Source organism: Pongo abelii, chromosome 13 (genome assembly GCF_028885655.2).
Source record: "Pongo abelii isolate AG06213 chromosome 13, NHGRI_mPonAbe1-v2.0_pri, whole genome shotgun sequence".
Taxonomy (NCBI): domain Eukaryota; kingdom Metazoa; phylum Chordata; class Mammalia; order Primates; family Hominidae; genus Pongo; species Pongo abelii.
In genome coordinates, this window is record NC_071998.2 from 90108736 (window position 1) to 90311361 (window position 202626).

At 41.9% G+C, this 202626-nt stretch overlaps 3 protein-coding genes across 6 annotated transcripts; 2 read left to right on the forward strand and 1 right to left on the reverse strand.

The window, feature by feature from the left end:
- Positions 1 to 32582: 32582 nt before the first annotated feature.
- TGFBR1 (transforming growth factor beta receptor 1) lies at positions 32583 to 87553 on the forward strand. Of its 3 annotated transcripts, none has more exons than XM_024252274.3 (9): positions 32583 to 32778; positions 56613 to 56858; positions 60256 to 60498; positions 71709 to 71939; positions 76370 to 76537; positions 78570 to 78726; positions 80323 to 80447; positions 81494 to 81624; positions 83023 to 87553. In XM_024252274.3, the coding sequence occupies exons 1-9, from the start codon at positions 32691 to 32693 to the stop codon at positions 83146 to 83148; spliced, it is 1515 nt and encodes a 504-aa protein (XP_024108042.2). In that variant the 5' UTR covers positions 32583 to 32690; the 3' UTR covers positions 83149 to 87553. The 3 variants fall into 3 exon arrangements, with proteins under 3 accessions (XP_024108042.2, XP_009242963.3, XP_054376335.1); XM_009244688.4 differs by having other exon boundaries at positions 32584 to 32778; positions 60268 to 60498; XM_054520360.2 differs by lacking the exon at positions 32583 to 32778 and adding an exon at positions 33487 to 33507.
- A 5596-nt stretch (positions 87554 to 93149) lies between these two features.
- On the forward strand, positions 93150 to 165753 carry SEC61B (SEC61 translocon subunit beta). Of its 2 annotated transcripts, XM_054519575.2 has the most exons (5): positions 93150 to 93180; positions 155737 to 155807; positions 156182 to 156279; positions 161540 to 161641; positions 163857 to 164133. In XM_054519575.2, the coding sequence occupies exons 1-5, from the start codon at positions 93165 to 93167 to the stop codon at positions 163942 to 163944; spliced, it is 375 nt and encodes a 124-aa protein (XP_054375550.1). In that variant the 5' UTR covers positions 93150 to 93164; the 3' UTR covers positions 163945 to 164133.
- Positions 150982 to 155572, reverse strand: ALG2 (ALG2 alpha-1,3/1,6-mannosyltransferase). Its single transcript, XM_002820031.5, has 2 exons — positions 155185 to 155572; positions 150982 to 152468 (listed from the first exon to the last, which is right to left on the reverse strand). The coding sequence occupies exons 1-2, from the start codon at positions 155530 to 155532 to the stop codon at positions 151566 to 151568; spliced, it is 1251 nt and encodes a 416-aa protein (XP_002820077.1). The 5' UTR covers positions 155533 to 155572; the 3' UTR covers positions 150982 to 151565.
- Positions 165754 to 202626: the final 36873 nt, after the last annotated feature.

Sequence of the window (202626 nt, forward strand, 5' to 3'; positions counted from 1 at the left end):
CTTCCTCCTCTGAACACCTGACATGTGTAGCATCCGAGTCTTGTTACACAGTTGAAACACAATGGCGGAAGGGCCTCTAAGCCTTCACTCTATCCCACGCCTGGATGTCTCAAATGTGCCTGAATGCTGAGCCAATTAACAGTCTCAGGCATGATAAGGGAGGGAAGAATTTTCACGAGTAATTCATCTTTATCGTGCTAGCGGTCTTTTGGAGACTTGCTATGAGTCCATACTGCACACCCTCAGGGTCTGAAGCCTGCAGCAGCCAAAGCCCCTATCCAGCAACAGAACCAGAGGGATAGAAATGGCTGCCAGCCCTTGTCAGGGGCCAGGCTCCATAAGATGGCAGACTCTGGAGGGTGCAAAGGAGCAGAGGGTCTGAGCAGGTATGGGGGGAGAGCACGAAGGAGGTGGTCCAGGAGAATCCCCCTGGCAACCTGGACGTGGCCACATAGAGTAGACTGAAGAAAAACCCAGGGAACAAGGAAAATGGGCTGCAGGAGCCATCGTTGCATTTCCCGTGTCCTCCTGGACTTCATGTGGCTAGCATGGTGTCTCTTGAAACTGTAAAGGGTGTAAGTCAGAGACAGCGTGGAATTCTGGGAACCATCAGCAATCCAGTACAGCTGAATAGCAGTCAAGACACTTTCTATTAGTCCATAAAGGGAACACAACTCAAATTCACAAGTTTTTTTTTTTGGTTTTTTTTTAAAGAAATATATTGGCTCATGAAACCAGGTAGGACAGGGGATGCAGAGACTCAAGCAATGTGGCATGACAATGTGGTCACTCACTCTGTTCTCTCTCGAGAGGTGTGTGTGTGTGTGTGTGTGTGTGTCTATGTCTGTCTGTCTTGCTTCTCTTTTTCTGTGAATATGGTTTCTTCCATCCAAGTGAGGACAAGATTCATGCGGCAGAGATGTCTGCAAACAGCTCTAGGCTTATATTATTCCACCACCCCAGAGAGTGGCTCCAGAGGAAAGAGAAGACTTCCTCTCCCACTGGGATGATATGAATTCCTGGAAAGGAGATTGGTTCCAATTGTGTCAAATGCCCATGACTGTGTTTGGCAGCCCCCACCCCAGAAATGAGTTGGGCAGAAGGAATAATTCTTCCATCCAAAATGCATGGGGGTTTGCAATGACCTGAAAATGAGGGATAGAAGGTTGAGAGGGCCAACAAAATAGATTCTACCACACACAGCAGCAGGGAAGATCAAGTGTGGGGGATGTTGCAGTGAAATAATAGACAGAGGTGAGATCATGCTGGCCTTGAAATCCAGGATGAGGCATTTAGACTTTATCCTGCAACTGATGTAGTAGTTAAGAAGAAAGTACTTAGGCAGATAGTGAGGGTACAGGAATCCTCAGTAAGGTTTTCCTTTTAATGAAAAGCAGCCCCAAAATCAAGTTCTTTTTTTTTTTTTTTTTTGAGATGGAGTCTCACTCTGTCACCAGGCTGGAGTGCAGTGGCACAATCTCAGCTCACTGCAACCTCCGCCTCCCAGGTTCAAGTGATTCTCCTGCCTCAGCCTCCTGAGTAGCTGGGACTACAGGAGCACGCCACCATGCCCAGGTAATTTTTGTATTTTTAGTAGAGACAGGGTTTCAACATGTTGGCCAGGATGGTCTCGATCTCCTGACCTCATGATCCACCCGCCTTGGCCTCCCAAAGTGTTGGGATTACAGGTGTGAGCCACCGCACCCAGCCAATCATGTTCTTTTCTAAAAACAGCAGCCTGTAAAATTGAGCTGCAGACATAAACAAACAAGCTGGAAGCTTGCTGAATGCTGGCAGTTGTGCCAATAGGAAAAGGCTACCTGGGACTAGGCATGATCAAAATGATGGCTCCATATTCCCTTCTCTTTGCCAGCCACGTGTACAGTAAGGAGCAGACGAGGTGGTGCTGGCCAAGTGGAAGGCCCATTTGCAGAATAAGATTAGGGTGGGGTGACCAGCCTTCCCCAAGTGCTATGTAAACATCACATCTGGTCAAAGCAATCTGTGGGCCCTACTTAAGTCAGACACCGCCTCCTCAAGCCTGCATACGTATAAAATCTGCTGCAGGTTTTCCCTTTCAGTTGCCTCTCCCTCATGAGAGGGAAGGCTGCTCTCCTCTCGCCTTTCTATTGCCTATTAAACTTTCCGTTCTTTGACCCACCCACATGTGTCCCTGTCCTTAATCTTCTTGGTGCAGGATGACAAACTCCGAGACAATGATGCTGCTTCACAACTGGTAGGGCACCTTGGGGATATTTAAATGAGATAAGAGATGGTATTGGATCCATGTTTGAGAAAGATCAAGCAGGTTTTTTGTTTATTTGTGCACTCATTCAGAAATATTTCTTGAATAATAATTTGTACCCAGGATCATGTTTGGACTTGGGAGTACAAAGATAAATGATGCCCCCACTTTTCAAATCTACTAAGTCCATTCTAATGCCACAAACTGTTTCAAATCTCCTGTATATTTCCTGCTGCCTGCTCTCCAACTCCTCAGAAACCCTACCAGTGGGGGACAAGCACGTGCATGCAGTCCTTGTCTATCCTAACAGCTGGAGAAGTACTTTTCTGGTTACCCCTTGAGCTCCTGGTTCATCAAAACACCACTGAGCCTCCTCAAACCTCTTTGATAGCCACTAACTTATTTTCTCCTTTTGTTTTCCACCTTGTACTCCAATTTACAGGGCAGGTAAGTAGAGAGATGCCTTGGTCTATGTCTGAATTTTGGTCCTGCCACCTACTAACCGTGTAATCATAGCCAAGCTACTGAAAACCTCCAAATTACTGAAAATAGTCCTCCACACTCAGTCCTTCCCTGCAGCTCAGTTTCTTCATCTGTAAAAGGGGGATATTCATGGAAACTACTCTCCTTTCAGTTAATTTACAGGAAGCACTGGGAACAGCATTCTGGCCCTGTGTAAGCGTCCAATCAGTGTTTGCTATCTTTGGCCTGTTCCAGTTGTCTCTTGGTAGGAGCTGTGGGGAGCTCTCTCCTTCAACCATCCTAGCTGGTGTCTTCCAATCTACCTGGCTTCTCTGCCTGTCTTCAGGCACAGGGCTGGGACTCAATGTATACATAGCAGTACAGCTCTGCCTGCTGTTGGTAAATATCCGTTGTCCCACGACCCCGAATGTCTTGACTATCCTGGCCCTCTGCTCCTGCCCTTCATAATCCAACAAGTAAAATGTTGTCATCTGGCTCACAAGGGGCTGCTGACAAGAGGGCTGAATTCCTTCTGATAGGCACACGTGCCACAGTGACTGTTAAGTCGTCTCATCATCCCCATGCATGAGCCTGCTGGGGACCCTGAGTTCCAAGAAGGACCCAGAGCACCCTGTTATCTGATATGTTTGTAGGAGGAAATTGCCTCCCTCTCCTCTCCTTCCAAACTTGTGCCTTTTCCTCTGGTCCTTCTCTTAGTGAGTGGCTCCACCATCCAGCCAGGGGCCTAGGAATCTTTTATTTATTCAACAATATTGACTAGGTGTCTCCTTAGTAATAAAAATAACAACAACAATAAACCATAAAATAAGTGCTAGGAAGCTCTGCAGAGTTGGGATATTTTTATGATGACTACTTCGATTTTTTTTTTTTTTTTTTGAGACAGGATCTCACTCTTTAACCCAGGCTAGAGTACAGTGGTGTGATCATGGCTCATTGCAGCCTTAATTTCTGGGCTCAAGTGATTCTCCCACCTCAGCCTCCTGAGTAGCTGGGACTACAGGTGTGTGCCACCAGACCTGGCTAATTTTTAGTACATATACATATATATATGTATATGTACTAATATATGTACGTTTAGTACATATATATGTATATGTACGTTTAGTACATATATATGTATATGTACGTTTAGTACATATATATGTATATGTACTAATATATGTATGTTTAGTACATATATATATTTGTAGAGACAAGGTCTTGCAATGTTGCTCAGGCTGGTCTTGAACTCCTGGCCTCACAACAGCCTTTCAAAGCGCTGCACTTGGTGGTCTTCCCTTGAGGCAATGTGGTGCTGGCTCTTTTCTTCTCTTTCGTAGGACTGTTGCTCACATCTCCTGGCCTCCACAGTTCCATCTCCTCCAGTTCACTCTCCACACCAGGGGAGAGAGCTTTCTAGAAAGCCTGCCATACTCAGTCAGTGTTTTGATTTGAGTTTCCCTTTAGAGGAGGATTCATTAATTTCTCTGCAAGGCGATCCCAAGAAACAAGGTAAGAGAGCAGAGAAATGAGGCAGAGATGGGAAGGAAGATTTTAAAGAGTGCATCTAGTTCCCACTGTGAGTGACTAGATCATACTGTCCTCTTAAGGGTTCTGGGAGCCAGTGCAGTCTGGCACCTCAGAGTTTCCAACCAAAGGGACAAGGATGTTATGGTCTTCATACACCAACCCCTCTCAGTCTTTGAAAAGCAGGAGGGCGAGGCACTGGATGAGATTCCTGGACTTCTGGCCTGCTGCACACAGGCAGAGTGGGCTCAGCTGCCACAGAACGCTCTCAGGCAGAGATGTGGATGCTGGCAGTGGGAACTTGGAGGTTTATGGGCGGGGCACCCCAGAGGCTGCAGTATCAGGCCCAATCTAGCAGGAAGTCACTCAGGGTTTACTTCAAGATAACACTTTGGGCTTACAATACTTTCCTCAAACCTTATTGAAATGAAAAAAACAACAGAGAAAACAAAAAGCAAAAAACAAAAAAAGACCTGCAACCCCTTGTTAAAAAAGGAAGAACTATATCAACTTGGCAGAAACTTTGAGGACTTTCTGGAAGATAGAAACCTGCTATGACTGGCTATCCTATAACCACAGCAACAAAGGCAGGGCCTGTGTTTGAGTCCCTCCTGAGGCTGATAGCCACAGGAAAGTGCCAGCACAGGCTGAAACAGAAATAAGCTGGGAAAAGGCTTGGGGGAAGCTCACAGAGACTTGTGCAGTTGCTGACAGCACCCAGAAGACCTATCAGTCCTTTCAATGTGGGCTTTCATATTTATGAACACCAGTACAGAACAACAAACACCAATTAGTCATTTGAGGAGATCTAGCAGCCTCCAAAAGGGAATCAACAGTTAATCAGAGCCAATGGCTTCTATTTTGAAAGAATGATTACAGAAAACAGGAGATAACTTTTAAAGATTCAAATTCGTATTTTCATCCAACTCCACTGGAAGCAAGGAAGAAAAAGAAAGCAAATTAGTATTCTCAATAAAATTTCAGAGAGGAAAAGAAGCATGAAATGAAATACTGGGAGAATAAGGAACAGTCCTTGAAAATAAAAGAACGACTGTATCACCAGAATAAAATAGAACTACAGCATATATGCTGCTGAAACTTGATTTAATGAATTGTTAGATCAAAAGAATTAATATAATTGCCCAGAGGACACAGACAAAACAATAAATTCATGAAATAAAAGATGAGGGAAGGAGATAGACATAATGTTTCAATATTTATATAACAGGAGTCACAGAATAAAAGAGAATATTAAATGGAAGAGAAGTACCAGTGAACAAAAGAAGTTTGGTGCGGTGGCTCGAGCCTGTAGTCCCAGCTACATGGGAGGCTGAGGCAGGAGGATCTCTTAAGCCTGGAAGTTTAAGACCAGCAGAGCAACATAATGAGACACTATCCCCATCAAAATGTAAATATAAATAAATAAATAAATGGAAGAAAATTTCCTGAGCTAAAGAAGGAGCATAATCTATAGATTGAAATGATTCACTGAGTCCTGGGCAGAATTGTTGCAAAATATCCACCTGTGTACATTTCTGGTAAAGTTTATGCATTTCAGTAATAATGTAAAATCCTACACACTTCTATATAGAGAGCAATTCAGATTGGCATTGGAGTTCTTGTTTGCAATATTGAAAATTAGAAGACAATGGGGTAAAGTATAAATAATCCCATGGATTAAGAATTATATTAAAATTTCACAGCCAACCAAACTTTCACATATGGGAACAAAGAGAGACATTTTCAGAAGTGTCAAAACTCAAAATTATAGCATCCAGGTACCTTTTCTGAAAAACAGACTTTGTGGAAGGATTATAACCAAATGGAAATTAACCGAGAATTAGTATTTCACAAAGCAGAGGATGTGATAATAGAAATCTAATGAGAAACAAAGTCAAGATAACTTATGGTTATATCCAAATCAATTTTCCCAATGTGTAGTATTTTTACCACATATGGATTGAGATGGTTTTTACTTTAACAGTTATATATTTATTTCAATAGCTGTTAGAAAAATATAGGTAGATACTAAATCCATAATTTCACATTTATTTGTATTGAATATAAAGTAAGTATTTAAGTTTTAAAAAGTGGGCTGGTTGAAAGGAAAGTATTAGGTAACTAATAGTACAAATGATACATTGTAGTGTAGGTGATAGACAACTGACTGAATTTTCGGAAATGTTGAGCCGAATAATTGTCAATAACGTGGTTGTAAAATACATTCCAGACTTTACCCAACTGTGATGATAAAACAGGTTTGTGTTTCTTCTAAAACTTAAATTACAGAGCTGATGCCCTACGTACAAAATTAGCACAAGTCATCTTCTTCTTTCTCAAATATTCTTCAAAAATTATTCCTTCAAATATTCTAGGCTTGCTTCTATTTGCCCAAGAATTAGTCCAGCTCATTGTTTATCTGTGGGTACTTCCTGGGAGAAGGGAATTCCAGGATGTCCCCTGTGGCTAGATTCACTTCCCTGGTGTCAACACTCCATTGGCAGTAAGTGCCCAGCTGGTGTTTTGGGGCACTCCGTTGAAGTCATGGTGATCTTGAAGAGACGTTCTGGTGGTCCTGTCACCCAAACCGTGTCAGCTGCCACTGATACAGTTCTCCGCCAATCGATTCCACATTGCTTTCTTGTAGTTCAAGAATGTTGGCCTCTTCTCACAGTGCTGTGCCCACAGTAAAACTGCCTGGTCTCAGTGTTACAGCTCTTAAATAGCACAGCATTTTCTGTTCATCTATGCACTGTAGTTTTCTTCAAGACATCTCCCCAAGCAGGAGAGAAGTCGGCTTAGAAGTTCGACAATTAATCCTATTCTGTGTTCACCTCAAACATTTCCCGGACTGTGGTGATGAGTGTTTTGGTGTCCCGCAAAGCAGAGCCCGAGACAAGGATTTAGTGCAGGCGGTCCCAGGAAGGAGGAGCAAGGAGATAGGGAGAGTAAAACAGAGAAAGAGGAAAAGTCCATGAACAGACACACTGTGAGGTCACTATTGTCAGCAACAAGAGCTCAGTTCTACCAGGACCTCTGAGAAGTATGCAGAATATTCCCCACAAGTGTCTACTCGATGGAGAGGAGGATGGAGCATTTGTTCATTGACCAACATTGTGCATTGGTTGAGGGTTGCCCACAGGGTATGAATTCCTCGGCACTTCTGAGCTGGGCCAGCCTGGAAAGCTTCTTGGCATTAGGAGAAGGCCCTAGCACAGAATGAAGAAAGACAAGAGGTGTGAGTCTTGAGGTAGAGCACCAGCAGCAGAAGGTGAGTCAGACGGTCTCTCACAGGTATGAATGAAATCAGAGATGGGCTAAATGAGTGTGACACAGACACAAGAGGCAACAACTACAATCCCACTTAGCAGTCCAGCCTTCCCACTCCTCATCATCAGTTTCAATCATGGCTCCATCTTCCACATAGTTCTATATTGCTTTTTGACTCCTGTTAGAGCAACGACAGTAGATATGACATGTTTTAACATATTTGATCCTCTGTCAGCAAGAGAAAAAGCAAAAATGAATTAACCAAAGTGTATAAAACACAGTAAACCTGATAAACTTTAAAAAGATAAATTTGGTTATTTGAAAACAAAAAGTAAGGAAACCTCTGGCAAGTCTGAGAAGCAGACTTCTGGCAAAAGAAAGAAAAACACACATATACAAAACTGTAATGAAAAAGCTAGAAACCACTGACACAGAAGATGTTTTAAAAATTAAAAGAGACTTATACAATTTGCTAATATGAATTTTAAAATATAGATATAATAGATAATGTGCTATGAAAATGTAATGACAAAAACCAATGCAAAAAAAAATTAAGAAAATATCTGAATTGCTTACTAACCACAAACGAAATTTAAAAGACTATGGAAAATCTGCTCACTTCCCCAAATTTTGCATTCTTAGATAGTTTCATGGGTGGGACGGGAACAGTTCCTGAAAGAAAGGAGAATGCTACAGAAGAAAGAAATAGTAACAGGAAAGTGAAAATAAATGATGTTCATTGCATGCTCATTGCATTCCACCCTTTGGGTAAAACAGACAACACCACGTACACTCTTCCACGTATACAATTCCAAGAAGGCAAACATAATACAATGCACTCACCTCATCCTTAAGGGTTGACAACCAAAGCAACATCCAACTATCACATCCAGCTGCAAGTCAAGGGTCGCTGGGTGAGATACATTCCATTCAATCAGACCCTGATGCTGGTCAGTTAGTAATTATGTATTGAGGACATAAGAGTACAGAAAAGGACATGTAACTGTCCTCAAATATCTTATATTCCAGTGGGAGGAGACAGATAGTAAACATGCAAACAAATAAATAGATAAGATGAATTCAGGTACTGAAAACTGCCAAAAGAAGATAAAGGTAATGGGGCGGAATGTGATTGGGAGAGGGATGTGCTGCCTTTGCTCACGTGAAGAGGCCCTTCTGAAGAGATGACACTTGGGTTGAGATGTTTGTCATTGGTTTATTAAGATGTCTTGATTGAGGTATAAATATGAAGTCATTTGATTTCTTGCCATTGCTATCCCAACTATGCTAACCCTATAGCATAGTCCCTCAGAACATAGACCTTTATAGACTCTGGTGAAGTATATGAGTTAAGGTCCATCCAAAAGACAAACAGCACTATCAGTATTTGAAATGGGGCTGGGCACACTAGCTCACACCTGTAATCCCAGCATTTTGGGGGAGTGAAGAGGGGGATCGCTTGAAGCCAGGAGTTCAAGACCAGTCTGGGCAACATTGTGAGAACTGCATCTCTACAAAAAAATTTAAAAATTTTTTTTAAAATTAACTGGGTGTGGAGGCATGTGCCTGCAGTCCTAGCTACTCAGGAGGCTCAGACAGGAGGATTGCTTGAGTACAGGAGCTCAAGGCTGCAATAAACTATGATGGCACCACTGCACTCCAGCCTGGGTGACAGAATGAGACCCTGTGTATAAGGAAAAAAAAAAGTATCTGAAACAGACAGAATTTGATGCAGACAACTAGTTACATGGGTGATGGAAAAGGTGAGAAACTGAACAGAGGACAGTAAGACTACCCAGATTTTGTCAGAAGAGGGGCAAATGGAGGAGGATGTGTGACCAGAGCCCAGAAACTATGAAAAAAGAGTGAAAGCTGGACCGTGCGAGGCCTAGAGTCATACAAGAGGAAAAGCCCACAGCCAGAAACTCCACTGGAGATAGAGAGAGTGGACAATGAATACCTTGATTATTTTCCTTCCTCTTGTTTTCCAGTCCCTCACCTGTGCCTGCCTTTGGCCACATAACCAAAAGTAACTGACCCGGGGAAGCACAGCCTGCAGGGATGAGGTCCCAGCCCCAGTACATAGCAGGGGTGGGAAAGGGTGAGGGCAAACAGGTCCAGGGCAGACACAGGAGGATTCCATAACTTTCTGATTATTAAAAGTCCAGTCTTCTTTAAGGCTTCAATCTCAAACTCCATTTAAATCTTTTTTCCCTTCTCTTGCCCTCACATGGAGCACTCTTGAGCTGGGACATTGACTTCTAGAAAAGAAAGTGGAAAAAGGGTATGATCTGGGTCTCAGATATCCGCTCCCGTTCCTTCTTCAAGGTCTAGCTCTTCCTGTGTATTTGAGGTGGGCCGAAGGAGAAGAAACTGGAAAAAAGTCTTACTCATCTGGCCACAGCTGCAGTTCTTTCTGGGTTGGCTGGTACTGCTTCTCTGGCTAATGCTGGCCACTGATACCCTCACTGTGGCAGGCATTCAAATGCTGGTCAGTCCTCTGGAGGATTCATGGGACCAAGCCCAACCACCTTCTTCAAGGTTCCCTGAGCCAGGGCAACTATAGGGCTATGTATAGGCAGCTCCCCTTCTGCCCCTATTTTCACCTTGAAATAATTCCAGTTATCTCCTACTTAACCAGATAAATCCAAGGGCAGATTAGAAAATAATATCCAACTTGAAGGGAAGAGCATATCCATTGCCCCTTCTTTTAGGGATCTCCTGCTTTATGCCTGGTTCTCTGGAGTCTCCCCAGTAGTTAGCTTAGCAGGGAGGAGTCACTTCTCATCACAAACACTGCACTTTCCACAAGACAGATGCTTCTGACACTAACTCCCCTCCTTACCCCTTTACAGTCATCTCATGAAGATTGGGAAGGAGAGCTGGGGGAAGCCTGGTAGGGATAGATCTGGTAAGGATAGCCACCTCCCATGATAAGCCCTGGGAGAGGAATCTGGCGCCATGACGGGCAGCTGTCTTGAGAAGGTGGTATGCTTAGAGCCTCTTTGTTGTCACATCTGGGCTTTAGCTGGAATTCCCAAACAGGAAAAGCCTCATCAAACATCCTGTTGCATTTGAACAATGGAAAGGAGATGAGCTTGCAAACATCTAGGGGAAGAGGGTCCTGAGAAGGAGGAACAGCAAATGTAAAAGCCTTGAATGCAAAGTAGCTTGCTGTGGCTGAGGGGCAGAAGGGCGCTGGTAGAAGCTGGAGCAAGAGTATGCGTGGGAGGAGACAGAAAAATAAGGGAGGATGGGTAGGCAGGTGCAGATACCTAGGCTTTTGTAGACTAAGGTAAGGGGCTTAGATTTTATGTCTGGTTGCTCTGAGAAGCTACTGGATGTAGCTTATATAATTGGACAGATTTTACTTTTTCAAGGCAGCAAATTCTGTAAGTGGATGGATCATTACGACATTTTCCACTGTCAAAAAAATAAAATCAACATTGACTACTTACACAAAGAGAGTCTGAGGAAGGCATATTCACCTCTTCTGGCTAACATTCATTTTATTGTTGAGATGGATACAATGATCTAGAGCTTTGCTCTCCACAGATCTATTATGTTAATAATGTATGAACTGATCATTGTTTTGGAGAGACCACTGTGACTGTTCTGTGTGTGGAGTAGACTGTGGGGACAATGCTACAGGCAAGTAGACCAGTTAATAAACTGATGCAGTGATTCAGCTGAGAGATGATCATGTCCTGGGCGCTGGTTGAAACAGTGGAGGCGATGAGAAGTGGGCAGATTTGGGATGAATTTAGGAGGAGGAGCCTTGCTGAAAGGTCTCAGTTGTGAAATAATGATTCCTGGGATTTGGACCTGGCTGGCTGACTGCCTGGAGAACGATGTTCCCTCCTGGGATGAAAATGACTCCGTAAAGGCAAGATTCATTTATAGTTGTTGTGCTTTTTTTCTTTATGATTATAGCCCCAGGGTCTATAAGAGTGTCTACCACCTTGTAGGTACCCAACAAATATATGTTGAACAAATGCAAAAGCAATCGTTGGATCAGGTAATCATTGAGAAGCCTATACTCATGCTCTTGCCACCTAGGACTAAATGATGCATGTAACCACACTATACAGATGGCCCCAATTTAGGATGGTTCAAGTTATGATTTTTGACTTTATGATGGTGTAGACCTGACACACATTAAGTAGAAAACGTATTTCAAATTTTGGATTTCGACCTTTCCTCAGGCTAGTAATGTGCAGTATGATACTCTCTTGTGATGCTGGGCAGCTGTAGTAGGCACAGCTCCCAGTCAGCCACACAATCACAATGGCAAACCACCGTGAAATATTTAATACTTTATTCTAAAATAAGCTTTGTATTAGATGATTTTGCTCAACTGTAGGCTAATGGAAGCATTCTGAGCACATTTAAGGTAGGCTAGGCTAAGCCATGTTAGGTTATGTTAGGTTAGGTATTACATGCACTTTTGACATGATATATTCAACTTGCAATGGGTTTATCAGGACATAACCCCAGTGTATGTTGAGGAACACCTATATATGTTTGCAAGATTTCCACTTAAAAAGGAGAAATGGTCTGGGCGCAGTGGCTCATGCCTGTAATCCCAGCACTTTGGGAGGCTGAGGCTGGTGGATCACCTGAAGTCAGGAGTTCAAGACCAGCCTGACCAAAATGGTGAAACCCCATTTCTACTAAATACAAAAAATTAGCTGGGCATGGTAGTGCATGCCTGTAATCCCAGCCACTTGGGAGGCTGAGGCAGGAAAATCGCTTGAACCTGGGAGGTGAAGGTTGCAGTGCGCCGAGATTGTGCCATTGCACTCTAGCCTGGGCAACAAGAGCAAAACTCTTTCTCAAAAAATAAAATAAAATAAAATAAGGAGGAATGGGGAAGCAATTCCAGTTGCCATCAGTTGAGAACCTATGTCCCATCTTTCTGGATAGGGACAGTACAGATTTACTTTGCTGCCAGAGGAGCAAGTTCTTTCTGCCCTCCTATGGGTCCTACCCCTTAGAGAACTTGGGGTTCTCTAAGGGCAGCAGTAAAATAGCCACCATTCTAGAAGGATTTCTGCTCCTCAGCACAGGCCTAGAGAAGTGTTCATTCTGCAGGGACTCAGCTTCCTGGCCTCAGCTGCCTTGATGCTCTGAGTGATGAGGGAGAGCTGAGTGATGAACACAGGCCTGAGCAGTGTTGCTATCAATGTTGCTTCAAGATGAGGTGCTCCCTCTTTACTCCAGCTCCCTCAGGGATCCCTATTCCCAGTTACAGAATTTGCTTTTGCAATTCTTTAAGGAAAAAGACCATCAAACTCTCTGCAGTCTTGGAATCTTGCTGCAAGTAGAAGGAGCCTTTCTTTTATCTGCCTGTTGTTCCTCTTCTGCTTTCAAACAGCCCAGCTTGGATGGAAACATCCTTTTTGGCAGTGCCTCATTAAAGGGCATAAGAAATAGTCAACCCATTTTGACATCTTTTGACTTTAGATCTCTTGAAGCAGCTCGTCACTACCTTGCCTCAGACAGTTCCACATTTCAGGGACCATTACCTGCAAGTCCTCATTTGCAGATATCAGTTTCTGTATTATTCAGGTCTCTTTAGTTATGGAACAAAAATCCAAGTAAAATTAGCTTAACTAATAAAGCACAGTTAATGGCTCTTGTAAAAAAAGCCAGATGGGTCTGGAATCTGGATCATTGCGTCCAGATAAACAAATAATATTGTCAAGTCTTTCTCCTCCCTTCTCCCATCCCTTTCCTTCCATAACTGGTCTCAACTTTTCTTTGTGCTTGGGCTTCATTTTATCTGACTGCAGATGGCTTCATCTTGGCAAGGGCAGGGCTTAATCTCCTGGTTCACGTTATGTAGCTCAGCTCTGCCAAAGCAAGAAGAGGGCTTCTCTCTCCTCCCCATGCTTTACTGGACATAAATTCCAGCCGATTATCCCAGCTTTGATCAGTTTCCTCATTCAATCTCAGTGGCTGGGGGATGGTCACGCCAAGGTCAGGTGATAGTCTTTGTGGCCAGGTGCTAAGAATCTGTGACTGGCAATCCCACCAGAATCAACCCCATGGTTGGACTAGGGGAGGAGCAGATATCTAAGGGAAGAAGGGGAGGATGGTTGCCCTCATTAAGAAAGGACAGAGAAGCTGCTCAGACAAAGACAACAGATCCCGCTTACGGTGAGTCAGATTTAATGCCAGGACCTAAAAAAAGAGCAAGCATTCAAAGGCTTGTTTTTGTTTTCTTTCCTAACTTAAACAAGAAACAAAGTTGGTGGGCAGGAATCATAATGAGGAAGTGAGCATTTCTTCCTTTGTGGAGAAGTGTACTGAGGCAGGAGGTTGTAAGAGCAGGCCCTACATTTGTTCACTGGGCTCTTGGAGGCTCTTGGAGAGGGAAGCCATTGCAGGTGATGACTCAGTGTGGTGGATCATGCCTCCCTCAATTCTGCTCTGTCCAATTCTCCAAAGCCAAATAAATAGGAAGTGTAGCAGACGGATTCTTTTTAGTAGCAGTACACTTGGGCTTATTTTCATGGGCATGAGTCCACGGGAAAGCAATTATTTTCTCTTGTTTCTTTGCTGCATCAGAGAAATGGAGCAATTTTAAAGAGGGATTTCAAAGAAACAATATTGTAATTTACAAAAAAATGGGATCATGTAGTAACCGCCAAGTCGGCTGTGCTGAAATATCATGACTTGTTCTGAACAGCGTCCGTTAGAATCTTACCATGCCAGAATCAGAAAGAATCAGAAGAGATCACAGCCAAACTTCTCACACTACAGAGAAGGAAACTGAGACCAAAAGAGGAAAATGGGGTGACTTAAAGGACCCAGTGAGTTAAAGGAAGCGCAAAACCTAATACTGAGGTTTTTTAAATCCCTGCACAAGGATCTTTCCATTAACTCATTCAAGGATGCTTAATAAAGTAAATAACGGAGTGTCTGCTACAGATTTGCTTCTAAATGTCCTTGAAAGCAGTTGATTGGAAAATTCAACCTGGTGCTGCAAGTGAAATTGCTAAATGAATTTGATTCTTGCATGCCAAAAATATCTCTACAAAGATATGAATTCGTCTTGGTTTAAACACTGCGGGCAACTGGATTCAGACATCAGGGTCATGGCTTTGCTCATAGCACCTTTGCCTTCCGGGGGCCTTTTTGGTCTCTGAATTCCATGGTCTGAAGTTTGTCTTACCGAGGACATTACTTGACCATGTTTTTGTCATCTCTGGTACCTTCCCAGTTTCCCATCTTGATGGTCAGGCTATGCTGCTCAAGTCTGATCCCCGTGGACCTTCCTCATCACAGCAAGGCTGGGTAGGGCCATTTTCTCCTCCACACCCCCCTTGCTCTGTGCCCTGCAACCTGGGCTGTCTGGAATATAACCCTGCAGCTTGCAGTTGGGTTCAGCCAACTCACCAGATGTGGAAAAGAAGAGGGCGAGGGTGAGGTTGAGGTGCTTATTGCCCGGTTCCCTCTTTGTGGGATTTCCAAGGGCTGGCAGCATCCCTCCATTAAAAACCTCAGCTCCCACCAAGTGGCTCCTCCCATCACAGGACTCCCTCTCCCAGTACCAGTAGCTCTCCTTCCACTCACCTGTTCAGGCCTGGGCAGGTAACAGCACCTGCTGTTACTCACGCTTTGATGAGCCCTTTGGGGTTCTGCATTATCTCTTGTGGTTTCCCCATACTCTGCCATCCCTTTTAAAAATAATCCCTTTATTAAACTCACCTCAAGTTACCCCATTTGAGTGTGCCACCTGTTCATCTGGGACTCTGACTGATATGCTACCTGACTCCAACCTAAGACTCCATCTCCTCCAAGTCTCTGGAACATATTCTGTCCCAAGAGGAAGAATCTTTGGAGACTACTTTCAGGAGTCAGTGTGTCTGCAAGTTTCTTGAACCTGAACTCCTAAGTCTGAATTGCAAATTCTCACCTTCCTCCTGAGAACAAGCCCCCAAGAACTTACAGTAGAACCTCTCACATGGAGATGGCATGAGGCCAGGAAATCAGGACCTTGAGTGAGGAGGCTGCAGAGCTGTGCTGGCTGTCTGGGATGACATTAGGTATCTCATATAGCAGAGGGGCAAGAAGAGGGGGTCTGGGGATCTTGAGAGAGAGCCCACTCTGGCAACATTGGAAGCCAGAGTGTTCCTTACCTTTGGGCTGATGAGAAATAGGGGGAGGGCTTTGTGTCCCTGCTTAGGCCAGAGCACTAGGAGGGGAGCACCTGCCAGGGCCCAGCATGATGATGGCAGTGAGGCTCTGCTAACTGGACTGAGAGAGCCCCCAGGGAAGGTGAAGCACAGTACTCTCCTCTCAGCATTAACCACTACCCCACACCCTGCAAATAGCCCACTGCTTCAAACTCCTACACCCCCTAGCTGAGCCATCCCATGGGTCTCTTAAGCTCCGAGTCTCTGTTCTGACAATCGCAGGCTATTCAATAATAGCCAGTGTCTTCTTTATTTCGATCCCTCATTGTGCTAGACACGAAATATGTTAGCTTAAGAGTGGTTTACAGTCACTTACAACCTGCTTGCTACAGACTGCCACTTGAGCCCAAAACTGTGTGGGATGGCAGTTTCACAGAAGAAATAGTTGCAAAGATGCCCAAAGTGTTCATATTATCTCACATTTTTTCAAAGTGCTTCACAGTTTGTCATTTTCTCATGTATTATATATCAGTTAATTCTCACAATAAATCTGTTATACATATGTATATATACGTGTGTGCCTATTATATATAATATACATATTTAACATACATAAAATTTTTGTATCTCTCTATATAACGTGTCAGAAGTACAAGGCTTCAAGAAAGAAAATGACTTACCCAAGGTAATATAACAACTCAGACTGAATTGCCTCTTTAGATTTCATATGAGCTCATTGGGTAATATATTCATTCTGATTATGTCTACCTTCCACTTGAGTCTGTGAGCTCGTTAAACATAGAGTCCATGGCTTATATTTTTTGTCCTACATTCCAACAAATGTGTGCATGTGTATATGTGTGTATACAATGCATCTTTAATGTTTACTGAATACCAAAACAACCAGTCATGTATCCACCAATTAGATTAGGAAATAGAATTTTACTAGTACTGTCCAAGGCATCTCTGTGCCCCTTCCCTATATCTTAACCTCCAACCACGATTCTGAATTTCATCTTTATTATATGAATGTATCTATATTATTTAATTGTGTATGTAGTTTAAGTTTAAATAAATGGGTAAATGGTTTATTTATCCTCAGCACCATCCTCTGTCCCCACACACCCTCCATGTACACACACAGTGTCCTACATACAGTAGGTCCTTGGCCTGGCCTGGCTCTAGCATGACCAGAAAGCAACTGACTGCCCACCATCATTTCCAAGAGCTTGAAGAAGTCTGGTCAAAGTTTGGCATTGGGTTTTGGGGAAAAAAAAATCATGAGAACACAGCATCTTGGAGCACCTAGCTACAATGCATGCATGCTGCTACTCCAGTGGAGTCCTTTTGTAATGGTTCAACAGGTTCTTCTTGCCTGCTGCACAGATAAAGCCAGTTCACAGAGAGAGCATTATTGCAGTAAAGGTTTTCATGGATAATTTTGTGGGCAGGGGTCTAGGGAATGGGTGCTGCTGATTGGTTGGGGTTGAAATCCTAGGGTAATGAAAAACAGTCCTCATGCATGGAATCCTCCTCTGGGTGGGGGCCATAGGACGAGTTTACTCATGAGTCACAGATCAAGGAGGGATCAGTTGGTTGACAGAATGAAAAAGTCTAAAAATCATCTCAAAACACCAATTTTAGTTTCTGCAATAGGGATGTTACCTATAGGAGCAAGTTTGGAAGTCGCATATCTTGTGACTTCTGGCCTCATGACTCCTGAGCAGTAAGGGATTGTAGAAGCTACATCTACATTTTAGCAGAATTCAGGCCCCTCCCATAATCCTAATCTCATGGCCTTTCATTCGTTTTACAAAAGTGGCTTCGGTCCCTGAGCAAGGAGGAGGTTAGTTTTAGGGAGGAAGGATTATCATTCTTTGTTTCCAAGTTAAACTAGAAATCAATTATTCCCATGGTTAGCTTGCCCTACCCAGGAATGAGTGAGAACAGCCAGGTTGTGAGGCTAGAAGCAAGATGGAGTTGGCCATGCTAGACTTCTCTTGCTGTCATGATTTTTACAAAGACAGTTTTACTTTGTAGCCACAAGTCACATCGATTCAGGGGGAAGTCCTAGTGACTGCTGTACTTGTGGAGCTCAAAAATCTTTTCTTTCTGGCCCTTGCTTCTGAGTCGCTGGTGACAAGCACCCCCATCCCCCTCACCCTTAATGATCTACCATTAACCTAATTTCCATTTCCTTACACATTTCCCTGTCAAATTCTTGGAGAGTTTATGCCACATTTTAACAATCATTTCAACAACGCAAGCGGTTTGTGCAAGTCTTAAGAATGACATTTTTCAAACTGTAGGTCATGACCCATTGATGAGTTGTAAAGCCAACTTAGTGGGTTCAGACCAGGATTTTTAAAAAATGAAATAGAACTGGGCATTACTTCATCAAGCAGCCAGGATTACAAAAAGATCAGAATGTGCTCCCAGTAGCAAGGTAGCAAGGCGTGAATCTTATTTTGTGAAAAATGTGTGTGTGTGTGTGTGTGTGTGTGTCCCGGATCACAATGTAAAATGTATTTCTTTCTATAAATTATGTTCAAAAAATGTTTTTAAGCCACTCCTCAAGAGGAACCTTGCCAGGGACATTGGTTGCTTGCTCATCTACCCCCTATTCCACCTCTCCCTATGGTAGAATAATTCTGTGGTTTGGATGGGCTGTAGGAGTGGCCATGAACAGCCTGAACCAATTACCATAATTTCAACCCAGTTGCTACGAGGATCGGTTCAGGGGTGGTCAGCAATCCAATGCCTAGACCAACTAGGACATGTCATTCTCTGGCCACAGTCAAGGGACACATGACCCAATTAATCCAGGGATCCATCTTCCAGGAAATCCAACCACATCCTTTGATGGGCCTGGAAATCTTACAAAGACATGCTTTGGAGAGGCCCTGTCTTGTCTGAAACACAAAAAAGCTATTCACTGTCCATCCCACCCCACCCTCAGACCAGAGCCTGCTGGGGAGGGAGAAGAAAAGACCAAAAAACAAACAAATAAGACACAGGATAATTTTAAGTGACACCATTAATAACCTACTTATAAAAGTCATGGTTTTGCTACCTTAAAGAGAGCTTTGTAGGTGACCACAGGTCCTTCTTAAGCGCTGGGTTCCCTCAAGGAGTAGTTTACACATGGAAAAGACTGGGCACTTAGGAGGCTGAATGCCTAAGGAAACAGATTTGAGAATCATTGGCATGTCCGTGCCAGGGAAGGCCAGGGGCACATTTGAGGCTGTCCAGGGAGAGGTTCTAGCCAAAGGGAGAAGAGCTTGGGCAGACCCTGGGGAGCAATAGTGCCTGGAGTAGATAAAGAAAAAAATTGATCTGAGAGAAGACAGATACTACAGCGCTTGTCCTGTTGCAGCGTGGTGGACACAGATGAAAACAGTGTTCCCTCTTGTTCCCTTCTGTTAGCCTACCAAGACCTGGTCTACACTGGCCTGCCAGACTTCCAGGGCCCTGGCAATGGAGCTCTGGGCAGTGGAGAAGTGGAGGGAGAAGGCAAACTGGATACACTTTCTAATGGGCAGATGACCTCTTGAAGGAAAGAAGACATACAGGAAAGAGGATGGGTGGCATAAACCACATTTTGAAAGAAGGTTTAAGGGTAAATCCCCTGGCATCATTAAAAATGTGCTTTTCTGCTTTTCAGCCTGGCGTGGTGGCTCACGCCTGTAATTCCAGCACTTTGGGAGGCCGAGGCGGGTGGATCACCTAAGGTCAGGAGTTCGAGGACCAGCCTGGCCAACATGGCGAAATCCCATCTCTACTAAAAATACAAAAATTAGCCGGGCCTGGTGGCATGCGCCTGTAGTTCCAGCTAGTTGGGAGGCTGAGACAGGAGAATCGCTTGAACCCAGAAGGCAGAGGCTGCAGTGAGCTGAGATCTCGCCACTGCACTCCAGCCTGGGTGAAAAAGTGAGACTCCGTCTCAAAAAAAAAAAAATGTTATTTTCAATAAAAACTTAAGTGACTTTTTGGTGTGTGGGGGGAGGAGTTACACTGTTGTTTCTTTTGATGAAGCATTATGATGAGAAGGCTCGGGATGATCAGCTATACTGGAGTTATTAATACAATGCTAGAGTAGATAATTAATTGTATGTAGCCATCTCCCTCACTAAACTGTGAGCGCCTAGAAAAAAAAAAAAGTTGAGCTGAGAGCAGGGGATCCAGCAATGCTTGAGAGAGGAAGGAAGAAAGGATGAGTGGAAAGATCTCCTGCTTTATTTAGTCCAGTCCTTCCAGGGGCACCTGCCCTTCCCACCTAACCCATGTAGAAGGGCTGGGAGAGAGACAACAGTGCAGCTCCAGGGTCTGTAGAATCGAGAGGCAGGAGCCCACCTCAGAAATAACATGGAGTCCTCTGTAAATGGAACGCTAAGATCAGGCGTGAAGCAGAACCTTCCAGGAGCTCAGACACACATACTATAAGGATGGTGGATTCCCAGCATTTTCTTCTTTCATTTCCCTTAGCTTCACAGTGAAGTTCCTTTGGAAAGTACCTCCTTGTCTCACTATCTTACCAGAAATGAGGAAGGGGTTCTGGTTTCATTCTGGGGCATGAAGGAGGAGTCAGGAGCTATACTTTGAGGGGCTAGATATATGACTCCCGGGCAGAGTTGGAGATGCTGGCATGGTCTGCCTCATCTGAGGAGTGCTCAGCTTATGCCCAGGCTCTCTGAAATCTCTCCTAAAAATTCATCTTGGCCTCTGCTTTTGACTTGGGTGAGTTGTTTCCCAGAGTCCCGCTCCTGCAGCCACGTTCCTCCCCAGCTTGGTTCAGCTCAACTCAGCTGTGGTGCCAGGAAGACACTGGGGCTTTTCAAGAAGAAACCCCGCCTTCTTTTCTCAGAATGCAGAGATGGCCGGGGCTCTGGGCCTCTTCGGTCTTTCCTGGAAACACCATATGGCCTAGTTCTGATGGGCTCACATGGAAAATGACATTTGCCTTGGATGTGATGAGTCCACAGAACCTCCCTTCTGGCTCTTGTTTGTTCCAGCATTTCTGAGCTGACCCCCCTGCCACCCTACCCCTCCTGTTGAGCACTGGAGACATAGCGGGCCTCAACCCTCTTGGAGATTATAGACCAGGGAACACATGGAGGGGTCAAAAACAAAAGCGATCAGGAGGGCCTCAAATGCCTCAATAAGGAGGTATGGATTTGAGCTGGAGTTCCAGGATTTGGCATGTGGAGTGGCTGAGGCATGGAGGACAGCTGGTAAGAGGAGGGTGATCATCCCTTCCTCCCAGTGGGAGCACTCACTTTTGCCCTCTGGGATGGGACAATCAACAGCTGCTGGTCTTTGTGTAGCATCCCTTCTGGGAATGAGGGTTCCTTTGAAAAATGACTCCACCTCAACCACCCACGCCGTATGGGTCTGGTGGGGCTGCCAAACACAGTGTCATGTGCAACCTGACTTCCACCATGGTAGAAAACAGATGACCCAGGTTTAGCCAATCACAGTGCCTCAAGACCTGGCTTCGGTGATTGATACAAGGCAGTGCTTCGCGACATAAAGCTGCACTGAACCCCATACCTCTGCTGCTTGAAAAGCAAGGTGGCAGTTTTATTTTTGTTGTTATTAGATTGGGGAGCATGTCTGACATTTAGTGGCCAGGGTGCCAAACATCAGCAGCACCCAGGACAGTGTCTTGTAACAAAGAATTGTCCTACTCCAAAGGCCAATACACTCTGTTGAAAAACCCTCACCTAAAGGATGGGGCCTGGTCCCAACTGGACCCAAGTCTATCCCTTGGGTTTTGTCTAAGAATGTCTGGCAAGAAAAGGCCTCTTTCTCTGGGTTCCCTAGCTCAAGGTGAGCCTGAAGCACCTTGGCCCTTCCCTCTATTCTGTAATGCACACAAGAAGATGTCTGAAGGAGAGAACAAGGCCAACACAGAGAAAGGCTGGGATGAGAGATGGAGACGAGAGTGTGAGATAGCCAGTGACATCATCTACCCTTGTCCTTTTCTGTTATGACAGCCAAAACATTTTTTTTTTTCTCTTTTGAGTCAGGTTCCTTTCTCTTGCAACCCAAAGAATGGGTTAGTCCAGTCCCATGGCTGGGTGTGATGTCTCACACCTGTAATCCCCGCACTTTGGGAAACAAAGGTGGGCAGATCACTTGGGCCCAGGGGTTCGAGACCAGCCTGGACAACATGGTGAAACCCCGTCTCTACAAAGAGTACAAAAAAAAATAGCTGGATGTGGTGGCATGCACCTGTACTCAGCTACTTGGGAGGCTTACGTGGGAGGATGGCTTGAGCACAGGAGGTTGAGGCTGCAGTGAGCTGTGACTGTGCCACTGCACTCCAGTCTGGATGACAGAGAGAGATCTTGTCTCGAAATTTTAAAAAATACGTTAAAAAATTTTTTTTAAAGAATCCTAATAATTCTGAGGCTTCAGGAAGCAATGTTCCTTCTCTCTGGTGATGGATATAGGAAATACAAATTTTAGAAGGCAGCTTCAGCTCTCTATATTCTTCCAAACCTCCCTCCACACTGTCTATAAGCAGGAAACAGCTCCAGGGAAGGATTACACAGCAAACTCGTGGCAGGAATCATATTGGAAGTCAAGTCTCTTGCCTCAGAGCTTGGAACAAATGCACTACTCTTGTTTAATAAAATCAAATGTAAGCTCCTGTTATTGGGGTCGGGGTGTAACTATGTCCTTAATACCCCGTTTGGCATTCAGAGGAAGGTACACAAAAGGAAACTTTGTCTGGGTCCACTGGGAAATTTCAAGCTGGTTGGGGCCAACACTGCTGCCCAGATCCTGTTGATTTGGCTTAAAAAGTGGGATATTCAGATGAAACTGGAAACACAGGATGCTGAAACTAAAGGGCAGGGAATTTCAAGCCTGCTGCGGTTCACCCTCCTTCTCCTGGGTTTTCCAGGTGAGGAAGTGAAACTGCTCTCTGAGACCTCCCATTTCCTCCACAGAAGACCATCAGGAGATAGCTGGCATCCCTCTTTCCAGAGCATTCTTAGCGGTGCCTTGTGGCCAGGACTCTATTTTATTTATTTTTTTGGAGGCGGAGTCTCACTCTGCTGCCCAGGCTGGAGTGCAGTGGTGCGATCTCGGCACACTGCAACCTCTGACTCCCAGGTTCGAGCAATTCTCCTGCCTCAGCCTCCTGAGTAGCTGGGATTACAGGCATGTGCCACGATGCCCAGCTAAATTTTTTTTGTATTTTTAGTAGAGACGAGGTTTCCCACCATGTTGGGCAGGCTGGTCTCGATGGCCAGGACTCTATAATTAGATGAAGATGGGATCTTCTGCCCTTACCATTAAGTTGGAAGGATGTATGCAAGGCTGGTACTTGCCTGACTTAGAGGGGAGGCTGTGCTGCAGAAAGCAGGGAACCTGCTCACCTTTAAGTGTTTTTCTGATACTGAACTGTCAGAGTTCCTGGATCCTCTGGCATGCCCACTATTCACCAGCCATGCCTGTCTTCCCCCTCCCCATTACACAGACAAAAGTCACTGTCAGGTATTTGTTGCAGCAGAATAAAGTCTTAATTGTTGTAGGTATGGAAGGGATTCAAACTAAAGATATTTGACAACACAGTACATAGAAATTCAGCTTCTGACATTATCTCCCGGTCTCTAAATTCCAAAATACACTCACAGGCTCTTTCCTCTCCCCTCTTTCAGTTGATTTCTCCAAATGCTTGGGTTCCTGCAGGAAATTTTTTTAGTGTTTTTGAATATTTTGTTTTGCTTTGTTTTCACTTGAACTTTTGTTATGAATGTCCAACTTTCAATGCACTAGGAACCCTGGATTTATCCTCTATTTTCTGCCTCAGAGGGACTTCTTGAGGTTTCTTAATTTATGATCAATTTTGTAAGTGTCTCATGGATACTGGAAAAAGAAGAAGATTCTGGTTTTTTGTGCATGTGAATTTGTGTGTGAAGAGTTGTGTGTATGTGTGTGTACATTTAATCTTGGTAGTTATTCTTGCTTACTTTTTTAGTGCTTGAGTTGCAGAACAGAGTTGTATTAAGCTCTCTGCAGTACTGCTGTGCTTCTGTTGAATTCTCTCATCCAATGTGAATGCTGTTGTTTGGATGTATAGTTTTAAATGTGCAAGTGAATGTGTGTGTGTATGTTTGTAGAATTAAACTTGTTCAGGTCTCCTACAAAGAGGCCACATGGCCATGTGCCCCATGTTTTATGGCCTTGTTTTTATGTTTTTGTTTTCTTTCTTTACACTTTTTCAGAACATGTGATTAAACAGAAATTTGAGCCAATAGAAAGGGGTGGTGGCAACCTATTGAAAATCCTCAATTTGTCTTGACCACAAGGGAATCTTGCTGACTGACCAAGGGAAAAGCCAGGCTCTCCCTGAGACAATGCAACTGAATAGGGCCGACAGACAGGGAGGAAGAGTAGAGGACAATAGTGAAGCCATGCACTTAGCCAGGCAGGCAGCAGACAAGGGCAGATTGACATAGGACATGTAAGCTGTCAGCTCTGAAACTCTACCAAGAAAGCAAGATATTTCAACAGACAAAAAGAGAGTGGCAGTGGGTACTTGAAAAGCACATGAGGGAGGTTGGTCTGCATGGAGCAAAAACTCCCCCACTGGGCGCAATTTGGGCCTGGGATTCCAGTCTTGGAGGGGGAATGGTAAGAGGAAGGTTGGGCCAAACTTGGTGGAATTGTGGATAACACAAGGGATCACAGCAGAAGTGTAGGAAACAGGCAGAAGCCTAGTGGAGGCTGTGTCGCAGGAAGGCAGGCAGAGACTGTTTAATGTCCAGGTGTCTGAGGACAGGACTAGTGCTGAGAACTGCTGCAAATGGAGCCACAGCCTGTGGCTGTGGCACCGCCTCTCAGGACAAGAGAGAAAATGCTCAAGCCTGCTGGCCCACAGCCCTAACTCAGGGTCCAGGAAGTCTGAATCCCATTTTAGTTCTCTGATGAGGAAGGGAGGGTGCTGAAGGCCAGAGGATGTGTCTCCAGGGAAACAGGTAAAGCAGTGGGGAGTTGGGAGAGCTTAATGCACCTCTTTCCATCTTTGGCAGATCAAGCAGTCAAAAAATTAAAAAAGATTAGCTACTAGGATTAAATAAACACATACATACACATTCACACACAAATTAAATATACAAACACACACAAGTTAATGTACACAAAAAATAGAGTCCACTTCTGTTTTCTAGTATCCATAGGAGATTTATAAAAATTAATCCTAAAATAAGAAATACACTTCCTAAAACCAAAAAAAAAAAAAAAACAGTATTTATCCACAGGTCAAATTCTATATTCATAGTGTATTTAAAATTAGACATTCACAACAAAAATCTGTGTGAAAACAAAACAATACAAAACACAAAACAAAATAAAACAAAACATTTTCCTAAAGTAACCCAAGCATTTGGGGAAACCAGCTTGAAAGACGGGGATGGGGATAGACAGCCTGTGAGCGTATTTTTAATGTTTGAGAAGCTGCAGAGACAATGCCAGAAGTTGAATTTCTCTGATACTGTATTGGCAAAATAGCTTTTGTTTTGATTCTCTTTGATACCTATGCCAGTTACAACTGTATTCTGCTATAGCAGAGAACTTGGTAGTGATTTTTAAGTTTATCTGTGTAATGGAAGAGGTTAGGTAGTAGTAGTTTTGTTCCTGTCATTAGTTGATTGACCTTTCCATAGACAAAAAGTAAAAATACAGGGAAATGTATCTTCCTAAATGCATTTATGAGATGGCAAGAAAATAGGAGACTCTCAGGCCAAAATTCTAAGTGAAAGAAAGAACTCAGGAGCACTGCAACTGGCTGTTGTTCTTATGGCATTTACTGAACCAGATGAACTTGAGCTTCTGTTGTCTGGTCTCACAGGGCACAGGAAATGGGAGACAAAGATCAGGGGCCATCCAAGGCCCCTGGACACTTCCTCCATAAAGATGAGACCCCCCAAGGTTTACACTTCCAATGAAGGGGTGAACCAGAAACAACTACTAATCTTCAACTGCTGGGAGGGTATAAAAACCCAGGTGCCTAGCAAAAAAGGAGAAATAATGTCATCACTGAGAATTTGGAACCACAAGCTCTCTGTCCCTCATGGTGCTTAAAGCCCGAATTCATGTTACCTATATGGTCCAAACAATAAACAAATTTAAAAACTCAAGTCTGGGAGGCCGAGGCGGGTGGATCACCTCAGGTCAGGAGTTCAAGACCAGCCTAGCTAACATGGTGAAACCCCATGTCTACTAAAAAAAGAAACAAACAAACAAAAATTAGCTGGGCGTGGTGGCTCAAGACTGTAATCCCAGCTACTCAGGAGGCCGAGACATGAGAATTGCTTGAACCCGGGAGGCAGAGGTTGCAGTGTGCTGAGATAGTGCCACTGCACTCCAACCAGGGGGACATAGTGAGACTCTGTTTCAAACAACAACAACAACAACAGCAACAGCAACAACAACAATACAACTCAAGTCAATAATTTAGAGTAATAAAAGACTGGTAGTGGTCCAGGTGGCAAAAATAAATGCAAATCCTTGATAAAACTTACTTAGAAATAAATTTAACAAATGTTATGAAAGACCCCTACCAATAAAAACTACAAAACATTGTTGAGAAAAATTAAAGATTGAAATAGATGAAGAAATACCATGCTCATGGATGAGAAGACTCATATTGTAAAGAGGTCAATTCTCCACAAATTGATTTATAGTTCAGTGCCATTCCAATAAAAAGCATAGCAGGGTTTTTGTACATATTGACAAACTAGCACTAAAATTTACTTGGAACTATAAATATCTTAGCATAGGCAAAACAGTATTGAAGAAGAACGAAGCTGGAGAACTTGTTCTACTTGATTTTGAGACTTACCATAAAGTATAGTAATCAAGTCAGTGATGTTGGCATTAAAATAAACAGATAGACCAATGGGGAAAAAAGAGAGTCCATAAATAGATCCACAAATATACAAATGATTTTTGACAAAGTCACCAATGCAGTTCATTGGGGAAATTTTCTTAACAAAACTTAACAAATTATCCTGGATCAACTGGATGTCAGTATAGAACAAACTGAACTTTGATTCACACCTCACATCATACATAAGATTTAATTCAAGATAGCTTAAAGACTTAGATGAAGAAGGTAAAACTATAAAATAACTAGAAGAAGAACATATAGGAGGAAATCTTTGTGATTGAGGGTGGGGCAGTGAAAATATTCTGCATGATACTCTCACTGTATATTCATCAAAACCCATAGACAATAACAGTGAATCCAAAGGTGAACTACTGACTTTGGGTGGTAATGATGTGACGGTGTAGGTTCATTGATTGTAACAAACGTACCACTCTGGTAGGAGATGTTGACGGTGGGAGAGGCTGTGAGTGTGGGTGAAGTCAGGGATTATATGAGAACTACGTAATTTCACATCAATTTTGCTGTGAACCTAAAACTGCTCTAAAAAATGAAGTCTATAAAAAAAAAAAGAGACAGAAAAGACAGATTACTTACAAAGGAGAAACCATTAGACTACCATCTAATTTCACATAAACAACAATGGAAGGCAGAGACAGTGAAATGATACGTTCAATTGCGGAGAGAAAACAATTATCAACCTAGAATGCTATGTTCAGTGAAAACATTGTTGAAAAATGAGGGTTAAATAAAAACGTTTTCAGTCGAACAACAACTAAGATTATTTGCCACTGGTAGACTCTTGCTAAAAGAAATTTTAAAATATAAACTTCAGGAATAATAACAGTGATTTGAAGTAGAAAGTCTGAGAGGTAAAAAGAAACGAAGATCAGAGAAAGTGGTTAAAAAGTGTCTGTATGTGTGAAAAAAAGCTCATCATCACTGGTCATTAGAGAAATGCAAATCAAAACCACAATGAGATACCATCTCATGCCAGTTAGAATGGCAATCATTAAAAAGTCAGGAAACAACAGATGCTGGAGAGGATGTGGAGAAAAAGGAATGCTTTTACACTGTTGGTGGGAGTGTAAATTAGTTCAACCATTGTAGAAGACACAATGTGTGTGTGGCGATTCCTCAAGGATCTAGAATTAGAAATACCATTTGACCCAGCAATCCCATTATAGGGTATATACCCAAAGGATTATAAATCATTCTACTATAAAGACACATGCACCTGTATGTTTATTGCAGCACTGCTCACAATAGCAAAGACTTGGAACCAACCCAAATGCCCACCAATGATAGATTGGATAAAGAAAATGTGGCACATATACACCATGGAATACTATGCAGCCATAAAAAAGGATGAGTTCATGTCCTTTGCAGGGACATGGATGATGCTGAAAACCATCATTCTCAGCAACTAACACAAGAACAGAAAACCAAACATCATGTGTTCTCACTCATAAATGGGACTTGAACAATGAGAACACATGGACACAGGGAGGGGAACATCACACACAGGGGCCTGTCGGGGGTGGGGAGCTAGGGGAGGGATAGCATTAGGAGAAATACCTAATGTAGATGATGGGTTGATGGATGCAGCAAACCACCATGGCACGTGTATACCTATGTAACAAACCTGCATGTTCTGCCTGTGTACTCCAGAACTTAAAGTATAATTTAAAAAGAAAGAAAGAAAGAAAGAAAGAAATGTGACCTCCAATGTTGGAGGTGGGCCTAGCAGAAGGTGTATGAGTCATGGGGGTGGAAAAAAAAAGTGTTTGTAAACATGTACACACTTATTTTCTCTTGATATCCTTGCCTCTTTGCAACGTGATTTTGCAGTTCCTTTTTATCAAAAAAATGGAGTCTTTTTCCCCACCCTTTGAATTTGGGCTCAGCCCCAGTTCATGCCCAAACCAATGGGATATGGTAGAAATGATGTTGTACCAGTGGGTGTTTTTTTGTTTTGTTTTGTTTTTGAGACAGGGTTTCACTCTGTCACCCAGGCTGGAGTACAGTGGTGTAATCATGGCTCACTGCAGCGTTGACTTTCTGGGCTCAAGTGATCCTCCAACCTCTCAGCTTCCTGAGTAGCTGGGACTGCAGGTGTGAACCACCACCCCTGGCTAATTTTTGTATTTTTTGTAGATAAGAGGTTTTGCCATGTTACCCAGGCTGGCCTCAAACTCCTGGGCTCAAGCCATCGCCCCACCTTGGCCTCTCAAAGTGTTGGGATTACAGGCATGGGCCACCATGCCTGGCCGGTGCCAGTTCTAAACCTAGACTCAAGGCTCTTGCATGTTTTCATTCATTATCTTGGACCTCTGAACTGTCATGTTAACAAGCCTAGGCTAGCCTGCTGGAGGATGAAAAACCACATGGAGGAGCTGATCTAGCTCATTACCCTCTTCCATCCCCTTCCACCTGACAGCCGACTCATAAGTGAGCTCAGTGGAAATCAGCATAAATTGGTCTAAACCTGAAAAACTGTCCAGCCTACCTACAGTCTCATGAAAGACGATATATGGTTATTATTCTAAGCCACTAAATTTTGAGGTGGTTTGTTTTTCAGTTAGGAGCACCAAGAATTAGCAATAGCTAATAATGGCAGAAGTCAATAATGTCTTGTAGGTTAGAAAATAAGATAGAAATAAAATATGCAACAATAAATAGGATGGGCAAATGAGCAGAATAGAAGCATTCTAAGGTGAATAAAAAATAGATTAATTTTTCTCATATAATAAGAAATAAGCATTATAGAGCTGGTGCAGTTATTCAAAGTGAATTAAAAAATAGATTAATTTTTCTCATATAATAAGAAACAAGCATTATAGAGCTGGTGCAGCTGTTCAGGAAATTTATCAAAAACCTAGACTCTCTCCATTCTTTCTCTCTACAGTCCTCAGTTTTGGCTATCGCCTTTATGTTTACAAAATGGCTGCTGTATCTCCAGGCATTGCAACTGTGTTCCAGGGAGAAAGAATATGATGAGTCTCTTCTTTTTTTAACTAGGAAGTATCTTTTGTACAGGCTCCACCTTGTGGAAAGTAGATTTCTGTTTACATGTCACTGGCCAGAACTCTGTCACATGGCCATACCTAGGTACAAAAAGCCTGGGAAATTGATAATATATATTTTTTCTAGGTGAACTGCTTTCCCAAAGAAAATCAGGACTCCATTATAAAGCAAATGTAAGAATGGGTGTAGTTTAGGTGACTAGCAGTCTCTGCTCTCTATTTTGGAGAAATCCTCTTACTTAAGGAAATAATCCAAAAGGAAAAGCAAACAATGTCCTTGGCATAAAGATTAAGAGACAACATTACACAGGGTACAAGGCACTGGAGTGAGATTCCTAGTCCTAGCTCTGCAGCTGACTTGCTGGGGAACTGATCCTCTGTTTCTTTCCCTTTAAATTAAGACATTGGAGTAAATAACATATAAGCCTTTTAAACAACAAGTAAGTCTGTAAAGACTGAAGGGAATTAACATTTATGACAGATTCCTTAATGTGCAATAGCTCATTTAGACCTCACAACAGTATCTCCCTTTACCCTGGGGGATGCTAAATCTCAAAGCAGTCAAATAGTGTTCCCAGACCCACATCTAGTGAGTGGCAGCCAGAATTTCAAGTAGGGTCTGTAGGCCTCCAAAGCCAGAGGCTTCTTTCTACTGCCCATCCAACCTTTCTCAAAAGGCAAATAAGGTCATGCATTTTTATTTACTGAATTTTAAGTAAAGCAGTGTCTTTTGAAGCGGGCCCAGTGCCACTTGCAGCAGAATCACCTGGGATGTCTATTACAAATGCAGATTCCTGAACCTTCTCCACATGAACTGAAGCAGACTTGCTAGGGCCGAGGGAGACCCAGGAATCTGTATTATTACAAGCTCTCCAGGTAATTGGAGAGACTTTACAATTTGGGAACCATGATTTTAAACTAATAATTTAGTGTTCCATTCTAGTGTAGTTTATTTATGGATCTGTGGCTCATGGAAATTTCCTCCTAGTATCAGGAAGATACAACTTAAAAATAGTCTGTTTTTCCTTCCTATTGAATCCACTGAATTCCATGGAAAATGTTAAGGAACTGGAGGTGTGATTAACACTGATTAATCTAGGCTCCGTACGTCAAAGGCACAGACTAACATGAACATACATGCTGATTAGAATCATACAGAGCTGGAAGGGGATGGGCAAAGAAATGGCATTAGCTAAATATTTACTATGTTTCAGACACTGTACCAGACACATTACGTCATTTAAGGGGCCCAAGACAAGTGATTCAATCCCTTTTATTTATAAACGGGGTAGGTACTATTATTATTTACATTTTAGAGATGAAGAAGCTAACGGCCAGAGAAAAACAGTCACTTTCTGAGATCATTCATTCATTCATACAATAAAAATCTCATTAGCTCTTATCTTATGAAAGACGTTGCAAGTAGAGCAGCAAAAAGGCAGTCTAGGAAGGTGGCACAAAGTCCACCAAATCTCCATTGAAGAAACTGGAACTGAGAGGGCAAATTGGGACTGGAGCCTGCCAGAAGCCGTTTCTCTGGAATCCCTCAGCCTGAGCAACAGGGGAGTTTGCTGCTGAGGCTGCTGGAGCTGCGGTGTACAGCAAGTTGCAGGCCTCTGAGCCTGCTGGAGGTTCAGAAAGGTTAGCTGACTTGCTTAAGTAAGTGTCCTAGACAGGAGGGAGAAAGCGCGCGGGTCTCAGATCCCAGCTCCAATATCCACGCCTTTTCCCTTTTCATCTCCCGGAAGGAAGCCTTCACAGGTGGGGAAAATGCTCACCCAGTGACTCTAAAGTAGTGCACAAATTGGCATTAGAAGCTGGTTCTGATTCCTGCTATCAAGGTTTATTTAATTCTAAGCTCAAATGACACAGAAAATAAAATTTCCTCCTTAAAAGGTTCTGCGGAAAAATATTCTCTGTTCTACGTAACAGCCTCCTTGGCTGTGTTTGTGTCTGAAGAAAGGACTAGTCTGACAGGAAGAATTACAAATCTGGAGCTCATTTTGGCGTCGCAGAGGGAAGGTGGGTGGAGCGTCTCGCAGTAAATTAGGAATTCAGAATGAAAACGTAGAGTTTATTTGGGTTTTTAGTGACACCTCAGGATTATTATACAGCAGTGTCAGACACAGCTCAAAGTAATGATGACTGCTCCCCCTCCGCCCCGCGGGAGCTGGGTGCTAAGAAGGGGGAACCCCTCCTTTGAGGGGTTGGGGTGGGGATCCTGCCTTTCCAACCTGGATCGGGAAGGGGTTTGAGAGGAGTGCGGCTTGGATCCCCATCCTGGATCTTTGCTGGAGGGAGGCGGGAGGCTATTTGGGGGTGTGTTTGGGCTCAGGATCTGGGTCTGACGCTGGGATCTGGGGACTTTCTAGGTTTGGAACTGGGTGGGGGAGCTGGGTTTGGGGTGACCGCTGGGAGCAGGAGGAAATAGAAGAGTGAGTCGCATGTGAAGGGCACTGAGGAGGGATCTTCGGTGGAATGCTGAAGTTGATGCGTGGACTTGGAGAGGGGAAGTTGAAGTGGATGCAGGGGCCTGGCGCTGCAGCGGATCTGGGTGGCATGTGCTGGGATTGCCAATGCGGGGCTGTGAATGGGGTCAGGGTGGGGCTGAGGCAGTACCAGATCTTCCGCGCCTAGAGGAGGTTAGAAGAAAAGAGCGTCGAACGGCCACAGCCTTTTTCCGAAAGAGACTCACACAGACACACCCATCGCTCTATCCGGCCCTCCGGGGCTAGCGGCTGAGCGGTGCTCGGGCTGGCAGACCCCGCCCCCACGCGGCCTCTCGGAGCCGGGAGCCGATCCGGCCGGGGCTGGGGTCTGGCGGCCCGGCCCCAGGGGTGCGTGGGGCGTGGCCAGAAACAGGCGCCCGCGGCTGCGGATTGGCTGCCCGGCGGGCCTGCAGGCGGGGCTCCCGGCTGGGTCCCGCTTAGCCGCTCGCGGCGGCGGGGAGGCGGGGCCGGTGGGAGCCCGGCAGCCAATGGACGCGCGTTCCCCGAGCAGTTACAAAGGGCCGGAGCGAGGCCGCCGCGGCGGCTAGGGAGGTGGGGCGAGGCGAGGCTTGCTGGGGTGAGGCAGCAGCCGGGCCGGGCCGGGCCACAGGCGGTGGCGGCGGGACCATGGAGGCGGCGGCCGCTGCTCCGCGTCCCCGGCTGCTCCTCCTCGTGCTGGCGGCGGCGGCGGCGGCGCTGCTCCCGGGGGCGACGGGTGAGCGGCGGCGCGGCGGGCGGGCGACTGCGGGGCGCGCGGGCCGGGCCCGGCCTCTGGCTCACTCCTGCTCTTTCTCAAACATGGCGCGGGGCCGGGGGCGCAGGTGGTGGCGCCGGTGCCCGGCCTGGGCTCTCGTGGCGCCGCGCGGCTCGGCGGCCGCCGGGCGAACCGCAAGCGGGGAGCGGAGGCGGGGCAGGGGCGTGTGTCCGGGCGCGGGCGGACGTGTCCGGCTGCTCGAGGCCGCCCCGCTCGGGACTCCCTGGGGATGTGGAGTCGGGCGGAGTCGTCCGAGGTCTGGGGCTGTCCTCTGGGGTGTGAGTGGGCGAGGGCCAGGGGCGGAGAGTGCGAGGCCGGCAGGGACTGGCAGAGCCGTGGCTGCCCGCCGCCGCCCCTTGGGCACGGCGTGACCTTGTTCCGGGGACCCCCGCCCCAAGAGGGTCCGTGCCCGAGGCTGCCGGGCCCGGGGCGGGGTTTGAGGTTGGGGTGGAAGGCGGCTCCCGGGCAGGGTGTGAGCTCCGAGCCGCTAGGGCTTCGTCCAGTGGGAGTCGGGGGCGACGTGTGGTGAGACCCCTGCGTCCGCAGGCCGCCCTGACTCCCGCCCGGCTCGACCCGACCAGACCCTGCTGGAAGGGGCTGCTCTTCCAGCCAGGGGGGCTTTGTGTGAGAAGAAGGAAGCGCGGAGATGCGCGGAATGTTTCTTCTTTCGTGCGTCTGGGGAGTGTTGAAGTGAGTCCAGTAACCAGACGGCCACGGATTGTTTTCGTAGTGGAAACTTGAACGTTTGCTCATTCTGCGGGTTTTGGAAATTTTGGGAATGACTGTGAATTGATTAAACGCTTTTTATTTCCTCGAAGGAACGTCACTCGCGATGTTCCTTTTCTTGAGTGACAGTTAATAGTTTGAATCAGACATCTGTATACCTGGTTTTCAAGAAAGAATGTTCGCTGGATTTTTCAAAAGAGTAAATCAGGTTGGGGTAGGTGGTTGGCGTCCACGAAGGGATGAGTGAAAAACTTCGTTAGCAGCTGAACTGAGACACTAGAAGCTAAAATATACAGCCTCAGTGTTAGCAACTAAAATGCAGTGAAAGTACATTTCTGTTTCTGAAACTGGACAAAAGATGTTGACATTTTTTAAAAAAATCAAGACTGACGATGACGATTATAATTAGTCCTAATAGCTACCGTCTATGTATTGTGCATTACTGCGATGTAAATGCATAAAGTACACTATTGTATAAGTACATTATTTAATCACCACAAGTAAACTCCCAGGAGTAGTGGCGTTTGCCCCACTTTACAGATGTGCAAAGTGGGGTGCAGACACATTAAGTACCCAATAACTTAAGCGCTAAAGCTAGGATTTTCACTCAGATCTCAGTTTCCAAAACCTGTATGTCATATATATATATATATATATATATATATATATATATACATCATGCTATCTGGCGTAGCCCATTTTTCTTCTTCAGTCGTCTAATGAGCAATTGGTCTTTATTATTCACTTTGGATTCTGTCCTCATAATTTGAATATCAGATAGGCTTCATTCCGACTCTTAGCACATTCCTGAGTCCCTTCACGTGGGCCTGCATTAGAGGAAACAATGGATTTTTGACATTGGCCTAGGGAGGAAGGCAAGATAACTGTGTGGACATTTGGGAGAATCAATATAGTTAGGCATGAAACACAGGTAACATTTCCACACCACTATTAACTTGAATAACACAGTGCACTCTTTTCCACCAGAAGTAGCACAAGAAGCGTTCATGTATTCAAGTAACAGTAGTGGACTTAGTTGAAGATACAGAACATTGCTCAGTCCATGTCCTGGAGGAGTTTACAGTCTCCATGGTATGCACAAAATACAAAGCTGTCCAGGTGCTTATTACTCTAAGCCCAGACTGCCTCAGCTTGTCTGCCCTTCCTGTTGGTTATGATGATGCGTCAGTCCACCCTTAAAAGACATTCTGAAAAAGGTCAAATGCTTTTTATTTCCTCTGTAACTTGGCTTCCCTTGTAAAGACTTGCACCTTTTTATGTTCTGAGTATGTTTTATTGTTCTCTGCCCAACTTCTCTCTCCAACATAGGTTTCTCTAGGAAAATTGATTCCTTGTCCCTAGTGCACAGTTTAGTACCACTATGTCTCTATGTATATCCCATCTGAGAATGCTGTTTGCTTCCTTTCTGCAATTTCATAACTTTTTTTCTTTGAAAACATGCCCCCAATCCAACTCTTCTATGAATGCCTCTTGAATGTCTCCTCCTTTCTTGGTATGCAGCCTTCAGCTTAATCCTGCCTGTTATCCTCCAAATCTAGTTGCTTTCCCGTGTTTCTCTCATCTAGGCTTTTCTATGGCTACTGCCAAACTAATCTTCCTCAGCCATCCCCATGAAGGTTTATAAGATTTCCCATTTGTATTCAGCACTTAGAACAACACTTAGCAGCTTATGATTGGGGCCATCTCTGAGTATCCTACCAGGGATCTCATTTCTCACTACTGCAGATCTTCGAGCAATTTCTCTTTCTCACTGACTCCTGACTGTTCAGCCTTTTCACTACACATTTAGTTTTGCCCCTTTTTTGGGAGTGTGAGAAGTTCTCAGCCCTGACTTCCTGTGCTGGTTTAGTTCTTGAATTCTTTGTCTTCCAGAACTCTGCAACACTTAACAGTTTGTGTTGTCCATTTCTACTGCCTGTGCTGCTACTTAACTCTACTTGAATGTGTTATAGGTACCCAGAGGACAAGATTCGTGCCATTTCTTTCTTTTATGGCCTCAGAACTTAGCGCTGTGTTTTATATTCTATTCCACATAAATGCTTGTTGATTTCTATTTGAGCATTCCTTTAATATTTATACTGTTTTATGTAAGTCCAGTTTATGCAATATTAACTTGTAATTCCGTATAAATAATCAGGAAAAGTTGTATAGCGTGTTGAAAGCAATTGGTTATTTGTCCCACCTTCACCAGCAGTTATGCAGAAAATAGGGGCAATACCTACTTTTGCCTGATTCATGAGATTGTGAAGATCACATGAGAAAGTGGTATTTGAGTTTGAGGTTGCTATTCTGTGTTGTTACTAATGAGCAGGACTGATGTTCAATAAGCAGCTCCCACTGGGCTATGTGTGTTTTGGTTAAACATCCTTTCTGATTGGTTGGTACCCTTGTAGTGCCAGTTGTTAAATATTTTTAATATCATTTCTATAGGGAGGCATTAGTATTCAAAAAGGGAAATGATTAGTGTAAGCTGGAATGATTGGGGGAGGCTTCCTGGACACTTGGGAATTAAACTGACTTTGAAGGGTGGGTAGAATTCAGAGGGGGATTTGATGAGTGTGAAAGTTCTTTTAAAGTTGTGTCCCCAACTGTCCTGGGGCCTACTCCAAGGGAGGAAACAAGGCTTTTACTGACTGACTGGCAAGTTACTCTTCAGAGTTAGGTTCCTTATTCTGTACTGTGGAATTTGGATGTATTAACCTCTATCATTTTTTCCCCAATCCTAAAAGCTATAGTACACAGCTGGAAACAAAACATAAAAGTAATCACAGTGGAATGAGTGAGGAAGAATAACATTATGGGATGCCCAGTAGGGCTAGGCATTCAAATGGTGGAAGCCCTGAGTATATTATCACTTCAATTTACAGATGAAAAAACGACTCAGGTGAATTTCTTAGGGTGGCACAGGGGCAGAACAGAGACAGGAACTTTGATTTTCTGATTCCACATCTCGTGCCCTATATGGTGCTTTAAAATGTAAAGGACTTGGAGGTGGGAGTGGGACAGGGTTGGGATAGGTGGTTGGCATCCACGAAGGGATGAGTGACTTCCTTAAGTGAAGTAGGCCTTGAACTTCACAGAATTTATGAAAAGTGAATTCTAAAGGTGGAAGGGAGGGGAATGATTAAAGCCTTAAAGTCCTCAAGGGAAAGGTCAGTATTTTTTTTAATTGCTGATAAAAGGACCTGGTATATACTTATTGATTGAGAAAAGTAGGCCTATAGTAGTTTGGAAGATGGTCTTGAGTAAGTACAGTTAATTGAATTGGGGTGTAATTAGAAGGCCTTGGTTTAGAATATTAGATGATCCGCTTTGTTGTTGAAATTAAGAGAGGAATTGACGTAAAAATAATCAAGAGGAAGATAAATCTTGTTCCTGTGAGGAGGGCCACTCATGTAGGGAAGACCCCTGTCGAAAGGTTCTAGGCCTTAGTTGAGCAGTTGCAGGGACTCAACACCATTCTTGTAGTGTCATTTTATTGCACCAAATATGTTCATGTGTAATAAATGGAATTTTGAAAATACTGTTATCCTATGGATGGCCCTTCTGATGTGAGAACGTGTCTCTTCAAACCACAGAGCCCCTTGCAAATGTTGACAAACCTCTTGCCTTTTGCAGTTCTTCCTTGGTCATGGCTTACGTAACACAGAGTTCTCTGAACAGATGGACTGTGGTTTGATATCATGTGATTGGGTCACATCTTTGCTTCCTGCTTCTGGAATTGAGGGCAGATGCTGGCGTATTTCTCAGGGATTTTTTTATGCTTTGTCCCATAGAACTAGCTTGAGGAAAGTTTTGGAGTCTTCTCAAAATTTATGGTCTGTTTTGACCCAGCCTAACTCCAATACTTAGGATAATATTTAATGCCATTCTTAACTGAATTTTCTCAATGTCAAATCCAGGCAGTCTCCATAAACATTAAAATTGTTTACCGCTCTGAATTAGATCCAATTTTATGTGTTGTTTGCTTTCCAGGTAAGTTTCCTTTTGGCTACCCTTCTTCATCATGAAGAAAATTGGTTGGTAGATTAGTAATTATTCATCTCAGACATCACTTTCTTAACTAGTGGATTAAGTCCAGTTGGTTTTATGGTCCAATTTTATAGATCAGATCAAGTCTTTTGTGAAGCTGCTCCCTCAAAGAACGATTTCTAATCTAACTTAAAAAAAAAATTGACTTGCAGAGTATACACACAGGTTGCTTTGAAATTTCTTGAAGGGTTACAAGAATATGCTACATATTCTACCTGTCTTGTCTCGTTTAATTCTCTCTTCTCTCTTTTTTTTTCTTTGACCATGGCTAATACGCCATCATTTAATTCTCATAACCAACCTTGAATGGTAGTTGTATAGAGTACCAAAACTTCTTACTTATTTGCTGGTTAATTTCCAAACTCTTAAGTCCATTTGTTCCAGATACAGGTGACCAGTGCTCAGAAGATAACTGTAGGTTTTGGTAACATCGGCTCTACCCCAAGATTCTTTTCAACTCTAAACGTTATCCAAAGGTGTTAGTATTTTTTCATCCTCTAATCGTAAATACATATATAAAAGAAAGACACTGCTTTGAATGGCACAGATGTAGACTAACAGTAGTTCAACCACTGAGACTCAAATGATTTTGTATTACCATAAACCCCATCTGCCTGGGTAGGCAGAATTGACACAATTTTGCTCAGATTGGAACCTAGTTCCTATCTATGAAAGAAGACCCTCTGTTTCCATTTTATAGGCCAGGAAACTGAAGTTATGCTGTTAATGAAAGGTGGAGCCTGCATTTGAGTACTCCAGGGTACGTGCTCTTTTTCTATACAAATGCTCCTCTACTTATGATGGGGTCACGTACGTCCATGCTGCTTTCATATAGAGTAAATACATTGTGAGAGCCGCTTCAGCAGGAAAGTTTCCTTTCTCTTTTTTGCAAACCATGAGAATTTGCTTCAGATTGCCTTGATTACAGTTTTACTGTTTCTTTGCAACTGCAGGCCATTCAGATACAGTCTTTCTTTAACATTATATTTTTAGGTAATTCGAACCTCCCTGACGAGTCCAGTGATAGTTGATCACTTACTATTTGTATTGATTTATACATATATTCATAGCAAATTCTTTTCTTCTAAAAGTTACATAAGCACAGGACTGAAAATTTGTATTAGAGAAAAGAAAAAAGCCATCACCAGCCATTAACATTTTGGCATATCCTGCACCCATGCTTTTTTTTTTTTTTTTTTTTTTTGAGTATAAAAAACCATTCTTGGGCTGGGCACAGTAGCTCACAGCTGTAATCCCAGCACTTTGGGAGGCCGAAGTGGGCGAATCACGAGGTCAGGAGTTTGAGACCAGCCTGGCCAACATGATGAAACCCTGTCTCTACTAAAAATACAAAAAATTAGCTGGACGTAGTGGCAGGCACCTGTAATCCCAGCTACTTGGGAGGCTAAGGCAGGAGAGTCACTTGAACCCGGGAGGCGGAGTTTGCAGTGAGCCGAGATCGCGCCACTGCACTCCAGCCCGGGCGACAGAGTGAAACTCCATCTCAACAACAACAAAAAAACAAACAAAAAAACAGCAACAAAGCATTCTTTAATCATTGTATTTCAGCAGTTTATGAAAGCTAATAAAAGTGTTTAAATTGACAAAGAGCTTCAGTTTACAGAGGAAAGAGCTTCAGTTTACAGAGGAAATAGCTCATCTATTCTTAGCAAATATTTAGTAGTGATCAACATGGTGAGAAATATAGGAAAAGTAAGAGGCAGTCTTGCTTTTTAAAAAATTGATGCTGAGGAAATATGACTACAGACTAAGTACTAGCAACCACAAGGACTGCTTTACAGAGGAGGTAGGACTTGATCTCTGCCTTGCAGGAGGATAGGGCTTTGAGTAGATGTGTGGTGGAGAGGAGGCACTTCTTGGCTGGAGAGGATGGCATGTGTGGAGAAAGAGCATTCTAAGTTTCAGGATTTCTAAGGGGAGAAATGGAAGTTCATGGTGTAAAGGGTGGGCTCAGAGAATTATGGGCCTTGAAAATCAGGTGAGTGGTTTTAATGTGGAAAAAGAATGTCTAATTGTGCCACAGAGGGAATGGATCAGGGTGGCTACCCAGGAAGATTTTGGAGTTGGTTTGATGGCATTGAGAACGGGGTGATATGGTGACTGTATGACATTTGAAACAAAGAAATCAGAGGAATTAGTAGTAGGGCCTGTGTGTGGCTGTTCCCTTGCTTGTGTGCTCTTCCCTCACATACCTGAATGGCTTCCTCCCTCACCTCCTGCAAGTCTTTGCTCAGATGACACCTTTTTCTCAGTGAGGCTTATCCTGCCACCTTTTAAAATATTGTCATCATCCTACAGTGCTTTCCTTCTCTGTAACAATACCTTCTAACATACTGTATTTATTTACTTGTCATATATACTTATTTACTGTTTATTGTCTCCTTCCTATCATTCTAAGCTTTGTGAAAGTGGATGTCTTCGTTTTGTTCACTAACGTATCTCAAGTGTATGGAAAGTGCCTGGTGCATCCTAGGCACTCAGTAAAATTTGTTGAGTGGCAGTAGGTCTTAGCTGTAAAGAGGTGGAGTACAGAAATTAAGAGTGACTCCATGAAAGAAAAAAGAATGACTCCAAGCTTTTTTAGGCTGGATAATGCCTGTAACTTAGTGAGTAATTTGGCACGAGGATTAAGGGGAGATGAATTCTGGTTTAAGCATGTTGAGTTTGAGGTGAAGGTAGCCAAATAAAATTGCTCAGTAGTCAGCAAAGATTTAAAAAAAATGGAACCTAGTTGGAAATGGGAGAGAACCTTAACCAAAGAAATGGCTACTAGCATCTAGCATTCACCTCATATTCTCTCTCTCTCTCTGTCTTTCTCTTTTGGGGGTGGGAGGATTCTAGTGTCCTAAAACGCTACCTTAAATGGAGTTTTTATTTAGACCGTGAAGTCCTAGCTTGTATCTGGACTCCTGGTCCGTTTGTTGGGATATGGTTCTTTCCTGTTTTGCAGGTTCATGCTATTTTTCCCCCATCTCTCTTAGTAAAGATGTATATATTCAGAACTACTTGTGATCTTCTGGTTGTATTGAAATTAACCTTCAGACAGTGCTGCTTTCTCTGCAGTAATGCGTTTGATCTCTTGGGAGTGTGGTTCTTGGCTGAGATAAAAGAGAGGAAGTTTCCTGCTTGCGGCCTAGGCCTCAGGTCATGGTTGCTGATGTTACAGGTGTCAGCTTTACTATCTCCTGGAACTCCCTGATGGCTATCCTTTTAAATGCTTTTCCTGTTGTTTTTCTCAATGAACCAAACACTGGTGCAGTTGTATCCCTAGACCATCTCTCTTTTTCTACTTGGATTGATCTAACTTAAGTTTTTCTTTCAGTTTTGAAGGCGGATTAAATTCATGTGACTCGGTTGTCAGAAATTTAATGAAATCTTTGTTTATAGGAGTAGTATATAAGTGCCAACATATCTGGCTGTAATTAGAGTCTAATCAGTGTATCTGTGACTCACTTTTCAAAAGAGGATAGTTCCTAATTTACCTGATCGTTGTGAAGATAGTGTACAGTAGTATTTACACTTAGTACATAGCCTGACACCAGTAGGTGTTCAATAAAGGGGAATTATTATATATTTAAATAAGTGAAAGAATGTCTTCTGAAAGAAGAAATGTCTGTGTAATGAAGAACTAGAATTAATTGGTAGACTGAAAGGAAGAATTCAGCTCAATGTAAGGAATGACTCTCTACCATAGCTGTCAAAATGGAACATTGTAAGGTAGTATGTTCCCTGTCACACTGGAACTATTCAGGCAGAGGCTAGATAACCTTCTGTCTGAGAAATTGTAGAAGGAATTTCTTACATTAGGTGGGAGGTCGGACTTGTTTATCTCTAAGCTCTGTTTCTCCTCTAGAATTCTGTACTTTTGGGCATAATCCAAGCTTCCTTGCTTACTGGTTTTAGCCAAATATAGTCTAAGTATCCCTAGGATTCATGGCTTCAAGATGAGCAGTATCTTGTCGCTCCTGTATTATATGAGAAAAGTTAGTTTGTCCATTGATTGGCTTGTATTTTGGTCATTTTCCAAAAAAGGATTTTGGAAGCTTGAAATGCAGCCATAAAAAATGATGAGTTCACGTCCTTTGTAGGGACATGGATGAAATTGGAAATCATCATTCTCAGTAAACTATCGCAAGAACAAAAAACCAAACACCGCATATTCTCACTCATAGGTGGGAATTGAACAATGAGAACACATGGACACAGGAAGGGGAACATCACACTCTGGGGACTGTTGTGGGGTGGGGGGAGGGGGGAGGGATAGCATTGGGAGATATACCTAATGCTAGATGACGAGTTGGTGGGTGCAGCGCACCAGCATGGCACATGTATACATATGTAACTTACCTGCACATTGCGCACATGTACCATAAAACCTAAAGTATAATAATAATAATAATAATAATAAAAGAAAAAAAAAATAGCAAATTCAGTAAGACCAAATCTACTGACCACAAAAGATAAGAATCAGTAAGTCAAAAAGGGAAAGTCAAAAAGAGAACAATTATCCGTAAGTTTAGCTGAGGAAAGCTTTAGAAGTTGAACACAATACTTAGCTCTGAGTTTTCTGGTAACCAAGGCAAGTAAGGAAGACTGATAATTTGCATAGATCTCATTGCCTATCGAGGGTTCATGAGGAGGCTGCCACCTTCCTTAATAAAGTGGAGCCCCAAACACCAAGATTGTAATACAGGGAGAATCTCCAAGTGGTAAGGGGTTATTGCTGGATCTGGCAATAATCTGATTCTTGTTCTGAGGCTTCCCCCTTAACACGTATTGAGGGTTCAATTTAGTGCTGCTGCCACCATCTTTCTTCTCCAGTTTAAGTCTCTGATCCAAGTATGAACACATTAGTCTTTCCGTAATGACAATGGAACAGCTGATGTAAGGCTAGGACATTTAAATCAAGCTTTGCTAAAAGCTAGAGGATAGTGAATAGAGAGCAACATGAAACTATTCAGTCTGGCTTACAAAGACATTTTTCTCATGCCCTTATCTTTTGGTGTGTCTCCATTTGATACACTTCATCTGAGTACTGCCACCAAAGGCAGAGCCAGACATTTACCTTCAAACAGGTGCAAATCAGTAAGATCCAGAGTGTCTTTGCTTGGGTTTCTTGTTTGAAGAACTGCTTCATTTCTGAGTAATGGACGTTGGGAATGATTACTTTAGGAGAGATCACACTTATCTGAGAGTGTGGCCCTACTATACTGGTCTCACAGTAATCCCAGTATTAATTGAAAAGGTAGGCACGTTCATTAGCATGAGGGCATTCTGTGGTTAGAAGCATTCTGATTTCATTGGGAAAAACAAGCTTCTCTCTGTTCTTGAGCAGAAGCTTTTATAGAAGTCTTTGTACATGGGCCATTGAAAAATAAAGTGAACAATTAGGGTTTATCACTCTCATGATTTGTAAGGATTCACTTTTCCTTTTTTCTGCAGTTGCTGTACTACTTCAGGTCTGTTCCAGTGTTTCCTTGTTCTTACCACCAAGACTGAACCTCCTTATTTTTGTTCATTTGCTTCAGGAAAACCATTCCATCTAGATTTCCTAGATGTAAACCTCACTGATTACATAATAGTGTGTATTTATAGTTCTAGGACACCTTGTTCAGGCATCCTGTTACATTTCTACATTATAAGATTCTTAAATATGCATCGAATTACAAATAGGTCCCCAGGGAAAAGGCAAAAACAAATGGCTTTTTCTGCGAGAAACTAGGACTAATATAGATATTTGGGAGCACTGAACATGGAGGATAGAGTTAAACTTGAAAAGACATACAGAGATAGAAATGCAGCAACTGCCCTTTCATTTGTATGCATGCACACGATATATGTATGGGATTTTTATTTTTTGCTTGATGTATTCATTTTCAAATCAAACTATAATGTGCTCTAATTGGGTCTCTTTTTGCACATGGTTGTTGATTTGAGTACTTTCTCCAATTGAGAAACTGACATTTTAATTTTGTTATTCAATGTGCGATAGATTCAAATAAAAACACCCAAGATTGTGTATTGTAGATTTCCTTCAACAATAATTATATGTAATTATTTTATCAAAATAAACAAGTTAAAGTAGTTTTAGTTATTTTGTCTCATTTTACATTTGGGAAAAAAATTAGAAACCAGGGGCCAGAGTCTGGTCATGTTTGTCAATGAGGAAAGACAATTTCTGATTGCCAGTCCCACCAAAGCGCTGGCAGATTAACACAGCATTGTAGATTACTTTCCTAGGAAGAGATGCTCCTTTTTTCTCCCTTTCCATTATTTTGCTTTCCTTCTTTCCATGGTGCATTGTCCTTTTGTTTTCTTCCTTCTTATTTCAATGCATGTATAAACTTGAGCCTTTCTGCTCTCACGTTCTTTCTCCCCATGATCATAATTGTTTCTTCACTTTATTCTTAAAAAAAAAAAAAAAAAGGCCACGTAAGTATTTTATCTAGATCTCATCTATCATTTAAGTTTTGTCAGATCCAGCCTGCTCTTGCCTTACCACGGGAGAAGGGAAAGGAGGGAGGAGTTTTAAGGGATTTTAGGCATCAGGCAGAAGTCTTAAGGGAAACTCTGCAAGGACCAGCAGGCTCAGAATTAGCTGTGCATTGCAAACAGATGGTTGTGTCCCTGAGGAAATAGCGTAGTTGCCCTAAGAAATTGGGTGCTTCCATCTGATTTAGCTTAGTCTCTGTAACTGGGAAAAAGGAAAATCTCATGGAAGAAATGAGTATAATCACCTGTGAACCATTCTAAACTATTATCTATTGCCTAGTGATTATTGACTCATATATAGATTTCATAATTCTGCAAGATAGTCTTCGGTGTTGTATCATCAGTTATCTAAGGTATAAATGACATCAAGACCCTTACGCCCCTGAGCCTGATAGATCCTTATCTTTTAATAACCAACCCACCACTTTCTTCAGTAGCCAAGATGCTACTGTATCAATGCTACCAGCAATTGGAAACCCATATTCCTAATGCCAAGTCTCGGCATGTAGATTTTGAGGTCTGAAAACTTTATTAGCTTGGTTACAGTACATCTCAAGCCTAAGTTTTCATATACACATAGTTTAGTCTCAAAGGGCAAATGTTCACCTGAAAGGAGTTCAGTCAGCACTAGATGCTTATATCTTTAGGCTCCAAGGGAGTCCAAAATTTAATGATTAAAAATATTATAAAAATGCAAATATAGAAATAATACAAAAGGTCCTTCATTTTGGTGGGCTTTTCTGTCCTTGCTTGGTTCAATTCAGCTGTGTTCTTCTAGGAGACTGCAACCACAATTTAACTGCTTTGCTTTGGTATTTTGTTTGACAAGGGAGATGAACGTTTCAGATGAGATGGAGTCTCACTGTGTCACCCAGGCTGGAGTGCAGTTGCGTGATCTTGGCTCACTGCAACCTCTGCCTCCTGGGTTCAAGCGATTCTCCTGTCTCAGCCTCCCGTGTAGCTGGGATTACAGGCATCCACCACTACACCTGGCTAATTTATTTTGGTATTTTTAGTAGAGACAGGGTTTCACCGTGTTGGCCAGGCTGGTCTCGAATTCCTGACCTCAGGTGATCCGCCTGCCTTGGCCTCCCAAAGTATGGGGATTACAGCGTGAGCCACCGTGCCCGGCCTTCAATTTTTTTCTTTAAGGTTAAGTGCTTTTTGAATCCTGTTTGCTTACTTTTTCTGACCCAAATGTTTTAAAAATGTTTTCCTGTGTTTTCATTTAAAAGATTGGTTTTACCTCTCACATTGAGATGTATAGTCCATCTGGAGTTGGTTATTTATTATGGTATGAGATTTTTATTATTTTAAAAATATGGATATCTAGTTGACTCAGAATCATTTATTGGTAAAACCTTTTTTCCCCCAGTGTACAATAGGATCACCTTCATCATAAATCAAGAGGTTGTTTATGTGAGGGTCTGTTTCTCTGTAATCTCTGTTCTGTTTGCCCATTTGTCCTTGTGCCATTACCATACTGTCTTAATTATTATGATGTTAGGAGTCTTGATATCTAGTAGTGTAAGTCTTCCAAAGATTACTTTGGTTATTCTTGTGATGTTGTTTTTCCGTATAAATTTCAGAATCAACTTGTCAGTTCCCATTGAATAAAAAAACCCTGTGAGGATTCTGATTTGATTTTATTGAATCTACAGATCACTTTATGGAATATTGACCTCTTTACAGTATTGAATCTTCCAGTTAGGAACATGTCACTTTTCTCCATTTATAAATACATTTTAAAATTTTATTTTATCTCCTTTGTAATTTCTGTCAATGAGTAATATTTTTTAAGCTTTCTCTGCAGAGGTCTTACCTGTCTTTTGTTAGGTTTATTCCTAGTTTTTAGATTTTTAAAAAATGTTTTCTATTTATTTCTGGTTTAAGAATGATTTTTTAATTTAATTTTTTAATTTTTTTTTTTGGTATAGTGAGTAACCTTATATTAGTGACCTTGCTAGATTTACTAATTGATTCTAATAGTTAATCTGTAGGTCACTTTTGGATTTTCCATGTACATAGTTGTCCTCTGCAAGTAATGATAGTTCTGTGTCTTTCCAGTCTATCTTCCTTTTGCTTATTTCTGACTTACTACACTCAGACCTCTAATACAATGTTGAGAAGTAGTGATGGATAGCCCTTTCTTATTTGTGATTTCAAGGGAAAATGACAGTCATGCAACATTAAATGTAATGCCTGCTTTTATGCCTTTTATTTAATCTGATTATTTCAGAATTTGTTTAAAATTCTGCAATTTACTGAGATTTTTAAAAATCATGACTAGCTGTTGAATTTTATCAGTTTTTTTGTTTTTGTTTACATCCCCTAAACTGCCAAACTCCCTTACTGTTTTCTTTCTTTTTTTTTTTTTTTGTGACAGGCTCTCACTCTGTTGCCCAGGCTGGAGTGCTGTGGCCTGATCATGGCTCACTGCAGCCTCAAACTCCTGGGGCTCAAGTGATCCTTCTGCCCCAGCCTCCCAAGTAGCTGGGACTACAGGTGCATGCCACCACGCCTGGCTCAAACTTTTATTTTGGCGTCTTTTGTACAATGTTTTTTGTATCCTCTACCTAAAATGACTTTCCTTTCTTCACTAGCTTTCCTTAAGTCTTAGTTTAGGTGTCATATTTCAGAGAAATCTCCCTTTTCTGTCCTCTGATCTGTGCACTTTGCATCATCATTTATCAGTGGCATGTTCTCTGCATTGTGAACTTGAGGACAGGAATCTCATCCTAATTATCTCTATCTTCCTAAAGGTTTTTTCTTTCTTCCTACACAGGTTACATTCACTGTTGTGTTCTGAGAAAAGGTGTTCAGGCCTTGCTTTCTGCTTCTAAAATTACTAACTGCCCAGGACCATCAGTTCATTTCTTCAACTGTGGCTCCAACAGATCTTTCGCTGTTTGCTGGCCCAGGTATTGCTCTCCTCTGCCCCGAGTCAATGGCAGCTGGGAGTGGTTACCACTTCCTTCTCTTACCACAGTTCCTTCTCTACCACAGTTCTGTTTTGTATGTCATTCCCCTAGCCCAGGATGATCAGCCACTTTCATTTACGTTCATTATTACACCTTATCTGTGCAGTCAAGCCAGTCTCTCCTACAGCCACTCGTGCTTTCCAAAGGGAAAGGTTGAAATTTTTCGTTCGTCCTACATGAGGGGTTGTGGGGAGTAGGGGTGGAAATCACTGTAGATTATCAAGTAATCCTTTTTTTCTTTGTGTACTTTTGGAATAAATCTAGATTATGTTGATGTAACTGTTAGGACATTTCTGTTTCTTCATCTCTAAAGGAGCTGGGATCTGATATTTCTGTTCACATTCCTTCCAGCATGAACATTTTATGGCTAATTAGATATTAACTTATTTATTAGGGATATTGCATATACACACTGGATGTGTCCCTACACTGTTAATTTGGGTTGGAACTGAAAATATACTTTCTGTGTGTGCCTAATTCTACTGTAGTGAAGTTCTTGAGCCAGGTCTGTTCAGTCATATTGTTGAAAAACTGTATGAATATTTAGGAAGGAGAAGGAGCTGATAGGTACCATGAACATTCACTGTTGTATATGCATATGGTTTATATTGTGTTCTGTGTCAGTACTGCCTACCAGAGCTTTCTCAGCATTAGCTCTGATTCTCTGTCTAGCATCTAGACCAGAGACTGGCACGTAATAGGAGCTCTAAAGAAATACTTGTTGAAAAAGTGCATAAACTAATTTTTGAACATTTTATTATGTGCTGGGTACTGTGCTAAGTATTGTGTGTATGCTATTTCATTAACCCTCAAACCTTCTGAGATTGGTGCTGTTTGTTAGTATGTTACAAATTTAGGAAGTAAGTTGAAGAAATTTAGGTTCAAATAAGTTAAGTGACTTCCTCAGGATTACTCAGTGCCTGACTGGCAAAGATAGGATTTTAACTTAAGTCTTTCTGTCTCTGAGTTCCATCAACTTAACTACCATATCCTTATAATACCTACCCACTAGTCAAATTAAAATCTAATAAGAAACTGTGTAAAAGCATACTTAGATTGAGAGGAAATAAGAAATTCGGTTATTGTTTTAGCACTCACCTTTAGACATAGAAGTTTCTCCATTTCTTTTCAGGGCCTGGGATAGGGCAAAGTATACACATCTGCTCTGTATATTAAAATATCCCCTCAACTCATTGAAATGGAACAAAAACAAGGTCACTTGACAGGACTGTAATTGTAATCACACTATACAGCTTTACTTCCTGCCCTTTAGTAGTAGGACCATTTCCTTGTCCTTAAACATACTTCTAAAATACCAGTTTTAATGGCTATATAGTCTTGCATTTATGATTGTGTAAGGATTCATTCTGTCATTGTATTGTCATTCACATAGGTTGTTTTCAATCATAAAATACTGTAATGAACATCTGCAAGTTTAGATTTTTGCTCTCACCTATTGTTTCCTCAGACAACTCTAAGTAGTAGAATTAATGGATTAAAAGATACTTTTTAAAGGCTCTGACTCTTTTAAAATGTGTTGTTAAACTCCTCAGATCTGCTAACCGGATCTTTATGCTGTACTTGTGTGATTTATTTCGAATCTAAGTGAAAGCCTTTGTATTAGTTGCCCTGTTAAATCCCATCTTGCCATTTGGGCAGCCTATTCTTAGTGTGTTTTCTCTGATATCAGTTAACATTATATTGGCTAATTCCATAAAAACTAGGAGACTGGAAAATGAAGATAATGTGGAAAAACAAGAGCTTGTGAATTTGGGAGTGCCCTGTTCTTTTAAGATGTGATGTGAGTTAAATGATAAACAATGCATCTTAAATTCTTTAAAAGTGGCAGAAGTAAATGGAATTTATCTGGAAAAAAATCAGGTGTTTATTCTGATGCCCTAAATTCAGGGGTGAAATATTATCTGGACTAGAGGAAAATTTTATGTACGTTATATGGTGTTCTCTATTTTGACAAGCTTACTTTGATATTACTGCTGCAGGGTAGCCCCAGAAGGGTTGAATTGAGAAGAACTGAGTATTTTGAGGAACAAAACCTAGGATAGTAGGCTGGAGGGAATTGGAGGTCAGGGTTTTAGTCATGTATACAGAGATAAGCAACATATTTAATAAAAAGAAAAGGAGAATCTATATAGTATGCTTTACTGCAGAGCTGGATGAGGGAGAAAAGAGGACACATCTCCTTGAGAAGGGGGCATGTGTTGAGAATGGAGAAAAGGGGTAAGGCAGATTACTCAGAAGAACTGGGGTAGAAGAATAGGTTGGATGATGAAAAGGGGCTGACGTTAGTCCCTGAAAGGTGTTTTTAAATAACTTCCAACTTTTGCCTTCACCTTTGCCAGCAGTGATGTGATCTGCTTTCAGCTGTAGTGAAGCAAACTGAATAAAGGACATTGTGCATGTTAGGTCTTTTACTTGCCTGTTGGTACATGTTTGTAATATTTGGAAATACTCTCACTGCGAAGAAAAGTATAGTTGTGCTGTAGTGGGTAGGGTGAGGAAAATAAGGGTCATCACCAGCAAAGTCAGAGTGATGAAAAAACTGGATTTTAAACACTCTGCTTGACTTTGCATAGATAAGTAAGCCAAGCAGAGTGTTTGCTGGATGTAGTTAAAATACAAGCTTGGAGCACAGGTGAAAGGCCAAGAGGCTTGGAGATGTAGATCTGAGATGTACCAAAGGGCCAAGTGCAAAGTAAGTTTGGGAAGTACAGTGTCATATAAAAACTAATAAAGAAAGGGTGGCACTCTGTCTCATATCCTGAAACGTTTTGAAAAGAATATTGAATTTGACCAGAAGGACATTGCTAGTGAATTTCAAAGAGAGATTTCAGTTGAGCTCTGAATTGGAGGAAGAGGTGATGGAAGGCTGGAGAGGGCCAGTAATAAGGGTTGAAAAAGGAAAGAGTATTCAAGCATATGCATAAAAAGACTACGGGTAGGTTGTATAGATGATGACACACTAAGCCTGGGAAGACAAGGTTTCTGGTGCTAATTTTTATTTCTTTAACAAGGGTGATAGAAATATCTGTTCCATATATTAATACTATACACAACTGTTTACCTCTCAGCTTTTCTAGCAAGACATATGGGCTTGTGAATTAACCCTGGGTAGCCCTGGCATTAGATAGAAGTAATAGTGCTTCCATATGTGACCTCGAGATGTACTGAAATGAGGCAACCAAGGAAATCCTTTATATTGGGACCAAGAGCCAAGATCTCAACTTGGGATATGTTACCCTGAGAGTTGTTACCCCGATACTATAATACCATGAATAATAACCCCAAGGGTCCTGTTGTCTCTTTTTCCTCACGTCACTTCCTTTGGTACTAAATGTCACCATGCTAACATCTGCAAACTTTGAAAATTCTGATTTATTCTGCAATATTTGGAAATTTCACTGCTAGTAATTGTATTTCCTGGCCTGGTTCTGATATAATTTTCTGTGTACATAGTAGCTTTTCCTTTTAATGCTGAATCATACTGAAATCCTTGTTTAACCTAAGTTATAGTTGCAAGGGAGCTATCAAGACAAATAATTACAGTGATGGTGAAGTGAATACAAGTCAAACATCCCAATCTGAAATTCAAAACCTTTTGAGCACATCAACATGATGCCACAAGTGGAAAATTCTGCACATAAGTACTTAACATGAACTTTGTTTCATGCTCAAAATTATTTCAAATATTATATTAAATTACCTTCAGGCTATATATATAAAGCATATATGAAACATTAATGAATTTTATACTTAGACTTGGGTCCCATTCCCAAGATGTCTCATTATGTATATGCAAATATTCCAGAATCTGAAAAAAATCCCAAATCCAAAACACTTCTGGTCCTGAGCATTTTGCATGAGGGATACTCAACTTGTAATATTTTCTATGTATAGCCAAGTTTGCACATACATAGGTTACAACAACCCATCATGTCTTAACCTTTCAGTCTGGAGGCCGGAGTTTTCTTTTTACTTTGATTGTAAATTGTATTCAAATTTTAGAAATGTAAAGCTTAGAGAAATGTGCATCTCAAAATTAAGAAAGCTATGCCCACTGGTAAAGATTGGGGCATGGGAACAAAGTTGGACAATGTAGTAGAAAGGTCCTAAACAGGGGATTTGGTTCTTATTTTTGCTATCAAGCAGAAGAGTCAAAACTGTAGGAGTCTAAACCAAATCAGGTCCACCTGGGAGTCTTTAAAGTTTAGGGTTACTTAGCATGGGGATAGTGGTATAGCAAATAGTTGCATAGATTTCACTCGTGGGCTGATAATAATATAGTGAGGATTCACGCCCACCTGTAATCTGGGTAGAATATTTGTATAAATCATTTTGGTTTTTTGGTTTTCTTTTTAAAATTTTTTAAATTGTTTTGCTTTTCTTAAGTTTTGGTTTCTACATTAATAAAATGACAGAACTGAATTGCCTAGATGGTATTCAAAGTTTCATGTGGTTCTATTAGTCTGGGATTCTACAGTGGAATTTTGTCACTACTTTTGGGAAGAAGTTTACCTTTAGTGGCCTACGAATAAAAACCACATTGGCACAGTGCCATTTATCATATGGGATAATTCTTTGTGTTTATATAATCATTTATGTTTGTTTCCAAATGTGTTAATAATGTACAGTATCTCATTTGATTAGCTCAATCAGATGATGAAATAGGTCAGAGAGGTATTATGTTTATTTTTCTGATGAAATAAAACATGGTGGTTAGCATCTTGAACAATTTAAATTTGATCATCTTACTTGGTATGCCAGCCACTAAGGATGAAATCCTGCCACTGAGAAAGAAAACCCAGTCAGGAAAGCTTTCTCACCCTTATCTATCTGACAAATTGTACATATTCTCCAAGTTCTGACTTGAATGCTGGTGAAGCTTTTCTTGATAATCTCTTCTACCACAGCAGAGTAGAAACACTTTGATCATTCTCCTCAGGATTTTAATTATCTGTTTAATGCCTTTCCCTTCCACCCTAGTGAACTACTCAAGTGCAAATACCTTGTCTTACTCATCTCTGCACCTCATAGCCCACACTGTACCTGGTATATAGAGATGCTTAGTGAATAATTGCAGAATTAAATGAAAGAGTCAAGGTGATGTGTTGCAGAGTGAGGAGAACTTGGGCTTTGGGCTGGCGGAAGGAGGTGTCATCGTATACATTTTTTAGATTGAAATTTTGCCATGTATATGCATTTAAAAATTTAAAACCTAGTTGAATAAAAGGTAGGGGTGGGGGGCGGGGCAGTAACCAGGGGCCAAATCTATCTATTAATAAAATAAATTTGAATTTTTTTTTTAAAAATGGCAATTAAAACTCATGTTCATGGAAAAAATTAAGCTCCTGTTTTAGTTTTTTCCCTAAACGATCTTGCCATATCACATAACAGCAGTCTTGTAGTCAGTCAAGACTGACTTCAAGTGGTGAAATGGAATTTTTTAATTCCCTGAAGAGAGAAATCTTTACCTAGTTAAGCTTTGTGTTATCTTGATGTTTTTATTTGTCTAGTGACCTCTTCTGATTGAAAGAGTAGTTAAGAAAAACCCTTTAGCACTGACTTTTTCAAATTTACCATAATGTAATGACCTCTTTGAAAGGAGTACAGAGTGTATTTTTCATAATGTTACTTAAATTCTGTAGACATGAAACTAGATATAAAACCCTTATGTTCTTGGCTCATACACCACTATAAACCAAATCTGCAAATTAAATACAAAGACAACTACAAAAAAAAACAAAATTCAAATGAATACAATTATTCCATGTGACAGATGATGTTTAGGTTTTGCAGTAGAAAAAAATAGCTTTAGGTCTAATTCCATTTTAAATCTGTTTCTGTATTTTAACTTCAGTGATAATAAAAGCTGTGAGTAGTGCCTCTTCTCATCAGTAATGTTATGCAGGAGGGTATTAATAACTTCAAGGCCTTGTTGGTAAGTTCAGGATGAGACATCATACCTAACCAAAACACTTGACAGCAAGCATTCCTCAAATACAGGCTTATAAGTTTTACTGAGATGTCATCCATTTTGTTCATTGGAAGATAAGGTTAATATCTTGACATTGTTGAAATCTTCATTAAATGATTTTCTAAACCAGTTATTGCTGGAAATGAGAATGGAAAAACATTGCATACCTACAATTATATTTACTGCTAACAAATGTTTGCAAATTGTACTACACATGTAGGACCCATATAACACTTGCATATAATAAAGTACATATATGGTATTGGCTGTTAGGCTATTGGCTTTTGAATATGCATGCCATGCCTGTATTGCCATATGGTCGATTCAAATTCCCTTTATTTTTTACTCTTTCTTTTACAATGACCATGGAACGTATGCTGTGTGTAGTGTGCCACAAGGACATTTGGCCTGAAGGGGATCTTCACACAGCTGAAGAAGCAGCAGTGAAAGCCTAGTGCCAGTGTTGAGACAGTGGCTACTCATGATTTTGAATGTTTATCCTTGTTTTTAGATTATCTGTGAAATGAAAATATGTTCTCAAACCTTGTACTCAGCTTATACATCCTTTTTTTCTCCCAGTGTATTTGGGAAACATTGTTTTAGCAAATATTTTTCTGATCACTGTCTAAGGAGCCAGGATTCAGAGATGTGAAAAACAAAACAAGCTTGGCCCTTCCTAAGGCAATGAAAGACCCTTTAACAGCAAGCTATAAATAGATTGATTTGCGCTGTTCTAAAGGTATGCAAAGAGCACTATGGAACATATTGAAAGGAGCTACCAATTATTGTGAAGGTAAGGGCGAGGTTTAGAGCACATAATGACAAAGATCCTGTTGAAATAGGGTCTTAAAGGATGAATCAGATAAGAAGATAGGTTTAAACTAGACAGAGAGATGGTATATGTAAAGACCAAGGTCTTGAAAGACATGATTATTATAATGGTGAGAGGTGTGTAGCCCTAGATAGCATTTGCCATGTGAGAAGTAAATTGGAACCCCAAGCTAAAAGTCTTGTTAGGCTAGGTGTTTAGCCCTTATCTCATCAGCATAGGGGAGCCATGGTGATCTGAGAACTGGGAGAGTATTCAAGGCAATATTTTTTATGTATAGCGATTACCACATTGTATTACAGTGTTCTCCTTCACTTGTCATTGGAGCTCTTCAAGTGCTGTGACCATTAGTTATTAATCTTTGTGTACTAAGCTTTTGGTAGAGTAACTGATAAAAGTAATGCTTAGAAAACATGGGTTGAATGACTAATCATGAGTAAAGAGGATTTAGGAGAGAATTATGACAATGTCCTACGGTGGTAGTTTTAATGCTTTGTGGGTCACAGACTCCTTTGTGAGTGACTTTGAAAGCTTTTCCTTGAAAATGTAAATACATATAACATTTGGCTTATAGTTTTATGGGATTCATATACCTCTGAAGCCAGTCCATGAATTCGTGGTTCAGAGTTCCTCCTTAGGAAATTATACCCAGACAGCCATCACCATCACACCTTGTCAAGAAGTCTTTATTACAATTGTGTCTCTTTCTTTTAATTTCCTTGAGTTTTTTTCATACTTAGGAAGCAAATAGCTGACCTGTCTATGAATAAAGAAAGCATTTTTAATAATGATTAAGGTAAAACTTTACTGGTCTATAAAGATAATAGACAAGTATGTGAATTAAGCCAGCAACCAAGAAACAGCTACTTGAGGAGGACCTGACATTCCTGAATTTGCGTTGAGCAAGTGAGTTGGGAGTCTGCAGGGCCATCCTCAGACTTGGTTTGCTAGAAGGATGCACAGGACTCAGAAAAGCTGTTACAGTCATGGTTATAGTGTATTACAGCAAAACCATACAGTTAACATCAGCAAAAGGAAAAGGCACCCGGGGTGAAGTCTAGGAGAACAGGTGTCCCATTCCAGTGGCATAGCACAGATGGCCTTAATTCTCTCAACAACAATGTGTGACAACATGCACGAAGTTGTCAATCAGGGAAGTTCGCTTGAGCCTTGGTGTCCAGGGTTTTTATTGTTGGTCAGTCACTTAGGCTTGCAGCACCTGCATGACAGGCTTCAGCCCCTCAGACTTCTCCTACCCGGCCCCCCAGCAGTAATAGGTGTTCACTGTAAATCCCATTGTTAGAATAAGCTGTCTGACAAAATTGGTACTATGCGACCCAAGGCCTCAGGCATACAGAAATATTCTTATCAGGGAGAATATTCCAAAGGTTCAGAGCTCATCTACCAGGAGCCAGCCAAGGCCAGTTTTGAAGACAAGTCTTTCTTGGGAATATGCAGGGTTTGAGCAACTCAGTCCTGCTGAGTTACCCCTTTCTTGTACAGCAAGTTAGCTGTTCAGGGAGTTAGCTCTGTCTATCCTACCCCTGTCTGCCTAGCCACTCTTCTAGATAGAGTGGATCTCGCTGCTCACGTCATAGATGGCCATTCCATGTACCTGGACTCCTTTTTATTCCCTTGCCAACAAGTAATTGGAATGTTTGGATTTAAGAACATGTCTGTGCTTTGCAGTTTCATGTGACCATGGTAAAATTATGCACACATTCTATCATTGTGATTCAACAAGTATTTTTTGAATGCTGCTGTGCATGAGGCATGGTGTTAGATGGCAGATTGACTGAAATGACTAATACAGGTATCTGGCCTCAAGGAGTTTACAGTTTCATAGGAGAAAGAAAAAACTAGCAATTCTGGTAAGCAGTGTGTGTTTTGGAGAGCACTTAACTTCATCAGAGAGCATGGTTGAAGGTGTATCTGTGTGTATGAGAAGGTGTTGATGATAATTAGAAGGCTTCCCTAAAGAGGTCACTCCTGGGGTTGAGCCATGAAGCTCAAGTAGATACAAGTGGGCACAAAGCTAGTGTTTTGCCGCCAGTCATTTCTGTAGTTAGGTTGCCTATGTGATTGGAGCATGTGTGTATTGTTACGGGTGTAGTCTGCTTGGCTTCCCTAAGAGAATGCCCCAGTCCTGGCCAGAATATACATGTCTTTTTTAGGGTTTGCACCAAGGGGAATAGAGAGTGTCTGGCTCAGTACAAATCTGTTTCCGTTACTCCATTATCCAGAAAGCCATTGAAATGGCATTAGCCTACAGTTAATGGGTGGTAGTGTTTTCACACATTGCTTCTCAAAGGAGGAGTATGTGAATGTTTAGTTTGGGGCTGGTAGAAAAAAAAAAGTATAACCATTACAAATTTAAATGTACTTTGTTTCTAATGGGAAGGCAAATGCTTACCTTGCTTTGATGAAATTGAACATAACAAAATTTTTCTATACTTGGAAGCAAAAAACTTCAGGAAAAAACCTGGGTCCAAGTGTTACTACATTTCCTTAGGCTTCCACGTGTATGTGGTTCTTAATATAATTTGAAACTTCTAAGAGCAACAAATAGTTGTTTTTTGAACAGTGCATAGAAATTGTGTGATAATAGGATCAAGAATGTATTTTATTAGAGTGAATATTGGATAATTTCAAACTGTTAACCTTGAGATTTTTTTCTAATAGAATCTTTCTCTTTTTCCAGCGTTACAGTGTTTCTGCCACCTCTGTACAAAAGACAATTTTACTTGTGTGACAGATGGGCTCTGCTTTGTCTCTGTCACAGAGACCACAGACAAAGTTATACACAACAGCATGTGTATAGCTGAAATTGACTTAATTCCTCGAGATAGGCCGTTTGTATGTGCACCCTCTTCAAAAACTGGGTCTGTGACTACAACATATTGCTGCAATCAGGACCATTGCAATAAAATAGAACTTCCAACTACTGGTAAGTTGTATAAAATTTTTTTCCTAGATACTACAAGAAAAACTCTTCATACTCTGTGATTTTAGAACTGGAAGGGATCATAGAAATTGTCTAATCCAACTCATTCCGTTTAGAGGCAAGAAGTGACTTGTCCACTGTTACAGACTTATAAGAGTAGCCAAGATCCTGCCTCCTGGGTATGTGTTGTTTAAGAAGGTGGTTCCAGGGTGGACTTTCTCTGAGGTCTGTTATACCTAAAAGAATAGATAAAAGCAAACTCTGACAAAGCCCACAACAACATCTTCAGATTGTCTCTACTTTGTTCTCAGAGTGAATTTCTTCTTCCTTATATAATGCTCCTACCTTTTAAAGCAATCACAGTCTTTTAATAAGTGGGGATTCAGAGCAGCACTAAACAGTCTAGATGTTTTCATTTTGTAATTTCAGCTTGTTTTATGATCTTTTTGCGTAAATTAATTATACATGATTTCTAGATTTTTGGTCCTTCACCTGTAGTTTACATTTAAAATTTCCTGGGGCTGGGTGCGGTGGCTCATGCCTGTAATCCCAGCACTTTGGAAGGCCTGAGGTGGGCAGATCACTTGAGGCCAGAAGTTCGAGACCAGCCTGGCCAACATGGCAAAACCCTATCTCTACTAAAATAACAAAAATTAGCTGGGCATGGTGGCACATGCTTGTAATCCCAGCTACTTGGGTGGCTGAGGCACAACAATCTTTGAACCTGGGAGGCAGAGGTTGCAGTGAGCCGAGATTGTGCCACTGCACTCCAGCCTGGGTGACAGAGTGAGGCTCTGTCTCCAAAAAAAAAAAAAAAAAGATAATAAATAAATAAATAAAATTTCCTGGCAGAACCAGCAGTTTGAAGACTTCATAAACTTTTTAATTTTAAGATTCCGGTTTAATATGGAAGTCTGAGCACATGTATTTAACTCTTACCTCTTTCCCCAGATCCCAAAGTAATATAAAAATGAGGGCAACCTATATTAATGCTAGTGGGATTAATGGTAGAATGCCACCCACATGCCAGCACTTGTGAGGAACTTCTGCAATTTATAGTACAGATGACACCAGACTAGTAAAGAATTGACTAGCCATATAAGAAAGGTTAGTCATCGAAAAGTCCAGCCAGTAACTTAGACAAGGGATTTGGGGGTGAGGTTAGGGTACAGGGGCAAACTCTCAGTTCCCTTTTAGGAAGCACCTGGCTTCAGTGCTCAGAGGAGCAGACACAGTTGCTTACTTTCCACTCAAAGTTGGTCCAGGCCTTGTGCTGATTAAAGGAGGAAGCACTGCTGTAGCGCAGAAGGAAAAGGCCAGTCCTCCACCTGTTCAGCGTGATAATGCAGCTCCCCTGTGGTAAGGGTTGGTTGGACTACAATATCTTTGTGACTTTGATGAAAGCATCTGCAGTTATAATGTGGCAAAGAAAAGGATAATTCCAGAATTCCCCATTTCCATCATTTGAGCTTGAAATATCTCAATAGATATTTACAAAACCTTGTGAAGAAGTCACCTCATTTCTCATGTTTCTAATGAACATATATAAACTTCTCATTTCCAGCTCTAGGATAAGCAAACAGCAAAAAATTACCAATGAAAAGTTAGGAATTCAAAAGAAGTAGTCTGAACTAGATAGATTAGATGTCATCCTATGAAATAGGTTTACCACATGATAGGGAAGAACTTTGAAACAGTCCAGGGTCTATTTTCAGTTATTCACTATGAAATGAGAACATTTCACAGTTGTTAAAGGTTGTTTTCAGAAGAAAAGCCCAATTGATGAATGTTTTTAAAAATGCACTATTGAGAGCGAACAACAGACTGGATGCCATAATTTTATAGTCAAGTTTGGGACAAGCTTAAGAAACTGTGTTACAATTCAGAGAAAAGACAGTTGGTGAGCATATTAAGAGATATAGGGAACAGATTTAGATGATCCAATATGCTTATTATCAGAATTCCAGAAAAAGGCATGAGACCAGAAAGAGGACAGAATACCAGGCAAAATTAATGAAAAAGTATTAATTCAAACACACATAATAAAAAGTATCAATTTCAAGAATAAAAGAATTACATCAGCATTTAACACACGTAAACATTGGTTACCTATAAAAGGTGAAAAGAAAAGGTTCAGATTTTCTGCTTAAATATCAAAGGGCAAATGGAACATTTTTGTGGTCACCTAAAATTCTTGAAATAGGCCAAGATTTTTCATATACAAATGCAACAGCCTTCTTGCCACAACTAAGTTCAGCGTACAAGGACGCATGGACTCTTCCTGAAAGAAATTACTAGAAATGGGATTCTGTATGATAAGAGATTAATCTACTGAAGATCTTAAAAATGGGAAAGATGTGATATGAAAGAAATAGTGGTAAGCAGTAAACCAGTAAGACTCAGGATGAATGTCAAAATAATTGTAATTTTCTGAAACAACCAGAAAATCTTAATTATTAATAGAAGTTACAAGAAAATGATCTGGACTTAAAAGTCTAGGAGGTTAAGATAGTATAAAAAATACATATGTGCAAACTCTATTAAAAAAAAAAAAAGCAAAAGATATGTTCTGCCTTTAAAAAATTGGTGGAGCTATTGGCGGGCATGGCTCATGCCTGTAATCCCAGCACTTTGGGAAGCCGAGGTAGGTGGATCACTTGAGGTCAGGAGTTCGAGACCAGCCTGAGCAACATAGTGAAACCCCATCTCTACTAAGATACAAAAATTAGCCAGGTGTGGTGGCACATGCCTGTAATCCCAGCTATTTGGGAGGCTCAGGCAGGAGAACCGCTCTAACCTGGGAGGCGGAGGTTGCAGTGAGCCAACATCATACCACTGTACTCCAGCCTGGGCAACAAGAGTGAAAATCCGTCTCAAAAAAAAAAAATTGGAGAGATATATACTGAAATGTGAGTTGTTTGGAAGTAATGAAGTTGTATGTGTTTGTTTGTTTTGTTTATTTTGATTTTTTGTTGTTGTTGTTTTTCTTGCTATGAGCATGTACTGGCCTTGGAACAAGAAGACAAGCCAAACATACTTTAAAAAAAATATGATTTTTAAGGAGACGTTAATGGTTATGGTTACAGGTTATTGGTATTAGTGACCTGATGTGATAAGTGGGGAAGGTCCTATGATATTGTCGGCAGCTGGCCTTGTAATGATGGCTGAAGAATACAGAAGGAGTAAGTGGGTGCTGACAGAGCTGGTGTGCATAAAAGGAGGCCTAGTGGGAGAAGACTGAATGATTCACTTGTTCTGGGTTTGAGCCCTGTAAACTGCTGTAATGAGGCTCTTTGGCTAAGTGGTGGCAGTGGCCAGCTGCAGGAATTGTGTAGGATTAGGAAAATGGGGGTTGCCACCTACAGTGTTTTTGTTGTTGTTGATGTTTATTTCACTCAAGGCCCTTTTTCAGTAAAGTCATCACCTGGCCTTGGTCCTGTGGAACTGGCAGCTGTCATTGCTGGACCAGTGTGCTTCGTCTGCATCTCACTCATGTTGATGGTCTATATCTGCCACAACCGCACTGTCATTCACCATCGAGTGCCAAATGAAGAGGACCCTTCATTAGATCGCCCTTTTATTTCAGAGGGTACTACGTTGAAAGACTTAATTTATGATATGACAACGTCAGGTTCTGGCTCAGGTAATGTAATTGTTTCTCCTTTTTCCTAAGACGTCTTTTTAAAATTAAGCAATACTTATTTTATTAGTTTGCTAATAAGCCAACTTCCTAGAATGTGAGATAGTATAAATAATATTGCAGGTTTGAACCTAATAAAAATCTTTAAGCTTGATGTATATATGACTGTGGCTGGTTTAAAATAGATTGGAACTTACTTTAACTGTTAAAGCAAATCAGTAAGTCAGCTCCATGGCGGTATAAATTTCAAAGCGTTCTCACTTGTATAATCTAATTTGCTTTTCATCACTGTGAGGCAGAAAGGATAAGAACAATTATTCTGATATAGATGAAGCTGAAGGTCAAAGATGTTCACATGATCTGCAGCTAACCCATTCAATTCAGGATTGTTTAGCAGCTTGATGTTTATATTTGAAAACAGGCATGACAGAAATGTATTCAGAATTGTGAAGGTTATTTGCTTTTTAAACATTATATGAAATTGTCTTTCGTACAGGCCTGGTTTTTTAAAATTAAACTAATGAACTCTTATGTCATTTTCTCACTTGAGAAAAATGTCTGACCACCTTCTTATTTAATGTAGTTTTGGCCCCTCATGAGGTTTTCTTTTCTCAGTTCTATTTGTTGATATTTGTGGCATCAGAAGTAGATGAGCTAATTGTCAGAGTCATCCCAAGGTGGATTTTGGCATAGCAGTGCTTCATGTTTAAACTGAAAGGGGGTTATCTTTTACTTTTTATTGCATGTGATTTGGAAAAATATTAAGAGAGGAACACTCCTATCCCCTGTGTTTTTAGAATTTGACACTTGGCTAAGAATAAATAGATCTAGGTTTCAAGGCAAGCTTTGTCATTGATTGGCTGTATAACCTTGGTTAGAACATGTTTCCTCTTTGGGCTTCTGTTTCCTCATCAAAAATATGGAACCCATACTGTTGATAAAAACACTTCAAGTGGTTTGTTAAGACTTTTAAATGAGATGTACTGTCCTTTGAAAAGTGTGAGTCATCTTCAAATAAGGGCTAAATTCATGAATAAAGTGAAAATTTGGAAAGTATATATAGTGAAACTTTCAGTAATTTTGGTGAAACCCCATCTCTATTAAAAATACAAAAAAATTAGCCAGGCATAGTAGCATGCGCCTGTAGTCCCAGCTACTCGGGAGGCCGAGACAGGAGAATCACCTGAACCTGGGAGGTGGAGGTTGCAGTTAGCTGAGATCACACCACTGCACTCCAGCCTGGGAAACAGAGTGAGACTCCATCTCAAAAAAAAAAAAAAAAAAAAAATTTTTTTCACTAATTTTATAATTGAGTGATATTAAAGGAATATTAAAGCAGAAGTTGTGGCTGGGTAAGAATATAATTCTGAAGCATAAAATCACATCTAATGTTGCAGAAAGCTCATATAATGACAAATGTCTGTTTATTTTAAGGAAATGAATATATATTGGTATGTATGCATATCCATTCATTTAAGAAAAAAAAAAAAAAAAAAAGAATGAAGAAACTGATTTTATTACCTGAATTATTCTTCTATAGAATTTGGCCATATGTATTCAATAAGAGAGCTCTCTCCTTGACTGCTAGGACACACACAGGCTCGCACTGGAGCTCAGGTCCCAGAAGGCAAGCTTTTAGGGATTCCTGAAACAGTTGTGCAAGGAAGACTGAGAGTTTGGACTTAGATGAAGCAGTCTTAGTACTGAAGGTGTGATAGTCTTTGGGCAGGAGTGGTGGACAGAGGTTATTTTAGAGCTTTCCTGGGACTTCCCATTTATTCTCAGTTCAGATCTTCAAAAAGATTTTGCTCATTCTAGAAGTCATCCTGCTCAAAACTGTGATAATCAAGGACCAGAGTCACAGAAAATCAGGATGGCTACAGATATTTGGAATTAATCCCTCAAACCTGTTCTCTTGTTTCTGAACTTATACTCCGGAAAGACACAGTGCTCATGCCGCTTGCCACAGTGGAATAAGCCCACCTAACTGATTAAAGGAATTGGTGGGTGGGTGGCAGTTGATTACTGAATAAGAATATCTTCATTAACCTTTTAAGATATAAACATGAAAAACAGTGGAATAATTGTTTCATATATATATATATATATATATATTTTTTTTTTTTTTTTTTTTTTTTTTCCTAGATCCATGAGGAGGAGGATCATAGCTCTCTGTTCTCTTAAAGCTTCTCTCCCTCCTTTTATGCCTTACCCCGCAAAAACTTGTCTGCATTGCTTGCTAGCTCTGTGGCTTTGGGCAGTTAACCAATGTCTCATGCTTGAGTTATTTCATCTTTAAAATGAAAGTGATGGATTCTGTGCACATCATTGGATTGTTGTGAGTTCAAGCAAGACAAAATGTTTGCATGAAAGCGCTTGGTAAATTGTAAAGTTATGTCCAAATGACAAGTGTTACTCTTATTGAAAACATACTTGGAGGAAAAATCTAACATACAGTATCAGTTGACCGCATTGTACAAAACTTAGTTTAAGGCCTCCTTTGCCTGTCATAGTTCATTGTGTACTAAATTCCCTCCAAACCTATCCAGGCAGAAGCCATCTTCTGGTGAATAATAGCAGAAAATGCCATCTGTTTCCCTTCTATTCATTATAAATCCTTAATGTCACCTTAGGCATGAGACTAGTGCCTGTGAATAAGTAAACTGTATGTTTATAATACTCTGTTTTTAGTTCTTTCATTAATTGAGGAAAAGGTATAAGCATTTCACGTTCTGAATTCATATGTTTATTACTTAGTACCATGACCATAATTAAGGAAAGGCCCTGTCTCTACCTCTAAAGACTGTGCTTTTAACTTGGGAACTTCAGGGAATACAATGAAGAGCTGGGTTCTGGCAGCTGTACGCCAAGTGTGTGAGTGTGCACATGTGCATATGTGCCAGCTTTTGAAAGTGAGTCTTCTAGGCCAGTGTTTGTTATGGCTTGTGCAGCTTATGGGCTCTTGTAATATATGCATGTTGTTCAGGTCTTATTTCCTGTTCACTGCATGTGAAGCTGTGGAGTCCCTGTTTCCCTTTTGAAGTTTTCTCTCAAACAGTTCTAAAGGCACAGAAGAGTAGAGCAGAGAATATAGAGATCTAAATTAGGCCTATTCAGTTTTGTCTTTAGAAGAAAATTGTTACTTTTTTTGGGGGGGTCGGGGGGAGACGGAGTTTCACTCTGTTGCCCAGGCTGGAGTGCAGTGGCAGGATCTCAGCTCTCTGCAGCCTTCACCTCCCGGGTTCAAGCAATTCTCCTGCCTCAGCCTCCCGAGTAGCTGGGATTACAGGTGTGCACCACCATGCCCAGCTAATTTTTGTATATTTAGTAGAGACCAGGTTTCACCATGTTGGCCAGGCTGGTCTTGAACTCCTGATCTCTCTAGTGATCCAACCACGTCAGCCTCCTAAAGTGCTGGGATTAGAGGTGTGAGTCACTGTGCCTGGCCAATTGTTAACCTTTTAAAAATGCTCAACTATTCATGTGAAGTAACCCAATATAGATAATACAGTGGATCAAGATTTGCTTTTTAATTTTAATTGACATTTAGAATCCAGTGATAAAGGGGAAGACAAAAACTTTCCTCGTCCTGTTGGCCTTTCTTGACCATACCATTTACACAAGTCCTGAACCTGTCAGGTATTTTCAGAATTTGTGTTTGTGATTCCTTTTTCTGTTTTATTACTTGTCTTTGCAATTTCCAGATTAGTCTCCTGAAATTAACTCTTAAGTGTACTTTTTTTTCTTTTTTTTTTTAATATTTTTTTTAATTTATTTATTTATTATTATTATACTTTAGGTTTTAGGGTACATGTGCACAATGTGCAGGTTAGTTACATATGTATACATGTGCCATGCTGGTGCACTGCACCCACTAACTCGTCATCTAGCATTAGGTATATCTCCCAATGCTATCCCTCCCCCCCTCCCCCACCCCACAACAGTCCCCGGAGTGTGATGATCCCCTTCCTGTGTCCATGTGTCCTCATTGTTCAATTCCCACCTATGAGTGAGAATATGCGGTGTTTGGTTTTTTGTTCTTGTGATAGTTTACTGAGAATGATGATTTCCAATTTCATCCATGTCCCTACAAAGGACATGAACTCATCATTTTTTATGGCTGCATAGTATTCCATGGTGTATGTGTGCCACATTTTCTTAATCCAGTCTATCATTGTTGGACATTTGGGTTGGTTCCAAGTCTTTGCTATTGTGAATAATGCCACAATAAACATACGTGTGCATGTGTCTTTATAGCAGCATGATTTATAGTCCTTTGGGTATATACCTAGTAATGGGATGGCTGGGTCAAATGGAATTTCTAGTTCTAGATCCCTGAGTAATCACCACACTGACTTCCACAAGGGTTGAACTAGTTTACAGTCCCACCAACAGTGTAAAAGTGTTCCTATTTCTCCACATCCTCTCCAGCACCTGTTGTTTCCTGACTTTTTAATGATTGCCATTCTAACTGGTATGAGATGGTATCTCATTGTGGTTTTGATTTGCATTTCTCTGATGGCCAGTGATGGGGTGAGCATTTTTTCATGTGTTTTTTGGCTGCATAAATGTCTTCTTTTGAGAAGTGTCTGTTCATGTCCTTTGCCCACTTTTTGATGGGGTTGTTTGTTTTTTTCTTGTAAATTTGTTGGAGTTCATTGTAGATTCTGGATATTAGCCCTTTGTCAGATGAGTAGGTTGCAAAAATTTTCTCCCATTTTGTAGGTTGCCTGTTCACTCTGATGGTAGTTTCTTTTGCTGTGCAGAAGCTGTTTAGTTTAATTAGATCCCATTTGTCAATTTTGGCTTTTGTTGCCATTGCTTTTGGTGTTTTAGACATGAAGTCCTTGCCCATGCCTATGTCCTGAATGGTAATGCCTAGGTTTTCTTCTAGGGTTTTTATGGTTTTAGGTCTAACGTTTAAGTCTTTAATCCATCTTGAATTGATTTTTGTATAAGATGTAAGGAAGGGATCCAGTTTCAGCTTTCTCCATATGGCTAGCCAGTTTTCCCAGCACCATTTATTAAATAGGGAATCCTTTCCCCATTGCTTGTTTTTGTCAGGTTTGTCAAAGATCAGATAGTTGTAGATATGCGGCGTTATTTCTGAGGGCTCTGTTCTGTTCCATTGATCTATATCTCTGTTTTGGTACCAGTACCATGCTGTTTTGGTTACTGTAGCCTTGTAGTATAGTTTGAAGTCAGGTGGTGTGATGCCTCCAGCTTTGTTCTTTTGGCTTAGGATTGACTTGGCCATGCGGGCTCTTTTTTGGTTCCATATGAACTTTAAAGTAGTTTTTTCCAATTCTGTGAAGAAAGTCATTGGTAGCTTGATGGGGATGGCATTGAATCTGTAAATTACCTTGGGCAGTATGGCCATTTTCACGATATTGATTCTTCCTACCCATGAGCATGAAATGTTCTTCCATTTGTTTGTATCCTCTTTTATTTCATTGAGCAGTGGTTTGTAGTTCTCCTTGAAGAGGGCCTTCATGTCCCTTGTAAGTTGGATTCCTAGGTATTTTATTCTCTTTGAAGCAATTGTGAATGGGAGTTCACTCATGATTTGGCTCTCTGTTTGTCTGTTGTTGTGTATAAGAATGCTTGTGATTTTTGTATATTGATTTTGTATCCTGAGACTTTGCTGAAGTTCCTTATCAGCTTAAGGAGATTTTGGGCTGAGACAATGGGGTTTTCTATATATACAATCATGTCATCTGCAAACAGGGACAATTTGACTTCCTCTTTTCCTGATTGAATACCCTTTATTTCCTTCTCCTGCCTAATTGCCCTGGCCAGAACTTCCAACACTATGTTGAATAGGAGTGGTGAGAGAGGGCATCCCTGACTTGTGCCAGTTTTCAGAGGGAATGCTTCCAGTATTTGCCCATTCAGTATGATATTGGCTGTGGGTTTGTCACAGATAGCTCTTATTATTTTGAGATACGACCCATCAATACCTAATTTATTGAGAGTTTTTAACATGAAGAGTTGTTGAATTTTGTCAAAGGCCTTTTCTGTATCTATTGAGATAATCATGTGGTTTTTGTCTTTGGTTCTGTTTATATGCTGGATTACATTTATTGATTTGCGTATATTGAACCAGCCTTGCATCCCAGGGATGAAGCCCACTTGATCATGGTGGATAAGCTTTTTGATGTGCTGCTGGATTCTGTTTGCCAGTATTTTATTGAGGATTTTTGCATCAATGTTCATCAAGGATATTGGTCTAAAATTCTCTTTTTTGGTTGTGTCTCTGCCTGGCTTTGGTATCAGGATGATGCTGGCCTCATAAAATGAGTTAGGGAGGATTCCCTCTTTTTCTATTGATTGGAATAGTTTCAGAAGGAATGGTACCAGTTCCTCCTTGTACCTCTGGTAGAATTCGGCTGTGAATCCATCTGGTCCTGGACTTTTTTTGGTTGGTAAGCTATTGATTATTGCCACAATTTCAGCTCCTGTTATTGGTCTATTCAGAGATTCAACTTCTTCCTGGTTTAGTCTTGGGAGAGTGTATGTGTCGAGGAATTTATCCATTTCTTCTAGATTTTCTAGTTTATTTGTGTAGAGGTGTTTGTAGTATTCTCTGATGGTAGTTTGTATTTCTGTGGGATCAGTGGTGATATCCCCTTTATCATTTTTTATTGCATCTATTTGATTCTTCTCTCTTTTTTTCTTTATTAACTAGTGGTCTATCAATTTTGTTGATCCTTTCAAAAAACCAGCTCCTGGATTCATTAATTTTTTGAAGGGTTTTTTGTGTCTCTATTTCCTTCAGTTCTGCTCTGATTTTAGTTATTTCTTGCCTTCTGGTAGCTTTTGAATGTGTTTGCTCTTGCTTTTCTAGTTCTTTTAATTGTGATGTTAGAGTGTCAATTTTGGATCTTTCCTGCTTTCTCTTGTGGGCATTTAGTGCTATAAATTTCCCTCTACACACTGCTTTGAATGCATCCCAGAGATTCTGGTATGTTGTGTCTTGGTTCTCGTTGGTTTCAAAGAACATCTTTATTTCTGCCTTCATTTCGTTATGTACCCAGTAGTCATTCAGGAGCAGGTTGTTCAGTTTCCATGTAGTTGAGCGGTTTTGAGTGAGATTCTTAATCCTGAGTTCTAGCTTGATTGCACTGTGATCTGAGAGATAGTTTTTTATAATTTCTGTTCTTTTACATTTACTGAGGAGAGCTTTACTTCCAAGTATGTGGTCAATTTTGGAATAGGTGTGGTGTGGTGCTGAAAAAAATGCATATTCTGTTGATTTGGGGTGGAGAGTTCTGTGGATGTCTATTAGGTCCGCTTGGTGCAGAGCTGAGTTCAATTCCTGGGTATCCTTGTTGACTTTCTGTCTCATTGATCTGTCTAATGTTGACAGTGGGGTGTTAGAGTCTCCTATTATTAATGTGTGGGAGTCTTAAGTCTCTTTGTAGGTCACTCAGGACTTGCTTTATGAATCTGGGTGCTCCTGTATTGGGTGCATGTATATTTAGGATAGTTAGCTCTTGTTGAATTGATCCCTTTACCATTATGTAATGGCCTTCTTTGTCTCTTTTGATCTTTGTTGGTTTAAAGTCTGTTTTATCAGAGACTAGGATTGCAACCCCTGCCTTTTTTTGTTTTCCATTTGCTTGGTAGATCTTCCTCCATCCTTTTATTTTGAGCCTATGTGTGTCTCTGCACGTGAGATGGGTTTCCTGAATACAGCACACTGATGGGTCTTGACTCTTTATCCAGTTTGCTGGTCTGTGTCTTTTAATTGGAGCATTTAGTCCATTTACATTTAAAGTTAATATTGTTATGTGTGAATTTGATCCTGTCATTATGATGTTAGCTGGTTATTTTGCTCGTTAGTTGATGCAGTCTCTTCCTAGTCTTGATGGTCTTTACATTTTGGCATGATTTTGCAGCAGCTGGTAACGGTTGTGCCTTTCCATGTTTAGCACTTCCTTCAGGAGCTCTTTTAGGGCAGGCCTGGTGGTGACAAAATGTCTCAGCATTTGCTTGTCTGTAAAGTATTTTATTTCTCCTTCACTTATGAAGCTTAGTTTGGCTGGATATGAAATTCTGGGTTGAAAATTCTTTTCTCTAAGAATGTTGAATATTGGCCCCCATTCTCTTTTGGCTTGTAGAGTTTCTGCTGAGAGATCCGCTGTTAGTCTGATGGGCTTCCCTTTGAGGGTAACCCGACTTTTCTCTCTGGCTGCCCTTAACATTTTTTCCTTCATTTCAACTTTGGTGAATCTCACAAGTATGTGTCTTGGAGTTGCTCTTCTTGAGGAGTATCTTTGTGGCATTCTCTGTATTTCCTGAATCTGAATGTTGGCCTGCCTTGCTAGATTGGGAAGTTCTCCTGGATAATATCCTGCAGAGTGTTTTCCAGCTTGGTTCCATTCTCCCCGTCACTTTCAGGTACACCAATCAGACGTAGATTTGGTCTTTTCACATAGTCCCATATTTCTTGGAGGCTTTGCTCGTTTCTTTTTATTCTTTTTTCTCTAAACTTCCCTTCTTGCTTCATTTCATTCATTTCATCTTCCATCACTGATACCCTTTCTTCCATTTGATCGCATCAGTTCCTGAGGCTTCTGCATTCTTCACGTAGTTCTCGAGCCTTGGTTTTCAGCTCCATCAGCTCCTTTAAGCACTTCTCTGTATTGGTTATTCTAGTTATACATTCTTCTAAATTTTTTTCAAAGTTTTCAACTTCTTTGCCTTTGGTTTGAATATCCTCCCGTAGCTCGGAGTAATTTGATCGTCTGAAGCCTTCTCTCAGCTCGTCAAAGTCATTCTCCGTCCAGCTTTGATCCGTTGCTGGTGAGGAACTGCGTTCCTTTGAAGGAGGAGAGGTGCTCTGCTTTTTAGAGTTTCCAGTTTTTCTGCTCTGTTTTTTCCCCATCTTTGTGGTTTTATCTACTTTTGGTCTTTGATGATGGTGATGTACAGATGGGTTTTTGGTGTGGATGTCCTTTCTGTTTGTTAGTTTTCCTTCTAACAGACAGGACCCTCAGCTGCAGGTCTGTTGGAGTACCTGGCCGGCCGTGTGAGGTGTCAGTCTGCCCCTGCTGGGGGGTGCCTCCCAGTTAGGCTGCTCGGGGGTCAGGGGTCAGGGACCCACTTGAGGAGGCAGTCTGCCCGTTCTCAGATCTCCAGCTGCGTGCTGGGAGAACCACTGCTCTCTTCAAAGCTGTCAGACAGGGACATTTAAGTCTGCAGAGGTTACTGCTGTCTTTTTGTTTGTCTGTGCCCTGCCCCCAGAGGTGGAGCCTACAGAGGCAGGCAGGCCTCCTTGAGCTGTGGTGGGCTCCACCCAGTTCGAGCTTCCCAGCTGCTTTGTTTACCTAAGCAAGCCTGGGCAATGGCGGGTGCCCCTCCCCCAGCCTCGCTGCCGCCTTGCAGTTTGATCTCAGACTGCTGTGCTAGCAATCAGCGAGACTCCGTGGGCATAGGACCCTCTGAGCCAGGTGCGGGATACAATCTCCTGGTGCGCCGTTTTTTAAGCCCGTCGGAAAAGCGCAGTATTCGGGTGGGAGTGACCCGATTTTCCAGGTGCCGTCTGTCACCCTTTCTTTGACTAGGAAAGGGAACTCCCTGACCCCTTGCGCTTCCCGAGTGAGGCAATGCCTCGCCCTTCTTCGGCTTGCGCATGGTGCGTGCACCCACTGACCTGCGCCCACTGTCTGGCACTCCCTAGTGAGATGAACCTGGTACCTCAGATGGAAATGCAGAAATCACCCGTCTTCTGCGTCGCTCACGCTGGGAGCTGTAGACCGGAGCTGTTCCTATTCGAGCATCTTGGCTCCTCCCCTTAAGTGTACTTTTAAGTCTGTGGTGTGGCCCTCTACAAGGCTTTCATAAAATGTAATAAATTACTATCTACACTAAACAACATAATTAGAATTGATTATTCATAGTGCGAAAGAGCTCTATGACTTAAATAAGGATTTCTGACAGATCTGTTTCTAACTAGCAGCCTCCTTATAAACAAACAGTTATTTATAGTTAGACTGCTAACTACTTTACAGGAGGTGGGGAGGGTAGAGCAAGAGGAAGAAAGGACCCGTTTGAGAAACTTAAGAAGAGCTTCTGATCGCTTTAAAGATTAAACGTTTGGATTTATAAACATTTCACATCAGGGAACCAAAGAGAGCAGATAATTTCATTTACTGTCATTGGGTTAATTTGATCTAGTAAGCAGCTTTGAGTATAGATTATAAATGACACCAATTTATATGTACATAGATTGTATAAATAAGATACGAGTGAGGAACATGATGTACACTGCCATTTTCTTTGTTAGTGTCAATGTAATTGAAAATGACACTTACCGGATGGGGGATAGGATATTAAGTGATAGTCTCACGTATAGTGCCACTTAAATGTTGCAGGTAAGTTAGTAAACCCTTTTAAATGAAGTAAGTATGGCAATACTTAAAAATACATATTTTGGAGAAAGCCAAGTTCCATTAATGGAAAAACAGTGCTCCATTACCAAGGTAAGTTACTTAGCCTTGTTCTTCAAGATACTAGTGTTGCCTATGTAGCCAGTTGTTAGCTTTCCTTGAAATAGTTTCTGTGGTGATTTTTACTGATTTATTAAAAAGCCAGAATTTACTTCTGTGTTTCTGCGTTCACATCCTTTTTTCCTCCCATCAGTGAAACTGTTACGAGATTCATCTTTCTAAAATAAGATTTTAAAATTATCTTGCTTCCAGCCATGGCCCTTTTTCTCAGAAATCTTTAAAGGTTCCTCTTTTACCTAAAGCTCTCATTGGGGTTATTTTGAGCTTGGTATTCAGTACTCTTCATCTTCTGGTGACAGCTTACTTTTTCTTTCACTGCTTTGCCACATATATCCTCTCTTTGATTGCCCAAGCTGCTTCCCTAAAAATGTGTCATTCATTTCCCTCTACCTTTGCCTGCACATTCTTCCTGCCTAACCACCGTACTTAAGGGATAGTCAAAATTCAACTTACTTTACAAAGCCTACCTTGACCCTCTAGCAGGAGTTTCTGGATTCTTTTATTATATTTATTATCTTATTTTCCTTTTTTAATTAGTTATTTTATTGCAAATATAATACATATCTCCCCAGTGAGACAAATTCCTAAAGGGATAGCTTAAAAGTGTCAGTTTTCTGGGTCACTCATTAGTGCCTATCATGATGTTTGAAACATGTAATATTGTTGATTGTGTTGAGTACTATTTATTTTTACCTTTAGGTTTACCATTGCTTGTTCAGAGAACAATTGCGAGAACTATTGTGTTACAAGAAAGCATTGGCAAAGGTCGATTTGGAGAAGTTTGGAGAGGAAAGTGGCGGGGAGAAGAAGTTGCTGTTAAGATATTCTCCTCTAGAGAAGAACGTTCGTGGTTCCGTGAGGCAGAGATTTATCAAACTGTAATGTTACGTCATGAAAACATCCTGGGATTTATAGCAGCAGACAATAAAGGTCTGTAACATTTGCTTTTCCTTATGTTATGTATAACAAAATCTCTTTAAGTCTTTACAGATATGGTGACTAACCATCATCAAAGTAGATGAGACATAGATGTCTGTCATGGAGGTTAGACCCATTAAGTCAAATACAATATATTAGTAACTTTTAGAACTAGGAACTTCTTAAAGATTTTCTTGACTCTTGATAGCATTCCTAAAATCTCTTATTGTTTTATAAAATATAAAAGAGCTATTTTAAAAAGCCATGTACTTTGTTGGTTTAGTTTAGGGCAGTTAGTTATTGAGAGTACTCATGATATGGAAAAGATGTATAAACTTGCTCAAAATTTTGAGAATAGGGCTCAGATAGCCATTTCCTTTTAATCTCTTCCTGACCAGTAGGATGTTTCAATGTAGACTATTGACCTTATTTATGGGGAGAGTAAAAATAACTTGTCAGTGTTCTGAGTTGCCAAGGGTTAAATAGATGAATCTTCTGGCAAACTCAAAGAGATAAATTGTTTCTTCAGCCACCCTGCCATTGGTAACTATACGGACACTTTTTTGCCTATCATGCTGGTGCCTGAGGCCCAGCGTCGGGTCAGATGCTGAAGAAGGAAGGAAGCCTGTCAGCAGGGAGTCAGAATGAGTGGGGACTGCAAGCCGTGACCTTAGACTGTGCTGCTGCCACTTTCTTAGCTTCTGTTAATAACTTTATGCCCACGATTCCTACTTTTTTTTTTTTTTTGAGATGGAATCTCGCTCTGTAGCCAGGCTGGAGTGCAGTGGTGCAATCTCGGCTCACTGCAGCCTCCGCCTCCTGGGATCAAGTGCTTCTCCTGCCTCAGCTTCCCGAGTAGCTGGGACTACAGGCGTGCACCACCATGCCCAGCTAATGTTTGTGTTTTTAGTAGAGATGGGGTTTCACCATGTTGGCCAGGATGGTCTCCATCTCTTGACCTTGTGATCCACCCACCTCGCCTCCCAGAGTGCTGGGATTACAGGCATGAGCCACTGTGCTCAGCCCCCACGATTCCTATTTTTACTGCCTCTGTCAGAGACTTGTGTTTCAGCTCCACTGTTGTCATCCCTACCCCTGAATCAAATGTATTTCCCAGCTTTCCTATTTAAAAAAAAAAAATGCTGTCATTATCTCTTAGCTTGCAGACCTGTAGTCATCTGTTTCCTTCTTCCACCTTCCATTTACTTCAGCAATATTTATTTATTCAAATATTAACAGTGTTTAACCTCAGTTGGTAATTATGGGTGATTTTTATTATTTTTCTTCTGGCTTCTCTGGGTTTTCAAATTTATTTACAAGCATGTACTGCTTTTTTTTGTTGTTGACTTTTATTTGTAGAAAATTTCCAATATGTAGAAAAGCAGAGTAGTTACGGTGATCCCTCATTGTCCAGCTTCAGCAGTTGTCAGGTCACTGCCAATCATAATTGATGTCTGATCCCGCCTACTCTGCCCTAACTGTGTTATTTGAAGCTGGTGCCAGACAATATGTTTTCATCTGTAAACACTTATAAAATATAATTTGTATCTTCAAATGATGAGGAAATGTTTTTATGAAACAACCATACTACCATTGTCAGTTTTTTAATTGTTGTCAGATATCCAGTTAGGTTCAATTCTATAATTGTCTCCTATTAAAAAAATTATTTATTCAAATTATGATTCTAAGTCCACACATTATATTTAGTTGATATTTCTCTTATGTGTCTTAAAATCTTTAGGTCCCCCCTTCATCTTTTTTCTCCTCTCGCAGTTTATTTGTTGAAGAAATTGGATTGTTTGTCCTGAAGGGCCTATCACATTCTGGATTTTGCTAATTGCATTTCCATAGTGTCTCTTAACTTGTTCTTCTATCTTTTCTAAAAACTGGTAGTTAGATTTAGAAGCTAAACCTAATTGGAGTTTTATTGGTTTTCTCAAAATACATACTAAGGATATTATATACATCCTATTGCATCATATGTGGAGGTATATAGTGTTTGATTAAGACAGGGGCAGTGTTGTTTATGATGGATGTAGGTAGCGATTATCAGTGGCACCTGACAATGCAATACCTCTTAAGTTAAAAACAAAACAGGCTGGGCACAGTGGCTCACGCCTGTAATCCCAGCACTTTGGAAAGCCAAGGCGGGTGGATCACGAGGTCAAGAGTTCAAGACCAGCCTGGCCAAGATGATGAAACCCCATCTCTACTAAAAATACAAAAAAATTAGCCAGGCATGGTGGCAGGTGCCTGTAATCCCAGCTACTTGGGAAGCTAAGGCGGAGAATTGCTTGTACCCGGGAGGTGGAGGTTGCAGTCAGAGCTGAGATCGCACCACTGCACTCCAGCCTGGGCGACACAGGGAGACTCTGTCTCAAAAAAACAAAATAAAACAAAATAGTAATCAGTCTGACCAAATCCTTCGTTCTCATTTTCGTTTCTGCCTCTAACACCATTTATTTCCTCCCCCAGCTCTTAAAACAACCTTTTCTTTATTTGCTATGTTTGATGACCCTAGACTTTCCTTGTTCCTTCTTACTTCTTCATAGTTGTCTTTGTTTTCTCAACTCTTACTCTTCTCACTGGTTCATATGAAGGTACTGATTTTATAAGTGGTAATTTCTTCCTTAAGAACATAGCCACATTCATGGTTTCAAACTCTACCATGTTGGCAACTCTCAAATCTCCATTTCAAAGCTTAAACCTCACCCAGGGTCTGGATTTTGTCACATTCCAAGTTACAAACACAGCAGCACAAAATGTTGGTGAGTCTGTGCCCTGAACTTCTAACCAGGCTGATGCTGTCATCTGGTGGTCACCATGGGAACTAGCTGACCCTACTGGCTCTTCCCTACTCCCCTTCTTTCTTCTTTGTCGGGGGTTAATGTACTTTCTCTGAGCCTACCCCCTCCACCCCAGTTCCTTTATCTTCTCCTGATTTAGTTAATTCCACCCCCGGCAGCCCTTTATGTGTATGGCCCCTTATAACCTTCCTTCTGCCTTGTCCGTAACCTGTGGTTTCCCTTTCTTCCATCTGCCTGTCTTCCACTTTGTTTCTTGTATTTGTGAGCTTTTCAAAATTCATTAATGGTTAAGAGGCATGCAAATAAGCTAGTGTTGTGCCTATATCAAGGAAAAGCAAGGGTGCGGGTTTGGACAGAATCAGTTTATAAAGTTCATGAAGAACAAATTAATACTAAGTCCTTTTAAATGTACCCAGAAATCTCCTCCAGAATCTTCTGAAAAGTTTCTATTCCTTTCTTAATCCCTTCTAATCAGAGTTGGTTTTCTTCTTCAACCAAATACCTTCAAAATAGAAGCTGTTTCATGTCAATATGGATTTTTTCTTTTGTTTTACAACCAGCAGGGAAAGAAAGAGCACAGTTTATGTACTTCTTACCTAAAGAATCTAGTATTCTGTTTTTTAAATCTTAACAGTCTTACAAAGTAAGATGTTATTCTTGTATAAAAGGAGAAACAGAGGCTCCTTGTCAGTAACAGGCAGGCCGTGGATTCCAACCAGGTCAGAATGACTCTAAGCGTCCATCTTTTACTGGATTATGCTGTCTCCTAATGTTGTAATGCTTTTTTTCTTCATGGCTTAATTAAGTATGTGGTTTTCCAGCTACTTCTAGGTTAAATTAGATTGTCGTGGACCAGTCTAGCTTAGGAGCCTAGCTAGTATCTTTACCATTATTCCTATGAGAAAACATGTTTTAAAGTCGTGTTTTGGCTTACAGAGGAAATTTTGGAACCCACGTTCCTCGTTGTTTGAGTTTAGTCCCAGCTTTTCCAGTTTTTCTCCTGACATTTCAGTTCCTATTTCAGCTTCCCCATGTGTTAGAGGTATCACTATTTCTGTTTTTCTAAGCTAGCAACCTTGGAATCATAATCATCTTGTCTTGCGTCTTTGTGAACTGTGTACACAATCTGTCACTAAAGCTTGTCATTTCTTGTTGAAACACTTTCAGTTTTGTCCCATACTCTTCCATTCCCACTGTGGCCACACTGGGCTCCAGAGACTTCTCACCTCCTTCCTTCCCTCTCTGTTCCCCTCCTTTTTTTAACCTTCTCTCCTTCCAGGAACAGCCACTGAGCACCCCAACCCGACCCAGAGATTTTTCTAGGCACTTAAGAGTGCCAGCTCTCATACTAATTATCTGTGAAAACTCAAAAAAGTCACCATCTTTGTCTCTTAAATGGGATTAATTATACTTGCCTTATCTCAAGAAGAGGGGCTTACTCTGAGGAACTGAAGAATGTGTACATAAAAGTATAAAACAAACTGAATGTAGAAGAAAATGTGAAGGAAATACAGACTTACAGTGGCATTATATTGCAATGTGTGACTCAGGATCGAGAGTAAAAAGTAATAACCTTTGAACAAATAAATCATAAATGGTCTGCAGCCCTACCGAAATGTTAATTCTGTTTTACAGACAATGGTACTTGGACTCAGCTCTGGTTGGTGTCAGATTATCATGAGCATGGATCCCTTTTTGATTACTTAAACAGATACACAGTTACTGTGGAAGGAATGATAAAACTTGCTCTGTCTACGGCGAGCGGTCTTGCCCATCTTCACATGGAGATTGTTGGTACCCAAGGTAATTCTATAAGCAGTTCTATTATTTAAGCTTTAAATTTTCATGAATAATGTCTATGAAAATAGAAGGTGGAGGCCAGGCCTGGTGGCTCACGCCTATAATCCCAGCACTTTGGGAGGTTGAGGTGGGCAGATCGCCTGATCTCAGGAGTTCATGGCCAGCCTGAGCAACATGACAAAACCCCATCTCTACCAACATACAAAAAATTAGTCGGGCATGGTGGCATGCACCTGTAGTCCCAGCTACTCAGGGGGTGAGGTAGGAGGATTACCTGAGCCTGGGAGGTCGAAGCTGCAGTGAGCAGACATCATGCCACTGCACTCCTACCTGGGTAATGGAGAGAGACCCTGTCTCAGAAAAAAAAAAAAAAGAAAGAAAACAGTAGGTGGCCTAACTAACTGGAGATATTTAAAACAAATTTTTTAGATGAGAACATTTTATCTTTCAGTTCAAAATTTCAGGTAGAACTAGGAATCTGGAAATTTGTTTAGAGATTCTCTAGTCATTGTAACAAAACTGTGATTTTTTTTTTTGAGTTCTTAAAAGTAGCATTCAATCTTATGATTTTTGAGGATCTCAGTTTCAGAATTCAGGTCCAAGTGAATATATTTTTATGTGTAGTATCAAATGAAATGTGAAAATGCTTTGTAAACATCAGATGCTATGTAACTGTTATCTGGCCATCTAATAATTATGTTTGACCTTGAGATAAGGAGACTGCATGAGATAGTTTTACAGTTGAAAAATTAAATACTGACTTTTAGTTATGACATTGGTATGCTATAGTTTTTGTGCCATGTAGGATTTCAGATGCCAGTATATCTCTCTGCTCTAGCAGTTGTCCACTTGCAACCCAATGGCTCCCCCACTCCCCACTTTACATACAGCATAAGTGCTAGTTCACATCTTAGTTCCATCTTTGTAATTATTATTATTATTGATTGTAACAGTTTTATTGAGTTATAATTCACATCATACAGTTCATCCACTTAAAGTGTAAAATTCAGTGGTTTTTAGAATACTCAGAGTTGTACAGCCAACAAACACTGCAGTCAATTTTAGAATATCTTCACTCCAAAGAGAAAACCTGTAGCCACTAGCAGTCACTCCCCTTTCCTCCCAAACTCCTTAGCCCTAGGCAGCAACTGCTCCTTTTTGTCTATAGATTTGCTTATTCTGCACATTTTATATAAATGAATCATACAATATGTGGTCTTTTGTGACTGGCTTCTTTCACTTAGCATGTTTTCAAGGTTCATTTATGTTGTAGCATGTATGAGTACTTCATTTTGATGGCTAAGTAATACTTCAGTGTATGGATATGCCATATGTCATGTACCCGTTCGTTGATGGACATTTGGTTTGTTTCTTCTTTGGCCATTGTAGCTAATGCTGCAGTGAACATTTGTGTACAAGTTGTATGTAGTTTCATGTTTTCAGTTATCTTGGGTATATACCTAGGAGTTGAATTACTGTATCATATGATAACTCTATTTAATGATTTGAAGAACTGCCATACTGTTTTCTTAAAGTGCCTGAACCATTTTACATCCCTGCCAGCAGTGTATGAAGGTTCCAAGTTTTCCACATTATAATTATTATTTTTTAATAACATTTTCTAGTGGTTAGCATCAAAGATAATATAATACTGAGTACATTGCAGTTGATAGGGAAGTGATGATCTACATGCTTGGTTCCTGGGCTGCTGGAATATCAGTCTATGGCTAAGTTTCTTAAAAAGAATTCATAAGGCACCAACAGATAAACTGATAACTTTTTTTTTGCCCCAGTCTTTGAGTTGTTCATCTTTTAAAGCATGTTATTGTCCACATTTTCTTTAAAAGAAATATAATTTCAGTGACTTTTGGTGTAGTGATTCACTTGAGTTTAATAATGCCATAAGTATTGTAGGTCATGTGGGCTGAAATGCTTTGATAAATTTGGGTTGGGAGAAGAGACTTTTGAACCTAAAGATGTGAGTTGTGATTGGTATTACCTTTTAAGCAGTCATGTTTAATTTTTGATTCTTTAGGAAAGCCAGCCATTGCTCATAGAGATTTGAAATCAAAGAATATCTTGGTAAAGAAGAATGGAACTTGCTGTATTGCAGACTTAGGACTGGCAGTAAGACATGATTCAGCCACAGATACCATTGATATTGCTCCAAACCACAGAGTGGGAACAAAAAGGTATACTTTTGAACAACTATATTTAATATCTTCTGAAATCACCTTTTTTCCCTTCTCTTTCATATATACATATCATTGCTGAAACTCAGCTTAAACTTGTAATTTATTAGATTGCCAACAGGCAAGAAGATCTCATGGTCTTGCCTGCTCTGAAGCCAAAGTTACCTGATTTAAAAAGATGCCTGCTGATGAAAGGTTGCCCTTCCAGAAAATATCATTAGGCATGTTAATTATAATAACAGTAGTAACTAACGTTTATAGGGCACCTACTATGTGCCAATCGTCTAATAGGTCTTTTACATATATTACCTCATTTAATCCCTTCTCAAATACTGTGCAGTAGCTAGCCCTGCTATTTTCATATTTCAGTTCCTAAAAAAATGCCTTTCTTGCTTTCTTAGAACTTTTGCACATGCTCTCTCCTGGAGCATACTTTACCCTATACTGTTTCTCAGCTTCATACCCACCTTTCCCATAGGAAGTTTTTTCTAGTCCTCAAAAATCTTAGGAGTCCCTCCAGGGACTGTCATAGCACACTGAACTGGGACCGTTGAGGCACTTATGCATTATGTTGTAACTGTTTATTTATTTGCCTATATATTCTATTAGGTGCAAGCTGCTTGAGAGCAGCCTTGTATTCCCAGCATCCATCACAGTGCCTAATACATGGTAGATCCTCAGTAGATATTTGTTGAGTCCATGAGTCTTCAAAATAACTTAATTAGGTAGGTGTTATTACCCTTTAATTCACAGATGAGGAAACCACCTTGAGGAGGTTAAATAATATGGCCAGCTTCATGTGGATGATAAGCTGAAGAGCTGAGATTTGAACCTGGGCATTTCTGACCCAAACCCCTTATCGCATGCTGTCACAGCATTTCTTCAAACTACTGCCTTGGCCTTGGAGATAGCTGGAGAGCCGGCAGCATTAGTCTATTCAAATTGCATGTATAATTTTGAGATTTCTGGATTCCCTGGGGACTCTCAATTTTCCCATCCAAGTACTAACCAGGCCCGACCCTGCTTAGTTTCCAAGATCAGATGAGATCGGGCGCGTTTAGGGTGGTATGGCCGTAGATGACTCTCAATTCTCAACCAGCTAAGGGGTCCTTGTCAGTGGTTGCTGTAGGTCTCCGTGGGTCCTGACCCATAATTTTAGTAGGTTTTTGAAGCTTCAGCATGAGGACTGGCATTCTTTTGTATCTATTATTTTCTTCCCTGGAGTATATTCATGCCCTTCCTTTCATCCTCAGTGAGAAGACTTCTAAATTAAAACGCATGGTTTCTACCTAGTACGTGTATAGGTGGTGTACATTAGGACACCTTTAACAGTCACAATTGTTGTATATGTCTTTCATTGGAAACCAAGATCATGAGGCAGATAGCGTGAAACTGCTATTTTAGCATTTTGTGGGATTTAGCTGACATCATTAATGTGCAAACCAGTGTGGATATTTAATATTTTTCTTAGTCCAACATTTGTTATGTAATATTGTGTGCATATGTCTATGTATAGAGAAACGTCTGAAAGGATGTTCATCCAAATGTGGCAGTAAGGGGATGATTTTCAAAGTTCTTTTTGCAAATTTTTTTTAGGTACATGGCCCCTGAAGTTCTCGATGATTCCATAAATATGAAACATTTTGAATCCTTCAAACGTGCTGACATCTATGCAATGGGCTTAGTATTCTGGGAAATTGCTCGACGATGTTCCATTGGTGGTAAATTGCTCTCCTCTCCCCCAGTAGTTTGTCATGAGCAGAAGTTGTTCAAGAATTGTCTTCTTTTTTTTAATTGAATGAAATTATGTACAATTCATTATCTGAAACAGGATGTCACCGAGTGCCAGAGAAAACAAAGGCGATGAAACCTTTGGGAGGGGACAGTGCCATGGTGTGCACATGCACAGCTCTAGCCTAGTGTATTCTCTTCCTGTTTCCATTTGAATCTTGAGACTCATCAGAACCCAACCCCTTGTTATATTGGAATATAGTTCTTTAGAATGGACAGCTGCTTGAGAGGCTCACCTAGGAAGCTGTTTCTAGCATGTACCTGGGTGTCAAACTTAGTTTTTTTCTTCGAGATTGTGGTTATTTTCTCCAACCTGATAGTTACAGATTACATACACAGAATACAATTATGTTACCATTGTGTCGTTTTCTAGAGTTAGTTTGTTTTAACTTCTAGCTTTTTAGATGGAGTTCTTTTAATGTTTACTCAGGAAACAGTCTCTTAGGTTTGGGGACCTAGACTTGGCTGAGACCTAGTGCCTTAGGTTTTTGAAGCAGTGAGGGACAGAGTGTTTCTCTGTATTGTAATAAATAGGTTATATTATTGACAGATGCAAGTAGAGAAAGGGACTTGGCACCTTAAACTTGCCTCATAAGATTCAAGTCTCACTGATAGGGTATATATATCCCTGTGCAAGTGAGAACCTGTGCACTTACAGAATAGAATCTCATTTGCTGCACAATAGGGTTCTAGGGGAAAATGTCAATCTGGTCATCACAGCTCATAGTTTACTGTCATTTCAAATAGGCTTTATTGATCTCATGGCAATACTTAGTTTCAAGGTGTGGGTGGAATATCAACTCAGGGAAGTGGCTTGTGAATACAGATGTGGATGAGATAGAGAAAGCTGTAATCTCTGTTCCACATACCTACTTTAGTAACGAAACACTGTAATAGGTCTCTCAGGTGATCTTTTAATGCCTTGGCATTAGCTGAAAAAATTCATCAAAATTTAATTTTTTTTAAACTGATACAGGAATTCATGAAGATTACCAACTGCCTTATTATGATCTTGTACCTTCTGACCCATCAGTTGAAGAAATGAGAAAAGTTGTTTGTGAACAGAAGTTAAGGCCAAATATCCCAAACAGATGGCAGAGCTGTGAAGTGAGTATTTCTTTTTGATATTAGGCAATTTTCTAAACTGTTTCTGCTTAGTAAGCAAAAGTTTGCTACTTTTCTTTAAGGAAAACTTTTCTTTAAGAATTTTCTTTTTCATAGCAGTCAAACCAGTGTGTAAAAACAGAATAATTTGGTTTTCATATTCAATTGTAAGCACATTGAAAGGACCATGGAACATTTGCAGTGGCCTTTAGTGTATCAGAACATAGTTTAGATCTGCCGGGCGAACTAAGGCACATATTTTTAAATGAATGCCTCCCTTCAGCCAGGGCAACCCAGAATAGTAGACAGTTACTGGACAGGAATGAGGAGACATGTGTTCTAGACCAGCCTGGCTACCATTTCAAGGGTCTGACTTTGAACAAATCACTTTAGTTCTCTGGACCTTAATATCCCTTTGTAAGGTGAGGAACTCAGATAAGGTGATTACAAAGGTGTTTCAAATGATTTTCCATTTTATTCATCTGATTGCCCAGATAACCATTAACCAGGAATTTAGGGAAAATGCTTTTTTCCAGCGGTATCTGAGCTTCTCAACCTCAGCTCTAACAAAAAGTTTTAGAAACGTTTTTGTAATTGTGAATTTAAAGATTCGTAAGATGAATTTTATTTAACCTCTCCTTAATTGCTAGCTGTTACTATTATAATATTGGTGAAGCAGGGCATATTCCTCCAGGTTTGAAGATTTGTAGCTTAAAAAGGCTATAAAAAGCTGTTCAGTTCAGTAGTTGATTTTACGTCTTAAACTATTGTAGGGCTCAGCAGAACCTCTGATAAGCAAGAGAGCTTGCTACCTCCAACAAAATCACGTCTCCAGGCCCAAATAAATAAAATGTATTTCAGCATGCTTAAGGAATTTGCATGTGACATAGTTTAACAAATGAGAGTGCTGCTAGATTTTGTCTTTTAGAAATTTGATCTACTTGGGAGGCTGAAGTGGGAGGATTGCTGGAGCCTGGGAGGTCAAGGCTGCAGTGAGCTGAGGGCATGCCATTGCATTCCACTTTGGGCGGCAGAGTGAGACTCTGTCTCAAAAAAGAAAGAAAAGAAAGAAAAATTTGATCTGGATACTTCAAAGTACAAACTTAAAATTTCAGTGTGAGGTCAGATTTCTTCTTTGCTTTGCCCAACTCTAGTTTAGGATTTGGCCTTTTCAGGTTTGCTAAGTGAGTCACTCTTTGTCCACCTGCTTTCCAGCACTGGCACCAGTACCCTATTGATGGAAATTTATGTAATTTCTACTCATTTGCTATTACAAATAATGCTTAAACAACAACAACAAGTGTATATGTCATTTATAAAGAAAATTTACACGTAAAAATTCTTATCCAGACCAATGGAAAATGGTGCATGCATTAATTTTTTTTTTATATTTTCTTGTAGGCCTTGAGAGTAATGGCTAAAATTATGAGAGAATGTTGGTATGCCAATGGAGCAGCTAGGCTTACAGCATTGCGGATTAAGAAAACATTATCACAACTCAGTCAACAGGAAGGCATCAAAATGTAATTCTACAGCTTTGCCTGAACTCTACTTTTTTCTTCAGATCTGCTCCTGGGTTTTAATTTGGGAGGTCAAATTGTTCTACCTCACTGAGAGGGAACAGAAGGATGTTGCTTCCTTTCGCAGCAGTGTAATAAAGTCAACTAAAAACTTCCCAGGATTTCTTTGGACCCAGGAAACAGCCATGTGGGTCCTTTCTGTGCACTATGAACGCTTCTTTCCCAGGACAGAAAATGTTGTGTAGTCTACCTTTATTTTTTATTAACAAAACTTGTTTTTTAAAAAAGATGATTGCTGGTCTTAACTTTAGGTAACTCTGCTGTGCTGGAGATCATCTTTAAGGGCAAAGGAGTTGGATTGCTGAATTATAATGAAACATTTCTTATTACTAAAGAAAGTGATTTACTCCTGGTTAGTACATTCTCAGAGGATTCTGAACCACTAGAGTTTCCTTGATTCAGACTTTGAATGTACTGTTCTATAGTTTTTCAGGATCTTAAAACTAACACTTATAAAACTCTTATCTTGAGTCTAAAAATGACCTCATATAGTAGTGAGGAACATAATTTATGCAATTGTATTTTGTATACTATTATTGTTCTTTCACTTATTCAGAACATTACATGCCTTCAAAATGGGATTGTACTATACCAGTAAGTGCCACTTCTGTGTCTTTCTAATGGAAATGAGTAGAATTGCTGAAAGTCTCTATGTTAAAACCTATAGTGTTTGAATTCAAAAAGCTTATTTATCTGGGTAACCCAAACTTTTTCTGTTTTGTTTTTTGGAAGGGTTTTTGTGGTATGTCATTTGGTATTCTATTTTGAAAATGCCTTTCTCCTACCAAAATGTGCTTAAGCCACTAAAGAAATGAAGTGGCATTAGTTAGTAAATTGTTAGCATGGTCATGTTTGAATATTCTCACATCAAGCTTTTGCATTTTAATTGTGTTGTCTAAGTATACTTTTAAAAAATCAAGTGGCACTCTAGATGCTTATAGTACTTTAATATTTGTAGCATACAGACTAATTTTTCTAAAAGGGAAAGTTTGTCTAGCTGCTTGTGAAAAGTTATGTGGTATTCCGTAAGCCATTTTTTTGTTTATCTGTTCAGAGACAGTGTTATTTTTTTAAGACATGAATTACATTTAAAATTAGAATATGGTTAATATTAAATAATAGGCCTTTTTCTAGGAAGGCGAAGGTGGTTAATAATTTGAATAGATAACAGATGTGCAAGAAAGTCACATTTGTTATGTATGTAGGAGTAAACGTTCGGTGGATCCTCTGTCTTTGTAACTGAGGTTAGAGCTAGTGTGGTTTTGAGGTCTCACTACACTTTGAGGAAGGCAGCTTTTAATTCAGTGTTTCCTTATGTGTGCGTACATTGCAACTGCTTACTTTGCATGTAATTTATGTAATGCATTCAGTGCACCCTTGTTACTTGGGAGAGGTGGTAGCTAAAGAACATTCTGAGTATAGGTTTTTCTCCATTTACAGATGTTTTTGGTCAAATATTGAAAGCAAACTTGTCATGGTCTTCTCACATTAAGTTGAAACTAGCTTATAATAACTGGTTTTTACTTCCAATGCTATGAAGTCTCTGCAGGGCTTTTACAGTTTTCGAAGTCCTTTTATCACTGTGATCTTATTCTGAGGGGAGAGAAAACTATCATAGCTGTGAGGCAAGACTTCGACTTTATAGTGCTATCAGTTCCCCGATACAGGGTCAGAGTAACCCATACAGTATTTTGGTCAGGAAGAGAAAGTGGCCATTTACACTGAATGAGTTGCATTCTGATAATGTCTTATCTCTTAGACGTAGAATAAATTTGAAAGACTATTTGGTCTTAAAACCAAAGTAATTTTAGAATGAGTGACATATTACATAGGAATTTAGTGTCAATTTCATGTGTTTAAAAACATCATGGGAAAAATGCTTAGAGGTTACTATTTTGACTACAAAGTTGAGTTTTTTTTCTGTAGTTACCATAATTTCATTGAAGCAAATGAATGAGTTTGAGAGGTTTGTTTTTATAGTTGTGTTGTATTACTTGTTTAATAATAATCTCTAATTCTGTGATCAGGTACTTTTTTTGTGGGGGTTTTTTGTTTGTTTGTTTGTTTGTTTTGGGCCATTTCTAAGCCTACCAGATCTGCTTTATGAAATCCAGGGGACCAATGCATTTTATCACTAAAACTATTTTTATATAATTTTAAGAATATACCAAAAGTTGTCTGATTTAAAGTTGTAATACATGATTTCTCACTTTCATGTAAGGTTATCCACTTTTGCTGAAGATATTTTTTATTGAATCAAAGATTGAGTTACAATTATACTTTTCTTACCTAAGTGGATAAAATGTACTTTTGATGAATCAGGGAATTTTTTTAAAGTTGGAGTTTAGTTCTAAATTGACTTTACATATTACTGCAGTTAATTCCTTTTTTGGCTAGGGATGGTTTGATAAACCACAATTGGCTGATATTGAAAATGAAAGTAACTTAAAAGGTGGGATGGATCATGATTACTGTTGATAACTGCAGATAAATTTGATTAGAGTAATAATTTTGTCATTTAAAAACACAGTCGTTTATACTGCCCATCCTAGGATGCTCACCTTCCAAGATTCAACTTGGCTAAAACATCTTCTGGTAAATTGTGTGTCCATACTCATTTTGTCAGTAGCCAGGAGGAATGGGGATGGGGGAAATAGGACTTAGTGGGGCATAGACATCCCTGGTCCATCGTTTCTGTCTCCAGCTGTTTCTTGCAACCTGCTGTCCTGCATGCTGGTCCCTGACACAGAGACCATTGCCTCCCCCACAGCCTTTTGACTGAAGAGTTGCTCTGGAGACCTGAAGTAAAACGGCTGATGGAAGTTGTGGGACCTACTTCCATTTCCTTCAGTCATTAGAGGTGGAAGGGAGGGGTCTCCAAGTTCGGAGATCGAGCAGATGAGGCTTGGGATGCCCCTGCTTTGACTTTAGCCATGGGTGAGGAGTGGGATGGCAGCAAGGTGGCTCCTGTGGCAGTGGAGTTGTGCCAGAAACAGTGGCCAGTTGTATCTCCTATGAGACAGGGTAAGGTCTGAAGAGCTGAGCCTGTAATTCTGCTGTAATAATGATAGTGCTCAAGAAGTGCCTTGAGTTGGTGTACAGTGCCATGGCCATCAAGAATCCCAGATTTCAGTTTTTATTACAAAACTTAAGTGGTCACTTGGTGATTTTGTAGTACATGCATGAGTTACCTTTTTTCTCTATGTCTGAGAACTGTCAGATTAAAAGAAGATAGCAAAGAGATCGTTAGACTGCACAACAAAATCACTATCCCATTGGACACATCATCAAAAGCTTATTTTTATTCTTGCACTGGAATAATCGTAAGTCAACTGTTTGTTTCTTGACCATGGCAGTGTTCTGGCTCCAAATGGTAGTGATTCCAAATAATGGTTCTGTTAACACTTTGGCAGAAAATGCCAACTCAGATATTTTGAGATACTAAGGATTATCTCTGGACATGTACTGCAGCTTCTTGTCTCTGTTTTGGATTACTGGAATATCCATGGGCCCTCTCTCTCAAGAATGCTGGACTTCTAGGACATTATGATGATTGTCAGTACATTAAACTTTTCAATCCCATTATGCAATCTTGTTTGTAAATGTAAACTTTCAAAAATATGGTTAATAACATTCAACCTGTTTATTACAACTTAAAAGGAACTTCAGTGAATTTGTTTTTATTTTTTAACAAGATTTGTGAACTGAATATCATGAACCATGTTTTGATACCCCTTTTTCACGTTGTGCCAACGGAATGGGGTGTTTGATATTTCTTCATATGTCAAGGAGATGCTTCAAAATGTCAATTGCTTTAAACTTAAATTACCTCTCAAGAGACCAAGGTACATTTACCTCATTGTGTATATAATGTTTAATATTTGTCAGAGCATTCTCCTGGTTTGCAGTTTTATTTCTATAAAGTATGGGTATTATGTTGCTCAGTTACTCAAATGGTACTGTATTGTTTATATTTGTACCCCAAATAACATCATCTGTACTTTCTGTTTTCTATATTGTATTTGTGCAGAATTCTTTTGGCTTTATCAGTGTAATCTCTGCCCTTTAAGATATGTACAGAAAATGTCCATATAAATTTCCATTTAAGTCGAATGATACTGAGAAGCCTGTAAAGAGGAGAAAAAAACATAAGCTGCGTTTCCCCATAAGTTTTTTAAATTGTATATTGTATTTGTAGTAATATTCCAAATGAATGTAAATAGGAAATAGAAGAGTGATGCTTATGTTAAGTCCTAACACTACAGTAGAAGAATGGAAGCAGTGCAAATAAATTACATTTTTCCCAAGTGCCAGTGGCATATTTTAAAATAAAGTGTATATGTTGGAATGAGTCATGCCATACGTAGTTGCTGTAGATGGAAACTAGAACCTTTGAGTTACAAGAGTCTTTAGAAGTTTTCTAACACTGCCTAGTGCAAGTTACAGTATTACAGCATGTTTGGGGAGTGCCCTCCTGTCTGCAGGTGTGTCTCTGTGCCTGGGGGCTTTTCTCCACATGCTTAGGGGTGTGGGTCTTCCAATGGGGCATGATGGACCTGTCTCCAGGTGAACTCTGTTGCCTTTGGGTCAGCACATTTGTTAGTCTCCTGGGGGTGAAAACTTGGCTTACAAGAGAACTGGAAAAATGATGAGATGTGGTCCCCAAACCCTTGATTGACTCTGGGGAGGGGCTTTGTGAATAGGATTGCTGTCACATTAAAGATAGTTACTTCAATTTGAAGGCTGGATTTAGGGATTTTTTTTTTCCTTATAATAAAGACATCACCAGGATATGAAGCTTTTGTTGAAAGTTGGAAAAAAAGTGAAATTAAAGACATTCCCAGACAAATACTAAGATAATTTGTTGCCTATGGACGTCTGCCTTACAAGAAATACTAAATCCTTCACACAGAAAATAAATGACACCAGATGGTAACCTGAATCCACAGGGTGAAATGAAAAGCACCAGAAATGGTGGATATGTGTACAACTAGAAAAGACTGTATGATTGTATAGCTGCCATAAATTACTACAAATGCCCTGGCTTAAAGCAACACCCATTTATGATCTCAGAATTCCATAATTCAGAAGTCTGGGCATAGCTCAGATGGTTCTCTGCTCCATATTTTAAAAGGTCAAAATGAAGGCATTGGCTGGGCGACATTCTTTTCTGGAGGCTCGGGATGAATAGGCTTCCAAGCTCATTGAGGTTGTTGGCAGAATTCAGCTCCATATGGTTGTAAGACAGGTTGGCCAGGGGTTGTTGTCAGTTTCTAGAAGCCACTCAAATTCCTTGGCTCGTGGTTCCCTCCATCATCAAAACCAGCAACAATGGGTTGAATCGTCCTTGCGCTTCTCTCTGATCTCCCCTTTTGCCTCATCTCTCCACTGTCTCTTCCACTGCATCTCTCTAATGCTTCTGCTTCCCTCTTCTGCTTTTAAGGGGCCATGTGATTACTCAGGGCGCATCTGGGTAATCCAGGATAATACCCTATTTAGTAACCTCAGTTTTACCTGCAAAGTCCATTCACTGCAGTACCAAGATTAGTGCTTGATTAAGTAACTAGAGAATGGGAATCTTAGGGAAATATTTGCCTACCAAAATAAGTGTAAGTTATCTTTCAATAGCATAAGACTATATAGTAATTACATCACCCTACTGTTGGGTTTACAATGTAGGTGCAGTGTATATTAGTAACACAAAGGAGTGGGTAGGAGATGGAGCTCTATTGGGACAAAGCTGTATTTTATTAGAATTAATTAGTCCTAATTTGAAGACGATTGTAATAAATTGAAATGCATGCTGTAGAGCCTGGAGTAACCACTAAAGCATCAATTTAAAAATATATTAAGAAAACAAAACGGTCCACCAAGAAATATTTAATACAAAAGGCAGAAAGAAAAGCAAAATGATAGACATTTGGAAAACAAATAGCAAAATGGCAGCCATAAGTAATCATGCCAATAATTTCATTAAATGTGAATGGACTAAATAGTTAAAAGGTAGAGATGGTCAGGATGGATTTAAAAAGAAAAATCAACTATATGGTGTTCACAGAGGCACACTGTAGGTTCAAAGACCAATAGCTGTAAAGTGAAAGTATGGAAAAATATATAACATGCAAACAGTAATCGTAAGAGAGCTGGAGTGTCTGTATCAAAGTGGGCTTTAAGACAAGAAATATTACTGGAAATATAGGATACTTTAAAAAGCCAATATATCAGATATAACAGTTAACATATGTATATGCACCTAACAGGACCCCAAAATAATGAGAAAAATGATAGAATTGAGAGGAGAAATGGACAATTTAATAATATTTGGAGATTTTGACACCTACAATAATTGATAGGACGACTCAATTGAGAATCACAGGCATATAAAAGAATGGTGTCAGCCAAATTGTCCAAACATTTACCACCACCCACCACGAACAGAATGCACACTCTTTGCTAGTGCACATGGAACATTCTCCAGGGGAAACCACATGCTATTTCATAAAAGAAGTCTCGGTGAATTAAAAGGGTTGAAATAGTAGAAAGTGTGTTCTCCAACCATGTTTAACTTAGAAGTCAACAGAAAATTGCAAATCCCAAAATATTCGGAAATTGAATCACACATTTCTAAAAAACCCATGTATTGAAGAAGTCACAAAGGAAGTTAGAAAATGTTAAACAAATGAAAATCAAAGTACAGCATGTCAAAATTTATAGTGTACAGCTAACGCACTGCTTAAAGGGAAATTTACACTTTTAAATACCTATACTTTAAAAGTATTAAAGCCAGTGGGGATAGCTGCAAAAATATTTAAAACACAATATTAGGAAACTGAATCCAAAACAGATAAAAGGATTTATACACCAGGACCAAATGGGCCATATCCTAGGACTGTAAGCTTCATTTAACATCAAAAAATCAATGTATTATACCATACTAATAAAAGAAACAATAAAACCCATATTATTATAATAACTAAATAGCCAAAGGAAAGAACATTTGACAGAATTCAGCACCCATTCGTGGTGAAAACTCAGCAAACTAGAAATAGAAGGCAACTTCCTCAACCTAGTGAAGGGCATCGATAAAAAACTCACAGCCAACATACTTGATGGTGAAAGAATACTTTTCTCCTTAAATCAGAAACAAGTCGAGAACATCCTCTCATCATTTCTATTCAATGTTGTCATGGAGGTTCTATCCAGTCCCTGTTCCCTCTCCCTACAAAAAGACTAGAAAGACATTAGGTTGGGGAAAAAAGTAAAACTGTCTTTATTAAGTAATATTACCTGTCAGATTCTAAAGAATCCACCGGAAAAAAAAAAAATTTAAAGCTACGAGACCTAATAAATTCAGCAAGCAAGGTTGTAGGATACACAATCAATATTTAAAAATTGACATTATATTAGCAATGAACGATACCTTCAAAAGTAAACTCAGAATAGCGTCAAAAAGAATATAATAATACATTTATTTAATTGAAAAAATGTTGCCGAGAGAAATCAAAGGATCCAAGTAAATGAGAACTTCCATGCTCATGGATTAGAGAATTCAACAGTGTTACGATGGCAATTCTCCCCAAATTGTTCTATAGATTCAACTCAATCCCTAGCGATATTCCAGAAAGGCTTTTCTTTAAATTCACAAGCTTATCCTAAAACTTAACATGGAAATGCAAAATGTCTAAAAGATCCTAAATGATTTTGAAATGGACAAAATTAGAGGAATTGCCTTACCCAATTTCAAAACTTACTGTAAAGCTACAATAATCAAGACTGTTTATTGACACAAGGATAGTCATATACAGCAAAGGGACAGAATTAAGAGTCCAGAAATAAGCCCTCACAGACTACCAACGGATTTTCAAGATATGTGCAAAGATAATTCAACAGGAGAAAAGACAGTCGTTTCAATAAATGGTGCTGAGACAATTGGATATCTGTATTTTAAAAGGAAGGAAAAAAGGAAGAAAGTTAATTAGACCCTCAGCTCATTATGCACCTAAAGGTAAGAGCTAAAGTTATACAACTTCTAGAAGAAAACAGGAGAAAATCTTTGTGATGTTAGGTTAGGCAAAGATTTTAATAGGACTTCAAAAGCAAAATTTATTAAAAACCAGTTGATAAATTGGACTTCACCACAATTAAAATATTTGGGGCTTTAAAAAACAAGAGAATGAAAAGATGAGCCAAAGACTGGGATAAAGTATTTGCAAATCATACATCTGATAAGAGATTTGTATTCAGAATATATAAAGAACTCTTACAATTCAATAAGAATACCAATGGCCCAATTAAAAATTGGTGAACAAATTCATTGCTCAGAGATTGGGTATGGTAGAGTTAATTCTAAATTCTGTATTTGGGTATTAATGTTTAAATGGTAATTTGGCAACAGTTGATAAAGTGAAGTTCTAAATACCATGAATTATGTGTAGGACTGTGACAAAAAAAGTAAAAATAAAAACTGGTCCAAAAATTTGACATTTTCCCAAGAAGATGTATGAATGGCTAATAAACATAATTCTTTATAAAGACTTGATGAAATTAAAACCACAATGAGAAACCACTCCTCACACACTCAAATGATTATAGTTTTTAAAAAGACAGATAGCCAAGTGTCAATAAAGATGAGAAAAAGATGAATCTCACACATTGCTGGAATGTAAACAGTCCCTTTGGAAAACAGATTGCAGTATCTTAAGAGGTTAAATAGAAACCTATTATGTAACCCAGTAATATCATTTCTAGGTATCAGTAGAGGTGCGAGATAAAATACAGGAGGCTCAGTTAAATTTGTGTGTCAGATAAAAACAATTTTTTAGTATAAGTTTGTCCCAAATATTGCATGGAACATGTTTATACTAAAAAAAGTATTGTTTATCTGACATTTAAATTTAACTCGGCTTCCTGTATTTTAACTTGCTAAATCCGGCAACTCTAATCCAAGAAAAATTAAAACATATATCCACACAAAGACTTGTAGGTGAATATTCACAGCAACATAATTCCTAATAGTCAAAAATTGAAACAAGCTAAATGTCCATCATCTGGTGAATTGATATTTAAGAGGTAGAGTATTTATACCATGGTTTATAAGACTGGTTGATCCTTGTTATAATGTGGATGACCTCAAAACCCTCATGCTAAGTGAAGGAAGTGGGATGAAAAGGTTGCAAAAAGGCACAAGGGAACTTTTTCGGGTGATGGGAATTGAGGCAGGAGAATAGGGTCTGGAGGCAGGGAACTTAAGGCTCTTCACCCTGACTTCCTAGAACTAAATTGAAAGGAACATCCTAACTTTCCACGCCTAAGTAAAAAAAGGACCAGAGGCTGCAGATGGGAAATCTGTCTGCAACAAATCAGACTGAGTACCAGTGGAGTCTTCGTTTGCAACTTTGTGACTTAACTCCAGCCTCTGAACGGTTGCCGTCCACAATCAACCAGACTGATTGCGGGCTTAGTCAGTCTTCATTTGCACAGAAGTATAACTTTGTAACTTCACCGTAGCCTCTGATTGGTTGCGTTACCAATCAGATGTTTGCACAGGAGTGTGGCCTTTGTAACTTCAGCCTCTGGTTGGCTGCTTTCTGCAACCAATCAGACTGATTGAGGGCTAACACTTCATTTACATGAAGTATGCATGAAGTGGCCAATGGGCAACTTCGGGGGGGTATTTGGACCAAAGAAGATTCTGTATTGGGGGCCCTTGAGCAGCTGCTCAGGCTGCTCCCACACTGTGGAGTGTACTTTTGTTTTCAATACATCCCTGCTTTCCTTCTTTTGTTGCTTCATTCTTTCTTTGCTTTGCTGGGCATTTTGTTCAACTCTTTGTTCAAAACGCCAGGAATCTGGACAACTTGCAGTTACGACCTTCTACTGGTGACAGAATGTTTCAAAACTTGATTTTGGTGATGGATGCAGAACTCCGTAAATTTACTAAACATCATTCATTGTGCACATGAAATGGGGAAATTTTATGGTATGTAAACTATATCTCAATAAGTCTGTTAAAGGAAAAAAAAGTAAAACTCGCCTTTGCCAGTTTTTGTTGTTGTTGTTTGTTTTTTGTTTTTTCTTTAGACAGGGACTCTCTGTCGCCCAGGCTGGAGTGCAGTGGTGCGATCACAGCTCCGGGCAACCTCGACTTCCCCGGGTTCAAGTGATTCTCCCCCATCAGCATCTCAAGTAGCTGGGTCTACAGGCACCCGCCAGCACCCCAGGCTAATTTTTGTAGTAGATACGGGGTTTCAGCATGTAGCCCAGGCTAGTCTCGAACTCCTGAGCTCAGGTGATTCGTCCGCGTCTGCCTCCCAAAGTGCTGGGATTACAGGCGTGAGCCACTTGCACCGGGTCCCACCTTGCCATTCTTGCCACCCACCATACTTCATGTGTCCGCTATGCTGCATGTCCCGACGCACCCTGCCTCCTGCCTTTCTGCTAGGCTCCGCCCTTTGCTGGAACTGCATTTTTCCCTCTCCTCTGCCTTGCTAACTTGAATCAACCCCAAGGCTCAGGTCGGAAGGCATTTCCTCCACTATTGTTGTGCATCCTGCCTGCTGGCAAATCATTGATCCCCTGCTGCATTTCCCAATCACTTGCCTCGTTTCATTGCACCTCATTCCTGTTTTAATCCCCTTAGGGAGTTTAGGACTCTTGCTCTCCCTCTCTTCCCCTTGAGAGAAGCAGACGGTTTCTATGTCTTTTCCTTTCCAAGCACCTAACGTGAAAATTAACAAAATAGTTTCAGTGCTTATTTTTGGTGCTAACTCTGCTGGGTCCTTGGATGCTCCGGGAGTCTGGCATGTTTGCGGTGCTTTGTCCAAATTTTTAGGGGTCTTCCCTAAATGGCTCCCACCACACTCTGTTTCCAGTGCCGCATCATTTCGTATACATGCTTCCCTCTAAGCCCTTGTATTAATTTTACGTCTCTGTGTTGTTCCAAGGCTTGCTGCTGCAACTAGCTATGAATGCCTGGAGAACAGGAACTCTGATTGATTTCTGTGAAGCTCTTGCCTAGTCCAGGGCTTGGCTCAGAGCAGGCACTAAGAGGAGCTTGTTGAACGAACAAACATTCAATTAAAGGAATCCCAAATGAATATGAACCAATCTAACAGAGTGTCACTATGGAGATGGATATTTACTCATCAATAAGAAGAGTCCTTCATCCTGGGGCTCCCCAAATGCAAGGTCTACAAGTTTTTTTATAAAGGGATTTCTTACTGCCCCACCAATCTCTGGCCTCCCCTTGCTATTCTGTTTATTCATTCCATCAACTACTTCTGTTGTTTTTTATTCATTTATATTTTTCTCATATTTGATGGCATTCTTTTTAAAACAATGAGCTCTCCTTAGTCAGAACCCAGCACCTTTTAGTAAGATGAAAGTTTGGCATCTTCTGATTTGAATTATATAAAGTGAAAGAATATTTTTCATCCTTGACACTTATTCTCAATTTTGCATTCTCTTTATTGCACATTGACTGTATAATAAATCCTGTACATATTATTCATCTCTTTATATTTCTTTTCTTGTACTGTTCTCCCAAATGAAAACCAGAATTCTTATTCATAGCAATTTAGACCTCAGCCCAGTTTATGAGCAGAGTGATACAGGTCATTTTGGAAGTCTTTCCAGCTCTATTATTTTGTGATTCTCATATAGTTCTTACATGTTTTTTTAACCAATGATTGAATGAAATCTGTTTTGGTCTTATTGGGATGTTCATATTTTCAACCTTTATTCATTTATTTATTCTCTCAAGTTCCTTTTCATGTGATTTTAAAAAACATTTCAACTTTTATTTTAGATTCAGGGTGTACATGTGCAGATTTTTTACATGGTTATATTGTGTGATGCTGAGGTTTGGGGTACGATTGATTCTGTCACTCAGGTAGTGAGCATAGACCCAATGGGTAGTTTTTCAACCCCTGTTCCCTCCTACCTGCCCCGTGCAGCAGTCCCCAGTGTCAGTTGTTCCCATTTTTGTGTCCATGTGTACCCCGTGTTTAGCTCCCCCTTATAAAGTGAGAACATGCCGTATTTCGTTTTCTGTTTCTGCGTTAGTTCGCTTAGGTTAATGGCCTCCAGCTGCATCCATGTTGCTGCAAAGAACATGATTTTGTTTTTTTATGATTGTATAGTATTCCATGGTGTATATGTAACACATTTTCTTTATCCAATCCACCGTGGATGGGCACCTAGGTTGATTCCATGTCTTTGCTATTGTGAATAGTGCTGCAATAAACATGTGAGTGTCTTTTTGATAGAACAATGTATTTTCCCTTGGGTATCTGAGTAATGGAACTGCTGGATTGAATGGTAGTTCTGTTTTAAGCTCTTTGAGAAACCTCCAAACTGCTTTCCACAGTGGTGGAACTACTTTATATTTCCAGCAGCAGTGTGCAAGCATTCCCTTTTCTCTGCAGCCTCCCCACCATCTATTATTTTTTGACTTTTAATAAGAGCCATTCTGACTGGTGTGAGATGGTGTCTCATTGTCAACCTTTAAAAATAAACAAGAGTTTGGTTCATCAGATCGCATAGCCTATGTTTTTTGTTTGTTTATTTGTTTGTTTGTTTTTGAGACAGAGTTTCACTCTTTCACCCAGGCCAGAGTGCAGTGGCGAGATCTTGGCTCACTGCAACTTCTGCCTTCCAGGTTAAAGTGATTCTCCTGCCTCAGCCTCCTGAGTAGCTGGGATTACAGGTGCCTGCCACCATGCCCGGCTCATTTTCGTATTTTTAGTAGAGATGGGGTTTCACCATGTTGGCCAGGCTGGTCTCGAACTCCTGACCTTGTGATCCGCCTGCCTCGGCCTCCTAAAGTGCTGGGATTACAGGCATGAGCCACCATGCCCGGCCACTGCCTACCTTTTTAAAGAATGTGTCCTAAGCATGGTTAAGTTTGATACGGACATTCGGTGCTTGCCAAATACAGGCTGGGTTTCGGATGGATCACCAAATATATAGCTTGATTCCTCCTGGACTATCTCATGCCTTGGCTATGTTTGAGACATTCCAAAAGCCAGTCGAATGGGATCTGTGACTCTGGGTGGAAGGGGCCCTGCATAGTACTTAACACAGAGTGGGCATCAATAAGTATTTGTTGAATACACGAGTGCATGCAGATAATCTAACTGTAATGTAACTCCCTCAGAAATGCAGATGTTCTTGTGTAACTTCCAGGATGGAGGGTCACAGTGCTTCTCTATTGACACATATTCAGTGAGCAGGGTGCATTCACTGTTTTCACAGAACATTATCTTATTTTTGGAAAGTAACAATTAAAACATTCTTTCTAGCAGAGTGACATATGTTGGCCCGTATCTCCTCCCCACTCATCTGCCAGGGTCCCACACTCCCAGCCTTTGTCCTCTAGCACAGCAAGAAAGAAACTGAGACCGAGTCCCTTTGGGTGGGCTCTTTACTAGGCTGAACAGCGTCTGTTTCTTAAACTGTTACTCATACCTTCCGAAGCATCCCTCAGTATGCTCCTGATTCCTCATTTCTATGGCTAAGAATCCGTGTGCCTGGTGGAAGATAAGGTCTATGCAGATCTCAGGTCTGTGCAGATCTCAAAATATCTCAAAATTTGTTTAAAAATCAAAATTAAAAAAAAACTCAACTTAGCCTGTTCTCCAATAAATCCTCAATAGGTGGCAGTGTTGATCTTTCTTTGGTCTCTGGTCTGTGGGAGTGTTTTGGTTTGTTTGTTTTGTTTTCATATTAGAAAAGAGTTGAGGTTTCTACCTAGCTTTAGATTGAGTCCTACTAAATGTAATTCTCAGACTATTTTTCTTGAGGCCATACCAAAATCAATGACTATTTTTCTTGAGGCCTTACCAAAAGCAATATCTCCTACGCCAGCTAAAACTGTGGTAAATCTTCAGGCTAGTATTCTATTATTTAACATTTTTAATTATAACAATTATTCATGGTTGTAAAATTTCAAAAGCTACAGAAATGTAGAAAGTAAAAAGTGAATGAAAGTTTTCCAGGTGTTTTTCTATGCACATAAAAATGCATATAGCTATAAAACATATAGATATATAACATTTATATATATATAAATGCAGAACAATATGGATAATATGACTATAAAAATGTTATATATCTGTATCTTTATATATAAATGTTATACATCTGTATGTTTATATATGTAAATGTTATATATCTGTATGTTTATATATAACTGTTATTTATCTGTATGTTCATATATATGGCACATATATATATGAGGTCATATTAACCATGTTATTCTGCATCTTAACCTTTGCTTCTTTACATAGTGTTTGTTCTTCCACATCAATATATATGATCACCATTCTTGCCACTTTCACGGCTTATAACAAAATTTTTACATTCTTTTTTTTCTTTTCCTTTTTTGAGACAGGGTCTCACTCTGTTGCCCAGGCTGGAGTGCAGTGGCGGAATCTCGGCTCACTGCAACCTCTGCCTCCCAGGCTCAAGCAATTCTCCTGCCTCAGCCTCCCGAGTAGCTGAGATTACAGGTGCCCACCACCATGCTGGGCTAATTTTTGTATTTTTAGTAGAGACGGGTTTCACCATGTTGGCCAGGCTGGTCTTGAACTCCTGACCTCAAATGATCCACCCATCTAGGCCTCCCATAACATTTACATTCTGTTCCGGAACTACAGTCAAGTCTTCTAGGCTTGAATACTTAAACCAAATAAAAATAGCATTTACCATATTGTGGTTATATAAATATTGATCACTGCAGAACAAAGTGTGATAAAATCTATAGAGAAAGAAAGAATATTCCATGTATTTAATACCAGCCACACAGCTGTCAACATTCAAATCTTGGTCTTTTAATGTAGTTTTTACTTTCCTCACTTTTATTCAGGTATCACTGTTTTTTATTTGTTTCAGTCTCATTTTTTTGAAATCTCATTCTTTCATTCCCTTTGTTTTGCACAAGTACTTCCGTGAGTAATTTTTACATTTGAGTGCACACATGATAAACTTTCCTTGCATTGCTGGAGTATAATTTCGGCTCAAATTCATATTCCATTGGAGTTTTTTTTCTTTTTTCTTTTTTCTTTTCTGAGACAGAGTCTCACTCTGTCACCCAGGCTGCAGTGCAGTGGTGCAGTCTCAGCTAACTACAACCTTCACTTCCCAGGTTCAAGTGATTCTTCTGCCTCAGCCTCCTGGGTAGCTGGGATTACGAGCATGTGGTACCACACCTGGCTAATTTTTGTATTTTCAGTAGAGATGGGGTTTCACCATATTGCTCAGGCTGGTCTCGAACTCCTGGCATTAAGTGACCTGCCCGCCTTGGCCTCCCAAAGTGCTGGGATTACAGACTTGAGCCACCATACCCAGCCTCCACTGGAGTTTTAAAGGCATGATTTTTAAAACATTTCTGATGGGAAGTCTGAAATTAATTAAATTCTCATTTCTAATATTCACGCTTTTAAGACTTTCTCATTCTTCTTGGGGTTCTGAAATTTCTAAAAATATCTAGGTATGGGTTTTGTTTTCATTTATCCTGCCTGGTACTTAGTGGCCTCTTTCAATCTGAGGACTTGTATTTTTTCCCAGCTCAGGGAAACTTTCTATTATGTCTTTGACTTTATCCCCCACCACCTCTCTGATTTTTTTTCTTGCCTTCTGAAACTCCTACTGAATTGATGGATGTTAGCCTCCTGGATCTTTCCTCTGTTTCTAGACTTTTAGTTTTTACTATGCTGACGTTTTTCTATATTTCTGGAGATTTCATTGACTTCCACACAACTGATCTGGCTTTTAGTCTTGGCCATTCTATTATTCCTATTTGCTGAATTTTTAAAGTTTTGACCCTTATTTTACATTTCTAGAAATTATTTCTTGTTCTCCAATGGCTCCTTTTTTATGGCAGCTGGCTCTTGTTTCGGAGATTTCATTCTCTCAAATCTCTCCAGAGATACTAATTAGGGTTTTATCTTTAACATTACCTAATGCATCTTGTTTTTTTTCCAGGATGACTCATTGTGTTTACTCATGTTTGTTCAACTTGGTTGTGCTATTGGTTTTCCTCAAATATTTGGGGCTCCATGGCTCTCTGTCCACTTTTCCTAAATGAAGGATTAGATTAATCTGTATGGACAGCTGGTGTGGCCTGCTTCCACAAGAGGCGTCTGCCTGGAAGGGGAGGGCCAGTTCAGGTCCCCTTGAGTGGCTGGGCCATATTGTCAGCAGGCTCACCTCTAGATTGCAACAGGCAGCCTGGGATGCCCACACCTGCCAAGGTAAGGAGGTATTTAAATAACGGACTGGAGTATTTAGCTGTAATTTCCTCTTGGACAGAGGACTTTCTACCACCCCTCCATGCCTTCTGATATGGTTTGGCTTTACGTCTCCACCCAAATCTCATCTTGAATTGTAATCCCATAATCCCCTCGTGTCCTGGGAGGTACCTGGTGGGAGGTAATTGAATCATGGGGGCGGTTTCCCTCCGTGCTGTTCTCGTGATAGTGAGTAAGTTCTCATGAGACCTGATGGTTATAGGGGCTTCCCCCTTCACTTAGCACTCATTCTCTCCCTTGCCACCAGGTGAGGAAGGGCGTATTTTCTTCCCCTTCCGCCATGATTGTAAGTTTCCTGAGGCCTCCCCAGCCATGCTAAACTGTGAGTCATTTAAATCTCTTTTCTTTATAGGTTACCCAGTCTCGGGTATGTCTTTATTAGCAGCGTGAGAATGGAGTAATACACCCTCTCAACCCAAACTTGCCATATATATTTGTTGGGGAGGCCTACATAGACTTCCAACCCTGTTCTTGTTCTGCTTCTCTCTTGACTTTAGACACCTATATTAGGATCCCTTCCTGGATAGATTACCCACAATTTTTAAGAATAATGATTGGGTGCTAGGTACCCAAAGGGCAAAATTACCACTAGTTGTTCCTTTACGGGTGGAGCATATGTTGAGCAGGGGAAGGGAGAAGGGAGGGGCCCCGAATGTCCCAGCCACTGTGAATGCAGCTCTTTGCTCAGTTACTCTGATGGTTATCCTATGGCCTACTCTTGCTTTCTGTCTCTCGTTTCTGAGTTTGGGGTTTCTCTAGGGCTCCCTTGAGAAGGAAAGTTCTTGGTCCTGGTGTTTGGGGCTGTGGTTTACCTTTGTACTTTCTCAGTTGATCTGATCCCATCTACTTTTTCTTTTCTTTTTTTTTTTTTTTTTTTTGAGACAGAGTCTTGCTGTGTTGCCCAGGCTGGAGTGCAGTGGCACCATCTGGGCTCACTGCAACCTCCGCCTCCTGGGTTCAAGCAATTCTCATGCCTCAGCCTCCCAAGTAGCTGGGATTATAGGCATGCGCCACCACACCTAATTTTGTATTTTTCGTAGAGATGGGGTTTCACAATGTTGGCCAGGCTGGTCTTGAAGTCCCGACCTCAGGTGATCCGCCCATCTCGGCCTCCCAAAGTGCTGGCATTACAAGTGTGGCCACCGCACCTGGCCAATCCCATCTACTTTCTAGCTTCCAGTATTTTCTCAGACTTTCTCATCTGCTGGCACCCTGTCTTGTTTTCCAACACTGATCTGATTTCACTCTTTAAAAAATACTTTATATTTTATCCCCATGGATCCATGGTGTAGTGGAGAGGTGGATGCATGTGCTCAATTTGTGACTTCCAAACTAATATATTTTTCAAACTTAATTTTTTTCCTAATTCACATGGTTCAGAAGATACTGAAAGGTCTATCAAGAGGGTACAGAAAAAAATTCTTAAAGGTACTAAAAGGATATATAAAGTGAAAATGTCCCTTTCATCCTATCCCATATAAAGACTACAGGTTGTCCTCTTATATTTATTCTGCCCTTCTTTCTTTAGAAACAAAATCTCCAATTTTAGCTATACTCATGAATGCTCAGCTAAGGAAGGCGTTTCCTAGATGTGTCCAAGTGACTGAGTTCTGGCCAGTGGGAGGTGAGTGGAGGCCATGTGCTTAACGTTCAGTGGCTCTCCTAGAGGGCGTGGATGTGCCTTTCACTTTCCTTACTCCCCCTTTCTTATTGACTGGATTGCAGAGGTGATGGTGAGCCGTCCTCCTCTGTGCAGAGGAAGGCAACACTGTAGTGATGGCAGAGCCACACAATGGAATGATCCTGGGTCCCTGACACTTCATCACCATTATACCTGCCCTGCTGTGTGAGACAGAATTGAAATGCTATCTTGTTTAAGCCTTGCATTTTGGGGTTACTTCTTGTGACAGACAGCCTAGTCTGTCTGCTAATTGATATAATCTCTGGGCTCTTCAGCTCTCCTTCCTGGAGGCAACCAATATGACCATATTGCTGGATTCTTCCAGGGATATTTCATGCATAAACTAACAAATGTATACAGGCATGCATGCATAAATGCATTCATAGGTACATAAACACATATATCCAACCATGCATATAGCCCCCTCTCCATTTTCACATAAATGATGCTGTACCAAACAGCTACACTTTAAAGAGGCCAAGCTTGGTTTGGAGGAGGATTGCTAGTAATGGGCCCTCAGCTCAACTTCTCCTTTTCTTGCTGACAAGGTGAGCTCTCTCTCCAAACATACACCACCTCCTAGCAAACCACAAACCCTGAAGCTACTGAACCCGCTTTCCTCTGAGGCAGTTTATTACTCAAGCACAACCCTCAGTGCCTTCTTACCCCTTCCCCCCTAAAAAAGAGGTTTATTGAAATGTTCTAGCCACAGAATAGCCTTCCTGTAAACAATTCCAATGCATTTTCCCCCCCCGTTTTTCATCTTTCTGGAGTCTCTGAGTGACAGGGGTTGGTGCTCCAGGCCGATGCCCAGGAGATCCCCCTCCTCCCCCAGGAGGGCTTGACCCAGCCCTGCCATGGCCTCTGGAAGCCCTGGATGTGGATGTCTCACTGAAGAATGAAGCTGATTGCTGACGGCCTCTGTGCTGGCCTCTTTTCTCTCTGCTCATCTTCTCCCCAACAGCCACGTTCCCATCCTGGGTCCAGTGCCCTGAACTGATCTTGTAAGAGAAAAGCACGGGAGATTGGACAGTATCTCCACCAAACTCTACTCTTTCTAAAAGGGAGGGAGAAGCCTGAAATCCACTCAGGTTGGCAGGGGAAGGAAAAGGTGTATGTGTGGGAGGGGGAATGGGGTGAGTCTTAGAGCTGGGAGATGCTACAGATGACCGTCTCCTGTGCGGCCTTGGCCATCATAATATCGCCAAATGTCCTTACTCCTCTGCCTGTCTGAATCCTGCCTAGCTCAAAACTCATACCGTCTACTCTAGATAGCCTCCCTCTCCAAGCTGGCAATGTCTATCTGTCTGTTTTTCTTTCTCTCTCTCATACACGCTCACACACACACACACACACACACACATACACACACACACACACACACATGCTCTTTCTGATTCATTTCTCTGTTCTTAGAGTCCATCATAGAGGTGCTTAGGAGCTTTTTGTGAAATGAATATGTTTTCAATTTTATTTTTTGAATAGATAATCACTTAATTAAAAATCATCTTGAGATCATATTGGAAGAAAAAAAGAGTATCTTTCCCTGAGAATTCTCCCTCTCACCCTTTTCCAATTCATGCCACCCCACCACCTCCATTGACAACTGTCTTTGTTAGTTTGTTTGTCCTTCCAGTGATTCTTATGTAAATATGAACATATATTTGTATTCCTCCCTCCCTTCTTACACAAAGAGTATCCAATGTTCTTCTTTTATTCTTCCCCATTATAACCTAGAGGTTTTAAAATTAGTAAATTTAAAATACTGATGCATTTGCTTTTTCACAATAAAGCATGTATAGGTACAATCCCATGCATGTTACAATAATTTATTTTTCTTCCAAAGAAAAATGTATGCATGGCCTTTTCCTGAGAGGAAGTTTTCAGGGGAGAAACTATCCTGGTGATTGTAGAATCCTTAGCCCAGAAGACAGCTTGGCTTGGGAAGCTCTGGGACCCAGGTGAGTGCAGGAACTTTCTTACCAGGTGGCTCTGAGGGCTGGGAGATGAGCCACCTCTCATCTGCATTTCTGAGAGAGGCAGGCAGGGAAAAGAAGCCTGGCTCAGAGCATTGTCTCTGGCCCAAGTGACTTTTGGGTTGTTTATCAATCAGAGTTCCAAAAGAACCTGAAGGGGCTATAGATTAAGAGTTTTATTGCGAGGAATTGGCTTACATCATTATGGAATCCAAGGGGCAGGCCATCAGGAAAGGCAGGCTGGGGCCTTGGGAAAGGATCTGTGGCCTCAGTCTACAGGGAGAATTTCTTCTTCAGGAAAGCCTCAGCCCTGCTCGACTGATTGAATCAGGCCTACCCTGGTTATCCAAGACAATCTTTCTTGTCCAAAGTCAACTGATTTCAACCCCATCTACAATATACTTTCATAGCAATTCCTAGAGGAGCATTTGCTTGAATATGGGACTGTTCACAAGTTCACACATCAAACTGACTGTCACAGGTTGACTTGGCTGAAACAGATTGTATGAGAGCAGAGGCTAAGTGGGGGGCATTGGAGGTTTTTTTTTTGTTGTTGTTGTTGTTTTGTTATTTTTTGGAAATCAATGTTATTTCCTTAGGTGATACTACCCAGGGTAATCATGGCTGCAACGAGTTATTCCATCTATCAGTGAATGAAGCATTTTTTTTGCCAACTTGATGCTTGACTTTCCTAACTTACCTGCAAGAAGTGACCTCATTAGCCTCTTTCACAGGTGAGGAGCACACCTCAAGGTCTCTTGCTCATAAACCCAGTAGGAGTCACTGGGATTTGGCCCTCATCATGGTCACTGAGGGGTTAAACCTGCCGCGGCTCTGCTGACCCCTGAGGGTTTCAGCCAGTACTCCACAGCCATTAATCATCCTCATCTGGGACCAGGGCTGCCGGGAACAACATTTACTAGCAATTAACCTACAGTAGAGGGACCATTGTTTCCCCTGCCTGCACTCCCCTCCTCTGCACGCCCAATTACTCTAAATTAACATTTACCAAGCAAAGTGCCTGTTAATTGGAAGGGCAGTAGAAAGAAAGGCCACACACCTACCCAGTCTAACTTAATAACCTCAAATGCAGCCATTAATTAACAGGGCAGCATTTCCATTCAGATCTTGTTTAGACAGTTCGGCAGTTAACTCTGTGTCTGTGTTTCTGAGCTCAGTCCTGCACCGCACCTCCCTGCCCTTGCCAGCAGCTCAGATGAAAAACACACTCATAAAGAAATCTTCACTCTAGAATGTCTGCACTGGCCAGGGGACTTAGGGATTCCTGGGGACAGCCTTCTTATTGTGTAGATGGGGAAACAGGCTGAGAAAGGCCTCAGGGTCCCAGGGTCAGACACTAGCTAGAGGCCTCCTGGCTGGGGGCTCCTATCCACCCTGCCCTGTGTGTGGGGGTATGACGTGCTGTCTGTCCTCTCTGGTCTCAGTGCCTGACGCCAGGCACTCAGCATGCGGACTTGCATGAAGCCAAGGAGCAGGGGTGGGGGTTGGGAGTGGGTGGGTAGAAAGGGAGATGCTTCTAAGAGGAGAGAGGGAGGGACGGAGAGGAGGGGGACTCCCTCTCACAAATGGAGAGCAGCTGCTGTGTCTCTGGGCAGCCCTGAAGGCCTTCTTCCATTGTCCCTCCCCACTTGTGCAGTTGGGTTGAGTGGCAACTGTACCCCGAGCCCAGCAAATGGAGGGTCCTGCCCATTTGACCCTGGGCATCCCTCGAGCTCAGCCTTCCTTTCCTGCACATACTTGTGGTCTCTTCCTCATTTGGCAGCCCTGGGGACCCCTGGCCAGTACCCTTCTTTCCCCAGGGCAACTGTTTCACAGCCTCCTGACTTGCCTTAATGTCCTCATCAGACAACCTCACCTCCCTCCCTGAGAAACTCAAGCCCACCAGGAGGGGCCTGCTTAGCTTCCCTTCCTCCCTCTGAGGCTCAGCCTGCCTTGTTGGTGGTAGTTGGTTGTAGAGTTGGCCTCAACCCCCAATCTGGATCTGGACTCTGGTCTCGCGCCTCTCCAGGCTCCTTCGGGCTCATTCTCTCTCTGCAGGTCTCCACTCGCTCACTTCCCCTGCATCCTCCCCACAGCACAGGGCATACTTTCAGGGGACGCCCCTCCTAAATCAGCCCTGCCATCCCCCATGGTCCTCCAGCTGGTGTCGAGCTTCTCCAAAGGGACATTCCACAGGTTGCGTTTTCTCACCTCCCACCCACTCTCAATTCTCCATAGTTGACCTTTGGCCCTCAACTGCCCCACAGAAACTGCCTTTCTCAAGTTTAAAACAACCTCCTTGTTACTAAGTCCAGGAGACACTGTGTAGGTTTCTGTTTTTGTTTTTTTATATGACCTTTTTGTAGGATTTTCTGCTGTTGCCCACTCACTCACTCCCTCCCCTCTGAAACTCCTGACTTCCATGATAGCACTCTCTGTTTTCCACGTGTTTCTTTCTGCCAGTCCCCACAGGATTTTCTGTGCTGGCCCCTTCTCTTCTGGTCACATATTCTCCATGGGTGGCCTCATCCACTCTGGCTGCGTTACCAACTAGATGAGGAAGAAGGGGAAGAGGAGGAAAATGATGACATTGACAACTCCCAAATCTCTATACTGGGCCAGATTTGATTCCTGAGCCTCAGACTCCATCAACCGCCTGGGAGTCCTCCTACTTGGGAGTCCTGCAGGCATCTCACGCTCGCCGTGCTCAAAATGAGCTCATTAGCTTCCCCTGTACTGCTTCTACTTCAGGGCTTCTATGTCGTTGAAAGTGCTGCCATGCACAGGGGAGTCATCCCTGCTGCCACCTCTCATGTTCAATCAATCAATCAATCACTCTTCAAGTCTTGTACCTTCTTATATCTCCAACAACCCTCTGGATTCCCATTGCCACTACCGTAGCTGTGACACATTCCAGTCTTACCTCCCTACAGGCAGAGCTACCTTGCTAAACTCATATTTCATCACGTCATGCCCTTCAGTGGCATGGCGTTGCCCTCAAGATAAGGTCAAGCTCTTTAGAACATCGTAGAAGCCAGATTCCTCAAGACCACTCAGAGGCATGACGCGTTGGGAAAATTCCTGCACTCTGCAAGGGTTCTAATCTTGGCCTCAACTTTTTCATTTTAACAAATAAAACAGTCCCTCAATGGTGTTGGTTCTTAGAACCACGATATCCTAATTTCCTAATTGTAGTCTTGTCATACTTCTATGAGGTAGGTGTTACTGTCCTTGTTTTATAGGTAAGAAAAATGGAATCTCAGAGGGTACAAGCTCACAAAGTAATTAAGGTAGGATCTGAACTCAGGTCTGACATTTCCTATGTTCTTGCCAGGATCCCTCAGCTGAACAATTGAACAGAGAAGAGGTGGGGGCTTCCAGTGACCCTGGGACTGGTCAGACCAGGCCACAGATCTAAGAGACCTTCTCACACTGCAAACCTCTTTTCCTGTGTGCCACCGGGGATGCATACCTGGGGCTTGAGCCCCTGCCTGAGCTCTGGATCAGAGAGAGCCTGCTTCTGCACCTTGTCTGAAATGGAACAGGAGTGACAGATGAGCAGAGGATCAATAGCCATCTGTCCAGGCTCCACTGACAAGCTAATCTTTTCAGTAAACATTTCATTAGCTCCTGCCAGTCTGCTGCACCTGCTGACAGGAGGGGCTGAATGGAGTAGGGGGAGGGGAACCTCTGCTTTATGGTAGGGCTCCAACGGCAGCAGGGGTCTCCTGGCCCCTGAGAGCTAGTTAAGCTCAGCTGGAATACCCCTGCCATGCACTGGAGGAATCCGGATCATCCCCAAGATTTCTGTATTTGAAGGGACTTTTAAAATCATTTAACCAAAGCTCTGCACTTTACAAAAGAGAGATCGCAGTCCTCAAAAGTGACTTGCAGAAAATCAAAGTAGCCACTTGCAGAGACATCAATGGAAATCAGACCCGGTTCTTTTCCATGTTGTGAAAACATTTGTATTCATTTTGTAATATGCAAAACATTTGAAATTATATACAGTTGTAACCAAACATCTTTGGAATGGGAGTATTTGTGAAAGAAGGGTGTTGGGTGGGTGGCAGGAATTTTCCTTTAATGTGGGTAGATTTAATTGTGTCTCCATGAAGGGGGCTGCACAGACTCCATGCAGGGTGACTTATGGCAAATTCTGGAGACTTATGTTCTTTTTGTTTCCTCTAGCTTTTCCCCAGAGAAGCTTCCATGACCACCATCTAAATATGCCCTCCTCCAGGCCCTTATAAGAACATTATAAGTTCTTACAACTACTTATGCTGTTTCTTCATCATACTATTACAACTACTGCTGCTGCTACTGATCATGTCAGTGATATTAATAATAACAAAGCCAACACCTACTGAGCACCCACTATGTGCTGGGCGCTGTGCTAACTGTGTTCCATACATTATCTCTTGTAAACCCCACAACAACCCGGGGAGGCAGGTGCTATTATATTACACTTTCCCATTTTGAAGATGAGCAAAGCATCTCTGAGAGGTTAGGTGGAGGAGTGGGGGATTAGAGCCTGGGTTTACCTCACTTCAAAGCCCAAGCTCTTACTCACCATATTGCATTTGCAGCTCGTGGTTCGTGGAATTATTTGGCTAACATCTGGCTCCTCCAGCCAGACTGTGAGGTCTATGAGGCTAGGAAGTACAACCAGTTGCCTCACCGCTATGTCCCCAGCACAATGGTTTTTTTGTTTTATTTTGAAGTGATGCAAGGTATAGTATGTGAGTTTGTTTAGCCTTTACTGCTCCCAAGCCAGTGGAAATAAGCTGGGTTTTTTTTATTGTTTTCTCGGGGAGTGCTGTTTGTTTTAGCCATGCAAATTCACTCTTCTGTCTGTTGCTTCCCCAAACTACTGCCTGCAAATATAGCTAGTTTGGGTGAGCTCTCATTTATAGCCCCTTTTTCCTCTGCTTTTTAGAACAAAACCATGTCCAGGAAAATCTCTTTATGCTAGGCAATAACCCCTACTATGAACTCACTGTTCTGAACAAGTGAGTAATTTTGCACATTGGGGGAATACCCCTCAGTGTAGAGAATTATGTTTGCTGGCTCTCTCAGAGGCCTGCAGCCCTTCGCAGCCTCACGTGCTCCCCTTGTTCTATCTCCTGTTTTATCTCCACTGCTTTGGGCAGCCCTTCCAAATAGTTTTCATCCTGGAGTTTAGGTTGTCTCTACATTTCAATAGAAATCGTTGCTTTTGGATGATTTCCAGAGGAGAAAATGGACATGCTGACATCTTGCCATGGGGTGACTTTATGGGAATTGGGGTGCCTCTGGGTGAAGGACAGTTTCAGCTGATGGCTGCCATGCAAGGATGCAGCTTTTCTCAGAGCTGAGACAGGACCCAGCCAGAACGCTTGGTGTCTGATTCTAACGTCCTTGATCTTCAGCTCTGCGTTAGAAGGCCTTCATTAGCCATGCTAATAGAAGAAAAATAGAAAACACTGAAAAGCTAACACAAAAAATTAAAATGGGCTGAGCGTGATGGCTCACGCCTGTAATCCCAGCACTTTGGGAGGCTGAGGCAGGTGGATCACATGAGGTCAGGAGTTTGAGATCAGCCTGGCCAACATGGTGAAAACCCATCTCTACTAAAAATACAAAAAAATTAGCAGGGCGTGATGGTGCGTGCCTGTAATCCCAGCTAGTTGGGAGGCTGAGGCAGGAGAATCACTTGAACCTGGGAGGCAGAGGTTGCAGTGAGCCGAGATCATGTCATTTCACTCCAGCCTGAGCGACAAGAGTGAGACTCCATCTCAAAAAAAAAATTAAAATGACCCATAACATTTCCACCTAGTGATAACTACTGTTAAAGGTGTAACATGGTAGATAAACACCTTCAGATTTTTCTCTATACATACATATGCACATACAAAAAGATGATCCTACTAGGCATATGATTCTGAAACTAGTTATTCTCAATTAGCGCTATAGAATGAATATATTCCCATCAATAAACAGATTTATTTAATTTTTTTTTGAGGCAGAGTCTCGCTCTCTCTCCCAGGCTGGAGTGTATTCAATTTTTAATGGATCTATGATGGTCTAGTGTATGCGTGGCATATGATTTATTTAATTGGTAACTAGTGATGCACACTGCTTCTCATTTTTTAGCTTTCTAAACAATTCTGCACTGAATATCTTTGGCTATATACCCCTGTGAACTTGCCTGAGTTTTTTTCTCCTAAAGAATGGTTTCTCAAGAGTGACAATAATTCTTATTCTGGGGGGGGCGCTGTCCTGTGTACCGTGAGATGGATAACCGCCTCCCTGGGCTGCATCCCTAGATCCAGCAACACCCCTCCCGCAACACGCTGACGATCAATGTCTGCATTGCCAAATGTCCCTTGGGCAGCACAATTGCCCCTGCTTGAGAACCACTGCCCTAAGGATAAAGTTCTTAAGATAAAAGTTTAAAGAATATGCATATTTTAAGGTTTTTGTTATCTATTGCCAAATTACCTTCTCAAAATTGCACTGATTTATCACTTTATACTCCAAACAACAGTGTATAACAGTGCTCAATTTCACTACCCGTATGAATATGAACATTCGCACTAAAAAAAGCCCAGCTCAAAACATTTTACCAATCTCAGAAAACAAAATGAGTTTTTTGTTTGTTTTTGTTTTGTTTTTTGAGACAGAGTCTTGCTCCGTTGCCCAAGCAAGAGTGCAGTGGCATGATCTTGGCTCACTGCAACCTCCGCCTCCCAGGTTCAAGTGACTCTCCTGCCTCAGCCTCCTGAGTAGCTGGGACTACAGGCGTGTGCCACCATGCCCAGCTAATTTTTGTATTTGTAGTAGAGATGGAGTTTTACCATGTTGGCCAGGCTGGTCTTGAACTCCTGAGCTCAGGTGATCTGCCCACCTTGGCCTCCCAAAGTGCTGGGATTACAGGCATGATGCACTGTGCCCAGCCAGAAAACAAAATACTATCTCACTGACTTTTAAAAATTACTAGAGTGAGACTGAACAAGAAATAAAACTATGTCGATTATGTAGATTAGCTATGTTTCCACGGTGAATTATTTTTCCTTATAATTTACTATTTTTTCCTTTGGAATATTCATTTTTGTCTTATTTTTTCATGTCAGCTTTTAATATTATGAATAGAATATACATATATTTCCTAACTTGCTGTTTGTCTTTATGTGTTGAGATGTGTGGTCTTATTTGTTCAAAAATCCTAAGAGGGTTTAAACAGGGCCAGGAAAAGAGTCCCCGCACAGGTGTCTCTCTGGGGGCCCTGAATCGTGTCCCTGCCGGTGAGCCTCCAACCGGCTAGGTCTCTGTCTAGCAGAGGATCCTGTGTGGGTCATGCTCTTTTTTATTAAAAGCTGCTGAATGTTCCTTTTGTGTCTGAGTGAAAAATTCTGGCTCTGAAAACTCAGTTGTCAGGAGGGAGCCTTGATCTGGGAAGACTGACCTGGGGCTCAACAATAATTAGTTCAGGTTAATTATTGGCAATCTGTAGATGTGCGGCATAGGAGCTTCTCTTCCCCTCGGCCTGGGCCTCTGGAGGTTTCTTTTATGAGCTCTGAACCCTGAGGGAGGACTTAAAGTAATGAATTTTCCTGTAATCAGATTTGAGGGTTTGTTCCCTGAGCCATCCAGTCAACTGGAGAATTGAGCACTGACTGGCTTATTTGGCCACGGGATGCAGAAGATGATGCACAGAGCATCTGATAAGCAACCCGGGGAGGAGAGTGAAGAAATGGCATGAAGAAACAGCATGACATATTCGAGAAGTCGACCTCTGGGCTTGGAGGGAGCCGTTCTGTTTACAAGGGCGACATAGCGTCTGGGAGCTATTCGGAAGAGTGGGGTATTTTATTTTGAGTATCAGGGAGTAAGACTTCTGCTTATCCTCGAGGGGAACCTTGTGAGATTCACCTTAAACTTGAACTTCATTCCTATGAGAGCAATGCAGTTTGTACATGTTTATAAATACTTAATTTGTTCAGGTGAGCCACAGTGGCTCACGCCTAAAATCCCAGCACTTTCGGAGGTTGAAGTGGGACAATTCCTTGAGGCCAGGGGTTTGAGACCAGCCTGGAAAACGTAGTAAGTTCCCACCTCTACATAAAAAGTAGAAACATTTGCCGGCCTTGGTGGCACGTGCCTGTAGTCTTAGCTACTCAGGAGCTGAGGTGGGAGGATTGCTTGAATACTGGAGACTAAGGCTGCAGTGAGCTAGGATTGCACCACTGCACTTCAGCCTGGATGGGAAAGCAAGACCCTGTCTCAAAAAAAAAATTAAATATTTAATTTATTCAGATTTATTTAGCATCCATTCATTTGTTCATTTATCCATTCAATCAACAAGGAGGCACTGGGGATATAGAAAACACCTGCCCCTGCATTATTGGAAGAAAATAGATGCTTCATGTGGATTTGTGTTATGTAAACAGGTGGTCACAATGAGAAAAGCTACAGAGGCCAAGCAGGCCAAGTTAGTGAGGCAGGGGTTGGGTCAGGGAGACGATAGGGAGTGGTGAGAACTGGGGTGAAGTGAAGAGCCCACGTCTTCTCTAAGGAACAGCCGCCTCAGCTCCAGCCAATGGTTGCCAACACTGTGGCCCACAATTGCCACGTTTTCTAGTTTTTCAAGAAAAGTCGGAAATCCAGATTTTTTGGGGGGTAAAGTATTTCTATTTTAAAATTTTGGTTCATATTTTTATTAAGCATTCTGCAGGCCAAACAAAACATGTGAGTGGGCCAGATGCAGTTTATAGGCAGCTGGATGTGACCATAAATACTTCTGCAAAGTATGTGGATACTCTGTTTAATAAACACACCTACAAAGAAGATAAGGAGATGTCATAGAGGTTAGAAACCAAATAGAGGAAGGAGGTGAAGCTGGGGGAGGGGAGAAATATTTATATCAGAAGCCTAGGGTAAGGTGACTCTGAAGCATAAGATGAGTTTAAAGCCTACTGCCAGGCAAAAAGGGAACGTGTATTGCCTAATAAAAGCACATCTACCTATGTATTTAATTTTTTCTTTTAAACATTTTTTTTTTTAATTTTTAAATTTTTTTTGTTTACTTTTTTTGAGATGGAGTCTTGCTCTGTCACCCAGGCTGGAGTGCAGTGGCACGATCTCAGCTCACTGCAACCTTTGCCTCCTGGATTCAAGCAATTCTCCTGTCTCAGCCTCCCAAGTAGCTGGGATTACAGGCGCCTGCCACCATGCCCAGCTAATTTTTTTGTATTTTTAGTAGAGACAGGGTTTTGCCATGTTGGCCAGGCCGGTCTTGAACTCCTGACCTCAAGTGATCTGCCAGTCTCAGTCTCCCACAGTTCTGGGATTACAGGCGTAAGCCACTGTGCCCAGCCAGTATTTAATTTTTTCTAATGTTATCGACTAAGTAGACGTGATGAGTGCTATGCTAGATTTCTTTACCAAACGTAACTCTCAACTCTGCTGTCAGAGCACCCTCATTTTTCAGGAGAAGAAACGGAGGCCCCGGGTGGTAAAATGACTTAGGGAGCTGAGGCTTGCACCTGGACCTGGCCTTTGCAACAAGGCGTTTCTGAGAACACGAAGGTGGCAAAAGCTACTTTAGGAGGTGGTGAGCACCACATTGCTACAGATTTATAAACAGGAAATGAAAGAGTATGTGATATGGAGGGAATTCAAGCATGGAGTGAGAGTCAGGCCAGAGGAGAGTGAGACGCTAATGAGCCTAGCTTGGGGAAAGGGCACCAAAACTCCGAGGCGCCAGTCCTGCCCTTCACCACTTCTTAGAAAGTTCTTCCTTCTGTTGAGCTGAAACCTGTGTCACAGGTCGAAGCTCTGCTCCTGGGGCAGTTGGGGGTGACAATGATTGAGCATCTAACATGTGCCAGGCTCTGTACTGGGCTTCAGGGCTGCCGTGATAACTCAGACGTGGTCCATCTCCCCCAAGGAGCACACAGCCCACCTCGACACACAGGTGTGAGAACAATTGCATTTATCTTATTGCTACCCTGCCTGGCATCCACCCTGGAGCCCCGCAGCGCTCAGTCACAGCACATCTTCCCCTCTGAATCCCTCTCATTCATATCACAGTGCTGGGCCTGCAGGGAGTTGGCAGCAGATCCTGTTGCCACCCTGTCCCACATTCTCTGGCCCTGGAGTTCTCCTGAAGCTGTGAAAGGCAGTCCCCAGCTTGTGGGATAATTCTGAGGCTGGTTTCAGTATTTCAGAGGGTCCCCAGTGGGCCTGAGCCCACAGCTGCCTTCCTTGGCTTCTGGAGGCCAATTTTCCGTCTCATTTTCCTCACTTTCTTGCTTTGCCGCCTGACATTGCCTTCTCGATTAACTCTCTGCACCCAAGTTGTTGCCTCAGTTCTGCTCTTTGGGAAACCTAAACTAAGATGGACGCCCTCCCATTTCACAGGGAGGAAAACTGAGTCCCAGAAGAAGGGCAGTGGCTTGTCTGAGCCACCCAGATGGCGAATGACAGAGAAGACCTTGATTCCAGGTCCGTGGCCCTGAGCTCAGCCTCGCCGGCTCCTTCCCTACGGTACCTCCCAGTCTTCCTTTGTCTTCCATCATCTTAGGCTCGATTTTTCTTTTTAGCAGAATTCAGTGGTAACAAAGTCAGAATTTGGGGTATTTTTTCAGATCTGGGAATTTTTTCTCCCATGATACTTCTGGTACTGCTGCTAACCTAGCCCGGTTTTTATCTGTAGCACCTTTTATTCATAGGTTGGAGATCCACAATTGATAGCCATCCCTGTTACCGCTTTCATCTTTTCTATTTCTTAATCTCATTTCTGGAAACATCTTGTAAGTTTATTATAATAAACATTTTATCAGCTTATTATCTGAAGTAAGAAATTTGTTGCTTACTGCTTTCAGTGCATTTTATCTTGAAACTATTTTCCTTTACTTTCTCTCCTTACCTCACTCAGTTCTTATTTAATAGAACTTACATATTTTGGTGTCTCATTAAGAATATGCCCGTATCTATTCCCAAATTTTCCTTCTATTTCAGGAAGTGATTGTGTTTTTAAGGAAAGGTTTCCTTTGGACCTTACTATACCTGGTTCCTATTCTCTCTGTTACACAGTTTTCACAAGGCCCCAAGTTGAGGTTTCATATGTTGGTTTTGTTATTTATCATCACATTCTTGAGCAAACAGATCTGTCTAGGCCCAGTGTTGGTATCTCCCAGAAGTGAGGATTAGCACTAATTTCTTCTTAGTTTGCTATGACTTGGCCAATCGTTGAGGAGTATGTACAGAAGCAATTGATGGGTTTTCAGTGAATTCTGGTTCCTTCCTCCAGGAAAATGTCCCATTTGAATCTCTTAGAAAATGCAACCACTTTAGTAGGTCTGAACTTGGGGAAAAAGCTCCTTGGAAATGGACTTTCCAGTCCAAGCAGAGAAGAAAAGTCTAGAGAATGTTCTAGACTGGTGCTGTTTCTGAGGACAGAGGCCACCGGGGCCTTCACAGAAGGAAACTCTAATGGATCTCCATTGGCAGGCACTTAACATGGCAGAATGTGGGTCTGCACCAGGCCAGGGGTGGCCTCTGATGGAGGGTGAGGCCTCCTGGACCAGAAGCCAGGAGAGCGAGGTGAGTGGCCAAGGGGGAGTGAGGACACAGACTGCAGCAGGGGCCCCTCTGCCCTCTGATCTCTCATTCACTGGAGGGGACCGTGTTTTTCCTCCCGTCCTCAGTTGTGCTTGTTTCTCATTTTTCTTTGCAATGGCCTGGTTTTCCCTTCCTTTCGGCAAGTGTCGTGGGTGATATGAAGGGAATTCTTGAGATGGTATTTCCATTCAACCTGCCTCTTCTCAGGAGCCACTCACTGATTTCAGACAGGAATTCTATGTTGAATGTAGATTACAAAACATTTAGAAATAAAGCACGGCGATTCCAAAAGGGATTCATTCTACAGGGATGTGAGGCTCTCGAATATGTCATTCTGAGTTAATTCCATTCTGTGCTTAATTCCAGTAAAGGAGACAAAAGAGAGGCAGCCGAAGACACAGGCTGCACGGAACTGTGCTGGCCGCATGCCTCAGTGCCTCATGCTGAGGGTGGGGCAAGAAAGCACATGTGCACACACACACACACACACAAGAACATCGAGGGATGTGGTCAGGATGGAAGTCCGGAGGAGCTGAGATCTGGGAAAAATGACAAAAAGGCCCTGCTGACTCTATCCTGTGTGAGTTCAAAATTGCATTCAACTGCTAGCAACAGAGGCCTGAAAAACAGTGGCTTAAACAAAATAGGGGTATATTTTTTCTCTTAGGCAGGGCAGGACTGCTCTGGTGGCTTCACAATGCCATCAACATCTTGAGCTCCTTCTATCTTTCTGTTCTGCCATCCTTAGTGAGTGGCTTCCATCTGTAAGGTCACCTCATGGCCCAACATGGCTGCCAGCACCCCTACCCTATCTGTGTTACAGGCAGGAAGAAGAAGAAATTGAGGAAGAACAAAAAGGGTGCCTTTGAAATGCGTCAGCATCTCTAAAGGAATTCCCCAGAAATCCCCCTAGTGACTTCTGTGTACAACTGACTGACCACATCTGCAGGGGAGGCTGCAGAATGTGGTTTTGTAGCGGGGCACATTACCCCACATTCAACAATATGGGGATTCTGTTACTAAACGAAAGGAGAGAGTAGACAAGGAGAAGGCAACTAGTGATTCTGGACACAAGCTCCAGGAAGACAATAAACAGAGGAGGAAAAGTACTGCCCTCCTCACCCATCTGGGGTACACGGGACACTATCAATAAGCGATAGAAGCCCAGGACTCAAGCTGTAGTTAACTTGCTTTCCTCTCTTCTAAATATTAAAGGAAAGTTCACACTCAGGGTAGTTAGGAGACACAGCAGCATTTTAAATGCTGTCAAATTCCAGCTGAATTCAGAAAATTCAGAATTTTCTGAAGGGTGTTGCACAAGATGTTTTTGAATGTTACATGAAAAAATGAGTCCCTAATCAAAAAGTTCGGGAAACTCTGGATTGAACCAAGTTATGCAGTTTATTTGATTGCAGAAAATGTTGGGGTCACTGGTGTGCTCACTTGCCTTGTGATTTTTTTTTTTTATTTCGGACAGAGAACATTCCCATATTTGACCATGGACTCACTTCTTATAGAGAATCCCATGGGATAAACATTCCACATAGTAAACATTTAGGAAATAATGGTGTGGTCAGAGGCTACCTCTTTACGCTGCCAGTTTTCTCAAAGCACTGCCCATGGGCCACCTGCACTAGAATCTTCTTAGCTCCATTACACAACTACTGAATCAGTCTCAGGCCTGTGGCTTGGAAATCCGCATTTTCAAAGCTCTCTGAGCTATAGTCTTATGCTTATTGAAATTTGGGATCCACCAGGTGACAGAGTTGTGCCTCCACTTTACAGACACTGTGACTTGATCAATTTACATCCAGGTACCTCCTCCTGGTTCCCTCAAAACTCATTTCTCTCATCACCATTTGGTACCTGGATAATTTTCTCAGCTCTGTTCCAAGCAGCTTGCATTTATCTTTATTGTTACTCTTTTTATTGATTTAGGTCCATCTCTGCAATTCGTTAAGCTTGGATTGCATTTTAATCTTGTCCTCCAAAGTAGCTAAGATCCCTTCCAGCTTCCTATCATCCAGAAATCTGATTAGCTGGGTCTCGATTCCATCCTTCAAGCCATTAATGAAAACATTAAATGGTCCTGGATTGGCATGAAGGTCTTCAGGGTTCTCGGTGGGTATATGGCTCCCATATCTGCCACTAGCCTCTGCTTGGCATAGTCCTGGGTTGGAGATCAGGCCCAGCATTTCAGTTGTAGGTTACTGCATCCTCATGCTTCCTCATCCATGCACGTAGTGCAAATCTGTGTAGGAAAAATACAACCTAGTAATTAGTTAATTAATTAATTCAATAGATATTAGATCAACAAATGTCTTTAAAACACTAGGTTTCTCCTCACACCAGTGGCATGTTGACCTCAGAATGAAGAAGCTAATGCCGAGTGTGTGCATTAGAAAGATCGATTTTTACGTAAAATGCACCTCAGTTCTGTCTTTGTGATACACCATTCCAGGAGGAGATGACCTCAAGACAAGCAGCTTCCATGCAATACTGCAGCAGAGGCTTACTTTCCCGAGCATTTCCCACATTCCAATCACTGCTCTAATTCCTTTAGACGTATTAACTCACTTCCTGCTCACAATACTTCAATGAGGTGAGTGCTATGGTTATCTCCCTTTTTTAAGATACTATGCAGATAGTGCCAGAGCTGATAAGTGTCAGAGCAAGAATTCAGGCTCAAGCAATCTGGCTTCGGGGCCCAGGCTCTGGACCACTCTTCCACCCTGTTGCAGCAGTGGTTGAATGGATTATGTGGTGGGAACAGCCTACCCAGTGCTCAGAACCCAGAAATGATCAGAAAGACTCACCGTGGTGCTCATGGGTTTTCAGCAGTCATCTCTGTTCATGTTCCCACACCATACCAATCAATATTCTTTGCTGCTATTGGGTAGATGAGGATATAGAGGGACCAAGATAACTGCCCCAGAGCCAACCCCAGGTCCAGCGGACTCTCCTCCTCAGAGGCTTGCCCCGGGAGAGACCAGCTGAACAGGCATTGCCTGGGACTCCTTGGGGAAGTGGAGGTTGGAAAAGTGAGTGAAAGAACAAGCACTGGCGGGGGGTCAGTGTTCAGTTCATCCCTTGCTATGGCCCCATCCTCAAACCTGTCGCAAAGCCCTGCCAGCCAGGGCACCCACAAAGCCCACCTTCTCCAGAGAGTCCTGAATCTCTTGTTGGGCTTGGTGTGGGTTTCAGAGGCGATGACTGGGCTGAAGTGACCTCTCTCATTCAACAGACTCAGCCACTCAGGGCTGGGCCTGGCCTGACTCTAGGAGCACAAGATGCAGCCTCTGCCCTCAGAGAGTCAAAGGTCGAGCAGACATTGGCCACAGTCCCGGCTGGCTCGGACCGTGGCAGGGGCTGAACCAGAGCAGAGGAGGAAGCAGAGGGGTGGGCCGCAAGCTCTTCTTGGAGTTGCAGGAGCTGCAGAGAGCAAGCTGGGCTTCCTGGAGGAGGAGGCGTGAGAGTTGGGCCTTGAAGTCAGGTTTCAGTGACAGCAGAGGTGCGGGGTGGGTGGGGTGGGTGTTGAGGGGGTGTGAACACTCATGTGCGGCCTCATGAGCCCTGGAGCAGCGCTGGTGGCCGGTGATTTCTCAGACAAATGCCTGCCAAAGCCTCTGACATAAATCAATTTTTCACTTCATTCCTTCTGACTCAACCCCTCCGTCAGGCACTCAGCAGCTGTTTCCTGAGCTGATGTACATCTCATTAGTCTATCAAGCTCCAACAGCCAAGGCCAAGGCCCCCAAAATGAAAAACTGACGCGGCCACCCCTTCCTGTGCCAGAGACAGGAGAAGGGAGGGAGACTGACGGCCTTTGTTCTCTGAGCAAGACCGTAAGGCACTTCGCCTATAGGCCACAAGAGGGCGATGGTGGCCCACACATAGGCTCTTCCCACAGAGCCAGCCAAAACGCCTGCTTGGAGAATCTGGAGGTTGTGAAAGGTGACTTTGTTAAGGAAGGGCGATGGCACTTCTCCCTGCCCCAGAGCTCTGAAAGCCTTTAAAGTGGCTTTAGCAGCGTGGTTTAAGAATGGCTCCTTCGGTACAAGGATGGCCATCACTGCTTCTCCTACTGTGTTTGATGCCAGAGTTCTTCCCGTCTGCAGGGAAGGACGGAGAGTGAGGAGGGCACACAGGATGTAGCTGGCTCCTGGCCATGGACGGTGGCTGCTCTGGGGCCAGCAGGACAGAGCCGCCTTCCTACATTTGGGAACTCAAGGGCGAGAGGGAGGCAGGGCAGGGGAGAGGGTTGGTCTCAGTTCACAGGGCGACCCTCTGGCCCTGGTTCTGACGGCGACTCGCTGTGTAAGCTAAGGAGTGTCTTGCTCTCTACAGCGGGCAGGTGGTGGGGCTCTGCACGTCCAGCATCTCCAGCCTTCCGTCCTCTGAGCTGTTTTGACATGGGAGGCGCTGGCAGGGAGAGAGAGGTCACTGATGTGGGGAGCTGGTGCAGAGCTGGGGAATAGCCTGTGATGCTCGAGAACCTGCAGATGCCTCTCCCATTCCTTGGGCCTTGACTGTCTCATCTGTGGAGTGGGCGGGTCAGACTAGATAATCTCTAACCCATTGCTTCCCTTCACTTCTGTCCCAATAAACACACACGGAGCTTTTTCGTTTGTCTTTTTTCTTTCTTTTTTTTTTTAGAGACGAGGTCTGACTATGTTCCCCAGGTCTGAGTGCAGTGGCTGATCCCACTACTGTCCAGCACGGGAGCTCTGATTTGCTCCATTTCCATCCTGGGCCTGCTCACCCTCCCTTAGGCAACCCAGTGGTCCCCCACTCCAGAGAGGCCACCATATTAATGCCAAACTTAGCGCAGACAACTGATCAGCATAGTGCACTAAAGCCCAGAACTCCTGGGCCCAAGTGATCCTCCTGCCTTCTGAGTAGCTGGGATGACAGGTGGGTGCCACCACTGTGCCTGGCACAGAGCCTATATTGGTGCTAATACTTCTGATTCTGATTCCATTAAAAAACAAAATAAAACATGTTGCCCTTTGGCTGTTTCTGACCTCCATAGTGCCCCCAAAGTGTCCCAACTGGATAGTGGTTGGAGACCATTACTGTGAATGCACATGTGACCCTTCTCCACACGGTGCATCTGAGGGAAAATGACAGAACACTCAATCCAATTAGAGGAGGCCAGCACAGGCTGGCAGTGAGGAGCAGGTACGAGGCTGCGTTCCCTGTGCTGGCTCCTGGGCCCATATGCTAAGCTCTGCCTTCAGTTCCTGCAGGAGCTGTCGCTTGTCCAGCCTCAGATGTCCTAGCCTCCAGCCGATGGAGGCTGCGTTAGCTCTTTGGTGGCACATGGGCCTTTTGTGGCTCCCATTGGTTTTTAAATTTCAGTGCAAATACAAAGCAAACTGAAGTTTATGGAGTGTAGGAGAGTCCGTCTGAAAATTCCCTAGTGTGGCACCAGAGATTGTAACATTAGATGCACTAAGAAAGAAACAATTGCAGCACATTGCTTGGCTCAGCAGTAAATAATATTTATATAGTCATAGAATTGCAGAGCATAAGAGAGCTGATTATGGTTACTGAAATGTATGGGAGAGTTAGCAAACCTAACAAAAAATAAAAAAAGGTTTGGGGTGGGGAAAAGTAGAACTGAAAGAAGTCAGGAACCAAAGCTGGAGGAAAGATAGAAGGAAAAGAAGCTGTTAGTAACAGTAACAATTACATCTTACAAAATGAGGAGTCCGGAAATGATGCCTAACATTGAAATAACAAGAAACAGAGGTTTAACTATTTTATGTGTAGCTGCAAAAGTAACTATGTTAGTCATTAGTGCCACTTGCCAAGATATTTCCTGTTCTCCTTTGTTCTGGATAATTCCTGACCCTCTCTGGTTAGATGGGGCCATGAGATTAGTTCTGGTAACTGAGTTGTGAACCGAGGTGATAGGAATCACTTCCAGGGCTAGCATTTCATTACCAGTGGGATCAATCTTTCTTCTAGAAGGCAATTGGCATTATGTGAGATGGTGGCTCTTCCATCAGCCTTAGGTTTTGAATAATTACAGTGTACAGATTATGCCTCTTCCTGTCCCCCATGGACCTGTAATAGACAAGTCCCATGAGTGAGAAACAAACCTTTCTTGATAGAAGCCATTGGGATTTGGGGTTGTCTGTCATTGCAGCATTACCTGCTGTATCCTGAACTAGCACATAATATAACTTTACTAAAAGGACAGGAGAGGAAGTGGTCGGGGTTATAGGCGAGCTAAGTCTTCAACTATTAGAACATAAAATAAATAGGTAATACAGAATTGTTAATCCAAGAAGTAGCAAAATTAACATATTATTTGAGATGTAAAATTGTCAAAAGTGGTTACCACTGGGGAGGGGGACTAGGGATGGAGCAAAGGAATTTTGCTTTGTCATTATAAACCCTTCTCTAGTATTTGGCTTTTGAAATTAAAGTTTGTTAGTTTTTGAAATAGACTAAGTAGGTACAAAAGAGGATACAGGAAGTCAGTCTATTTCTCACTTCTGTTTTCCAATGTGGAGGCAACACCTTGCCAGTTTCTTAGGTATTCTTACAGGAGCAGTCTAAGAATACAAAAACGTATACAGGCTTACATGCCTTTACTTTCACTTAGCATTATATCTTGGACATCATTCCTAACCACTTATTTAAAGCTGCTTTTGCTTAAAAATAGCAGGATAGTATCCCATCATATGGGTATACTGTCACTTAGCTGGTCTGCCATTATGCGACATTTGTTTCTCATTTTTAATGTTATTAACAATGCTCTGTGAATATCTTTGTAAGATGTCATATTATGCATGGGTGAGCCTATCTAAAGGCTAACGTCCTGAAAGTGAAATTCCTGGGTATGTGTACAATACATACACCTTTTGAGAAAGTGTACAAACTGCCTACACAAGTTGTATCAATGTTCATTCCCACCAGTACTGGAGAAAGTGCCCTGAGCTAGTGTCTCACCTATAAGGTCTATTGATTTGATTTGAATAGGAGTTAAAGTGGTGGGAACTTATTTTCTAAATTACTCCCTGAATTATCCATTGAAATGAATGAAAACAAGACTGTAATACTGCACTGGCATAAAGAGTTTTAAATTAAATCTCACATTCTTCAAATCTTTTTGGCACTCACTCTTTCCTTCATTTACCCAGCAAATATTGGTTGAGTACCTTCTATGGTCAGGGGCTGCTAAACACAGTGAGTGGATGGGTAGATGGACAGATAACCAAACCATAGTTCAGATCTATAGCTCCAGTAAAGGAACTAATGCAAACGAATACTAGGGATTCTGAATATTCTTTCTTTTCTAAAAAATTTTATACCTACACATACATCTACATATATGTATCTCTCAATGATTCTTTCTCGGTCTCTCCATCGAGTGTAGAGTTATAGAAGCAATGACTTAGTTTGAGAGTAAAATTGTGAAATCATAGCATTTGCAGCTCATTCCCATTCTCTCCAACTTCTTCCACCACTCATAACTGTGACTGCCTCTCTCCCATTCCCCCCAGGATCTCATTTTTTCCACCTCCCTCCTCTTGGCTTCCAACAGGCACAGATCTTCCCAGTTTCAGATGAGGCTTCCTTTGCCACTGTGCTTATATCAGGACAATCCAACCACCCTATTCCCTGGCTGTGACGTCAGCACAAGCCCCCTTCTCCACACCCCAGTCTTCTTTCTGAAAGGAAGACTGGATCCCATCACTCTCCTACCTAAATATATTGGTGGTTCCTGTTTGCCTTTCATAAAGTGTGGCATCAATGCCCTGAGGCTCTTACCACTTCTGTGCCAGGCCCGTTGCTAAGTGCTAGGTGCACATACTATTCCATTTCACCCTCCTGAGCACTTGCAGAGGGGGGTCATAATATTACTCACCTTGTACGGGTAGGAGCACTGGGGTACTAACGTAACTGAGGACCAGGGACACCTAGCTAGGAAAGGAAGGTGCAGGAATTTTAGTCCTGTTTTCAAAGACTGCCCCTAATCACAGCACGATGGCACCATATTGTTTTGATAAGTTTTCTGAGATAACTCCCAAGGGGCAGAATTCAAGGTTCCTACACCTTTGCTTCCAGGTTCCCTCATTGTGGTCTTCATTGTAAGACACTTTGCCATGAAGCTCTCTGCCTCTGTTCCTACAGTGGGAAAAATTGAAGCATAGGACGGAGGCAGAGATTCTCAGAAAATGTTGGTGAAGTGGAATCCCACTGCATTCTGGTAGCATCCAGTCCTGCATGCCTCTTTTCCTCACCCCTTTCTTCAACCTCTCTGCATCTGGGCTCTGCACATGCCTCTGTTCCATTCTGGCTAGGTCTCCAGGGACAGGCACCCTTGTGGCCACATGCATTGCCAGCCTGGGGCCCTGCTCTTGCCTCCTCTTGTAGCCAAAGTTGTCTTCCAGCTTGGTCTCCAGCACACTGCCCGTGAATGGCTATGACCCCTCCATAGCTTCTTGCTTTCTAGCTCCACAAGGTAGATGTGCCTTCTATCCACAACCTTCTTACCCCAAGTCACGGAGCTGTCCACAGCTTTGTCCTGCACTACCTCCCCCCCACATACAAGACCCACCCACAGTCCCTACTGGGGACGTAACAGCCATTCCATAAACAGAAGCTGGATGAATATTTAACGGGAAGTAGTATATTAACAAGTAGTATATTAACAACTTACGTGGGTGTTGTAACGATCTGCAGTGAAATATTCCCTCACCTCTTGGTGAAATTATCATTCCAAACCACGGAATACATTAGGTTTTATGATCTACTTGCTTCTTTGGGGAAATACAAATCTTAAAACATCATCTTCATATGACAGGGCAAAGAGTCCCCAGGGACACAAGATGTTTAAGGATGTTAACTGAGAATCAGAAATAGTTTGCGATTAATATTGGGGTTTTGTTTATGGGCATAAATAAATCCCAGGTCTAGGGCTGACTTATAAAAATCTGTCTGTGATGAAAACTCTGATCGCAAATGATGGAATGGGAAAACAATCTGAATTTAAAGAAGTGATTTGGGGGCAGGGTTGCAGTGTTTAGAAGCTAATATTTTCTGGCCATAAATGAATATGCTATTCAAACATTCTGAGTCATCAACTAAAATAAATAGGATAGAGACTAGGAATTTATATTGATGGTCTACAGCTGTCCAAGTTCTGTAAGTAGGTCATGTGAAATGGAGTTCCTTTTCCGGGGTCATTGAAAGGGGCCTGCTGGCCCTTCTTCCTTCCCCATGAAGGCAAGGAAGCCATGGTAATTCTCAACAGGAGGAGGGCAGAGGAGTAAGCACTGGCATTTGGAGCCTGGCGTGACTGGAAGTAGGCAGGGGTCCTCATGGAAGGAGCACGGCTTTGGGAGTGGGAAGATCCCTGTTCGCCTCCTCCCCGCCTGTTAGTCATGTGACTCTCACATATCCAACCCTGTTCAGGCCTCCTCCTTGGTCCAGAACTCATCACAGACTGCCCATGGCTTCTAGAACAAAGTCCAAGCCTCCAGATCCTTAGCCTGGCTCCTAGCATCCTCTGCAATGTGCCTCTGCCACTCTCCAGGCTCGCTTCCCAGCACAGTGGGCTTCTGAGCCTCAGCACAGGCTCTCTCACTTCTTGCTCCCTTTCCATAACCTACAGCCTCTGCCCAGGATGCCCTTCCTCTTAGGGCCATTTGGTTAAAAAAACTGCTCTTCTTTTAAAACAGCTCAGAAGTCATCTCCTCTCTGAAGCCTTCTCAGAGTCCCCTGGGAAGAGGTAGCTTAACCCCCTTCTGACTTTCTAGTAAACCCTGAATATCTTGTAGTCTTGTGGCCTTGTGGTACTCAGAATGAGTAGAATATGGTTCCCTGTCTCATTGGTGTTGAATCTGGCTAGGTGGCTTGTTTAGTCCAGGGCCTTAAGGGGTAATGCACTGCTTGTGTACTTTTGTGCTTCTTTGATTTTCCAAGGGGAATGTAAGGCCATATGGAGCAAATCTGATCCCAATCCAAACCTGGAGCCAATTCCAGCTGATTTGCATCCTAAGGCAGAGCTGCCCTGGGCAAACCACACAACTGGAATTGAAAAAAAAATGCTTGTTGTTGGAAACCACTGAGTTTTGAGGTGGCTTGTTACACAGCATTCATGTGGCAATAGCTGACCAATACATTATCACCTTGGGGCTGAACCTCAGAGAGAAGTGTAAGCAGAAGAAAGTATCAGCTAAGTGTGGAGGAGCTAAAAGATATCAGGGCTGCTACTCTAAGCCTCTCAGAGAAGCCGACTTTGGTGTGAGGCCGTGTCTAACATGGAAGTGGTAGCACTAGAGAGAGGAGAGATCTGGATAGATGGGCAGAGACAGTGCTCCTGGATGGATATCCAATTCCTGGATAGAGATCCAGGAATTCCCACATGGCCTGGTGGGGGATGAGGAACCTCTAGGAGAACTACTTGACTTATGTCAATTAGGGGACAGCACAGGGGAGCTACAAAGCACAGGTTCTTGGGACCTCAGTCTATGGAAGGACTTTAGTTATCTGCTTAATACCCCCAGACCAGACCAATAGCCTTCCACACCAGAAGACCCCACCACAGGATGCCCAGGACCTCACAGGATGAGGATGCAGGAGTAGAGGCCAGTGAGGACCCAGAGGGGAACATAAGCACCCAAAGTCACTCTTCCCGTCACTATGCTGATACCATATCAGAAATTAGGAGGTGGGGAGTGGAGAACCTATGAATGGAGAAAACCTTATGACTTTATGGATGTTAACTTTAAATCAACTGAAACCATACCCAAGAGACTATTCTAAATGGGAAGAGACAGAGTTACCTTTAATTAAGAAGCTTAAGGTGCCCCTGCCCTAGGTTGAATTCCCTCATCAGAAAAAGGGTAGAGGCTTGGGTACAAGATAAGACATGTTGCAGAGAAGACAGTTATTATTATTATTATTATTATAACATCTAAGTTGTAGTGGGTAATTGTTGACTCTACTTGCTATGACCTGAAAGTTGGCGTCCCTCTAAAATTCATATATTGGAACTTAATTTCTAAGGTGATGGTATTAAGAGATGGAGCTTTTGAGAAGTGATTAGATCATAAGGACTCTGCCATAATGGGTGGGATTGGTGCCCTTATAAAAGGGTTTTAAGGAGTGAGTTTACCCTCTTCTGCCCTTCCATCTTGTAAAGATACAGAGAAGGTATCATCTGTGAAGAACAGGACCTCATCAGATGCTAGATCTGCTGGCACCTTGATCTTGGACTTCCCAGCCTTCAGAATTATGAGCAATGAATTTCTGTTGTTCATAAATTACCCCGTCTAAAGTATTTTGTTATAGCAACAGGAAAGAACTTAGATAACACTATACACACTCTGCTTGCACTGATGGTGCTTTGGAGGTTGAAGGAATTGGGTGTTCGATGTGGGCTGAAGAGTTACGGGAAAAGGGCAGTTGTTGCATGTTACTGGAATTGAAAAGTAGAAAAGCGAACATTTATGTGACTAAGAAAAATGGAAATCCCTTACCCCTGAAGATCTTCAGTGATATTAGGAAGATTCTCTCTTTCCCATCACATATGGATTTAGGGTTAAAGTCATTCCACTTAAATATTATGGCAACAGAGAGGCCCTCAGGACCTGGAGACCTCCAAGCTGCTGCTGACTTTTGAGTTTCACAACATTGAGAAGGTAGGGGGGATTATCTTCAATACATCTCTTCTAGAGAAGGATGAAATAAAATGTGTGTGTGTGTTGGGGGGTGATTCAGGAGAATCTGAAATAGGACAGCCTGATACTGAATTGATCATCATTGTTGCTGTAACAAATTAGCCACAATTAATACAATTAACTTTAGTGGCTTAAAAACAAGCCTCCACTGTGTTTGGAGGAAACTAGCAGGCAATGGGATTGATTAGTATCCAAGATCATTAAGTGTCAGAGCAGGCAAGAGCCCGTCCCTGATGGAAGCCTGAAATGTGGGGTGAGACTGACTCAAGGGAGAGTCAGTGACTCCTGCTCTGCACTGTGGGTCAAAAAGCTGTATGGTGAACCGAATAATGGTCCCCTAAGGATGCCCATGTCCTAATCCCTGGAACCTATGAATGTTTCGTTCCATGGTAAAAGTGACTTTGCAGATGCAACTAAATTAAGGATCTTGACATGGGGAGATTATCCTGAATTATTAATATCTGGGTGGGCACAATATAATCACAGGAGTATTTATAAGAGGGAGACAGGAGTTGCAGGGAGGGGAGGCGATGGAAGCAGAGAACTGAGTCATGTAGCCATAGGCCAAAGAATACAGGCGGCCTCTAGGGGCCACAAGAGGCAAGGAACAGTTTCTTTCCAGAACCTCTCTCAGAAGGAACCATCCTTGCCGACACCTTGATTTCAGCCTCAGAAGACTCATTGTAGGCATCTGACTCCCAGAACTGTAAGAGAATGCATGTTGTTTTAAGCCACTAAACTTAATTATGTTAATTGTTGCTAATTTGTTACAGCAACAATGAAAAACAAATACAAGCTGGAAGCAATATAATGAACCAACAATAGGGGACTGTGTGACAGAAGCTGTTTTTGTAGAGGAACACACTTACCGGAAGTAGCATAGAGTTTGAGCTTTTGAGGTGAGCAGATGTGGAGGTCTGAGTCCAGTTCTATCCTTTCTAGTGATGTGGTCATGAGCAAGTGACTTTTTCTCTTTAAGCCTCAATTTCTTCGTCTGTAAAATGGGGATACCCACCTCATAGTCCTGTGAGGGCTAAACTGTGCCTGGTACACAGTAGGCACTCAGTCAGTAGTAATGTCTATTACCATTATCATAGAAAAAAATCTGAAAGGACCTAAAGCAATAGGAATAAGAGAAAAGTAATAAAAGGTGCATTATAACAATTAAAGAATCTGGAAATGTTCAGAGTTTTATAAAGGTCTAATTCATTCTCAAACAATGAGCTACAGTCCATTGCTCTGCCTCTTGGGTAATGTTTTTACTACTTTTATTTTTACAAGTTACTTGCAATTAAATGTTTTATCTTGCCAGTTCTTTTAAATAATTGTTCAAAGTGTACAACATTTGTACTGTCTTCCATTAAATTGCTTTTGCCCATGTGGTTTGCTCCCAAGGTTTTGAGGCGGTAGGGACTCTGAGTGAGGGCAGAAGGCACACAGGGAAAGAAAAAGGGAGCTTGGCCTTCTGGAGTCTGGAGGGACAGCCTGGGGCATCTGGGGACAGAGAGCAAGCACCCTTTCATCTGATACTTAACTCTGGGAGGAAAAAAGCAAGGTTAAACTGTGTCTTTAAGCAAATCATGTTTACTTAAGTAATTCATTGTGGGTATTTTTTTGCAAATGGCTTAAAACCGTGTCTCTACTTAGTCATGCCGATATTAGCAGGTAAGGAGAACTTTATTTTTAATATTAATTCAACAGACATATTGAGTATCCACCATCGGCCAGGCAGACGAAAGAATGGATCTGGGAGGGAAGCAGTGAGTGGATGAGGAGAAACACAAAAGTGAGTAAATCAAGCTAACCAGTTTCCATAAGCCTATTATCTACTTTCACATTTTTCCATATCTACCTTATATCTCTATTTCTCTTTTTATTTTCAAAATAATTTGAAAGTAATTTTCAGACATCATGATTCTTCATCCCTATATGTTTCAACGGAAATCTCTGCTATGAACTGAATTGTGTCCCCCTCAAATTCACACGTTGAAGACCTAACCCCAAATGTGATATTTGGAGATGGGGCACTTGGGGGTAATTAGGTTTAGATGAGGTCACAAGGGTGGAGCCCTTACAATGGGATTAGTGCCCTTATAAGAAGAGATACCAGAGAGCTTTTGTGCTCTTTCTCTCTCTGTTGTGTGAGGACACAGTAAAAAGGCAAAGCTGTCTGCAAGCTGAGACTACAGCTTTCAGGAAGAGGGCCCTCACCCAAGTTCAACTATGCTGGCACCCTGACCTGGGACCTCCAGTTCCTAGAACTGTGAGAAATAAATATATGTTGTTTAAGCCACTCAGTCTATGGTATTTTGTTATCACAGCCCAAGTAGAGTAAGACGATTGCCTAAGAGTCAGAACATATTCCTTTATTACCATCTGCTATTATTACTAAGAAAGTTAAACATAATTCTATAAAATCATCTAATATCATCTATATTCTAATGTCCCCAAAATGGGTTTTATACCTATTTTAATCTACTCTGATTTTATTGTTGTTGTTTTACTTACCTGGAATAAAACTGACCTTTGATCAGTGTTGCCAATGGCATGTCTGTTCACCATATAGCATTTGCTTGCATTGCAGAGTCCTTTTTAAAAGAAAATCACCAGGCTCTGCCAAGCTTGCCGTCTACCTTCCTGTTAAATAACATCAAATACTATGTCTTGAAAAAGCTGGACCCTTTCATGTCCCCTTTCTAACTGTACCTGGGAGGAGCTTAGGCTCTCTTCTCATGGACCAACTGATGTTCACTCAGGTAGGATGAAATGGGGTGCAAGAAATTAGGTTCTTCAGCCCCTTCTGCAGCTGCCAATTTTGAATTGATATCATTTGATTTGGAAAATATTAAGTGTCCACCATGTGCAGGGGCCTTTCACATGAATTATCTTGTTAAATACTCACAGAAACTCTGCAGAATATAGTGGGACCATATCTCCTTTTAGGGCTCTGGGTATACAAGAAATGTTATTATTCTTTATTTCCTTTAAGTCAACTTTGGACTCTTTGAGTTCTTGTTTTACCATGATTTTTTTTTTTTTTTTACCATTCTGCTTCAGTTGTTATTGGGGTCCCCCTTCCTGTCTTCCTTCCTCCTTCCCTTTCTTTTCTCCACCTACTTCCCTTAATCCCCTCTACCTCCTTTCATTCCCCTTCCATTCTGCTCTTCCCCACCTCTCCATAAGTCCCTTCTGACTCCCTCTTCCTTCTGCTCTTCCTCCTTACACCTTTCTTTTCTCTCTGCCTTCTTAACCACACAGAGCTCCCTGTGGGTGGGGCTGTGGTCCATACTAATAACAGTAAATTCCCATTTATCGAGTGCTCACTGCATGCCAGGTGCATGGATGAGTCTAATTAGTCCTAACAGCAACCCTATGAGAAAAGTTGATTGGTTATGATGCTTAAGGCTGCAAGTAACAAAACCCAACTAACAGTGGCCTGAATCACAAGACATCTATCCTTTACTTAACATGATGGAGGAGGAGGATGCTGGCCTTATTTCAGCTGCCCAGTGGCGGCATCAAGGCCTCCAGCCTTCTGCTCTCTTCTTCTCCACTGGGCTTATTCCTGAGCGTCTGCAGTATGGCAACTGAGCCCCACATCTGCATTCAAAGGCAGGAGGCAGAGTAGAGGCTATAGTTGTGAGAAACTTTCTTTTCGTGTTGTGAAAGGAAAATATCTCGGGCCCCCAGAATCACTAAGCTAAAGGGAAAATTCAAGCTGGGAACTGCTTAGGGCAAACCTGCCTCCCATTCTTTTCAAAGTTATTCCTCTGCTCACTGAGATAAATGCACATCTGATTACCTCCTTTGGAAAAGTGAATCAGAAACTCAAAAGAATTCAACCATTTATCTCTCACCTATCTGTGACCTGGAAGCCCCCTTTCCCCTTCGAGTCTTCCTGCCTTTGCTTTGAGTTGTCCCGCCTTTCCATACTGAACCAATGTACTTCTAACACATATTGATTGACGTCTCATGTCTCCCTAAAATGTATACAACCAAGCTGTGCCCTGAACACCTTGGGCACGTGTTGTCAGGACTTCCTGAGGCTGTGTCACAGGTGCACATCCTCAACCTTGGCAAAATAAACTTCCTAAATTAACTGGATTTTCTGGGACCACTCTGTGCTTATCTCTCTTTAATCTTTCCCCTCTCAACTCATTGGCCTAACATGTGTTACTTGGTCACTGCTAGCCACAAGGGAGACTGGGAAACTGAGTGTTGAGCTTTTTTAGCCTCTGTAGTGGTGAGAAGAGAGAAGGGATTTGGGAATTTCCTTCGGGTGGCCACTTACCACTGTCTGCCTCATAATTGGCCCTCCTTTTACAAAAGAAAAACTGAGACTCAGAAGAGTTCTTATTTGCTCCAAGGATCAAGCTGCTAAGAAGAGCTTGAATCCACATTTCTTTGACTTCAAGTTCACAAAATTTTCAATAAGCAATTCTTACTGACTGAGGGCATTCTATAAGGCACACAGCTCTCTTGCCACCCTTATATGTACATTTATTTATTCAAACATCTCTGAGTGCTTATTGTGTGCCAGGCCTGGGCTGAACACCAGGGGTCCAGAGATGGATGAGCAGGGCACAGTCCAGTGGGCTCGCTGATGCATTAACAGATGCTTCCAGTTCAGAGTGGTAAGTGCACCAGGAGAGCTGGCGTGTGAGCACAGATGAAGGGTGTGAATGACTAAGCTTCCAAAACATACCTTGCCCAATGTCGCCTGCTAGAGAGTGCAGAGCAGGGACTCAGAGTGTGAGTTGTCTAATTACAAAGCTGGAACCCTGCCCCTCTTCCCTTGCACCTTCTGCCGTCCACAGCAGCCAGTGGAGGGAGCAACAGTGACACCCAAGCAGGCATGGACCGCAGCTATATGTAGGTGGCTTCTGAATGATGATGGTTGTCTTCACAGCATTCCCCAGAAGTGATGGCATGAGCTTAAAGAAAACAAAAGCAGCGCTATCTCCAGAATAATCCCCCTGCAAGCCTGTTCAAAGTGTTTTTTTCTTAAAAAAACAAAACAAAACAAAAAAAACTAGTCACATCTACGCTGGGCTCAGCAGAGTGAAGCTAGCCATCTAGATCTTCATGTCCTAGCTACTTACTTTTCTTCAATGGTGGCATTTTCCCCCTTAATTAAGGTCACTCAGTTCCCCACTTGGCTTTACCTGTGGTTGGTTGTAGGCTGTAAGTGAAAGGAAATGCCAACTTCTCACAACTTGGAGAAAAACTCAGCCCAGTCATGGCTTTTCCTCCCACTGTAGAAGCTGAAAATGCCAGACACATCCCAATCTCCCTTGCATCAAGCAGAGCCGTGGCCTGGGCTCAGCCAATCAGACTCATCGCTCCTGAGCTGAATCACAAGCAAATGAAGTGGAGAAGGAGGGACCCTGCAGGATCCATTCTAGCAAGGGCGTTGGCAGCCAGAGCAGCCACAACAGTTTCCTGAGGTGGCAGATCTGGTGGCTGCATCTGAATGGAACAGCAGAGGGCTGGCATTGTAAACTATGAGCTGCAGGTCCACCACAGCAACAGCGGAGTCTCCACAGGGCCGGTTCTGAGCCGACTTTCCAACATCATCCCAGCTGTATGGCCTCCAAGGCTGGTTTTAGGCTCTCTCATATACTCTGTGTGCTATCCAATATCCTACAATAAATTCCTTTCTTGTGTAAATCAGGAAAAATTAGTTTGTTGCTTGCAAACTAAGCACCCTGGCTGTTATATGCACAACTTCTGGAAGGGCATGCAGACACAATCCATTACTAAAATGACTAGTCTTATTGAAAGCTTTCTACTGAGCACAAAAGATGCTGCAAACTTTTTTGTTTTTGAACTGGACTTTTGATTTCAGAATAGTTTTAGACATACAGAAGAAGTGCAGAGTAGTTTAAAGGGTTCTCATATATTCCATAGCCAATTTCCCATATTCTTAACATCTTATGTTAGTAAGGTGCAGTGGTCGCTGCACCTTACTACAGTTCATAAGCCATTACTGATACATTAATACTAACTAAAGTCCAAACATTATTCAGATTTCCTTAGTTTTTACCCATTTTATCTAATGTCATTTTTCTGTTCCAGGATCCTATACAGAATACCAAATTACATGTAGTTGTCAGTTCTCCTTAGCCTCCTCTTGGCTGTGACAATTTCTCAGGCTTTATTTTTGGTTTTGAGGAGGACTGGTCAGGTATTTTGTAGCATGCCCCTCTACTGGCACGTGTCTAATGTTTTCCTCATGATTAGATTGGGGTTGTGGGTTTTGAGGAAGAAGACCACGGAGGTGAAGTGCCATTCTCGCTACATCAGATCAAGGGCACATCCTATCAACATGACATAAGACATTCACCTCAGTCACTTGGTTGAGGTAGCAGTTGTCAGGTTTCTTGGCTGTGAAGTTACTCTTTTTCCCCCTTTTCACACTGTATTCTTTGGAAGGAAGAACTATACACATCCTAAAATTAGAGTAGGGAATTACGCTCTACATCCTTGAGAGTGGGGTACCTACATAAGCTATTTGGAATTCTGCAAGGGAGATTTATTCCAAACCAATATAAATAAATGAGTGAATAAATAAGTGAAAGATCTATTCTCTCCTGCTTATTTATTCACTCGTTTATTTATATCAGCGTGATGCCATGGATATTTATTTTGCACTTTGGGTTACATTCTAGTACTACTTTATTTTGGTGTTCTTGGCTTTGGGAGGCCAAGGCAGGCGGATCACCTGAGGTCAGGAGTTTGAGACCAGCCTGGACAACAAGGTGAAATCCTGTCTCTACTAAAAATACAAAAAATTAGCTGGGCATGGTGGTGGGCGCCTGTGATCCCAGCTACTGAGGAGGCTGAGGCAGGAGTCTCACTTGAACCCGGGAGGCACGGGATGCAGTGAGCCGAGATCCCACCATTGCACTCCAGCCTGGGCAACAAGAGCAAAACTCCATTTCAAAACACACACACACAAACAAGCAAACAAAAGAAACCAAGATCTAGGTGCTAGGCATGGGTGTTGCTACTAGGGTGTCATTGCCCCTGGAGTGTCATTGCTTCTAGGCCCTCTCAGCTGACAGAGCAAGGAAATATATGTGTGTACACTAACCGGTGCATATCCATATATCCATAAATATTTCTTTGTGTAGCCATCTGGATCTATATTAAGTTTCACATGAGTGCTTGCTGATGTCTTCAACTCTGCTCTATTACTACATCGATCAGTGTAGCCTTTTCCCCTTGCTTACCTGTAACCTCTCGCTCCAACTGTGAGAAACCTGGCTTCTACCATCTGCTACCTATGTACTTCATTGTTTAATTCCAGTATACGTAAGTGCTGGTTTCAGAATTGTTAGCCCATACCCCCATGGGAAACGACTTTGTCACTAGACTACAGTGCTTATGTGCCGTTCCCTTGGCCTTTCTCTTGGCCAGGCCTCATTCATTTCTAAAGTTATACTTAGTTCAGTACCTTTTTCTCTCACCCATTTCAGTAAGCTTGTTTCAAACATTTATGCAAACTTTCCTTTTTTCTCTGTTAGGCAGATTTTCAGTCCAGCCTCAGACTGGAACCCCTTCCTTTTCCTGACTTCTGTTCCTCTTTTTCACCCTTAGCTCTTCATCCTGAAATTGTGGTTTCATCCTGTTAGTCCTTCACCTGGGTTAGGCCAAGGAACATGTTTGTTCTCTATCCTGAAGGAGAAAAGGTGTGTTCTTACCACCCGGGGAAGCATCTCATAGACCTCTGGGGAAGCAGATTGTCCAGAACAGAGAACCCATGAAACAAGAAAACCTTTCTTTCTCTTTCTGTTATTCACGGCCTCTCATAGCGTTACTTAGGTGTGTTATTAGGATAATTTAAGCCCCATCCACAGACATACGTGTGGAAAGGAAGAAAGGTGTTGGATGGAGACAGAGACCACCATCCTGCCACATGGGGGACTGTGAGGACTGACTGCAAGGCAGGGTGAGACTCAGCCATGCCACGGCCATGCCACAGTACTACAGAGCGAGCATAGCTTTTCCAAGATCAAATCATTCATGATCGCAAGATTTCATTTGCCTTGAAACATTAAGTTCTTCAACTTTCTCTATTATTATTATTATTGTTTTTAAATCAGAATATTAGAATACTTTGAAAAATCACCCACTGCGCCCTGAAAGGTATTCTAAATACCATTTTCAATAATCCCTGTGGCTCTATCGTGGGGAATCTGAAGTTTGAAGTGACATCTCTCATCAATTCTGCCCCTGGGGATAAAGTGGGAGACTGACAGCTGATCACTTCTTGCCTTTGATAAGCCTTTCTTATTCTAATTACACCTTTCCTTAAAGTAACTTTTCCAGCTTCCCACCCTCACCCTGCCCCTTATATCCCTCTTTAAAAGGAGCTTATTCAGATAGCTTGTGAAGAATGATGCCTCAGGATGGTTTAATGGGGAAAAAGGAAACCTGTAGAGAGCCTTATCTTGAGTGAGTGTCTCAAGCATCCAAGATTATCTCCCTGTCACCCTGTGACCCATCTTCTTCGTGCCACCTTTTAATTTTGGTAGCAATTACAGTGTATATGGATAATGCCCATTAGCATATTCATGGTCATCTCTTCATATTTATTGTCCGCACAACTCATTAATCTTCATCTACTTTGTGTGCTTGACAGCTCAATCTATTTTGCAATCTCTGGGAAGCAGCCATGGCCCCCCAAAGCCTTTGTTTTCCTGTAAATAAACTGTGTTGGGGACCAGGGGACAATGATGCATCCTGTGGTGATTGACACCAGCCACGGCTACTAATCAGGATGGGACTTCATTGCCAGCTGAGTCGAGTGCATTATGGGGCCATTGTTCCAATGCTGCCAGGGCAAGAACACACACAGCCAGTCACCTTCGCAAGATGGGCTGATTGTTCTTCAAGATTAGACTGAGTTGCCTTATTATCCATCCCAGACAACAAGGCATCTCACCCAAACAGACACATTTGCAGGAATGGCCAGCGCACCGGCCAGATTTGAATTGCTAATGTATAATCTGCCCGGCACAGATGTGCAATGAATATTTGGATGTTGTTTTGCCCGTCAGTTGAGGAGGATGAATTGATGAGGTGATGAGTATTCAATGATGGGTCCTGGATGTTGGCCAACAGCAGAGGTTGAGCACTTGCATGGACGATCATCAGATTACCCCCCAAAGTGCCTGTGCCATAATTCAGCAGCAAATTCTAGGACAGTCTAGCAGAGTGTACTTCTGGTTGGTGGAAAGTTCTCTTTCTTTTCTGGTACAATTAGATGTTTCGCTGTGTTTTTCAGGCTTAGGAAAGATATAGAAGTTGCCTTTATTGCCCTTCCCTGCCAACTTTTAAGGATATGAATAGTTAGTTAGTTCAGGAGCTAACTACTTGGGTTTCAATTTAGCTTCAGCATTTTCTAGCTCATTTTCTTAAGTTCTTTGTGCCTCTGTTTCCTCATTTGTTAAAACAGATTGAAAAATTCTACCACCCATCTAGAACTATTGTGAGGATTAAATCAGATAATGTACACAGACAAGTGCTAGAACAGTGTCTAGTGCATAGTACATGCTGAAAAGATGTTACCTGTTACTGTATTGCTGGTCATTTGCTTTCTCTCAGTATTACTGTGGTCAAGTAGCTTGGATACACTGGAAATAAAATTAATCCATTTTCATTACCTCAGGAGAGCTCATGGCCTATACTATGCTACTTTCCCTGGTACATTTCCGATAGAAAATGTACCTTTCCTATAGGAATGGAACTTTTCCTATAGTTATATGACCAGGGAGCCCTTTTTGTGAAGCATTTTTACAGCTTATTTTCCCTGGAACATACTATAGGAAAAGCAGCTCTAGAAGGTAAACATTTACAAAGTTTTGAAAGAAAAACATGTGACTCAAGAATTTTATATATAATCAAGCTATTTATATGCAAGACAATGGGAATTATACACATGCATATATTCTCTCTGAAAAAATGTTATTCAAAGATGTCTTCCATAGAAAGGGAACAATGAATCTAAGGTAGAAACCAGTGAGACCAGTTGATTGTACTGCAGTAAGTCCAAACAACTGCAGCAAATATATTATCAAACTTGAAATTAAAAAATTAAAATATTTGAAAGAAATTATTTATATTGAAATAATGGGATAATGAAATACATCAATGAATAGCAGAAGAATGAAGAAAATCGGAAGGGAAAGCAAGTGTCCTTTTTAAGAAAAAAAAAAGGATGGTAGAAAGGATATATACACATATACACATATATATTATGTATATATGTATTACACTTGTGTGTATAGATACACATACAGTGTACACATATACAGGTGTGTATATATATATGTGTGTGTACATATATACAGGTCTGTATGTATGCATGTGTATATGTATGTGTGAGTATATATATGTGTGTGTGTGTATATACACACACAGGTGTAATAAGAGCAACCTCAGTAATCTTTAATAAAATATTAAAAGCCAATACTATGAGACACAAGAAAAAACACTAAATCTAAGATTTCTTTATTTATTAGACAAACCAGAAAATATTCAAAATTAAAATATGGGTAAAATATGATTATTTAACGTGAACAAAGAGAAAGTCAGGTCTGAGGATATTAATATTGAACAATGCAGAATTATGTAAGTCAAAGAGTATTAAACTGCTAATTTCATTTCTTTATCTTCAGTGCTATACACAGGGTAGGTCCTAAATATATATGAGTAAGATTTATTGTGGAAGTGGAAGCAACGAGTGGAAGGTATGTGAGAAGGCATGATTTGCCTGCAAGGACCTCTTGAGGGTAAGTTTAAAAATAAATTTATTGACACACAATATTTGTACATATTGACAGTGTAACATGACATTTTGTTGCATGCATACAATGTGTAATGATCAAGTCAGGGTATTTGGGGTATTTACCATCTTGAGTATTTACCATTTCTTGGTGTTGGGAACATTTCAGGTTCTCTTATAGCTATTTTGAAATATACAATACATTGTTGTTAACTATAATCACCCTACTCTGCTACTGAACATTAGAACTTATTTCTTCAATCTAACTGTATATTTGTATCCATTAACCAACCTCTCTTCATCCCTCCGACCCCCTCCCAGCCTCTGGTAACTACTTTTCTACTCTATCTCCATGAGATCAATTTTCTTTTCTTTTCTTTTTTTTTTTTTGAGACTGAGTCTCGCTCTGTTGCCCAGGCTGGAGTGCAATGGCAGGATCTCAGCTCACTGCAACCTCCGCCTCCCGGGTTCAAGCGATTCTCTTGCCTCAGCCTCCTGAGTAGCTGGGATTACAGGCACCCGCCACCATGCCTGGCTAATTTTTTTTGTATTTTTAGTAGAGACGGGGTTTCACCATGTTGGACAGGCTTGTCTCAAACTCGTGACCTCAGGTGATCCACCCACCTTGACCACCCAAAGTGCTGTGATTACAGGTGTGAGCCAGCCCACCCAGCTGAGATCAATTTTTTTAGTGCCCACATATAAGTGAGAACGTATTTGTCTGTCTATGCCTGGCTTATTTCACCTAACATAATGACTTCCAGTTCCATCCATGTTGCTGCAAATGACAGGACTTCATGCTTTTTTATGGCTGAATAGTATGCCATTTTGAATACATACACCACATTTTCTTCATTCATCTGTTAATGGACATGTTTCAAAGACTTCATATCTTTGCTATTATGGATAGTTCTGCAATAAACAAGGGGGTGCATGTATTCCTTTGATATACTGAGTTCCTTTCCTTTATCGATTTATTTATTTGTTTGGGAACAAAGTCTTGATCTGTTGCCCAGGCTGGAGTGCAGTTGAGCCATCTTGGCTCACTGCAACCTCCACCTCCTGGGTTCAAGTGATTCTCCTGTCTCAGCCTCCGGAGTAGCTGGGACTACAGGTGCATGCCATCAAGCCCAGCTAATTTTTTTATTTTTAGTTGAGACGGGGTTTCACCATGTTGGTCAGGCTGGTCTTGAACTCCTGACCTCAGGTGATCCACCTGCCTCAGCCTCCCAAAGTGCTGGGATTACAGGCATGAGCCACTGAGCCTGGCCCAGATTTCCTTTCCTTTGGATAAATAGCCAGTAGTGGAATTGCTGGATTGTATGGTATCTCTATTTTTATTTTTATTATTATTTTAAAAAATCTCCATACTGTTTTCCATAATACTTGTACTAATTTATATTCCCACCAACAGTGTATGAGTTCCCTTACTCTGCATCCTCGCTGGCATCTACTTTTTTTTCTTTCTTTTTCTGTTTGTTTTTTTTTTGAGACGGAGTCTTGCTCTTGTTGCCCCGGCTGGAGTGCAATGGCAGGATCTTGGCTCACTGCAATCTCCGCCTCCCTAGTTCAATAGATTCTCCTGCTTTGGCCTACTGAGTAGCTGGGATTACAGGTGCCTGCCACCATGCCTGGATAATTTTTGTATTTTTGGTAGAGATGGGGTTTCGCCATGTTGGCCAGGCTGGTCTTGAACTCCTGACCTTGTGATTCACCTGCCTCAGCCTCCCAAAGTGCTGGGATTACAGGTGTGAGCCACCATGCCTGGCCTATTTTTTTTTCTTTTTGTCTTTTTAGTAACAGTCATTCTAACTGAGGTAAGATGTTGAAGTGCTCAACATCACTAATGAGCTATGATTAGTGATATTGAGCATATTTTTATATACCTGTTGGCTATTTGTATGTCTTTTGGGAAATGTCGGATTTTTTTTTTTTTTTTTTTTTTTTTTTTTTTTTTACTGTTGAGTTGTTTGAGTTCCTTGTATATTCTGGATATTAGTCCCTTGTCAGATGAGTAGTTTCCAAATATGTTCCCCTATTTTAACAGGTTGTCTCCTCATTCTGTTGTTTTTGTTGCTGTGCAGAAGCTTTTTAGTTTAATATAGTCCCATTTGTCTGTTTTTTGTTGTTGTTGTTGCCTACTCTTTTGATATCTTAGCTATAAAATCTTTGCCTAGACCAATGTCCTCAAGTGTTTCCCCTCTTTTCTTCCAGTAGTTTCACAGTCTCAAGTTTTAGATTTAAGTCTTTAATCAATTTTCAGTGGATTTTGTATATGGTGAGACACAGGAGTCTAGTTTCATCCTACTGAATAGGAATATCGAGTTTTCACAGCACCATTTATTGAAGAGGGCGTCCTTTCCCCAATGTATGTTCTTCGTGCCTTTGTCAAAAATCAGTTGGCTGTAAGTATGTGGATTTATTTCTTGGTTCTCTATTCTGTTCCACTAATCTATGTGTCTGTTTTTAATACCAATACTCAGCTGTTTTGGTTACTATAGCCCTGTAATGTATTGCATTGGGGATTGCACTGTAAGGAACTGCATTACATGTGTTGATTGCCTTGGGTAGTGTGGTCATTTTAGCAATATTAATTCTTCCAATCTATGAGCATGGAACATCTTTCCATTTGTTTGTGTCCTCTTCAATTTATTTCATCAGTGTTTTGCTGGATACATTTATTCTTAGGTATTTTATATATTTTTGGTAGCTATTGTAAATGGGATTGGATTCTTGATTTCTTTTTCTGCTAGTTCACTATGGGTGTGTAGAAAAACTACTGATTTTGTATGTTGGTTTTACATCCTGCAAATTTACTGATTTTGTTTATCAGATCTGTGGGGTTTTTTTTTTTTTGGTGGAGTCTAGGTTTTTCTACATATAAGATCACATCATCTGCAAAGAAAAACAGGCCAGGCACAGTGGCTCACATTTGTAATCTCAGCACTTTGGGAGGCTGAGGAGGGGGGACTGCTTGGGTCCAGGAGTTCGAGACCAGCCTGGGCAACATTGGGAGACCCCATCTCTACAAATTTTTTTTTTAATTAAAAAAAAAGAGGGATAATTTGACTACCTCTTTTCCAATCTGGATGTCTTTTATTTCTTTCTCTTGCCTAGATTGCTCTCATTAGGACTTCCACTACTATGTTGAATAGAAGTGGTGAAAATGAGCATCATTGTCTTGATCCAGTTCTTAGAGGAAAGGCTTTTAGCTTTTCCTCATTTGGTATGATGATATCAGCTCTGAGTTTGTCATATATGGGCTTTATTATGTTGAGGTATGTTCCTTCTGCACCTAGTTTTTTTTTTTTTCATGAGGGGTGATGAATTTTACTAAACACTTTTTCCGTAACTATTGAGATGACCTTATGGCTTTTGTCCTTCATTCTGTTTATGTCAGGGGTCCCCAGACCCTGGGCCACAGACTGGTACCCTCCTGGAACAGCAGGAGATGAGTCAGTGAGTGAGCATTACCACCTGAGCTCCATCTCCTGTCAGATCAGAGGCAGCATTAGATTCTCACAGGAGTCAGAACCCCATTGTGAACTGTGCATGTGTGGGATCTAGGTTGTGCGCTCCTTATGAGAATCTAATGCCTGCTGATCTGAGGTGGAACAGTTTCATCCTGAAACTACCCCCGCCCCCCACAAACGATCCATACAAAAAACGTCTTTCACAAAACCAGTCCCTGGTGCCAAAAAGGTTGGGACCGCTGGTTTATGTGATATATGATGTTTACTGATTTGCGTATATTGAACCATTCTTGTATCCCCGGGATAAATTCCACTTGATCATGGTGGATTATCTTTTTGAAGTGCTTCTGAATATGGTTTACTAGTATTTTGTAAATGTACAAACTATTATGTGTCTATTTCATGAGGGATATTGGCCTGTAGTTTTCTTCGTTTGTTGTGTCCTTGTCCAATTTCAGTATCAGCATAACACTGGCCTCATAGAATGAGTTAGGGAGAATTACCTCCGCTTCAGTTTTTTGGAATAGCTTCAGGGGAATTGATGTTAGTTCTTTTTTATGTTTGGTAGAATCCAACAGTGAAGCCACTTGGTCCTGGGCTTTTCTTTGTTGGAAGACTTTTTATTACTGATTCAATCTTGTTACTTGGTCTGTTCAGGGTTTTTCTTTCTTCCTGATTCAATCTTGATAGGTTTACGTGTCTAGGAATTTATCCATTTCCTCTAGGTTTTCCAGTTTGTCAGTGTATAGCTGTTCATAATAGTCTCTAATGTTCTTTTTTATTTCTGTGTTATCAGTTGTAATGTCTCCTTTTCATTTCTGATTTTGTCTATTTGGCTCTTCTTTTTTTTTTTTCTTGGTTAGTCTAGCTAGTGGCTTATCAATTTTATCTTTTCAAAAACATCCAACTTTTCATTAATCCTTTGTATTGTATTTTTGGTCTCTATTTCACTTAATTTTGTTCTGATATTTATTATTTATTCTACTAATTTTGGGTTTGGTTTGTTCTTGTTTTTCTAGTTTTTTGAGGTGCATTATTATATCGTTTATCTGAAATCTTTCTACTTTTTTGATGTAGGTATTTATTGCTATAAACTTCCCTCTTAGTACTACTTTTGCTGTATCCCATAGGGTTTGGTATGTTGTGTTTTCATTTTCATTTGTTTCAAGAATTTTAAAAAATTTCCTTCTTAAGTTTTTCATTGACCCAGTGGGTGTTCAGAAGCATGTTGTTTAATTTCCATGTATTTGTACAGTTTTCAAAGTACCTCTTGTAATTGATTTCTAGTTTTATTCCATTGTGGTCTGAGAAGAACTTGATATAATTTCAATTTGTAGAAATTTGTTGAGACTTGTTTTGCCTAATATATTATATATCCTGGAAAATGTTCTGTGTGCTGATGAGAACAATGTGTATTGTGCAGCTGCTGGAGAAAATGTTCTGCAAATGAGTGTTAGGTCCATTTTGTCTAAAGCACAGTTTAAATACATTATTTCTTTGTTAATTTTCCATTTATATGATCTGTCTAACGTTGAGAATGAGGTGTTTAAGTCCCTCACTATTATTTCATTGGCATCTATCTCTCCCTTTAGATCGAATGAATTTGCTGAATGTACCTGGGTGCTCCAGTGTTGAGTGCATGTACATTTAGAATTGCTGTATCCTCTTGCTTAATTGATCCTTTTATCATTACATAATACACTCTTTGTCTCTGTTTCCCGTTTTGACTTTTTTTTCCTAAGCCCTTTAATATTCACTTAAATAGTTGAGGCACAAACAATAATAAAACTACATTTTTTATGTTACAAGAAGACTTTGTATGATATCTACATGATATACCAATTTTCTCATAATCTTTTTGGCAATAACATTTCATTAACACTCTAGTCCACAGGCTGATTCAACAGGGTCAGAAAGGCAAGCAGGAATATGTTAAAAATAAACTTATTGGGGGGTAAGAGGAATCCAAACATTTACTGACTGATTATTATGCTCACTACTAGGTTTTACATAGTTAACATAAATTAAATGTGAATGTAAGTTCTAGTTATCTGTTAATAGAACAGCATTGCTACAGCTAGGTAATTCTAAACTTTAAATGTTCTTTCACTTTAAGGACAAATCGTGGAACCAAACAATATGTCTTTGCCTCAAAATGCATGTCAATGTGCACTAATATATATTTTCCATTTCCAAAGTTTTTTTTTACAAGTGTGCAACATTTGCACATGAAAACATTCAAGCTCTTGGCCGGGTGCGGTGGCTCACGCCTGTAATCCCAGCACTTTGGGAGGCCGAGGCAGGCGGATCATGAGGTCAGGAGATCACAACCATCCTGGCTAACACAGTGAAACCCCGTCTCTACTAAAAATACAACAACAACAAAAAAAATTAGCCAGGTGTGGCGGTGGGCGCCTGTAGTCCCAGCTACTGGGGAGGCTGAGGCAGGAGAATGGCATGAACCCAGGAGGCGGAGCTTGCAGTGAGCCAAGAAAAAACACTCAAGCTGTTATTACTTCACTTGAACCTGGATTTACATTCTCACCTGCCGAGCACTATTTGGCCAGCATCACCACAACTACCTGGATATATCACCCTGTTTTTGACTTGAAATCTATTTTATATGATACAAATGCAGCTACTTCTGCCTGTTGTACTTTCCATTAGAATGGAATATCTTTTTCCATCCCTTTACTTTTAGTCTGTATGTCTTTTACAGGTGAAGTGAATTTCTTATAGGGAGCATATAGTTGGGTCATTAAAACAAAAACCCGTTCCGTCAGTTTTTTCCACTCTTAAGTGAAAAATTTTATCTGTTTACATTCAAGAGTGTTATTGATATGTGAGGACTTACTCCTGTCATTTTGTTAACTGTTTTCTTGTTGTTCTATATAATTTTTGTTCCTTTCTTTCTTTCTTGTTTATCATTGCAGTTTGGTGATTTTCTGTAGTGATAACATTTGAGTCCCTTCTCTTCCTCGTTTGTTTGCTTTACCAGTGAGTTTGATAGTTTTGTGTGTTTTCATGATAGTAGATGTCATCCTTTTGCTTCCAGGTATAGAAATCCCTTAGGCACTTCTTGTTGGGCTGGTCTAGTTTTTGCTTGTCTGGGAAAGACTTTGTTTCTCCTTCATTTATGAAGGATAGCTTCGCTTGGTAGAGTAGTCTTGGCTGCCAGTTTTCTTTTCTTTCTTTCAGCCCTTTGAATGTATCATCCCATTTTTTCCTGGCCTGTAGGATTTCTGTTGAAAAATTGGCTGTCTGATGGGGGTTCCTTTATGTGTGACTTTTTTCTGGCTGTTTTTAGAATTCTCTCTTTGTCATTGACTTTTGACAGCTTGACTAGAATGTGCTGTGGAGAAAACTTGTGGAGTTACATCTCTTTGAGGATCTCTGAGCTTCCTGTATCCTGTATCTGGATGTACACTTGGTACACTTGGGAAGTTTTCAACTTTTATTTCATTAAATAGGTTTTCTATAACTTTGGTCTTCTCTTCAACTTCTGGAACACCCACAGTTCAGATATTTGCTCACTTTTTTCTTCTTTTTTTATACTTCTCCTTTTCTGTTGCTTTTCTCTCTCCCCTTCCCCTTCCCCTTTCTTTCTCTCTCTCTTTTTTTTTTCTGACTTGTTTCAAAAGACCTGTCTTCAAGTTCTGAAATTCTTTCTTCTGCTTGATCTAGTCTACTGTTGAAGCTCTCAAGTGTATTCTTTTAAATTTCATTCCTTAAATTCTTTAGTTCCTGGATTTCTGTTTGGTTCCTTTTTTAAGATATCTATATCTCTGGTGAATTTCTTATTCATATCCTGAATTTTTAAAATTTCATTGTATTGTTAATCTCAATACAATTAAGTAATTGTTAATGTGTTCTCTTGTGTCTCACTGAAGTTCATTCATATTATTATTTTGAATTATTTTTTCAGCATTTTATAAATTTGTTTTTCATTGGAATCTATTACTGGAAAATTATTGGGTTTTTTTGGAGGTGTTATACTTCCTTGCTTTTTCTTGTTTCTTGTGTCCTTACTTTGACATCTGTGCATCTGTTTTAACAGTCACTTCTTCCATTTTTTTGGATTGGTTTTGATAGGGAGAGACTCTTTCCTAAAGATGTATCTATGGTGTTGGGTAGAGCACTTTAGCTTTGCTTCAGGGTGCATGCAGTAATGTAGTCTCCATATGATTTCTTCTAGTGTAAAAAGCATTGGTGGTGTCTGTGATTTCCTCAGTGACTTAGGCTGTAGTTGTTAGTGGAGGCTGTGGTGAGGTTTTACTGAGGATGGGGATGCCAGGTCATCAGTCCTTATGCCCCAGTTGCGAGCCAAGTGTGTCTTTCCGTGGGCCTCCAGAAGATGTATGTGAACACCAGCATTAGGGGGTCCAAACATGCCGATTCTTGGACCTCCAGGAGTCCCTTGCTATAGTGCTGGCAGTGACAGTGGTAGGCTGGGTGTGTGGCTAAGTCTATCATCCCCTGGATAATGTATGTGGCATAAGCAATGGCAGTAGCAGTGGTGGCACAACACTTGGACTCTGAAACAGCATATGTTGGTGTTAGTGGTGGCTGCAACAGGCTTGGGAGGTGGTGCATGTGGGGGTGGGGGAGCCGCTGCGGTAGTAGGGGAAGGCTGGGTAGACCCATACATAGGCCCCTGGGAGGACTGCACAGATGCCAGTGGTGGTGAATGAGGCAGGGCAATCCCCATACTCCCAGGTAGTGTGCTTGAGCATGGCAGGTGGGGGTTGTACCAGGCCAGGCAGGCCTGTCTTCAGGCCTCCTGGTGGTGTCCTCAGGTGCTGGCTGTGTTGGGCAGGGCAGGGTGCTCCCCGGACCCCTAGTGGAAGGTTCTGGTGGCTGCCACAGCAGCAGCAATGGTTGGGGCAGCCTGTCCTTAGGACACATGCAACTATGTAGCAGTGGCCCTGCTGTTGGCAGGTGGAGTCACTGCCAGTGGCATATGCTTTGGTTTCCCAGTGGCAGCAGCAGTGGCTGCAGTGGACAGTGGCAGAGCCTGTCCTCAGGGCATGTGCACAGCAGCTCCTCTGCTGGGGGCAGTTGAGTTGCTGCTTGTGGTAGCTCTCCCAGGTAGGCAATTATGAGGCCCTAGGGAACATGCATTTTTGATTCCCTTTGTCCCAGGGGTAGCTTCCCTGGTCCATTGCACCACTCATTCTCCAGGGTGTAGGACACTATGTGTGTTAGAATGCTGGGAACCCTGGTGTTCTGCTGGGTCCATTTGGTATTGTGCTCCTGTAGACCTCTGGGTGTACATGGGGGTATATCAGTGGGGCTCCAGGCATGTGGAGATGCAGGGACCATTGTGCCCCAGGGTAGGATGCAGTCTGGTGTGGGCTGGGCTTGCAAAATGGTGCCATGCTGTAGCTGCTTACAACTCAGGGAGTGCATGGGACCCAGCATGAGTTCTCCCCCTTGAGCAATGCTGTTGTGTGGTCTCTAGGCAGCTCCCTATGTTAGGTCTCTGAGCCCATGAAGATCCAGGGGCTGTCCCATGGCTAGGGTTGCAAATCTGTGGTGGGAATGTGGACCACTGGGGATCTCTCCCTTTCCCCACACTAGCCTCTCTGGGCACCTAGCCAATCCTGGCTGAGCCAGTTGCCTCATTTCCCTCTCCTTCTATGCCTCAACTGTTTCCTGTCACTTCTCTGTTGAATTCTAGCGTTCTCTTGGATGCTCTATTCAAATGCCTCTAGTCAGCCATTTTGAAGCCTTCCCCTAGGTCTCTTTTTCCCAGGCTTATGTCCCTAAGCTGCCTCAGCTGACCAAGTTTCTATTAAATAATAATATATTTTCTCTTGGATGACTAGGGCTCATCCAGATGGTCTCACCCCTTCAAAATAATTGCAAACAAGATTAAAACTGCATTTAGGAACTATTCTAGTTGGCTTTTGCCTTTCTCTGATGACTCAAACCACCAACTAGGTGTAAGTTTTTAAGGGATCTCTTACTTTATCTGCCCAACTCACTTTCTTCTGGGAACAGCTTCTAATTTATTCCTCAATATATCCTCTGTTCCCTTCTCCCAGCTATATGATTCCTGCTGCTGTATGATCCTAGATCTTGGCCACAACTGATGGGTTCAAGATTAGATTGCTGACCTGAATCTGGCAACCCATAGTACCTTGCCTCTGAACCTTGCTTCACTAATTTAAGGGCACCTGAACCAGGAAAGGTCCATCTTAATCCTTCTCTGTTATTTTTTCAAACTCTGCAAAAGAGAGCCGGTTCCTCTTTGGTGGTAGAAGTATTAAGGTGGAGGGCTTGGCTTCACTGGTAGCATGTTTCCTGCTACAAAAGAGAAGTTAGTTTATAATGAAAGACAATGAAGTATCATATAAAGAAAGGGTGTTCTGGTGGCATTTGAATTCCTGGTTTCATTTGAACATCTAGCCTAGCTACATCCCTGTACTTCTCTTGATTCAATTGTGTAACTTTCCTTGAATTACACAATCTATACCCAGTAGCTTCCTAAAAATCTTCCCTTTCTGCCTAAGCTAGGGTTGGGTTAAAAATTTTAAATATTTGCCCATATAACCTAACATATGATAGTGTATTACTCTATTGAAGTGTTAAGTTAGGTTTCCAGGTTCTATAACGCAAAGGAAGCATATAATTTGGCTGAAAGCAAGCTGGTTAACATGATAATTTGGTTTGAAAATAAACATCATCAGTGATTTTTTTTTTGATAATTGCTTTTTCTTTTTGGTGTACCCTAAGCAGTTTTACAATGTTTTTGTCTTTTTTTCTTTAGAGTTTTCTTCATTTTTGCTTTTCAAATTTGCCTTTTAAAACTTTAAATATTTGCTTTTAGAATTTAAAGTCAGTTGTTTTTCCTCTGGACTGCTTATAGTAGAAAAAAGCTGGAGTAATCTCAATATATAATAATAAGGATTATAAAGAACAAATTATATATCTCAAACAGGGCATTAGTTGGAAACACAAACGTCTACTATGTTGTAAACTTAGTAGACATAAATGACCAACAGGATTATTTTATAGTTTATTGCTCAAATTTCTCTTTTCTGAGGAAAAAATCTAACTTAGGAAATATCAGAAACCATAAACAAAAAATTTCTGGCCCAGTCACTCTCACTGTGATACCAACACCAAAACCCCAGTCCTCTTGGCATAAACAGAGCTGCTGGCTCCAGCAGCCCCTTGGCTCAGGGGTCAGGATGGTAAAATTCTCCCTTCCCCTACCTCCCAAGAGTTGATGCTCTATCAAGGACAGTTTAGAAAGTGGGTCATTGGGAAGACTCCCCTCCCCTCAGCTGGCAGGCATGAGAGCATTGGCGTCTGGATGGTGGCACCTTCTCAGGCTATTGGGGACAGAGTTCGAGAGGGTTAAGGTTAGGAATGGGGTAAGGGGTTCAAAGGAAGTGATAGAATATAAGGGGTTTTTTGATAAAAGTAGAAGTAGAGGAGGGCTACAACTGTCCCTCTGTGTGAATTCAGACAGGTCCTTCCTCTTTCTGGGCTTGTTTTCCCATCTGTGCAATACCAAATTAGGTTAGGTAGCCTCTGGGGTTCCAGTCAGATTTGACTGGCTTTGATTCTGGGAGGTGGAAATGCGAAGGAAGGAGATCACAGGACAATTAGTGACCCTGGCAAAGGTGGACAGAGAAGGGCTGATTGTTATGATTAAAGATGGAGTGAGCAGAGTGGGGCAGGGAAGTGCTCCGGTGCTTCATTTTTACTCTTTTTTTTGAGACGGAGTTTTGCTCTTGTTGCCCAGGCTAGAGTGCAATGGCGCAATCTCAGCTCACCGCAACCTCCGCCTCCCAGGTTCAAGCCATTCTCCTGCCTCAGCGTCCCAAGTAGCTGGGATTACAGGCATGCACCACCACATCCCACTAATTTTTTTGTATTTGTAGTAGAGACGGGGTTTCTCCATGTTGGTCAGGCTGGTCATGAAGCATTTGCTGAAGAGGCAACTATAGTACAATTGAAAGAACTGTTAGCCTCAAGTTGGACATACCTGGGTTTGAATTGTAGCTCCACTGGTTCCTAGCTGTAAGTCTCAGACTTTCAATCTCTAAAAATGCCTATAATAATTACCTGGAAGGATGCCATGAAAAGCAAATGAGACAATCTCTAACGAGCTCTGCAAAAGCTCTAAAGGCTGTCCAAATAGGGGTTCAGTAGACATTTGTCATTGGATCAAATAACTGCAATACTGCCCCCCCTTAGCTGAGGGGCTCTTTATGGACATGATACTCCCTCTTCCATTGGCCCATTGTGTTTTTATGTGTGTGTGTGTGTGTGTACGTATGAAGGACAAATTATATTTATGCATATCAATGGGGAGGAGACTGAGAAATTCTGGTATTTGCAAAGTCCCGGATGGCTCAGGTAACTAAGGGCCGAATGCTGGCTCAGTTACTTTTCAATTGTGTGCCTTCAGGCAAGTCTTTCACCTCTCTGAGCTTCTGTGTAAGATGGGGGATAATCATACTCACCTCAGAAGACTGATGGGAAGAGGCAAATGGACAGTAAATAGCAAAGTCTTTCTAAACCCAAAGACCTGTATAACTACAACTGCAGTGCTGCAGAGGGAGTTGTACCGAAAAAACATTACACAAAGAATTTGGTTAGGGTGAGGGTAGACTGAAGAATAGTAAAGTGGTCGGACTTTGGAATCAGAGGGCCTTGAGATTCTGTCCATGCTTCAAGGCCGTGGGACACAGGCAAGTTGCTTAACTACATTCATCTAAAAGGGAAGAACACCTACATCTCAGTGAATTGCTGAGGATTAAGCATCTGCTATGTATGTATCTCCTTTCATGCCCTGCACAAAGTAATTACCAGAGTTACTATGGATAAGGCCCCAACAATTCACCTTCAATGTTTCATGCTTCTACTTTCCCTAACTTCAGCTTAGTTTTGGAAGCTGTGAACACTTCTTAAGTGCAAAGTTCCATTGTAAGGTCCAGGAACCAGGAACTAATGGTCAGAAGCTGGAAGCTCATAGCAGGCAGGACTCTATCCCTCCCAGACCTGTGAAATCTTATTGTCACTCACTCGGGCTTAGGACAATGAAGTGAAGCTAAAATCAGGGTCCATGAACCCATGTAGTCAATTTGGAAGGATCTGCATAAAAATGGTCAAATATGCAAATGTTTAGTGCTGCTTAGTAAGGGAAGCACCATGTTATAGGTCACAGTGTGGCCAAGTCTATCTGTGCTAAACTCCATGGTAAGAGCCACCAGGCTTCCTGGAAAGGCTGCATTTCTCAGAAACACATGAACCAAATCATACCTTCTGTACTACCTGGTAAGCTTTCACGATGCCAAAGAAAATGGAATGCAACAGAACTTTTAATCCCATAAAAGACTCAATATATTTGGCACCCTCATTTTATAGTACTCCTTTTTGGTACAGAATCATTTTGCCAAAATACTCCTGTGATACAGATGCACATGATAAACTGTAAAATGGAATTTCACCCAATGAAGAGCCCCAAAAGAACAATATGGTAGTGTAGCATGAACTAACATGCAACTTCTAATTTTCAATATCCCCAAATTGCAAAATACTAACAGCTAATATATATACTACATGCCAAGTATTAAGTACTTTGTAATATTATCATAATCTGTTATAACCGCACTATGAGGAAAGTAGAATAGTACAATTATCTCACTTTGCAGATGAAGAAGGTGAGGTATAGAGATCAATTTACTCAAAATCATATAGGCTGTGAGGCTCTCAAGTCTAGCTCTTAAGAGTTGATAAATGTGGAGCCTTTGGCTAGTAAGCTTTGCTACTTTCGGAAATGACTTTAGCCTTAGAAGTATGTTGAAAACTACTGTTTATGATTTGCTGTTAGATCAACAGGTAAACAGTGAACTATAAGTCAGTGTCATGAAAAGGCTAGAGTATATGGAGGGGCAAGATCACTTCTGGCTTGGGAGGTGGCCAGAGGGTCAAAGAAAGCTTTGCAACAGTGGTATTTGAGCCAGGCCTTGGAAGATAAAAAAACATTTGTGTCCTATACTTAGTAGGAGCTTGGTCAAGACAACACAAATATTAACAAAACTAATGACCTAGATGACATTAACAAATATACCCTAAACAAGATGCACAACACATGTGTGACAATATTCTTGCTTCATTTCAATATCCACTTTACCCTAGTGTTCTGATTTCCAGTTTGGTTGTCATATCCATGTTCGTAACAATATCAAAATAGATTATGGAGACCAAAATCTAATACTGTTTCTTTTTTATGATAAACACCTTTTATTATATCTCAGTGTGCAAAAATACAAATTATCTTAAAAAAATACAGAGCACTCTCGCTATGGATCCAGGCAAAGACATGACAAACAAAAATTCCCTAACAGATGACAGTGAACACTTTGGTGGATTGAATCTGGGAACTACAATAGCCCTGTTCTCATTATATTATAAAGCCAAATTAATCAACTTTGATAATGATACACACTTAAACTATCAAAACCAATTAAGGCACAGTATCATTCAAAATGTATAGACAGAAGAGCAATAATCCCGAGAAAATATAATTAAAATACTCTGCTGAACATGGAATTATACCACATTTGTAACTTAACACTGGCAAAATTTGGAATGATTACAGCATAAAAGACATGGTTTTTCTGAAAAGTGGACAGGGAGGTGTGGTACATAGGAAAGTGGCTCACATTCAAGACTCAAGTTTATTTTTTAAAAGATCTCTTCTGCATTAGATTCTAGGTTTCTTTTTTGGTTTCAAAACTGGGTCTACAATCCATAAAAATGACATTAATGAACATAGCATAAAGATCTTAAAAAGAATCTGATTATACCAGCTGTTTGGTAACATATCGGTAGAGCTGTTCTGTAAATGCTTCAGGGGAAAATTTTTCCTTCACTCTGGCTCTTCCAGCCAGGCCCATGGTGACTTTTAAGGAAGGTTCACGGATGAACTTTTCTATCGCTTCTGAGAAGTGCACCGGGTCAGGCTCACACAGAAACCCTGTGACACTATGGTCAATGGACTCCAAGGGTCCACCCGAATTAACAGCAATGACTGGGCACTGCATGTACATGGCTTCCAGAGGGACAATGCCAAAGTGCTCATTGCTTGGTGTGTAAAGCACACACGTGCAGCTGTGGAGGAGGGAGATTTTCTGTTTGTCTGAGAAAGACCTCAAGAAGGTCACATACTGGCCAAGGTCGGACTGTTGGACCATTTTCTTCAATTCCTGATAATGTTCCACATTCTCCAGGACTCTCTCGTCATAACCACCTGCCATGATCAGATGAACCTTCTCCCAATCTTGGGATGTCAATCTTCCACGCAGCTGTACTAGGGCTTCCAGTGCCAAAGTCAGATTTTTCTTCCTTTCGTATCTGTTGATAGAGAGCAGCAGGAATTTTTTCCCCTTGGGGACTAGGTCATCAAGCTTTTCAGGAACAACTGAGTCAAAGCTGGTGACATTTAGAGATGGATAGAGGACATCAGGGTCTATGTGAGACAGGGACTTGAATGTTTCCTTAAAAACAGCAGCTGTGAACTGGCTGTTGACTAAGATGCAGTCTGCCATGCCTGTGGTGTATTCCTCTATCCAGTCAATTGGGGCCCTGTATAGCCGTTTAAGAAAAGAATCTCTCTTGGTGAGAAGCAGATCTGGGAAGTGACAGTAAAATAGGATCTTCTTCCGCCGTCTAGCCAGCCTGAACACTGGGATACAGGCAGACACCTAGCCAAAGCAAAAATCAACAGCGGATAAAGTGGTCAACTCAACTTCAACCAAACCAAAAACACAGACACCCACCCTGTCTGGCTAGTCTGTGGGCTCCTCATGGGCAATGTCTGATTCTGTTTTATTCCCCAAGACTCTCACCCAGTACCATATGCCTCGTGTACAGAAGGCTAGAGACGTTTGCTAGATGTGTGCTAAACATTTAAAGCTTCAAGTCCAGTGGTTTCCTCTTGAATAGTGCTGTCTAATAGAAATCTAGTAATATTAAAAATGTTTTTAAGGGTGAAATTAATTTTAACATATTATTTACCCAAAACATTATCATTTCAAAATGTAATCAATACTAAACAGTATTAATGAGATACTTTATATATACATATATTTCACATTACATCTTCAAAATCGGTTTGTATTTTAACTGTAGCACATCTCAGTTTAGACTAGCCACATTTCAAGTGCTCAACAGCCACATGTGGCTAGTGGCCACCATATTGAACAGTGCCGCTCTAGGATCTTTCTCCTTCTAAGGAACTGAATGAATGAACTATAGTAGTTTAGAGCACAAGCTCTAGATTCAAGACTGCCAGGGTTTGAATCTCAGCTCTACTAACTGTGTGGCCATGATCAAGTAATTTATCCCACTCTGGGCCTTAGTTTCCTCTTCTGTAACATGGTGACAATTATAGTTAAAAAAACCCATATACTGTTTGTGATTATTAAATGCACTGACATATGCAAAACACATGGAGTTTAGCACACAGTATGGGCTCAATAAATATTAAAGCTAGTCATAATTTAGCATGAACTACATGCTAGCATTACTACAGACTTTCTTGTTGGGTAATCTTTACAAGACATTTTAGTCTCAGCTAACTTAACACCTGAAGAAAGTAACTTTAGGGATAATGTGCAATTTATTCAAAGCCACTTAATTAAAGCAGTAGATACAGAACTTGAATCCAAGATGCCTATTTCCAAGCCAATAATTTTTCCTCTACCCACTATAGTCTCAGCTGCCTCATGCCTACTGACATATGCAGGATGTTTGGTAAATGTCCACGTTATTTAAAAAGAAAGCTTCCATGCAAGCAAGGATGATCAAAAGTAACTCAGGAGTCATAATTAAAGAAACACAAATACAAATGTGATGCCATCTGCACCTATCAGTTTGGCAAAGATTAAAATGGTTAATATCCAAGGCGGACAAAAGCATGGAGTTAAGAGACTCTATCATACATTGTGGAGGAGTAAAGTAACACAGCCTCCTTGGTAGACAAACTTGGCAGTAGCTATTGATATTTAAAATGAACAACTCTTAGACCCACCAACTTTAGGAATTTCCTCAAAGGACATATTTGCAGAAGTACAAAAATATAAAAAAAAAAAAGAAGTAAAAGGATGTTCATTACAACACTGATCTATTCACAAAAAACTAGTCACAATATTAGTGTCCTCTAAGGAGAATGTTTAATTATGACACACTTAAACAAAAGTGGATTTTCTGGCCACTATTAAAAATGAAGTGAATCTCTAATACTGATACATAAGAATGTCCCGGCTGGGCGCGGTGGCTCATGCCTGTAATTCCAGCACTTTGGGAGGCCGAAGTGGGCGGATTACCAGGTCAGGAGTTCGAGACCAGCTTCGCCAACATGGTGAAACCCCATCTCTACTAAAAATAGAAAAAATTAGCCGGGCATGGGGCGCGCGCCTGTAATCCCAGCTACTCCGGAGGCGGAGGTTGCAGTGAGCCGAGATCGCACCACTGCACTCCAGCATGGGAGACACAGCGAGACTCCGTCTCAAAATAAATAAATAAATAAATTTTTGCTGAAAAAGAAGATGCCTAATAGTAGGTATGTCATAATATCAATTATGTACCAATAAGAAGATATAAATATACCTATGAAAAGACACAGGCTGGTGTCACCACAACTTCTGAAAAAATACAACAGAAACTTAACGGTGGCTATCTTCTGGGAGTAGAATAGGACGGGGCTTTTAGGTTACATCCTTCTATACTACTGAATTTTTAGTCGAGTAAATGTTACTTTTTAAAGTCATCTTTTTTAGAATGGGAAAAATGCATGAAAGAAAGTGTCAAGAATAGCTATAGGGCAGATCTAGGTGGACATTATTTACCAAGGTAAAAAGCTTGAACTTTTCTCCAAAAACCAATGGGGAGCCATGTACAAGTTTTAATAGGGGCATGATATATTCAGCTTGGCGTTTTTAACGCATGACACTGCTGAGGACGGTGTGGCCTGGCTCCGAACATAAGGACAGTGGGATGCAAATGGCCTGAAAGGAGAGTCAACAAAAATAACAGGTAAGAGGGAAGACAACACGCGAGTTACTCATTAGTAAAAGGCGACTGAAGCTGACTTCGAATACCAGCGTTTCTCAGAGAGAGCCCCAAAGACTATCTGCATCCGAATCACCCTATGACCCAATTAAAATGCAGATTTCTGGGCCCCAACTCAGGGCTCCTGGATGAAAACTTCCTGGAGGATGGAACCCTAGCAATCTGCAACTTTAAATGGGCCCACACTAAAGTTAGAGAACCACAGGCTCGCTCACAGCCCTGACTTCTCCAGGTCAGTTCCGATCTTTCCGAACCGCAGACAGCGAAGGTCTTCTCTCAGGAGTCATGCCCGCGGCCGCCCCCGGGGGGAGGTCCGCACTCGCGCAGCCTGCCCCGCGGCCGCCTCACCTGGTCGCACACGACCACGTCGAACTCCTCGTCTGCGAGGAACAGCACGTAGAGCGCCAGGAAGACCATGCGCACGTAGGCGCAGACGGCGGCGCCGCGGCCGCCCCAGCCCAGGCCTCGCGGCAGCCAGTCCCCGGCACAGTGCACCGGTAGCTCGCGGCTCTCGGCGAAACAGTGGCCCGGGTCGTAGTGCGCTGTCCAGATCTTCACGCTACACCCGCGCGCCTGCAGCGCCAGCGCCGCGTCCAACACCAACCGCTCAGCACCGCCCACACCCAGGTCTGGGTGCAGGAACAGCACCGACGGCTTGGAAACCGGGTCCAGTTCTCGGCCCTGCTCCTCCGCCATGGCCCTGGAGCCGCAACTGCACCCCGCACCCTGAGGGGTCTTCTACGCAAGCTCCGCCCCCGTAGCGCCTAGCTGGCCACTGCGGGCCGACCCCGCCCTGCCGTACGTGCGTCAGTTAGGCCACATCAGCGCAGATCTGTGAGGGTCTAGTAACTGCCTGAGAAAATAGCTTGTCTGACCCCGGTTATATTTTTCCTTCGGTAGGGATTGGACTCTCTGAAGGACGTTGTGATCCAAAGGAAGGAGGCCGGAGGTCTCTACTTCCCATACAGCAGGTAACTAAGTTGTCTGTAGCAGACTATCTACAGGCATATCGTGAGACGACCCAGACGTCCCTGGAGTCAGAGAGGGCCTTGCCTGCAAGTCCGGGGGCGGGGCCTGAGCCAGTCTCGCCAGCTGCCGGTCGTTCGGCGTCTCTGCAACTTTCTATCCGTCCGCGTCAGCTCCTTGCCACCCTCATCTCCAGCATGGTATGGCGGCCCTTCCATGATCCCCGCCTCTCCCAGGAGCTCTGACTCCTCCTGCTTTGCGCCGTGCTTTTCCTCTGTAGCTCCCTTGCTTCCCCCAGCCTCGGGTGTGGGTGTCTAGGCCGGGGTTCTGGGGCAGGCCTGCCGCGCTCACTCGTCTGTCTGCTTGTCTCCCTCTACAGCCTGGTCCGACCCCCAGTGGCACTAACGTGGGATCCTCAGGGCGCTCTCCCAGCAAAGCAGTGGCCGCCCGGGCGGCGGGATCCACTGTCCGGCAGAGGTAAGGAACCCTGCAGTTGGTTCGCTTCCAGACTCGGAGATAGGGTCCAGGAACTCGCTGGTTCTGGGGTGGAGACCCTAGCATATAAAGATTGACAAGGACAAAATAAGCTTCTAGTGACGTGGCCGTGGGAGTAGTTAAAGGCCTTTTGGGAGGAAGGCGACATTTTTTTTCTCGTTGCTCAGTTTAGGGCACCACTCTTAAAAAAGGAAAGTTAAACTGGAATAGAGTCAGAGATAACTTTGAGAAAACCGATGTCATTAAACTGGTGTCTCTGGACCTGAGGTTTGCACTCACATTTCCATCTGGAGGCCCCATAAGCAATCTGTCCTACAGATAACTCGTCCTACACAAAACTTAGTCTCTTTTCAGCTCAGCTCTCTCACTCTCAATTATATCTCCTTACTTCCATATGGCACTGTTGTACACTCATTTACTCAGAGCCAGAAACGTCAGCGTCATCTTGGATTTTTCTTATGCTCTCTCTCTCTCTAGTCATATGCCAGACTTTAAACTCTACTTGAAAGCCTTCTCATAAGCTCTTTCCTTCTCCCTTCCTACTGCCCTGCATTTACTACTTAACCCTTCTCTTCAGGCTGTTTGCTTTCCCATCCATCGTTCACTCTGCTGTTACTCTTCTGCATAGTTTCTGTTACTTTCTTGTTGCTGAACTAAAAAAAAAAAAAAAAAAAAAAAGCCAGGGGGATACCAAAGCTCTTAGTGGTCATTTCAGCCTAAGCTTTCTTTTTCCTTTTTTTTTTTTTTGAGACGGAGTCTCACTCTGTCGCCCAGGCTGGAGTGCAGTGGCACGATCACGGCTCACTGCAACCTCCGCCTCCAGAGTTCAAGCGATTCTCCTGCCTCAGCCTCCTGAGTAGCTGGGACTACAGGCACATGCCACCACACCCAGCTAATTTTTTGTATTTTTAGTAGAGACGGGGTTTCACCGTGTTAGCCAGGATGGTCTCGATCTGCTGACCTTGTGATCCTCCCGTCTCTGCCTCCCAAAGTGCTGGAATTACAGGCGTGAGCCGCCGCGCCCGGCCTTCAGCCTAATCTTTCTTTGCTGTCCTATGATCCAGCACTCGTGAACTCATTACTGTTTTCTGAATTCACAAACGTTCTCCCTCATCTCAAGGCAAATTTCTACTTACTTTCCAAGACTAAGCTCAGGGATTATTTCCTCTTGAGGCCTTCTCTGACTGTAAGCAGCAGTAGCTACTAGTTTTCCCTTTTGCTCCCATAGCATTTTGTTCATATCATTATAAGACCAGTGATGTTTCCATATTTATCTCCTTCATTAGACTTTAACAGAGAACCTGCTCAAGTCATTTCTATCCCCGGTACCCACCATAAGGCATGACACAATAAATAATGACTGAAGGAAGGAATCAAGCAACCACGTTGTTTTGGGATTTTTGAAGAACTAGTGGGGTTTTATCTAGGGAGGAAAAAATCTTGAACACATGCATGGAAACTTCTGAAGGATGTGAAGAGGGATGTGACATTTGCTGGCTGCAATAGGTAAATCTAAAACTGATTATTTGAACTTACATGAAATATTTCACATCAGAACAAAGACATTCTAATAGAACTGGCAGAAACGTAAAATTATCCTGAATGATTTTGAGTTCCCTGTCATTGGGATGTTCATGAGGAGTGTATCAGGCTGTGGTTTAACTTATATGGGCTTCGAGTGCTGTCCCCTTCCCACCCTGGGTTTTAGAGATTTTTCGTGCAGGAATGGAAAACATGTCCTGTGGGTGGGGTTCCTTGGGAATGGTTCTGCTTAATGAGACTTGGTAATACTGTGGCAGGGAAGTTTGGCCGTCTGAGAATTTGTAAAGAAATAAAAGAAAAAGCACATATTTATCAAATGTACATATGATAATGAAATAATTTATTTAATAGTAAAAATGAAATAACTGATGCACAAGTGAAATGGAGAACTTAAACATTTGAAGACAGACAGATGCAGTTTTTAAAGTAGTGGGTGTTGGTGTCATCTTTTAGGATTCAGTGTGATAGAGCAAGTGTAACTAGAAAGACCATGGTTGTATGTATTGAGAGACCTGACAGTGTTTCCTTCTAGCATTTTGCTAGTGATTAAGTATCATTTCGTGAGTATAATGTAATAAGTATTAGTTATTTAAGAATATCTTTGCTTTATAAGTCTTTGAGAAAACATTGGAAGTTAATGATTCATAATAGTGCTTTGGATTATGTTTTCTGTAGAGTTGCATTCTCCATGCTTGATGAAGTAATAGATACTACCTTGGAGGAGAAATGTTATTAAATTTAAGCTCAGGCCGGAGTTGGTGTTCTTGCTCTCCTAAATACAATATAAAAGGAACTTGCTGTGAGGAGCAATAATGCTTTATAAACTGTAAAGGTGTGAAGTGCCACATAGTATTCTAGCAGGATTAATGGGAATCAGGGATATTAAGATGGCGGAATAGCCACCAATGTATAGACATCAAGGTATTGAGGTCTACTACATGCCCAATGCTGTTTCATCTCCGAAGATGGGTCTGTGAACAAGATAGGCAAGGTTTGTGCTCATGAACCTTATATTCCAGTGTGGGAGATCAAAAGCAAGGAAAATAAGACAATGTAATTTCAGGCAATAAGGGCTATGAAGATAAATAAAGCTGGGTGGGGGATAGAGAGTGGTGGGGATAGGGCGAAGGTAGGTAGTTGTTTTAGATAGGGTGTTCACAGTAGGTAATACCTGAGTAGATACCTGAAAGAAGCAAGAGAGCAAATCACACAATGGTTTGGGGACGAATAGGCCTCCTAGGCAAAAGGAGTGGGTAAGTACGAAGATTCTGAGGTCAATGAGGTTGGCTTTGAGGAGCAGACAGAAGCACCATGTTAGAACCAAGTGTGTAACTGGTTAGTTATGAAAACCATTGTGTTGAGGTATAGAAGGGAGAGGCAGTTATACAGTGGCCAGAAAGAAAGGGTAAAATAGCCCCCAAATACAAATTTGAGAGATTCAGTGTGTTTTATTAACCTTTACCTAGCTACCCCTAGGGAATGGGAGGCATTTTGAGTACACTTTAGTATTTCTAGGGGCTCTGCTATGTTCCATGCGCCAGCAGAAATAAGAAATCTTAAGAGAAGCCAGCCTGACTCCTCTGGGGCTCCTGTAATTCCAGGAAACTTTGAAGTCAGGAACTGGAGGTGGGATATTGTGGGAATAGTAGGAAGTGCATACGTCCAAGTCCTGGCTCAGTCCATGACTATAATATGTTCACACTGGGTTTATCTTCTAGCTTAAAATCCTTTTCAGTGAACAAGGAGGAAGATTTGAGCTGCATACCCCACAGATGAAGTGACATATATCTGTGTGTGTGAAACCTTTTCTAAGGGCGTGAATCTTTCTGTAAATCCCTGTACAGTTATGTTTTGCCATTTACAATCAGTTTTCCCATAGAAATGGTCACACAATGAAGTTTTAAGTTCCCAAGCTACCACGTAGCCCATAATTAATGTGTCTGAAGTATAATCCTTGTAGTACAATAGACCCAAATCGTGGTTTGGCACTGATTGCTTTCAGAGTTCTGGCATGAACACAGCTCTTCCTGTTAGAACCAGGACTGCACTCTCCCACTCCATCATGTAGCAGGGCAGGCTCCCTGTGCTGTAGACAGTGCTTCCTGCGTTCAGAGTGTGGAGTAAAGACCGTGGTTGGGTAAAGTGGGCATGAGGACCAGAATGGGGAGGAAAGCAAGAAGAGATGGTAGGGATAGGGTTTTCACTTCTCTTCTTTTCCCTATATGCCCTTCCCTTTTTCAAAAATCCAGAATCATCAGCCCACAGATACTGGAATGAGATTTTGAGGGAGGGTGTACTGGGATTTGATGCTGAATGGTGCAGGCAGCAATGAGACAGGCTTCCCCTCTCCTCCCCACTAGGACTTCTGAGTTGGTGATACATGGGCTGAAGAAAATTGCTTGTGACTTCTCACCACTTGCCCCTTACCCCCATATTGTACCACTCCAACGTGGGGCACGATGAGCAGCTGGGGTTGGGGAAGTACTGCATGGAAGGGTAGTTGCTGGGTGGGGTTCCCCGGTGACTGAGGGCTTCTCCCAAAGAGGAGAGAAAGGATTCCTTGGGCCTATTCCTGGTCAGCAGAGTCCTAAGTGCTGCTAGGTTGCTTCTGTCTGCCAGGGCTGCGTGTATTACACAGTGTATCTTACAAGCCTTGATCCCCTTGTGAGAGACACGTTTTGGTTGGGTGTTCCCTGCATTTTTTTACATTCTACCTCTCTGTGCAAGATCTGTGATCACTATATTAAAATAGTGAAAACACGGCCAGGTGCAGTGGCTTTCACCTGTAATCCCAGCACTTTGGGAGGCCAAAGCAGGCAGATCATGAGGTCAGGAGTTCAAGACCAGCCTGGCCAGTATGGTGAAACCCCGTCTCTACTAAAAATACAAAAATTAGCCGGGCATGGTGGCGCACACCTGTAATCCCAGCTAAGCAGGAGGCTGAGGCAGAAGAATCGCTTGAACCCAGGAGGTGGAGGTTGCAGTGAGCAGAAATTGTACTACTGCACTCCAGCCTGGGCAACAGAGTGAAACTCTGTCTCAAAAAAAAAAAAAAAAAAAAAAAAAACAAAAAAAACTAGTGACAACACATAACAAAGTAATTTTTTATAAAGTGTATACTCTATCTTGGGACCTGGATATAATTAAAGCTTAAAGTTTTTGTCTCTTTGCAGTAAATATACTAATTTTAAAATACATCTTTTAAAGTAGCCATTTTAAGATCAGCTTGTATGGATTCAGGGCATTTTAAAACAGGGATTTATTATTTGGCTTCGTGAAAAATGCACATGAGGAGAAAGTGAAATGCTTTGTCCACATGAGACAGCTGGATGTTTTGGGCATGCAGATGGGCTCCAGGGTCAGAGCTAGGTTCACGTCCCATCTCAGCCACCTGTTGGCTGCAGGGTCTTAGGTATTTTGCTTAACCTTTTCTGAGACCAATTTGCCTCATTTATAAAATAGAAAAATCGTGACTGCTTTTCAGGGTTATTGTATGCATTGGCATCAGGTAGGCACTTAGTTCATTGTGGTTATCATGATCAAAGGAGTAAAAGCAGGAATTTGGGTGGATTCTAGCAAAGAAAGTTTTTTTTTTTTTTTTTTTTTGGTTCCTTAACAGTGTACTAATGGTAGCATATGTTATAATGCTATTCTAAGAATTTCCAGAAAAGGCCATTTGTAACATTTTCCTCTCTTTCAGGAAAAATGCCAGCTGTGGGACAAGGAGTGCAGGCCGCACAACCTCGGCAGGCACCGGGGGGATGTGGCGATTCTACACAGAAGATTCACCTGGGCTCAAAGTGTAAGTCTTAGGAACAGTCCTTGTGTTTCTGTCCAGTGGCAGCAGAGCAGCAGTGGCAGCGCTCTGTCTCTGTCACCAGTAGCGTTTGCCTTGATGAGATTTACTGTACACAACAGCCTTATTTGTGCCAGGCGGACTGGGTTTGGTTTGCCTGTTTATCAACCGATTAGGCAGTGTAGGGCCAGGAATGACATCTCTTCATGGAGTGAGAGAAAGGAAAGGAAGTTCTTCATGGAGCTATGTCAAAATAAATGAGAACAGAGAGAACTGGAGGGAAAACTGCTTAATTAGATGAAATTGCTCTTCATTTGGTGTTCTTGCCCCGTACTGAGAAATAGGAGTAATCATTTGAATAGGAATTGGGTGATTTTTCAAAGTTCTCCTGAAGGCATAAGCTGATATTATTACAACCTGATGGAGGTTTTCCCATTAGGCTATGTTACCAGGAGTTCCTTGGCCTCTTTGCCTTTGGTGGGTGGTGAGTAGACTCAGGAGGGTGAACATGTAATACCACTTTCCAAGTTCTTAGGCCTTGGAGTGCTCATTAGGTGATGGGAAATGGGTGTCCAGGGACCCCTGTCCCCATGCCTTGCTCAGGGTTTCTGGTACTGTGTGGCAGATCTGATCCCACAGATTTCTGTTAGGTTCCAGAACACCACTGCCTACAACTGTTTCCTGACTAAACTTGGTGGATGAGGATTCGAAATAATAACAGCAACTCTCATTTACATAGCACTTTGTACTTTGCAAAGAACTTTCAATGTCTGTTGTCTAGTTTGATCTGCCCAGCAATCCAGTGAAGTGAGAGATGTTACCATTTTGTAGATGAGGACCTCAGGTTCAGAGAGGCAAAGTGACATGCTCAAAGACACACAACAAGAGGTGGAACTGGATATTCTGATTAAGTCCTATGCTCTTTGCATATTGTCCATCTGGTTAAAAAAAAAAAAAAAAAGACAAAATTGAATTAATTTGGATTAGTTTTAATTAATTTGACCAGCACCTTGACTTGGATCACAAATTTAGTTTACAAAGCCTTCCCTGGAATTCTTGTTTTCTCTTATATTGGAGACTTATATGATAATGTAAGAATATATCTAGGAAGTAATTCTTGGGGTTGGGGATATGTGAGGTGGGGGTATCCTGACTACCAACCTTTTGGTCTTTGGTGGAGGTAGTTTGAGTATTTCGGAGAGAATTTTTTTTTTTTTCTCCTTTAGCGACAGGATTTTGCTCTGTCACCCAGGCTGGAGTGCAGTGGCATGATCATAGCTCATTGTAGTCTTGAATTCCTGGGCTCAAGTGATCTTTACTCTAGGAGACAAAATTGGATAAATTTGGATTAATTAGTCCTGAGTAGTTGGGACTACAAGTGCGCACTACCATGCCTGGCTAATTTTTTGTACAAGCAGAATCTCACTGTGTTGCCCAGGCTGGTTTCTAACTCTTGGCCTCAGCCTCTCAAAGTGCTGGGATTATAGGCATGAGACACTGTACCCAGCCTCAGAGAGAACCTTTGAAGCCCCTTGCTCTTCAGGGGACTCATTTTAAACCCTTCTCAAGAAGGTTGTCTTTTAATTTTTAATTTTTATGGGTATACAGGTGTATATATTTATGGGTTATGTGAGATATTTTGATACAGGCATACAATGTGTAATAATCACATCAGGGTGCATGGGGTACCCCATTACCTTAAGCATTTATCCTTTGTGTTATAAACAATCCAATTATACTGTTAGTTATTTTACAATATACAATTAAATTATTTTTTACTATAGTCACGTTGGTGTGCTAGCAAATACTAGGTCTTATTCAGAAGGTTGTCTTTAAATAAATCTTAATTTGAAAAAAAAAAGTTTGGTAATTGGTTCATTGAAAGAGTTTTCTTTTTTTATTTGAGGAGACAACAAATACATGAAATTAGATTAATGTCTCCAAGACATCAGATCATTTCATTTGTATATATTTTGGTATGTTTTACTAAAAGTTAAGGACTTGTCCTTTTTAAACACAATTGCAGTGCCGTCATCACACCCTCAAAAGTATCTACAACAATAATTTTAGGAATATTTTAAAATGATACAAATAATGTTTCTGGATGAAACTTGAGTGCTGCCCACCTTACCTCTACTTTTCCCCTAGGCAATCTTTAGTATTGCAGATCTAATAATATATTATTACTAAAAGTAAGCATGCTTTCTCTTCTTATTTCTAGTGGCCCTGTTCCAGTATTGGTTATGAGTCTTCTGTTCATCGCTTCTGTATTTATGTTGCACATTTGGGGCAAGTACACTCGTTCGTAGATTCAGTTACATCCATCTGTCATCTGAAGAAGGAGGAAAAAACCCAACATTTCTTGGACCAAAAGTATAGTGACTGTCTGTTCATGAGAGAAATTTTCTGTAAGCTTGCTGTTTTACAGGGGATTTATCAATAATTGATTTTGAGGAATCAGTTTTTTTCTATGGCTAATAAACTTTTAAATTCACTTATACTGAGTCTGATCGTTGATGCCTCACTGCTAGGGCCCTTAGTCTTTCTGCCTTTAGATTTGTAAGTAAATATGTAGAAAATATGTCTGGTGAATATTGAGTTTTTTGTTGGATTGACAGTTCCTCACATGACCATGTGGTTATTCAAGTCCAAGATTCTGTAATTGCCCTTGGCTTGTTTTCTTCTAGGTATTTCTGTCCTGGTGATTGTCCTTTTGGGTGTTCTGTGGTTATCAAGGAGTGTGTCTCTGACTCCATCAGACAGATCTGTGTCCAAAGGAAGCTAGTACTTAGGAGAACAATCAAACAAGAAACCAGAAATCTTGGATGAAATGTTGGCGCACTCTGTTCTTTGTCTTTAATAGGGCCATAGATTATATTTTGCCTCTTCTTTCTCAGTTCTTAATTTTATGAGTGTAGACCAGGGATTTCCATTCATCTACCTCTTATTGTTAAACCCATTTTGAGATAATTCATTTGATAAATTGGATTTCTCAAAATTTGGTAAGACTTATCTAATCAGAGTGAGATACTAGCATTTCTACACTGATTTGATATAATTCTAACCAGAAATAAAACTTAAGTTTCACTTAGCTTATGTTGCCATACTGGGTATAAATATTCAGTTTCTGGTACGCCCTAGGAAATACTGAGCATTGCTCAAAGGTAGCATACTCCAGCCAGAACTCCAAGCCAGAATTTCTGACAAGAGAGGGCATTCCCTGGGAAGTGTCCTAGTTGTCCAACAGAGTCACAATATGATAAAGAGGTATATTACTAATAGTTAAGAAAAAGCAGATAATTTTAAAAACATCTTTTTCATACACTAAGCCTATTTTTGAGAAAAAGTCTGAACAGTTAAGCAGTTTCTTAAGTGTTCTTTAAAATCCTAGCTGTAAAGTACTTTTAGATTCAAAGTGTCAGATTTAAATGATGAGAATATGTATCTTTAAAAAAGATTTCCTAGGGAAATATATTGGTAAGTGAGCTCTTGTAAATTCTAACAAATGGTATTTTATTGGGAAAAAATTGATGGGAAACTGGTTTTCTTGGATCCTGTGAGTTGCTTATTACATGAAACAGGTGTCTTCATTTTTGAAATGCAGGGAAAAATGTCTCAATTTCATTCGGAAGAAATTAAAGATGATAGTACCCATACTGGATTTTTTCCCTGATACCAAGTTTGATGGTACCAATTATAGCTAAAAATTATGCCTTTAATTTGGAAAAGAAATCTGTCCCTCTGTCCAGAGGGGCCTTTTCCTGTGGGGGAGATGCTGCAGTCACATGAGGGAGCTGTTTGGTTGTGAGGGGTGCATTCTCTTTGCTGCACCCATCATGGTCTCTAGTGGACTACTAGCTGAAAGTCACTGAATTTTCTGAGCTAGTGATTTATAAGATGCTGGTTTCAGTGGCAGAACAGGGAGATGCTTCATTCAGCAGAAGGAAGAGAAGGAAAATGGGGGGTTGGGCATAAAGATGTACAACATCTATTATGTAGCTGCTTTGGGCTCTGATGATACAATGCTCATACATAGCTGAGAATCATGGTGTCCAATCTGTTCCTTTTTGTTTGTTTGTTTAATTGTAAAATACACATCATAGAATTTACCATCTGAACCAGTTTTAAGTATATAATTCAGTGATATTAAGTACATTCATAGTGTGCAGCCATCACCAAACTGAAACTCCACGAATTAAACAATAACTCCTTCTTCCTGCCCCAGTCCATATGGACCTCATATAAGTGGGATCACGTAGTATTTGTGTTTTTGTGACTGGCTTGTTTCACTTAGCATAATGTCCTCAAGATTGATCCAAGCTGTAGTGTATGTTAGAATTTCCTTTCTAAAGACTGAACAATAATATTATGTGTCTATACTACATTTTGTATTCCTTTCTCTTTAAGGTATTCTCTTTAATAGATATTCCTAGAGTGTTGTTTCCTGAGCTTTAGGGGATACGGATCTATAGTAAGTCTGAAAGCCTAACTAATTAAATCTCTACCTTGGCCCAACAGATCCTCAGTCTCCCTTGAGCATGGACTATAATTCTAACCATTTCTGAAGGATGCATACGCTAGCATATGCTGAGTAGAAGCTCTAAGTCATTAACGAAAACTGGAAAAATGAGTTACATTATAACTGCAGTTTGGGTCGAGCCTGTTAAGTCATTGGGGAAAAAATATGTTAGAGAAAAGGCCCAGTGAGTCCCTGAAACTAGTAGGGATTAGAAAGAGTAGGGTCTCTGGGCCCTAATATTACCTTAGACATGTTCCAGGGAGACAGTGGATGAGGATAGCATCTGTGCCTGGGAGAAGCTAAATACGTTGTAGCTTCTGTTTTCACACCTGTCCTCATCAGTGTTTTCTTCCAGGTGCCAGTGTCCCCACAGAAAGAATTGAAAAAGATGTTCTGAAATCATGCAAATGTTGGCATCAAGTTAAAATAGATGAAAATGCCTACAAAGCTGGATTCATTCAACAGAAAATACTGTCAAGCATGTGGAGCTCCTATGTGCAGAGAGCCATGCTCTTGATTCTCATAAAGATGCCCCTTGGTAGCTCCGGAGCCATTGTTCTTTTCAAATGCCAGAGGAGGGCCAGAACCAAGTTTGTTTGATTCTTTGGGTGCACCTTCTAAACTTAGCATATCTACTTTACTCCATCTTCTGTGATTGGAAGTGTTCCTGATGTGGGTTCAACTGCTGGCCCTAAAACATAAGCAATTGTGTGATCTTGGGCAACTCACTTCTCTGGATCTCACTTTTCCTATGCATAAATGAGTATAGGTGTGATAATTCCCAATAGATAAGAGATTTGACGAGAGAAACCTGTAAGAATGCTGCGTTAACTAGCTAATGTAGGGGAAGCTAAAGATCACCTCTACCATCTTAGTTCTTCAGTGGGATCTTCAGCTGGGTCTGGAATCAAATTGATACAAGACAAATTAACAGGAGGAAAGCATGCACATTGTATTAATTTTTACATTGTACATGGGGACCCTCACAAGAGAGTAAAGACCCTAGGAAATAGCCAAGGGAGAAAACTCTTACAGGTTTTAGACAAAGAACAATAAATTTGTGAAGAAATGACAGGGCAAAGGGATCTGAGAGGGGGGCAGTAAATTCTAGGGAAGTCACCAGGAGATATATAGGGTGGAGGGTTGTAGAGATAGTGGAAGATAAGGGTTTCTTCAATAAGTTTATTTGTACAGGTTCATTGCAGCAGCAATGCTCAGGGCCTGATATTTTCTCACCTTGGTATGGGGAAGGCATCCTCCTCAAAGGATCTTTTATGGTTTGCTACATGTAGGAAAGTACAGGTCAGATAACCCTTTCCACAACTACAGTTGTTTAAGTGCTTACAGTTCCTTAAATAATCAGTATATCAAATCGGCATATTTTGGGGTAGATCATCCTTAACTCCTTGACTAACAGTTAACAAGTGCTTATTTGCAACAATTTTAGAGATACGGTTTTTTTATTTAATCAGCAATCTAATGAGGAGTTGCTCTTTGCCCCATTTTACACAGGAGGAAACTGAAGCTTAAGCCACTCAGCTGATAAGCAGAAGACCTGGGATTTCACTGCAGATCTTTGACTGACCTACTAGAGTTACGTAGATGGGATTCTTAAGTATTTGGGGTGAGGGAAGGGTGTCACAACAATAGAGCTTGAAAGGTAGTGCCTTTAAAAATAACAGTCCCAAGAATGTGCCCCACTATTGTTTGATGTAATTCAAGCCTTAAATAGCTTTAGTTTGAGGTTTTAGATTCTGCAGAAGGAATTGGTTTTTGTATTTCAGTCCTTCTGAGCTTTGTTCATTCTATGGAGCTCCTGCAGTTATAGAGAAAGCATAGTGTTTAGGCATCAGCAGACATTTACTGAGCACTGTGTGCCATGCCCTTTTATTGGGGTTTTAGAAATGACCTGGCAAGGTCATTAGCTTAAATGGACTGGGCATTTGTATACTAGGATCCTATTCCTATCTGGGGCTACAAATTAGAAATGGCTATGTGATTATGGAAAAACCAGTAGGGAGCCCTCTCAAACCCCCCTGCCATTGGTGAAATCAAAGTCAGGACCACAGTTTAAGAACTAGTATGCTCATGGTGCATGGGCTGTGGTGCCAGGGATTGCAAAACTGGCACTGTCCCCAGGAAATCCATACTGTATGATCGCTTGTCCAACAGAGGAAAAGCAGAGAATCCTGAGATGTCCTAGCTGGAAGGGCTGCGAGTTCACTGGGTTTTCTCCATTGTATGACAGAGGAGACAGGCCCAGAGAGGGGAAGGGACTTGCCTGAGATTGTGCAGCAGGTTTGTAGCAGAACAGAGGCCAGAACCAGTCTTTCCTGTTTCCAGACCAGGGCTTCTTCCCAGTACTGCACTATGAACCCAATTTTGAGCCTGGGAATAAGCCTGTTGACCTCTCTAGAGGGTAGGCTCTGGAATTAGGTAAACTAAGTGGTAGGCTTTGAATAGTGGGCATTGTTAATCAAAGGGGAAGGAGTGAAGACAGCAAGGCTAGCTAGTAAAAATAAAATCAACTATGTTAAGCAACTTTAGGAGAAAGTCAAGTTCATGAGACTTTATAGAGACAAAACAGGAAGAAGCAGCTAGCAGAACTGCAGTGTTTTGCATTTTTGTGACCACAAATGTTAGGTGAGCCCGGAACACAGTGAAATTGACCAAGTAGGGTTAAGGTTTGAGTAAGGGCTAAACTGTTGAAATGCTATTCCTGGTCACTCTGGCAACTGGGTCTCTTTCCCATGCTGAAGGCGTTAAAATAAGATAAAACATGCAAATGCACCAGATCAGAATCAAAGGTGTAGTCATACAAAGTCTGGATTGCTCCATTTTAAGGAAAGGTCTAGAAGTTTATGCCTCAGAAAGCAAATGAAGACATGAGGGGAAGAATTTGAATTACATATATGAAGATTAAATTAGTCCTGCAAACTTGCATACTCATTTTTCTTCCCATTGACTCTGGTCACACGCATCGTAGATAATGAATCATGTAGTTGCGTGCTCTATTGTCTTTCCTGTTCTACTCAATAATACAGTTGCCAGTAAGAAAACATGCTCATTCTTCTAGGGATCTATCTAAATTGGTCTGGGTTGTAGAATATAGAGCAACTTGCTGCTTAGATGAGTGGTTCCCAGAGTTTAACATGCATCAGGGGCACCTGGAAGGAATCGGCAGCTGCTACATAGCAGATTTTGAGAACACTCAACTGGGAGTCTCCACTCCCTAAAGCAGGAGCCCAAAGCAGAAATCACAATGTTGGGCCAGGGTCACTGGGCATATACTTTATTCTAGGCCCATCACCCAAACAGGTGTGTTAAATTTGTCCCCCTTTCTCTTCTTTGAAGTTGTAACCATGGTACTATTTGTTTTGCGTTGTCTGCACTGTGTCTGGGGAAGTACACCTTTTTGTGTGTGTACTAGCACCTGCTGGGATGCACAGTCATAGCTGTAGAGCTGGAAGGCCTTGAGAGACCACAGAGCCCTTCATTCCGTTCTTTTTTGCATAGCAGTGCCTCTTTTTATAGAGGATGTATTAGGCTGTTCTCGCACTGCTATAAAGAAATACCTGAGACTGTGTGATATGGTTTGGGTCTGTGTCCCTGCCCAAATCTCATGTCAAATTGTAACCCCCAGTGTTGGAAGTGGGGCCTGGTGGGAGGTGATTAGATCCTGGGGGCAGATTTCCCCTTTGGTGTTCTTGTGGTAGTAAATTATTGTGAGATCTGGTTCTTTAAAAGTGTATGGCACCTCCCTGCCTCTCTCTTCCTTCTGCTCAGGCCATGTAAGAAGTACCTGCTTCCCCTTTGCCTTCTGCCGTGATTCTAAGTTTCCTGAGGCCTCTCCAGCCATGCTTCCTGTACAGCCTGTGGAACTGTGAGTGAGGTAAACTTTTTTTTTTTTTTACAAATTAGCCAGTCTTAGGTATTTCTTTATAGCAATACGAGAAACCACACCCATGCTCTAACCACCTCTCACCAGGTTCCACCTCCAACATTGGGGATTGCATTTCAATATGAGATTTGGGCAGGGACACTATATAGATATCCAAGCTATATCAGAAGACATGCTACCTGAGCTCAAGAAATCCTCCTGCCTCAGCCTCCTGAGTAGGTGGGGCTACAGGTGTGAACACCATGCCTGGCTAACTTTTTTTGTTTTTTGTAGAGGTAGGATCTCAAATTCCTGGCCTCAAGTGATCCCCCTGCCTTGGCCTTCCAAAGTTCTGGGATTATAGGTGTGAACCACCGTGCCTGGCTTAAAACAATTTTCTGGTGACTGATTATGCTTTCCAGATATCTTACTCTTGAGAAATGTGGTACCCCACATTTGAAACACAAGCATTTTGGCTCACTAGAAGGATATATCCTCCATTGTAAATAAAAAGTTGGCCCCTTTATGCATGAGGCAAGCGTTGTTTCTGTTTAGATTGGTCTGGATCTAGTCATCTCGAGTTGTTCATCTCCAGGTGAACTGAGAAAAATCCGGTGTTCTGATGTGAGACACCAAGAGGACCTTGGCTGATGGTAAATTTTTAGCAGGGAATCTGGTAGTGACCAGTTTGCTTAGCAGAGCTGATGGCATTCACATCACCATGTATAGAACTTGGACCAGTGAAGGCACAGCCAGCTGGGATTTGCTGTTATACATAGCAGCTTAGGGAGCCAGATTCTAGTGATCACTTATGTGTATTCTTTCATTCCCGGAATGAACTCCACTTGGTCATTGTGCTGAAAAGAGTTATGATAGCCAGCCAGACCCTGCTATTTCTAGAATGGTCTGTTTGCAAGGTTGGCACTTGGCTGGTGTCTGAAAACTTGGCATTTGAATCATTCCCTAACTGATAAGGCTGATTGGGCTGATTGACAATGTGGTTTATCCAGTACACCAGCTTTCCTTCTGAGGAAGGGAATTCCTCTGAGAGTCTGGAATTTTGGTAGTTGCCAGGCAGAAGAGGCCCATGTGGCTAGCCACCAACAAAAAAACCTTGGGTGCTGAGTCTCTAACAGGCTTCCTGGCAGAAACATTATTGCATTGATTGTTGCTGGAGAAAGGAACTTGCTTGCAGTGTCCCTTACAGAAGGGAGAGAATATAGGAAGACTGTGCATGGATTTCTTCATTCCACCCATGTCTTTTTCCTCTGGTGATTCTGTTGTGTCCTGATACGGTTTGGCTGTGTCCCCACCCAAATTTTATCTTGAATTGTAACTCCCACAATTCCTGTGTGTCATGGGAGGAACCCAGTGGGAGGTGATTGAATTATGGGGGCAGGTCTTTCCTGCGCTGTTCTCATGATAGTGAATGAGTCTCATGAAATCTGATGGTTTTAAAAACAGGAGTTTCCCTGAACAAGCTCTCTTTGCCTGCAGCCCCCCATGTAAGACGTGACTTATTCCTCCTTGCCTTCCGCCATGATTGTGAGGCCTCCCTAGCCATTCAGAACTGTAAGTTCATTAAACTTCTTTTTCTTCCCAGTCTCAGGTGTGTCATTATCAGCAGCATGAAAACAGACTAATACATGTCATTTCCCTGTAATGATCCTTAACTGTGAGGACGATTATAGATTGAAACCTGAGTCATTCTAGGAAATCATTGAATATGTGGTGGTCTTGGGGACCTCCAAAAAAGTCATGATGTATTATTTTTAATGTGCTACTGGATTGTGTTTGCTAATATTTTCTTTATCAATATTCTTAACTTCAATTCACCTTTATCAAACTTTTACTGAAAGCTTTTCCAACATTCACATTGTTCTAGATATCTTGACATATAGCAACTTCTGTACTCTTTTGAGGAATTCATGACAACTTCTTTTACAGGTGAGAAAACTGTTGCCCACAGAGTTGGAGTGACTCACACAAAGTTCTATAGCTACTGACTGTATGGCAGAGAGGGGAGCCAGGGCTCTCTGCCTCCCAGTTAAGGTGACCATTCTGGTTTGCCCTGGATTGAGGGGTTTTCTCCAGGCTGAGGGGTTTCCTGGGACATGGGACTTTGAGTACTAAAACCGAGATAGTCCTGGACAAATCAGGACTGTTGGTCACCCTACTTAAGTCTACAGCTTTAAAAAAAAAATACTTTATCCAAGTGGATGCTTCTATTTTCATAAAAGAAAGCTTGTCCCCATTAGGATTTGGGCATATTTAGACACAAATTGGAAGTGCCAGACACCTGGTCTTTCAAGGAGAACAATTTCCAAATTCCTTTTCTGAGTGCCATACATTCTGCATCTCCCAACCTGGTTTGCTTTGTGCTTGGCTCTTTGCTCTTCTCCACCAAGCGCCCCCTCCCCCAGCTCTGCCCACCACATTTTTCAACATTACTGGTTTTAATTTCCTTTACCATCCCCTTTGCAAAAACTTCTTTCCTGATTTAATTACTATTTCTCTTAATTCAATTTTATGCTCTTGATTGTCGTTAAACTCCTAAAGTTGTTTCTCCAAAGAATTTAATGGCTAGGCCCTGTGCTTAGAGATTAATTGTGGTCATTTTGCTTTCAAGCACAGGTACTATCTTACTTCTCTTCAATTATCTTTGGAAGAAAGGAAAGTGACCATCCTTCTTCCCAGGGCTGCTTTGAGAACAAACACTGCTGGGGGCTGCCTTTTGAGAGAGAGAGAAAGCCAGGCCTCTTAAATTTGTCTTCCACCTTCTACTGACTCTAATCTCAGCATCTGTGAATAGCCAGAGAACCTCAGGCTCCTCAGGTGGGCTCAGGCCATGAACGGATTGTAGGAGGGGCTCTAAAAACAGCAGCCCAGCCTTGAGAGAGGGTGGCTTTCTGCCAGGAGGGATTTGCACAGTGAAGAGGGGGAACAAGGGCTGGCTCTAGCCTCAAACATCCTGCCTGGCCAAGGTCCCCCAGAGGAACTAAGCCTGTGACTCAAAGGAAAAAGGAATACTTTTGGTTAGAATTTCCCTTCCCTGGAATGTCCCTCTTGGGGATAAACCTACTCCTGAGCATCTTTCTCATGTTCACAGTACAGTAGCTAAAAGGATTTGACCTTTGAGTCTTCTCCCTGCAGCCCACAAACTCTTGATTTTCCCACCTCTGTCACCCCTGGATCTCCTGTTTTCCTGTACAGATCCTTGACAAACAGTGGCCAGAGGTAGGGGAACAATTTCAGGCTGGAGCTCTGGCAAGCTCCCTTTATGATCCAGTTGTGTAACTCTGCCCCTGTGTGGGTGAAGCACCCCTGAAAGGTAGAAAGCACAGGCTCTCGGGGGGCCTTAGACCCTGCCTGGCACTTAATGAGCCATGTGATCTCGTGGCTCAGCTGCCTGTGAACCTCAGTTCCCTGGTCTGTGGATAATCAGATATAGAACCATATAGAAGGGATGCGGGGCTGACTTTTATTTCATTTGAGGGTTAAATGAAAGAATTGAAGTATTCAGCACAGTTTCCTGGCACATAAGCCTTGAATAACAAATATTATCAACAATTGAGTAGCATTTGGTCCTACATCAGTCATAGAATCTTCAACTTTTAGGACTGAAAAGGAAACTGAAGTCCCGTAGGCCAGCCTTCCCTTCCCACTCCCAATTTGATTATGAAATCCTCTATTCAGCCTTTGACTTTGCTAGAAGACCTTTTGTGATGGGGCAGCTCACAGCTCTTGGGGAATCCCTGCCTTCTTTGGGCCACTCTGTAAATGTCAAGGAAGAGCTCTATGTACATGTGTAATGTATTTAAACTGCTTTCCAGTTGCAGGGAACAGGAAGACTTTCCCTATTCCCTATTCAGGTACAATAATGTAGGCTGCTAGGGAACAAGATCGAACAATTGGAGAAGGCTTTTGTGGCTAACTCAGTGACGTACTTGCAGGTGAGGGTTCCACACTCCAGAGTCTCCCTTTATCTAGTTCTTGGGAGTCTAGTGCAGCTGAAGATGAGGTACTGCGGATGAAGAGGAAGACAAGGTACTGTGGATGAAGAGAAACCCAGATAATCCAGGCACATTTTATAGACAAGGCCTCAACGACCCCAAAGGAACCTTTGAAATCACCCTTTTCCTGGGTTCATGACGACTTGTAAATGATACCATCCATCCCTGCTTATTCATACTTATTAAATACCAGAATAAAGAGATTAGAGCTCACGAGGGGCTTCCTCCCCATCACTCTGGGGCTGCTTGGCTGCGTTTATGATGAGAAGGCTCTGGGTGTTTAATAAAGTATCTGATATGTCTAATAAAATCCTCCCATGGCCATGCTGATGTTATTATAATAGCTTCATGTCACATGCTCTTGTGCTATTGAGCCAGTACCAGAACATATTTTAAATTCTTATTATGTCTATTTAATTTTTATTTAAAGGAAATTATTTTCAAGGTTTAAAGCAGGTACTGAGGTACCTAGGTGTGAAGATCTAGAAATGTGCTGTAATATTTATCAAAATAGTAATGGAGTGATTAAGGATAGTATAGGAATAAGCAACTGTGCATTCGTGGCTCATCTAGTTATAGATCTGTACTGTTCCCCTAAGAACTGCAATTTGTGAAATAATGGCTTCTCATTGTTATGCCACATCTATTTATAAAAAGCTGAGTTTATTCTCAGTGCTCAATAGTTTTTTGTTTTTTTTTTTTTTTTTTTTTTTGAGACAGAGTCTCCCTCTGTTGCCCAGGCTGGAGCACAGTGGTGCAATCTCGGTTCACTGCAACCTCCACCTCCCCGGTTCAAGCAATTCTCATGTCTCAGCTTCCTGAATAGCTAGGATTATAGGTGTGAGCCACTACGCCAGGCCTCAGTGCTTAATAGATTTTATCTTACTTTGATGATATATTTTATATAAGCTTCTGGAAGGTTAGAGCAGGATTGGACCTTAGAACTTAATTGGACCAATTCCTTCCGACAGTAATGACAAAATTGAGGCCCAGAGAGGGGAAGGAATTTGCCCAAGGTCACGCACATAGTAAAGGCAGAACTGGGATTCAAGCCTAGATTTTTACACTTCATGCTCTTGCTACCATAATAAGAAGCGCTTAAAATACCTATACGTACCTGGCTTTCATATACACACCTCCATGAGAGGGAGGCAACGTGTACACATAAACATGCTTGTGACAAGGGAATTGGCAGTGATAGCTGTTGTCACTGGCCACCAGGACCCACATGGCCTACCTGGTTGCTTAGGTGGCTGTTCTCTTTCCTCTCTCCTTCTTCCTCTTGAGTCCAGGTGTAACTAAGGCATTATAAAAAACAGACAAACCTTGACATTGGAAGAGCTGACTTTCTTTTTTTTTTATTTTTATTTATTTATTTTTTATTGTATTTTAAGTTCTAGGGTACATGTGCACAGTGTGCAGGTTTGTTACATATGTATACATGTGCCATGTTGGTGTGCTGCATCCATTAACTCGTCATTTACATTAGGTATATCTCCTAATGCTATCTCTCCCCCGTCCCTTCACCCCACGACAGGCCCCAGTGTGTGATGTTCCCCTTTCTGTGTCCATGTGTTCTCATTGTTCAATTCCCACCTATGAGTGAGAACACGCGGTGTTTGGTTTTTTGTCCTTGTGATAGTTTGCTGAGAATGATGGTTTCCAGCTTCATTCATGTCCCTACAAAGGATATGAACTCATCCTTTTTTATGGCTGCATAGTATTCCATGGTGTATATGTGCCATATTTTCTTAATCCAGTCTATCATTGATGGACATTTGGGTTGGTTCCAAGTCTTTGCTATTGTGAATAGTGCTGCAATAAACATACGTGTGCATGTGTCTTTATAGCAGCATGATTTATAATCCTTTGGGTATATACCCAGTAATGGGATGGCTGGGGGAATCGCCACACTGTCTTCCACAATGGTTGAACTAATTTACACTCCCACCAACAGTGTAAAAGTGTTCCTATTTCTCCACATCCTTTCCAGCACCTGTTGTTTCCTGACTTTTTAATGATCACCATTCTAAATGGTATGAGATGGTATCTCATTGTGGTTTTGATTTGCATTTCTCCGATGGCCAGTGATAATGAGCATTTTTTCATGTGTCTGTTGGCTGCATAAATGTCTTCTTTTGAGAAGTGTCTGTTCATCTCCTTTGCCCACTTTTTGATGGGGTTGTTTGTTTTTTTCTTGTAAATTTGTTTGAGTTCTTTGTAGATTCTGGATATTAGCCCTTTGTCAGATGAGTAGATTGTAAAAATTTTCTCCCATTCTGTAGGTTGCCTGTTCACTCTGATGATAGTTTCTTTTGCTGTGCAGAAGCTGGAAGAGCTGACTTTCAATCCAGCTGTCCCTTCACCTTTCTGGTCCTCATTATAAAATGAGCTGACTTCCTCTTATCCCAATGCTAACTTCAGCACCTGTCCTGTGGGATGCAAATGGTATTGGTTCAAAAGCCACCCCAGTGTAGTGAGACAAGCTTCTCTAGACTTTCTGGGTAGGAAACAGGGTGGGGGGGGTGGTATAGATGGTAATGTTTCCTTGTCCTCTCTACCTCTGAGATCCTGTTTATTTTGAATTAATTTCATGGATGGATCAATTTGCTTTCTCACATGTGCTGTTCCGGTCTCATACCACATTGTTGAGGAAATGCAACCCCTTTTCCCTGATTTCCCCTCATAAGCACACAAGGCATCTACACAGTATGTAGCTGCCATTATAGAAGACTTGAGGAAAGAGAAGTTTGCATCACTGTGTTGCTTGTTGCTTCTTCTTTTTAGAGAACCTTTCTGCAGCGTTCATCCCGGAAGTTCCTCATTCTTCACTTTAAAACACAGAATCACTAAGCTCATCAATTCTCTATCATTTAGAAACTATATTTTGGCCCAACAGAGACCTATAAAATATGCCTTAAATTAGGTCTAAGGTTTTTCTCTCAGGTAAAAGAAGTCTTGAAGTAGGCATTTGGCTTGTCCATTTTGGGCTGCTATGATAGAGTACCACAGGCTGGTAATGTATAAACAATGGAAATGTATTCCTCATAGTTCTGGAGGTGTTGAAGTCCAATATCAAGGCACTAGGAGGTTCGGTTTCATTGTCTGGTAAGACTGCATCCACTATAAGGGCAGGACGCTGCATGCTCACATGGCAGAAGAGGTGAAGAGCAAGCTAGCCAAATCCTGCTGTGTGAAGGCTTTTTTAAAATGACCTTAATTCCAGTAACAAAGAAGAAGCCCTCATAACCTGACCACCTCTAAAAAGCCACACTAAATATATTACATTGGCAACGCCTGAATTTGAGGTGAGGGGACACATCCAAACCACAGAAGCATTCCAGGGCTGATGTGGTAATGCTACCATCTCATTAATGTCCTTATCTCCTCTTGTGTTTCTGTTTTGGTGTACTTAGCACAAGCTCACTGTCCTCAATCAAGGCCACCTCATGCCTGCAGAGTGGCTGCCACAGCACCAGTTATTACGTCCATATTTCAGGTAGAGGAAGAAGGAAGGTCAACAAGAGACCTATCAACAGAGTCAGCCACTTTTTCAGGGAGCATTTCCAATCCTACACAATAGTTTCTTCATTCCATTAGCCTGAAGGTAGTCACATGACCGTTCTTATCTGGAAGGGAGGATAAGAAGCCTAATTTTTCAGTGGGGACACATTTCTGCTCACCAAAAAGTCAGGGCCCTAAAGAATAAATTTTGGATAGGCCAACAGCAGTGTTTGCCGCAACCCTCAATTCAGCTCCGGATGTATCTTTGCATAGCCAGGGATGCATTTTTTAATTAAAACTAAGAGGCCATGCCATTGCTGAAGGGTGGGGAACTGGAGCAGAAGAAACGTCTCTGTCCTTCATCTGCTGTCTTCACTAACAGTCTCTGAAAGTGGAAGGGGCAGTAAAGAAATTTACTTTCCCACTGTTGTGAAATTTACCACCCTTCTTAGAAGGCAGAAGCGGTTACAGTTGCTTTTTATTTTCCTGTTACTATACCCAAGGATTGTTGTGAGAATCAGAAGACAGATATGAGAAATCATGTTGTGAACTATAAAATGCTATTAAATGACAGAAATGATCATTTGTCATTATTATGAGTGCTGTCATGTCTCCCAAAGCTGCCTGCTCAGTTGAAGAAAAGTGTTTTCTGATAAAGAGCAAGAGTGAGAACCAAAGAGAAAAGGAGAGAGGGAGAGGGAGAGAGGAGGGGGAAGAAGAGCGATAGAGAAAGAAAAAGAGAGAGAGAAAGGCAGAGAAAGGAAATAGACTGATAAGAAAGGGTGGGAGGAGAGAGAGGGAGAGAGAGAAAGGAAATAGAGTGAGGAGAAGGGGAGAAGGAGAGAGAAGGGGAAGGGAGACCGGGAAGAAGGAAGGGAGGGAGAGAGAGAGGGACATAGAGAAGAGGGGAAAAGAAAGAGGGGAGAGAGGAGAAAAGACAGAAGGGAAGAGCGTGGAGGTCTTTTTTCTATCAAAAGCAGAACAGAAATACATTGACATAATTGAAACCCATGACTGACCACAAGCATACATACAACTCTGGTAGACAGCTTCAAGGTACTTAGGTTTCTCTGACCATTTAAAAGTATCTTCCTCATTTCCAAAGCGGTATATGCATATTGAAGACTATGAGAAACATATGAAAAGGCACAGGGGAGTTTTTTTTTTAACTTCTTTGTTGATGTATAGCTGACATACAATAAACTGTACATATTTAAAGAGTATAACTTGATACATTTTAATGAAAGTATACACTGCAAAACCATCATTATAATCAACGTATCTATCATCCCCAACAGTTTCCCTGGGCTCCTTTGAAAGCCCCTGCCCCCGGGCACCCACTGGTCTGCTTTCTCCCACTCTAGGTTAGTTTGCATTTTCTGGAAATTTATACAAATGGAATATCAAATTCCATATATAATGTATGTAATCTTTTTTTTGGCCTGGCTTTTTTCATATAGCAGTATAATAATTAATGATATAGACCCAGGAGAATTTGAGATACTCAGTTCATTCATTCATTGAATTAATTCAGATATTAATTCAGGTATTGAGATTAGTTAATATTGTCATATTTGCTTCAGCTTTCCTCCTTGTTTTTTTGAGTAATGTGATCTATACAAAGAGAAAATGTTTTTAAAAAATACATCTTAATGCATTGTAATTACACAAATTACATTATAATTAAGGAAACCCCTGTGCAACCACCACTCAGGCCAGGAAAGGGAGCTTTGCAAGCACCCCTAACCTCCCAGTGTCCCCTCCCCAGGTCATCACCAGCCTCCCTTTTGTGAGAATCATTTTCTTGCTTTTCTTTTTGATTTTATGATGTATGTATGCATCGCAGTATGATAGAGTGGACTTAGCTGTTTGTGAATTTTATATGAATGAAATCACACTGTATGTCTTCTTTGTGACTTGCATTTTTTGCTTTGTTTGTGAGATTCACCCCTGTTGTACCATGTAGCTATGTTTTGTTCATTTTAATAGCTATAGAGTATTCCCTTGTATAAATATACTGCAGTGTGGCATAGCCCACTCTGGAGAGAGAGCTTTTAAATGTGATCAATACAGTTTGGCTTTTCGTTAACACTTGTAGCCATCAGACAGTCCTTACAGGATAGAAACAACCAAAACATCTACCCTTCCCCTGGAGGCCAGTACCCCCGCCCCACCCTACTGTGTGTCCACAAAAAGTTAATACTATAAATATTTACAGATGTCAATCATAAGTATTTATAGGAATATCTTCTGCCCTGGTATAGTCTCCTTTTTGAAGAAGCAAGCACACAGCTGATTTTTTTCAAAAATCAAAAACTTTTTTTTTTTTTTTTTTGAGACGTAGTCTGGCTCCGTCGCCCAGGCTGGAGTGCAGTGGCGTGATCTCTGCTCACTGCAAGCTCCGCCTCCCGGGTTCACGCCATTCCCCTGCCTCAGCCTCCTGAGTAGCTGGGAGTACAGGCGCCCGCCACCACGCCCGGCTAATTTTTAAAATATTTTTAGTAGAGACGGGGTTTCACCGTGTAAGCCAGGATGGAAACTTTTTTTTTTTTTTTTTTTTTACATCATGTTGATCTGAACACAGCTAGTTAAATTTTCTGTGGAAAAGAGGAAAAAGAGGAAGTGGCTGGACATTCCCTTTCAAGAGGCTGCTCTTCCACTTCCACTGTTTTTCTCAGGCCCTCAATCCGGAGGTTCCTAGACGCCATTATTCACATTCTTCTTTAAAAGATGTTCTCACAGCGTAAGAAGTCAAAACCTAGCTCTACGTTTCTTCATATAGAAGAAGCATTATAATAAAAGTTAATTTAAGTCAGTGCTTGCTGTCTGACTTTTATTTTTCAAAAGGGTTCAGTGTATTATTCAAATGTCAAGAATAATGATTTTGACCTTGGCCTGCGGGCAGGTGGACCACACTGTCTCTCCCCAGCCCTTTCTTAAGAATCTCTGTGAATTCTATAACACCTTCAGTGTCTGCTGGCATTGTGGCTTACAGGCACCTTCTCACATGGTGAATAATTGGATTGCCATTCAGTGAAGTAGAGAAATAATTTTAATCCGAGTTGTACAGATGAGATAATCAGAGCATAAAGAAAGTGGGCTTTTCAAGGTCACACATCAAGAAAGTCACGAAGCCCGTTTCCATTTCTCGGTCTAGGTAAATATGAAGCCCACATTTCCATGTTGCTTCCTTTCCCTAAAGGGGAGGTCCAGCCATCGATTTTTTTGTTTACATTGGGGTACAGTGGTACTACTCTTTGGGTATTTGGGGGCAAGTGAAAACACCATTAAGAGAAAAGAGCCTTTTGAATCTCAGAGGAGTCAATAAGAAAATGGGCTTTTCAGGAGGTGGGAAGAAGAGGCGGAGTTGGGAAAGTAGGCTCTTTTTCTGTGAGCAGGGATATATATTTGTTCTTCAATCAGCATGCACACTGGGTCCCATTACTCTCTGCCTTCCACGCTTTCACAGCTGTTTTCCTTCATATTCCAATTCTGTGGTATTTGTTTTTTTCATTCTTTTGACATTTAGTAGTCATCATTCTATTACAAAGGAGGACTTTCTCTCTCTTCCACCTATTTATGTTTTCATTTATTAATTTATGTGACTAGAGTCTCATGGAACCTGATTTATTCCATGGGTTTTGATGATCACTTGGAAACCCCTTTATGCTGGCTCCTGTGACTTTCTGGCATGTTCCCATGATTCTTTGAGCATATTCTTACTTTGGGCTACAAAAACGAGTGCTGAGCTCATTGTGTACTTTCACTGCCTCAGCCTCAAATTCATAGTATTCAAGGTAGTTGAAGGTTTGAAGGCTTGAGCCATAGTAGAAGTCAGAGGGGAACATAATTTCTCCTAAAGATATGACTCTTCTTGGCCTTCAAATGAAGGGATTAAGAGGACAATACCCACCTTTATTAGGTGTGCCTGCAGTTCAGCCCAAGGATAAACAAATCTGTTTGTCTTAAATTTCTTATGACAGTTTTATGGAAGATAATTTTAAACTGAGCTTCAGATGATACCAGATGGGAAATGGAAGATCACGTTCATAGGATGGGGTCATGCATGGAATGAACTGACTTCATTTCTAATAGTGACCCCTGCCCATGGAAAGGGTCTATGGAGTGGATTGCCTTCATTTCTAAGAGTGACCCCTGCCCACAGAAGGGGTCTATGGAATGGACTGCCTTCATTTCTAACAGTGATCCCTGCCCATGGAAAGGGGTCTATGGAGTGAGCTGCCTTCATTTCTAACAGTGACCCCTGCCCATGGAAAGGGGTCTATGGAATGGGCTGCCTTCATTTCTAACAGTGTCCACTGCCCCAAGAGAACCTTATCCTTCCAAGGAACCTGCAGAGTAGGGTAGCTCTGAGTGGGGTGGCAGAGCAGGAAGCCACAGTGATCTCAAGAATTCAGGGTCTAGAGGCTTGTGTCGCCCTAGTGTGGGCAGGATGACCTCCGTGTGTTTTCCTGTACTCATAGGAGCAGCCAGAACCTACTCAAAGACCTGACAGTTTTCATCATGGCTCCTTTTCTTTTCTATTAAAAGTGGTTTTAATTAGGAAAGATTTCAAGCTTACAGAAAATTAAGAAGAAAAATGTCATATGGACAAATATACCCACCACCAGATCAAAGAAAGGTTAACAGTTGCCTTAGATCCTTTTGGAAAGAAAGTAAAACTACAGATAAAGGTGAAGCCGAAATGCATCTCCATTCCCCTCTCTCTCTTTCCAGAAGTAATTCTCACATTAGAAAGCAACTTCTCTGTCCCAATTATTTCTGAGTTTTTACAAGAGTAAACACAAATATATGGTATTGTATTGTGTCTTAAAGAAATGTCATAAGCAGTATTATGCTGCTTGTATCCTTTTTCAATTTGCTTTTTTTCTACCTAACCCTGAGATTTAACTACATTAATATTAACCATATTAATAATACAGATATAGTTCATTCATTTTTCCTGCTATATACTATTTTGTTGTATAATATTACTACAATGATATGATATGATATTACTCTTACTAGTTCTAAATGCTGTATATATTCTCTTGGATTTTCTTTGAAGATAACATTGTTTAGAAATAATGAGTTTTGTTTTTCACTTTCTATCCCTAAACTTCTTATTTCTATTTCTAGTACAATATTGAATAGGAGTTGAATTCAGGGTTATTTTCTTATTCTTGATTTTTAAAGATATCATAAAGTTTGCATTTTTAAATATGATACTTGTGGTAGGTTTTTTGGTACATATCTTCTTATCTGGTTAAGAAGGTTATCTGCTATTACCAGTTTGCCAAATATATTGCAAAAACTATTTACCAATATCCATTCATGACTGACTTCATTAAGTTTCTTTTTCTGCATCTATTGATTGACTATATAATTTTCTCCCTTTAATTTCTTAGTTACATCAATAGATTCCTAGTGTTAAAGCATCCCATTTTTTACAGAAAAGAAAAGATAGAGGATCATCCTGTCTCTTTTCCTTAATCATGGTGTATTTCTTTCTATACACTGCTTAACTATGTCCATTTTCTGGCTGGTTTTTTTTTTCTATGTATCTATTTTTAAATTCTTGTGTTTGTGTATGTTTTTGAGATGGGGGGTTTGTATATTTTCCCCTCATATCATCCTTGGCTGGTTGTGTTATCTACACTATATTAGCTTTACAAAACAAGTTAAAGAATTTCATTTTTACTTCTTGCATGGAAGAATTTATATGTAACTAGAATTATCTGTTTTATGAAAGTTTGAAGGATCCACCTGTAAAAACCATCTGGGGCCTATAATTTCTCTGTGGGAAAAATTTAAAACTATTAATTCAAGTTCTTTCTCAGGTATAACACTAATCGGGTCTTCTATTTCTTCTCAAATTAGTATTGGCAAATGTGTTAGTCTAAATCAGGGGTCGATAAACTATGGCCTGTGAACCAAATGGCAGACACTGTCTGTTTTTGTAAGTAAAGTTTTACTGGAACTCAGCCATGTTCATTCATGCTCATATGGTATAGGACTGCTTTCCTGCTACAGTGCCAGAGTTGAGAGTTGAGCAGTTGTGGCAGAGGCAGTATGATCTGAAAGACTTAAGACATTTACTGTCTGATCCTTTATAAAAAAAAGTTTGTCGGCCAGGCACGGTGGCTCACACCTGTCATCCCAGCACTTCGGGAGGCTGAGCTGGGCGGATCACGAGGTCAGGAGTTCAAGACCAGCCTGACCAACATGGTGGAACCCAGTCGCTGCTAAAAATACAAAAATTAGCATGGGCTTGGTTGCGGACGCCTGTAATCTCAACTACTTGGGAGGCTGAGGCAGAAGAATCACTTGAACCCGGGAGGCAGAGGTTGCAGTGAGCCGAGATCATGCCACTGTACTCCAGCCTGGGCAACAGAGCAAGACTCCATCCCCCACACCAAAAAAAAGTTTGTCAATCCCAAACCTGGATTATAGATATTGTCTGTAATAAAGACAACCCCCAGGGCAGTTCTTTAATGCAATGGGTGATGATGGCAGGGCTGCATTATCTTGTGGCTAGCCTGCCTACCTAGGACATGAGTGATTTTGCTTTCATGGTGGTGAAACTACAACATCAAGTTAAAAACATTCTCAGTGATGCAGTGAATCGTTTGGCAAATTGACATTTCTGGCAAATTGACTTTTGACAATCTAATTTTCAACAAATTCTTCTTTGAGGATACATATTTTTGTACTTGGCTCACTTCCTTTGGAAAAACCAAGTGGTGCTTTGAGTAGAATAGCACACCAGTTTTAGCTAAGAGGCAGCTAATTTTACTCAAAGATGTGTGTTTATTTGGTAGATTTTTTTTTTTTACCCTGAGGTTAGATGGGGAAGGATTTGTCTTCATTTTCCTCCTTCCATCCACAGTTTGCAAAGCCCCTTGGAGTGCTCCCTCTACTCCTAAGAGGAAGAAAACTTGGACCCCGGAAAGCAGGCAGAAGGGTTAAGAACCAAGGGAGCTGGAAAGAGGGAGAGAGAGAATGGAGCCCACAGAGGAGATACTTACTTAAGGTTGCCAAAGTGAGAAGAAATGTAGACCACTATTAAGAGTCAAGGCGATGGAGAGTGGAGGGTGGGAGGAGGATGAGGATCAGAAAACTATGCTTATTACCTGGGGGATGAAATAATCTGTGCACAAACCCCCGTGACACGCAATTTATCTATATACCAAACTCGCACATATACCCCAAACCTAAAATAACAATTTTAAAAAAGAGAATGCTTTGCCTGTTGTATTAGTTTGTTCTTGTACTGCTATAAAGAAATACCTGCCAGGCATGGTGGCTCATGCCTGTAATCACAGCACTTTGGGAGGCCGAGGCAGGCAGATCACAAAGTCAGGAGATCGAGACCATCCTGGCTGATACGGTGAAACCCCGTCTCTACTAAAAATACAAAAAATTAGCTGGGCGTGGTGGGGGGGGTGCCTGTAGTCCCAGCTACTTGGGAGGCTGAGGCGGGAGAATGGTGTGAACCTGGGAGGCGGAGCTTGCAGTGAGCCGAGATTGCACCACTGCACTCCAGCTTGGGAGACAGAGCCAGACTCTGTCTCAAAAAACAAACAAATAAAACGAAACAAACAAACAAAAAAAGAAATACCTGAGACTGGGTAATTTATAAGAAAAAAGTTTAATGGGCTCATGGTTCTGTAGGCTGTACAGGAAGCATGGCATCATCTGCTTCTGGGGGGCCTCAGGGAGCTTTTACTTATGGAGGAAGGCAAAGTGGGAGTAAGCATCTTACATGGCAGGAGCAGGACTGAGAGAGAGAGGAGGGAGGTGCTACACACTTTCAAACAACCAGATCTTGAGAGAACTCTATCACGAGAACAGCACCATGGGCATGGTGCTAAATAACCATTCATGTAGGATCCACCTCCATGATCCAATCACCTCCTACCAGGCCCCACCTCCAACACTGGGGATTATAATTTGACATGAGATTTGGGTGGTGACACAGATCCAAACCATATCACCTGTCCTCTGGACTCTCTGTGGTCTCTGTGTGTGTGTTTGTGTGTCTGTTTGTGTCTCTGTATGTGTCTGTGTGTATATGCTTGCTTGTCTAATTACTTAAATGAGTGTAGTAATGTCTATAACCTCTTGCCTTTCTTAATGTCAGGGGCATACTAATAGAGTTACAGGTCTAACTCCTCCATTTTACAGAGGAGGGGTGTACCAACAGAGTCATAGGTCTAGCTCCTTCCTTTACAGGAGGGGCAAAGCAACAGGAGTATAGGTCTAACTCCTTGTTAGGAGTTAAGCCTATAACTCTATTCGTATGCTCCTCACATTAAGAAAGGCAAACTGAGGCCCACATAGGGACCCGAGAGTGCCCAAGGTCACCTGTTTCTAAGTCACAGAGCTGGGATTTCCCACATTTACTTGATCCAGAGGCCCTCACCCCCTCCTTCTGCCTGGATGCACATTTGAGCAGCCACCTTGCCGCCCTGCAGTTGGTGAAAACCACAGGGTGGGCCTGCAGGGGAGACAAGGCCCCATCGGCTTTGGGGTTCACCCAAACAGATGGCCCCGTGTGGGGAGAATGACACGGCAGAAAGGCACTTCACGCCCAAGGCCCCACCAACGCACCTGCTTTTGGTTTCAGTCTTTCTCTCTCTCAGCAGAATCAAAGTTTCCAGGGGAATCCCTCTTGCTTTCAGTGGATAGCCCCTTGAGGCAAGTAGCTTGAGTCACTCACCGCAGCACTGGGATGGTGGCCACAGGGCTGGTTGGCTGGGCCGTCTGGAAGGCGGTTTCCCTCTTCACATCTGTCTAGGGGTGGTATCATGCTCTGTGTGTCTCCTCGTGCCACCCACCCTCCCCATTCTCCTCCTAGTTTGATTGTTCTAAGCCATAGCTGTGACCATGCCATTCCCCCAGAGCCCACAGAGTGGCATCCAAACTTCCTAGCAGGGTATTCAGGGAACTTTTCCAGCCCACTGTGGCCACCCTGTGTGTCTTACACAATGGGGATGCCCTTGTTGTTTCCAGAGAACACCAGTCACTTTTGTATCTCTGTGCTTTTGCATAAGCTGTTTCTCTTGTCTAGATTTTCTTCCCAGTCTGGACTGCTTGGAACACTCTCTCCTCATTCTTTTCTTTAAAAAAGTATTTATTTTAAAAAATTGTGGTAAAATTAACATAACATCAAATTTAACATTTGAATCATTTTTGAGTGTTCAGTTCAGTGGCATTAAGTACATTCACATCGTTGTGCAAGCTTCATCACTATCCATCCACAGAACTTATCTTTCAAAACTACAGCTCCGTACCCACTAAGCAATAACCCCCCAGTCCTCCATCCCTCCCCACCCCATGGCAACTACCATTCTACTTTCTGTCTCTATGAATTCGACTACCTTAAGTTACTTGTATAAGTGGAATCTTACAGTATTTATCTTTCTGTGACTTTTTCACTTAGCAAGTCTTAGAAGTTCATCCATGCTGTTGCATGTCAGAACTTCCTTCTTTTTTTAAAGCTTAATAACATTCCATTGTATGTAAATACCACATTTTGTTTATCCATCTATCCATTGATGGACACTCTGGTTGATTCCATCTCTGTTGGCTATTGTGACTTAATTTGTGGCCTAACATATGGTCTATCCTGGAGAATGTCTCGTGTGCATACAAAGAATGTGTATTCTGTTGTTGAGTGGAGTGGTCTGCGTATGTCTGTTAGATCTAGTTGTTTTCTTGGGTTGTTCAAGCCCTTTAGTTCCTTACCTGTTTTCTGTCTGGTTGTTCTATCCATTACTGAGAGTGGGATATTGAAGCTTCTGACTGTTATTGTATTATTTCTCCCTTCCATTGTGTCCATTTTGGCTCATGCATTTCAACAGTCTATTATTAGGTTTGTAAATGTTCCTCTTCATTCTTATAGACTCTCTTTGAATGCTGCCTCCTTTGATGCCCCCATCCTTGCCTCCTCCAGCCCTAGTTACTCTCCTCTGTGCTTTCACTGTAACTTGTACATACCTCTGTGTACCACATTCTGCTTTAGTGAATAATTTACTGGTTGTCTTTCCAGTGAGTCTCAGAGGACACAGAATTTTGTCTTATGTATGCTTGCACCTCTAGAATCTGGCACAGTTTTTGGCTCACAGTAAGTGTCCCGTGAACATTTGTTTAATAGACCTTTGTTATGGAATGCAATTGTGTTACTCATGTTCTTCCTGGGGTAAAAATATTTATAGTTGGAAATCCTCAGCATATCCTTGCCATAAGGATAAGGTAAAAGTGCTTATGGCCTCCAAGGTGCTTGTTCTTCTCCCTTGTTTGATCCTCGTCACGACCCTATGAGGAGGTTGGGCAGGGGCTTGCAGATCCATTTTACAGATAAGAAAACTGAGGCTCAGAGAGGCAAAGTATCTTGCTAAAGATGAAGATGGTAAGAGGCAGAGCTGGGACTTGAACCAAGGCTAGTCTGGCTCCTGACCAGGACTCTTTTCTCTGTACCCACTGCCCTTGTAAGCTCTGTTTGTGACTACCCTGGCTGAGATCATGATCTCTGTACATGGGTAAGGTTGAAACTGGGACAAGTGGGAGCTAAGGTCTTTGCACTCTTTTCTTTTGCAGAATTTCAGGTTTGCCTTTGGAGGTGCTATAAGGAGTTCCAAGTGAATATGTGAGAAACACATCACTCTATCCATTGTAGGATGACGAACACTGAGTAACTTGCTCAATATGGCACAGGTGGGAGTTGGGGCTCCAGTCTGAGCTTCCTGGCCCTGAGCATAATGTACTCATCATTTGTTCTGACGTATCCTGGGCTGTCTTGGGATACTTCTGCCCAAGAAGGAGCTTTCCTTATTTTGAATTAAAATCTGCCCGTCGTGTCCACCCTGCCCCCTCCTACCTCTGTCCTCTGGAGTCCCAGAGAGTGAATCTGTCCTCTCCGCTCCTAACAACCTCCAGGGATGTGGTGATATTGACAGCATTCCCCTGAGTTTCTTCTCAGGCTGAATGACCCCAGTGCCTTCAAGCTTCTCAGCTGCTTTTCCAGGGACTTGAAGTCCAGGACCCTCCCTATTGGGCCACCTCTTCCAGATGTACTCCCATTTGTCCATCAGCTGAGGCTGAGTGACAGGGAGGCACACACCTCACAGGGTGTTGCTGGGTTGGCAGGCAAAAAGACTGGAGAGGGCTCTGATTGTGGCTTCTTTGAATAGATGCGCAACTGGCTGTCAGGAGGAGAGTGGAGGGGCAGGAGGAGGAGGAGGAGGAGGAGGAGGAGTCAGCAGTGAGATGGAACAGAAATTGAGGGGCAGGGTTACCGTGGGCCTGCCTCTCTGGGAGGCTCCAGTTCAGATCAACCCACCTGGCCCTGTGCTGGTCACAGAGTGAGCCACTTGTAGGGAGAGTGTTGGACATTTGCAGACCGTTCCCCTTACGTGTTTGGACATGGTGTTTTGCAGAGTCCATATTCTGGCCCTCTAGACTTTGGTTACCTGGAATTCTGTTTATAGCCCTTTTACCTCCTGCTCCAAGGATCTTCTAGAAATGGCCAGCTTTGCCAGCCCCTTGGTTGGTTTTGACAGAGCCAGGGGAAAACAAGAACAAGGAATGGCTAGTGAGGCTCCAGTAGGGCTTTTGGGTTTATTTTCACGTAAGCTGATGATAGTAATTGCACTACCTTATAGGATTTTTGAAAGTAAAAAGGTGATGCATAAGTGCTTTGTGTAATGTGGCTCTGTAAAGGGCAGCTGCCCTTGGCCAGGTGCGGGGGCTCATGCCTGTAATCCCAGCACTTTGGGAGGCCAAGCCAGGCAGATCACTCAAGGTCAGGAGTTCGAGACCAACCTGGCCAACATGGTGAAAACCCGTGTTTATATTGTAAAAATAATAAAATAAAAATTAGCTGGGTGTGATGGTGCACGCCTGTAATCCCAGCTACTTGGGAGGCTGAGGCGTGAGAATAGCTTGAACCAGGGAGGTGGAGGTTGCACTGAGATTGCGCCACTGCCCTCCAGCCTGGGTGATGGAACAAGACTCTGTCTCAAAAAAAAAAAAAAAAAGGCAGCTGCTCTTATTTTTCATCCTGCTAGGGGCACGGGGTGGCTCCTAGAGATGTTCTCCTCATGGGACTTTGGGCTTCTGAGTGAGGTGTGTCACTCTATGCTTTGAGAGCATTTTGTGGGTTAAGAACTGGATCAGACAGCAGGACTGGATTTCAGCCCTGCTCTAAGTTGCTGTGTGACCTTGGGCAAGTGCTTTCCTCTCTCGGTGCCTCCATTTTCTCTCCTGTGCCATGAGGAGTGTGGGTGAGAAGATCTTTGGGGTTCTTCAGCCCCTGAAGCTGGGGGATCTGGGCCATGGCAGGGTGTTACTTTCTGACATTTTGACTCTTTCTGTGGGGAAGAGCATCTCCCACAACTTTGCCTGGTGCCGAGTTGGTCTGCTGCTTTTCTAGACAGGCCTCACTAGCCAGCGCCTGCTGGAAGTGGGTCTGGAACTGGGAGTTCCGAGGCCAAGACTGCCTGTTCCCCTTTGCCGGAGGACAGGAGCTGGCACTGCCGCCTCCATGCTACATGCCCTGATGACACCCCCAGGAAAGGGACGCTGCCTGGATTGCTCTTAGGTTCTCTCCCTGCCTTCCCCAGGCAGCCTGAGCCCTGCCCTTAAGTCATGGGGAGAGTTCAGCATGTCCTCCTATGGCACGTGGCAAGACGGCAGTAAAATCCAAGCCCTCCTGGAAGGCAGGTGATCCTCACCAACTAGCCAGGCCTGACTCAAAGCCTCGCCTGCCAGCCCTCAAACCAGCTGTCCTCTGAGTTACTACACAGAAATCATTCTGTGAAGAATGGCTCAGGCAGTGGGAAGGGTCCCCTTACCAGTCCAAGCAGTGAGCATGTCACTGGCTCTGGGGCCAAGGAGAGGAATGCAATATCAGCCTGGCACCAAAATGGCCTGAAAGAACAGCTGACTCTCAGTGGGGAAAGCTGAGACGAGGTCCCAAGTTGAAGGCTGGCCATCAGCCTCAGGACGGGGATTGCTGATGGTCTGACCCAGCACCAGGGAGAGAGCTGGCTCAGACTTCTGAGGCCTAGCCCCTAATCCCACCCTTCACCAGACTGTGTGTGACCTTCACTCAGCTCCTGTCCCTTCCCTGAGCCTTGGCTTCCCCATCTGGGCTGAATGTGATGGTGTTTAGGGAACAAATTTTATGGTGTCATTACTTAAAATGTGGGGGCTCTATTCCTTCAGCCTTTAATGGAAGTGTTACTGTGAGGGGTACATATATTTCATGTAACTATCTGCTGAATTCCACCTCTTCCCTCTTCACCACAGTGCCCCTTCCTCACTGAATCCTAAGCTAAGCTAGTACCTACACCCTCGTTTTCTAGAAGGAAAATTACCTTCATTCTGGATTTTAGGAAATGATATGCTGGACTTTTCAGGCTATAGTAGAAAGAGCTTTAGATTAACCAAGGAGATCTTATTTCTTGTTTCAGTTCTACCAGTGGAGTCTTGAGCTCTTGCCCCTCCTTGACTCAGTTTCCCTCAGAAGTATCAGCTGTTTGAGCCAGGTGATCTTGAAACTTCCTTCCAGTTTTTATTCAGGGTTTCTAGTTTTCCCTTGGAAATTTAACTCCGCTCCCCCCCGCCCCCCCGCGCCCCACCCCCAGCCTATGTCTCACAAATGGGTTAAATGGGAACAACTGAGAAGTGAAACAACTTTGCTGTAGACCAGCTCGGAAGGATAATGAAATTCTCAACTTCTGATATAGAAAGCTGTTAGAAAAATGCAGCTCCTGCTCCACTTGTGAAAAATAAAAAAGAAAAATGGTGTTTAATGTCATCTCTCACCCACAGTGGTGAATTTTACAAGTGGCCATAAGCACATTCCCCTCCCCCAATACGCAGCAGGGGAGGAGGAGGTGTTGGGTAAGCAGGAGCTTTTGGAAAATGCGTGTCCCCAAATGAAAGCCAGAAATCGGGGCCAGGCCTTGCTGGGGTTACCTTCGCGGTGCAGCCATGATTTATTTCCCACAGGTCTCGGGACTGTAAGAGGGGATTCCAGAAGCTTCATGTGAGCAGTGAGGACCCAGTATCTTGGGGCTGCCTGCCAGTAAGGCGACCTCGCTCAGTGCCTGTCGACACCGTCTAGCTGATTGGGAGCTGGCGGCGGCCGCCCAGGCCCTCGTGGCCTCCGGGTCATGTGAGAGACTTGGCAGGAGCCGGTGCTCACTGAATCCGGTATTCGGGTGGAATCTGTGCCACGGAGCTGTCAGCGTGACGGTGTCAGCGGGTTCACCTGCCTGTGCCAGAGGAAGGGCCACACGCCAGGCAGCCTTCTGGGCCATCCTGTCACCCTGCTCTGCAGCTGACAGAGACACCCACAGTCGAATCACTCAGCCGTGCTGCTGACAGCCCGGATGTGCCTTTGAACAGCCTGCATTTAGGCTGCTGCGGGAGGAACCCTGCACTCCTGCTGCTGATGAGCTGGGCTCTGCACAGTGAGCAGGAAAGAAGGAGGAAGAGCTTTCTGGATGTCAAATCTCACGGGAAGATCCACAGAAAATTTGAGGAGTACAAAGTAAACCAGTCAGCCTAGACTAGATCAAAGATTCCTGTGTGCCTGACTGCAGACCTGTGGTGACTGAAGAATGCTATCATTCCACAGCAAAAATGGAAAAACACAGCCAGAAGAATCAATCTCATAAACCTAATGTCACTTGAGGAAATGTTCTTTATTTTTAGATAAATAATATTTTTCAACTTTTTAATGTTGATTCTTTCTCCCTAGAAAACAATGGTGATGTTAGATGGTAGTTGGTTTTTGAAATGTACCCACTTGACAACCTATGTACATCCTGTGTAACTGGAAAAAAATTTTTACTGATTCATAAATTCCAAAAATCTAGGAACCATTGGACTCTCAGAGGACTCATGGAGAGTGACAGGAGAAAGGGCAGAAGGGCAAGCTTAGATGGTGGAAGGCCTTGCTCTAGAAGCTCTGTGATAGCAGGGAACCACACTATGGTAGCCCTGGGTTCTAGCACATGGGTTGGTAAACTTTTTCTACAAAGGGCCTGGTAGTAAATATTTGAGACTTTTGGACTGCACTGCCTTTGTCACAACTATTTATGCCCTCTTGGCATGAAAACCTCCATAGACAATGATATGTAAATAAATATGTAAATGAACAAGTGTAACAGGATTCCAATTAAACATTATTTATGTATTTATTTATTTTTGAGGCAGGGTCTCACACTGTCACCCAGGCAGGAGTGCAGTGCTGCCATCACGGCTCATTGCAGCCTCAGCCTCCTGGACTCAAGTGCTCCTCCTGACTCATTTTCTAATTTTTTTATTTTTAGAGATGAGGTCTCACTATATTGCCCAGGCTGGTCTTGAACTCCTGGGCTCAAGTGATCCTCCCACCTCAGCCTCCTGAAATGCTGGGATTACAGGCATGAGCCACCAGGCCTAGCAATAAAACTTTATTTATAAAAACAGGTGGTGGGCCTGATTCAGCCTAGGGGTTGTTTTTGGCTGACACCAGTCTAGTGCAACATCTAGCATCTAGTAGCTGTTCAGTAAGTATTTATTGAATTGATATGAATTGTTTCTAGCAGGCAAAGAGGAGACATTGGAGGCGTGTGAGATAGGATTTTAGAAAGATCGCTGTGGTAGACTGTGTAAGATGGATGGGGGAGGCATGAAACAGAGCAAAGGTGCTGGGTAAGGAGTTGTTACAATAGTCCAGGCCTGGGTGGTGAGGGCTCAGCCTGGAGCAGGGCAGGAGAGAAGGAGTGAAGGTGGGGAAGGGGCTGAGCCTATGTGATAGGGATGCATTTAAAGGAAGAAGGAGAAGACACACATGGCTGGAATTGAAGCCCCATTCCTCAGGCTTTGTTTTCCATGCCCTAAACCTTGCTTGAAGAACTCAGAGCCTTATTCTGTGTTAAAAAGACAGGCCCTTCCAAACCAGAATTCTGGCTTTCAAGACTGTTTTTGCCATGGATTTCAATAACTCACAAGTTGATTCTTTGCTTCCTATTTATATTTCAGCTGTGCCAGCTTTGCACAGAGGCAAGTCCTGAATGTCTTAGCCTCCTGATTTTGTTTTAGTAGGACAAGGACTGTGTGTTTAAAAAAATATGAGAATGAAAGTGTACTTCATACTTATAAAAATATTTTCCTGGCTGGGCGGGCGCGGTGGCTCATGCCTGTCATCCCAGCACTTTGGGAGGCCACGGCAGGCAGATCACAAGGTCAGGAGTTCGAGACCAGCCTGGCCAATATGGTGAAACCCCATCTCTACTGAAAAAAAAAAAAAATACAAAAATTAGCTGGGTGTGGTGGCGGGCGCCTGTAGTCCCAGCTACTCTGGAGGCTGAGGCAGGAGAATCGCTTGAACCCAGGAGGCAGAGGTTGCAGTGAGCCGAGATCGCACCACTGCACTCCAGCCTGGGTGACAGTATGAGACTCCATCTCAAAAAATAAAAATAAAAAATAAAAAATTTCCTGCCATATTTAGTTCTAATAAGAGGCATGAAGGCTTAGAAAGGCTGCTGCTCTTGGCAAAGGCACGATGAGTTGGTTTTGGACATCTGTAGTGATGGGAGGATGTTCAATTGGGATGTCCAGTAGCATCAGAATTGCCACCCAAGTTCACGTGAGCAATGAGTCTGGCAGGGGAGCCTCTGGAGTGAGCTTGGAGAGAGAGGAACTCCCTAACAGTGAGAAGGGCCAGAAAAGCTGATGTTTAACCTTTGAGAAATGCCAGTGCTTATGGGCAGAAGACAGAATCAAGGCAGTGGAGCAGCCACAGAAATGGGCAGTGCATCAAGATTGGGTCATGTAACTGATACCAAGGAAAGAGACATTCTCCAGGGGAGGGCCTTGGTTAGAAGCATCAAGCCCTATAGTTTCTTTCCTTGGTTCACTAATTCTAATTCCTTCAGCAAATGTTTAGAACTTCCTTCTCTGAGTCTGGCCATATTTCAGGAGATAGAGATATAAAATCAAACACAGGCCGGGCGCAGTGGCTCACACCTATAATCCCAGCACTTTGAGAGGCCGAGGCAGGTGGATCACCTGAGGTTGAGAGTTCGAGACCAGCCTGGCCAACATGGTGAAATCTCGTCTCCACTAAAAATACAAAAATTAGCTGGGCATGTTGGTGCATGCCTGTAATCCCAGCTACTTGGGAGGCTGAGGCAGGAGAATCGCTTGAACCCGGGAGGTGGAGGTTGCAGTGAGCCAAAATCATCACGCCACTGTACTCCAGTCTGGGTGACAGAGTGAGACTCAATCTCAAAAAAAAGAAAAGGTCGGGCGTGGTGGCTCATGCCTGTAATCCCAGCACTTTGGGAGGCTGAGGCGGGCGGATCATGAGGTTAGGAGTTTGAGATCAGCCTGGCCAATATGGTGAAACCCCATCTGTACTAAAAATGCAAAAATTAGCTGGGCATGGTGCCACGTGCCTGTAGTCCCAGCTACTCGGGAGGCTGAGGCAGAAGAATTGCTTGAACCCGGGAGGTGGAGGTTGCAGTGAGCTGAGATTGCGCCACTGCACTCCAGGCTGGGCGACAGAGCAAGACTCCATCTCAAAACAAAACAAAACAAAACACAAAAACACAGCCTCTGCCTTAGAAGCACTTAATCAAGTGAGAAAAAGCAATGCAAATGCAGCTGCGGTTCATTGTAAGGCCTCTCACAACGGTCTGACTACAGTGTGGCCCTTTGCTCTCCTGTCATCAGGAGAAAGCTGGAGGGAGATGCAGTTCTGTGCACCACAAAGTTGTTCAGAGACGTTTTGGAGGTACCAAGTTTCCCATCATCAAGATTGTTCAAGGGTTGCTAGATGACCATGTGATGGAAATATTAAAAAGGGGATATAAGCCTCAGTTATGACCTTTCTTCCAATCCTGAGACTGAACCACAAATATTCTGCTTCCACTTCTCTTTCTCTAGGTAGACTCTGACAGCCATGATCATGAATTCTGCTTGAAGGGTGTGGTCCTAGGAATGGAAGAATATTGGGAATAGTCCCGTGCAGTGGGAAGGACACTGAGGGCACAGGCAGAGTCCTGTGTTCTAGTTGCAGCTCTGCTGTTGACCTGTGGTGAGACCCTGGACAAATCTTTCCCCTCTTTGGGCCTTAGTGTTTCCTTCTGCACCGTAGGAGTGAGACTGAGTGTTCTCTGTGGTCTATTCCAGTGCTTCTCATTGCTGCCTCTGGGGAAGGACCATTTTTGGGGTTATATCTTTATTGTGATATAATTCACATACCATACAATTCACCCATTTAAAATGTACAATTAAATCGTTTTTGGTATATTCACAGAATTGTACAACCATCACAATGCTCAATTATAGAACATTTTCATCATCCCCTTTAACATCAACACCTTCTTCCATCAACACCTTCACCATCCCCAAAAGAAACCCTTTTCCATCAACACCTAATCCCCTTGTCTCCCTGCTGGCCCTAGGATACTTTCTGTCTGTATAGATTTCCCTATTCTGGACCTTTCATATAAATGGAATCATACAGTATGCATTTTAGGTAATTGTCTTCTTTCATTTGGAACATTTCCAAGGTTCATCCATATTATAGCATGTATTGATACTTCACTCCCTCCTATTACTGAATGCTGAGTAATATTTTATTGTATAGATATAACACATTTCATTTATCCATTTGTCAGTTGATGGACAGTAGTTTGTTTCTACATTTTGGCTATTATGAGCGAAACTGCTATAAGCATTGGTGTGTCAGTCTTTTATGTGGAGGTATGTTTTCAATTCTCTTGGTAATATACCTAGAAGTGCAACTGCTGGATGATTAATTACTTCTCTGATCTTACATCCTGCCCCACCCCCTCCACACTCCCTGTGCTCCAGTCACAGGGGGCGCCACCTGCTTGTACTTCCAAGTCTTCAGCCCATGCTTTCGGAACTCTTCAATTTTGCCCACACTACTTTTTCCCCTGAGATGTTATTCCCTCCCATCATTTGGGGTGCAAGTCTTTTGTGTTACTAAAGGCCCAGCTTAGATGTCATTTCCTCTGCAAAACCTTCCTCCAGTGCTTCCTCTTGTGAAAGCCATACAATCCCATGTGCCTCTTTCACAACACTAGGCATTTTCTACCTTGGATTGCAGTTATTTTCTACTCAGGTCTTATTGCCTCTTCTAGACTATAACCTTCTTAGCTCTATCTGCTTTTTAGATTTACTTTTTTTTTTGAGATGGAGTTTCACTCTTGTCGCCCAGGCCAGAGTGCAGTGGCGCGATATCGGCTCACTGCAACCTCCGCCTCCTGGGTTCAAGCGATTCTCCTGCCTCAGCCTCCAGAGTAGCTGGGATTACAGGCACCTGCAACCACACCCGGCTAATTTTTTGTATTTTTAGTAGAGACAGGATTTCACCATGTTGGCCAGGCTAGTCTTGAACTCCTGACCTCAGGTGATCTGCCTGCTTCAGCCTCCCGAAGTGCTGGGATTACAGGCATGAGCCACCGTGCCCGGCTCTAGATTTACTTTTATATTCCAAGTGCTTTGCACATAGCAGACCCTGTATAAACATTTGAATAGTGAGCATTTTGTGTGCTTTGTTATTGAATTATTTTAAGACAGTAGGTACCTCTATGCTATAATGGCTCTCAGGGTTGTGACAGCTGTGCACGTCTTCTCAGAATGAAAGCACATTTTCTGGGCAGCATTTGAGGATAAGCTGAGCTGCCTTCTCTTCCTTTAGCCCATTTCCCTGGTCTCTAGCCTGACACGAGCATCTCAGACTCTTCCTCATGCTTCCAGCTAAAATCTAACAAATTACTCTGAAAAACAAGGTTATGTGTTATGGATCTTGACTTCTTCGAGCATTGCTTATGATTGAAATTTATAAACAGACAGCCATCTTCCCGGATGACCTACCAAATCATATTCCCCTAGAATATGAGCCCAGTGAGATGTTTAGGAGCTCAATTAGATGTTTAAAGCATCAGATAGTGCCATGGACTAGGTGACTTCCTGCCTATGCAAGGTAGGAGGTGGCCTTGACAAATGGTCATCTGGTCTTAGACTGAACGTTTCCAATAACAAATAAATACCTTCCTCCCAAGGCCCCTTGATGAGTGTGCAAGGTTTTCTTTACATTGGACTGAAATCTTCCATCCTGCAGCTCTCAGCCATCATGCCCAGCTTGGCCCTTGGGGCACCTCAGTCCACCTCTACTCTCTCGTTCCAGCACAGCCCTTCAAGTTTTGAAAATAGGACCAGGGTTTCTGTGTTTGTTCTTATGCAGCCAGAAAGGCCGCAGTCCTCAACAGTTAATAAGAAATAGTAAAAATTATAAATAACAATCAATAATCATACTTCTGAGTAAAAAAAAAAACCATAGTAGTACAATAAAAAAGTGACAATATTAAAATTATGGTCTTTAATATCTCATTATCAAGCATTTAGCATGTGCTGGGCATTGTGCCAAGCCCTTAATGTGAATTCAGTCTTTCCACTCTCACAACAACTGTACGAGGTAAGGGCTGTCATCTTTCCCATTTGACTGATAAGGAAATAGACACTCGGAAAGAATAAGTAATTTGATGAAAGTTACATAGCTACTGGTGGAGCTATTGAGTGCAGGCATGTCTTCTTCTTGAGTTCAAGGTCTAACTTCTATGCACACAGCCTCACTAATGGTCCCTGCCATATGAATGAGGCCCTTCCCAGGGAGCGGGATGGAGGTGGCTGGCCTTGCATTTCCATGGTTCAGTGGAAAGCGCATGGGACCGAGAGTCAGGAGTCATGGGTTCCAGTGTGGACACTCCTAGCCTAGGATGTGAATCTGCACAAAGCCCCCTTGTTGCTCAAATCTCAGTAATGTAATTCGTAAAATGACTAGGCTAAATTGTCAAGTTGCTCTCGGCTGTGATTTGGACATTCCAGTCTTCCCTGAATGCTCTACAGTCTTTCACACCTCTGGGCCTTTGAGCTTCCGGTCTTATTGCCTGGAAGTTTCTTCCATCTTCTACTGCTGTACTCATCTTTAATAATGGCTCATCTTTGAAGAGCTGATTTGGACAGCACATTCTCTATGTAACCTTCCCTGAACTCCAGGTAAGGTCAGCCTTGCCCCTCCGTGTTTCCTGAACACTTGCACAGGTCTCTGCTCTAGAGCCTGTGATTGTCTCCAGAGATGGACCGTGAACTTCTCAAGGGCAGAGACTTGTTTGTTCACCACAGTGACCTCAACACTTAGCACGGTGCTAGCCACGTGGGTCCTTGTCTTTTCAAGGACTCTAGGACTGCCGGAGTGGTTATGACGCCGTTCAGCCTCACGCCTGCTAGATGGCGCTGCAGCCCACCAGAATGGAGCCCGCTGGTCTGCAAAACCACAGGTGCCTCCAGTGGGGGCTTCAGACCACACTGGGAGGTATTTGGCCAGGAGCCTTGGAAAAGTAGAAGTTTTCGTTTTCTTCTTATCGTCTCAGTTTTGACTGCTGCTATTGAACAATGTATCTTTCGATTCCTTGAGGCCTAGGGAGGTGGAGGCCTCTCCCTTCTTTCCTCTGCTGCCTCCTAGCAGGAGAATTTAGACTACTCCTTTCCTGTTTGAACTGTTCCAGGTTGATTTATTGTCCAGTGTTCGATCTGCTGATTTTTGTCACGTGTCACCCTCACCTACTCCTCTGAAAAAAAGAGGAAAGATACAATTCAGCACTTCACAGCAATATTGCTGACCAAGTGAACTCCTGCCATCTCTATTCCTTCTTACTGTTGGCTAACATCTGCTTTGTTCATTTTTCTACATCTTCTTTCACTCTTTTCAGCATCTCACAGCAGCCTGCATGTCTTCCCTCTAGCAGAAGGAAGGCATTAAGGTATAGTGGTTAAGGGCACTGGAGCTGCTCTGTCTGGATTTGAATCTTGTCTTTGCTACTTATTGGTTCTAGGACTTGGGGCAGATTTCTTAACCTCTTGGTGACTCAGTTTCCTCATTTGTAAAAGGGAAATAATAATACTACCTAACTAAAAGGATTGTCATGGAGATTCAATAAGTTCTTGGTGCTTTACCCTAAAAAGTGCCAATAAAAACTAAGTACTACAAATGCTTATTATAGAACATACAATTGGAATTCATTAATTTTGTGTTTAATGTACCCCTTATGTTAAGTTGTGAGCCCTAAGAGGTTCACGCTGGGTCTGTCTTGTTCATTGTTGTATCCTTAGCCCCCACAAGAGAGCCAGGAGTATGACAGAGGCTTCATTAAAATTTTTGGAAGAACCAAAGTCTGTTCTGTTTCTCCTGTGTAATAAAAGTGAAACAAAATTATGATATAGATTGTTTACCCATTTAAATGGGCTAGGATTTAAAATTAATAATACCTAGTGTTGCCTGGGGCATAAAATGGATGCTTTCATTTATTGCTGGTCTATTATAAAATGGTAGAAATTTTTGGAAGGCAATTCGACAATATGTGGAAAGATCCTGAAAAAAGTGACTCAGTAAATCAACTGTCAATTTTTCTTTCTTTCTTTTTTTTTTTTTTGAGACAGAATCTTGCTCTATAGCCCAGGCTGGAGGGGAATGTCCAGATCTCGGCTCACTACAACGTCCACATCCCAGGTTCAAGTGATTCTCCCACCTCAGCCTCCCGAGTAGCTGGAATTACAGGCACCCGCCATCATGCCCAGCTAATTGTTGTATTTTTAGTACAGATGGGGTTTCACCATGTTGGCCATGCTGGTCTTGAACTCTTGACCTCAGGTGATCTGCCCACCTCGGCCTCCCAAAGTGCTGGGATTATAGGTGTGAGCCACTGCACCCGGCAATTTGTTTTTATCTGAGTGCTCAGACATGCATAAAGTTTTAAGTACAAGGGTGTTAATCACAGCAGTATTTATTCTATTAAAAATCACTAAGAATTGAAGAGAAACACTGAAATACTTTAATAAATGATGACATGCCCATATGATGGACTACTATGCAGCCATTAAGTGATATTTTCTGTGGAATAATTAATGACGTGGGAAAACATTCCTGATTCAAGCTTAAGTGACAAAATTAACAAAACTGGGTATACAGAATGGGCACATTGCTTAACTTCTCTAGTCTCAATTTCCTTATCTGTAAAATTAAGGTAATAATACTGCCTATCTCATGGCATTGTTACAAGGTTAAAAAGTATTTTAAAAGGTTTAAATAATTTTATTAGTACTGGGCGTGTGAATAAGATCTCAACACTTATTAACTACTGTCATAAAATACATATCAGGAAAATAAGACTGGAAGGAAATATAGCAGAGTGTTAATGGTGGTTAATCTCAGACGGTGGGATTACAGTGGTTTTAATTTTCTTTTTATAAAGCAAAGTATGTGTAAAGCAGCTAATATAGTGCTAGACTATAGTGGGTGCTCAATAAATGTTAGTTAGCGTGATTCTATTTGTCTCTATTTTTCCTGTCTCTCTCCTTTTTTTTGGAAACAAGGTCTCGCTTTGTCACCCAGGCTGGAGTGCAGTGGTGCAGTCATGGCTCACTGCAGCCTTAACCTCCCAGGCTCAACTTATCTTTTTTCCTTAGCCTCCTGAGTAGTTGGGATGGTAGGCATGTGCCACCATGCCTGGCTAATTTTTAATTTTTATTTTCTGTAGAGACAGGGTATCTCTATGTTTTCCAGGCTGGTCTCAAACTCCTGGGCTGAAGTGATCCTCCTGCCCTGGCCTCCCAAAGTGCTGGGATTACAGGTGTAAGCCACCATGCCTGGCTCTTCTTTTTAATTTTTCATAATGAACATATATATATTTTAAAGCTATTTAATATAGCAATTATGTTAGTTCTTTGAATTTTTTAACTAATTAAAACCCCCCAACATAACATGCAGTCTATGCCGGGCTTCGTGACAACCATTCAAGGCTTATCTGGCAAAATAGACTGACTGTGGGCCTTTCCCCTTCAGCTGGGAGCCCAGTATAAGCAATTCAGTTCTGTTTGCATCATCTTCTTTTTAAGACTCCCCCAAATATTCCTTCCCTATGGCGAATCCTAAGTCATTTTTTAAAATAACACGTTCCTTTTATGACTCAGTAGTTTTCTCTGTTGGCCTTTCTTCCTCAGACTTTCCTTTTTCACAACAAATTCCATGATTATCTTAACTGCCTTCCCCTGATTTTATCTCACACCGCACTCTCCTTTCCCATCCAAAGCAAATAACAATTCATCTCTCCCCTGCAAATGAAGTCAAGATTGTTGATAAACATCATTTTTACCTCTTTTAAGTCCAAATAAAAATTAAGTGTATGAGTAAGTTGGGATTACAAATCAGAGAGGAAAGAATGACTAATCTGATGAAAGATATTGGGAAATTTGACCAACTATTTTGGGGAGAAAAAAAAGTGAGATTCCTATGGCATACTATGCAACAAAATAAATTCCAGACACATTTAAAAATCATATCTAGGAAAACATGAAGAAAATATTGGTGAGTATCTCATCTCAGGGTAGGGAAAACCTTTTTAAGGACTTATGATATACAATGGTATATGTGTCTAAATAAACATAAAATCTCCTCTAAATAAAGTACAAAAAAAGGGAAAACAAAAATATTTGCAAGACTTATGACAAAGACAGATATCCTTAAGATAGAAAAAGGCTTTACAAATCAATAAGAAAATTTGAGTAAGTCATTAAAAAATGAGCAAAGATAAGCAAAGTTAAAAGATAAGTGATGGAGCATGAGAAAATTTTTATAGCACAGAAAACAGATTAAGCATTAATAAAGCACCACTGATATAAAAGTTTCCTCCAAATCAATATGAAGAGATGAATAACCCAAAAGAAAAATCAATAGAGGTTGTGAACAGGCAAGTCACTGAAGAATAAATAAAAATGGCCAACAAATATATAAAATATGCTTAACTTCATCAATGGCCAGGGAAATACAATTCTTTTTTTAAAGTCTACTTTGCACTTAACAAATTGGCAAAAATTAAAATGTCAAAAATAACCAGAGTGTTGGTGGTTATGAAGGAAGCAGGAGCCGTCTTTTTCTTGTTGGTGAGGATACATAAATTGGTAAGGTCTTTTGGAAGGCAATTTG

Excerpts from the sequence above, each read along its gene's own strand:
- TGFBR1 (XM_024252274.3), top strand. The coding sequence starts at position 32,691 with ATGGAGGCGGCGGCCGCTGCTCCGCGTCCCCGGCTGCTCCTCCTCGTG. Across the intron at positions 32,779-56,612 it reads GCTGCTCCCGGGGGCGACGG|CGTTACAGTGTTTCTGCCAC; the intron begins GTGAGCGGCGGC and ends CTCTTTTTCCAG. Across the intron at positions 60,499-71,708 it reads AACGTCAGGTTCTGGCTCAG|GTTTACCATTGCTTGTTCAG; the intron begins GTAATGTAATTG and ends TTTTACCTTTAG.
- SEC61B (XM_054519575.2), top strand. Across the intron at positions 156,280-161,539 it reads GGATCCACTGTCCGGCAGAG|GAAAAATGCCAGCTGTGGGA; the intron begins GTAAGGAACCCT and ends CCTCTCTTTCAG. Across the intron at positions 161,642-163,856 it reads GATTCACCTGGGCTCAAAGT|TGGCCCTGTTCCAGTATTGG; the intron begins GTAAGTCTTAGG and ends TCTTATTTCTAG.
- ALG2 (XM_002820031.5), bottom strand. The coding sequence starts at position 155,532 with ATGGCGGAGGAGCAGGGCCGAGAACTGGACCCGGTTTCCAAGCCGTCG. Across the intron at positions 152,469-155,184 it reads ACGTGGTCGTGTGCGACCAG|GTGTCTGCCTGTATCCCAGT; the intron begins GTGAGGCGGCCG and ends TGCTTTGGCTAG.